At 46.6% G+C, this 288,358-nt stretch overlaps 1 protein-coding gene across 6 annotated transcripts; it reads right to left on the minus strand.

The window, feature by feature from the left end:
- Positions 1–50,066: 50,066 nt before the first annotated feature.
- iyd (iodotyrosine deiodinase) lies at positions 50,067–223,894 on the minus strand. Of its 6 annotated transcripts, none has more exons than XM_072504635.1 (6): positions 223,695–223,894; positions 202,346–202,531; positions 190,503–190,662; positions 185,686–185,839; positions 161,567–161,652; positions 138,968–139,464 (listed from the first exon to the last, which is right to left on the minus strand). In XM_072504635.1, exons 1-5 carry the CDS (start codon positions 223,861–223,863, stop codon positions 161,572–161,574), a joined length of 750 nt encoding a protein of 249 aa, XP_072360736.1. In that variant the 5' UTR covers positions 223,864–223,894; the 3' UTR covers positions 138,968–139,464; positions 161,567–161,571. The 6 variants fall into 6 exon arrangements, with proteins under 6 accessions (XP_072360758.1, XP_072360736.1, XP_072360727.1 ...); XM_072504626.1 differs by lacking the exon at positions 161,567–161,652 and adding an exon at positions 176,137–176,325; XM_072504642.1 differs by lacking the exons at positions 161,567–161,652; positions 223,695–223,894 and adding exons at positions 176,137–176,325; positions 219,152–219,383.
- Between the last annotated feature and the right edge of the window lie 64,464 nt (positions 223,895–288,358).

The following is a 288,358-nucleotide window of genomic DNA, read 5'->3' on the forward strand; positions in this document are numbered from 1 at the left end:
TGCTCCTTTCCTATTTCTGACTTCAACCCATACTACCTCAATAGGGTGATACTCCTCGAACTGCCTTTCTGCAGCTGTTATACTATCTCTAATTAATAATGCCACCCCCCCCCACCTCTTTTACCACCCTCCCTAATCTTATTGAAACATCTATAACCAAGGACCTCCAACAACCATTTCTGCCCCTCTTCTATCCAAGTTTCCGTGATGGCCACCACATCATAGTCCCAAGTACCGATCCATGCCTTAAGTTCACCCACCTTATTCCTCTTGCTTCTTGCGTTGAAGTATACACACTTCAACCCATCTCCGTGCCTGCAAGTACTCTCCTTTGTCAGTGTTCCCTTCCCCACTGCCTCATTACACGCTTTGGCGTCCTGACTATCGGCTACCTTAGTTGCTGGACTACAAATCCGGTTCCCATTCCCCTGCCAAATTAGTTTAAACCCTCCCGAAGAGTACTAGAAAACCTCCCTCCCAGGATATTGGTGCCCCTCTGGTTCAGATGCAACCCGTCCTGCTTGTACAGGTCCCACCTTCCCCAGAATGCGCTCCAATTATCCAAATACCTGAAGCCCTCCCTCCTACACCATTCCTGCAGCCAAGTGTTCAACTGCACTCTCTCCCTATTCCTAGCCTCGCTATCACGTGGCACCGGCAACAAACCAGAGATGACAACTCTGTCTGTCCTGGCTTTTAACTTCCAGCCTAACTCCCTAAACTTGTTTATTACCTCCACACCCCTTTTCCTACCTATGTCGTTGGTACCAATGTGCACCACGACTTCTGGCTGCTCACCCGCCCCCTTAAGGATCCTGAAGACACGATCCGAGACATCCCTGGCCCTGGCAGCCGGGAGGCAACATACCTTCTGGGAGTCTCGCTCGCGACCACAGAATCTCCTATCTATTCCCTAACCATTGAATCTCCTACAACTATTGCTTTTCTATTCTCCCCCCTTCCCTTCTGAGCCCCAGAGCCAGACTCAGTGCCAGAGACCTGGCCGCTAGGGCCTTCCCCCGGTAGGTCATCCCCCCCAACAGCATCCAAAACGGTATACTTGTTTTGAAGGGGAACGGCCACGAGGGATCCCTGCACTGTCTGCCTGTTTATTTTTTTCCCCCTGACTGTAACCCAGACTGTATTCTTGTCCTGTACCTTGGGTGTGGTTACCTCCCTGTAACTCTTCTCAATCACCCCCTCTGCCTCCCGGATGATCCGAAGTTCATCCAGCTTCAGCTCCAGTTCCCTCACACGGTCTTTGAGGAGCTGAAGTTGGGTGCACTTCCCGCAGGTATAGTCAGCGGGGACACCAGTGGTATCCCTCACCACCCACATCCTACAGGAGGAGCATGCAACTGGCCTAGCCTCCATCCCCTCTTACCTTACAGAATATAGCTGCCGTGTGGACTAACTAGATCTCTGCCCTCCGACTCTGCTCCCAGTCAGCTACACTTTCTGTAAACTCCTGGCTCACTTCGCACTCTTTGCGGAAATGTCGGAAACAAAATGAAAGGAGCACCTTACTCCCTCCTCACCTAACTCCCTCGGTCACCAAACTCTTACTATAGCACTCAAAAAGCACCAAATTCAGCACTCAGTGACCCTATGTCGTTCAGTGCTATTGATTTAATTTCATTTCTAATTAACAAGGCAACCCCGCCCCCTCTGCCCACCTCCCTGTCTTTTCGATAGGTTGTGAATCCCTGGATGTTTAAATGCCAGTCCTGAACCCCCTGCAACCACGTCTCTGTGATGCCTACCACATCATACCTGCCAGTCACAATCTGGGCCACAAGCTCATCTACCTTGTTCCGTACACTGCGCGCATTTAAATATAGCACCTTTAATTCTCTATTGACCGTCCCTTTTTGTTTTCTTAGTGTGGTGGACCTTGGTTTACTGAGCCTTTCCATACACTGTGTCATATTTTGTGGGATGGGGACTATCGTAACCTCTCCTGAGTTCTGTCTTTTCGTGCTTTTTTGTATTCCTAAGCAGCTACGCTTCCCACTGCTTACTTCACCTCTTGGTTCCCTGACTTTCCCTTCCCCCCCAATCTCTAGTTTAAAGTCCGGTGTCAGTTGTTACAATCATGATGATTTGGCCAAGATCAGTTGTTTTCACGATGATGATTTGGCCGAAATCAGTTGTTTTCAAGATGATGATTTGGCCGATGAGTATCTCGCTGAGGTCAGTTATTTGAAGCTGAGGATCTGGCTCAGATCAGATGTTACCAAGATGAGGATCTGGCTGACATCAGTTGTTACTAAGATGTGGATTTGGCTGCGATCAGTTATGTTATCACTCAGGTTCAGGACAGTATCACAGGCTGTTGTACTGAGGGTTCAATTGGTGCCGGACAGCAGCAATTTGTAATAAATCCTTTCCACCAGGAGAAGCATCGGCGAGTCCAAAGCGGTCTGTACGCTTCACGAGGAAGGTTGACAAGGCCAGTGCTTGATCACGGAGATGGGCATGGTTGTGAAATGAGGCACACTGCATGGCATATAAATTCACCATGCTGGGAAAATCATGAACAAGTTGGCGTGATGCGCGCCTCAGAAAATCGAGGTAAGTCCAGCACGGCTCCTCCGCATACTTTTCAAGTAGGGAGCAAGCCTTTGCAGATCCAATGAGTGAGAAGCTTGTGCAGAGTGTAAAAGCACAAGAGTTGATGACCTCCTCACTCTTGCCACCCAAGTGCAGCAACATACGCACCAGGTTGGCATGGATCTGCTGCTGTCAGTTACTGGAGCCCACAAACTTGGTCAAGACCCCCAACATTTTGAAAGCTGCCGCCTGGACTTGCTCGCTCTCTGCCCCAAAGAGCGGCTGAATCCTGGTGAGGATTGCATCTAAAAAGGGCTGCATTGTCTCTGCTGGTGCTTCAATAATGTTCTTTTGCAGGCATGACAACACCCCAAATGTTAAGACGGGGTCACCTTGCATCCCCAACAAGCCCACCAACCATTCTGTCACACTCCAAGACCGTCGTCGCGCTCCAAAATTCAGATTTTCCAGTGCTTTGACATAGAGAAACTGGGTAACAGGTGAGGAGTAATACCACAGGAATCTCACCACGGTGTTGACCACAGTGTCTCTGAAACCCAGCACTGAAAGATACAGAGCTTTTAGGAGTTCTCCAAGAAAGGTGATCACTGGAACTGCCTGATAGTCTTGAAGCCCAAAGATTTGGCCAACAATGTGACCAAGATAACAGCTTGTATGTGCTGTCATTGCCCTGGTCAGCAGAACAACGCCCTTATCACAAGTAACCGCTACCATCTCGTGCCATCCTCCATTTTCCACCATCTCTCCACAGATGTCACTTTGACCTGGTTGATCAAACAGAGCCTTTAGTGACCTCACACAATTTTCATTCAAAAGCCTGCTTGTAGATTATCATAGAATTTACAGTGCAGAATGAGGCCACCCGGCCCATCGAGTCTGCACCGGCTCCTGTAAAGAGCACCCTACCCAAGGTCAACACCTCCACCCTATCCCCACAACCCAGCAACAGCACCCAACACGAAGGGCAATTTTGGTCACTAAGGGCAATTTATCATGGCCAACCCACCTAACCTGCACATCTTTGGACTGTGGGAGGAAACCGGAGCACCCGGAGGAAACCCACGCACACACGGGGAGGGTGTGCAGACTCCGCACAGACAGCGACCCAAGCCGGGAATCGAACCTGGGACCCTGGAGCTGTGAAGCAATTGTGCTATCCACAATGCTACCGTGCTGCCCTAATCTATGAATCAAACTCAGCTGTGAAACCTCTCTCATCTGATGGATCAAGAGAGAAATTTATATAACTGGTTAGAGATACAAGAAGGCCTTTGAATATCAGTGGGAACAATGTACTCACCGCTTCCATCTCAGGCTGAGTTATAATATCGTACAGTCCAGCGATGGCAACCAGTGAAGTACTAGTCGAATACACGTTCCCACTGATAGGACAAGGTTTTCTCTGAAGTGAGTTCACCAGATGTTTTCTGGTACTCACTGCGCAGTCTGTGTCCTCAGACGCTGCTCTCCTCACATCCTTGATAAACTCCTCCCCAGGGATGTGACAGGTGAGCTGGTGGCTCACAGCTGCTGTTGAGCTGTGTGAGGTCAAAATTGTTATACCTCGCAAAACTCGCCGTTTGACCTCCTGATATGGAATGAACAGAAAATGAACCCCCGGCACATCAAACATCTGTGATACCTTGTCCTGAAGTTCTTGATGACGATTTGTCAAGATCGTCTCGACCAACTGTGCAGCCATATTGGCACAACTCTGATGTTCATCAGCCAAGTTGTCGAAGACCATGAGCAACAGGGTGTCCAGCTGATCATGGGGCACGGACTTGGAAACTACTTCCACCACCTGCTGACATTGTGCATCGGGGTTCAGTGTTTCATGTGGTAGAGTTTCCAGAACCCCGATCGTCTCCTCTTGCTGTTCCAGACTTAAACCTTGATCAGACAGCTGGATGGTAAGCAGTCTGTAAATGGTGTCCAAGGCAGTCTGTCAAACAGCAAGAGAATGGTCTGCGCAGCGCGGAAGCAGTCATAGAACATAGAACATAGAACATTACAGCGCAGTACAGGCCCTTCGGCCCTCGATGTTGCGACTACCTGTGAAACCACTCTAAAGCCCATCTACATTATTCCCTTATCGTCCATATGTCTATCCAATGACCATTTGAATGCCCTTAGTGTTGGCGAGTCCACTACTGTTGCAGGCAGGGCACTCCACGCCCTTACTACTCTCTGAGTAAAGAACCTACCTCTGACATCTGTCTTATATCTATCTCCCCTCAATTTAAAGCTATGTCCCCTCATGCTAGACATCACCATCTGAGGAAAAAGACCCTCACTATCCACCCTATCTAATCCTCTGATCATCTTGTATGCCTCAATTAAGTCACCTCTTAACCTTCTTCTCTCTAACAAAAACAGCCTCAAGTCCCTCAGCCTTTCCTCATAACATCTTCCCTCCATACCAGGCAACATTCTGGTAAATCTCCTCTGCACCCTTTCCAATGTTTCCACATCCTTCCTATAATGCGGCGACCAACATTGCATGCAATACTCCAAATGCGGCCGCACCAGAGTTTTGTACAGCTGCAACATGACCTCATGGCTCCGAAACTCAATCCCTCTACCAATAAAAGCTAACACACCGTACGCCTTCTTAACAACCCTCTCAACCTGTGGCAACTTTCAGGGATCTATGTACATGGACACCGAGATCTCTCTGCTCATCCACACTGCCAAGAATCTTACCATTAGCCCAGTACTCTGTCTTCCTGTTATTCCTTCCAAAATGAATCACCTCACACTTTTCTGCATTAAACTCCATTTGCCACCTCTCAACCCAGCACTGCAGCTTATCTATGTCCCTCTGTAACTTGTAACATCCTTCCGCACTGTCCACAACTCCACCGACTTTAGTGTCATCTGCAAATTTACTCACCCATCCTTCTACACCGTCCTCTCCAGGTCATTTATAAAAATGACAAACAGCAGTGGCCCCAAAACAGATCCTTGTGGTACACCACTAGAAACTGGACTCCAGTCTGAACACTTCCCATCAACCACCAACCTTTGTTTTCTTCCAGCTAGCCAATTTCTGACCCAAACTGCTAAATCTCCCTGAAACCCGTGCTTCCGTATTTTCTGCAGTAGCCTACTGTGGGGAACCTTATCAAACGCCTCAGTCCTCCTCCAAGCAATGTCCCCATGATCTTCTGAGGCATTCTTCTGCTCATGGAGTGAGATTTTACCAGCTCCAAGATGGTACACAGAGCTGCCTGTCGCTCATGGTCTTCGACTGAAACGATCCCCTCTTCGATCTTGTATATTTGTGATCTCTCCTCAGTGTTCACAACCAACTCCTCAATAGCAGCTGAAAATAAATGCAGGAGTTTCATTTTATGTCTCTGATGCTATTTTCACACAGGATCCTCGTAATGAAGTTTACTGAATGAACACAGATGTGCCTTTCGTTGTGGTTTTATATATCCACAGTAGATTGCATCACTTAACTGGGTCGTCATGGTTCCCATTGTGATGCCAGGTTACCTGACCCCCTCAAATGTGATGTCACTCTGAAGCCTGCACCCATTTAAGTCCTGCCAACTGTTGGTGACCATTTCAGGTGGTGCTGAGGTTTAAAGTGCCACAATTGAAATACAGGCCATTTGGGACACTGCAACATTTCCAGTCTTTAGCAGTAATATTTGTCTGAAGAGCTTTCATTGTTAATAAAGTATCCACTTCATAGTCACTCAAAATGTTTTGACAAAATATGTTGGAATGGGAGTATAGGACAGGCATTTTTAGCATCATGTTGAAGTTTCAGATCATGGGCAAACATGTTGGAATACGAGGGTCTTGGTAACAAAGAACTTAAAGTGTCATAATATGATTTGGCAGCCACAGTAGGGATTTGTGTAAGAGAAATCTTGGTTCGCCAACTTATTCAGAGGTTTTGAGGCTGTCTCGTGCAGCATAGATAAGTAGGAACGAGGATGTTGTGTGTTTGGATTCTCAAAAAGTGTTCAACAAGGTGCTACCAACAGGTTAATATATATAATAAGGGCTCATGCGATTGCAATCAAACCATCAAAGTTTGAAGATTCGTTAATGGAGCCAGGAAGAAATGGAAGAGGAATAATTTGGGGTTTGAAGGCTGTAACTAGTAGGATACTAAGAGGATCCGTTTCCACTGCCCTCCCAAGCCGTACATATTTGATCATAACGACTGCTAGAAGAGAATACGGATGGAGGAGCTTAAACAGGCAGTCAGCAAGATCTAGAGAGTGAGAGGAAGATACTGAGACAAGCAATCAGCACCTAACATCACAAGAGAAACATAAGTTCATTGGTTGTGATAAAATGCTGTTGGGGATGGTCACCAAGTGGCTGAGAATTTTTTGTAAATGGAGAAAGAAACACAAACAATTGGGAAATAAAGTTAATACAAGGCCAGGTAAAATAATGTTGAATAAGTGAATCAAAGTAAAGCAAAGTTAATGGAAGGGAAGCAAATTGAAGCCATGAGAGAACAGCTCAGTCAGGTGGAATCCGTGTCTTGTGTTATGTGGGAGGTTGTGGAAGCTCCTGGTGTCCGAGATGATCCCATGTTAAAGAAATGTCAGCAGCTGCAGAACCTTCAGCTCTGAGATTCGGAATTCAAACAGTGGCTGGAGTCACTGTGGCACATTCATGAAGCTGAGAGCTACATTGATAGCACATTCAGACAGCTGCTTACACTGCAGCTTAGGAGCCTGGAGGCAGAAGGGAAATGGGTGACCGCCAAGCAGTCCAAGTAAACCTGGCGGTATGCTGCGTTTTTGCGGCATTTTTTGTTTTCCTCTTTGATCTCCCCATCCACTAAAAAGACTTTGATCTTTTGTCACAGATGATGTGGATGATACATTTACAATTTGACATTAATGTTTTACGCTGCATCGACACCAAGTCTCTTACTCAATAAATACCATTTATATTAGTCGCGCAGAAATCTCTGTTTTCATCTCTGGTTCCCCGGGGTAAGAATTGTGGTGGTTTCACCAATCCCTGTGGCCTTGCTCATACCTCTGGCTCTCTTCCAGCTTGCACAGGATTCGGCATCATCTGTTCCGACTTTGACTCTGTTGAGTAGCTTGCGAATCTTCCGAGACATGGCCCAGTTTTCAGGTTGTCCTCCTGATTGTAATGTCGTAGGAATGTCACTTTAAGAAATGTTTGTCTTTTCAAGTGGCTGCAGTGATGTCATTGTATGGGTGGAACTGGGCTCTGGCTCTGTTTTTGACTTTCATTTTGAGGTGGAAGCTGTTTTAGGCTCTGAGTTTTAGTTTTGTTTTCAGTTGGAGAGCTTTATTCAAACCAAGGAGGTTTATTTTTGTCTCTCTCTCTCTGCTAAAGAATGTCTCCAGATCAGTTGATGATTTCAAAATAATACCTGTTTCTGTAAGGAATGCAAACCTGCTGTCTTTGTTAAAAAGGGTCTTTGACTGATGGATGTTGTTCGGAAAGTTACTAAGGGTTACCTATAGAGTACTGTATCTTTGGGGGTGGAGGGTATCAGTGTTGGTAGTTGATAAGATGTGATGGAACAGCGCAGTAGCACATGTGGCTAGCACTGTGGCTTCACAGCGCCAGGGTCCCAGGTTTGATTCTCCGCTGTGTCTATGCGGAGTCCGCATGTTCTCACCGTGTCTGCGTGGGTTTCCTCCAGGTGCTCCGGTTTCCTCCCACAGTCCTAGGACGTGCAGGTTAGGTGGATTGGCCATGCTAAATTGCCCTTAGTGTCCAAAAAGGTCAGGAGAGGTTATGGCCTTATGGGGATAGGGTGGAAGTGGGTCGATGCAGACCCGATGGACCGAATGGCCTCCTTGGCTGTATGTTCCCTGTATCTATGTAAACATTGTTTTTGTTTAAGAATACTTTAGATTAATGTGACTTGAGCTTTTACGAATGCACATTTAGCCAAATTTACTCTCAATCCAACTTCCTGTAGTCAATTGAATAATTCCTTTAAATGTTCCAAATGCTCCTTCCACATTTGACTCAACACCACCACGTCGTCACTGTACTTTTTAGTCCAGAAATGCCTTTAGTACCTGTGTTAACTTTAGTAGATTGAGCCTGTATGGATGTTTTTAATTGGAATAGTATTTCCTCCATCTACTTCATGCACAATTACATTTGTATTTCCAATTTATTCGCACAGACAGCTCTATATGACTGTATTAACTCTTTTTGGTCATTTTGATTTTCCTTCGGAAGGTAACTCAATAATTTATTCCAATTTCTTATTACTTCCTCATTATCCAATTGAATTTGAGGAATGTCAAATTCAAAAACTTCTAGATTTATCTATGACATTTCGCTCTGAGTTGTTTTTCTGGAGGCTTGTGGAGGTTCTCACTGATAAATCCCAAACTTTGAATCTTTTTCTGCCATGGAGAATTTGCTGGGAAGATCGGCTCCTCAGAGATTGTGGTGCCCACTCTAAAGGCTGCCCTGATCTCAAAATGAGGTTTAGGGCTCCCACCATACCAGCATAGGAACCCCCTGCAGACATGGACAACAATCAAACTGAAAGATCCTCTTATCTCTGCTCAGGATAAGGTACTCAGAGGTATCCAAGCACTCTTTATTTTCAATAATTCACTAAATACATTTGAGATACGGGTAAGAAAAAGAAAATAGCTTCTAAATAAAAATAATTCCAGAAAAGCTACAAAAAGTAGTAACATGCTAAATAAACGTAATTTCAACAAAGGCTTTGAAAGTAATTCTCACGGATGCCTCAAGCATCTCGGAATGCTGAAATTCTTCTCATAATCAGTCGTTCTTAAGGAAATTCTTATCTCTGGTTTATCCCCTTTACTTTCATTAGTTCTAATTCTCAGCTGAGGATTTCTGATTTATTCAAACAACTGTCTGTCACTTAGAACATGATTTGTTATCCAAGCATTGGTCATTACTTAAAATTCACTCAAGTCCATCAAATTAATTAAATGTGTTACGGGCCAGAGTTTAGAGAACATCAAAGTATATCATGGAGTTCACCTGACCCACAAGTGTTTATAGATTTTGGTTCTGAGGAGCATAAGGGCCTACCTTTCAGGTGTTATTTAACAGAAACCTTTTAATCAAAAACTTTTAATCAAAAGCAAAGTTTATTCTATGAATTCAGTTAACATTTCTATAAACACACAGTAAGCATATCTATTAACTACAAATATAAATACCTCACACAGGTACAGTTCTCTATATATTGTTATGGGCCAGGGTTTAGAGAACCCCAAAGTGTATCATGGAGTTCACCTGACCCACAACTTTTAATAGATTGTGGTATGGGGAGCACACGGCCCACTCCACAGGTGTAGTACAGCAGAAATGGAAAAGTATTTTTTAAAGCAAAACAATGTTTATTCTATGACTCAAGTTAACATTTTTAAAACATACACTGAACATCTTAGCAACCATCAATTCAAATACAACCCTCCAAAGAATACAACACTAAGTAATCGTTAATAAATTCCCAAACAACAACCAGAGACAAAACAAACACCTTTCAACATAAGTACATTAGGTTTACATTCAATACTGAGAACATTTATAATTCTGAATTCACCAAATGATCAAGAGGTAGTCTTTTCATGGCAGAGAGATCAACAGTACACCTGCTTGGTCTGGCTTCAGCTCCAACACTGAAAATGAAACTAAAACACACCCTGCAGCAAACAGCCTGAAACAAAAGTAAAAAAGCTGACAGACAGCCCACACTCTGACATCAGTGATAAATACCCATTTCTTAAAGGTACATTTCTAAAACACCCATTTCTCAAAGGTACTCTCATATGACACCTCCCCCCAAGAAAAAAAAATAAACCATCAACTTCAAGATGGATTCATTTTTCACCTTTTCACCATCCTTTAAGAAATGCACACAGTAAATATACTTTTTTGTTTCAAAAAACAACACACGCAAACAGGTATAATAATATAGTCCATTTTTGTTCTTCTCCCTCCAATTGAAACTCCTTTTCAATTGACAGTCTCTTTGAATAAGAAGGTCTCTGCACGACCCATGTTTTTCTCTATGCCTCGGCATTTCTCTTTAAAATCAGATACTTTAGTTAAATCTGATCGCAGAGTCCCTTGTAATTCTCCAACACAAGAGCATTGGTTGTCACAGCTTTCAGGCCGTCAAATGCCTGTTGAAAGTCCGCTGTCCACTGAAATATTCGACGTTTCTTCAGCAAGTCCATCAGTGGAGCAACCACGCTACAAATATTTTTCATCAATGTTCGATTAAATCCACTCATGCCAAGAAATTACATTTTTCCCGTCGTGTCGAGGGTATCGGAAACTCCTCAAGGAAAGTGACTTGGGCTTTTCCAAATTCACTTTTGGCTAGGTTTATCACCAAACCCGCCTCCTGAAGTCAATCGAATAACTCCATCAGATGTTTTAAATGTTCTTTCCATTTCTGGCTGAAAATTATCAGATCGGCGATGTTTACCGCAAAATTGGGTAATCCTGAAACAACTTTGTTTGTTAACTGTTGAAATGTGGCTGGTGTGTTTTTCATGCCAAATGGCATAACTTTGAATTGGTATATACCATCTGGAGTCACAAAACCTGAAATCTCCTTCGCTCGTTTGGATAAAGGTACCTGCCAGTAACCTTGAAGTAAATCCAGTTTGGAAAAAGAAGCTGATTGTCCCACTTTCTCAATGCAATCCTCCAAATGTGGGATAGGATAAGAGTCTGTTCTTGTAACTGCATTAACCTTTCTATAGTCCACACACAACCGTTGGGTACCGTCTGGTTTAGGTACCATCACTGTGGGTGAGCTCTATTGGTTGCAATCCACTTCATTTATGCCATTTTTAAGCATACTCTCAATCTCTTTGTTAACCTGTGCCAATTTTAAAGGGTTCAGTCTGTATGGATGTTGTTTGATTGGAACATCATTTCCCACACCCACATCATGTATAGCCATTTTAGTACTTCCCAATTTATCTCCACAAACTTGCCCATGTGATATCAATAACTCTTTCAGGTCAGTCCGTTTTTCCTCTGGAAGGTAACTCAACAATTTATCCCAATTTTTAAGAACATTCTCATTTTCCAATTTAATTTGAGGTATATCAAATTCACAGTCATCTGGATTTGGTTCGTCACTTTGAGTTAGAATCATTAAAACCTCCTACTTTTTCTCTCCTTCCCATTCAAAGTACCTTTTAAGCATATTCACATGACACACTCGGTGAGTTTTCCTTCTATCTGGCGTTTTTAACCACATAAATCACCTCACTTAATTTCCTTCAATCTGATAAGGTCCACAAAACCTAGCTTTTAAAGGTTCACCTGCCACTGGTAACAGCACTAAAACTTCAACTCCACTGGCAAAACTATGAACTTTGGATTTCTTGTCCGCTACCCGTTTCATCACATTTTTTGCAACTTTAAATTTTTGTCTAGCCAATTCACCTGCTCTATTTAATCGTTCCCTAAACTTTGACACACAATCCAATAGTGTAATTTCTGATTTCTCACTCACCAATCTTTCCTTAATCAATTTAAGTGGTCCTCTTACCTCATGACCAAAAATTAGTTCAAACGGACTAAATTTGGTTGATTCATTAGGTGCCTCCCTAATTGCAAACAGTACGAATGTAATTCCTTTATCCCAATCCTCTAGATAATCTTGACAATAAGTCCTCAACATTGTCCTTAATGTCTGACGCCACCTTTCTAACGCTCCCTGCGATTCTGGATGGTACGCAGTTGATTTAAATTGTTTTATTCCAAAGCTATCCATAACTTCTTTGAATAGCCTTGAGGTAAAATTCGATCATTGATCCAAATGTATTTCTGTGGATGGTCCATATCTAGTAATGAATTTAAGTAACTCCTCCACAACCTTTTTAGCTTGAGTTTTCCTTATTCTCAAATGACCTCCCACTGGTACCTGGGGCGAAATTCTCCCCCAACGGCGGGATGCCCGCCGACTGGCGCCAAAGCCGGCGCAAATCAGACGGGCATCGCGCCGGCAAAAAGGTGCGGAAGTCTCCGCATCTTTGGCGGCCTAGCCCCAACATTGAGGGGCTAGGCCAACGCCGGAGGGATTTCCGCCCCGCCAGCTGGCGGAAATGGCGTTTGTTGCCCCGCCAGCTGGCGCGGAAATGCGGCGCATGCGCGGGAGCGTCAGCAGCCGCTGTCAGTTTCCTAGCGCATGCGCGGGAGTGTCAGCGGCCGCTGTCAGTTTCCCGTGCATGCGCAGTGGGGAGAGTCACTTCCGCCTCCGCCATGGTGGAGACCGTGGCGGAGGCGGAAGGGAAAGAATGCCCCCACGGCACAGGCCCGCCCGCGGATCGGTGGGCCCCGATCGCGGGCCAGGCCACCGTGGGGGCACCCCCCGTGGTCAGATCGCCCCCCCCCAGGACCCCGGAGCCCGCCCACGCTGCCTGGTCCCGCCGGTAAATACCAGGTTTGATTTACGCCGGCGGGACAGGCAATTCCTGGGCGGGACTTCGGCCCATCCGGGCCGGAGAATCCAGCGGGGGGTCCCGCCAACCGGCGCAGCCGGATTCCCGCCCCCCGCCCAATCTCCGGGAGCGGAGACTTCGGCGGGGGCGGGGGCGGGATTCACGGCGGCCAACGGCCATTCTCCAACCCGGCGGGGGGTCGGAGAATGACGCCCCACATGTGCAACTCGCAACACCTCCTTTCTGTACCCTACCGCAAATACAACTTTGATGAACATCTGCCCATTTTTCATCCGCCTGCATATGTAAAGGTCTCCATTATCGCATCAAGGCATTACTTTTACAGATTCCTCTTCCATGTATGCTTTCTGATACATTTGTTTTATTTCTGTAATTTTTTGTTGTAACTAGGCCAATTTTCTTGAAGTAAAAATATCCGCTTCATCCTCCACCTGTTCTTGTTCTTTTTCAACCATCTGAACAAAAATTGTTTCTGATAATTGCACTTCAACGTCATCTTCACTCTTTGATTTCTCTTCTTGTCTTATCCTGTGACTTTGCGACCTTGTTACTTGTCCTCCAGGATATTCGTCTTTCAACACTTCAATTGTCTGATTTTCCACTTGCTTATCAGCCACCGGAGGCATCACTCCCACCTGCGATCCAGCTATATCATTATCCAAGATAAACTGTATTCCTGGACAAGATAGTTTCTCTATTACTCCTACTACCACTTCACCACTCTTCACTGGACTTTCCAACAGTACCTTATAATAATTGAACACTACTCCTCGCACCCTGAATTCCGCATATTACCACCCTTTCAGGAAATATTCTTCCCAGATTACATAACTCCTCATCTCTTACCATTAAAGATTGACTAGCTCCCGTATCTCTTAAAATTGTGACTTCTTTACCTGCTTCCAGCTGAATCCGGTCGGAGTGAGGACAGAGAGACTGCTGGGTAAGTAGTAAAGATTTAAATTGTTTGCGCGGCCCATAACAGCTGATTGTTGTTATAGTGCGGAGCACAGTGGTTGCTGAGTGAGTGTTGCTGAGAAGGGGAGTACATTTTGAAAAAAACTTACTGTTGGGGGTTTCCAGCTGAATCCGGTCGGAGTGAGGACAGAGTGTCTGCTGGTAAGTAGTAAAGATTTAAATTGTTTGCGCGGGCCCATAACAGCTGATTGCTGTTATAGTGCGGAGCGCAGTGGTTGCTGATTAAGTGTTTGATTTTTACCTGTATTTAACTTAGGCGGTTCCTAAACCCGAGACACTACACTTGTAGTGTTCCCCCATCCATCCACCTCCTCTAACCTAAGGGGTTGAGTGAATATCAGGTAAGCTCTTTCTTTCTTTCTTTTTCTTGTTTTATCAGCAAGCAATCTGGAGGGGATGGCAGGGAAGGCAGTTCAATGTTCCTCCTGGAGAATGTTTGAGGTGAGGGACGCCATCAGTGTCCCAGCTGATTTCACCTGTGGGAAGTGCACCCATCTCCAGCTCCTCAGAAACCACGTTAGGGAACTGGAGCTGGAGCTGGATGAACTTCGGATCATTCGGGAGGCAGAGGTGGTCATAGATAGTAGCTTCAGGGATGTAGTTACTCCAAAGAATCAAGATAGATGGGTGATGGTGAGAAGGGGTGGGAGGAAGCAGTCAGTGCAGGGATCCTCTCTGGTCGTTCCCCTCAGTAACCTGTATACTGCTTTGGATACTGTTGAGGGGGACGACCTACCAGGGGCAAGTACGGTGAATGGATCTCCAGCACTGAGTCCATCCCTGTTGCTGAGAAGGGAAGGAGGGAGAGCAGGAGAGCAATAGTTATTGGGGACTCGATAGTTAGAGGGACAGATAGACGGTTCTGTGGCAACGAAAGAGACTCACGGCTGATATGTTGCCTCCCGGGTGCCAGGGTCCGTGACGTCTCGGACCGTGTTTTCAGAATCCTTAAAGAGGAGGGGGAACAGTCACAAGTCGTGGTACACATCGGCACCAACGACACAGGTAAGAGAAGGGACAGGGATTTAAAACAGGAATTTAGGGAGCTAGGGTGGAAGCTGAGAGCCAGGACAAACTAGATATTGTCATCTCTAGTTTGTTGCCGGTGCCACGTGCTAGCGAGTTGAGGTACACGGAGAGAGTGCAGATAAACATGTGGCTTTAGGGATGGTGTAGGAGGGAGGGTTTCAGTTACGTGGATAATTGGAGCACATTAGGGGGAAGGTGGGACCTGTACAGACAGGACGGTTTGCACCTGAACCAGAGGGGCACCAATATCCTGGGAGGGAAATTTGCTACGGCTCTTCAGGGGGGTTTAAATTAATTTGTCAGGGGGATGGGAAAACGAGCTGTAGTCCAGAAGCCAGTGTTGAGAGTAGTGAGGTACTGAGGAGGGTATCAAGGTTGCAGGCGTGTACCGGTAAACAGGAAGGTGGGTTGAAGTGTGTCTACTTCAATGCAAGGAGCATCCGGAATAAGGTAGGTGAACTTGGAGCGTGGATTGGTACTTGGAACTACGATGTTGTGGGCATTGCGGAGACATGGTTAGAACAGGGACAGGAATAGTTGTTGGAAGTTCCGGGGTCGATGTTTCAGTAAGAGTAGGGAAGGTGGTAAAAGAGGTGGAGGAGTAGCATTGTTAATCAAGGATAGTTTAACGGCTGCAGAAAGGCAGTTTGAAGGGGATCTGCCTACTGAGGTAATATGGGCTGAAGTTAGAAATAGGAAAGGAGCTGTCACGTTGTTAGGAGTTTTCTATAGGCCCCCAAATAGTAATAGAGATGTGGAGGAAGAAATTGCAAAACAGATCATGGATAGGTGTGGAGGTCTCAGGGTAGTTGTCACGGGTGACTTTAACTTTCCAAATATTGATTGGAACCTCTATAGGCTGAACAGTTCGGATGGGGCAGTTTTTGTACAGTGTGTGCAGGAGGGTTTCCTGACACAATATGTGGATAGGCCGACAAGAGGTGGGGCCACATTGGATTTGGTACTGGGTAATGAACCGGGCCAAGTGTTAGATTTGTTTGTGGAAGAGCACTTTGGAGATAGTGACCACAATACGGTGTCTTTCACTATTGCAGTGGAGAGGTATAGGGCCATACGGTAGGGCAAGGTTTATAATTGGGGGAGGGGTAATTATGATGCGATTAGGCAAGAATTAGGGAGCATAAGATGGGAACAGAAACTGTCAGGGAAAGGCACAAATGAAAAGTGGAGCTTGTTCAAGGAAAAAATACTGCGTGTCCTTGATAGGTATGTCCCTGTCAAGCAGGGAGAAATTTGCCATCTGAGGAATCCATGGTTCACAAAAGAAGTTGAATGTCTTGTCAAGAGGAAAAAGGAAGCGTATGTAAGGATGAGAAAACAAGGTTCCGTTGGGTCGCTTGAGGGTTACATGGTAGCAAGGAATGAGCTGAAAAAAGGGCTTAGGAGAGCTAGGAAGGGGCATGAGTAGTCCTTGGCAGGTCGGATCAAGGAAAACCATAAGGCTTTTTATTCCTATGTGAGAAATAAAAGAATGACCAGGGTGAGGTTAGGGCCAGTCAAGGACAGTGGTGGGAACTTGTGCATGGAGTCAGAAGAGATAGGAGAGGCGTTGAATGAATACTTTTCTTCCATGTTGACCAGGGAGAGGGGCCATGTTTTTGAGGATGAGAGTGTGATACAGACGGGTAGGCTGGAGGAGGTAGATGTTCTGAGGGAGGATGTATTAGCAATTTTGAAAAACCTTAGGGTCGACAAGTCCGCTGGGCCAGATGGGATATATCCTAGGATTCTTTGTGAGGCAAGGGATGGGGGCTTTGATCTTTGGATCCTCACTGCCCACAGGATAGTGCCAGAGGACTGGAGAGTGGCGAATGTTGTGCCTCTGTTCAAGAAAGGGAATAGGAATGACCCTGGTAATTATTGGCCGGTTAGTCTCACTTCGGTGGTCGGTAAATTAATGGAAAAGGTTCTGAAGGATAGCATTTCTGACCATTTGGAAAGATGCAGCTTAATCCGGGATAGTCAACACGGATTTGTGTAGTGTAAGTCTTGCCTTACAAATTTGATTGAATTCTTTGAGGAGGTAACTAAGTGTGTAGATGAAGGTAGAGCAGTTGATGTCGTATACATGGATTTCAGTAAGGCGTTTGGTAAGGTTCCCTATGGTCGGCTCATGAAGAAAGTAAGGAGGTGTGGGATAGAGGGAAATTTGGCCAATTGGATAAGTAACTGGCTATTACATAGAAGATAGAGGGTGGTGGTGGATGGAAAATTCTCAGACTGGAGAGCAGTTACCAGCGGTGTACCACAGGGATCAGTGCTGGGTCCTCTGCTATTTGCGATTTTTATCAATGACTTGGAGGAGGGGGCTGAAGGGTGGGTCAGTAAACTTGCTGATGACACCAAGATTGGTGGAGTAGTGGATGAAGTGGAGGGCTGTTGTAGGCTGCAAAGAGACATTGATAGGATGCAGAGCTGGGCCGAAAAATGGCAGATGGAGTTTAATCCTGATAAGTGCGAGGTGATTCATTTTGGTAGGAAAAATTTGAATGCGGATTACAGGGTCAACGGCAAGGTTCTGAGGAATGTGGAGGAACAGAGAGATCTTGGGGTTCATGTCCACAGATCTCTGAAAGTTGCCACTCAAGTGGATAGAGCCGTGAAGAAGGCCTATAGTGTGTCAGCGTTTATTAACAGGGGGCTTGAGTTTAAGAGCCGTGGGGTAATGCTGCAACTGTACGTGACCCTGGTGAGACCATATTTGGAGTATTGTGAGCATTTACCAGGATGCTTCCTGGTTTGGAGGATGGGTCTTATGAGGAAAGGTTGAGAGAGCTAGGGCTTTTCTCTTTGGAGGGGAGGAGGATGAGAGGCGACTTAATAGAGGCCTATAAGATAATGAGGGGGATAGATAGAGTGGACGTTCAGAGACTATTTCCTTGGGTGGATGAAGCTGTTACAAGGGGCATAACTATAAGATTCAGGGTGGGAGATATAGAAGGGATGTCCGAGGTAGGTTCTTTACTCAGAGAGTGGTTAGGGTGTATAATGGGCTGCCTGCTGTGATAGTGGAGTCGGACACTCTAGGAACTTTCAAGCAGTTATTGGATAGGCACGTGTAGCACACCCGAATGACAGGGATTGGGATAGCTTGATCGGGGTTTCGGACAAGGCTCGGCACAACATCGAGGGCCGAAGGGTCTGTTCTGTGCTGTACTGTTCTATGTTCTATGTTCTATGTTCCTCCTGATACACATGAGTAAACGTTACCCACACAAGTAAATTCTTTAAAGAGATCTGGCACCTTCTTATCAATCACCTCATGATCAGGCTGTACAATCTTTCGCACCTCCTTCTCTTCACTTGGGCTTTCCTTTACCACTTTAACAAACCCCACTGTCTTATCCTGTTTTACCACATCAGCCTTCCCAGTGCTTTTCTTCAACCACCAACACTGTGACTTTACATGGCCTACTTTATTACAGTGAAAACATTTGAAACTTTTCATTTCTTTTCCACCCTGTTGGATTTCTTTTTTAATCTGAAGTACGCTCTCCTTATTATCTCCTATCAGATCACCTTTACCTTTACCACTTGAGTATTTCTCATGTTCCCAGTTTCTATCCCTCACAGGCTGAAACTGATGTCAGAAACCAAGCTTTGATTTATGAACTAATTCATAATCATCTACCATTTAACCCTCTGCTCTTCCACATGAGTTCTCACTACATCAGGAATTGAATTTTTAAACTCCTCCAAAAGTATAATTTCTCTGAGAGCTTCATATGTTTGGTTTATTTTCAAAGCCCTTATCCACCTATCAAAATTACTCTGTTTGATCCTTTCAAACTCCATGTATGTTTGACCAAATTCTTTCCTTAAATTTCTGAACCTTTGTCTGTAAGCTTCAGGCACCAGTTCATATGCACCCAGGATGGATTTGTTCACCTCCTCATACGTTCCTGATACCTCCTCCGGTAGTGATTCCAACACTTCACTAGCCCTACCTACCAGTTTTATTTGAATCCGTAATACCCACATGTCCTGTGGCCATTTCATTTGTTTAGCCACCTTCTCAAAAGAAATGAAAAAGGCTTCTACCTCCTTCTCGTCAAACCTTGGAATGCTTGGACATATTTAAATAGATCCCCACCAAGCCTTCGACTATGACGCTCTTTCTCACTAGCCTCATCACTTTCAACCAACTGTACATTTCCCATAATGTCTGCCAAATTTAACTGACTGTCATGTTTCATGGCCATTTTCTGAAGTTCAAACTCTGTCTCTTTATCTTTTTCCCTGATCTGTATCTCCCTTTCTCTTTGTTTTTGTTCTGCTAGGGCTATTCTTTATGTTTTCCTTTCTTCTCTCTCTTTTTCATCTCTCTCACTTTCGTATTCAAGCTGCTTTAATTCTTTCTCATGTTCCATTTGTTTAATTTGTAACTGAATTTTTGCTATTTCCAATGAGTCAAACTGTATCTCAGGTAACTTTAAACGCTTAGCCACCGCCATAGTTACCTCATCTTTTTGCATTTTGTCAGGTGATGTCTGCTTTTAGTCTCTGTCCGTAAGGTACTGCGTGTGACCGTCTCCACCCCAAAAAACTTCAGAGCCTCTGAAAGTGCCATTGTCCACAACACACTCCCTACTTAAACTAGAATACCACACCTGAAAAGCAACCACAATATGCCCACCCCTCACTGTCTTTACGTTCACTAAGCCAATCCAATAGATAGACTTTTATCCCCCTCGAGCCCCCAATTTGTTATGGGTCAGGGTTTAGAGAACCCCAAAGTGTATCATGGAGTTCACCTGACCCACAACTTTTAATCGATTGTGGTATGGGGAGCACATGGCTCACTCTACAGGTGTGGTACAGCAGAAATGGAAAAGTATTTTTTAAAGCATGTTTATTCTATGAACTCAAGTTAACCTTTTTAAAACATACAATGAACATCTTAGCAACCATCAATTCAAATACAACCCTCCAAAGAATACAACACTAAGTAATCCTTAATAACTTCCCAAACAACACCTAGAGACAAAACAAACACCTTCTAACAGAAGCATATTAGGTTTACATTCACTACTGAGAACATTTTTAATTCTGAATTCACCAAATGATCAAGAGATCGTCTTTTAATAGCAGAGATCAACAGTACACCTGCTCTGTCTGGCTTCAGCTCCATCACTGAAAACATAACTAAAACACACCCTGTAGCAAACAGCCTGAAACAAAATTAAAAAGATGACAGACAGCCCAACTCCACCCACACTCTGACATCACTGATAAACACCCATTTCTTAAAGGTACATTTCTTAAACACCCATTTCTTAAAGGTACTCTCACATGACAATATATAACCCTTAGAAACTTCTCGTTCTGCTGTTTCAACTTGATAACAACATCCAATATAAAAGAAAAACCCTTTTACTAAAACAGTAGGTTTGAATTCTTTCCAGAAAGCAGGGATCATCTTAAATTATCAATGATCTGGACACCTTTTAACATGCAGAGAGAGACAGAGAGAAGAGAAGCCTTCTTTGTCTGAATCCAGCTTCCAACGATGGAAACCAAAAGTAAAACTCTGAGCGACAGCCAGCCCATAGCTCGAAACGAAAGTAAAACCAGAGCCACAGCGCAGCTCCACCCACACAATGACATCACTGAAGCCATTTGATAAACACACATTTCTGAAAGGGACACTGCCATGACACCTTCCCCCAAGAAAAAAAATAAACCATCAACTTCAAAGATGGTTTCATTTTTCACCTCTGCACGTTCCTTTAAGAAAAAGTGACACTAAATATACTATTTTTGTTAACGAAACAAAACACACAAACATTTATAATAACATAGTCCATTTTGGTTCTTCTTCCTGCAACTGGAATCCCTCTTGATTGACAGTCTCTTTGGACAAGTAGGTCTCTGCATGATCCATCCATTTCTCTACACCTCGGCATTCTTCTTTAAGGTCAGGTACTTTAGTTCAATCCAATCACAGAGCCTCTTGTAATTCTCCAACACAGGAGCAGTGGTTAACACAGCATTCAGGCCATCAAATGCCTGTTGAAACGCCACCGTCCACTGAGGTTTGTGACGTTTCTGCAGCAAGTCCGTTAGTGGAGCACCCACGCTGCTAAATGTCGGCACAAATTGTCAGGAAAATCCACTCATGCCAAGAAATCGCATTATTTCCCTTTTGTGTCGATGGTATTGGAAACTCCCCACAAACTTTTGTTTTCACATCCTGTGGGACCATTCGACCCTGTATGGCGAAGAAAAGTGACTTGGGCTTTTCCAAATTCACTTTTGGCTAGGATTTCCACCAAACCAGCCTCTTGAAGTTGATCATATAACTCCATCAGGTGCTTCAAATGTTCTTTCCATGTCAGACTAAAAATCAGTAGATCGTTGATGTACACTGCACAATTGGAAATCTGAAACGATGTTAACATCATGTATTCATTAACCATTGAAATGTGGCTGGGACGTTTTTCATGTCAAATGGCATAAGTTCGAATTGCCATGTACCATCTGGAGTCACAAAAGCTGAAATCTCCTTAACCCTTTCAGATAAAGATATCTGCCAGTAACTTTTAAGTAAATCCAGTTTGAAATAAAAGCTGATTGTCCCACCTTCTCTATGCAATCCTCCAAGCGTGGGATCGGATAAGAGTCTTTTCTTGTAACTGCATTAACCTTGCTATAGTCTACGCACAATGGTTGGGTCCCGTCCGGTTTCAGTACCATCACTATAGGTGAGCTCCATTGGCTGCAACCCACTTCAATTATGCCATTTTTAAACATACTCTCAACTTCTTTGTCAATCTGTGCAGGTTTTAAAGGGTCAAGCCTATATAGATGTTATTTAATTGGAACAGCATTTCCCACATCTACATCATGTATAGTCATTTTAGTACTTCCCAACTTATCTCCACAAACTTGCCCATGTGATATTAATAACTCTTTCAGGTCAGTTTGTTTTTCCTCTGGAAGGTAATTCAACAATTTATCCCAATTTTTAAGAACATCCTCACGATCCAATTTAACTTGAGCAAAGTCAAATTCAGAGTGATCTGGCTCTGGTTCTTCACTTTGAGGTTGAATCATTAAAACCTCCTCCTTTTGCTCTCCTTCCCTTTCAAAGTACATTTTAAGCAGATTCACATGACACACCCGGTGAGTTTTCCCTCTATCTGGCGTTCTTATCACATAATTCACCTCACTTAATTTCCTTTCAATTTGATAAGTTCCACAAAGCCTTGCTTTTAAAGGTTCACCTACCACTGGTAAGAATACTAAAACTTTATCTCCACTGGCAAAACTACAAACTTTTGCTTTCTTGTCTGCTACCCGTTTCATCACATGCTGTGCAACTTTTAAATGTTGTCTCGCCAATTCACCTGCTCTATTTAATCATTTCCTAAAATTTGACACATGATCCAACAATGGAATTTCAGACTGCTCACTCACCAATTTCTCCTGAATCAATTTAAGTGGTCCTCTTACCTCAGGAGCAAAAATTAGTTCAAAAGGACTGAATTTGGTTGACTCATTAGGTGCATCCCTAATTGCATACTGTACAAATGGAATTCCTTTATCCCAATCCACTGGATACTCTTGACAATAAGTCCACAATATTGTCTTTAACGTCTGATGCCACCTTTCTAACGCGATTCTGGATGGTACGCAGTTGATTTAAATTGTTTTACTCCTCAGCTATCCATAACTTCCTTGAATAGCCTTGAGGTGAAATTTGATCATTGATCCGATTGTATTTCTGTGGGTAGTCCATATCTCGCAAAGAATTTCAGTAACTCCTCCACAATCTTTTTTGCTGTAATATTGCGTACTGGAATGGCCTCTGGAAACCTAATAGACACATACATTATAGTCAAAAGATATTGATTCCCACTTTAGTTTTAGGAAGAAGTCCTACACAAGCAATTAAGGCCCTTGTAAAAGGTTCCTCAAATGCTGGAATGGGTATTAAAAGCGTTGGTTTTATCACTGCTTGAGGTTCCCCTATCACTTGACATGTGTGACATGACCGACAAAATTTAACGACATCTTTGTGTGATCCAGGCCAATAAAAATGATTTTGTATTTTAGCTCAAGTTTTCCTTATTCCCAAATAACCTCCCACTGGTTCCTCATGTGCTACTCGCAACACCTCCTGTCTATACCCTACCGGCATCTGCCCAATTTTCATCCTCCTGCAAATGTAAAGGTCTCCATTTTCTCATTAAGACATCATTTTTAAAAAATTTAGAGTACCCAATTCATTTTTTTTCCAATTAAGGGCCAATTTAGCGTGTCCAATCCACCGGCTCTGCACATCTTTGTGTTGTGGGGGTGAAACACATGAAAACAAGGGGAGAATGTGCAAACTCCACATGGACAGTGACCCAGAGCTGGGTTCAACCTGGGACCTCAGCGCCGTGAGGCAGCAATGAGCCACCATGCTGCACCTTTAAGACATCATGTTTAAGGTAATAACATTTTGACATACACTCAGATTCCTCTTCCGGATATGCTTTCTGAAAGATCTGGGTTTTTTCTATATCTTTTTGTTGTAACTCCACCAATTTTCTAAAAATATCCGCCTCATCCTCCGCCTGTTCTTGTATTTTTCCAACCATTTGATCAAAAATCGTTTCTGATAATTGTACTTCAACTTTATCTTCACTCTTTGATTTCTCCTCTTGTCTTAACCTGTGACTTTGCAACCTTGTTACGACACAATCCGGAAAAATCCCAAGATATTCGCCCTTCAACACTTCAGTTGTTTGATTTTCCACTGGCTTATCAACCACAGTACGCACCACTCCCAACTACGATCCATCTATATCATTACCCAAGAAAAACTGTATTCTTGGACAAGGTAGTTCCTCTATTACTCCTACTACCACTTCATCACTCTTCACTGGACTTTCCAACCTTACCTTGTACAATGGAACACTACTCTTCTCACCCTGAATTCCACATACTACCACCCTTTCTGGCAATATTCCTTCCAAACTACATAACTCCTCATCTCTTACCATCAACAATTGACTAGCTCCCGTATCTCTAATGTACAGCACAGGAACAGGCCCTTCTTTACTTGCTCGTCCTGGTACACATGAATAAACTTTACCCACACAAGTAAATTCTTTAAAGAGTTCTGGCACCTTCTTATCAATCACCTCTTGATCAGGCTGTACAATTTTTTTGTGCCTTCTTCACTTCACTTTGGGTTTCCATTGCCACTTTAACAAACCCCACTGGCTTATCCTGTTTTACCTCATCAGCATTCCCAGTGCTTTTCTTCAACCACCAACACTGTGACTTTATATGGCCTAGTTTATACAGTAAAAAAACTGAACCTTTTCATTTCTCCCCACCCCCCTAGATTTCTTTTTTAATCTGAGGTACACTCTCTTTATTGTCTCCCATCAGATCCCCTTTACATTTACCACTTGAGTATTTCTCTTTTCCCCAGTTTCTATCCCTCACAGGCTGAAACTGATGTCAAAAACCAAACTTTGATTTATGAACTAATTCAGAATCATATGCCATTTCTGCTGCTAATCTCGCAGTTTTAATCCTCTGCTCTTCCACCTGAATTCTCACTGCATCAGAAATTGAATTTTTAAACTCCTCCAATATTATAATTTCTCTGAAAACTTCATACGTTTGGATTATTTCAAAGCCCTTATCCACCTACCAAAATTGCTCTGTTTGATCCTTTCAAACTCCATGTATGTTGACCAGATTCTTTCCTTAAATCTCTAAAACTTTGTCTGTAGGCTTCAGGCACAAGTTCATATGCACCAAAGATGGATTTTCTTCAACTCCTCATACGTCCCAGGTACATTCTCTGATAGTGATGCAAACACTTCACTAGCCCTACCTATCAACTTTGTTTGAATCAGTAATACCCACATGTTGGATTTGGATTTTTTTTATTGTCACGTGTACCAAGGTACAGTGAAAAGTATTTTTCTGCGAGCAGCTCAACAGATTATTAAGTACATGAAAAGAAAAGGAAATAAAAGAAAATACATAATAGGGCAACACAAGGTACATAATGTAACTACATAATACTGGCATCGGGTGAAGCAGAGAGGGGTGTAGTGTTAGTGAGGTCAGTCCATAAGAGGGTCATTTAGGAGTCTGGTAACAGCAGGGAAGAAGCTGTTTTTGAGTCTGTTCATCTGTGTTCGCAGAGTATTTTTATCTCCTGCCCGGTGGAAGAAGTTGGAAGAGTGAGGCAGCCAGGTGGGAGGGGTCTTTGATTATGCTGCCCGCTTTCCCCAGGCAGCGGGAGGTGTAGATGGAGTCAATGGATGGGAGGCAGGTTCGTGTGATGGACTGGGCTGTGTTCACAACTTTGACAAGTGTGTGTACAGTACTTTGCTTTCCTAAGTCAATGACCAGCTCTTTAGTTTTGCTGGCATTCAGGGATAGATTGTTGTCGCTGCACTACTCCACTAGGTTCTCAATCTCCCTCCTGTATTCTGACTCATCATTGTTCAAGATCCGGCCCTCTATGGTCGTACCAGCGGCAAACTTGCAGATGGAGTTGGAACCAAATTTTGCCACGCAGTTGTGTGTGTACAGGGAATATAGTAAGGGGCTAAGTACGCAGCCTTGCGAGGCCCCTGTATTGAGGACTATTGTGGAGGGGGTGTTGTTGTTTATTCTTACTGATTGTGGTCTGTGGGTTAGAAAGTCGAGGATCCAGTTGCAGAGTGAGCAGCCAAGTTCTGGGTTTTGGAGCTTTGATATAAGCTGGACTGGGATTATGGTGTTAAAGGCGGAGCTGCAGTCAATAAATAGGAGTCTGATGCAGGAGTCCTTGTTGTCGAGATGCCCTAGGGATGAGTGTAGGGCCAGGGAGATGGCATCTGCTGTGGACCGGTTGTGGCGGTATGCGAATTGCAGTGGTTCAAGTTGTTCTGGGAGTATGGAGGTGATGCGCTTCATGACCAACCTCTCGAAGCATTTCATTACGACTGAAGTCAGGGCCACCGGACGGTAATCATTGAGGCACGTTGCCTGGTTCTTCTTTGGCACCAGTATGATGATGGTCTTCTTGAAGCAGGTGGGGAATTCGGAGTGGAGTAGGGGCACGTTAAAGATGTCCACGAACACATCTGCCAGCTGGTCTGTGCAGGCTCTGAGTACACGACCAGGGATCCAGTCCGAATCCGTCGCCTTCCGAGGGTTCACTTTCAGGAAAGCCAACCTGACTTCGGAAGCTGTGATGATGGATATGGATGTGATGTGGGCTGCTGGGGCACTCAAAGAACAAGAACAAAGAAATGTACAGCACAGGAACAGGCCCTTCGGCCCTCCAAGCCCTTGCCGACCATGCTGCCCCACTAAACTACAATCTTCTACACTTCCTGGGTCCGTATCCTTCTATTCCCATCCTATTCATATATTTGTCAAGATGCCCCTTAAATGTCCCTATCGTCCCTGCTTCCACTACCTCCTCCGGTAGCGAGTTCCAGGCACCCACTACCCTCTGCGTAAAAAACTTGCCTCGTACATCTACTCTAAACCTTGCCCCTCTCACCTTAAACCTATGCCCCCTAGTAATTGACCCCTCTACCCTGGGGAAAAGCCTCTGACTATCCACTCTGTCTATGCCCCTCATAATTTTATCTACCTCTATCAGGTCTCCCCTCAATCTCCTTCGTTCCAGTGAGAACAAACCGAGTTTATTCAATCGCTCCTCATAGCTAATGCCCTCCATACCAGGCAACATTCTGGTAAATCTCTTCTGCACCCTCTCTAAAGCCTCCACATCCTTCTGGTAGTGTGGCGACCAGAATTGAACACTATACTCCAAGTGTGGCCTAACTAAGGTTCTATACAGCTGCAACATGACTTGCCAATTCTTATACTCAATGCCCCGGCCAATGAAGGCAAGCATGCCGTATGCCTTCTTGACTACCTTCTCCACCTGTGTTGCCCCTTTCAATGACCTGTGGACCTGTACTCCTAGATCTCTTTTACTTTCAATACTCTTGAGGGTTCTATCATTCACTGTATATTCCCTACCTGCATTAGACCTTCCAAAATGCATTACCTCACATTTGTCCGGATTAAACTCCATCTGCCATCTCTCCGCCCAAGTCTCCAGACAATCTAAATCCTGCTGTATCCTCCGACAGTCCTCATCGCTATCCGCAATTCCACCAACCTTTGTGTCGTCTGCAAACTTACTAATCAGACCAGTTACATTTTCCTCCAAATCATTTATATATACTACAAAGAGCAAAGGTCCCAGCACTGATCCCTGTGGAACACCACTGGTCACAGCCCTCCAATTAGAAAAGCATCCCTCCATTGCTACTCTCTGCCTTCTATGGCCTAGCCAGTTCTGTATCCACCTTGCCAGCTCACCCCTGATCCCGTGTGACTTCACCTTTTGTACTAGTCTACCATGAGGGACCTTGTCAAAGGCCTTACTGAAGTCCATATAGACAACATCTACTGCCCTACCTGCATCAATCATCTTAGTGACCTCCTCAAAAAACTCTATCTAGTTAGTGAGACACGACCTCCCCTTCACAAAACCGTGCTGCCTCTCACTAATACGTCCATTTGCTTCCAAATGGGAGTAGATCCTGTCTCGAAGAATTCTCTCCAGTAATTTCCCTACCACCGAAGTAAGGCTCACCGGCCTGTAGTTCCCGGGATTATCCTTGCTACCCTTCTTAAACAGCGGAACAACATTGGCTATTCTCCAGTCCTCCGGGACATCCCCTGAAGACAGCGAGGATCCAAAGATTTCTGTCAAGGCCTCAGCAATTTCCTCTCCAGCCTCCTTCAGTATTCTGGGGTAGATCCCATCAGGCCCTGGGGACATATCTACCTTAATATTTTTTAAGACACCCAACACCTCGTCTTTTTGGATCACAATGTGACCCAGGCTATCTACACCCCCTTCTCCAGACTCAACATCTACCAATTCCTTCTCTTTGGTGAATACTGATGCAAAGTATTCATTTAGTACCTCACCCATTTCCTCTGGCTCCACACATAGATTCCCTTGCCTATCCTTCAGTGGGCCAACCCTTTCCCTGGCTACCCTCTTGCTTTTTATGTACGTGTAAAAAGCCTTGGGATTTTCCTTAATCCTATTTGCCAATTACTTTTCGTGACCCCTTCTAGCCCTCCTGACTCCTTGCTTAAGTTCCTTCCTACTTTCCTTATATTCCACGCAGGCTTTGTCTGTTCCCAGCCTTTTAGCCCTGACAAATGCCTCCTTTTTCTTTTTGACGAGGCCTACAATATCACTCATCATCCAAGGTTCCCGAAAATTGCCGTATTTATCTTTCTTCCTCACAGGAACATGCCGGTCCTGTATTCCTTTCAACTGCCACTTGAAAGCCTCCCACATGTCAGATGTTGATTTGCCCTCAAACATCCGCCCCCAATCTATGTTCTTCAGTTCCCGCCTAATATTGTTATAATTAGCCTTCCCCCAATTTAGCACATTCATCCTCGGACCACTCTTATCCTTGTCCACCGGTACTTTAAAACTTACTGAATTGTGGTCACTGTTACCGAAATGCTCCCCTACTGAAACATCTACCACCTGACCGGGCTCATTCCCAATACCAGGTCCAGTACCGCCCCTTCCCTAGTTGGACTGTCTACATATTGTTTTAAGAAGCCCTCCTGGATGCTCCTTACAAACTCCGCCCCGTCTAAACCCCTGGCACTAAGTGAGTCCCAGTCAATATTGGGGAAGTTGAAGTCTCCCATCACCACAACCCTGTTGTTTTTACTCTATTCCAAAATCTGTCTACCTATCTGCTCCTCTATCTCCCGCTGGCTGTTGGGAGGCCTGTAGTATACCCCCAACATTGTGACTGCACCCTTCTTATTCCTGATCTCTACCCATATAGCCTCACTGCCCTCTGAGGTGTCCTCTCGCAGTACAGCTGTGATATTCTCCCGAACAAGTAGCGTAACTCCACCTCCCCTTTTACATCCCCCTCTATCCCGCCTGAAACATCTAAATCCTGGAACGTTTAGCTGCCAATCCTGCCCTTCCCTCAACCAGGTCTCTGTAATGGCCACAACATCATAGTTCCAAGTACTAATCCAAGCTCTAAGTTCATCTTCCTTACCCGTAATGCTCCTTGCATTAAAACATATGCACTTCAGGCCACCAGACCCGCTGTGTTCAGCAACTTCTCCCCGTCTGCTCTGCCTCAGAGCCACACTGTCCCTATTCCCTAGTTCTCCCTCAATGCTCTCACCTTCTGACCTATTGCTCCCGTGCCCACCCCCCTGCCATACTAGTTTAAGCCCTCCCGTGTGACACTAGCAAACCTCGCGGCCAGGATATTTATGCCTCTCCGGTTTAGATGCAACCCGTCCTTCTTATACAGGTCACATCTGCCCCGGAAGAGCTCCCAGTGGTCCAGATAATGGAAACCCTCCCTCCTACACCAGCTGTTTAGCCACGTGTTTATCTGCTTTATCTTCCTATTTCTAGCCTCACTGGCATGTGGCACAGGGAGTAATCCCAAGATTACAACCCTCGAGGTCCTGTCTTTTAACTTTCTGCCTAGCTCCCTGAACTCCTGCTGCAGGACCTCATGCCCCTTCCTGCCTATGTCGTTAGTACCAATATGTACAACGACCTCTGCCTGTTTGCCCTCCCCCTTCAGGATGCCCTCTACCCGTTCGGAGACATCCTGGACCCTGGCACCAGGGAGGCAACATACCATCCTGGAGTCTCTTTCACGTCCACAGAAGCGCCTATCTGTGCCCCTGACTATAGAGTGCCCTATTACTATTACTCTTCTGCGCTTTGACCCTACCTTCTGAACACTCGACAGCGGATTCTTGATTTCCTGCTCGAACCGAGCATATGATGCATTGAGTTCATCAGGGTGGGGTGCGCTGCTGCTGGAGATACTGCTCAGCTCGCTTTGCAGCCTAGTATGTTGTTTAGGCCTTGCCACAACCGCCGAGAGTCTGTAACGCTAGCCTGTGACTCTAGCTTGGTCTGATATTCTTTCTTGGCATCTCGGATGGTCGGAGGTCGTACCTGGAATTTCCTGTGGCTATTTCATTTGTTTAGCTACCTCCTCAAATGAAATGAAAAAGGCTTCTACCTCCTTCTCGTCAAAACTCGGCACTGCTTGGACATATTTAAATAGATCCCCACCAAGCCTTCGACTATGATGCTCTTTCTCTTCATCCTCATCACTATTTTCAGACCGTACGTTTCTCTTTACATCCCCCAATTTTAACTGACTGTCATGTTTCATCGCCATTTTCTGAAATTCAATGTCTCTCTCTTTTTCCCTTTCTTCTCTCTCCTTTTCTCTTTCTTCTCCCTCTTTTACTTCTCCCCTGATCTGTACCTCCCTTTCCCTTTCTTTTTGTTCTGCTCGGGCTATCCTCTCTTTTTCCCTCATTTCGTATTCAAGCTGCTTTAATTCTTTTTCATATTAAAGTTGTTTAATCTGTAGCTGAATTTTTGCCATTTCCAATGAGTCATACTATATCTCAGGCAATTTTAAATGCTCAGCTATCGCCGTAAGGACATCTTCTTTTCGTATGCTCTCAGGTAACATTAACTGCAATGTTTTTGCCAAATCTAAAAGCCTGTTTTTAATCTCTGTTCATCCCCAACCTTGCTTCATGAACAACTGCCTTGCATCACCTCATAAGGAAGAATACTTTCTTCTCATGAACTGCAGAGCACACAAAAGAATGGTCTGATCTAAAGTCAGCACTGACAACAACATATGTCCTTTGCTTCTTTGACCCAGGGCGAGAAACAAAAATTTCCACAGATGCGAGTCAAAATGGGATTGGGGCAGTTCTCCTTCAAAAGAAAGATGATGCTTTTTGGAGACCCATTGCTATACATCCAGATCTATGACAACCACAGAAATGTTACGCTCAAACCGAGAAAGAGTGTTTTGGCTTGCTTACGGGAATACAGAAATTCCATGACTATGTGTATGGAATCCCAATGTTCACGGTTGAAACAGATCACCGACCACTTGTTCATATAATCAAGAAAGATTTGAATGATGTGACTCCAAGACTGCAACGAATCATCATGAAACTAAGAAGGTCCGACTTTCAACTGGTCTACATTCCAGGGAAAGACCTTAACATTGCCGACGCATTATCTCATGCTACGGAAACAGATGAACAGCAGCCTGAGATAGTTCAACTTGCAGAAGCTAAAGCGGAACTCTCAGCTGCAACACTTCCTGTCTTTGATGATAAACTCCAGCTCATCAGAGCAGAAACTGAAAAAGGTGAAGCGTTACAACGGGTAATCAGCCATATGAAAAACGGTTAGCCGAAAGGAAGTTGTTCCAATTTCAGAAATGTTAAATCTGATTTCACTGTCGTAGATGGATTTCTACTTCATCACGATCATCTTGTACTTCCGACAAAGCTAAGACCCATGATCCTCCAAAAGGTTCATGAAGGCCACCAGCTACCCACAAACTTTAAAAATTCCAACATGGTTAGACAGAGTTAATTCAGAAAGAATGTTCCCGATGGTGGGTGAGTCCAGAACTAGGGGTCATTGTTTCAGGATTAGGGGCAAACCTTTCTTGGGCCGAGCAGTTGCCATACCAGGCTGTGATGCAGCCAGATTGGATGCTTTCTATTATGCATCTGTAAAAATTGGTAAGAGTCAATATGGACATGACAAATTCACTTAGCTGCCTGAGAAAGTATTGGCCCTGTTGTGCATTCTTGGTCGTAGCGTCAAAGTGGGTGGACCAGGACAGAATGCTGGTGATGTGCACACCTAGGAGTTTGAAGCTGTCAACCATCTCCACCTCGGCACCATTGATGCAGACAGGGGTGTGTACGATGGTTTGGCCGTGCTATTCGGAATGAAGAAATTCTATCCATCTGTGTGCAGCCAAGATTTTAAAATAATCACAGACCATAAATCCCTGTTTTTAAGTAGGACAAGATGATCCCTCCCATCACCCTAAGCTCGGATTCAATGCTGGGCACTCTTATTGGCGGCATACGAACACTCTTTCAAACATTGCCCAGGAAAGCAAATAGCTAATGCTGATGCCCTGATTCGCCGAACGTTACCCACAAGCTCGTCACCCCGCAACCCCCACCCCCACCCCCGCGCGACCACCACCAAAACTGGATGAGGTCATTATACTTTAAATTTTATGGACACCATGCCTGTGTCTGACAGACAGATTCAGATATGGACCCAGAAAGACCCCGTGGAGGACGTCGTGGAGGACACCGATGTAATCCATCCAATTGGAATGGGTGTCAACCAAGAACAAAAATATTGAACCCATAAATGACCAAACGAAGTCCGTGTGTACCTGGACCCAAGACCTCTCTGGCCTTTGCCACGGGTATAGCGAGGCCGATGGCAGGAGCTTCTGATTCTCCTGACATGACGGGCATGTTGGTGACACTACGCCACATAATCCTAAGCAGCAGGACCCAACGACACCCTTCAGAGGAGATGAAACTCTTCTTATCTAAACACCAAAAACTCAGCACGGAAAATGGCATCACCCTGTGTGGATCCCAACTGGTTGTCCCTCACCCTGGCCAGTGTCAAATCTTAAAGGAACTCCACAGTGGTCACCCATGAGTCTCCAAGATGGATTCCAATTGAATGGACTTACATCGTTGTCCTCCACGACGTCCAGCGCCAGTATAGAAAATCCCCGGCCATCATTTAGCACTCATGGGATACTGAAGGTCCTCATGTCCGACAATGGGACCCCCTTCACCAGCGGCGAATTCCAGGCCATTACATAAGAACATAAGAACTAGGAGCAGGAGTAGGCCATCTGGCCCCTCAAGCCTGCTCCACCTGTCAATGAGATCATGGCTGATCTTTTGTGGACTCAGCTCCACTTTCCGGCCCGAACACCATAACCCTTAATCCCTTTATTCTTCAAAAAACTATCTATCTTTATCTTAAAAACATTTAATGAAGGAGCCTCTACTGCTTCACTGGGCAAGGAATTCCACAGATTCACAACCCTTTGGGTGAAGAAGTTCCTCCTAAACTCAGTCCTAAATCTACTTCCCTTTATTTTGAGGCTATGCCCCCTAGTTCTGCTTTCACCCGCCAGTGGAAACAACCTGCCCGCATCTATCCTATCTATTCCCTTCATAATCTTATATGTTTCTATAAGATCCCCCCTCGTCCTTCTAAATTCCAACGAGTACAGTCCCAGTCTACTCAACCTCTCCTCGTAATCCAACCCCTTCAGCTCTGGGATTAACCTAGTGAATCTCCTCTGCACGCCCTCCAGTGCCAGTACGACCTTTCTCAAGTAAGGAGACCAAAACTGAACACAATACTCCAGGTGTGGCCTCACTAAAACCTTATACAATTGCAGCAGAACCTCCCTAGTCTTAAACTCCAACCCTCTAGAAATGAAGGACAAAATTCCATTTGCCTTCTTAATCACCTGTTGCACCTGAAAACCAACTTTTTGCGACTCATGCACTAGCACACCCAGGTCTCTCTGCACAGCAGCATGTTTTAATATTTTATCATTTAAATAATAATCCCTTTTGCTGTTATTCCTACCAAAATGGATAACCTCACATTTGTCAACATTGTATTCCATCTGCCAGACCCTAGCCCATTCACTTAGCCTATCCAAATCCCTCTGCAGGCTTCCAGTATCCTCTGCACTTTTTGCTTTACCACTTATCTTAGTGTCGTCTGCATACTTGAACACATTGCCCTTGGTCCCCAACTCCAAATCATCTATGTAAATTGTGAACCGTTGTGGGCCCAACACTGATCCCTGAGGGACACCACTAGCTACTGATTGCCAACCAGAGAAACACCCATTAATCCCCACTCTTTGCTTTCTATTAATTAACCAATCCTCTATCCATGCTACTACTTTCCCCTTAATGCCATGCATCTTTATCTTATGCAACAACCTTTTGTGTGGCACCTTGTCAAAGGCTTTCTGGAAATCCAGATATACCACATCCATTGGCTCCCCGTTATCTACCGCAATGTTAATGTCCTCAGAAAATTCCACTAAATTAGTTAGGCACGACCTGCCCTTTATGAACCCATGCTGCATCTGTCCAATGGGACAATTTCCATCCAGATGCCTCGCTATTTCTTCCTTGATGATAGTTTCCAGCATCTTCCCTACTACCGAAGTTAAGCTTACTGGCCTATAATTACCCGCTTTCTGCCTACCTCCTTTTTTAAACAGTGGTGTCACGTTTGCTAATTTCCAATCCACCGGGACCACCCCAGAGTCTAGTGAATTTTGGTAAATTATCACTAGTGCATTTGCAATTTCCCTAGCCATCTCTTTTAGCACTCTGGGATGCATTCCATCAGGTCCAGGAGACTTGTCTACCTTTAGCCCCATTAGCTTACCCATCACTACATCCTTGGTGATAACAATCCTCTCAAGGTCCTCACCTGTCATAGCCTCATTTCCATCAGTCACTGGCATGTTATTTGTGTCTTCCACTGTGAAGACCGACCCAAAAAACCTGTTCAGTTCCTCAGCCATTTCCTCATCTCCCATTATTAAATCTCCCTTCTCATCCTCTAAAGGACCAATATTTACCTTAGCCACTCTTTTTTGTTTTATGTATTTGTAGAAACTTTTACTATCTGTTTTTATATTCTGAGCAAGTTTACTCTCATAATCTATCTTACTCTTCTTTATAGCTTTTTTTAGTAGCTTTCTGTTGCCCCCTAAAGATTTCCCAGTCCTCTAGCCTCCCACTAATCTTTGCTACTTTGTATGTTTTTTCCTTCAATTTGATACTCTCCCTTATTTCCTTAGATATCCACGGTCGATTTTCCCTCTTTTTACCGTCCTTCCTTTTTGTTGGTATAAACCTTTGCTGAGCACTGTGAAAAATCACTTGGAAGGTTCTCCACTGTTCCTCAACTGTTTCACCATAAAGTCTTTGCTCCCAGTCTACCTTAGCTAGTTCTTCTCTCATCCCATTGTAATCTCCTTTGTTTAAGCACAAAACACTAGTGCTTGATTTTACCTTCTCACCCTCCATCTGTATTTTAAATTCCACCATATTGTGATCGCTCCTTCCGAGAGGATCCCTAACTATGAGATCCTGAATCAATCCTGTCTCATTACACAGGACCAGATCTAGGACTGCTTGTTCCCTCGTAGGTTCCATTACATACTGTTCTAGGAAACTATCGCAGATACATTCTATAAACTCCTCCTCAAGGCTGCCTTGACCGAACTGGTTAAACCAATTGACATGTAGATTAAAATCCCCCATGATAACTGCTGTACCATTTCTACATGCATCTGTTATTTCTTTGTTTATTGCCTGCCCCACTATAATGTTACTATTTGGTGGCCTATGGATTACTCCTATCTGTGACTTTTTCGCCTTACTATTCCTGATTTCCACCCAAATGGATTCAACCTTATCCTCCATAGCACCGATGTCATCCCTTACTGTTGCCCGGATGTCATCCTTAAATAACAGAGCTACACCACCTCCCTTACCATCCACTCTGTCCTTCCGAAATGTTTGATACCCTCGGATATTTAACTCCCAGTCATGACCATCCTTTAACCATGTTTCAGTAATGGCCACTAAATCATAGTCATTCACTATGATTTGCACCATCAACTCATTTACCTTATTCCGAATACTACGAGCATTCAGGTAAAGTACACTTATGTTGGCTTTTTTACCTCTGTTCTTAATCTTAACACCTCGATCAGTAACCTCTCCTAAGTTATATTTCCTCTTAACCTTTCTCCTAACTTTCCTTGTCGTCGAACCCATATCTTCCTGTAACAACCTGCCGCGTCACTTACCATTAATGTTTTCACTTCCCATTTTATTTCTTTTAGTATTCCTGGTCCTATTCACTGAGCTCCCTTCAGTCACTGTACCTTGTACTGTCGCCCTTTTTGATTTTTGACTATGGCTTCTCTGCCTTACACTTTCCCCCTTACTGCCTTTTGTTTCTGTCCCTGTTTTACTACCTTCCAACTTCCTGCAGCGGTTCCCAGCCCCCTGCCACATTAGTTTAAACTCTCCCCGACAGCTCTAGCAAACACCCCCCCCCAGGACATCGGTTCCAGTCCTGCCCAGGTGCAGACCGTCCGGTTTGTACTGGTCCCACCTCCCCCAGAACCGGTTCCAATGTCCCAGGAATTTGAATCCCTCCCTCTTGCACCATCTCTCAAGCCACGTATTCATCCTCTCTATCCTGACATTCCTACTCTGACTAGCTCGTGGCACTGGTAGCAATCCTGAGATTACTACCTTTGAGGTCCTACTTTTTAGTTTAACTCCTAGCTCCCTAAATTCAGCTTGTAGAACCTCGTCCTACAAGATTACGAAGTCCAATGGATTGAAGAACATTTGGGCGGCACCCTACCACCCATCTTCTCATGGCCTGGTCAAGTGGGCAGTCCAAAGGTTTAGAAACGGTGTGAAGAAACAGACTGCCGGCTCACTCAACAACAAACTGACTCAGTTCCTTTTCAAACACAGGACGACACCGCATGTGATGGAGGGGATTGTGCCAGTGGAACAGCTGATGGGCCGAGGCCTGTGGACCAGACTCAGTCGCTGTTTCCGAACCTAAGTGGGAAAGTGGAGTCAATACAAGTCTCAGAAAAATAATTATGACATCCAACGACCTGATAGAATTTTCAGGTCGGGAGATACTGTCCAAATTCACAATATCAGAGATGGGTCCCCTTGGATTCCAGAATGGTAGTTGGGAAGAATGGCCCCATGTCGTGTGGCATCAAGACCAGTGATAGGACTGTCAGAAAGCATGTGGATCATCTTCAGAGCAGCGAACCCTCGACTACAGGGACCACACCGAGTGGGGTAATGCCCTTAACGTCCTTGGAACTGACCACCAGGCATGGACTCAACCCAAGAGTCATCCCCCAGGACGATGAAGACTCAAGCTCCGACATGGAAATGGAGGTGACGGATCTGCAGTTACGAATCGACTTTGGTGTCGAACCCCCATCAGTGGCCCATCGACCCTCAGTGAGGAAGCGGCATTCTCCCATCTGATTTAGGCTCCCAGATCCGACTCCATTGATGTTGGACTCAAGGATGTTTGGAAGTGGTGAAGGGGGCCTCATGGTAGTTAGTATGAGGGGGAGGACCTGGACATAAGAGAGGAGTATGTGATAACCCTCATGAGGATCACGATGGATCACTCATTGATCTCCCTGAGGGGCTTGTGGAGTATGAGTTCCCATGGTAACAAGCCAAGGCCCATCTCGCTGGGAAACATTGTAGAGCCTTTTAAATACCATCCCAGACTCTGACTGGGAGTTCCTGTTAGTCCCGGGCTGGGACACGAGTGTTGTATTCCGTGGGTGCGGCTTTACTTTTGAGTTAAAATCTATTTGGTTTAACCTTTATCTTCGTGTCTCCTGGATTACTGCAGTGCCTTTTGTAATTATAGACAGGTGATTAACACTTGATCATTAATACAGACTTTGTCACATTTCTGAAGGGCACTTTTCTGGTGACATTCTGGACTTTTCTACACTGAGGTGGATTGGGTAAAAGGCTAATAATGACAGTGGCAGCCTTCTGTCCTTAACTGTGTCTGGAAATGTTGCAATTATCCCAGTTTCGAGGACAGCGGCAGGAAAATTGGGGGGGTCTGGGTGCATTACAGTTTTGAGCTCCTGATTGGAGTGTTTTGATTTGATTACTGTTTGCGGGTGGGAGAAGTGTGCCATGGTTAATCGACTCTCTCTTTTAAGTGAACAAAACTGGGTGTAGTTAATAAGCCAGCAATTTTGTATTTTATTTCTCTAATCCTCGATTTCCTTGTTTTCAGGTTTTTCATTTGTACGTAGCCATGGCCATCACTTAACCTTGGTAATGGGAGAGGATGACTATCTGCCCACTGACGACTCCGCCCAACGCCCACTCCAACCCTCCCCCTCCTGGTGACAACTAGCCCTCGACTCCGCCCACACTCGCAGGTTTCAACCTCGCACTTGACTCTGATGAGAGCCCCCAGGATTTGACAGACATCCCTGACAACTGGTGTGATCGCTGTGATCTCTCCGCCATCAGCTACCCTAGCCCCCGAAACAACACCCTGAATCTCTTCAACCCTTTCACTGACAATCTCCATCCACCGACTGATCCTCTGCCCACCCCCAGCAACACTGCTTCCACTTCCAGTTCACCACGCCCCAACTACCCTCCATCATGCCAATAACCCGGACACTCCTCTTTGGCACCGTGACAATTCCTGCAGGCTGGTAAGACATGACGAATCGGACCATCCGCACGCCTACACTACTAACGCTCAAAATCTGCAGACACGAGTCTGGCAACCAGGAGAACAAAGCACTGAGCACCTCTTGGGCAATGAATTAACGCAATTGCTGTACGCAAATATCTGAGGTGTCCAGATGATGAGAAACGGACGCTGGCTAAGAATTAAGGCATCCTAATTTTTTTTTTTTAAATCAATTTAGAATCCCCAATTCATTTTTTCCAATTTAAGGGCAATTTAGTGTGGCCAATCCACCTACTTTGCACATCTTTGGGTTGTGGGGGTGAAACGCACGCAGACATGGGGAGAATGTGCAAACTCCACACGGACAGTGACCCAGAGCCGGGATCGAACCTGGGACCTCGGCGTCATGAGGCAACAGGGCTAACCCACTGCGCCACCGTGCTGCCTAAGGCGTCCTAATTTCTGATGGAGCCTGCCCGTCTTCTTCTTTCTACCTTATCTTCCTTCTCAATACATGGTTTTAACTGATGTCGGCCTGATACCCGATTTCTTTATACAGTCATAGTTACTCTTCACACAGAAACACAGGCGCGAGCTACTGACCAATGGCCGTTAAATACACACTTGTTGGATCTCATATGACTACAAATTCTTTCTGCTCATTTTGGACACCCAGGTAGGGCATCACGGGACTAATCCCCGCCCTATCTGAGGGCCCCAGAATTATCCGGTCAAGTCAAGCTTGGGTAGTGGAGAAACGTAACTCACCACTGCCCTACCCGGGGATCCCACCCATTCTTGTCCCGCAGCGGCCCACACAGACCTCATATTCCCTTCATGCTCCCTGAAATGGTTTACTGCACACTACAATGCCCTGGGCAGGTCTTGAATCTTCCTTTCGCTCCACTCTAAACCCTTACTTCTTTCACCTTTCTTTAGACCCTTTTGGGTTGTCTCCAAATGCTATTTACACTTAAAAACACAATGGTTGTTAATCACTGCTGCTACCTCTGAGCCCCTGGGATGAAACTTTATGAAACTGGCCGCCCTGAAATTGGGCTGGTTAAGAAAAGCCTCAACCTCCCATGGTTGTTAGTAAAGATGGAGACTGGTCGAATAAATCATCCGCCCACTCCTAGCATCAACCACACAAGCTGTGAGACACTTGAACAATTGCATTGCGGGACTTGAATTAGCACCTCTCAAAAAAAATTTGTTTAAAAATAAAATGAGGGAGTCACACATGGTGACAATCATAAAGGGCAATTGGAACTAAGAGAGAAAGACTAATACATACAGATATTAACCAACGATAATAACATGACACTATGCTTGATTCCCTAGAATTACAAGGAGAACAGAAACAGCGCAAGATGAATCCAAAAGACAAGTTCCTCATATGGATAATCGCTGGACTCACCGGACTCCGTGCGCAAAACACCAAAGACTCTCCACAGCCCGGCAACTTATGGTACAGATCCTTGGATGCAGGGGAATGCGAAGACGGTATGTTATGGGTTAAGCCCCATAGAAGCATCCTATTTGGGTGCAATAACCGAAGGACCATGTACCGGAAACCCAATGGGACCACATCCGAATGTTACATTAGCACAATGGGAACTTACAAATGAAGGGTGCCCCGAAATTGGATGTTTAAAGAGAAACACAGGAAACACGTTCAGAATCAGACAAAATTGTCCCGGGACACCCACTAAAGGTAACTTGGTAATACACATAATCAGAGTAGGACACAAGCCAGTCCCAAACGCCACCACACGAAGACCACCTCTAGTCAGGATACCAACCAGCAACTATTAGAGATCGAGACCGAAACCCCCACCTGGTGGGAACACATTGCACAATGGAACCCACTCTCATACATAGTAGAGGCCCTCTTCCTGATTGCGATAATACACATAGTCGTCCTCACACTCCGACTCCGTAAATGGAAGGCAAAAGCCTCCCGCCCCCCCCCCCCTATATACACAGTTCCAGCCCCCCTTCTTTGGACTTCAATAAAGCTGTCATAAGAATGTATTGCTTAAAATCAACTGTAACAGCTGCTGCTAAGATATGCCATTTGTGCCTCTGCACTAATGAAATAGGATAAGAAGAAATGTGGTGCTGCTGTTTTAAAGTTTTATGTTGTAAATAAGTTTGTTCTGTAGAAGTAGCAGCATGAGTGTAGTTTAGAGAGTTTAGTTAGAAACAAACTGTTTTATGTTAATTTAAGTAATTTATTTAATACAAATCCAATTTTAAAGTGAAAGAAACATTAGTAGGGAATTGATTCAATGAATGTATGTAATAATGAATTAGGTAAGATTGTGCAATAACTTTAGGACAGAGCAGAGTAGGACCTTTACTGATCTGAAGGGTGACCAAACCAACAAGACAGATATAGGACCAATACTGTGATCCACCACGCTTCGCATTCAGGATCAAGAGGATGGGATGTAGTCATCTAAAATGGCCACCTGCAAAGGACCATGGGAAGTGTGGTCAGCTTGGACACAGACAGGTACACAGTCTCTGTGTATTGTGCAAAGAAGCCAAACTTGACTGAAACTTGTATCCATTAGGAGTCAATCATCTTTTCCCCCAGGACAATAGAGTTTGATTCAAGGAGTTACAACAGTAGCTGACTAACCGCCGCCACTTCCCCTTATTTGGAAAGGCCTACATGCATATGACAATGGTAGCTAGGACCCCCCCCAGCCACTGAGGTATCTGCCCCCTAATTGGCCAGAATCAATGAGGGTGATCGAAACCCTATCGATCTATTGGATCTGGAGATAGGACCGCCCAAAAGGGCGCGAAATAGAAGAAGAATGAGAAGCCCTGCACAGTAGGGATTGGCCTCTTTTGGACCGGCCTGTGTGCGACCAACTGCAGCATATCAACTAGCCAACTTCAAGGACCCGCGATCGGCACCTGAAGGACGAGCCCAACCAAGATGAACTTGAAGACTTCCAACTGACCCACGTGGACACAGAGAAAGGCCTTATCTCACACAGAGCCGGTCACCCCGAACTTAAGTAAAGGTCATCTTAGTTATTAGGTCTAGTTTAGTGCATAATCACGTGTAATGTTGCATATAGAAATAAGTCTTGTGTTATTAATAAACTGTCTTTGAACTAATAAACTAGTTATGTGGTCATTCGTTCAAGATATCCCAAGGTGGCGCCGGAGCGAGGCGACTCCCTGCAAGCTCTCCCCAACAGATCCACTTTTTACTTAATTTATACTCATTCTAATCTTTTAAAAATTAATTCTAAAACTAACATTATTACTAACCTCTCTCGTTTATCTTCTCTTGCAGGCTTGAACATCCTCCGAGGCCCTTGGAGACCTTTTGACCCGACCCGACTTGACCTCCGCGGCCTGGAAGAAGATCGGGCCCAAACCAGAAGTGAAGCCCCAACCTCGATTTGGAGCCGACCCAGACCTCGGAGCTCCCAACCCGGCCTAACTACCAACGCCAGCCCCTGGATCGCCTGGCCCAGTCCCCGGAGCTCCCGACCCGACCCCCGACGGAAAGCCCCAGTCCAACGCGACCCCGAGAGACCCGTCCAGTGACCCGACCCGGGGAGGCCCGCCCAGCAACCCAACCTGGAGAGGCCCGCCCAACAACCTGACCTACCTGGTGATGGAAGAAAGAAAAATGCACGTGGAGGCCCGACCGGGCCTACTTCAAGACCCAACCCCAGGAGCGCCCAGGGAGGGAAGAAACCACGGGAGCCAGCCCAATCTGCCTCAGGAAGCCCCTGCCCACAACCCAGGACCCCAGAAACGGCGGAGACCCTGTGTGAGGACACAGAACGCCGGGGCCCATCTGGATCGCAAACTCGCCCCCCTAGCAACCCCTCTACCTCAACCAGCGCCCGGGACCCTGCCAGACATGACCCCAGATACGTAAACAGCGCCCTGGTCCCCGCCAGACATGACCCCAGATACGTAAACAGCGCCCTGGACCCCGCCAACGCCCTGGACCCCGCCAGACGCAACCACCTACCTTCTACAAGGCCAGACTTCTCCCATTGGATCCCAGGATCATCCAGCCGCAGCCGCTGACCGAGGAAGTGAGGGAAATGAGGTGGTCTGCAGGTTAGACTGAAGCAACGCGGTTTCAAGACCCCTCTCCCCAGCATACTCCTGGCAAACGTCCAAGCGATCGAACACAAGCTGGATGGACTTAACGCCAGACTTACCTCTCAGAGGGAAGTAAGAGACTGCTGTGTGCTCTGTCTCAGAGACATAGCTCACCCCAGGCCTCACCGGACTGTGCCATACAACCTGAAGGCTTCTCAATTCACCGGGCGGACCGCACGGCATCATCAGGCAAAGCGAAGGGTGGAGGGTTGTGCCTCCTCATCAACTCCTCCTGGTGCTTGGATGTGGCGACCTATTGCTCCCCGGACCTGGAATACCTGACTGTGAAGTGCCGCCCATATTATCTTCCACGTGAGTTCACTTCAGCCATTATCACAGCGGTCTACATCCCACCTCAGGCAGAAGTGAAGAAGGCGCTGGACGAACTGTACGCAGTTATAAACAACTACGAAACAGAACACCTGGAGACCTTGTTCATCGTGGCCGGAGACTTCAACAAGGCCAATCTCAAGAGTGTACTGCCAAAATTCCACCAGCACATCTCCTGTCCAACCAGGGACAACAACACTCTTGACCACTGCACTCAAAAATCAAGGGCGCCTACCGTTCCATCCCCCGACTGCATTTGCGAAATCAGACCATAAGACGGTGCTCCTTCTCCCGACATACAAGCAGAAACTCAAGCGGGAGAATCCAGCTAAGAAGGTTGTGCAGTGCTGGTCCGAGGAAACAGAAGAGCTCTTACGTGACTGCTTAGATACAGTGGACTGGTCCATATTTAAGAACTCAGCGACCGACTTAAATGAGTATGCCACCACTGTCACAGACTTCATCAGCAGGTATGTGGACGACTGCGTGCCAAAGAAAGCAGTACGTGCGTTCCCCAACCGGAAACCATGGCTCAATCGCGAGATTGACTCCCTACTGAAGGACAGATCTGAGGCGTCAAGGCAGACGACCCTGACCTGTACAAGAAATCCAAGTACGACCTCCGCAAAGCCATCAGAGATGCCAAGAGATAATATCAAACCAAGCTAGAGTCACAGACAGACTCTCGGCGGTTGTGGCAAGGACTAAACAACATAATGGGCTACAAAGCAAAGCCGAACAGTATTACTGGCAGCAGCGCACCCCTCCCCGATGAACTCAATGCTTCTATGCTCGGTTCAAACAGGTAACTAACAATCCGCTGTCGAGTTGCTCCAGCAGCCCATAATTCACCCATACCCAACATCACAGCTTCCGAAGTCAGATCGGCCTTCCTGAAAGTGAACCCTCGGAAGGCGACGGGTCCAGACGGGATCCCTGGTCGTGCTCTCAGAGCCTGCGCGGACCAGCTGGCAGAGGTATTCGCGGACATCTTTAACCTGTCCCTACTCCACTTCAAGGTCCCCACCTGCTTCAAGAAGACCACCATCATACCGGTACCAAAGAAGAACCAGGCAATGTGCCTCAATGACTACCGTCCGGTGGCCCTGACTTCAGTCTTAATGGAGTGCTTCGAGAGGTTGATCATGAAGCGCATCACCTCCATACTCCCAGTACGCCTTAATCCACTGCAATTCGCATACCGCTGCAATCGGTCCACATCAGACACCATTTCCCTGGCCCTACACTCATCCCTGGAGCATCTCGAAAACAAGGACTCCTACATTAGACTCCTATTTATTGACTACAGCTCCGCCTTCAACACCATAATCCCAGCCAAGCTCATATCAAAGCTCCAAAACCTAGGACTTGGCTCCCCACTCTGCAACTGGATCCTCGATTTCCTGACCAACAGACTACAATCAGTAAGAATGAACAACAACACCTCCTCCACAATAGTCCTCAACACCGGCGCCCCACAAGGCTGCGTACTTAGCCCCCTACTCTACTCCCTGTACACACACGACTGCGTGGCAAAACTTGGCACCAACTCCATCTACAAGTTTGCTGACGATACGACCATAGTGGGCCGGATCTCGAATAACGACGAGTCAGAATACAGGAGGGAGATGGAGAACATGGTGGAGTGATGTAGCGACAACAATCTATCCCTCAATGCCAGCAAAACTAAAGAGCTGGTCATTGACTTCAGGAAGCAAAGTACTGTACACACCCCTGTCAGCATCAACGGGGCCGAGGTGGAGATGGTTAGCAGTTTCAAATTCCTAGGGGTGCACATCTCCAAAAATCTGTCCTGGTCCACCCACGTCGACGCTACCACCAAGAAAGCACAACAGCGCCTATACTTCCTCAGGAAACTAAGGAAATTCGGCATGTCCACATTAACCCTTACCAACTTTTACAGATGCACCATAGAAAGCATCCTATCGGGCTGCATCACAGCCTAGTATGGCAACTGCTCGGCCCAGGACCACAAGAAACTTCAGAGAGTCGTGAACACCGCCCTGTCCATCACACGAATCTGCCTCACATCTATTGATTCCATTTACACCTCCCGCTGCCTGTGGAAAGCAGGCAGCATAATCAAAGATCCCTCCCTCCCAGCTAACTCACTCTTCCAACTTCTTCCATTGGGCAGGAGATACAGAAGTCTGAGAACACGCACGAACAGACTCAAAAACAGCTTCTTCCCCACTGTCACCAGACTCCTAAATGACCCTCTTATGGACTGACCTCATTAACACTACACCCTGTATGCTTCATCCGATGCCGGTGTTATGTAGTTACATTGTGTGGTAGTACCAGGTATTGCGGTACCTAAGAGGCTGATGACCATTGGTTAAACCCAGGAGTTTACCATTGGCTGTTGATACGTAGCTCCGCCCTGACAGGCGGAGTATAAGAAACGGTGCCGTCCCAGCAGCCTTCACTTTCTGCACCGAAGCTGCTGGGGAAGAGTTCTAGCAGATTAAAGCCTTCAGTTATGAAATCACTTTGTCTTGAGTGTAATTGATCGCACATCAATTTAATCTACTAGACTTAAGCTGGAAGGATGGATCTCCGAATCAAACCGGAGTGCCTTCAACTCAGCCCCCACGCGGAGAACTCGGCTGCAATATTTAAACACTGGCTGGCGTGCTTTAAAGGCTACCTCGAGACGGCCGGAGGCATCCCCTCAGAGGGACAGAAAATGCACCTCCTGCGCTCAAGGGTCAGCCCTGGGATCTACCCCCTTATCGAGGAGGCGGAGGACTATGATGCCGCGATCGAACTGCTAAAAGGACATTATATCCGCCCTGTAAATCAGGTCTACGCATGTCACCCGCTTGCAACAAGACAGCAAAGCCCCGGGGAATCGTTGGAGGATTTTTACCGGGCGCTACTGGTGCTGGGACAAAACTGTGGCTGCCCGCAAGTTTCGGGGAGCGAGCACACGGAACTTTTAATCAGGGATGCTTTCGTAGCAGGTATGAGCTCCTCCGATATCCGCTGAAGACTCCTAGAAAAGGACACCCTGGGATTCAGAGAGGCGCGAGCCCTGGCAGGGTCCATGGACATAGCCTACCAAAACGCGCAGTCTTATGCGCCCGACCGCGCGGCGGCCCCCTGGGCTGCGTGGCACCCTGCAGCGGCAGCGCCACAGACCTTCCCCCTGACCCCGCAGGCCTGCGCTACGAGGCGGCCCGCTAACGCCGCCAGGCCCCGCTGTTTCTTCTGCGGGCAGGTGAATCATCCCTGCCCGCGCTGCCCGACCCGCACCGCCGCCTGCAAAGGGTGCGGCAAGAAGGGCCACTTTGTGGGGGTCTGCCAGGCCCACGCCGTGGCCGCGGTCTCCAGCGACTCCGGACTGCCGCGGCAACCCCCCCTTCAGGCCCCGACCGGCCAGCGCTCACCGCCACCCCCTATCCTCAGGCTATGTGCAACCCACGGGCACGGCCATCTTGCCCCCCAGACACCACGCTGGATGGGTGGGCGCCGCCATTTTGTCCATCCCCGCCGCCAGCTTGTCCATCCCCGGCCAATATGTGCGACCCATGGGTGACGCCATCTTGGATGGGGCCCCAGGTCCCCAGCATGGCCAACTACACGCTGCCCGATCAGAACTCGCAACTGCTTCATCTGGCCTCGGTGACACTGGACCAAAGTCGACCCCGGACACTCGCAACAGCAACAACGACGGTCTTCATCAACGGCCACGAGAAGTCTTGCCTGCACGGAAAGCTTTGTTCATTCCGACACGGGAAGGCGCTGTTCACTTGTTACCCACCCTGTAAACCAAAGGATCTCCCTGGCCTCCGGGTCACACTCGGTGGCGATAAAGGGGTTCTGCCTAGCGAACCTCACTGTCCAAGGCAGGAAATTCGACAATTTCCGCCTGTATGTCCTGCCGCACCTCTGCGCGGCTACCCTCCTGGGGCTGGACTTCTAATGCAATTTGCAAAGTCTGACCTTTACATTTGGCGGCCCTATACCCCCCTTTATTGTCTGCGGCCTCGCGACCCTTAAGGTCGACCCACCTTCCCTGTTTGCGAACCTCACCCCGGATTGCAAACCCGTCGCCACCAGGAGCAGGCAGTACAGTGCCCAGGACCGGATCTTCATCAGGTCCGAGGTCCAAAGGCTGCTGAAGGAAGGGGTCATTGAAGCGAGCAACAGTCCATGGAGAGCTCAGGTAGTGGTGGTAAAGACCGGGGCGAAACATAGGATGGTCATTGACTACAGCCAGACCATCAACAGGTTTACGCAGCTGGACGCGTACCCTCTCCCCCGTATAGCCGACCTGGTAAACAGGATCGCACAATACAAGGTCTTCTCCACGGTGGATCTCAAGTCCGCCTACTACCAGCTACCCCTCCGTTATAGTGACCGCAAGTGCACTGCCTTCGAAGCAGATGTGCGGCTCTATCAATTTTTAAGGGTTCCCTTTTGATGTCACTAATGGCGTCTCGGTCTTCCAGCGAGAGATGGACCGAATGGTTGACCGGTACGGCTTATGCGCAACGTTCCCGTATCTGGATAACGTCACCATCTGCGGCCATGACCAGCAGGACCACGACACCAACCTCCGCAAATTTCTCCAGACCGTGAAAATCCTTAACCTGACATACAATAAGGATAAATGCGTATTTAGCACCGACCGTCTAGCCATTCTAGGCTACGTAGTGCGAAATGGGGTTATAGGCCCCGACCCTGAGCGCATGCGCCCCCTTATGGTGTTCCCCCTCCCTCACTGCTCCAAGGCCCTGAAGCGCTGCCTCGGGTTTTTCAGCTATTACGCAGAGTGGGTCCCCAACTACGCAGACAAAGCCCGACCCCTAATCCAGTCCACAACCTTCCCCCTGTCGACGGCGGCCCGCCGGGCCTTCAGCCGCATCAAAGCAGACATTGCAATGGCCACGATGCGTGCCATCAACGAGTCCCTCCCCTTCCAGGTCGAGAGCGATGCGTCCGACGTAGCTCTGGCGGCCACCCTCAACCAAGCGGGCAGGCCCATGGCCTTCTTCTCCCGTACCCTCCATGCTTCCGAAATTCGCCATTCCTCGGTCGCAAAAGAGGCACAAGCCATAGTAGAAGCTGTGAGACATTGGAGGCATTACCTGGCCGGCAGGAGATTCACTCTCCTCACGGACCAACGGTCGGTTGCCTTCATGTTCGATAATGCACAGCGGGGCAAGATAAAAAACGACAAGATCTTGCGGTGGAGGATAGAACTCTGCACCTTCAACTATGAGATCTTGTACCGTCCAGGGAAGCTAAACGAGCCTCCTGATGCCCTGTCCCGCGGCACTTGTGCCACTGCACAAGTAGACCGCCTCCGAGCCCTCCACGAGGACCTCTGCCACCCGGGGGTCACTCGTTTCTTCCACTTCATCAAGATCCGCAACCGGCCCTACTCCATCGAGGAGGTCAGGGCAGTCACCAGGGACTGCCAAATCTGCGCGGAGTGCAAACCGCACTTCTACCGACCAGAGAGGGCGCACCTGATAAAGGCTTCCCGTCCCTTTGAAAGCCTCAGCATGGATTTCAAAGGCCCCCTCCCCTCCACCGACCGCAACATGTATTTCCTGAACGTGACTGTCAAGTACTCCCGGTTCCCATTCTCCATTCCCTGCCCAGACATGACCACAACCACCGTCATCAAGGCCCTCCAGGGTATCTTTACACTGTTCAGTTTCCCCGCGTACATACACAGCGATAGGGGGTCCTCCTTTATGAGCGACGAACTGCGTCAATTCCTGCTCAGCAAGGGCATCGCCTCGAGCAGGACAACCAGTTACAACCCCGGGGGAAACGGACAGGTGGAGAGGGAGAACGGAACGGTCTGGAAGACTGTTCTACTGGCCCTACGGTCCAGGAATCTCCCAGTCTCCCGCTGGCAAGAAGTCCTCCCGGTGGCCCTCCACGCCATCCGGTCGCTGCTCTGTACAACCACAAATCAGACACCTCATGAATGTCTCCTTGTTTTCCCCAGGAAGTCCTCCTCCGGGACCTCGCTCCCAACCTGGCTAGCAACACCTGGACCCATCCTGCTTCGGAGGCACATGCGGGCGTACAAGTCGGACCCGTTGGTCGAGAGGGTCCACCTGCTGGACGCTAACCCCCAATACGCCTACGTGGCATTCCCTGATGGCCGGCAAGATACAGTCTCCCTTCGGGACCTGGCGCCCGCCGGAACCCCACGCGCACCCGAACCATTACCCCCACCCCACCCCCACCCCCACAGCACCTCACTGGAGGGTCAGTACTCCCGCCGCTCCTGCCTAGACCCGCCCACCCACCGAAGCCCCCTACAGGTGCCCCCCCCCCGTGTCAACCGTTTGCCCCAACAGCGCCGCCTAGGTGTGACGAAGCTGCCAGGGAGGCTGAAACCACGCTCCCGGAGTTGCAACCACCTCGACCCCCACCAGAATCACCACCGAAGCCCAGACGCTCCAGAAGGACGACCAGGCCACCCGATCAACTGATTGCTTCACTGTGACTTTAACCGTGAACGAACACTTTGTAAATATTCTCGACAGCAGGGTACCTCCATACCTGATCATACCATGTTAGAGGTGACTGTTAATTCTGGCCACCACCCCCGCCGGACTCTTTTTTAACAGGGGGTGAATGTGGTAGTACCAGGTATTGTGGTACCTAAGAGGCTGATGACCATTGGTTAAACCCAGGAGTTTACTATTGGCTGTTGATACGTAGCTCCGCCCTGACAGGCGGAGTATAAGAAACGGTGCCGTCCCAGCAGCCTTCACTTTCTGTACCGAAGCTGCTGGGGAACAAGTTCGAGTCGATTAAAGCCTTCAGTTATGAAATCACTTTGTCTTGAGTGTAATTGATCGCGCATCACATTGTATATCTTGTATAGCCCGATTATGTATTTTCTTTTCTTCCCTTTTCTTCCCATGTACTTAATGATCTGTTGAGCTGCTCGCAGAAAAATACTTTTCACTGTACCTCGGTACACGTGACAATAAACAAATCCAATCCAATCCAATATAAGAAACAGCTTGTGGTTCATATCAAAATATAGAAGTCAACAGTATGTTCCCACCAATGTGGAGTAGGTAGCATTCTACAGCCGGCGGGAGGAAGTGAAGAATGGGATTGGGTCGGCTGTCCGTTCTCCGTCCAATCAGTGGCAGGAACGGAGAATCCCAATCGATATGCATAATTAACTAAAAACAAAGGGGCTAATTCTTATTTTATTATTGACAAGTTATAGAACAATCAGCTATTTTTCCCAACAATTCCTACAATTGCAATACTTTAAAATAGAAAGAAATGGCCCCAAGAAACCATTTGGGGTAAGGATGGACATTGGCAGAGAAGAAGACAGAAGAGAAGAGAATCATGTTTATGGAGAGGTGCTGAGAGCTGTGTTTGATGTTTTTTAAAGTTTTTCCTTTATAACCTAACCTGAGAAGGATGATGAAATGTCTGGTCAAATGTTAAAGTTAAGCTTCCTCCTCTTCCTGTTGATGACAGCTAATGGATGCTAATTGACACTTTGCTTCTTATCTGACTTGTTATCATTTCTTTTTATAAATTTAGAGTACACAATTCATTTTCCAATTAAGGGGCAATTTAGCGTGGCTAATCCAGCTACCCTGCACATCTTGTGTTGTGGGGTAAAACACACGCAAACACGGGGAGAATGTGCAAACTCCACATGGACAGTGACCCAGAGCCGGGATCGAACATGGGACCTCGGCGCTGTGAGGCAACAGTGCTATCCACTGCAACACCGAGCTGCCCCCTTGTTAACTTTTTAATGGTTAATAAACGTTCTGTATTCATCATTTGAAGTGTTCTTCCTTGCCATATGGTTAAGTCACTAAAACCTTATGTGTGTTAAGATAGGAGGAGTTATTGCAAACAATGAACCTCTACCAGGTTGGGTTAAACCCTCGTGTGCTCAGAAATATTGTATTGTCCGAAACTGTTAAAATCAATTACACTTGTTTGTTCAAAGACCAGGAACTAATTCCGCTCCCTCTGAAAGCTGATTGATTCACAGGGGGGGGGTTTAGTTGTTTTATATAAAGGGCTGTCATTAAGGAAGAAACTCTGTGGCTCCAGGTCTGTTGTCACTGTTTAGTGTCGTATCCTCTTTCTGAAATGGAATTAGCAACAATTGAACAGGCAGCTTTCATTTATTACCATTTTCTTGCAATCTTTGGAGTTCCCGGTAAGAAGCTGAAGCCGGTGGTTTTTGTTTTTTCAGTCAGTCTTGAACTCTTTTCTTGATGTATTTCTCAATGTGTAAAAGCCGAGACTTCCTCTCTTCATGTTGAATCCAGTTTGAGGTCTTCATTCAATAGACAGCACTTTCTACAGTATATTCAGTTATTCAGTAAACGAAGAATTTGAGATGTGAGATGTGGGAAAGGTCCATGTTGAGCGGGAACAGGTGTTTTCAGACACCCAGACAGATGTTGAGAGTTCTGTCAGTCAGGGAGAAGCTGTAAAAGATCATGAGGAAGAAAGGATTAGAGAGACATCTTGAAATGATGAGAGGAAGTTGGTTGGGAGGATGCGAATGTGAAACATTCATAGAGACACAGAACACTTCAGCCAAACAACCTGATTCTGTGCTGTTATTATTAATTTGGTGTTTTTCTCTTTCCTTTGTAGTTAATTTCCTGACAATTGTGGTCCTGTCCCGAGGAGGCTGTGGTCTATCCAAAGGGATCACTCTTTACCTGGTGGGTATGACAATAATGGACCTAATGGTCATTATTTTCAATGTGATAATCTATTATATACTTGGTTACTACTTACCATTTTCACCTCTGCGCAACACTCCTCGAATGAGAATTAATGAGGTTATAAACTATATGGTTATTGACTGCTCTGTCTGGTTAACAGTGGCTTTCACTGTCGATCGCTTTGTCCTCATCTGTTGTCAAGAACTGAGAGAGAAGTATTGCAGGGAGAAAACTGCAGCTGTGGTAATAGTGACCGTGTGTGCTGTGTCCTGCTTCAAAAACATCCCCCTGTATTTTGCTTTTGAACCTATCTCTATAATTAACAATGTGGAGTGGGGAGCTCATTTCAAACCAACTTACTTTACTTTGCCAGGATGGGTCACTTACGACTGGCTTGACACAGTTTTCAACCCCTTGTTGCCGTACTTTCTGATTATATTTCTCAACGCTCTGACTGTTAGTCACATTGTGATGGCTAATCGAACCCGCAGAGCACTGCAAGGTCAACGCAACAGCAAGAACAGCGATGATCCAGAGATGCAGAGCCGAAGGAAATCCATCATTTTACTCTTCTCCATTTCTGGTACTTTCATCGTGCTGTGGATGCCTTATGTTGTATTTTTCCTCATTTCCAGAATTACAAACAGACTTTATGATCCAGATCAATATTCAGATCCCTTATTTATCGCAGACTACACCGGAGATATGTTCCAACTGCTGAGCTCCTGTACAAACACGTGTGTTTATGCGCTGGCCCAGACTAAATTCAGGGAGAAGTTGAGAAATGCAATAATGTATCCATTTGCTGTGATTATTAGATCTATCAAATAACCAAAAACAACTGGAATTGAGGCACTTGATCATTCATAGCAATGTACTGAATTCTACCTGAAATCTGTGCTCAGAATTGATACGTACTGACAGTATCAGCCTTGGCTCAGGGATGGTACTATTCTCACCTCTGTGTCAGGGTGTCATGAGTTCAAGCACATAACTGAGGCTGGTGCTGCACTGTCTGTATCACACTTCAGGTAAGCTGAGAAATGGAGTCCTGTCTGATCTTGCAGGTGTATGTACAAGATTCTATGGCACTAGTGCGGAGAAGAACGATGGGTTCTACCTCATCTTCGGGCCAATATTTATACTCTGCCAACATCACCAAAATCAGGATGTCTGATCTTGTTGTTTGTGTGGAGTTGCTGGGTACAAATTGGCTGCCACATTTCCTACATTACAACAATGATTATGTTTCAAGAATTTTATTTCCTGTGACTTATTTTGGGATAAATAACTCTGTAGATGCAAGTTCACACTGCTTTAAACTTACGTGGAGTTTACAAAATGGATTACCGCATTAAAAAGAACTTTTTTAATTGTATGTTGTTTTGAAAATAAATATAATGACAAGTAATAAATACCAACGCAAACCTGTGAAAAATCGGTTTAAGGAATACAGTCAGATTGTTCCATACAACTCTTTGACAAGAGAGCTCTGAATGTGAACACAAGTGAGTTTCTACCCAAATATAACATGAAATAGAAACATAAAATGCTGGAATAAAGGGGAGACAGCAGAATGTGTTCATAGCAGAATTCACAACACTCTGAAAACAAAACTGAAGAACAAATCACAGATGGCCCTGTGGGGGAGTGGGGGGTGGTGTTAGTGGAAGAAAATGATTGAAAAATTAGGGCAAGATGGAGGAGAGAGTTGATGGTCTGAAGTTGTTGAACTCAGTGTTGAGTCCAAAAGGTTACAAAGTGCATGATCGGAGAATGAATGCTGCTCCTCCCGTTTGCATTGTGCTTCACTGGAACATTGCAGCAGGCCAAGGACAGTCATGTGATCACGAGAGCAAGGTGATGAGTTGAAATGGGTCACCATAGGAAAATCAGGGTCCGGCTTGCGGGCTGAGTGAAGGTGTTCCACAAAGCCATCAGCCAGTCTGTGTTTAGTCTCTCCAATGTACAGGAGACCACATTGGGAGCAGCGTATACAGTAGACCAAATTGAAGGAAATGCAAGTGAAACATTTCTGTTTTATGATTGTGTCACCGCTTGAAGTATTCGCTTCCCACTCTCGAGCTCGAATTGAAGTAATTTCAATTCCTCATTTGTTTGGAGGTGAACTGAAAACAAACAATATTCTTGGTGTGATTTGGAATGTGCTCCAGAAATTGTCAGAATCTGATCTTCAAATCAGTAGAACTTGAGTTCAAAATCTTGTTGGTTTTGTTGATTGTAGCTCTTCATTAGTTAATGTCCATTAGTTGCGTCCAATAAAGCTCCAAGCTCTCTTTTATTTTTATCCTTATCATTTTTTACACCATTGACTGAGGATTTACCTAGATTTCCTTCCTACCTGTAACACTTTGCACTGTTTTCATTAAATTTCACTCAACATTGTTTCACTGGGCAGCACGGTGGCGCAGTGGTTAGTGCTGCTGCCTCACGGTGCCGAGGTCCAGGTTCGATCCCGTCTCTGGGTCACTGTCCGTGTGGAGTTTGCACATTCTCAACATGTTTGCTTGGGTTTCGCCCCCACACCTCAAAGATGTGCAGGGTAGGTGGATTGGCCACGCTAAATTGCCCCTGAATTGGAAAAATGAATTGGGTACTCGAAATTTATATAAGAAAATATTGTTTCACTGACTGAAATATCTTGTTCAACTCATTTAGTAGTTTCTGAGCTGCCTCACCGAATTCCACTGTCTCTCCCAGTTCAGTGTTGTGGCCATCTAAAATGACCACCCGCAGAAATCGATGGGAAAATTGGCCAAGGACAGAACACAGCTTGCAAATATCTAAAAGCTGCAGCCCATGGCCGACCAGGGCCCGCCCAGCCATCAAAGTGGCAACCCTCAATTGGTTTGGATCGATCAGGGTGATCAAGCCATGATCAATCGATTAGTCATCCACTTGAGACTGCCCAAAAGCGAATAAAACTTTCAAGGGATAAAAGGTGCTGCGCAACCCACAACTCGCTCTCTCGACTGCAGCATTCGACTGACGATAACAATGGTGACCCCTTCACCAGCCAAGAAGAAGACCATCCACGCCATCCACAGAGGGACCAGAGCCGAGGACACAGATGACCAGCAACAGACATCAAGCACTGCCGGACAACAGGATTCCAGATAAGGCCATATCTGCTCTACACTTGCCAGTTACCTGGAAGTTAAGTTGAGGTCTTTCTAGTGGGTTAGCTTAGAGTTCAACTTGTATGTGTGTGTGATTGATTAACATTAACTTTGTGTGTGTGAGATAAAGTATTATTGTACTAAGCAACTTGTTGACATTTGCCCATCATATACGGGTTAAAGACACACTGTGGTTTCGAAGGTGCGACAAATCTGGCGACTCTGGTGGGATTCGACTCGAAGTAACAACTGTTGCTCCGAATGATCCCACAAGACCGATATTCCTGGAGACTTAGCCTGAGCCCGAATTAAGAAGGCAAATGCCCCACGTGACGGACAGGTTTTTAAGTAAATCAAAGGGAGTGTAAGGTCTCTATTTTTGAGAATTATTTAAAAATCAAAAACTACAGGTTTGAACTCTGTTTTAGACGAATCACAAAATTTCGGAAGGGTGTATTAACTGCATGCGTACCTAACAGGGAGGATAAGGTAAACTCTGCAAATTTGCACTCAAATTCAGAAGGATTTGTGAAAGTGTACAAACTCAGCAATAGCATGATGGGAAAAATAGCCAACTTATGTAACCAAGTTTGAGAAAGCTATGTCAGCTAGTGCCAAGATCAGACCCTGACAAACTAGACAAAGCTAAGAATCCACATAATTGTATCATACAAGGCCAGAAGAGGGAAGATAGTGCCTGACCTTATTAAAACCTGATAACAAAGCCACGATCTAGGAATGTCCTAATAACACAACTTCCTCATGACCTAGGTCCATCTGCGTCAAGGCATCATGAGGGCAGAGGTGAAAAACAAAATAGGACCACGTCTTATTTCCTCTAAAAACAAACTACTGCAAATAAGCCGAGTCAGGGTCTTTTCCATGACAACATGTTTGATCAGAAGTTATGACTGTATTGACATTTTTGAACAAGGTCTGTTTTTGTAAAATGATACAGCTTGTGTATAAATATTGAACGTTTTCTCCATGTCTTTGCGAGCTTGAGAAAGAATGAGCAGGTTTACCTTAACAGCTCTCTCTCTCTCTAACCTGTAGCCATCTGCATGCAGACTTTGGTCAATAAGGACAAAGTTATTTATTTCGAAACAGAGTTGTAAAGTTGTTTTCTTCACAGTCTTGGAGTAGGAAAAATTTTAAAAGACGACAGTGGCGCTGCGAGCCCTCACCAATACCCTGTGTGGCTTCCGTGGGGGACCGAACAAGTGATCGAGCACGAACCCGGAGAGCGGAGACGGACGGCGCAACAAGGTAAGCTTTAACCTTGGTCTCTCTCTCTCTCTCCCGGATCGGTGCGTGACCCCTCGTCCCTGACGGATAACGCTGACAGGTGACGGTGTTCGAATCTAAATTTGACTGTGAGTAATGTTCTTAGGGTCTGGGACCCGGTTGTCGTTCAAAGCCTAAGGTCAGGGACCACCTGCTCTTGTTTTTTTTCCCAGGACAGGGATACACAGGCTTGGCTAGGTCAGGGACCAGATTTGGATTTTTGACTTTTAAATTTACAAGGCAGTTTTTCCCCATTTTCTTTCTCTTCTCTCTCTCTTTTAATTTTTTTTCCACTCCTTAAAAGTCATGGGCCAGAGCCTGGACAAAACGGAGGACAATTCTCCCTTGCTTTTTATGTGCACCATGTTCCCTGATAAGGAACGCAATTTACGCCTCTTGTCTTCAGCTTTAAATAAGAAATTCGGATCTGAAATTTGGCCACTAGGTGGTACCTGGAATTTAGAAAACTTCACCGTGGCAGAGACAGCCATTTGGTCTCGGAATGCCGGAGCCAAATGGAAGAAATTAATTACCAAATGGCAAAAAGAACCAGACAGACGACACAAACTGTCCTTGTTAATGAGTTGGAGGGACAATGCACGTAGGAGAGGGATTGCTGATTATAAAGACGGAGAAACCAAAGACTGGGAAACGTTGAAATTCGAATGTGAACTATGGGACAGGAAAGATCCTAAGAATCAAGGGGGGGATAATGCTGCATTGGGTGTTAAGCAGGTCGGAATATCCCATCAGATTAAAAATCAGGAGGATCCTCCCACTACCTCTGGCATGCCGTTGTTTCCCTATTTGATTGATACAGAGGAGGAGGAGGAGGAATTAAATCCCACGATGCCCCCATGGCCACCTCTTCCCAGCTCCACGGTGCGGCAGCCCCGTTCTCACCCTCCCCCTTGTAACAATCTTGCTGTCGATAATCTCCCTGCTCCTATTACTCCCATTGCGACACGCACTCGCTCAAAAGCACTAACCACCTTCCTCGATCAGCCCGTTACCTCTGTTAATCAGGCTTTCCAAGAATTAACTATCAGTACAGCACCGGTAGAGGAGCCTTTTCCACCACCACCTCCCCCTGCAAATTTTCCAATCCGACGTCTCGTTAACCCTCGAGCGACTGATGACGACGACCAATTTATTGAGACATGGCAGGCTTTTAAACCTCAGGAGCTCTGTTTGATCATGGCTCACTGTCCGTCACATAAAACGGACCCAGAGGGCTTTACTGAATATCTGAGGAGAACTGCGACCGTGTATGGTGCTACCCCTAGGGATCAGTATTCCCTTATTTTTTCATCCCTTCCCCCAGATTTAGGTGAGAAATGGAAATGAAAATAGGGGATCATGGAACCACATGGGATGCATTTAAAACCAACAATCCATCAGATGAGGCTCAACTCGCTTTAATGTTCCCAGCACTTAAGCGTGCTCTCCGTAAACCTGTAGATATCTCCAAAATTCTTGATTGTACGCCAACTCCTAAGGACGAGGGTCCTGAATTTTTTGACCGCTTTTGTGGAATTTACACTCTTTATTCCGGTGATGAGACTTTTAATGCGGGCTTGAAATCTCCCCAGTTCAATGCGCTGCTTATGCAGGTCATGCCTGACCGCATAGCGACCAGTATTAACACTAATAATATGGATTGGTCTGATAGCTCCAAATCCCACATGCGACGTACTATCTCTTATTACTGGAGCAATGGCCGTGACAGAGAAGCTTTCGGAAGGGACCCTCCTACACCCAAAATAAAGTCGGAGTTTGTCCAGCGACCCCCTCACAGGAACCCCCCACCTTATGAACGTCACCAAGGCCCTCCCCGGCCTTGTCCTCCAACCCGAGACAGTGTCACTTGCTTTAATTGCAGACGGACGGGTCACTACGCTAGGGATTGCCTTGCATCACGCAGAGACAGGGCACCCCCTCCACGGCGGTATGCTCCCTTCACTGACTCCCACCCCTATTGACTGGCCCGCTGCAATTTCCCGGTTCTCTCTGGCGACCACTCTGAGGAACCCACAGCTACAATTCACATTGAGGGTATTCCCGTCCCCTTCCTCATTGATACAGGGGCAACTGCTTCTACGTTGAATTTGACGTTAGTTAAACAGTATTGTTTTCCTCTCTCAGACGAATATGTGGAACTTTCTGGTTTTATGGGTGAGAGGGCTACATACCAACTCACGAAACCCCTTCTGGTTCAATTTAATGACCGTCAATGTTGTATTTCCTTCACTGTCACGCGTACCCTCGGTGTTAATCTTGCTGGCCGTGATCTGTTATGTCCCTTACAAATTGAGATTGTTTGCCTTGACGACGGCGTCACGATCTCCACGGCTCCACAAGTCCAGCCTCGAAATTTACCCTTTTTTTTCACTCCCCAATGGTGGTCCGTTGATTTTGATCCCTCCAATTTTTCACCTCCCTTGCATGTTCCTCATCCACACGTGACCCTTTGCTATGACCACACAGGGTGCTCGCCCGATTTGGAGACCATCTACCGGGACTCCCTCGGGTCCACGGTGGCGGTTACTTTCATCGCTCATGCTGAGGGAAAAGAGGGCTCTGCATTTCTTGTTGAAGTGCCCCTCGTATTCTGGAAACAATCTGGACTAGTGGCACCTCACGTTACCCTCACTGTCAATGCAGGCTACAGTGCCAGGTCACTGGGCTATCTGGTTGCTACCCTCCAAGGAAAATGTGATGCTTTTTATACTGGACGACAGACCTTCCCTGAAGGCACGTTACAGTATTTTTCACAGCCCTTTTGTGTTGATGGTACATTGAACCACCATCGGACCAACCGTTCCCCATCCCCAGAGATTCCTGCAGACTTATGGGCTGCATCCAAACACGAAGTTGGTCTTACTAATGTGCCTCCAATTTTCATTAAGGTTAAGTCCGATGTGCCCCTGCCCTCCATTTCTCAGTACGCTATTCGCCCTGACGCTGAGGAAGGGATCTCCAGCATGATACAGTCCTTCCTTCAACAGGGAATTTTGGTTCCGTTCCAATCGCCCTGTAACACCCCTATTCTTCCGGTTCCTAAGGTTGGGCGGCCGTCTGAATGGTGTTTGGTCCAGGACCTCCACCGTATCAATCAAATCGTTGAACCCTTGCATCCCCTGGTCCCTAACCCGGCTACAATCCTCAGTAATATCCCGCCTGAGGCAGCTGTCTTTACCCTTGTGGACTTACAACACGCCTTTTTTGCGATACCCCTTGCCGCTGAATCCCAGTATTTGTTTGCCTTCACATTGAAAGGGCACCAGTACACTTGGACTAGGCTACCGCCAGGTTTCATTCATTCACCGACAATCTTCTCACAGGCACTGCACTCCCAATTAGCTACTTTGACACCCCCGGGGGGATCTACTATTATACAGTATGTCGATGACTTACTCCTTGCTAGCCCTGACTTTGCTTCTAACGAACGCGACTCCATTTATCTGCTCACCCGTCTCCATTCCTGGGGATATGTAATACCACCTAATAAAGTACACAAAGGACAGAGGCAGGTTAAATTTCTGGGCGTTCTGATAAGCGCTACTGAACGTTCCCTTACGCAGGATCGTATTACTCCCATTTTGCAAACCGCACTTCCTACCTCGCCAAAGCAGATGAGAGCCTTTTTAGGTTTAGTGAACTTTTGCAGACAATGGATTCCGAATGTTACTGCTCATACTAAGGAGCTTACTCCTTATTCCTCCCAGAATTCACCCCTTAAGTTTGAACTACCCGATTTAGCACAGCAATCTTTTGTTACTCTCAAGAACGCGCTGGCTTCCGCCCGGCTCTAGGACGACCTCTTTATGACAGGCCCTTCCAGTTGTATGTTAATGTCCTTGACCTATGTGCCACGGGTGTCTTGACACAGGAACATGGTGACCAACGCCATCCGGTTGCCTATTATTCTACTAAATTGGATCCAGTAGCTTGTGGTTTGCCCCCCTGCACTCAAATTCTCACTGCTGTACATGTGTTAGCTCAGGCAGCCTCTAATCTAACCCTTCATCAGCCTGTGCATGTGTATACCTCACACTCTGTTGTGGCTCTCCTTACATCTCAGCAGACCCAGCATCTGACACAGGCCCGCTTGAGCCGATATGAGGTCTCACTATTACAGAACCCATATCTGTCTTTCCATTACTGTTCCACTTTAAATCCCGCAGCATTCCTCGAACATCCCCCGATGTACTTGTTGATCCACCACATGATTGTTTGCTTAGGAATCGCTTCCTTACCGCACCTCGTCCCGATTTAACTGACCACCCTCTTGATAATCCTGATCTCACTTTTTATGTTGATGGCAGTTCTTCTATTTCCCAAATGGGTGTCCCGCAATCGGGGTATGCCATTGTTACAGACACTGACATTCTGGAAGCAGCTGCTTTCCAGATTCCAGTCTCAGCGCAGAAAGCTGAGCTATTCGCCCTTACTAGAGCTTGTGTTCTGGCCAAAGACCAAAGTGTGAATGTGTACACAGACTCTAGGTACGCTTTTGGTGTCACCCACGATTTTGGCCACCTCTGGCAGCAACGTGGATTCCTTACCTCTGCAGGCTCTCCCATTCTAAATGCTCTTTGGGTTAAAAATCTCCTCGTTGCTATTCAACTTCCTCGTCAATTGGCTATCATTAAATGTGCTGCCCACACTTCCGGGGACACTCCTGTGCAATTAGGAAATGCCCGTGCTGATTCAGCCGCTAAGGCAGCGTCTGCATCAGCCCCTATGATTGTTCCCGCAGGGGGTACACAGGCTTTAAATCAGCTACCTATTCTAGCAAAAAAGGGCATGCCAGAGTTAGCTGAAATTCAAAGGTTACAGAGGGACGCCTCTGATTCTGAGCGCACACTATGGAAATCAATGGGGTGTTCGCACTCGTTGTCACAAAACCTCTGGCTTACCCCAGTAGGTCAAGTTTGTGTTCCAGATTCGTTATTGCCGATACTTATTGATTATTTGCATTCTTGTACACATCTTGGCAAGGAGGGAATGGTACAGCTACTTTTGAAAACTTGGTGGCACCCAGATCTGAATACAGCAGCACAAATGCGGCTGGATCGATGTCTTATTTGCATGAAAAATAATAAGGGTAAAGACATTAAATGCCCTCCCGGAACAACCCCCTTGCCAGATGGTCCTTTTGCCTGTATACAGCTTGATTTTATTGAATTACCTAAAGTACAATGCTATAAATATTGTTTAGTGATCATTGATGTATTTAGTAAATGGATTGAAGCCTTCCCCACCACCAACTGTACTGCACATACGGTGGTAAAATTACTATTGACAGAAATTATTCCCCGATTTGGGATTCCCAGAATGCTGAGCTTAGACAATGGAACACATTTTGTGGCTCGAATCAATTCTGAATTATGCGAAGCACTCAAAATTAAACAACAGCTGCACTGCGCGTATCATCCAAAGGCAGCAGGAATTGTAGAGAGAGCAAATGGGACCTTAAAAGAAAAATTATCTAAATTGACCGAAGAAACTGGATTAAATTGGCTAAAGGTTGGCACTGTTTCACATGAGGGTTACTCCACATTCGCGGTCCGGACTGTCAGCTGCAGAGATAGTCTACGGTCGGCCAATGAGGACTCCCTGGGATGCCCATGAAGAACCCCTAGAAGGAGTAGGCCTCCACGTTATGGGAGATAAAATGCTGAGTTATTTGAAGCAATTAACATTTTCTTTAAAGTTTCTCCACTCGCAGGTAAAACAGGCCCATCTCCCAGCAGCAGCCGGAACAAAGATCCCTCGATATCCAGTAGTCAAACCAGGAGACTACGTGCTGATAAAGAATTGGGACAGAGAGAAGTTAGGGCAACGCTGGAGCGGCCCTTTTCAAGTATTGCTGACTACACCGACTGCCGTTAAACTCGAAGGACGTTCGAGTTGGGTACACCTATCGGATTGTAAGAAGATTGGTTCCAGCCCCAACGAGGACGCAGAATGAGGATCTTCATTATCACATTTGGACTATTTGGACTAATTGGTCTTAATGGCCATTCGACAGTAGGCGAACAAACTGACCAAGAGCTGCGTGCTAATAGCTTTCTATATATGTCATATATTTATGCTGACAGATTGAATGTAAGTAACTGTTGGGTTTGTACCCGTATCCCCATCCATTCCAAGGAGGGGCTACCTCTCCAATCACTCCCATTCCACTTAGCAGAAACAGTTGAGTGGATACTGTGTCAAAACCGAACACAGGGGTTCGGTGGAGATATGAAAATTTGGAAATCGGCTGGCTATGGGATGACTAGATTTTCAGCCTGGTATCAACCTGGATATCCCCATGTTTCAAATCCCCCTGCCCTTACCATCCCATCGAGCACTGCGCAAGGATCCCTATGTTTTAGTAAATCAGGAGAAGGACCATCAATGGGGCAGAGTAGGTGTAATCTTACAACTGAATGGCAGGGACCGATACCAAACATCTCCAACAAGGGTATGTTTGTTCTTGATTGGTCCAGGGTGTGGAATAAAACATCAAATAGCTCATGAACGCATAATTCCCAGGTACCCTGGATGACAATGGCTGAGAATTTTACGGCCTATAACGGGACCTATTTCATATGTGGCACTAAAGCATATTCCTGGCTTCCCAGAAATTGGACAGGGTCCTGTTATCTAGGATATGTCGTACCCTGCATGCACCACCTACGCTCCCTTAAACAACACTCCTCACGAATCAGGAGGACCATTAGTAAAACCGAGGAGTTCTTTATGATCGCCTTTCCACAATACGGAACAGGCAAGGCAGCAAACGAACTGATCCTTATGGCCTCGGCATTGGAACAACTGTCGAACATAACAGCAGCAGAATCCAGGGCAACCGGACGGGCACTAGCCGAGGTCTCGGCTGAGCAGGTGGCTGTCCGGACTGTGGCATTACAAAATCGAATGGCTCTGGATTATCTGTTAGCCTCGCAGGGAGGAATGTGTGCCATTATAGGTCAGGAATGCTGTACTCATATCCCAGATGCCTCTGAAAATATTACCAACCTAGCTGACCATATAAGAAGATCAACTTCAAGAAATTGGCCAAGAATTTCACAATTATAACCCACCAGGTTGGTTAGGTTGGCTGGGACACAGATTGTTCGATTGGATCTTTAAGGCCTTCATATTATTGCTGTTATTACCATTAGCAATAGGATTGCTTGGATGCTTGTGTCAATGTATTTACACCCGTCTCCTGAATATCCCTATTTGAACAAATTGAGTGGTTGTCCTGATGGGACAACAGGAGGGAATGTGAAAGTGTACAAACTCAGCAATAGCATGATGGGAAAAATAGCCAACTTATGTAACCAAGTGTGAGAAAGCTATGTCAGCTAGTGCCAAGATCAGACCCTGACAAACTAGACAAAGCTAAGAATCCACATAATCTTATCATACAAGGCCAGAAGAGGGAAGATTGTGCCTGACCTTATTAAAACCTGATAACAAAGCCACGATCTAGGAATGTCCTAATAACACAACTTCCTCATGACCTAGGTCCATCTGCGTCAAGGCATCATGAGGGCAGAGGTGAAAAACAAAATAGGACCACGTCTTATTTCCTCTAAAAACAAACTACTGCAAATAAGCCGAGTCAGGGTCTTTTCCATGACAACATGTTTGATCAGAAGTTATGACTGGATTGACATTTTTGAACAAGGTCTGTTTATGTAAAATGATACAGCTTGTGTATAAATATTGAACATTTTCTCCATGTCTTTGCGAGCTTGAGAAAGAATGAGCAGGTTTACCTTAACAGCTCTCTCTCTCTCTAACCTGTAGCCATCTGCATGCAGACTTTGGTCAATAAAGCCAAAGTTATTTATTTCGAAACAGAGTTGTAAAGTTGTTTTCTTCACAGTCTTGGAGTAGGAAAAATTTTAAAAGACGACAGATTGGAGCCAGAAACCAGCCACAAATCGTACCCGCTTTTCAAATGTCTCTCTACCCCCTTGTTCCAAAGAGATATGGCAGCTCAGCAAACAGGAAAAGATGTGGCAGCTCAAAAGACAGTAACAGAGAAGTGCCCAATATGGGAAGAGGCCCTTCGGAAGTATTTTAAAGAGAAAGGCTAGCCTATGTGGTTAGATTTCTGTTCAAGCACCGAGACAGGGCCCGCAGCGATAGGTCAAACTTGGTGGGAAGATTTAAGCAAAGTGCATGGGATATGAGCGCAGAAGTAGAACAAGCCAATGGCCGTAGTGTGCTGCTTGACACAATTATTAGGAACTGAGGAAGTCCTGACGACCGTCCGTGGAAAGCGAGCGGAGGAAACAGTGGAATGAAAGAAATCACAGGAGGTGATAGAGAAATTAAAAGAGGACAGGCAGGAGGAGGCAAAGACGGTTAAAGAGGCACAAGCCCAAAACTTTAAGGAGAAGTACCAGGTTAAACTTGCCCGGGTAGTAGCCGATAAGGACAAGGAAATCGCTGACCTTAAACACACCAACCTGTCTCGCCCATTTAAGCAGTTTTGAAACCCAATGCGGTAAAGCCTATCAAGACACCCAACGTGTGTCTTGATATGAGAGGAGGCTGAATATAAGGCCACTCAATTAGAAGTGATATGTGTCAATTTACAGGTTGCATTAAAAGCGCTCCATCAATTCACCAAGGAGCAGAGACAGGTTAATGCTGACCACACCAAATGCCAGCGAGAAATGAAAAAACTCATATCATTACTCTCGGTTCAGGAAGGATTTATGTGGTAACTTTGGGACAGCAGAGGGAGAAAAGGAGAGATGGCAGATTGGGCAGAGTTACTGAAGAATACGAAAAGGTATGTGGTACGAACCGAGAGACGAGAGCAACCACTGACACCCCCAGAAATAAATGCACCAGTTACACCGGCTGCACGAGTCACCCCGACTGCACCACCCAGACCCCAGTAATTTTTGAGACCGCCCATGTACCAATGAATCCGATTACTACGGAAAGGATAGGGAACGCCTTGGGTCCTGCTATCACCTACACTACCCCGTTCACAGTGACCCAACTGAACGATGCATGCAACAAAATTATGACATTTGAGCCCACTGCTGACCCACATTGCTTCTTCGAAGACATTCGGCGGCAAAGGATCATGTATGGTTTAGATGAGAGAGAGGAAGTGTTATGGGCCAGGGTTTAGAAAACTCCAAAGTGTATCATGGAGTTCACCTAACCCATGACTTTTAATAGGTTGTGGTTATGGGGAACACACAGGCCCACTCTACAGGTGTGATGCAAACATAAATCTACAGTACTTTTAAATTAAAACAATGTTTATTTATGAAACCAGTTAACACTTTATAAACCCACAATAAACAACTATCAACACAAATAAATCCCCAAAGAATACAGTACTCGACAGATAACCCTTAATAAATTCCCAAACAACATCCGGAATACAAAAAACCCTTTTGAACACAAAGATCTTGGGCGAAATTCTCCAGAAACGGCGCGATGTCCGCCGACTGGCGCCCAAAATGGCGCCAATCAGACGGGCATCGCGCCGCCCCAAAGGTGCGGAATGCCGCATCTTTGGGGGCCGAGCCCCAACATTGAGGGGCTAGGCCGGCGCCGGAGGAATTTCCGCCCCGCCAGCTGGCGGAAATGGCCTTTGTTGCCCCGCCAGCTGGCGCGGAAATGACATCTCCGGGCGGCACATGCGCGGGAGCGTCAGCGGCCGCTGACAGTTTCCCACGCATGTGCAGTGGAGGGAGTCTCTTCCGCCTCCGCCATGGTGGAGACCGTGGCGGAGGCGGAAGGGAAAGAGTGCCCCCATGGCACAGGCCCGCCCGTGGATCTGTGGGCCCCGATCGTGGGCCAGGCCACCGTGGGGGCACCCCCCAGGGCCAGATCGCCCCGCGCCCCCCCCAGGACCCCGGAGCCCACCCACGCCGCCTTGTCCCGCCGTTCAAAAGGTGGTTTAATCCACGCCGGCGGACAGGCAATTTATCGGCGGGACTTCGGCCCATCCGGGCCGGAGAATCCAGCGGGGGGGCCCGCCAACCAGCGCGGCCCGATTCCCGCCCCCACCGAATATCCGGTGCCGGAGACTTCGGCAACCGGCGGGGGCGGGATTCACGCCAGCCCCCGGCGATTCTCCGACCCGGCGGGGGGTCGGAGAATGACGCCCCAGGTTTAAATTCACTATTGAGAGCAGTTACCACTTTGAAAACACCAAATGAACATCCATAAGCTTGCAGAGATTCATACACATCCTGCTGTGATTTCAGCTTCTCCAAAACTAAAACGAAACCAAACCCACCCTGAAGCAAAAAGCCGAAAGCAAAAGGATAAAGCTGACAGACAGCCAGGCCCCATCCACTCTCTGACATCACTGCAGCAATAAACACCTGTTTCTTAAAGGTACTCTCACTACAGATATTTATATACACACCCATTTATAAACACCCATTTCTTAAAGGTACTCTCACATGACAGGGAGTACAAGGGTCCACTCTCCAGGTGTTATGTAACAGAGGCCTTAAGTATTTTAAAAACAAAATAATGTTTATTCTATGAACCCAGTTGACATTTTATAAACACACAGTAAACATCTTAACAACTACCAACCCACGTAACCCCACAGACACAGTACACGATAGGTAACCATTAATACTTTTCCTAGCAGCATCCATAAGTTAAACCGTTTTAAACAAAGGCAGCAGGTTTAAATTCCCTACAGAAACAGGTATTACTTTGAAATCATCAATAAGCTGAAGACATTCTTTAGCTTGTAGAGAGAAAGATCATTTTACACATCTGCTTGCTTTGAATACAGCTCTCCAAATTTGAAAACCAAACTAAAAACAGAGCCACAGCTCAAAACGTAAGTGGAAGACAGAAAGGCAGCCCAGCTCCACCCACACACTGACATCATTGCAGCTATTTGACAAACACCCATTTCTTAAAGGTACATCCACCTGACACCTGCCTCCCAGAAAACAAAATAAATCATCAACTTCAAGATGGTTTCATTTTTCACCTTTTCACTTCCCTTTAAGAAATACTGACAGTAAAATACTTTTTCGTTTCACAAAACAAAACACGCAAACAGGTCTAATAACATAGTCCATTTCAGTTCTTCTTCTTCCACCGAACCTGCTTCTCTTCATCACATTCGTCACAAAGCATTGGCTATCAAGTTTTCTCGTCCTACCACATGTATTATTTTTAAATGAAATGGCAGTAAAAATAAGCTCCATCGAAACAGTCTGGCATTGTCATTCCGGAATCGCTCCAAAAACGTCAATGGATTATGATCAGTATATATAACGGTGTGAGACGAATTGCTGGTCACATAAATGTGAAAATGTTGGAAAGCCAGCACTAAGCTCAAAGTCTCCTTCTCAATCATTGAATACTTCTTCTGTTGTGTATTTAATTTCTTAGAAAAATAACCAATAGGCCGCTCTAGCCCTTCTTTGTTGTCCTGTAGAAGCACTGCACATGCGCACACACCACTCGCACCAACAGCCACTTTAAATGGTTTTGTGTAATTTGAGATGGCTAACACAGGAGCAGTGGTTAACACAGCCTTCAGGCCGTCAAGTGCCTGTTGACACTCCGTTGTCCACTTAAATTTACTACGCAATATTAGCAAGTCCGTCAGTGGACCAACCACACTGCTAAAATCTGGCACAACTTTCCGGTAAAATCCACTCACACCACGAACTCGCATTATTTCTCTTTGTGTCGAGGGTATTGGAAACTCCCCGATAACGTTTGTTTTCACATCCCGCGGAACCATTCAACGCTGTCCGATTGTATGGCCAAGGAAAGTGACTTGAGCTTTTCCAAATTCACTTTTGGCTAGGTTTATCACCAAACCTGCCACCTGAAGTCGATCGAATAACCCCATCAGATGCTTCAAATGTTGTTTCCATGTCTGGCTAAAAATTACCAGATCGTCGATATATACCACACAATTGGGTAATCCTGAAATGGCTTTGTTAGTTAACCATTGAAATATGGCTGGGGCATTTGTCATGCCAAATGACATAACTTTGAATTGGTATATACCATCTGGACTCACAAAAGCTGAAACCTCCTTCGCCTTTTCGGATAAAGATACCTGCCAGTAACCTTTAAGTAAATCCAGTTTGGAAATAAAAGCTGATTGTCCCACTTTCTCAATGCAATCCTCCAAGTGTGGGATAGGACAAGAGTCGGTTCTTGTAACTGCATTAACCTTTCTTTAGTCCACACACAACCATTGTGAACCATCTGGTTTCAGTACCATCACTACGGGAGAGCTCCATTGGGTTGCTACCCACTTCAATTGTGCCATTTTTAAGCATACTCTCAATTTCTTTGTCAATCTGTGCAAATTTTAAAGCGTTAAGTCTACATGGATGTTGTTTAATTGGAACAGCATTTCCCACATCTACATCATGTATAGCCATTTTAGTACTTCCCAACTTATCTCCACAAACTTGCCCATGTGATATCAATAACTCTTTCAGGTCAGTTTGTTTTTCCTCTGGAAGGTAACTCAACAATTGATCCCAATTTTTAAGAACATCCTCGTTTTCCAATTTAATTTGAGGAATGTCAAATTCAAAGTCATCTGGATTTGGTTCTTCACTTTGAGTTGGAATCATTTAAACCTTCTCCTTTTGCTCTCCTTCCCTTTCAAAGTACATGTTAAGCATATTCACATGACACACTCGGTGAGTTTTCTTTCTATCTGGCGTTCTTACCACATAACTCACCTCACTTAATTTCCTTTCAACTTGATAATGTACACAAATCCTTGCATTTAAAGGTTCACCAACCACTGCGAACAATACTGAAACTTTATCTCCACTGGCAAAACTACGAACTTTTGATTTCTTGTGCGCTACCCGTTCCATCACATTTTGTGCAACCTTTAAATGTTGTCTAGCCAATTCCCTTGCTCTATTTAATCATTCACTAAAATTTGACATGTAATCCAATAATGTAAATTCCGACTGCTCACTCACCAATTTTTCCTTAATCAATTTAAATGGGCCTCTTACCTCATGACCAAAAATTAGTTCAAAAGGACTGAATTTGGTTGACTCATTAGGTGCATCCCTAATTGCAAACAGTATGAATGGAAGTCCTTTATCCCAATCCTCTGGATAATCGTGACAATAAACCCTCAACATTGTCTTTAATGTCTGATGCCACCTTTCTAACACTCCCTGCGATTCTGGATGGTACGCAGTTGATTTAAATTGTTTTATTCCTAAGCTATCGATAACTTCTTTGAATAACCTTGAGGTAAAATGTGATCCTTGATCCGATTGTATTTCTGTGGGTAGTCCATATCGAGTAAAGAATTTTAAGTAACTCCTCCACAATCTTTTTAGCTGTAATATTACGTACTGGAATGGCCTCTGGAAACCTAGTAGACAAACATCCATTATAGTCAAAAGATATTGATTCGCATTTTTGTTTTAGGAAGCGGTCCAACGCAATCAATTAAGACTCTTGTAAAAGGTTCCTCAAATGCTGGAATGAGTATTAAGGGCGCTGGTTTTATCACTGCTTGAGGTTTCCCTATCACTTGACATGTGCGACATGGTCGACAAAATTTAACGACATCTTTAGTTTTCCTTACTACCAATGATACCTCATGTGCTACTCACAACACCTCCTTTTTATACCCTACCGGCAATACCACTTGATGAGCTTCTGCCCACTTTTCATCCACTGCATATGTAAAGGTCTCCATTTCCTCATCAAGACATCATTTTTACAGTAATAACACTCTGGTACACACTCAGATTCCTCTTCCATTTATGCTTACTGATACATCAGTTTTATTTCTATATCTTTCTGTTGTAACTCCGCCAATTTTCCTGAACCAACAATATCCGCCTCATCCTCTACCTGTTCTTTTCCAACCATCTGATCAAAAATCGTTTCTAATAATTGCACTTCGACTTTATCTTCACTCTCTGATTTCTCCTTTTGTCTTAACCTGTGACTTTGTGACCTTGTTACTGCACAATCCGGAAACATCCCAGGATATTCGTCCTACAACGTTTTCCACTGGCTTATCAACCACAGTAGGCATCACTCCCACCAGTGATCCAGCTATTTTATTACCTAAGATAGACTGTATTCCTGGACAAGATAGTTCAGCTGTTACTCCTACTACCACTTCACCACTCTTCACTATTCTTTCCAACCTTACCTTATATAATGGAACACTACTCTTCTCACCCTGAATTCCACATATTACCACCTTTTCTGGCAACATTCTTCCCAAACTACATAACTCCTCATCTCTTACCATCAAAAATTGACTAGCTCCCGTATCTCTTCAAATTGTGACTTCTTTACCTGCTCCTCCTGATGCACATGAGTAAACTTTACCCACACAAGCAAATTCTTCAAAGAGATCTGGCACCTTCTTATCAATCACCTCTTGATCAGGCTGTACAATCTTTTGCACCTCCTTCGCTTCACTTGGGCTTTCCTTTATCACTTTAACAAACTCCACTGTCTTATCCCGTTTTACCACATCAGACTTCCCAGTGCTTTTCTTCAACCACCAACCCTGTGACTTTACATGGCCTAGTTTATTACAGTGAAAACATTTGAAACATTTAATTTCTCTTCCACCCTCATAGATTTCTTTTTTAAACTGAGGTACACTCTCCTTGTTATCTTCCATCAGATCACCTTCACCTCTACCACAGGAATATTTCTCTTTTCCCCAGTTTCTATCCCTCAAGGTTGAAACTGATGTCGGAAACCAAGCTTTGATTGATGAACTAATTCATAATCATCTTCCATTTCTGCTGCTAACCTTGCAGTTTTAACCCTCTGCTCTTCCACATGAGATCTCCCCACATTAGGAATTTAATTTACAAACTCCTCCAAAAATATAATTTCCCTGAGAGCTTCATACATTTGGTCTATTTTCAAAGCCCTTATCCACCTATCAAAAGTACTCTGTTTAATCCTTTAAAACTCCATGTATGTTTGACCAAATTCTTTCCTTAATTTCTAAACTTTTGTCGGTAGGCTTCAGGCACTAGTTCATATGCACCTAAGATGGATTTTTTCACCTCCTCATATGTCTCAGATAGCTCCTCTGATGGTAATGCAAACAGTTCACTAGCTCTACCTACCAACTTTGTTTGAATCAGTAATACCCCATGTCCTATGATCATTTTATTTGTTTAGCAACCTTGTCAAATGAAATGAAAAAGGCTTCTACCTCCTTCTCATCAAACCTTGGCAATGCGTTGACATATTTAAATAGATCCCCAACAAGCCATCGACTATGACGCTGTGGCTTATTATCCTCATTACTCTTCTCAGACTGTACGTTTCCCTTTACATCCGCCAATTTTAACTGACTGGCATGTTTCATAGCCATTTTCCGAATTCAAACTCTCTCTCTTTTTCCCTTTCCTCTCTATCGCTTTCTCTTTCCTCTCTCTTTTCCATTTTTCTCTCTGTCTCTTTCTCCCTCTTTTACTTTGTCCCTCATTGCATATTCAAGCTGCTTTAATTCTTTCTCATGTTCCAGTTGTATAACCTGTAACTGAATTTTTGCCAGTTCTAATGCGTCAGACTGCATCTCCGGCAATTTTAAATGCTCAGCTACGCCGTAAGTACCTTGTCTTTTCGTATATTGTCAGGTAACGTTAACTGCAATGTCTTTGCCAAATCTAAAAGCGTTTTTTTAGTCTCTGTTCATAATGTACTGTGTATGACCTTCTCCACCCCCAAAAACCTCCGAGCCTCTGAAAGAGCCATTGTCCACAACACACTCCCTACTTAAACTGGAATACCACACCTGAAAAGCAAACACAAATATGCTCACCCCTCTTTAAGTTCACTAAGCCAACCCAATCATGAAAGATAGACAAGCCCCCAATTTATTATGGGCCAGGCTTCATAAAACTCCAAAGTATATCATGGAGTTCACCTGACCCACGACTTTTAATAGATTTTGGTTATGGGAAGCACAAGCGTCCACTCTCCAGGTTTTATGTAACAGAGACCTTAAGTATTTTTAAAACAAAACAATGTTTATACTATGAACTCAGTTAACATGTTATAAACACACAGTAAACATCTTATCAACTACCAACCCACGTAACCCCACAGATACGGTACTCTATAGGTAACCATTAATACCTTTCCTAGCAGCATCCATAAGTTGAACCCCTTTTAAACAAAGACAGCAGGTTTAAATTCTCTACAGAAACAGGTATTACTTTAAAATCATCAATGAGCTGAAGACATTCATTAGTTTGTAGAGAGAAAGATCATCTTAAAGATATGCTTACTTTGAATACAGCTCTCCAAATCCAAAACAAAACCAAAAACAGAGCCACATAGCAGCTTTTCAGCTCAAAACGAAAGAGGAAGACAGAAAGACAGCCCAGCTGCACCCACACACTGACATCACTGCAGCTATTTGATGAACACCCATTTCTTAAAGGTACATCCAACTGACAGAAGTTAACTTAATAGTTATGTGCCTTAGCCAGTCGGTACAATCAGCCCTACCAGCCCCTCAAAATGTGGGAGGGGGAACTCTAGATGAAATGAAAGAGGCAATATTAACCACTGTTGGGTGTAATAAAGGGGATCCTGTGGTCTGCCTGAACAAGTGTAGGCAGAGGAAAGGGGAACACCCGACTTCCTTTGCCAGTCGCCACTGGTACACTTTAAGAAGTCTTACAACACCAGGTTCAAGTCCAACAGGTTTGTTTCGAATCACTAGCTTTCGGAGCACTGCTCCATCCTCAGGTGAATGAAGAGGTAGGTTCCAGAAACATATATACAGACAAAGTCAAAAATGCAAGATGATACTTTGAATGTGATTCTTTGCAGGTAATTAAGTCTTTACAAGTCCAGATGGAGCAGGTTAAAGAGGTGTGAATTGTCTCAAGCCAGGACAGTTGATAGGATTTTGCAAGCCCAGGCCAGATGGTGGGGGGGTGAATGTAATGCAACATGAATCCAAGGTCCCTGTTGAGGCTGTACTCATGTGTGCGGAACTTGGCTATAAGTTTCTGCTCACCGATTCTGCGTTGTCACGCTTCCTGAAGGCCGCCTTGGAGAACGCTTACCCGAAGATCAGAGGCTGGATGACCTTGACTGCTGATGTGTTCCCCGACTGGAAGGGAACATTCCTGCCTGCCGATTGTTGCGTGATGTCCGTTCATTCAATGTCGCAACGTCTGCATGGTCTCGCCAATACACCACGCTTCGGGACATCCTTTCCTGCAGTGTATGAGGTAGACAACGTTGACCGAGTCGCACGAGTATGTACCGCGTACCTGGTGGGTGGTGTTCTCACGTGTAATAGTGGTATCCATGTCGATGATCTGGCACGTCTTGCAGAGATTGCCATGGCAGGGTTCTGTGGTGTTGTGGTCGCTGTTCTGGAGGCTGGGTAGTTGCTGCAAACAATGGTTTGTTTGAGGTTACACGGTTGTTTGAAGGCAAGTAGTGGGGGTGTGACAATGACCTTGGCAAGATGTTCAACTTCATCGATGACGTGTTGAAGGCTGCGAAGAAGATGTCGTAGTTTCTCCGCTCCGGGGAAATCCTGGGCAACAAAGGGTACTCTGTCAGTTGTGCCCCGTGTTTGTCTTCTGAGGAGGTCGGTGCGTTTTCTTTCTGTGGCGCGTTGGAACTGTCGATCGATGAGCCGAGCGCCATATCCCATTTGTACGAGGGCATCTTTCAGCATCTGTAGATGTCTGTTAAGCTCCTCCTCGTCTGAACAAATTCTGTGTATACGGAGGGGTTGTCCAGAGGGGTCGCTTCTTTATTGTGTTTAGGGTGGAAGCTGGAGAAGTGGAGAATTGTGAGGTTATCTGTGGGCTTGCGGTAAAGCAAAGTGCTGGGTGACTGTCCTTGATGGAGATGAGTGTGTCCAAGAATACAACCGATTCTGGAGAGTAGTCCATGGTGAGTCTGATGGTTGGATGGAACTTATTGATGTCATCGTGTAGTCGTTTCAGTGATTCTTTGCCATGGGTCCAAAGGAAAAAAATGTCATCGATGTATCTGGTGCATAACGTTGGTTGAAGGTCCTGTGCGGTGAGGATGTCTTGTTCAAACTTGTGCATGAAGATGTTGGCATATTGAGGTGCGAATTTGGTCCCCGTGGCTGTTCCGTATGTCTGGATGAAGAACTTGTTGTCGAAGGTGAAGACGTTGTGATCCAGAATGAAGCGGATGAGTTGCAGAATTGCGTCTGGAGATTGGCAGTTGTCGGTGTTGAGTACTGAGGCTGTTGCAGCAATGCCGTCGTCATGGGGGATGCTGGTGTAGAGTGCCGAGACGTCCATTGTGACGAGGAATGTTCCTGGTTCAACTGCTCCATGGGTGCTGAGTTTCTGTAAGAAGTCCATCGTATTGCGACAGAAGCTGGGCGTTCCTTGTACTATGGGTTTCAAGATGCCCTCGATGTAGCCAGAGAGGTTCTCACACAGGGTCCCATTGCTTGATACGATAGGACAGCCTGGTATGTTGGCCTTGTGTATTTTTGGGAGGCAGTAGAGATCTCCAACGTGGGGAGTACGTGGAATGAGAGCACGTAGGGTGCTCTGAATGTCTGGATCCAAAGTCTTCATCGGTCTGTTGAGATGGCGGATGTGTTTCTTGGTCGGATCTGTGGGTAACTATCTGTACTGTTCCTGGTTGTTGAGTTGTCGGTACACTTCTTTGCAGTAATCCGTTCTGTTCAGTATGACAGTGGCCCCTCCTTTGTCTGCTGGTTTGATGACGATGTTGCGGTTGGTCTTGAGAGTGCGGATGGCATTGCCTTGTGCTTGGGTGACGTTCGGGGCTGTCTTGTGAATGCGACTGATGAATCTGGCATTGATGCGACTACTGACTATTTGAGCATACATGTCGAATCAACGGCAGCAGCCTTCCGGAGGGGTCCAATTCGACTCTTTCCTCTTCAGTTGCCACACCGCAGAGCTCTCGGTCTGCTGTTCCGGTTTATTGGTGGTCTCATTAGGTTTGCTGTCATTCTCTTGTCGTCTGTGGACGAACTCCCGGAGCCTCATTCGCTGACGAATTCCTCCGTGTCTGCCATGAGACTGGTGGTGGTGCAGAAATTGAGCCCTCTGCTGAGGACTTCAATTTTGTCTGGTTGAAGGGTGTAGTCCGACAAGTTGACAATAGATTTCCCTGTATTGTTTTCTACTGTGGTACCTGGGGGGCTTGGTTTCTGCTGGTGGTGATGCTGAGTTTCTCAAGCTTCCTGTTCTTGGTATGCATATAGGTGGCATAGCATTGTTGTCTCATCTGTTTGGCGGTGTTCCGCAGCTGGTCTGCTGTGTCCTGAGCACAAGTTGAGAAGGACTCTATCTTGGTTTCCAGGTTGCAGCATCTGTTGTAGAGCTGGTGTACAAGGTGGTTGAGGAGTGTGAGAGAGTAGCGACGACAGAATCTCTCAGCGTAGTCTGTGCTGTAGGTCGACTTGAGTGGGTTTGTGATCTATAGCTCTTTCAGGATCTTGTCTGCTTTCTTGCATCTTTGTAGAAACTTAATGTCAGTGTCCATATGCGCGATCTTCTTGGAAATCCTCTCCACTTTGAGCCGGCAGTATGCAATGTCGATGGAAGCCATGATGTGGAGATGCCGGCGTTGGGCTGGGGTCCAACATATATATGTTTCTGGAATCTATTCTTCATTCACCTGAGGAAGGAGCAGTGCTCCGAAAGCTAGTGATTCAAAACAAACCTGTTGAACTGTAACCGAGTGCAGACTCGATGGGCCGAATGATCTCCTTCTGCAATGTAAATTCTATGAGTCTATGATCACCCCGTTGTTCTAGTCAACCATCCTCTATCAGTCGAACAAATTTTGGGGGTGGATTTAATGAATGCGCATAATCTTTCATTTGACTTCTTACTGTGCTCACCCCAGTCCAACACTGGCATCTCCACATCATGGGTACACTTTAAGGCAATTTACGGGAATTAGAGTGCACCAATTTGGCTCAAAACGACACAGCTAAATGAACCCGCACTCTGGTCTCACATGCCACTGAATTAGGGAAGAGAGCCTGCGTAAACTTCAATCCTGCAGAGCGCACACTCAATGAGGCATGGGTTCTCAGACGCTTATCCCGGGTATGGGAGCAGTCACTGCAGGAGCAAATACTCGAGAATGGCCAGGGGGGTACTATGAATCCAGTAAAGGGCAGCACGGTAACAAAGTAGTTAGCATAGTTGCTTCACAGCTCCAGGGTCCCAGGTTCGATTTCTGGCTTGGGTCATTATCTGTGCGGAGTCTGCACGTTCTCCCCGTGTGTGCGTTGGTTTCTTCCGGGTGCAGGTTAGGTGGACTGGCTATGCTAAATTGCCCTTAGTGTCCAAAACGTTTAGGAGGCGTTACTGGTTTACGGGGATCGATTCAAAGGCTTAAGTGGGGTGCTCTTTCCAAAGGCCGGTGCAGACTCGATGGGCCGAATGATCTCCTTCTGCACTGTAAATTCTATGAGTCTATGATCACCCCGTTGTTCTAGTCAACCATCCTCTATCAGTCGAACAAATTTTGGGGGTGGATTTCATGAATGCGCATAATCTTTCATTTGACCCTGTTAATCGTTGCATAAGGCAGATGGCCACAATCATTAGAGCCCCATCAACTCTTTCAATCTGCGCTTATGCTAATCGGGTCTGCACAATAGGGGAGTACTGGTTTGATCCCTTAGCGATTAGCACAGATCCGACAATCAGGGAAGTACTCCAGAGGAACAAAGGGGTGTTTGCGATGCATAAACATGACTGTGGACAGGTAGCAGGGGAGTTATTAATCGAGGGGCCGTACTCGAAACTCCAGAAACAATACGGCTTTCCCAGACAGGCGAAGACAGAGATTTCTAAAGTAATAAACAGTTTATTGCAGGAGGGGGTAATCCCGCCGATAGCATCCACTAACAATGCCCCAATTTGGCCAGTCAAGAAGCCAGGCGGATCATGGCGTCTGACAATTATCGTGATCTCAACAAAGTAACCCCACTCACAGCCCCTACTGTAGCTACAACCCCCATGACCATGATGAAGCAGGGGGTGAAAGCAAAATATTTCCCCCTGCTGGACATTAGCAATGGTTTCTGGTCTATACCCCTGTACCGAGCTTGCCAGTATAATTTTGCCTTCATGTTCCAAGGCCAACAATATATTTGGGCGTGCCTCCTACAGGGCTTCCACAATGCCCCGTCCATCTTCCTCAGGCAGCTAGCTGCTGGTTTATCTGAATTCCTCCGTCCCGATTGCCGTATGCAGTATGTAGATGACCTACTACTGCAGACCAATACCAGGGAAGAGCGTGTGGCTTTGCTGGATGAACTGCTAGCCCTGCTCCACTCTATTGGATTTAAGGTCAACCCAAAGAAGGTAATGAAGACAAAAGTATTATATTTGGGCACCATCATCGCCCACGGGAAGAGGGAGATAGAGAGAAAATGTATTGACACCACCTTACAACTACCACTACCCAATAACGTGAGTGCACTCCGGTCATTTTTAGGATCAGTGGGATACTGCAGAAACCATATTGATGGATTTGCCACTAAACCCGCACCACTCTCACAGTCTTGAAACAAAATGCCCCCTGGAAATGCTCACCGCAGCATACAGATGCAGTAAACGATGTACCCTCACCACAGCCCCAGCCTTACAGGTTCCTGACCCTGATTTGCCACACGCAATAGAGGTAGCAGCCACAGAACAAACTATTTCAGCTGTGCTCCTGCAGGAACGGCAGGACCGATTAGGCCCCGAGTATACGCCTCCCGAGTATCAGACCCGAGCATACGCCTCCCGAGTATCAGACCTGAGCATACGCCTCCCGAGTATCAGACCCGAGCATACGCCTCCCGAGTATCAGACCCGAGCATACGCCTCCCGAGTATCAGACCCGAGCATACGCCTCCCGAGTATCAGACCCGAGCATACGCCTCCCGAGTATCAGACCGGAGCATACGCCTCCCGAGTATCAGACCCGAGTATACGCCTCCCGAGTATCAGACCGGAGCATACGCCTCCCGAGTATCAGACCCGAGCATACGCCTCCCGAGTATCAGACCCGAGCATACGCCTCCCGAGTATCAGACCCGAGCATACGCCTCCCGAGTATCAGACCGGAGCATATGCCTCCCGAGTATCAGACCCGAGCATACGCCTCCCGAGTATCAGACCCGAGCATACGCCTCCCGAATATCAGACCCGAGCATACCCCTCCCGAGTATCAGACCTGAGCATACGCCTCCCGAGTATCAGACCCGAGCATATGCCTCCCGAGTATCAGACCTGAGCATACGCCTCCCGAGTATCAGACCCGAGCATACGCCTCCCGAGTATCAGACCCGAGCATACGCCTCCCGAGTATCAGACCTGAGCATACGCCTCCCGAGTATCAGACCTGAGCATACACCTCCCGAGTATCAGACCTGAGCATACGCCTCCCGAGTATCAGACCCGAGTATACGCCTCCCGAGTATCAGACCTGAGCATACGCCTCCCGAGTATCAGACCGGAGCATACGCCTCCCGAGTATCAGACCTGAGCATACGCCTCCCGAGTATCAGACCCGAGCATACGCCTCCCGAGTATCAGACCCATGCAACAAGGTTTCTCTGGGTGCGAACGACACCTACTCGCAGTCTTTTGGGATGTTCAGTATTTCGCTTACATTACGGGACTCAATCCAGTCACGATCCTCACAGAGCACACCCCGACCCAACTCCTATTAGATGGGCTACTTAAGGAATGGTCAGTTAGCCAGGTTCGCGCTGCGCGATGGACATTATTGCTACAGGGCAGGGACATCTCAGTCAAACGCACAAAGATCCCCACATTATTAGCTGACAATTTACATTATGGAGGAACCCCACATGAGTGCCAGGCGATAGCCGCTAAACATCCCACAAGACCCTTTATTCCCACATCACTGCAGCCACGAGCAGGCAACAAAAAGGCAGGTCCCCAGCAATCAACCGATACTTTTAAAATTTATGTAGATGACGTCAGGAAGGGACAGTTAAGACACACCCGTCCTGTAGAAGGTCCCGTGACAAATCTCCAGGTGGATTACATCGGCCCGCTCCCACCGTGCAGAAATTAATTTAAATATGTTCTGGTCATGATTGACACTTTCACCAAATGGGTTGAGGCATTTCCCACCCACACCAACGCAGCAAAGGTTACAGCTAAAATCCTTGCCCACCAGATATTCACACACTGTGGTCTTCCCCGCAGTATAGAGTCGGATCAAAGGACTCACTTTACAGGCAGAGTTATGCAGAATGTCATGTCTCTGTTCGGGATCAAACAGAATTTCCACGTAGCATACCACCCCAAGTCCGGGGGCATTGTAGAATGCATGAACCACACATTAAAACCTATAATTCGGAAAACTGTGCAGCAAAACAACACCACCTGGGATACAGTGTTTCCCGTCACCCTAATGATAACTAGAAACACAGTTTCCAGCTCTACCAGCTTTACCCCCCACACACTCATGACAAGCAGACCATTGAAGGGTGTAGAACATTTACTGGGACTCGATTTGGCCGACCCTTGCACACGAGAAAGCAGTACAGCAGATCACCGAGAATATTAAAGTGGCCCAACTGGCTGGGTTGCTGTCCAACTAGGCGCTAGAAAGAAGCAGAGTAAAGCCTACTTTGACAAAAAAGGTCCACCCGTTAGAATGTACAGTCGGGAAACAAGTTATGATCCCGCTGTACAACCCGAGCTCCTTCTAATTCCCTACATTTCCTGCCCCTACACCATTGCACACAAGGTGAGCCCCTCAGTTTACAACATAGCGTACCCTAATGACAAGACTGGTTGGTTCCACATAAATCAGCTAAAAGCTTATGGAGCCCAATGTAGCCAAGCCCACCATGTTACCTTGGCAATGGGAGAAGACGACACCCCGCCCCCAGTCCACCACACCGCCAGCCCAGCGACACAAAGCTCACTGCACCTCCACACATACTCACACCAAACTTGAACTTGAACAAGGCGACCTGCTCGACCTATGCACATTAAATGAGCAAGGCGACCTGCTTGACCTCTGTACACTGAATGATTGCCGCAACTTACAGCATCTTGCCCATTCTCCCAGTAGCATTGCTTCAGCCAGCCTAAACACAGAACGCGACAGCCCCACGATTACTCTCACCCCCGAATCTCCTTTTTGGACACGAGATCGCACCGGTAATTAGTTAGAATAGAAAAAGGACTTGAGGATCTGGGTGTGGTTACTCTAGACCTAATGAATACCTCTAACTGGGAAACACGAGTCTGGCAACTGAGAGAGGCAGAGGATTCTATGGATGAGCCTCTCTTGGGGTTACTACAAGAACAACTGTGGAACGCAGTGTTCTGAGGTGTGTGGAGCACCACAATCTGAGATGTCCATATAATGACAATCGGACGCTTGCCTACAAGCAAGGTACACGATTATCTGATAGAACCTGCCCCATCATCTGTGCTCATGCATGCTCCTGTACTTTTTTTTAACCCTCGTTTCTCCGCCCCTTCTCCACTCATCACCCAACTTATTTGTGATTCGAACTACCCCACGCTTCTCAGTGCTCAGCACCGAAGAGTCCTGCGTTTTGCGCAATAACCCAGGCTGTGCTGTCTTCCGATTCTATATCTGCTCCTGTCCCTGACGCACATAACAGACCACCATACTGTATTGCATTGTGTGCCTAATGCACATCACAGAACACTAGACTGTATTGCATTGTGTGCCTGACACACATCACAGACCACCATACTGTATTGCATTGTGTGTCTGACACACATCACAGACCACCATACTGTATTGCATTGTGTGTATGACACACATCACAGACCACCATACTGTATTGCATTGTGTGCCTGACATATATGACAGACCACAATACTGTATTGCATTGTGTGTCTGACACACATCACAGACCACCATACTGTATTGCATTGTGTGTCTGACACACATCACAGACCACCATACTGTATTGCATTTTGCGCCTGACACACAACACAGACCACAATACTGTATTGCATTGTGCGCCTGACACACAACACAGACCACCATACTGTATTGCATTGTGTGCCTGAAACACATCACAGACCACCATTCTGTATTGCATTGTGCGCCTGACATACATAACAGACCACCATACTGTATTGCATTGTGCGCCTGACACACAACACAGACCACCATACTGTATTGCATTGTGTACCTGACACACAACACAGACCACCATACTGTATTGCATTGTGTGCCTAACGCACATCACAGACCACCATTCTGTATTGCATTATGTGCCTGACATACATAACAGACCACCATACTGTATTGCATTGTGTGTCTGACACACAACACACACCACAATACTGTATTGCATTGTGTGCCTGAAACACATCACAGACCACCATTCTGTACTGCATTGTGCATCTGACAGACATCTCAGACCACCATATGGTATTGCATTGTGTGCCTGACACACATCACGGACCACCATACTGTATTGCATTGTGTGCCTGACACACATCACAGACCACAATACTGTATTGCAATGTGTGTCTGACACACATCACAGACCACCATACTGTATTGCATTGTGTGTCTGACACACATCACAGACCACAATACTGTATTGCATTGTGTGCCTGAAACACACACAGACCACAATACTGTACTGCATTGTGCGTCTGACAGACATCTCAGACCACCATTCTGTATTGCATTGTGTGTCTGACACACATCACAGACTACCATACTGTATTGCATTGTGTGCCTGAAACACATCACAGACCACCATACTCTATTGCATTGTGTGTCTGACACACATCACAGACCACCATACTGTATTGCATTGTGTGCCTAACGCACATCACAGACCACCATACTGTATTGCATTGTGTACCTGACACACATCACAGACCACCATACTGTATTGTATTGTATAGCTGACTCATAATACAGACATCATACTGTATTGCATTGTGTACGTGACACACATCACAGACCACCATACTGTATTGTATTGTATAGCTGACTCATAACACAGACACCATACTGTATTGCATTGTGTGCCTGAAACACATCACAGACCACCATACTGTATTGCATTGTGTGCCTGACACACATCACAGACCACCATACTGTATTGCATTGTGTGCCTGACACACATCACAGACCACCATACTGTATTGCATTGTGTGCCTGACACACATCACAGACCACCATACTGTATTGCATTGTGTGCCTGACACACATTACAGACCACCATACTGTATTGCATTGTGTGCCTGACACACATCACAGACCACCATACAGTATTGCATTTTGTGCCTGACACATATCACAGACCACCACAATGTATTGCATAGTGTGCCTGGCACACATAACAGACCACCATAGTGTATTGCAATGTGTGCCTGACCACATCTCAGACCACCATACTGTATTGCATTGTGTGTCTGACACACATCACAGACCACAATACTGTATTGCAATGTGTGCCTGACACACATCACAGACCACCATACTGTATTGCATTGTGTGCCTGACACACATTACAGACCACCATACTGTATTGCATTGTGTGCCTGACACACATTACAGACCACCATACTGTATTGCATTGTGTGCCTGACACACATCACAGACCACCATACTGTATTGCATTGTGTGCCTGACACACATTACAGACCACCATACTGTATTGCATTGTGTGCCTGACACACATCACAGACCACCATAATGTATTGCAATGTGTGCCTGACACACATCTCAGACCACCATACTGTATTGCATTGTGTGTCTGACACACATAACAGACCAGCATACTGTTTTGCATTGTGTGCCTGACAGACTTTACAGACCACCATACTGTATTGCATTGTGTGGCTGACACATATCACAGACCACCATACTGTATTGCATAGTGTGTCTGACACACATCACAGACCACCATACTGTATTGCATTGTGTGTCTGACACACATCACAGACCACCATACTGTATTGCATTGTGTGTCTGACACACATCACAGACCACAATACTGTATTGCAATGTGTGCCTGACACACATCACAGGCCACCATACTGTATTGCATTGTGTGTCTGACACAAATAACAGACCACCATACTGTATTGCATTGTGTGCCTGACACACATAACAGACCACCATTCTGTATTGCATTGTGTGCCTGACACACATCACAGACCACCACACTGTATTACATTGTGTGTCTGACACACATAACAGACCACCATTCTGTATTGCATTGTGTGCCTGACACACATCACAGACCACCATACTGTATTGCATTGTGTGTCTGACACACATAACAGACCACCGTTCTGTATTGAATTGTGTGCCTGACACACATCACAGACCACCATACTGTATTGCATTGTGTGTCTGACACACATAACAGACCACCATTCTGTATTGCATTGTGTGCCTGACACACATCACAGACCACCATACTGTATTGCATTGTGTGTCTGACACACATAACAGGCCACCATACTGCATAGCATTGTGTGCCTGACAGACATCACAGACCACCATACTGTATTGCATTGTGTGTCTGAAACACATCACAGACCACCATACTGTATTGCATTGTGTGTCTGACACACATAACAGACCACCATTCTGTATTGCATTGTGTGCCTGACACACATCACAGACCACCATGCTGTATTGCATTGTGTGTCTGACACACATAACAGGCCACCATACTGCATAACATTGTGTGCCTGACACACATCACAGACCACCATACTGTATAACATTGTGTGTCTGACACACATCACAGACCACCATACTGTATTGCATTGTGTGTCTGACACACATAACAGACCACCATACTGTATTGCATTGTGTGTCTGACACACATAACAGACCAGCATACTGTTTTGCATTGTGTGCCTGACACACATCACAGACCACCATACTGTATTGCATTGTGTGTCTGACACACATAACAGACCACCATACTGTATTGCATTGTGTGTCTGACTCACATAACAGGCCACCATACTGCATAGCATTGTGTGCCTGACACACAACAAAGTCCACCATCCTGTATTGCATTGTGTCACAGACCACCATACTGTATTGCATTGTGTGCCTGACACACATCCCAGACCACCATACTGTATTGCCATCTGTCCTGGAACACATTACAGGCCACCATACTGTATTGCATTGTGTGCCCAACTCATAACACAGACACCAAACTGTATTGCATTGTGTTCCTGGCAAAAATCACAGACCACCATACTGCATAGCATTGTGTGCCTGACACACATCACAGGCCACCATACTGTATTGCATTGTGTGCCCGACGCACATCACAGACCACAATACTGTTTTGCATTGGGTGCCTGAAACACATCACAGACCACCATACTGTATTGCATTGTGTGTCTGACACACATCACAGACCACCATACTGTATTGCATTGTGTGCCTGACACACATCACAGACCACCATACTGTATTGCATTGTGTGCCTGACACACATCACAGACCGCCATACTGTATTGCAATGTGTGCCTGACACACATCACAGGCCACCATACTGTATTGCATTGTGTGCCCGACGCACATTACAGACCACAATACTGTTTTGCATTGGGCGCCTGAAACACATCATAGACCGCCATACTGTATTGCAACGTGTGCCTGACACACATCACAGGCCACCATACTGTATTGCATTGTGTGGCTGACCCACAACACAGACCACCATACTGTATTGCATTGTGTGTCTGACACACATCACAGACCATTATACTGTATTGCATTGTGTGCCTGACACACATCACAGACCACGATACTGTATTGCATTGTGTGGCTGACGCACATGACAGACCACCATACTGTATTGTATTGTGTGCCTGACACACATCACAGGCCACTATACTGTATTGCATTGTGTGGCTGACAGACATCACAGACCACAATACTGTATTGCATTGTGTGCCTAACGCACATCACAGACCACCATACTGTATTGCATTGTGTGCCTGACACACATCACAGACCACCATACAGTATTGCATTTTGTGCCTGACACATATTACAGACCACCACACTGTATTGCATAGTGTGCCTGGCACACATCACAGACCACCATAGTGTATTGCAATGTGTGCCAGACCACATCTCAGACCACCATACTGTATTGCATTGTGTGTCTGAAACACATCACAGACCACAATACTGTATTGCAATGTGTGCCTGACACACATCACAGACCACCATACTGTATTGCATTGTGTGCCTGACACACATCACAGACCACTATACTGTATTGCATTGTGTGCCTGACATACATCACAGACCACCATACTGTACTGCATTGTGTGCTTGACACACATCACAGACCACCATACTGTATTGCATTGTGTGCCTGACACACATCACAGACCACCATACTGTATTGCATTGTGTGCCTGACACACATCACAGACCACCATACTGTATTGCATTGTGTGTCTGACACACATAACAGACCACCGTTCTGTATTGAATTGTGTGCCTGACACACATCACAGACCACCATACTGTATTGCATTGTGTGTCTGACACACATAACAGACCACCATTCTGTATTGCATTGTGTGCCTGACACACATCACAGACCACCATACTGTATTGCATTGTGTGTCTGACACACATAACAGGCCACCATACTGCATAGCATTGTGTGCCTGACACACATCACAGACCACCATACTGTATTGCATTGTGTGTCTGAAACACATCACAGACCACCATACTGTATTGCATTGTGTGTCTGACACACATAACAGACCACCATTCTGTATTGCATTGTGTGCCTGACACACATCACAGACCACCATGCTGTATTGCATTGTGTGTCTGACACACATAACAGGCCACCATACTGCATAACATTGTGTGCCTGACACACATCACAGATCACCATACTGTATAACATTGTGTGCCTGACACACATCACAGACCGCCATACTGTATTGCAATGTGTGCCTGACACACATCACAGGCCACCATACTGTATTGCATTGTGTGCCCGACGCACATTACAGACCACAATACTGTTTTGCATTGGGTGCCTGAAACACATCACAGACCAACATACTGTATTGCATTGTGTGTCTGACACACATCACAGACCACCATACTGTATTGCATTGTGTGCCTGACACACATCACAGACCACCATACTGTATTGCATTGTGTGCCTGACACACATCACAGACCGCCATACTGTATTGCAATGTGTGCCTGACACACATCACAGGCCACCATACTGTATTGCATTGTGTGCCCGACGCACATTACAGACCACAATACTGTTTTGCATTGGGCGCCTGAAACACATCATAGACCGCCATACTGTATTGCAACGTGTGCCTGACACACATCACAGGCCACCATACTGTATTGCATTGTGTGGCTGACCCACAACACAGACCACCATACTGTATTGCATTGTGTGTCTGACACACATCACAGACCATTATACTGTATTGCATTGTGTGCCTGACACACATCACAGACCACGATACTGTATTGCATTGTGTGGCTGACGCACATGACAGACCACCATACTGTATTGTATTGTGTGCCTGACACACATCACAGGCCACTATACTGTATTGCATTGTGTGGCTGACAGACATCACAGACCACAATACTGTATTGCATTGTGTGCCTAACGCACATCACAGACCACCATACTGTATTGCATTGTGTGCCTGACACACATCACAGACCACCATACAGTATTGCATTTTGTGCCTGACACATATTACAGACAACCACACTGTATTGCATAGTGTGCCTGGCACACATCACAGACCACCATAGTGTATTGCAATGTGTGCCAGACCACATCTCAGACCACCATACTGTATTGCATTGTGTGTCTGAAACACATCACAGACCACAATACTGTATTGCAATGTGTGCCTGACACACATCACAGACCACCATACTGTATTGCATTGTGTGCCTGACACACATCACAGACCACTATACTGTATTGCATTGTGTGCCTGACATACATCACAGACCACCATACTGTACTGCATTGTGTGCTTGACACACATCACAGACCACCATACTGTATTGCATTGTGTGCCTGACACACATCACAGACCACCATACTGTATTGCATTGTGTGCCTGACACACATCACAGACCACCATACTGTATTGCATTGTGTGTCTGACACACATAACAGACCACCGTTCTGTATTGAATTGTGTGCCTGACACACATCACAGACCACCATACTGTATTGCATTGTGTGTCTGACACACATAACAGACCACCATTCTGTATTGCATTGTGTGCCTGACACACATCACAGACCACCATACTGTATTGCATTGTGTGTCTGACACACATAACAGGCCACCATACTGCATAGCATTGTGTGCCTGACACACAGCACAGACCAGCATACTGTATTGCATTGTGTGTCTGAAACACATCACAGACCACCATACTGTATTGCATTGTGTGTCTGACACACATAACAGACCACCATTCTGTATTGCATTGTGTGCCTGACACACATCACAGACCACCATGCTGTATTGCATTGTGTGTCTGACACACATAACAGGCCACCATACTGCATAACATTGTGTGCCTGACACACATCACAGGTCACCATACTGTATAACATTGTGTGTCTGACACACATCACAGACCACCATACTGTATTGCATTGTGTGTCTGACACACATAACAGACCACCATACTGTATTGCATTGTGTGTCTGACACACATAACAGACCAGCATACTGTTTTGCATTGTGTGCCTGACACACATCACAGACCACCATACTGTATTGCATTGTGTGTCTGACACACATAACAGACCACCATACTGTTTTGCATTGTGTGTCTGACTCACATAACAGGCCACCATACTGCATAGCATTGTGTGCCTGACACACAACAAAGTCCACCATACTGTATTGCATTGTGTCACAGACCACCATACTGTATTGCATTGAGTGCCTGACACACATCCCAGACCACCATACTGTATTGCCATCTGTCCTGGAACACATTACAGGCCACCATACTGTATTGCATTGTGTGCCCAACTCATAACACAGACACCATACTGTATTGCATTGTGTTCCTGGCAAAAATCACAGACCACCATACTGCATAGCATTGTGTGCCTGACACGCATCACAGGCCACCATACTGTATTGCATTGTGTGCCCGACGCACATCACAGACCACAATACTGTTTTGCATTGGGTGCCTGAAACACATCACAGACCACCATACTGTATTGCATTGTGTGCCTGACACACATCACAGACCACCATACTGTATTGCATTGTGTGCCTGACACACATCACAGACCGCCATACTGTATTGCAATGTGTGCCTGACACACATCACAGGCCACCATACTGTATTGCATTGTGTGCCCGACGCACATTACAGACCACAATACTGTTTTGCATTGGGTGCCTGAAACACATCATAGACCGCCATACTGTATTGCAACGTGTGCCTGACACACATCACAGGCCACCATACTGTATTGCATTGTGTGGCTGACCCACAACACAGACCACCATACTGTATTGCATTGTGTGCCTGACACACATCACAGACCACTATACTGTACTGCATTGTGTGCCTGACACACATCACAGACCACGATACTGTATTGCATTGTGTGGCTGACACACATGACAGACCACCATACTGTATTGCATTGTGTGCCTGACAAACATCACAGACCACTATACTGTATTGCATTGTGTGGCTGACAGACATCACAGACCACAATACTGTATTGCATTGTGTGCCTAACACACAGAACAGACCAGCATACTGTTTTGCATTGTGTGCCTGACAGACTTTAAAGACCACCATACTGTATTGCATTGTGTGGCTGACACATATCACAGACCACCATACTGTATTGCATAGTGTGTCTCACACACATCACAGACCACCATACTGTATTGTATTGTGTGTCTGACACACATCACAGACCACCATACTGTATTGCATTGTGTGGCTGACACATATCACAGACCACAATATTGTATTGCATTGTGTCTCTGACACACATCACAGATCACAATACTGTATTGCAATGTGTGCCTGACACACACCACAGGCCACCATACTGTATTGCATTGTGTGTCTGACACACATAACAGACCACCATACTGTATTGCATTGTGTGCCTGACACACATAACAGACCGCGATTCTGTATTGCATTGTGTGCCTGACACACATCACAGACCACCATATTGTATTACATTGTGTGTCTGACACACATAACAGACCACCATTCTGTATTGCATTGTGTGCCTGACACACATCACAGACCACCATACTGTATTGCATTGTGTGTCTGACACACATAACAGACCACCGTTCTGTATTGAATTGTGTGCCTGACACACATCACAGACCACCATACTGTATTGCATTGTGTGTCTGACACACATAACAGACCACCATTCTGTATTGCATTGTGTGCCTGACACACATCACAGACCACCATACTGTATTGCATTGTGTGTCTGACACACATAACAGGCCACCATACTGCATAGCATTGTGTGCCTGGCACACATCACAGACCACCATACTGTATTGCATTGTGTGTCTGACACACATCACAGACCACCATACTGTATTGCATTGTGTGTCTGACACACATAACAGACCACCATTCTGTATTGCATTGTGTGCCTGACACACATCACAGACCACCATGCTGTATTGCATTGTGTGCCTGACACACATCACAGACCACCATATTGTATTACATTGTGTGTCTGACACACATAACAGACCACCATTCTGTATTGCATTGTGTGCCTGACACACATCACAGACCACCATACTGTTTTGCATTGTGTGTCTGACACACATAACAGGCCACCATACTGCATAGCATTGTGTGCCTGACACACAACAAAGTCCACCATACTGTATTGCATTGTGTCACAGACCACTATACTGTATTGCAACGTGTGCCTGACACACATCACAGGCCACCATACTGTATTGCATTGTGTGTCTGACACACATCACAGACCACAATACTGTATTGCAATGTGTGCCTGACACACATCACAGACCACCATACTGTATTGCATTGTGTGCCTGACACACATCACAGACCACTATACTGTATTGCATTGTGTGCCTGACATACATCACAGACCACCATACTGTACTGCATTGTGTGCTTGACACACATCACAGACCACCATACTGTATTGCATTGTGTGCCTGACACACATCACAGACCACCATACTGTATTGCATTGTGTGCCTGACACACATTACAGACCACCATACTGTATTGCATTGTGTGCCTGACACACATCACAGACCACCATACTGTATTGCAATGTGTGCCTGACACACATCTCAGACCACCATACTGTATTGCATTGTGTGTCTGACACACATAACAGACCAGCATACTGTTTTGCATTGTGTGCCTGACAGACTTTACAGACCACCATACTGTATTGCATTGTGTGTCTGACACACATCACAGACCACCATACTGTATTGCATTGTGTGGCTGACACATATCACAGACCACCATATTGTATTGCATTGTGTGTCTGACACACATCACAGACCACAATACTGTATTGCAATGTGTGCCTGACACACACCACAGGCCACCATACTGTATTGCATTGTGTGTCTGACACACATAACAGACCACCATTCTGTATTGCATTGTGTGCCTGACACACATCACAGACCACCATACTGTATTGCATTTTGTGTCTGACACACATAACAGACCACCGTTCTGTATTGAATTGTGTGCCTGACACACATCACAGACCACCATACTGTATTGCATTGTGTGTCTGACACACATAACAGACCACCATTCTGTATTGCATTGTGTGCCTGACACACATCACAGACCACCATACTGTATTGCATTGTGTGTCTGACACACATAACAGGCCACCATACTGCATAGCATTGTGTGCCTGACACACATCACAGACCACCATACTGTATTGCATTGTGTGTCTGACACACATCACAGACCACCATACTGTATTGCATTGTGTGTCTGACACACATAACAGACCACCATTCTGTATTGCATTGTGTGCCTGACACACATCACAGACCACCATGCTGTATTGCATTGTGTGTCTGACAGACATAACAGGCCACCATACTGCATAGCATTGTGTGCCTGACACACATCACAGACCACCATACTGTATTGCATTGTGTGTCTGACACACATAACAGACCACCATACTGTTTTGCATTGTGTGTCTGACACACATAACAGGCCACCATACTGCATAGCATTGTGTGCCTGACACACATAACAGACCACCATACTGTATTGCATTGTGTGCCTGACACACATAACAGACCGCCATTCTGTATTGCATTGTGTGCCTGACACACATCACAGACCACCATATTGTATTACATTGTGTGTCTGACACACATAACAGACCACCATTCTGTATTGCATTGTGTGCCTGACACACATCACAGACCACCATACTGTATTGCATTGTGTGTCTGACACACATAACAGACCACCGTTCTGTATTGAATTGTGTGCCTGACACACATCACAGACCACCATACTGTATTGCATTGTGTGTCTGACACACATCACAGACCACCATACTGTATTGCATTGTGTGTCTGACACACATAACAGACCACCATTCTGTATTGCATTGTGTGCCTGACACACATCACAGACCACCATGCTGTATTGCATTGTGTGTCTGACAGACATAACAGGCCACCATACTGCATAGCATTGTGTGCCTGACACACATCACAGACCACCATACTGTATTGCATTGTGTGTCTCACACACATAACAGACCACCATACTGTTTTGCATTGTGTGTCTGACACACATCACAGACCACAATACTGTATTGCAATGTGTGCCTGACACACATCACAGACCACCATACTGTATTGCATTGTGTGCCTGACACACATCACAGACCACTATACTGTATTGCATTGTGTGCCTGACATACATCACAGACCACCATACTGTACTGCATTGTGTGCTTGACACACATCACAGACCACCATACTGTATTGCATTGTGTGCCTGAAACACATCACAGACCACCATACTGTATTGCATTGTGTGCCTGACACACATTACAGACCACCATACTGTATTGCATTGTGTGCCTGACACACATCACAGACCACCATACTGTATTGCAATGTGTGCCTGACACACATCTCCAACCACCATACTGTATTGCATTGTGTGTCTGACACACATAACAGACCAGCATACTGTTTTGCATTGTGTGCCTGACAGACTTTACAGACCACCATACTGTATTGCATTGTGTGCCTGACACACATCACAGACCACCATACTGTATTGCATTGTGTGGCTGACACATATCACAGACCACCATATTGTATTGCATTGTGTGTCTGACACACATCACAGACCACAATACTGTATTGCAATGTGTGCCTGACACACACCACAGGCCACCATACTGTATTGCATTGTGTGTCTGACACACATAACAGACCACCATTCTGTATTGCATTGTGTGCCTGACACACATCACAGACCACCATACTGTATTGCATTTTGTGTCTGACACACATAACAGACCACCGTTCTGTATTGAATTGTGTGCCTGACACACATCACAGACCACCATACTGTATTGCATTGTGTGTCTGACACACATAACAGACCACCATTCTGTATTGCATTGTGTGCCTGACACACATCACAGACCACCATACTGTATTGCATTGTGTGTCTGACACACATAACAGGCCACCATACTGCATAGCATTGTGTGCCTGACACACATCACAGACCACCATACTGTATTGCATTGTGTGTCTGACACACATCACAGACCACCATACTGTATTGCATTATGTGTCTGACACACATAACAGACCACCATTCTGTATTGCATTGTGTGCCTGACACACATCACAGACCACCATGCTGTATTGCATTGTGTGTCTGACAGACATAACAGGCCACCATACTGCATAGCATTGTGTGCCTGACACACATCACAGACCACCATACTGTATTGCATTGTGTGTCTGACACACATAACAGACCACCATACTGTTTTGCATTGTGTGTCTGACACACATAACAGGCCACCATACTGCATAGCATTGTGTGCCTGACACACATCACAGACCACCATACTGTATTGCATTGTGTGTCTGACACACATAACAGATCACCGTTCTGTATTGAATTGTGTGCCTGACACACATCACAGACCACCATACTGTATTGCATTGTGTGTCTGACACACATAACAGACCACCATTCTGTATTGCATTGTGTGCCTGACACACATCACAGACCACCATACTGTATTGCATTGTGTGTCTGACACACATAACAGGCCACCATACTGCATAGCATTGTGTGCCTGGCACACATCACAGACCACCATACTGTATTGCATTGTGTGTCTGACACACATCACAGACCACCATACTGTATTGCATTGTGTGTCTGACACACATAACAGACCACCATTCTGTATTGCATTGTGTGCCTGACACACATCACAGACCACCATGCTGTATTGCATTGTGTGTCTGACAGACATAACAGGCCACCATACTGCATAGCATTGTGTGCCTGACACACATCACAGACCACCATACTGTATTGCATTGTGTGTCTGACACACATAACAGACCACCATACTGTTTTGCATTGTGTGTCTGACACACAAAACAGGCCACCATACTGCATAGCATTGTGTGCCTGACACACATCACAGACCACCATACAGTATTGCATTTTGTGCCTGACACATATTACAGACCACCACACTGTATTGCATTGTGTGTCTGAAACACATCACAGACCACAATACTGTATTGCAATGTGTGCCTGACACACATCACAGACCACCATACTGTATTGCATTGTGTGCCTGACACACATCACAGACCACCATACTGTATTGCATTGTGTGTCTGACACACATCACAGACCACCATACTGTATTGCATTGTGTGGCTGACGCACATGACAGACCACCATACTGTATTGTATTGTGTGCCTGACACACATCACAGGCCACTATACTGTATTGCATTGTGTGGCTGACAGACATCACAGACCACAATACTGTATTGCATTGTGTGCCTAACGCACATCACAGACCACCATACTGTATTGCATTGTGTGCCTGACACACATCACAGACCACCATACAGTATTGCATTTTGTGCCTGACACATATTACAGACCACCACACTGTATTGCATAGTGTGCCTGGCACACATCACAGACCACCATAGTGTATTGCAATGTGTGCCAGACCACATCTCAGACCACCATACTGTATTGCATTGTGTGTCTGAAACACATCACAGACCACAATACTGTATTGCAATGTGTGCCTGACACACATCACAGACCACCATACTGTATTGCATTGTGTGCCTGACACACATCACAGACCACTATACTGTATTGCATTGTGTGCCTGACATACATCACAGACCGCCATACTGTACTGCATTGTGTGCTTGACACACATCACAGACCACCATACTGTATTGCATTGTGTGCCTGACACACATCACAGACCACCATACTGTATTGCATTGTGTGCCTGACACACATCACAGACCACCATACTGTATTGCATTGTGTGTCTGACACACATAACAGACCACCGTTCTGTATTGAATTGTGTGCCTGACACACATCACAGACCACCATACTGTATTGCATTGTGTGTCTGACACACATAACAGACCACCATTCTGTATTGCATTGTGTGCCTGACACACATCACAGACCACCATACTGTATTGCATTGTGTGTCTGACACACATAACAGGCCACCATACTGCATAGCATTGTGTGCCTGACACACATCACAGACCACCATACTGTATTGCATTGTGTGTCTGAAACACATCACAGACCACCATACTGTATTGCATTGTGTGTCTGACACACATAACAGACCACCATTCTGTATTGCAATGTGTGCCTGACACACATCACAGACCACCATGCTGTATTGCATTGTGTGTCTGACACACATAACAGGCCACCATACTGCATAACATTGTGTGCCTGACACACATCACAGATCACCATACTGTATAACATTGTGTGCCTGACACACATCACAGACCGCCATACTGTATTGCAATGTGTGTCTGACACACATCACAGACCACCATACTGTATTGCATTGTGTGCCTGACACACATCACAGACCACCATACTGTATTGCATTGTGTGCCTGACACACATCACAGACCGCCATACTGTATTGCAATGTGTGCCTGACACACATCACAGGCCACCATACTGTATTGCATTGTGTGCCCGACGCACATTACAGACCACAATACTGTTTTGCATTGGGCGCCTGAAACACATCATAGACCGCCATACTGTATTGCAACGTGTGCCTGACACACATCACAGGCCACCATACTGTATTGCATTGTGTGGCTGACCCACAACACAGACCACCATACTGTATTGCATTGTGTGTCTGACACACATCACAGACCATTATACTGTATTGCATTGTGTGCCTGACACACATCACAGACCACGATACTGTATTGCATTGTGTGGCTGACGCACATGACAGACCACCATACTGTATTGTATTGTGTGCCTGACACACATCACAGGCCACTATACTGTATTGCATTGTGTGGCTGACAGACATCACAGACCACAATACTGTATTGCATTGTGTGCCTAACGCACATCACAGACCACCATACTGTATTGCATTGTGTGCCTGACACACATCACAGACCACCATACAATATTGCATTTTGTGCCTGACACATATTACAGACCACCACACTGTATTGCATAGTGTGCCTGGCACACATCACAGACCACCATAGTGTATTGCAATGTGTGCCAGACCACATCTCAGACCACCATACTGTATTGCATTGTGTGTCTGAAACACATCACAGACCACAATACTGTATTGCAATGTGTGCCTGACACACATCACAGACCACCATACTGTATTGCATTGTGTGCCTGACACACATCACAGACCACTATACTGTATTGCATTGTGTGCCTGACATACATCACAGACCACCATACTGTACTGCATTGAGTGCTTGACACACATCACAGACCACCATACTGTATTGCATTGTGTGCCTGACACACATCACAGACCACCATACTGTATTGCATTGTGTGCCTGACACACATCACAGACCACCATACTGTATTGCATTGTGTGTCTGACACACATAACAGACCACCGTTCTGTATTGAATTGTGTGCCTGACACACATCACAGACCACCATACTGTATTGCATTGTGTGTCTGACACACATAACAGACCACCATTCTGTATTGCATTGTGTGCCTGACACACATCACAGACCACCATACTGTATTGCATTGTGTGTCTGACACACATAACAGGCCACCATACTGCATAGCATTGTGTGCCTGACACACAGCACAGACCAGCATACTGTATTGCATTGTGTGTCTGAAACACATCACAGACCACCATACTGTATTGCATTGTGTGTCTGACACACATAACAGACCACCATTCTGTATTGCATTGTGTGCCTGACACACATCACAGACCACCATGCTGTATTGCATTGTGTGTCTGACACACATAACAGGCCACCATACTGCATAACATTGTGTGCCTGACACACATCACAGATCACCATACTGTATAACATTGTGTGTCTGACACACATCACAGACCACCATACTGTATTGCATTGTGTGTCTGACACACATAACAGACCACCATACTGTATTGCATTGTGTGTCTGACACACATAACAGACCAGCATACTGTTTTGCATTGTGTGCCTGACACACATCACAGACCACCATACTGTATTGCATTGTGTGTCTGACACACATAACAGACCACCATACTGTTTTGCATTGTGTGTCTGACTCACATAACAGGCCACCATACTGCATAGCATTGTGTGCCTGACACACAACAAAGTCCACCATACTGTATTGCATTGTGTCACAGACCACCATACTGTATTGCATTGAGTGCCTGACACACATCCCAGACCACCATACTGTATTGCCATCTGTCCTGGAACACATTACAGGCCACCATACTGTATTGCATTGTGTGCCCAACTCATAACACAGACACCATACTGTATTGCATTGTGTTCCTGGCAAAAATCACAGACCACCATACTGCATAGCATTGTGTGCCTGACACGCATCACAGGCCACCATACTGTATTGCATTGTGTGCCCGACGCACATCACAGACCACAATACTGTTTTGCATTGGGTGCCTGAAACACATCACAGACCACCATACTGTATTGCATTGTGTGCCTGACACACATCACAGACCACCATACTGTATTGCATTGTGTGCCTGACACACATCACAGACCGCCATACTGTATTGCAATGTGTGCCTGACACACATCACAGGCCACCATACTGTATTGCATTGTGTGCCCGACGCACATTACAGACCACAATACTGTTTTGCATTGGGTGCCTGAAACACATCATAGACCGCCATACTGTATTGCAACGTGTGCCTGACACACATCACAGGCCACCATACTGTATTGCATTGTGTGGCTGACCCACAACACAGACCACCATACTGTATTGCATTGTGTGCCTGACACACATCACAGACCACTATACTGTACTGCATTGTGTGCCTGACACACATCACAGACCACGATACTGTATTGCATTGTGTGGCTGACACACATGACAGACCACCATACTGTATTGCATTGTGTGCCTGACAAACATCACAGACCACTATACTGTATTGCATTGTGTGGCTGACAGACATCACAGACCACAATACTGTATTGCATTGTGTGCCTAACACACAGAACAGACCAGCATACTGTTTTGCATTGTGTGCCTGACAGACTTTAAAGACCACCATACTGTATTGCATTGTGTGGCTGACACATATCACAGACCACCATACTGTATTGCATAGTGTGTCTCACACACATCACAGACCACCATACTGTATTGTATTGTGTGTCTGACACACATCACAGACCACCATACTGTATTGCATTGTGTGGCTGACACATATCACAGACCACAATATTGTATTGCATTGTGTCTCTGACACACATCACAGATCACAATACTGTATTGCAATGTGTGCCTGACACACACCACAGGCCACCATACAGTATTGCATTGTGTGTCTGACACACATAACAGACCACCATACTGTATTGCATTGTGTGCCTGACACACATAACAGACCGCGATTCTGTATTGCATTGTGTGCCTGACACACATCACAGACCACCATATTGTATTACATTGTGTGTCTGACACACATAACAGACCACCATTCTGTATTGCATTGTGTGCCTGACACACATCACAGACCACCATACTGTATTGCATTGTGTGTCTGACACACATAACAGACCACCGTTCTGTATTGAATTGTGTGCCTGACACACATCACAGACCACCATACTGTATTGCATTGTGTGTCTGACACACATAACAGACCACCATTCTGTATTGCATTGTGTGCCTGACACACATCACAGACCACCATACTGTATTGCATTGTGTGTCTGACACACATAACAGGCCACCATACTGCATAGCATTGTGTGCCTGGCACACATCACAGACCACCATACTGTATTGCATTGTGTGTCTGACACACATCACAGACCACCATACTGTATTGCATTGTGTGTCTGACACACATAACAGACCACCATTCTGTATTGCATTGTGTGCCTGACACACATCACAGACCACCATGCTGTATTGCATTGTGTGCCTGACACACATCACAGACCACCATATTGTATTACATTGTGTGTCTGACACACATAACAGACCACCATTCTGTATTGCATTGTGTGCCTGACACACATCACAGACCACCATACTGTTTTGCATTGTGTGTCTGACACACATAACAGGCCACCATACTGCATAGCATTGTGTGCCTGACACACAACAAAGTCCACCATACTGTATTGCATTGTGTCACAGACCACTATACTGTATTGCAACGTGTGCCTGACACACATCACAGGCCACCATACTGTATTGCATTGTGTGTCTGACACACATCACAGACCACAATACTGTATTGCAATGTGTGCCTGACACACATCACAGACCACCATACTGTATTGCATTGTGTGCCTGACACACATCACAGACCACTATACTGTATTGCATTGTGTGCCTGACATACATCACAGACCACCATACTGTACTGCATTGTGTGCTTGACACACATCACAGACCACCATACTGTATTGCATTGTGTGCCTGACACACATCACAGACCACCATACTGTATTGCATTGTGTGCCTGACACACATTACAGACCACCATACTGTATTGCATTGTGTGCCTGACACACATCACAGACCACCATACTGTATTGCAATGTGTGCCTGACACACATCTCAGACCACCATACTGTATTGCATTGTGTGTCTGACACACATAACAGACCAGCATACTGTTTTGCATTGTGTGCCTGACAGACTTTACAGACCACCATACTGTATTGCATTGTGTGTCTGACACACATCACAGACCACCATACTGTATTGCATTGTGTGGCTGACACATATCACAGACCACCATATTGTATTGCATTGTGTGTCTGACACACATCACAGACCACAATACTGTATTGCAATGTGTGCCTGACACACACCACAGGCCACCATACTGTATTGCATTGTGTGTCTGACACACATAACAGACCACCATTCTGTATTGCATTGTGTGCCTGACACACATCACAGACCACCATACTGTATTGCATTTTGTGTCTGACACACATAACAGACCACCGTTCTGTATTGAATTGTGTGCCTGACACACATCACAGACCACCATACTGTATTGCATTGTGTGCCTGACACACATAACAGACCACCATTCTGTATTGCATTGTGTGCCTGACACACATCACAGACCACCATACTGTATTGCATTGTGTGTCTGACACACATAACAGGCCACCATACTGCATAGCATTGTGTGCCTGACACACATCACAGACCACCATACTGTATTGCATTGTGTGTCTGACACACATCACAGACCACCATACTGTATTGCATTGTGTGTCTGACACACATAACAGACCACCATTCTGTATTGCATTGTGTGCCTGACACACATCACAGACCACCATGCTGTATTGCATTGTGTGTCTGACAGACATAACAGGCCACCATACTGCATAGCATTGTGTGCCTGACACACATCACAGACCACCATACTGTATTGCATTGTGTGTCTGACACACATAACAGACCACCATACTGTTTTGCATTGTGTGTCTGACACACATAACAGGCCACCATACTGCATAGCATTGTGTGCCTGACACACATAACAGACCACCATACTGTATTGCATTGTGTGCCTGACACACATAACAGACCGCCATTCTGTATTGCATTGTGTGCCTGACACACATCACAGACCACCATATTGTATTACATTGTGTGTCTGACACACATAACAGACCACCATTCTGTATTGAATTGTTTGCCTGACACACATCACAGACCACCATACTGTATTGCATTGTGTGTCTGACACACATCACAGACCACCATACTGTATTGCATTGTGTGTCTGACACACATAACAGACCACCATTCTGTATTGCATTGTGTGCCTGACACACATCACAGACCACCATGCTGTATTGCATTGTGTGTCTGACAGACATAACAGGCCACCATACTGCATAGCATTGTGTGCCTGACACACATCACAGACCACCATACTGTATTGCATTGTGTGTCTCACACACATAACAGACCACCATACTGTTTTGCATTGTGTGTCTGACACACATCACAGACCACAATACTGTATTGCAATGTGTGCCTGACACACATCACAGACCACCATACTGTATTGCATTGTGTGCCTGACACACATCACAGACCACTATACTGTATTGCATTGTGTGCCTGACATACATCACAGACCACCATACTGTACTGCATTGTGTGCTTGACACACATCACAGACCACCATACTGTATTGCATTGTGTGCCTGAAACACATCACAGACCACCATACTGTATTGCATTGTGTGCCTGACACACATTACAGACCACCATACTGTATTGCATTGTGTGCCTGACACACATCACAGACCACCATACTGTATTGCAATGTGTGCCTGACACACATCTCCAACCACCATACTGTATTGCATTGTGTGTCTGACACACATAACAGACCAGCATACTGTTTTGCATTGTGTGCCTGACAGACTTTACAGACCACCATACTGTATTGCATTGTGTGCCTGACACACATCACAGACCACCATACTGTATTGCATTGTGTGTCTGACACACATAACAGACCACCATATTGTATTGCATTGTGTGTCTGACACACATCACAGACCACAATACTGTATTGCAATGTGTGCCTGACACACACCACAGGCCACCATACTGTATTGCATTGTGTGTCTGACACACATAACAGACCACCATTCTGTATTGCATTGTGTGCCTGACACACATCACAGACCACCATACTGTATTGCATTTTGTGTCTGACACACATAACAGACCACCGTTCTGTATTGAATTGTGTGCCTGACACACATCACAGACCACCATACTGTATTGCATTGTGTGTCTGACACACATAACAGACCACCATTCTGTATTGCATTGTGTGCCTGACACACATCACAGACCACCATACTGTATTGCATTGTGTGTCTGACACACATAACAGGCCACCATACTGCATAGCATTGTGTGCCTGACACACATCACAGACCACCATACTGTATTGCATTGTGTGTCTGACACACATCACAGACCACCATACTGTATTGCATTGTGTGTCTGACACACATAACAGACCACCATTCTGTATTGCATTGTGTGCCTGACACACATCACAGACCACCATGCTGTATTGCATTGTGTGTCTGACAGACATAACAGGCCACCATACTGCATAGCATTGTGTGCCTGACACACATCACAGACCACCATACTGTATTGCATTGTGTGTCTGACACACATAACAGACCACCATACTGTTTTGCATTGTGTGTCTGACACACATAACAGGCCACCATACTGCATAGCATTGTGTGCCTGACACACATCACAGACCACCATACTGTATTGCATTGTGTGTCTGACACACATAACAGATCACCGTTCTGTATTGAATTGTGTGCCTGACACACATCACAGACCACCATACTGTATTGCATTGTGTGTCTGACACACATAACAGACCACCATTCTGTATTGCATTGTGTGCCTGACACACATCACAGACCACCATACTGTATTGCATTGTGTGTCTGACACACATAACAGGCCACCATACTGCATAGCATTGTGTGCCTGGCACACATCACAGACCACCATACTGTATTGCATTGTGTGTCTGACACACATCACAGACCACCATACTGTATTGCATTGTGTGTCTGACACACATAACAGACCACCATTCTGTATTGCATTGTGTGCCTGACACACATCACAGACCACCATGCTGTATTGCATTGTGTGTCTGACAGACATAACAGGCCACCATACTGCATAGCATTGTGTGCCTGACACACATCACAGACCACCATACTGTATTGCATTGTGTGTCTGACACACATAACAGACCACCATACTGTTTTGCATTGTGTGTCTGACACACAAAACAGGCCACCATACTGCATAGCATTGTGTGCCTGACACACAACAAAGTCCACCATACTGTATTGCATTGTGTCACAGACCACCATACTGTATTGCAACGTGTGCCTGACACACATCACAGGCCCCCATACTGTATTGCATTGTGTGGCTGACGCACATCACAGACCAGCATACTGTATTGCATTGTGTGCCTGACACACATCACAGGCCACTATACTGTATTGCATTGTGTGCCTGACACACATCACAGACCACGATACTGTATTGCATTGTGTGGCTGACGCACATGACAGACCACCATACTGTATTGCATTGTGTGCCTGACAAATATCACAGACCACTATACTGTATTGCATTGTGTGGCTGACAGACATCACAGACCACAATACTGTATTGCATTGTGTGCCTGACGCACATCACAGACCACCATACTGTATTGCATTGTGTGCCTGACACACATCACAGACCACCATACAGTCTTGCATTTTGTGCCTGACACATATCACAGACCACCACACTGTATTGCATAGTGTGCCTGGCACACATCACAGACCACCATAGTGTATTGCAATGTGTGCCTGACCACATCTCGGACCACCATACTGTATTGCATTGTGTGTCTGACACACATCACAGACCACAATACTGTATTGCAATGTGTGCCTGACACACATCACAGACCACCATACTGTATTGCATTGTGTGCCTGACACACATCACAGACCACTATACTGTATTGCATTGTGTGCCTGACATACATCACAGACCACCATACTGTACTGCATTGTGTGCTTGACACACATCACAGACCACCATACTGTATTGCATTGTGTGCCTGACACACATCACAGACCACCATACTGTATTGCATTGTGTGCCTGACACACATTACAGACCACCATACTGTATTGCATTGTGTGCCTGACACACATCACAGACCACCATACTGTATTGCAATGTGTGCCTGACACATATCTCAGACCACCATACTGTATTGCATTGTGTGTCTGACACACATAAATGACCAGCATACTGTTTTGCATTGTGTGCCTGACAGACATTACAGACCACCATACTGTATTGCATTGTGTGTCTGACACACATCACAGAACACTATACTGTATTGCATTGTGTGGCTGACACATATCACAGACCACCATATTGTATTGCATTGTGTGTCTGACACACATCACAGACCACAATACTGTATTGCAATGTGTGCCTGACACACACCACAGGCCACCATACTGTATTGCATTGTGTGTCTGACACACATAACAGACCACGATACTGTATTGCATTGTGTGCCTGACACACATAACAGACCACCATTCTGTATTGCATTGTGTGCCTGACACACATCACAGACCACCATATTGTATTACATTGTGTGTCTGACACACATAACAGACCACCATTCTGTATTGCATTGTGTGCCTGACACACATCACAGACCACCATACTGTATTGCATTGTGTGTCTGACACACATAACAGACCACCGTTCTGTATTGAATTGTGTGCCTGACACACATCACAGACCACCATACTGTATTGCATTGTGTGTCTGACACACATAACAGACCACCATTCTGTATTGCATTGTGTGCCTGACACACATCACAGACCACCATACTGTATTGCATTGTGTGTCTGACACACATAACAGGCCACCATACTGCATAGCATTGTGTGCCTGACACACATCACAGACCACCATACTGTATTGCATTGTGTGTCTGACACACATCACAGACCACCATACTGTATTGCATTGTGTGTCTGACACTCATAACAGACCACCATTCTGTATTGCATTGTGTGCCTGACACACATCACAGACCACCATGCTGTTTTGCATTGTGTGTCTGACAGACATAACAGGCCACCATACTGCATAGCATTGTGTGCCTGACACACATCACAGACCACCATACTGTATTGCATTGTGTGTCTGACACACATAACAGACCACCATACTGTTTTGCATTGTGTGTCTGACACACATAACAGGCCACCATACTGCATAGCATTGTGTGCCTGACACACAACAAAGTCCACCATACTGTATTGCATTGTGTCACAGACCACCATACTGTATTGCATTGTGTGCCTGACACACATCCCAGACCACCATACTGTATTGCCATCTGTCCTGGAACACATTACAGGCCACCATACTGTATTGCATTGTGTGCCCAACTCATAACACAGACACCATACTGTATTGCATTGTGTGTCTGGCACACATCACAGACCACCATACTGCATAGCATTGTGTGCCTGACACACATCACAGACCACCATACTGTATTGCATTGTGTGCCTGACACACATAACAGACCACCATACTGTATTGCATTGTGTGCCTGACACACATCACACACCACCATACTGTATTGAATTGTGTGCCTGACACACAACAAAGTCCACCATACTGTATTGCATTGTGTCACAGACCACCATACTGTATTGCCTTGTGTGCCTGACACACATCCCAGACCACCATACTGTATTGCATTGTGTGCCTGACACACATAACAGACCACCATACTGTATTGCATTGTGTGCCTGACACACATCACACACCACCATACTGTATTGAATTGTGTGCCTGACACACAATAAAGTCCACCATACTGTATTGCATTGTGTCACAGACCACCATACTGTATTGCATTGTGTGCCTGACCCACATCCCAGACCACCATACTGTATTGCCATCTGTCCTGACACACATTACAGGCCACCATACTGTATTGCATTATGTGCCTGGCACACATCACAGACCACCACCCTGTATTGCATTGTGTGTCTGACACACATCACAGACCACCATACTGTATTGCAATGTGTGCCTGACACACATCTCAGACCACCATACTGTATTGCATTGTGTGTCTGACACACAGAACAGACCAGCATACTGTTTTGCATTGTGTGCCTGACAGACTTTAAAGACCACCATACTGTATTGCATTGTGTGGCTGACACATATCACAGACCACCATACTGTATTGCATAGTGTGTCTGACACACATCACAGACCACCATACTGTATTGCATTGTGTGTCTGACACACATCACAGACCACCATACTGTATTGCATTGTGTGGCTGACACATATCACAGACCACCATATTGTATTGCATTGTGTGTCTGACACACATCACACACCACAATACTGTATTGCAATGTGTGCCTGACACACACCACAGGCCACCATACTGTATTGCATTGTGTGTCTGACACACATAACAGACCACCATACTGTATTGCATTGTGTGCCTGACACACATAACAGACCGCCATTCTGTATTGCATTGTGTGCCTGACACACATCACAGACCACCATATTGTATTACATTGTGTGTCTGACACACATAACAGACCACCATTCTGTATTGCATTGTGTGCCTGACACACATCACAGACCACCATACTGTATTGCATTGTGTGTCTGACACACATAACAGACCACCGTTCTATATTGCATTGTGTGCCTGACACACATCACAGACCACCATACTGTATTGCATTGTGTGTCTGACACACATAACAGACCACCATTCTGTATTGCATTGTGTGCCTGACACACATCACAGACCACCATACTGTATTGCATTGTGTGTCTGACACACATAACAGGCCACCATACTGCATAGCATTGTGTGCCTGGCACACATCACAGACCACCATACTGTATTGCATTGTGTGTCTGACACACATCACAGACCACCATACTGTATTGCATTGTGTGTCTGACACACATAACAGACCACCATTCTGTATTGCATTGTGTGCCTGACACACATCACAGACCACCATGCTGTATTGCATTGTGTGTCTGACAGACATAACAGGCCACCATACTGCATAGCATTCTTTGCCTGACACACATCACAGACCACCATACTGTATGGCATTGTGTGTCTGACACACATAACAGACCACCATACTGTTTTGCATTGTGTGTCTGACACACATAACAGGCCACCATACTGCATAGCATTGTGTGCCTGACACACAACAAAGTCCACCATACTGTATTGCATTGTGTCACAGACCACTATACTGTATTGCAACGTGTGCCTGACACACATCACAGGCCACCATACTGTATTGCATTGTGTGGCTGACGCACATCACAGACCACCATACTGTATTGCATTGTGTGCCTGACACACATCACAGACCACTATACTGTATTGCATTGTGTGCTTGACACACATCACAGACCACGATACTGTATTGGATTGTGTGGCTGACGCACATGACAGACCACCATACTGTATTGCATTGTGTGCCTGACACACATCACAGACCACTATACTGTATTGCATTGTGTGGCTGACAGACATCACAGACCACAATACTGTATTGCATTGTGTGCCTAACGCACATCACAGACCACCATACTGTATTGCATTGTGTGCCTGACACACATCACAGACCACCATACAGTCTTGCATTTTGTGCCTGACACATATCACAGACCACCACACTGTATTGCATAGTGTGCCTGGCACACATCACAGACCACCATAGTGTATTGCAATGTGTGCCTGACCACATCTCGGACCACCATACTGTATTGCATTGTGTGTCTGACACACATCACAGACCACTATACTGTATTGCAATGTGTGCCTGACACACATCACAGACCACCATACTGTATTGCATTGTGTGCCTGACACACATCCCAGACCACTATACTGTATTGCATTGTGTGCCTGACATACATCACAGACCACCATACTGTACTGCATTGTGTGCTTGACACACATCACAGACCACCATACTGTATTGCATTGTGTGCCTGACACACATCACAGACCACCATACTGTATTGCATTGTGTGCCTGACACACATCACAGACCACCATACTGTATTGCAATGTGTGCCTGACACACATCTCAGACCACCATACTGTATTGCATTGTGTGTCTGACACACATAACAGACCAGCATACTGTTTTGCATTGTGTGCCTGACAGACTTTACAGACCACCATACTGTATTGCATTGTGTGTCTGACACACATCACAGACCACCATACTGTATTGCATTGTGTGGCTGACACATATCACAGACCACCATATTGTATTGCATTGTGTGTCTGACACACATCACAGACCACAATACTGTATTGCAATTTGTGCCTGACACACACCACAGGCCACCATACTGTATTGCATTGTGTGTCTGACACACATAACAGACCACCATACTGTATTGCATTGTGTGCCGGACACACATAACAGACCACCATTCTGTATTGCATTGTGTGCCTGACACACATCACAGACCACCATATTGTATTACATTGTGTGTCTGACACACATAACAGACCACCATTCTGTATTGCATTGTGTGCCTGACACACATCACAGACCACCATACTGTATTGCATTGTGTGTCTGACACACATAACAGACCACCGTTCTGTATTGAATTGTGTGCCTGACACACATCACAGACCACCATACTGTATTGCATTGTGTGTCTGACACACATAACAGACCACCATTCTGTATTGCATTGTGTGCCTGACACACATCACAGACCACCATGCTGTATTGCATTGTGTGTCTGACAGACATAACAGGCCACCATACTGCATAGCATTGTGTCCCTGACACACATCACAGACCACCATACTGTATTGCATTGTGTGTCTGACACACATAACAGACCACCATACTGTTTTGCATTGTGTGTCTGACACACATAACAGGCCACCATACTGCATAGCATTGTGTGCCTGACACACATCACAGACCACCATACTGTATTGCATTGTGTGTCTGACACACATAACAGACCACCGTTCTGTATTGAATTGTGTGCCTGACACACATCACAGACCACCATACTGTATTGCATTGTGTGCCTGACACACATCACAGACCACTATACTGTATTGCATTGTGTGCCTGACACACATCACAGACCACGATACTGTATTGCATTGTGTGGCTGACGCACATGACAGACCACCATACTGTATTGCATTGTGTGCCTGACACACATCACAGACCACTATACTGTATTGCATTGTGTGGCTGACAGACATCACAGACCACAATACTGTATTGCATTGTGTGCCTAACGCACATCACAGACCACCATACTGTATTGCATTGTGTGCCTGACACACATCACAGACCACCATACAGTCTTGCATTTTGTGCCTGACACATATCACAGACCACCACACTGTATTGCATAGTGTGCCTGGCACACATCACAGACCACCATAGTGTATTGCAATGTGTGCCTGACCACATCTCGGACCACCATACTGCATTGCATTGTGTGTCTGACACACATCACAGACCACAATACTGTATTGCAATGTGTGCCTGACACACATCACAGACCACCATACTGTATTGCATTGTGTGCCTGACACACATCCCAGACCACTATACTGTATTGCATTGTGTGCCTGACATACATCACAGACCACCATACTGTACTGCATTGTGTGCTTGACACACATCACAGACCACCATGCTGTATTGCATTGTGTGCCTGACACACATCACAGACCACCATACTGTATTGCATTGTGTGCCTGACACACATTACAGACCACCATACTGTATTGCATTGTGTGCCTGACACACATCACAGACCACCATACTGTATTGCAATGTGTGCCTGACACACATCTCAGACCACCATACTGTATTGCATTGTGTGTCTGACACACATAACAGACCAGCATACTGTTTTGCATTGTGTGCCTGACAGACTTTACAGACCACCATACTGTATTGCGTTGTGTGTCTGACACACATCACAGACCACCATACTGTATTGCATTGTGTGGCTGACACATATCACAGACCACCATATTGTATTGCATTGTGTGTCTGACACACATCACAGACCACAATACTGTATTGCAATTTGTGCCTGGCACACACCACAGGCCACCATACTGTATTGCATTGTGTGTCTGACACACATAACAGACCACCATACTGTATTGCATTGTGTGCCTGACACACATAACAGACCACCATTCTGTATTGCATTGTGTGCCTGACACACATCACAGACCACCATATTGTATTACATTGTGTGTCTGACACACATAACAGACCACCATTCTGTATTGCATTGTGTGCCTGACACACATCACAGACCACCATACTGTATTGCATTGTGTGTCTGACACACATAACAGACCACCGTTCTGTATTGAATTGTGTGCCTGACACACATCACAGACCACCATACTGTATTGCATTGTGTGTCTGACACACATAACAGACCACCATTCTGTATTGCATTGTGTGCCTGACACACATCACAGACCACCATGCTGTATTGCATTGTGTGTCTGACAGACATAACAGGCCACCATACTGCATAGCATTGTGTGCCTGACACACATCACAGACCACCATACTGTATTGCATTGTGTGTCTGACACACATAACAGACCACCATACTGTTTTGCATTGTGTGTCTGACACACATAACAGGCCACCATACTGCATAGCATTGTGTGCCTGACACACATCACAGACCACCATACTGTATTGCATTGTGTGTCTGACACACATAACAGACCACCGTTCTGTATTGAATTGTGTGCCTGACACACATCACAGACCACCATACAGTATTGCATTGTGTGTCTGACACACATAACAGACCACCATTCTGTATTGCATTATGTGCCTGACACACATCACAGACCACCATACTGTATTGCATTGTGTGTCTGACACACATAACAGGCCACCATACTGCATAGCATTGTGTGCCTGGCACACATCACAGACCACCATACTGTATTTCATTGTGTGTCTGACACACATCACAGACCATCATACTGTATTGCATTGTGTGTCTGACACACATAACAGACCACCATTCTGTATTGCATTGTGTGCCTGACACACATCACAGACCACCATGCTGTATTGCATTGTGTGTCTGACAGACATAACAGGCCACCATACTGCATAGCATTGTGTGCCTGACACACATCACAGACCACCATATTGTATTGCATTGTGTGTCTGACACACATAACAGACCACCATACTGTTTTGCATTGTGTGTCTGACACACATAACAGGCCACCATACTGCATAGCATTGTGTGCCTGACACACAACAAAGTCCACCATACTGTATTGCATTATGTCACAGACCACCATACTGTATTGCAACGTGTGCCTGACACATCACAGGCCACCATACTGTATTGCATTGTGTGGCTGACGCACATCACAGACCACCATACTGTATTGCATTGTGTGCCTGACACACATCACAGACCACTATACTGTATTGCATTGTGTGCCTGACACACATCACAGACCACGATACTCTATTGCATTGTGTGGCTGACGCACATGACAGACCACCATACTGTATTGCATTGTGTGCCTGACACACATCACAGACCACTATACTGTATTGCATTGTGTGCCTGACACACATCACAGACCACCATACAGTCTTGCATTTTGTGCCTGACACATATCACAGACCACCACACTGTATTGCATAGTGTGCCTGGCACACATCACAGACCACCATAGTGTATTGCAATGTGTGCCTGACCACATCTCGGACCACCATACTGTATTGCATTGTGTGTCTGACACACATCACAGACCACAATACTGTATTGCATTGTGTGCCTGACATACATCACAGACCACCATACTGTACTGCATTGTGTGCTTGACACACATCACAGACCACCATACTGTATTGCATTGTGTGCCTGACACACATCACAGACCACCATACTGTATTGCATTGTGTGCCTGACACACATTACAGATCACCATACTGTATTGCATTGTGTGCCTGACACACATCACAGACCACCATACTGTATTGCAATGTGTGCCTGACACACATCTCAGACCACCATACTGTATTGCATTGTGTATCTGACACACATAACAGACCAGCATACTGTTTTGCATTGTGTGCCTGACAGACTTTACAGACCACCATACTGTATTGCATTGTGTGTCTGACACACATCACAGACCACCATCCTGTATTGCATTGTGTGGCTGACACATATCACAGACCACCATATTGTATTGCATTGTGTGTCTGACACACATCACAGACCACAATACTGTATTGCAATGTGTGCCTGACACACACCACAGGCCACCATACTGTATTGCATTGTGTGTCTGACACACATAACAGACCACCATACTGTATTGCATTGTGTGCCTGACACACATAACAGACCACCATTCTGTATTGCATTGTGTGCCTGACACACATCACAGACCACCATATTGTATTACATTGTGTGTCTGACACACATAACAGACCACCATTCTGTATTGCATTGTGTGCCTGACACACATCACAGACCACCATACTGTATTGCATTGTGTGTCTGACACACATAACAGACCACCGTTCTGTATTGAATTGTGTGCCTGACACACATCACAGACCACCATACTGTATTGCATTGTGTGTCTGATACACATAACAGACCACCATTCTGTATTGCATTGTGTGCCTGACACACATCACAGACCACCATACTGTATTGCATTGTGTGTCTGACACACATAACAGGCCACCATACTGCATAGCATTGTGTGCCTGACACACATCACAGACCACCATACTGTATTGCATTGTGTGTCTGACACACATCACAGACCACCATACTGTATTGCATTGTTTGTCTGACACACATAACAGACCACCATTCTGTATTGCATTGTGTGCCTGACACACATCACAGACCACCATGCTGTATTGCATTGTGTGTCTGACAGACATAACAGGCCACCATACTGCATAGCATTGTGTGCCTGACACACATCACAGACCACCATACTGTATTGCATTGTGTGTCTGACACACATAACAGACCACCATACTGTTTTGCATTGTGTGTCTGACGCACATAACAGGCCACCATACTGCATAGCATTGTGTGCCTGACACACAACAAAGTCCACCATACTGTATTGCATTGTGTCACAGACCACCATACAGTATTGCATTGTGTGCCTGACACACATCCCAGACCACCATACTGTATTGCCATCTGTCCTGGAACACATTACAGGCCACCATACTGTATTGCATTGTGTGCCCAACTCATAGCACAGACACCATACTGTATTGCATTGTGTGCCTGGCACACATCACAGACCACCATACTGCATAGCATTGTGTGTCTGACACACATCACAGACCACCATACTGTATTGCATTGTGTGCCTGACACACATAACAGACCACCATACTGTATTGCATTGTGTGCCTGACACACATCACAGACCACCATACTGTATTGAATTGTGTGCCTGACACACAACAAAGTCCACCATACTGTATTGCATTGTGTCACAGACCACCATACTGTATTGCATTGTGTGCCTGACACACATCCCAGACCACCATACTGTATTGCATTGTGTGCCTGACACACATAACAGACCACCATACTGTACTGCATTGTGTGCCTGACACACATCACACACCACCATACTGTATTGAATTGTGTGCCTGACACACAACAAAGTCCACCATACTGTATTGCATTGTGTCACAGACCACCATACTGTATTGCATTGTGTGCCTGACACACATCCCAGACCACCATACTGTATTGCATTGTGTGCCTGACACACATCACAGACCACCATACTGTATTGCATTGTGTGCCTGACCCACATCCCAGACCACCATACTGTATTGTCATCTTTCCTGACACACATTACAGGCCACCATACTGTATTGCATTGTGTGCCTGACACACATCACAGACCACCATACTGTATTGCATTGTGTGCCTGACACACATCCCAGACCACCATACTGTATTGCATTGTGTGGCTGACACATATCACAGACCACCATATTGTATTGCATTGTGTGTCTGACACACATCACAGACCACAATACTGTATTGCAATGTGTGCCTGACACACACCACAGGCCACCATACTGTATTGCATTGTGTGTCTGACACACATAACAGACCACCATACTGTATTGCATTGTGTGCCTGACACACATAACAGACCACCATTCTGTATTGCATTGTGTGCCTGACACACATCACAGACCACCATATTGTATTACATTGTGTGTCTGACACACATAACAGACCACCATTCTGTATTGCATTGTGTGCCTGACACACATCACAGACCACCATACTGTATTGCATTGTGTGTCTGACACACATAACAGACCACCGTTCTGTATTGAATTGTGTGCCTGACACACATCACAGACCACCATACTGTATTGCATTGTGTGTCTGATACACATAACAGACCACCATTCTGTATTGCATTGTGTGCCTGACACACATCACAGACCACCATACTGTATTGCATTGTGTGTCTGACACACATAACAGGCCACCATACTGCATAGCATTGTGTGCCTGACACACATCACAGACCACCATACTGTATTGCATTGTGTGTCTGACACACATCACAGACCACCATACTGTATTGCATTGTGTGTCTGACACACATAACAGACCACCATTCTGTATTGCATTGTGTGCCTGACACACATCACAGACCACCATGCTGTATTGCATTGTGTGTCTGACAGACATAACAGGCCACCATACTGCATAGCATTGTGTGCCTGACACACATCACAGACCACCATACTGTATTGCATTGTGTGTCTGACACACATAACAGACCACCATACTGTTTTGCATTGTGTGTCTGACGCACATAACAGGCCACCATACTGCATAGCATTGTGTGCCTGACACACAACAAAGTCCACCATACTGTATTGCATTGTGTCACAGACCACCATACAGTATTGCATTGTGTGCCTGACACACATCCCAGACCACCATACTGTATTGCCATCTGTCCTGGAACACATTACAGGCCACCATACTGTATTGCATTGTGTGCCCAACTCATAACACAGACACCATACTGTATTGCATTGTGTGCCTGGCACACATCACAGACCACCATACTGCATAGCATTGTGTGTCTGACACACATCACAGACCACCATACTGTATTGCATTGTGTGCCTGACACACATAACAGACCACCATACTGTATTGCATTGTGTGCCTGACACACATCACAGACCACCATACTGTATTGAATTGTGTGCCTGACACACAACAAAGTCCACCATACTGTATTGCATTGTGTCACAGACCACCATACTGTATTGCATTGTGTGCCTGACACACATCCCAGACCACCATACTGTATTGCATTGTGTGCCTGACACACATAACAGACCACCATACTGTACTGCATTGTGTGCCTGACACACATCACACACCACCATACTGTATTGAATTGTGTGCCTGACACACAACAAAGTCCACCATACTGTATTGCATTGTGTCACAGACCACCATACTGTATTGCATTGTGTGCCTGACACACATCCCAGACCACCATACTGTATTGCATTGTGTGCCTGACACACATCACAGACCACCATACTGTATTGCATTGTGTGCCTGACCCACATCCCAGACCACCATACTGTATTGTCATCTTTCCTGACACACATTACAGGCCACCATACTGTATTGCATTGTGTGCCTGACACACATCACAGACCACCATACTGTATTGCATTGTGTGCCTGACACACATCCCAGACCACCATACTGTATTGCATTGTGTGCCTGACACACATCACAGACCACCATACTGTATTGCATTGTGTGCCTGACACATATCACAGACCACCATACTGCATTCCATTGTGTGTCTGACACATATCACAGACCACCATACTGTATTGCATTGTGTGTCTGACACACATCACGGACCACCATACTGTATTGCATTGTGTGCCTGACACACATCACAGACGACCATACTGTATTGCATTGTGTGCCCGACACACATCACAGACCACCATACTGTATTGCATTGTGTGTCTGACACACATCACAGACCACCATACTGTATTGCATTGTGTGCCTGACACATATCACAGACCACCATACTGTATTGCATTGTGTGTCTGACACATATCACAGACCACCATACTGTATTGCATTGTGTGCCTGACACACACCACAGGCCACCATACTGTATTGCATTGTGTGTCTGACACACATCACAGACCACCATACTGTGTTGCATTGTGCGTCTGACACACATCACAGACCACCATACTGTATTGCATTGTGTGTCTGACACACATCACAGACCACCATACTGTATTGCATTGTGTCACAGACCACCATACTGTGTTGCATTGTGTGTCTGACACACATCACAGACCACCAGAATGTATTGCATTGTGTGTCTGACACACATCACAGACCACCATACTGTATTTTGGTGAACGTATTATAGTAACCGTCCATTATAATCAAAGGATATTGATTCCCACATTTGGTTTCAGGAAGCCTTCGTACACAATCAAGTAGGACCCTCATAAAAGGTTCCTCAAATGCTGGAATGGGTATTAAGGGCACTGGTATTATCACTGCTTGAGGTTTCCCTATCACTTGACATGTGTGACATGATTGATAAAATTTAACAACATCTTTATGTAGTTCAGGCCAATAAAAATGTTTCTGGATTTAAGCTTGAGTTTTCCTTATTCCTAAATGACCTCCCACTGGTACCTCATGTGCAACTCGCAACACCTCCTTTCTATACCCTACGGGCAATACTCCTTGATGAACGTCTGCCCACTTTTCATCCACCTGCATATGTACAGATCTCCATTTTCTCATCAAGACATCACTTTTATGGTAATAACACTCTGGTATACTCTCAGATTCCTCTTCTGTATATGCTTTCTGATATGTCTGTTTTATTTCTACATATTTCTGTTGTAGCTCCGCCAATTTTCCTGAACTAAAAATATCCGCCTCATTCTCCACCTGTTCTTGTTCTTTTTCAACCATCTGATCAAAAATCATTTCTGATATTTGCACTTCATCTTCACTCTTTGATTTCTCCTCTTGTCTTAGCCTGTACCTTTGCGACCTTGTTACTACACAATCCGGAAAAATCCCAGGATATTCGTCCTTCAACACTTCAGGTGACTGATTTTCCACTGGCTTATCAACCACAGTTGGCATCACTCCCACCTGTGATCCAACTATATCATTATACAAGATAAACTGTATTCCTGGACAAGATAGTTTCTCTATTACTCCTACTACCACTTCACCACTCTTCACTGGACTTTCCAACCTTACCTTATATAATGGAACGCTACTCCTCTCACCCTGAATTCCACATATCACCACCTTTTCTGGCAACATTCTTCCCAAACTACATAATTCCTCATCTCTTATCATTAAAGATTGACTAGCCCCTGTATCTCTTAAAATTGTGACTTCTTTACCTGCTCCTCCTGATACACATGAGTAAACTTTACCCACACAAGTAAATTCTTCAAAGACATCTGGCACTTTCTTAACAATTATTTCTTGAACAGGTTGTACAATCATTTGCACCTCCTTCATTTCCCTTGGGCTTTCCTTTACCACTCTCACAAATCCCACTGTCTGATCCTGTTTTACCACATCAGCCTTTCCAGTGCTTTTTTCAACCACCAACACTGTGACTTTACATGGCCTAGTTTATTACAGTGAAAACATTTGAAACTTTTCATTTCTTTTCCACCCTCCTGGATTTCTTTTTTAATCTGAGGTACCCTCTCTTTATTGTCTCCCATCAGATCACCTTTACCTTTACCACTTGAGTATTTCTCATGTCCCCAGTTTCTATCCCTCACCGGCTGAAACTGATGTCGGAAACCAATCTTTGATTTATGAACTAATTCATAATCATCTGCCATTTCTGCTGCTAATCTCGCAGTTTAAACCCTCTGCTCTTCCACATAAGTTCTCACTACATCAGGAATTGAATTTTTAAACTCCTCCAAAAGTCTAATTTCTCTGAGAGCTTCATACGTTTGGTCTATTTTCAAAGCCCTTATTCACCTATCAAAATTACTCTGTTTGATCCTTTCAAACTCCATGTATGTTTGACCAAATTCTTTCCTTAAATTTCTAAACCTTCATATGTAGGCTTCATGCACTTCACTAGCTTCAGAACCCCAAAATGTATCATGGAGTCCAACCACCCCCCTCCCCTTAATGGATTGTTACTTTTGGAGTACACGGCTTGTTCCCTAGGGGTGGGATTATTATTATGGAAACGTGGTTTTTAAAACAAAACAATGTTTATTCCATGAACTCAACTTAACCTTTTAAATAAACGTTGTATCTCTTAATAGCCCTTACTTCAAAGATAACCCCAAAAATAATACAACATTAAATAATCCTTCAGTTATTCCTTTCAACATCCAAGAGACTTAACACCTTTAAACAGAAACACATCAGGTTAAAGGCTTTACTATTATGAGTTTAACTCACCCAAATGATCCAGAGATAGTCTTTCGTGGCAGAGATCACAGCAGATCCAGCTCACTGCAAACACAGACATACCCAAGCTCTTTTCCTCAAAACTCAAACTGAAATCTGCAAAATGGCTGATCTAAAGCGCAGCTCCACCCACACTCTGAAATCACGCATTTCTTAAAGGTACATTGCTTAAACATCCATTTCTTAAAGGCACTCTCACGTGACAGGCAGGTTACCAAATCTTTGGTAAGATTTTAGAGTCCGTGATTAAAGATGAGATTGCAAAGTACTTGGAAGTGCATGGTAAAATAGGACTGAGTCAGCACGGCTTTGTCAAATAGAGGTCATGTCTCACAAATCTGTTAGAGTTCTTTGAGGAAGTAACAAGCAGCTTAGAGAAAGGAGAGCCAGTGTACGTGATTTATTTAAATTTCCAGAAGGACTTTGACAAGTGTCGCACAGGAGACTGTTAAATAAGTTAAGAGCCCATGGTGTTCAGGGTAGGATCCTGGCATGGATAGAGGATTGGCTGACTGGCAGAAGGCAGACAGTGGGGATAAAGGGGTCAGAATGTCAGTCGGTGACTAGTAATATGCCTCAGGGGTCAGTGCTGGGACCACAACTTTTCACAATATACATTAATGATCTGGAGGAAGGAACTGAAGGCATGGCTGCTAAGTTTGCAGATGATACAAAGATCTGTAGAGGGGCAGGTAGTATTGAGGAAGCAGGGGGGCTTCAGAAGGACTTGGACAGGCTGGGAGAGTGGGCAAAGAAGTGGCAGATGGAATACAATGTGGAAAAGTGTGAGGTTATGCACTTTGGAAGGAGAAATGGAGGCATAGACTATTTTCTAAATGGGAAGATGCTTAGGAAATCAGAAGCACAAAGGGACTTGTTCACGATTCTCTTAAGGTTAACGTGCAGGTTCAGTCGGCAGTTAGGAAGGCAAATGCAATGTTAGCATTCATGTCGAGAGGGCTAGAATACAAGACCAGGGATGTACTTCTGAGGCTGATTAAGGCTCTGGTCAGACCCCATTTGGAGTATTGTGAGCAGCTTTGGGCCCCGTATCTAAGGAAGGGTGTGCTGGCCATGGAAAGGGTCCAGAGGAGGTTCACAAGAATGATCCCTGGAATGAAGAGATTTTCTTCACAATCTGACCATTTTTCAATGGACCAAATCATTTATATTCACTATCTGACAATATTTCATTGATCAGTATTCATGACCTACACAGGTTCAATCCTCACCGTGGCACCTCCTCCACGATCATCCTCAACACAATTGGTGCCCCCCAAGGCTGTGCCCTCAGCCCCCTACTATACTCCTCGAGACTCCTTATATCCCTATGACTGTGTGACCAAAATCCACTCCAACTCGATTTTCAAATTTGCTGATGACACCACCGTAGTGGGTCGGATCTCAAACAATGACGAGACAGAGTACTGGAATGAGATAGGGAATCTGGTGAACTGGTGCAACGACAATAATCTCTCCCTCAATGTCAACAAAAGAAAGGAGATTGTCATCGACTTCAGGAAGCGGAGTGGAGAAGATGCCCCTATCTACATCAATGGGAACTAAGTAGAAAGGGTCGAGAGCTTCAAGTTTTTGGGTGTACAGATCACCATCAACCTGACCTGGTCCCCCCATGCCGACACTATAGTTAAGAAAACCCACCAACGATTCTACTTTCTCAGAAGACTAAGGAAATTTGGCATGCCAGCTACGACTCTCACCAACGTCTACAGATACAACATGGAAATCATTCTTTCTGGTTGTATCGCAGCTTGGTATGGAGCCTGCTCTGCCCAAGACCGCAGGAAACTACAAAAGGTTGTGAATGTAGCCCAGTCCATCACGCAAACCAGCCTCCCATCCATTGACTCTGTCTACCATTCCCGCTGCCTCGGAAAGGCAGCCAGCATAATTAAGGACCCCATGTACCCCGGACATACTCTCTTCCACCTTCTCCCATCAGAAAAAAGATACAAAAGTTTGAGGTCACGTACCAACCGACTCAAGAACAGCTTTTTCCCTGCTGCCATCAGACTTTTGAATTGGCCTACCTCGTATTAAGTTGACCTTTTCTCTACACCATCGCTATGACTATAACATTACATTTTGCAGTCTCTCCTTCCTTCCCTATGTATGGTATATGTTGTCTGTACAGCATGCAAGAAACAATACTTTTCACTATATACCAATACATGTGACAATAATAAATCAAATCAAAGAGCACTCTACCTAGGCCTGCTCTGTGCCCTATTCATGCACCCTGGACATTTCACATGGCCAATCCACCTAACATCCACACACTTGGATGTAGCTGTACCGACCAAGCTACTTGGTAAAGGTAAAGCCCAAATTTATTTTGACCATGTCATCTGTTCAACTACCTTTGCAAAAGAAATGAAGAATGCTTCCAAGTCCTGTTCCTCAAAGTCTGGAAGTGCTTGTAAAAATGTAAACATTTCCCCACTAGATTCTTGTCCAGAACTATGTCCTTCCCGACCTGCTCTGGTGTCTCTTTTTTAACGACTAGCATTTTAAACTGAGATTCTCTCTCTGTCTCTCTCGCTCTCTCTCTCTCTCTTTTTCGTTTTCTTTCCTTGCTATTTTTTCCATTTCCACTTCAAGTTTTCTTAGTTTTGTTGGTGCTACCACTGGACGGGAAGATACCAGAATGGAACACTATGTAAAAAGATCTTCGGAGGAAATCTCTGTGCCCGAAACTATGTGCTGAGTTGGTGGCGTTCTATGACAGCAAATGTGGCGCCGTTCCCAGATCAATCCAGCGACCGTTAAGGGACTAGCGCCAACGGCACATGGAACATGACTGACTCCAAATGAAAAACAGTATCGGATTTGCCAGATTCGGGATTGACACTCGAGAGGCTGATAAGCTGCAGCCACATATAAGGGGCGCGATTCTCTGCTCCCACGCTGGTTGGGAGAATAGCCTGGCGCGCCATTTTTCCCCGCGACGCCGGTCCGACGTCCTCCCGCGATTCACCCAAGCGGCGAGATCGGCCCAGTCGAGTTCTGCGCGTCGCAGGCCGGAGAATCGCCCGAGACGCCAAAATGGCGGTTCTCCGCTACCCCCTCTATTCTCCGGGCTGGATGGGCCGAAGTCCCGACGGCGTGACCCCAGTTCACGCCGTTGCCATTCACACCTGGTAAATAAAGTCATCAGCCAGTCGTTCCGGAGCTCCTGCAGCCCGGGTCGGCTTCCCCGAGAACGCTGCGGCCAACGGGGGGTGGGGGGGGGGGGGGGGAGGGGGTGGGAGGGGGGTGAGGGAGGGAGTGGAGGTGGGAGGGGTGTGAGGGAGGGAGTGGAGGTGGGAGGGCGGTGAGGGAGGGCGTGGAGGTGGGAGGGCGGTGAGGGAGGGAGTGGAGGTGGGAGGGGGTGAGGGAGAGTGTGGAGGTGGGAGGGGGGGATGAGGGAGGGTGTTGAGGTGGGGGGGAGGGAGAGTGTGGAGGTGGGAGGGGGTGACGGAGAATGTGGAGGTGGGAGGGAGAGTGTGGAGATGGGAGGGGGGTGAGGGAGAGTGCGGAGGTGGGGGGGAGGGAGAGTGTGGAGGTGGGGGGGAGGGAGAGTGTGGAGGTGGGAGGGGGTGACGGAGAATGTGGAGGTGGGAGGGAGAGTGTGGAGATGGGAGGGGGGTGAGGGAGAGTGCGGAGGTGGGGGGGAGGGAGAGTGTGGAGGTGGGAGGGGGTGACGGAGAATGTGGAGATGGGAGGGGGAGGGAGAGTGTAGAGATGGGAGGGAGGGAGAGTGTGGAGGTGGGAGGGGGAGGGAGAGTGTGGAGGTGGGGGGGTGAGGGAGGGAGTGGACGTGGGAGGGGGAGGGAGAGTGTGGAGGTGGGAGGGGGAGGGAGAGTGTGGAGGTGGGAGGGGGAGGGAGAGTGTGGAGGTGGGAGGGGGTGACGGAGAATGTGGAGATGGGAGGGGGAGGGAGAGTGTAGAGATGGGGGGGAGGGAGAGTGTGGAGGTGGGAGGGGGAGGGAGAGTGTGGAGGTGGGAGGGGGAGGGAGAGTGTGGAGGTGGGGGGGTGAGGGAGGGAGTGGATGTGGGAGGGAGAGGGAGAGTGTGGAGGTGGGAGGGGGAGGGAGAGTGTGGAGGTGGGAGGGGGAGGGAGAGTGTGGAGGTGGGGGGTTGAGGGAGGGAGTGGAGGTGGGGGGGTGAGGGAGAGTGTCGAGGTGGGGGGTTGAGGGAGGGAGTGGAGGTGAGAGGGGGGGTGAGGGAGAGTGTGGAGGTGGGAGGGGGAGGGAGAGTGTGGAGGTGGGGGGGGTGAGGGAGGGAGTGGATGTGGGAGGGGGAGGGAGAGTGCGGAGGTGGGAGGGGGAGGGAGAGTGTGGAGGTGGGAGGGGGAGGGAGAGTGTGGAGGTGGGGGGGTGAGGGAGGGAGTGGAGGTGAGAGGGGGGTGAGGGAGAGTGTGGAGGGTGTCGTCCATCCGCGGATGCCACATGTCAGCCACCCTAATATGGCAGGGCGGTGCTAGGACACGGTCGCAGGTTGTCGTGTGGCTGATGGGCACAGGCGACTAGCACACTGGTGAGGAGTACGGTGTGAAGTGACCGTTGGGCGCAGACAGTGACCAGGTGTTAGGCTGGTTGCGTATCTGCAGCGCGACCAGGCCACCGGGGCACACAGGTATCCCATGCAGCCCGGCTGACAAGGTGTGGAAGAACCTCCGTGTAACATGTTGTTTCTCTGCCCCTCACCACCCTCCTGCAGGTCACCATGTATGCCAACCAGACAGCGATGTTCACTGCCGTGGTTGGAGCCGCAGCTCTGCAGGTGGCCATCCGGCAGCGTAGACTCAGACGGCCCACAGTGGCTGCAGATGCAGCGGTTGCTGCTGCAGCAGAGGGGATGGCCGCGGAGTGGCCCGTCGTCGACACGCAGGCGCAGGGGCTAAGGAATGTCCAGGGGGATGCCGAGGGGAACATTGACCCCCCGACAGTGAGGAATGCACAGGAAGCGGGCACTGATATCGAAGTGCTTGGGGGGGAGGAGGAGGAGGAGGAGGAGCCACTGATGGTGGTGCCAGGGTGCCACAGGCGTCCAGCAAGGCCGCGGGTGTACCGTGACAGAATGTCGTTCGAGGCCCTACCGGACATCACATGCAGGGGGAGACTACGGTTCAGCAGGGAGACGGTCGCACCACGTGGAATGGGAGGAGGACACGCGATACCAGTCTCCGTCAAGGTGACGGTGGCTCTAAACTTTTACGCTACCGGTTCCTTCCAGGCGCCGAGCGGGGACCTATCCGGGATATCACAGGCATCGGTCCACAGGTGTATCAGGGCCGTGACTGATGCCTTGTACGCCATCGCGGACAGGTACATTAAATTCCCCGAGGACCGAGCACAGCAGGAAGCACGGGCACGTGGATTCGCCAAGGTGGCCGGGATACCGATGGTCCAGGGTGTCATCGATGGTGTGCACGTCTCCGTGCGCCCGCCTGCAGACAGCAGGGACGTGTTCATGAACAGGAAGGGCGCATACTCTCTGAACATTCAGGTGGTGTGCGACCCCCACGTGAAGATCATGCACGTGTGTGCTAGGTACCCTGGGAGTGTGCATGATGCCTACATTCTGGCACAGTCGTTCATCCCCGCAATGTTCGATGGATGCCCTCTCCCGGCTGAGGGGCTGGTGGCTGGGCGACAAGGGCTATCCATTGAGGTCATGGCTGCTGACGCCAATATGGAGGCCTCAGACCAATGTGGGGAGCCTATACAATGAGGCCCATGCAGCAACCAGTGGTGTGGTGGAGCGGTGCTTCGGCCTGCTGAAGATGCGCTTCAGATGCCTGGACCGCTCCGGAGGGGCCCTGCAGTACCGGCCCGACAGGGTCGGTCGCATAGTTGTGGTCTGCTGCGTGCTGCACAACATAGCCATGCAGAGGGGAGATGCCCTGGTGGAGGAGTCGGAGGGGGCACCCGATGGCACCGGAGCTAATGCCCTACCCCCTACAACTAAACTGTGCCCTGCACCCGTGCCAAATTATTATGTGCCTAAAATCTTTGCCTTACGGGGAGGAGGAAGAGGAGAAGGAGGAGGATGAGGAGGATGGCGTGCATCAGGGTGGGGGAGGGGTGCAGGACACAGACAATGCCCGGGTGCTGGTTACGCCCAGGAGGCTGCACGACAGCACCGTCGAGGACAGCGGGCACGCGACGCGTTGGTGGCCGCATGGTTCGCGCACCGTGGGGGAGGGATTCGCTGAACACTGCCACTTGCACCGCCAGTCCTGCACACTGACACCACATTGCACCCACCACCCCCCTCCCCCGCCCCCCGCACCCCCGCACCGCGTTCACGGCACCAATTCCACATCACGTTACCACTGCGGCACTACGGGATTGCACAGCATTGATGATTGGGTAAGCGGTTGTGATCAGTGCCACGTTGAATGTCACCTTTGCCTCTACCACTTGAGTATTTCTCATGTCCCCAGTTTCTATCCCTAACAGGCTGAAACTGATGTCGTAAAACCAAGCTTTGATTTATGAACTAATTCATAATCATCTGCAATTTCTGCTGCTAATCTCGCAGTTTTAACCCTCTGCGCTTCCACATGAGTTCTCACTACCTCAGGAATTGAATTTTTAAACTCCTCCAAAAGTATAATTTCTCTGAGAGCTTCATACGTTTGGTCTATTTTCAAAGCCCTTATCCACCTATCAAAATTACTCTGTTTGATCCTTTCAAACTCCATGTATGTTTGACTAAATTATTTCCTTAAATTTCTAAACCTTTGTCTGTAGGCTTCAGACACTAGTTCATATGTACCTGAGATGGATTTTTTTTACCTCCTCATACATCCCAGATACCTCCTCTGATGGTGATGCAAAGATCTACCCACCAGCTTTGTTTGAATCAGTAATATCCACATGACCTGCGACCATTTCATTTGTTTAGCTACCTTCTCAAATGAAATTAAAAAGACTTCTACCTCCTTCTCATCAAACCTTGGCACTGCGTGGACATATTTAAGTAGATCCCCACCAAGCCTTCGACTATGATGCTCTTTCTCACTATCCTCATCACTATCCTCCAACTGAACGTTTCCCTTTACGTCCACCAATTTTAACTGACTGTCATGTTTCATGGCCATTTTCTGAAGTTCAAACTCTCTCTCTTTATCTTTTTCCCTGATCTGTATCTCCCTTTCTCTTTCTTTTTGTTCCGTTAGGGCTATTCTTTCTGTTTTCCTTTCACCTCTTTCTTTTTCTTTTTCTTCTTTACCTCTTTCTTATTCCTCCCTCTCTCTCTTTCGTATTCAAGCTGCTTTAATTCTTTCTCATGTCAATTTGTTTAATTTGTAACTGAATTTTTGCCATTTCAATGAGTCAAACTGTATCTCAGGCAATTTTAAATGCTTAACCACTGCCATAATTACCTCAGCTTTTCGCATTTTGGCAGGTAATGTTAACTGCAATGTTTTGGCCAACTCTAAAAGCCTGTTCTTAGTCTCTGTCCGTAAGGTACTGCGTGTGACAATCTCCACCCCCCAAAAGCTTCAGAGCCTCTGAAAGTGCCATTGTCCACAACACACTCCCTACTTAAACTGAAATACTACACCTGAAAAGCAACCACAATATGCTCACCCCTCACTGTCTTTAAGTTCACTAAGCCAATCCAATAGATAGACATTTATCCCGAACGAGCCTCCAATTTGTTATGGGTCAGGGTTTAGAGAACCCCAAAGTGTATCATGGAGTTCACCTGACCCACGACATTTACTAGATTGTGGTATGGGGGAACACGGCCCACTCTCCAGGTATGGTGCAGCAGAACTCTAAAAGTAATTTTTAAAGCAAAACAATGTTTGTTTATTCTATGAACTCAGTTAACCTTTTTAAACCATACAGTGAACATCTTAGCAACCATCAAATCAAATACACCCCCCAAAGAATCCAACATTCTAAGTAATCCTTAAACTTTCCTTTTAACATCCATAAGACAAAAATCCTTTTTACAGAAGCACATCAGGTTTAAATTCTCTACTGAGAACGGTTATCACTCTGAATTCACCAAAGGATCTGGAGATAGTCTTTAGATGGCAGAGAGATCAAAATTACATCTTCTTTGGCTGGCTTCAGCTCTAACACTAAAACGAAACCAAAAAACACAGACACATCCAAGCTTTTCCCCAAAGCGAAACTAAAAAGCAGAGCCAGAGCTCAGCTCCACCTACACTCTGACATCACTGCAGCCACTTGAGCAGACAAACATTTCTTAAAGTGACATTCCCATGACAGTTCTGATGAAAAGTCATCATCTAAGACATTAATTCTTTCTTTCTTCACAGGTGCTTCCTGACCTGCTGAATACTTCCAGTATGTTCTGCTTTTAACAGCCTACTCAATTTGCTTTCCCACCAAAAATATATTTGTGCACCTATAACCATAAGCCCATAAGACGTAGGAGCAGAAGGAGGCCATTCGGTCCATCGGGTCTGCTCCACCATTCACTGACATCATGATGATCTGATAATGTAATGCTCAACTCCACTTTCCCATTTTATCTCTATAACCTTTGATCCCTTACTGATTAAAAATCTGTCTATCTCAGCCTTGAACACACTTAATAACCCAACCGCCTGAAAGATCTGTATTTTGGTTAGTGTATCTTATGTGTCATCGCACTTCATACACGACTCGACAGATTATGAAACTGAGCTTTATGCGTGAAGTAAATTGTCTTTATTTATTTGGTTTGCAGATGCCTCTTATCAAAGGTCAGTTTTCTTGCAGATACAGAGTTTTTTTAAAGTTCGCTTTGTCCAAGCAAATGCAGAGTACTGAGTTGAATTCAATACAAATTACAGCTCTTGATATTTCTTCTGATTGAATACACCATACAGAAAAGTGGAAAATAAAACAAAATGGCTGCTTAAAGCGACAGTGCAGAAAAGTAGCTTCAGATGTTTAAGGCAGGTGATTCCGGAATGAATTGTTCAAACCGGCACGTATTTTTTAAAGATTATTGCTGTGACGCATGGTACCCCCTTTCTGGCTTGGTTTAGGTTAAAGTTATTACATAGTTAATTCAATTCAATTAAAATCTGTCCATCAAATTTTAAAATGAGGTGATGAAATGCATCTTTCTTATGAATCTTATCCGTTGTCATGAAAGCAGTTTCTGGGAACACTGTCCAGACACTTTAAATTAACCAAATGTGTCCTTGGTAAGTCTAACTTCCTTATCTTCATGGTTCTCATGGGAAACAGCATTTTTTACGGTCTTGTTTGAAATGTGGGTATTTTAAAATCCATTTCAAGAAGCCATTTTAAATCTTGGGCCATTTATTCCTTTACACTTGTTATACATTAAACTAAAAAGGTAGATTCTATCACTGCCACAGCCCTCGGTGGTAAAGAATTCCATAGATTCACTACCCTCTGAGAGAAGAAATTCCTCATCATCTCTGTCTTAAATGGGTGACTGCTTACTCTGAGATTATGCCCTCTGGTTTTAGACTCTCCCACAAGGAGAAACAACCTCTCATCACCCTGTCAAACCCCCTGAGAATCATATCTGTCTCAATAATTGTGGTAATACCAGGTATTGCAGTACCTGAGAGGTGGATGCCCATTGGCTGGACCTAGGAGTCTACCATTGGCTAACGCACATATCTCCGCCCTGAGAGGCGGGGTATAAGAACCCATGCCGTCCCAGCAGCCTTCACTTTCTGTATCAAAGCTGCTGGGTACAGTTCTAGCTAATTAAAGCCAATTAGTATGACTCTCCTTGTCTCACGAGTAATTGATTGTGCATCAATTTAATCAGCTATTACTTCTGAAAGGATGGACCTCCGCATCAAGCTGGAGTGCCTTCAGCTTAGCCCCCACGCAGACAACTCCGCTGCTATTTTTAAGCATTGGCTGGTGTGTTTTGAGAGCTTCATCGACACAGCCGCCGACACCCCCACGGAAAGGCATAAGATGCACCTTCTCCACTCCCGAGTCAGCCCTGCAATCTACCCTCTGATCGAGGAGGCAGAGAATTATGCTGCAGCTATCACGCTGCTAGAAGGATATTACATCCGTCCTCTGAACCAGGTCTACGCCCATCACCTGTTGGCAACTAGAAGGCAGAGCCCTGATGAAACACTGGAGGACTTCTATCGGGCTCTACTAGTGCTGGGCCGGAACTGTGGCTGCCCACCAGTCATGGGGAATGAGCACACGGAACTTTTAATTCGGGACGCTTTCGTGGCAGGTATGTCTTCTCCCGACATCCGCAGAAGGCTCCTTGAAATGGACATGCTGGGCCTCACTGAGGCACGGGCCCTGGCAGGGTCAATGGACGTTGCGTACAAAAAGGCACTAGCTTTTGCTCCCGGGTGCACGGCACCCCCCTGGGCTGTGTGGCACCCCGTCGCGGCAGCCCCCCGGACTTTCCCGCTAAGCCCGCAGGCCTGCGCCGCTAGACGGCCCGTTTTCACCGCCGGCCAACGCTGCTTCTTCTGTGGCCAAGCGAATCATCCGCGGCGCTGCCCGGCCCTCACCATCACCTGCAAAGGGTGCGGCAAGAAAGGCCACTATGTCGCAGTCTGCCAGGCCCGCGCCGTGGCAGCGGTCGCCAGCGACTATCATCAGCCTTTGTTCCAGGTCCCGGCCGTCCAAGGCCCACCGCCGCCCTCCTACCCACAGGCAACGTGCGACCCACGGGCGCGGCCACCACGCTGGGAGGGTGGGCGCCGCCATTTTGTCCCTCGCCGACGCCATCTTCTGTATCCCCGGACTCCATGTGTGACCCGTGGCTGACGCCATCTTGGATGGGGCCTCAAGCCCCCAGCGCTGCAGACTCCACGCTGCCTGACCAAAACACCCCCTTGCTACAGCTGGCCTCCGTTACCCTGAACCGACCTCAAGCCCCCAGCACCGCCGACTCCACGCTGCCTGACCAGAACTCCTCCTTGCTGCAGCTGGCCTCCGTGACCCTGGACCAGAGTCTGCCCCGGACGCTAGCGAAAGCCAGCACAACGATCGCTATCAACGGCCACGTGACGTCGTGCCTGATCGACTCCGGGAGCACGGAAAACCTTGTCCACCCCGACACGGTAAGGCGCTGTTCCCTTGTCACCCATCCCGTAAACCAACGGATCTCCCTGGCCTCCGGGTCACACACACGCAGTGGAGATAAAGGGGTTCCGCCTTGCGAACCTCACTGTCCAAGGCAGGGAATTCCGCAATTTCCTGTACGTTCTGCCGCACCTCTGCGTTGCCATTCTCCTTGTGCTGGATTTCCAGTACCATCTGAAAAGCCTGACTTTTAAATTCGGCGGCCCTATTCCCCCCTTACTGTCTGCGGCCTCGCGACCCTTAAGGTCGAACCGCCTTCCCTGTTTGCGAACCTCAACCCGGATTGCAAACCCGTCGCCACCAGGAGCAGACGGTACAGTGCCCAGGACCGGACCTTCATCGGGTCCGAGGTCCAAAGGCTGCTGACTTAAGGGGTCATCGAAGCAAGCAACAGCCCCTGGAGGGCTCAAGTAGTGGTGATAAAGACCGGGGATAAACATAGGATGGTCATCGACTAAGCCAGACCATCAACCGGTTTACGCAGCTGGACACGTACCCTCTCCCCCGTATAGCCAACTTGATAAATGGGATTGCGCAATCCAAGGTCTTCTCCACGGTGGATCTCAAGTCTGCCTACCACCAGCTGCCCCTCCGTCATGGGGACCGCCAGTACACTGCCTTCGAAGCAGATGGGCGGCTCTATCAATTTTCAAGGGTTCCCTTCGGTGTCACGAACGGGGTCTCGGTCTTCCAGCATGAGATGGGCCAAATGGTTGACCGGTACGGCTTACGGCAACGTTCCCGTATCTTGATAACGTCACCATCTGCGGCCATGACCAGCAGGACCACGACACCAACCTCCGAAAATTTCTCCAGACCGCGAACCTCCTTAATCTGACCTACAATGAGGATAAATGCGTGTTTAGCACCGACCGTCTAGCCATCCTAGGCTACGTAGTGCGAAGTGGAGTCATAGGCCCTGACCCCGAATGCATGCGCCCCCTCATGGAGTTCCCCCTCCCTCACTGCCCCAAGGCCCTAAAGCGCTGCCTCGGCTTTTCAGCTATTATGCACAATGGGTCCCTAATTACGCCGACAAGGCTCGACCCCTGATCCAGTCCACAACCTTCCCCCTGTCGACGGAGGCCCGCCATGCCTTCTGCCGCATCAAAGCGGACACCGCAAAAGCCACGATGCGCGCCATCGACGTGTCCCTCCCCTTCCAGGTCGAGAGCGACGCGTCCGATGTAGCTCTGGCGGCCACCCTCAACCAAGCGGGCAGGCCCATGGCTTTCTTCTCCCGTACCCTCCATGCCTCCGAAATTCGCCATTCCACGGTCGAAAAGGAGGCCCAGGCCATAGTAGAAGCTGTGCGACACTGGAGGCATTACCTGGCCGGCAGGAGATTCACTCTCCTCACGGACCAACGGTCGGTGGCGATCACGTTCGACAATGCACAGCGGGGCAAAATTAAGAACGACAAGATCTTGCGGTGGAGGATAGAACTCTCCACCTTCAATTACGAGATCTTGTACCGTCCGGGGAAATTAAATGAGCCTCCTGATGCCCTATCCCGCGGCACTTGTGCCACAGCACAAGTGAAATGAAATGAAAATGAAAATCGCTTATTGTCACAAGTAGGCTTCAAATGAAGTTACTGTGAAAAGCCCCTAGTCGCCACATTCCGGCGCCTGTTCGGGGAGGCTGGTACGGGAATTGAACCGTGCTGCTGGCCTGCTTGGTCTGCTTTAAAAGCCAGCAATTTAGCCCAGTGTGCTAAACAACCCCTAAACGCTAAACAGGCGGAGGTGGACCGCCTCCGATCCCTCCACGAGGACCTCTTCCACCCGGGGTCACTCGTTTCTTTCATTTCGTTAAGACCCGCAACCTGCCCTACTCCATCGAGGAGGTCAGGACCGTCACCAGGGACTGCCAAATCTGCGCGGAGTGCAAACCGCACTTCTACCAGTCAGAGAGGGCGCACCTGATAAAGGCCTCCCGTCCCTTTGAACGCCTCAGCATGGATTTCAAAGGCCCCCTCCCCTCCACCGACCGCAACACGTACTTCCTGAACGTGATTGACGAATACTCCTGGTTCCCATTCGCCATCCCCTGCCCAGGCATGACCACAACCACCATCATCAAGGCCCTCCAGGGTGTCCCTACACTGTTCGGTTTCCCCACGTACATACACAGTGATATGGGGTCCTCCTTCATGAGCGACGAACTGCGTCAATTCCAGCTCAGCAAAGGCATCGCCTCCAGCAGGACGACCAGTTACAACCCCCGGGGAAACGGGCAGGTAGAGAGGGAGAACGGAACGGTCTGGAATCTCCCAGTCTCCCGCTGGCAAGAAGTCCTCCCAGTGGTCCTTCACTCCATTCGGTTGCTGCTCTGTACTACCACAAACCAGACACCTCACAAACGTCTCCATGTCTTCCCCAGGAAGTCCTCCTCGGGGACCTCGCTCCCAACCTGGCTAGCGACACCCGGACCCGTCCTGATGCGGAAACATGTGAGGGCGCACAAGTCGGACCCGTTGGTCGAGAGGGTCCACCTGCTGCATGCCAACCCCCAGTACGCCTACGTAGCGTTCCCCGACGGCCGCCAAGACATGGTCTCCTTTCGTGACCTGGCACCCGCCGGAGCCCCACGCGCACCCGCACCATTGCCCCCACCCCAACTCTCCCCGCAGCACCTGACCGGAGGGTCAGTACAGCCGCCACCCCTACTCAGCGTCGAACAGGCACCGACGCCCCCTACAGGCGCCCCTCCCCCTGCCCACTTTTTGCCCCAACAGCGCCGCCTAGGGGTGACGAAGCTGCGAGGGAGGATGACACCATGTTCCCGGAGCCACAACCGCCGGGGCCTACAGCAGGATCACCGCCGAAGCCCAGACGCTCCAGAAGGACAACCAGGCCACCCGATCGTCTGATTGCTGCACCATAAAACAATAAAAACTTTCTCTGTTACCCTCGACATCACGGTACCTGCAATACCTGGTCCTACCATGCAAAAGGCGACAGTAACACTGGCCATCACCCCGCTGGGTCCTTTTTTTAACAGGGGTGAATGTGGTAATACCAGGTATTGCAGTACCTGAGAGGTGGATGCCCATTGGCTGGACCTAGGAGTCTACCATTGGCTAACACTCATAGCTCCACCCTGAAAGGCGGGGTATAAGAACCCATGCCATCCCAGCAGCCTTCACTTTCTGTATCAAAGCTGCTGGGTACAGTTCTAGCTGATTAAAGCCGATTAGTATGACTCTCCTTGTCTCACAAGTAATTGATTGTGCATCAATAAGGTCACCTCTCATTCTTCTAAACCCCAAAGAGTAGAGTTTCAACCTACTCAACCTCTCCTCATAAGAAAATCCCTCCATACCCGGGACTAACCTAGTGAACCTCCTCTCTACCTGCTCCAAAGCAAGTATATCTTTCCTTAGATAAAGGTACCCGATACCCCTGGCAGCCCTCCCCAGTCCCTTTACACCCCAACCCTTGATACCCAACTCCCACTGACCACCCAATCCTTAGATAATGGGGCCCGGACTGTTCACAGTAATCCATGTGTGGCCAACTAGTGCCTTGCATAGTTTGAACCAAATTTCCCTATTTTTATGTTCCATTCCCTTTGAAATAAAGGCCAACATTCCACCCAGGTCTCTTTGTTCTTGCACCTCTTTTAAAAATGTGCCACTTAGTTTCTGTCCAGTTTCCTTGCTCTTTCTGTCACATTCATTTCAAAAATCTTCCCATAAAAATTATAAGAAGTGTAAATGTTTTTTTTAAAAAATGTTATGCAATATGGGCGTCACTGGTGAGGCCATAGCTGTTGCCCATTCATAATTACCTTTGAAAAGAGTGGCTTGCTCAGCCCTTTCAGAGGGCAGTTAAGGGTTAACCACCTTGCCAAAGGTCTGGATCACATGTAGACCAGGCCATGTCAGGATGGCAGATTTCTTTCCCAAAAGCACATTTGTGAACCAGGAAGGTTTTTACAACAATCGATGATAGCTTCATGGCTACTATTACAGTAACTAACCTTATATTCCAGGTGTACTAATTCAATTTGAATTCCACCAGCTGCCATGGTGGGGTTTGAACCAATGACCCCTGATCATTAGCCTGGGCCTCTGGATTACGAGTCCAATTACATTACCACCACGCCACCATCACCCCCCAATGAAACCTTATGTCACACACACTAGTGGTGCCTGCATTATGCATTCAGCACACTATGCAGCTGTATTGGCACCCCAAGTAGTTGCTTCAAAAACTTATCACCTCAGAGTTCTCGGAACTACATTTTCACTGTAACTCCTGCAGTCGAACCGAAAGGTATTGGGAAAGATTTTGCACACACACTCGGCCCATACTATGGCTGTCAATGCACGTGAAACTGTTCCTGGCATCAAATGTTGTGAGCGCTGCCTCCTTAGGCAGTTGATTTTTCATCAAAACGTGTCATTGAACTAAATATTACAGTCACTTTTCCACATTGAAAGTTGGGAATCTCATTTATTAAAAAATCCTGATTATACATCTTCATCATTTACTGAATTGTCAGAAACATGTCTTACAGAGGGAACATTTGCTATATGATAGCTGGATTAAATACGAGAACGTACAATAAATTGAACTTTATTGTTAGTCTGTATCTAGCTAACCTGTTTGTTTTTATGCAACTGACAGCAACTGAGCACAGTGCAGCAAGTGCTCCCTTTAGTTTTTCAGCACCAAATCAATACAGCCTTAAGTATGTGTCTGCTCATTTCACTTCTTTTCTTATTCTCCTTACTGTTTATAGTAGTTCAAATTTTATGTCATCTGCAAACTTTGAAGCTATGCCTCATAAATCCTAGCTATGCTCATTATGTATTTTTAAAATGAGCAGTGTTTCTAGCGCTGACTCCTGGAAATCACCACTATCTAACCTCCTCCAGTTTGAAAAGCAACCATTTACCACTGCTCTCTGCTTTTTGTCCTTCAACCAATTTCTTATCCATGATCCCACATTTCCTTTTATCCCATGGGCTCCACCTTTCCCAACACAGGTATTATGTGGGACGTTGAACAACCTTGAAAGATCACAATCCTCTGATTCTCTCTCCACAGATGCTGTCAGACTTGTGTATTTGCAATGATTTCTGCTTTCCTACGGTTTATCCCTTTCTATTTTTTTCCAAACAGCGGTGTAACATTTGCAATCCTGTAGTCCTCTGGCATCACCTCCTCATCCAAGGAGGATGGCCAGAACCTCTGCAATGCCCACCCTTATATTCCTCACCAACCCAGGAGGCACCCTACCTGGGCCAGGTGACTGCTGCTTTAAGGACTGACAATAGTGAGTACAGTGCATACAAAATACCATAAAGTCCCACCATCCGCGGGGATTATGTTCCCGCCAAACCTCGCAAAAGACATTGCGAACAGTGATGTTTTTTTTATGGGGCTCAATCTGATCGGTTCCAGTCTGGTTTGGGCCGATCCTCTGCTTGGAATTGTGGTTCAGTACCTGTATCCGACAGACGGGGGAGCCTCTGAGCAACACATCGGTGAAGGTTTCAAAATGACCAGAGCCTTAATTGCAGCGAGAATCAGACATTCGCAGGTTAATTCCTTCATCCGGTGAGGTGTACAAAGCGCAGGGAAGTGAAAACATAAAGGAAGTTGCAAACGGTGGTACTTTACAGTGCCATCACTTATCTTTTCTGGTCCTATCCGATATTTCTGTTGCCTCCTCCTTCACTGTAGCAAAGGCCATGTTTTTAAGCATTTGTTTTATTATGTGTCATGATCAAGTAATCAAAGTGTATCAATTAACCTAATATGATATTCTGATTAATTGTAGTCAATGTCAGATAGGGATTTTCAAGTACGGGTGGCAGGTGGTGCCAAGAGGGTCGCGGAGCAATCAGTAGCGGTGTTTCAACGATGGTCCTTATCATGAGAGAAGTGCCAACGACCGCGACCGACATTGTTATTGATAATGGCGGCTCCTTCTCGGGCTATGAATTGAACATGGGGAAGAGTAAGGAGAGAATGTTAGGGGGAGTTGCCATTCCGGGCGGTGGAGGCGAGTTTTCGGTATCTAGGAATCCAGGTGGCGCGGAGTCGGGCGCAGTTGCATAAATGGAACTTGATATGGCCAGTGGAGGGGATGAAGATGGATTTCAAGAGGTGGGATGTGGTGCTGTTGTCACTGGCTGGCCATGTTCCAGAACCTCCCCATCTTTCTTCCCAAACCCTTTTTCAGGAAGGTGAACGGGATAATTTGGGGTTTTGTGTGGTCGGGGAAGATCCCGCCGGTGAGGAGGTTGTTTTTGGAGAATTTGCCGAGTTTGATGGACTATTATTGGGTGGTGAATATCGCAATGGTAAGGATATGGGTAGTGGAGGAGGGATCGGTGTGGGGGCAGATGGAGGCAGCATTGTGTAGGGGGATGAGTTTGAGGGCACTGTTATTGGTGCCTCTTCCTTCCTCGCCAGTCCGGTACACTGTGAGCCCAGTGGTAGTTACAGCATTGTGGGTTTGGTGCCGGTGCTGGCAACACTTGGAGACCATGTTGGTATGTGACAATGACAGGGTTGCGCCAGCGGGGCTGGGTGCGAGGTTCCGGGGTGGCAGCAAGTGGTGATAGAGTACTTTAGGGACTTGTTTATAACAGACTGCTTTTCAGGCGTGGAAGAACTGGAGTATGAGCTGGTGTTGCAGGAAAAGCTATTGTCAGATGATGATATTGGGGAAGGGGGAATGTCAGACATTTATGGGGAGTTAATGGAGAGGGAGGGCACTGGGGGTGGGGGGGAGGTCAAGCGCAAATGGAAGGAGGAATTGGGTGGGGTGTTGAGAGCAGGGACGTGGAAAGAAGCTCTGTGGAGGGTGAATGCATCCTCATCATGCGCGAGGTTAAGCTTCATCAGTTTAAGGTGGTGCATAGGGCCCACGTGACAGTGTGAGAATGAGTCGGTACTTTACGGGGGAGTGAAGGATAGTTGTGGGCGGTGCGCCGGGGAGCCTGCAAGTTACATCCACGTGTTCTAGGTGCGTCCTAAGCTGAGGGGTTTCTGGCAAGAGTTCTCGGATGTCATGTCCGGGAATCTGGTTGTGGGAGTGGCCCCGAGTCCAGAGGGGATGATATTTGGCGTGTCCGAAGATCCGGGAGTCAAGGTGGGGGAGAGGCCAATGTTTTGGCCTTTGCCTCCCTGATAACCCGGAGATGGATCTTGTTGTGCTGGCGGGACTTGGAGCTGCCGAAGACCGGCGTCTGGGTGAGTGGCCTGGCAGAATCCCTGCATTAGGAGAAGGTCAGGTCCGCGTTATGGGGACTGAGGAGGAAGCCATTTATCGATTTTGTCAAGGTGAATTGAGGTGTCAGTGGGAGGGGGGTCTTGGTGTTGGGAGGGGGGGAGATAAGGGGGGAGAATTGAGAGGGCGGGTGTATTGGGTGTTGGTATCAGGAATGTTGGGGGCCTGTGTTCTCTGTTCCTTTTGATGTTTGGCCTTCTGATATTTTCATGTACAGATGCAAAATGCCGTTACTAAAACCTTTTTTTTAAAGGATAATGGTGCCTGCTGCTGACTTTTAAATGAAAGTAAAGGAGGCTGTGTGTAGTCTTCCAGCCAGAAGGGGCAGCAGTGAGCAGGTCACATGCCCTGCATGTACACTTGACATTAGCGTCCTGTAAGTAAGTGCTTTCGGTACCAAATTATGGAGCTTCTTCCATTTTCTAGCTGCTGGCAAGCAAGGAAAGAGCACTATTAAGTTGAACTGTTATCTTCCAAGAAAGAGACAGCCAGAGGCACATATAGGTAGTGTATCTACTGGACAGAACGTCACATCTGAATCTTCTGGAGAGAGCTGCTCAGGAGAGGACAGAGCAGTTCCGGTGTTAGCTCTGTACAGAGATCCAGGGAATCTGGTTAACTGCCTACAAAGGAGAAACTTTACTCGGGAACAAAGCAGTATAAAGATGATTTCTTGAGGTATGGTTTTGTCAATTGTGTCAATGCAAATGAGGATGCAAAGCCCATGTATGTTATACGCAGAGAAGTGCTGGCAAATGAGAGGAAGGGTTTCAGATTTTGAAAGAGAAGTGGATGGTGAAAAATTCCTTTTGAGGTTGAGACCCGAATCAGTTATTAACATATAGTTGACTCCAAATGAAAAGACAATGCTGCTGCACCTTGCCTGTGACAGTACATTAAATCACATCAAAAGCCCATGAGACTGTCAGCATTCCAGAGTAGCATTTCCCAGGAATATTCAGTGCTGAGTAAAACAAGCATTTTGTTGTTATTGCCCTTCACGGCAACCTACATGGAAGAGGTTGGATTTTCCATTCTCCCAAAGATGAAGATGGAACAAAAGAACTGGCTGAAGTCTACACCTGATATGGCTATTGTCCTCTCCTCCTGTGAACCTGAATGGAGTGAGATTGTGAGGACCAAACAGGCTCCCTTTTCGCATTAAAGATACGTGAATGCGGCGTGTCAGGAAGATTGCCGGCGTGGTCCCAAAGGTTGGCCATTCGGCAAATGTGGATCCCATGAAAACTATGTTGTCTCCTCCTTGATAAGTGAAATGTGCCATATTGCATTAGGTCGAAGTAAGGTTAACATTTATGGCTTGACTAAAGGTAAAGTCACCATAATCGCAGATGACCATAAGCTGCTTTCCCCTTTGGTGGTGGGGGGAGGGGGGGCAGGTGAGAGCTGACTGGTGGTGATTTAACCTGAGGGTCACCACACCTCAGGCGAGGGGCAAGGTTGAGAAGGTGGGGCCTTCATGAATTACCTCAGCCAGTATGGGAATTAAACCTGCACTGCTGGCCTCGTTCTGCATCACAAACCAGCTGTCGAGCCAACAAAACAAACTGGCCCCTAAGCTATGGCTTAATTACAGGACAAATGTGAGATCACTTGCAGTTTAATTGGCAAAGCAAATGCTGCAACGGTCATCAAGATTGAAAAAGCTGGAGTATAGAACTGTTATATTCCCAGCTATTAACATTCATCAGTTATAGTTCAGTGAGAAGACCCTGTTGTCTGAAGGAGACAATTGTGAGTTCCATAGAACCCATAGAATTCCTAGAATGCAGAAGGAGGCCATTCAACCCATTGTGTCGACACTGACCCTCCATACACTGCTTTTTATACACACACTGTACAGACTTTAGGTTGGAGTTACTTTGTAATTGAGGTTGCAAGTCTTTTGTAGTCTTTTGTCATTTTTAAGTACCTTGTTCCATGCACCTGCAGGTGTGAGGAAGCCAAATATGGGCAATTGAATTCCCCAGAACACCAAAAATGTGTAAATTAGGCATTCTGGGATATGAAGGCCAAAGTATTAATTATTACAAAGTGACAGCACTCTCATCTCAAATAAGCAGGTAAACAAATTACTTTATGGTGCCTTGTTACGTTAACAGAAAGCATAACAACATTCCCACAAGTGACTGACATCCTAGAGAGCCAGTCAAAAGTTAACGAGAAGTGGCATCACATCATTAAGGTGGCTATCACCTTTAAGAGACCAATCAGACACTAATCACGCACCACCTAACCGTGGGGTGCTCTTTCCAGGAGCCGGTGCAGACTCAATGGGCCGAATGGCCTCCTTCTGCACTGTAAATTCTATGATAATCTATGATTAATCTAGGACAAAGGTTCGGCACAACATTGTGGGCCGAAGGGCCTGTTCTGTGCTGTATTTTTCTATGTTCTATGTTCTATGTTCTATGATCCTGTGTTGTCTGAACCAAATTGAGGTCGGGGTTTGTAAGGACTCTTGTTTGACCTACTTCTAATGAGAGACGATTGTCCGGTTGATTGGAGGCGTCAAAAATACAACTTTATTGCTAATTGTTCACTTTAATACACTTGCATAAGAACTGAATCAAAACTTAGAAATGAAATACCTACAATACATAAGCGGGTCAAATACATGGCAAAGAAAAGCATTAAACATAAAACCATAAAGAAATCATTTCAAAATAAATAAATAGGATGATTGAAGAAATTCAGGAACGAGACCTTGACCACGAGGTCTTACTTTAAGGGAATCCTTATCTATGGTCTAATCCCTCTTTTACTCTCATCGGTTTCCAATTCTCAGGTGAGACCTCCTGATTTGTTCAAATGGATGTCTGTCAGTTAGAGGATGATTTATTAATCAAGCATTGGCTATTACTTAAGATTGACTGGTGTCCATCAAAGTTAGTTCAGCGTCTACGTGCACAGTCTCGTGGAAATAGGCTTCTCACACCACAGCTGGCCATAGATCTTGCTGTAACTATTTAGTTGATACATTCGTATTGCTGAATGCACTGAAATACAATAGTCAATTCATTATATGAAACATTCACTGAAACAATGTATAAATTTCCATAGTCAAGACACTAGAGTTCAATAGTTGATTTGTTATCTAAAACAATGACTGCATTCTCACAGTCAAGGCATTTTTAATAATTTCACTCTCTAGCTATGCATTCAATGAGCACCTAAAGCCATAAATAAATCAACAAATCACCAGATCACTAATCTATCAGGGGTGCTTGTGTCACGTGAGAGTACCTTTAAGAAATTGGCATTTATAAATGGATGTGTATATAAATATATGTAGTGAGAGTACCTTTAAGAAATGGGTGTTTACTACTGCAGTGATGTCAGAGAGTGGGTGGAGCAGGGTTGTCTGTCAGCTTTTCACTTTCGTTTTTGAGCAGGCTGCAGGGTGTGTTTTAGTTTTGTTTTCAGTTGGAGCTAAAGCCAGACCAAGCAGGTGTACTGCTGTTCACTCTGCCATCAAAAGACTATCTCTTGATCATTTGGTGAATTCAGAATTATAAATGTTTTCAGTAGTGACTTTAACCTGATGTGCTTCTGATAAATGTTTTGTTTTTAAGTCGTATGGATGTTAAAAAGGAAAGAATAAAGGTTTACTTAGTGTTGTAGGTTTTGGGGGTTGCATTTGAATTAATGGTTGCTAAGATGTTCACTGTATGTTTTAAAAAGGTAAACTTGAGTTCATAGAATAAACATTGTTTCGCTTTAAAAAATACTTTTCCATTTCTGCTGTACCACACCTGTAGAATGGGTTGTGTGCTCCCCATACCACAATCTAGTAAATGTTGTGGGTCAGGTGAACTCCATGAAACACCTTGGGGTTCTCTAAACCCTGGCCCATAACAAATTGGGGGCTCGAGGGGATAAATGTCCATCTATTGGATTGGCTTAGTGAACTTAAAGACAGTGAGGGGTGAGCATATTGTGGGTGCTTTTCAGGAATTGTATTTAAGTTAAGTAGGGAGTGTGTTGTGGACAATGGCTCTTTCAGAGGCTCTGCAGTTTTTGGGGGTGGAGACGGTCACAAGCAGTAGCTTACGGACAGAGACTAAAAGCAGACTGTTAGATTTGGCAAACGCATTGCAGTTAACATTGCCTGACAAAATGCGAAAAGATGAGGGAATTATGGCGGTGGCTAAGCATTTAAAGTTACCTGAGATACAGTTTGACTCATTGGAAATAGCAAAAAAGCAGTTACAGATTAAACAAATGGAACATGAGAAAGAATTAAAGCAGCTTGAATAGGAAAGAGAGAAGAGTGGAAAGAGAAAGAGAAAGAGAGAGTGAGGAAAAAGAAAGAAAAAGAGAGAGAGTAGAAAAAAGAGAGAGAAGAAAGGAAAACAGAAATAATAGCCCTAGCTGAACAAAAAGTATGAGAAAGGGAGATACAGATCAGGAAAAAAGATAGAGAGAGTTTGAACGTCAGTAAATGGCCATGAAACATGACAGTCAGTTAGAATTGGCAGGTGTAAACAGAAACATACAGTTGGATGATAGTGATAAGGATAGTGATAAAGAGTGTCATAGTCAAAGGCTTGGTGGGGATCTATTTAAATATGTCCAAGAATTGCCAAGGTTTGATTAGAAGGAGGTAGAAGTGTTTTTCACTTCATTTGAGAAGATAGCTAAACAAATGAAATGGCCACAGGAGATGTGGGTATTACTGATTCAAACAAAGCTGGTATGTAGGGCAAGTGAAATGTATGCATCACTATCAGAGGAGATATTTGAGTTGTAGGAGGAGGTGAAAAAATCCATCTTAGCTGCTTATGAACTAGTGCCTGAAGCCTACAGAGAAAGGTTCAGAAATTTAGGGAAATAATTTGGTCAAACATACATGCAGTTTGAAAAGATCAAACAGAGTGATTTTGATAGGTGGATAAGGGCTTTGAAAATAGACCAAACGTATGAAGCCCTCAGAGAAATTATACTTTTGGAGGAGTTTACAAATTCAATTCCTGATTAGTGAGAATTCATGTGGAAGAGCAGAGGGTTAAAACTGCAAGATTAGCAGCAGAAATGGCAGATGATTATGAATTAGTTCATAAATCAAAGCTTGGTTTCCGACATCAGTTTCAGCCTGTGAGGGATAGAAACTGGGGAAATGAGAAATACTCAAGTGGTAAAGGTAAAGGTGATCTGATAGGAGATAATAAGGAGAGTGTACCTCAGATTAAAAAAGAAATCCAGGAGGGTGGAAAAGAATTGAAAAATGTCAAATGTTTTCACTGTAATAAACTAGGCCATGTAAAGTCACAGTGTTGGTGGTTGAAGAAAAGCACTGGGAAGGCTGATGTGGCAAAACAGGATAAGACAGTGGGGTTTGTTAAAGTGGTAAAGGAAAGCCAAAGTGAAGCGAAGGAGGTGCAAAAGATTGTACAGCCTGATCAAGAGGTGATTGATAAGAAGGTGCCAGATCTCTTTAAAGAATTAACTTGCGTGGGTAAAGTTTACTCATGTGTATCACGAGGAGCAGGTAATGAAGTCACAATTTTAAGAGGTACGGGAGCTAGTCAATCTTTAATGGTAAGAGATGAGGAGTTATGTAGTTTGGGAAGCATGTTGCCAGAAAAGGTGATAATATGTGGAACTCAGGGTGAGAGGAGTAGTGTTCCATTATATAAGGTAAGGTTGGAAAGTGAAGAGTGGTGAAGTGGTAGCAGGAGTAATGGAGAAACTGTCTTGTCCAGGAATACAGTTTATCTTGGATAATGATATAGCTGGATCGCAAGTGGGAGTGATGCCTACTGTGGTTGATAAGCCAGTGCTAAATCAGACAACTGAAGTGTTGAAGGATGAATATTCTGGGATTTTTCCGGATTGTGTAGTAACAAAGTCGCAAAGTCACAGGTTAAAACAAGAGGAGAAATCAAAGAGTGAAAATGACGTTGAAGTGCAATTATCAGAAATGATTTTTGATCAGATGGTTCAAAAAGAACAAGAACAGGTGGAGGATGAGGCGGGTATTTTTAGTTCAGGAAAATTGGCGGAGTTACAACAAAAAGACGTAGAAATAAAACGGATGTATCAGAAAGCATATACAGAAGAGAAATCTGCGTGTATACCAGAGTGTTATTACCGTAAAAATGATGTCTTGATGAGAAAATGGAGACCTTTACATATGCAGGCGGATGTAAAGTGGGATGTAAAGTAGTATTGCCAGTAGGGTATAGAAAGGAGGTGTTGCGAGTTGCACATGAGGTACCAGTGGGAGGTCATTTAGGAATCAGGAAAACTCAAGATAAATACAAAAACATTTTTATTGGTCTGGACTACATAAAGATATCGTTAAATTTTGTCAATCATGTCACACATGTCAAGTGACAGGGAAACCTCAAGCAGTGATAAAACCAGCGCCCTTAATACCCATTCCAGCATTTGAGGAACCTTTCACAAGGGTCCTAATTGATTGTGTTGGACCTCTTCTTAAATCAAAACATGGGAATCAATATCTTTTGACGATAATCGATGTGTCTACTAGGTTTCCAGAGGCCATTCCAGTATGTAATATTACAGCTAAAAAGATTGTGGAGGAGTTACTTAAATTCTTTACTAGATATGGACTACCCACAGAAATACAATCGGATCAAGGATCAAATTTTATCCCAAGGTTATTCAAAGAAGTTATGGATAGCTTAGGAATAAAACAATTTAAATCAACTGCGTACCATCCAGACTCGCAGGGAGCGTTAGAAAGGTGGCATCAGACATTAAAGACAATGTTGAGGGCTTATTGTCAAGATTATCCAGACGATTGGGATAACGGAATTCCATTTGTACTGTTTGCAATTAGGGATGCACCTAATGAGTTAACCAAATTCAGTCCTTTTGAACTAATTTTTGGTCATGAGGTAAGAGGACTGCACTGGTTTGCACTGAGTGCTGAATTTGGTGCATTTGAGTGCTATAGTGAGAGTTTGGTGACTGAGGGAGTTAGGTGAGGAGGGAGTAAGGTGCTCCTTTCATTTTGTTTCCTCCATTTCCGCAAAGAGCGAGAAGGGAGCCAGAAGTTTACAGAGAGTGCAGCTGACTGGGAGCAGAGTCGGAGGGCGGAGGTCCAGTTGGTCCACAGGGCAGTTATATTCTGTAAGGTAAGAGGGGATGGAGGCTAGGCCAGTTGCATGCTCCTCCTATAGGATATGGGTGGTGAGGGATACCACCGGTGTCCCCGCTGACTATACCTGCGGGAAGTGCACCCAACTCCAGCTCCTCACCGTGTTGGGGAACTGGAGCTGGAGCTGGATGAACTTCGGATCATCCGGGAGGCAGAGGGGGTGATAGAGAGGGGTTACAGGGAGGTAACCACACCCAAGGTACAGGACAAGAGTAGCTGGGTTACAGTCAGGGGAAAGAAAACAAACAGGCAGACAGTGCAGGGATCCCTCGTGGCCGTTCCCCTTCAAAACAAGTATACCATTTTGGATGCTGTTGGGGGGGGGGAATGACCTACCGGGGGAAGACCCTAGCGGCCAGGTCTCTGGCACTGAGTCTGGCTCTGGGGCTCAGAAGGGAAGGGGGAAGAATAGAAAAGCAATAGTAGTAGGAGATTCAATGGTTAGGGGAATAGATAGGAGATTCTGTGGTCGCGAACGAGACTCCCGGAAGGTATGTTGCCTCCCGGGTGCCAGGGCCAGGGATGTCTCGGATCGTGTCTTCAGGATCCTTAAGGGGGAGGGGGAGCAGCCAGAAGTCATGGTGCACATTGGTACCAACGATGTAGGTAGGAAAAGGGGTGCGGAGGTAATAAACAAGTTTAGGGAGTTAGGCTGGAAGTTAAAAGCCAGGACAGACAAAGTTGTCATCTCTGGTTTGTTGCCGGTGCCACGTGATAGCGAGGCTAGGAATAGGGAGAGAGTGCAGTTGAACATGTGGCTGCAGGAATGGTGTAGGAGAGAGGGCTTCAGGTATTTGGATAATTGGAGCGCATTCTGGGGAAGGTGGGACCTGTACAAGCAGGACTGGTTGCATCTGAACCAGAGGGGCACCAATATCCTGGGAGCGAGGTTTTCTAGTACTCTTCGGGAGGGTTTAAACTAATTTGGCAGGGGAATGGGAACCAGATTTGTAGTCCAGCAATTAAGGTAGCCGATATTCAGGACGCCAAAGCGTGTAGTGAGGAAGTGGGGAAGAGAACACTGACAAAGGAGAGTACTTGCAGGCACAGAGATGGGTTGAAGTGTGTATACTTCAACGCAAGAAGCATCAGGAATAAGGTGGGTGAACCTAAGGCATGGATCGGTATTTGGGACTACGATGTGGTGGCCATCACGGAAACTTGGATAGAAGAGGGGCAGAAATGGTTGTTGGAGGTCCCTGGTTATAGATGTTTCAATAAGATTAGGGAGGGTGGTAAAAGAGGTGGGGGGGGGTTGGCATTGTTAATTAGAGATAGTATAACAGCTGCAGAAAGGCAGTTTGCGGAGTATCTGCCTACTGAGGTAGTATGGGTTGAAGTCAGAAATAGGAAAGGAGCAGTCACTTTGTTAGGAGTTTTCTATAGGCCCCCAATAGTAGCAGAGATGTGGAGGAACAGATTTGGAAACAGATTTTGGAAAGGTGCAGAAGTCATAGGGTAGTAGTCATGTGTGACTTCAACTTGCCAAACATTGAGTGGGAACTCTTGAGATCAAATAGTTGGGATGGGGTGGTGTTTGTGCAGTATGTCCAGGAAGCTTTTCCAACACAGTATGTAGATTATCCGACCAGAGGGGAGGCCATATTGGATTTGGTACTTGGTAATGAACCAGGGCAAGTGATAGATTTGTTAGTGGGGGAGCATTTTGGAGATAGTGACCACAATTCTTTGACTTTCACTTTCGTAATGGAAAGGGATAGGTGCGTGCAACAGGGCATGGTTTACAATTGGGGGAAGGGTAAATACGATGTTGTCAGACAAGAATTGAAGTGCATAAGTTGGGAACATAGGCTGGCAGGGAAGGACACAAGTGAAATGTGGAACTTGTTCAAGGAACAGGTATTACGTGTCCTTGATATGTATGTCCCTGTCAGGCAGGGAAGAGATGGTCGAGTGAGGGAACCATGGTTGACAAGAGAGGTTGAATGTCTTGTTAAGAGGAAAAAGGAGACTTATGTAAGGCTGAGGACACAAGGTTCAGACAGGGCGTTGGAGGGATACAAGATAGCCAGGAGAGAACTGAAGAAAGGGATTAGGAGAGCTAAGAGAGGGCATGAACAATCTTTGGCGGGTAGGATCAAGGAAAACCCCAAGGCCTTTTACACATATGTGAGAAATATGAGAATGACTAGAGCGAGGGTAGGTCCGATCAAGGACAGTAGCGAGAGATTGTGTATTGAGTCTGAAGAGATAGGAGAGGTCTTGAACGAGTACTTTTCTTCTGTATTTACAAATGAGAGGGGCCATATTGTTGAAGAGGACAGTGTGAAACAGACTGGTAAGCCGAGGAAATACTTGTTAGGAAGGAAGATGTGTTGGGCATTTTGAAAAACGTGAGGATAGACAAGTCCCCCGGGCCTGATGGGATATATCCAAGGATTCTATGGGAAGCAAGAGATGAAATTGCAGAGCCGTTGGCAATGATCTTTTAGTCCTCACTGTCAACAGGGGTGTTACCAGGGGATTGGAGCGTGGTGAATGTCGTGCCCCTGTTCAAAAAAGGGACTAGGGATAACCCTGGGAATTACAGGCCAGTTAGTCTTACTTCGGTGGTAGGCAAAGTAATGGAAAGGGTACTGAAGGATAGGATTTCTGAGCATCTGGAAAGACACTGCTTGATTAGGGATAGTCAGCACGGATTTGTGAGGGGTAGGTCTTGCCTTACGAGTATTATTGAATTCTTTGAGGAGGTGACCAAGCATGTGGATGAAGGTAAAGCAGTGGATGTAGTGTACATGGATTTTAGTAAGGCATTTGATAAGGTTCCCCATGGTAGGCTTATGCAGAACGTAAGGAGGCATGGGATAGTGGGAAATTTGGCCAGTTGGATAATGAACTGGCTAACCGATAGAAGTCAGAGAGTGGTGGTGGATGGCAAATATTCAGCCTGGAGCCCAGTTACCAGTAGTGTACCGCAGGGATCAGTTCTGGGTCCTCTGCTGTTTGTGATTTTCATTAATGACTTGGATGTGGGAGTTGAAGGGTGGGTCAGTAAATTTGCAGACGATACGAAGATTGGTGGAGTTGTGGATAGTGAGGAGGGCTGTTGTCGGCTGCAAAGAGACATAGATAGGATGCAGAGCTGGGCTGAGAAGTGGCAGATGGAGTTTAACCCTGAAAAGTGTGAGGTTGTCCATTTTGGAAGGACAAATATGAATGCGGAATACAGGGTTAACGGTAGAGTTCTTGGCAATGTGGAGGAGCAGAGAGATCTCGGGGTCTATGTTCATACATCTTTGAAAGTTGCCACTCAAGTGGATAGAGCTGTGAAGAAGGCCTATGGTGTGCTAGCGTTCATTAACAGAGAGATTGAATTTAAGAGCTGTGAGATGATGATGCAGCTGTACAAAACTTTGGTAAGGCCACATTTGGAGTACTGTGTACAGTTCTGGTCGCCTCATTTTAGGAAGGATGTGGAAGTTTTAGAAAAGGTGCAAAGGAGATTTACCAGGATGTTGCCTGGAATGGAGAGTAGGTCTTACGAGGAAAGGTTGAGGGTGCTAGGTCTTTTCTCATTGGAACGGAGAATGATGAGGGGCGACTTGATAGAGGTTTATAAGATGATCAGGGGAATAAATAGAGTAGACAGTCAGAGACTTTTTCCCCGGGTGGAACAAACCATTACAAGAGGACATAAATTTAAGGTGAATTGTGGAAGATGTAGGGGGAATGTCAGAGGTAGGTTCTTTACCCAAAGAGTAGTGGGGGCATGGAATGTACTGCCTGTGGAAGTAGTTGAGTCGGAAACATTAGGGACCTACAAGCAGCTATTGGATAGGTACATGGATTACGGTAGAATGATATAGTGTAGATTTATTTGTTCTTAAGGGCAGCACGGTAGCATTGTGGATAGCACAATTGCTTCACAGCTCCAGGTTCGATTCCGCCTTGGGTCACTGTCTGTGCGGAGTCTGCACGTCCTCCCCGTGTGTGCGTGGGTTTCCTCCGGGTGCTCCGGTTTACTCCCACTGTCCAAAGATGTGCAGGTTAGTGGATTTGCCGTGATAAATTGCCCTTAGTGTTGGGTGGGGTTGCTGGGGTGTGGGGATAGGGTGGAGGTGTTGACCTTGGGTTGGGTGCTCTTTCCAAGAGCCGGTGCAGACCCGATGGGCCGAATGGCCTCCTTCTGCACTGTAAATTCTATGATAATCTATGATCAATCTAGGACAAAGGTTCGGCACAACATCGTGGGCCGAAGGGCCTGTTCTGTGCTGTATTTTTCTATGTTCTAGGACCACTTAAATTGATGAAGGAAAAATTGGTGAGTGAAAAATCAGAACTTACAGTATTGGATTACGTGTCAAATTTTAGGGAATGATTAAATAGAGCAGGTGAATTGGCTAGACAACATTTAAAACTTGTACAAAATGTGATGAAACGAGTCGCGGACAAGAAATCCAAAGTTCGGAGTTTTGCCAGTGGACATAAAGTTTTTGTGTTGTTACCAGTGGTAGGTGAACCGTTAAAAGCAAGATTTTGTGGACCTTATCAAATAGAAAGGAAATTAAGTGAGGTGAATTATGTGGTTAAAAACACCAGATAGAAGGAAAACTCACTGAGTGTGTCATGTGAATATGCTTAAAAGGTACTTTGAAAAGGAAGGAGAGAAAAAGGAGGAGGTTTTAATGATTCTAACTCAAAGTGACGAACCAAATCCTGATGACTTGGCATTTGACAAATTAAATTGGAAAACGAGGATGTTCTTAAAAATTGGGATAAATTGTTGAGTTACCTTCCAGAGGAAAAACGGACTGACCTGAATGAGTTATTGATATCACATGGGCATATTTGTGGAGATATATTGGGAAGTACTAAAATGGCTACACATGATGTAGATGTGGGAAATGCTGTTCCAATAAAATAACATCCATACAGACGCAACCCTTTAAAATTGGCACAGGTTAACAAAGAGATTGGGTGCGTGCTTAAAAATGGTATAATTGAAGTGGGTTGCAGCCAATGGAGCTCACCCATAGTGATGGTACCAAAACCAGACGGTACCCAATGATTGTGTGTGGACTACAGAAATGTTAATGCAGTTACAGGAATGGACTCTTATCCTATCCCACGTTTGGAGGATTGCATTGAGAAAATGGGAGAATCAGCTTTTATTTCCAAACTGGATTTACTTAAAGGTTACTGGCAGGTATCTTTATCCGAAAGGGCGAAGGATATTTCAGCTTTTGTGACTCCAGATGGTATATATCAATTCAATAGGGGCTGTTTAGCACAGGGCTAAATTGCTGGCTTTGAAAGCAGACAAGGCAGGCCAGCAGCAAGGTTCAATTCCCGTAACAGCCTCCCCGAACAGGCGCCGGAATGTGGCGACTAGGGGCTTTTCACAGTAACTTCATTTGAAGCCTACTTGTGACAATAAGCGATTTTCATTTTCATTTCAAGTTATGCCATTTGGCATGAAAAATGCCCCAGCCATATTTCAACGGTTAACTAAAAAAGTTGTTTCAGGATTACCCAATTGTGCGGTATACATCGATGATATGGTAATTTTCAGCCAGACATGGAAAGAACATTTAAAACATCTGATGGTGTTATTCGATCGACTTCAGGAGGCGGGTTTGGTGATAAACCTAGCCACTAGTGAATTTGGAAAAGCCCAAGACACTTTCCTTGGCCATACAAATGGACAGGGTCGAATGGTCACACGGGATGTGAAGACAACAGTTATTGAGGAGTTTCTGATACCCTCAAGACGAAGGGAAATAATGCGATTTCTTGGCATGAGTGGATTTGATCGAACATTTGTGCAAAAGATTTGTAGTGTGGTTGCCCCACTGACGGACTTGCTCAGGAAGCGTAACAAATTCCAGTGGACAGCGGAGTTTCAACAGGAATTTGGCAGCCTGAAAGCTGTGATAACCAATGCTCATGTGTTGGAGAATTGCAAGGGACTCTGTGATCAGATTGAACTAAAGTATATTACTTTAAAGAGAAATGCCACGGCGTAGAGAAATGGATGGATAGTGCAGAGACCTTCTTGGTCAAAGAGACTCAATTGAGAAGGATTTCAGTTGGAGGAAGAAGAACGAGAAAAAAAATGGACTATATTATTATACCTGTTTGCCTGTGTTGTTTTTTGAAACGAAAAAGTATATTTACTGTGTGCATTTCTTAAAGGATTGTGAAAAGGTGAAAAATGAAACCACCATGAGGTAGATGGTTTATTTTATTTTCTTGGGGGGAGGTGTCATGTGAGAGTACCTTCAAGAAATGCGTGTGCATAGAGATATCTGCAGTTAGAGTACCTTCAAGAAATGGGCGTTTATTACTGCAGTGATGTCAGAGAGTGGGTGGAGCTGGGCTGTCTGTCAGCTTCTCACTTTCGTTTTTGAGCAGGCTGCAGGATGTGTTTTAGTTTCGTTTTCAGTGTTGGAGCTGAAGCCAGACCAAGCAGGTGTACTGCTGTTCTCTCTGCCATCAAAAGACTATCTCTTGATCATTTGGTGAATTCAGAATTATAAATGTTTTCAGTAGTGACTTTAACCTGATGTGCTTCTGTTAAAAGTTTTGTTTTTAATTCGTATGGATGTTAAAAAGGAAAGCTAAACGGTTTACTTTGTGTTGCAGATTTTGGGGGTTGTATTTGAATTAATGGTTGCTAAGATGTTCACTGTATGTTTTAAAAAGGTTAACTTCAGTTCATAGAATAAACATTGTTTCGCTTTAAAAAATACTTTTCCATTTCTGCTGTACCACGCCTGTAGAGTGGGCCGTATGCTCCCCATACCACAATCTAGTAAACGTTGTAGGTCAGGTGAACTCCATGATACACCGTGGGGTCCTCTTAACCCTGGCCCATAATAAATTGGGGGCTCGAAGGGGATAAATGTCTATCTATTGGATTGGCATAGTGAACTTAAAGACAGTGAGGGGTGAGCATATTGTAGGTGCTTTTCAGGAATGGTATTTTAGTTTAAGTAGGGAGTGTGTTGTGGACAATGGATCTTTCAGAGGCTCTGCAGTTTTTGGGGGTGGAGACGGTCACACGCAGTAGCTTACGGTCAGAGACTAAAAGCAGACTGTTAGATTTGGCAAAAACATTGCAGTTATCATTACCTGACAAAATGGGAAAAGATGTGGTAATTATGGCGGTGGCTAAGCATTTAAAGTTACCTGAGATACAGTTTGACTCATTGGAAACAGCACAAATTCAGTTGCAAATTAACAAATGGATCATGAGAAAGAATTAAAGCAGCTTGAATATGAAAGAGAGAGAGGAAAGAGAAAGAGAAAGAGAGAGAGAGAGAGGAAAAAGAAAGAAAAAGAGAGAGAGAGGAAAAAAGAGAGAGAAGAAAGGAAAACAGAAAGAATAGCCCTAGCTGAACAAAAAGAAAGAGAAAGGGAGATACAGATCAGGAAAACAGATAGAGAGAATTTGAACGTCAGTAAATGGCCATGGAACATGACAGTCAGTTAAAATTGGCAGGGGTAAACGGAAACATACAGTTGGATGATAGTGATGAGGATAGTGATAAAGAGCGTCATCGTCAAAGGCTTGGTGGGGATTTATTTAAATATGTCCAAGCATTTCCAAGGTTTGATGAGAAGGAGGTAGAAGTGTTTTCATTTCATTTGAGAAGGTGGCTAAACAAATGAAATGGCCACAGGAGATGTGGGTATTACTGATTCAAACAAAGCTGGTAGGTAGGGCAAGTGAAGTGCATGCATCACGATCAGAGGAGGTTTTTGAGTCGTGTGAGGAGGTGAAAAAATCCATCTTAGCTGCTTATGAACTTGTGCCTGAAGCCTACAGACAAAGGTTCAGAAATTTAGGGAAAAAATGTGGTCAAACAGACATGGAGTTTGAACGGCTCAAACAGAGTAATTTTGATAGGTGGATAAGGGCTTTGAAAATAGACCAAACGTATGAAGCTCTCAGAGAAATTATACTTTTGGAGGAGTTTACAAATGCAATTCCTGATGTAGTGAGAATTCATGTGGAAGAGCAGAGGGTTAAAACTGCGAGATTAGCAGCAGAAATGGCAGATGATTATGAATTAGTTCATAAATCAAAGCTTGGTTTCCGACATCAGTTTCAGCCTGTTAAGGATAGAAACTGGGGAAATGAGAAATACTCAAGTGGTAAAGGTAAAGGTGATCTGATAGGAGATAATAAGGAGAGTGTACCTCAGATTAAAAAAGAAATCCAGGAGGGTGGATAAGAAATGAAAAATTTCAAATATTTTCACTGTAATAAACTAGGCCATGTAAAGTCACAGTGTTGGTGGTTGAAGAAAAGCACTGGGAAGGCTGATGTGGTAAAACAGGATAAGACATTGGGGTTTGTTAAAGTGGTAAAGGAAAGCCAAAGTGAAGCGAAGGAGGGGCAAAGGATTGTACAGCCCGATCAAGAGGTGATTCATAAGAAGGCGCCAGATCTCTTTAAAGAATTTACTTGCGTGGTTAAAGTTTACTCATGTGTATCAGGAGGGCAGGTAATGAAGTCACAATTTTAAGCGATACAGGAGCTAGTCAATCTTTAATGGTAAGAGATGAGGAGTTATGTAGTTTGGGAAGAGTGTTTTAGAAAGGTGGTAATATGTGGAATTCAGGGTGAGAGGAGTAGTGTTCAATGATATAAGGCAAGGTTGAAAGTCCAGTGAAGAGTGGTGAAGAGGTAGTAGGAGTAATGGAGAAACTGTCTTGTCCAGGAATACAGTTTATCTTGATAATGATATAGCTGGATCGCAGGTGGGAGTGATGCCTACTGTGGTTGATAAGCCAGTGGAAAATCAGACAACTGAAGTGTTGAAGGATGAATATCCTGGGATTTTTCCGGATTGTGTAGCAACAAGGTCGCAAAGTCACAGGTTAAGACAAGAGGAGAAATCAAAGAGTGAAGCTGATGTTGAAGTGCAATTATCAGAAACGATTTTTGATCAGATGGTACAAAAAGAACAAGAACAGGTGGAGGATGAAGTGGATATTTTTAGTTCAGGAAAATTGGCGGAGTTACAACAAAAAGATGTAGAAATAAAACGGATGTATCAGAAAGCATATACAGAAGAGGAATTTGAGTGTATACCAGAGTGTTATTACCGTAAAAGTGATGTCTTGATGAGAAAATGGAGACCTTTACATATGCAGGCGGATGTAAAGTGCACAGAAGTTCATTAAGTAGTACTGCTGGTAGGGTATAGAAAGGAGGTGTTGCGAGTCTCACATGAGGTACCAGTGGGAGGTCATTTGGGAATCAGGAAAACTCAAGCTGAAATACAAAAACATTTTTATTGGTCTGGACTACATAAAGATATAGTTAAATTTTGTCAATCATGTCACACATGTCAAGTGATAGGGAAACCTCAAGCAGTGATAAAACCAGTGCCCTTAATACCCATTCCAGCATTTGAGGAACCTTTCACAAGGGTCCTAATTGATTGTGTCGGACCGCTTCTTAAAACAAAACATGAGAATCAATATCTTTTGACGATAATGGATGTGTCTACTAGGTTTCCAGAGGCCATTCCAGTACGTAGTATTACAGCTAAAAAGATTGTGGAGGAGTTACTTAAATTCTTTACTAGATATGTACTATCCACAGAAATACAATCGGATCAATGATCAAATTTTACCCCCAGGTTATTCAAAGAAGTTATGGATAGCTTAGGAATAAAACAATTTAAATCAACTGCGTACCATCCAGAATCGCAGGGAGCGTTAGAAAGGGTGCATCAGACATTAAAGACAATGTTGAGAGCTTATTGTCAAAATTATCCAGACGATTGGGAGAAAGGAATTCCTTCGTACTGTTTGCAATTAGGAATGTACCTAATGAGTAAACCAAATTCAGTCCTTTTTAAATAATTTTTGGTCATGTGGTAAGAGGACCACTTAAATTGATTAAGGAAAAATTGGTGAGTAAGAAATCAGAACTTATATTATTGGATTACGTGTCAAATTTAGGGGACGATTAAATAGAGCAGGTGAATTGGCTAGACAACATTTCAAAATTGTACAAAATGTGATGAAACGGGTAGCGGACAAGAAATCCAAAGTTCAGAGTTTTGCCAGTAGAGATAATGTTTTAGTGTTGTTACCAGTGGTAGGTGAACCTTTAAAAGCACCATTTTGTGGACCTTATCAGATTGAAAGGAAATTAAGTGAGGTGAATTATGTACTACTGGTAAAAAGACCAGATAGAAGGAAAACTCACTGAGTGTGTCATGTGAATATGCTTAAAAGGTACTTTGAAAAGGAAGGAGAGAGAAAGGAAGATGTTTTAATGATTCTAACTCAAAGTGACGAACCAAATCCAGATGACTTGGAATTTGACAAATTAAATTGGAAAACGAGGATGTTCTTAAAAATTGGGATAAATTGTTGAGTTACCTTCCAGAGGAAAAACGGACTGACCTGAAAGATTTATTGATATCACATGGGCATGTTTGTGGAGATTAATTGGGAAGTACTAAAATGGCTACACATGATGTAGATGTGGGAAATGCTGTTCCAATCAAACAACATCCAAGGCTTAACCCTTTAAAATTGGCAAAGGTTGACAATGAGATTGAGAGTATGCTTAAAAATGGCATAATTGAAGTGGGTTGCAGCCAATTGAGCTCACCCATAGTGATGGTACCTAAACCAGACGGTACCCAACGGTTGTGTGTGGACTATAGAAAGGTTAATGCAGTTACAGGAATGGACTCTTATCCTATCCCACTTTTGGAGGATTGCATTGAGAAAGTGGGAGAATCAGCGTTTATTTCCAAACTGGATTTACTTAAAGGTTACTGGCAGGTACCTTTATCCGAAAGCGCGAAGGAGATTTCAGCTTTTGTGACTCCAGATGGTATATACCAATTCAAAGTTATGCCATTTGGCATGAAAAATGCCCCAGCCACATTTCAACGGTTAACTAACAAAGCTGTTTCAGAATTACCCAATTGTGCGGTATACATCGCCGATCTGGTAATTTTCAGCCAGTCATGGAAAGAACATTTAAAACATCTGGTGGCATTATTTGATCAACTTCAGGAGACGGGTTTGGCGATAAACCTAGCCAAAAGTGAATTTGGAAAAGCCCAAGTCACTTTCCTTGGCCATACAAATGGACAGGGTCGAATGGTCACACGGGATGTGACGACAACAGTTATTGAGGAGTTTCTGATACCCTCAAGACGAAGGGAAATAATGCGATTTCTTGGCATGAGTGGATTTGATTGAACATTTGTGCAAAAGATTTGTAGTGTGGTTGCTCCACTCACGGACTTGCTCAAGAAGCGTAACAAATTCCAGTGGACAGTGGAGTTTCAACAGGCATTTGACGGCCTGAAAGCTGTGATAACCAATGCCCATGTGTTGGAGAATTACAAGGGGCTCTGTGATTAGATTGAACTAAAGTATATTACTTTAAAGAGAAATGCCACGGCGTAGAGAAATGGATGGATCGTGCAGAGGCCTCCTTTATCAAAGAGACTGTCAATTGAGAAGGATTTCAGTTGGAGGAAGAAGAACAAAAAAAAAGGACGATATTATTATACCTGTTTGCGTGTGTTGTTTTTTGATACGAAAAAGTATATTTACTGTGTGCATTTCTTAAAGGATAGTGGAAAGGTGAAAAATGAAACCATCTTGAAGTTGATGGTTTATTTTTTTTTCTTGGGGGGAGGTGTCATGTGGGAGTACCTTTAAGAAATGGGTGTGTATATAGATATCTGTAGTTAGAGTACCTTCAAGAAATGGGTGTTTATTACGGCAGTGATGTCAGAGAGTGGGTGGAGCTGGGCTGTCTGCCAGGCTGCAGGTTGTGTTTTAGTTTCGTTTTCAGTGTTGGAGCTGAAGCCAGACGCTTGATCATTTGGTGAATTCAAAATTATAAATGTTTTCAGTAGAGACTTTAACCTAATGTGCTTCTGATAAAGGTTTTGTTTTTAAGTCGTTTGGATGTTAAAAAGGAAAGCTTCGACTTCCGGGTGCGGCGATAACCAGCTAAGTCGCACGTTTCGGCAGCTCCCGGTGGAACGGACTCTTGGGCTCTTAATAGGAGCCCCATCGGCAATTGTAACGGCAAATAACACTGTGCGGTAATCCAGAAGGGAATCACCCCTGGACACGGATGGAAAAAAGAGAGGAAAGTAGCCGGATTGCGGTGGATCCTCCAGAGCAGCGGCCAGGAAGGCAGGCACAAAGCAAGGTGGCATCGGAAGGAGGCAGTTTAATATGGGGCCCTGACCAACAAGAGTTCCTGCGGCGTTGCGTAGATGAACTCAAAAAGGAGATGAAGAAGGAGCTGTTGGCCCCGATATTGCAAGCGATTGAGGGGCTAAAGGAGGAGCAAATGACCCAGGAACAGGAGCTTCGGGTCGTGAAGGCAAAGGCTGCTGAGAATGAAGACGACATACAGGGCCTGGTGGTGAAAACGGAGATCCACGAGGCACAACACAAAAGATGTGTGGAAAGGCTGGAGGTGCTGGAGAACAATGCGAGGAGGAAGAACTTAAGGATTCTTGGTCTTCCCGAAGGTGCAGAAGGGGCGGACGTCGGGGCATATGTGAGCACGATGCTGCATTCGTTAATGGGATCGGAGGCCCCGACGGGTCCGCTGGAGGTGGAGGGAGCCTATCGGGTTATGGCGCGAAGACCGAGGGCTGGAGAAATTCCTCGAGCAATAGTTGTGAGATTTCTCCGATACAAGGACAGAGAGATGGTCCTCAGATGGGCCAAGAAAACACGGAACAGTAGGTGGGAGAATGCGGTGATCCGCGTGTATCACGATTGGAGTGCGGAGGTGGCGAGAAGGAGGGCAAGCTTTAATCGGGCCAAGGCGATGTTGCATAAAAGGAAGGTCAAATTCGGAATGTTGCAACCGGCAAGACTGTGGGTCACACATCTAGGGAAACGCCACTATTTCGAAACGGCAGACGAGGCGTGGACATTTATTGTCGAGGTGAAGCTGGAGTGAGCGGGCCAGAAAAAGAACGTTTGGGACAAAAGTGGGGGGGGTGAATTTGTGGGATGAAGGGGGGAAAAGGGGGAAGAGAGGACTTCCCAGATTGTTAAACCCGCGACCCTGTAACTTCTCTCTCTTCCCCATGTCGTGGGGGAGGGGGTGAGGGAGGATGAGGAGCTGTGGGTGCCGGCCATTGGGGGCGGGGCCAAAAGGGGAAGCGCGGGCTTTGTTCCCGCGCTATGGTAATCATGGCGGGAACAGGGAAGCAGGAAGGAGGGGGCCTCGCACAGTGTGAGCCGAGGTCACGGGGGGAAGCCGAGGTCGGCCAGAGTTTGCTGACTTCTGGGAGCAACATGGGGGCTGCAATTACGCTAGCTTGGGATCTAGCGGGGGGGGGGGGGGGTTGGTTAACTGGGTTGCTGCTGCTGGGGAGAAGGGGGAGCTGGTATGGGAGGGGGGGGGCGGGGTGGGGGGGCGCCGCCTGGGGGGGATACAGCTACGTGGGAACCGGGTGAGGAGCTGGATTGAAAAAGGAAATGGCTAGTCACCAAGGGGGGAGGGGGGTAAAGAGCCCCCCAACCCGGTTGATCACGTGGAATGTGAGAGGGCTGAACGGGCCGATTAAGAGGGCACGGGTATTCGCACACCTAAAGAAACTTAAGGCAGATGTGGTTATGCTTCAGGAGACGCATCTGAAGCTGACAGACCAGGTTAGACTTCGCAAAGGATGGGTGGGGCAGGTGTTTCATTCGGGGCTGGATGCAGGAAACAGGGGGGTGGCCATACTAGTGGGGAAGCGGGTAATGTTTGAGGCAAAGACTATAGTGGCGGATAGTGGGGGCAGATACGTGATGGTGAGTGGCAAACTGCAAGGGGAGGCGGTGGTATTAGTGAACGTGTATGCCCCGAACTGGGATGATGCCAATTTTATGAGGTGTATGTTAGGACGAATCCCGGATCTAGAAGTGGGGAAGTTGGTAATGGGTGGAGACTTTAATACGGTGCTGGACCCAGGGCTGGACAGATCGAGGTCCAGGACCGGAAGGAGGCCGGCTGCAGCTAGGGTGCTTAAGGATTTTATGGTGCAGATGGGAGGAGTAGATCCCTGGAGATTTAGTAGGCCTAGGAGTAAGGAGTTTTCATTTTTCTCCTATGTACATAAAGTATTTTCACAAATAGATTTTTTTGTTTTGGGAAGGGCACTGATCCCAAAGGTGACGGGGACGGAGTACACGGCTATAGCCATCTCGGAGCATGCTCCACACTGGATGGACCTGGAGATAGGGGAAGAAAAACAACAGCTTCCACCCGGGAGAATGGACATGGGATTATTGGCAGATGAGGGGGGGTGTTTAAGGGTGAGGGGGTGTATTGAAAGGTACTTGGAAATTAATGATAATGGGGAGGTACAGGTGGGAGTGGTCTGGGAGGGACTGAAGGCAGTGGTTAGAGGGGAGCTGATATCTATTAGGGCACATAAAGGAAAGCAGGAGGGCAGGGAAAGGGAGCGGTTGTTGAAAGAACTGCTGAGGGTGGACAGACAATATGCGGAGGCACCGGAGGAGGGACTATACAGGGAAAGGCAAAGGCTACATATAGAATTTGATTTGTTGACTACGGGTAATGCAGAGGCACAATGGAGGAAGGCACAGGGTGTACAGTACGAATATGGAGAGAAGGCGAGTAGGTTGTTGGCCCACCAACTGAGGAAAAGGGGAGCAGCGAGGGAGATAGGGGGGGTGAGAGATGAGGAGGGAGGGATGGAGCGGGGAGCGGAGAGAGTGAATGGAGTGTTCAAGGCATTCTATGAAAGATTATATGAAGCTCAGCCCCCGGATGGGAAGGAGAGAATGATGTGTTTTCTGGACCAGCTGGAATTTCCTAAGGTGGAGGAACAGGAGAGAGTGGGGCTGGGAGCACAGATTGAGACGGAGGAAGTAGTGAAAGGGATTGGAAGCATGCAGGCGGGGAAGGCCCCGGGACCAGACGGATTCCCAGTTGAATTCTATAAGAAATATTTGGACTTGCTGGCCCCGCTACTGATGAGAACCTTAATGAGGCGAGGGAAAGGGGGCAGCTGCCCCCGACTATGTCAGAGGCAACGATATCGCTCCTCCTAAAGAAGGAAAAAGACCCGCTGCAATGCGGGTCATACAGGCCCATTTCCCTCCTGAATGTGGACGCTAAGATTCTGGCCAAGGTAATGGCAATGAGGATAGAGGATTGTGTCCCGGGGGTGGTCCATGAGGACCAAACTGGGTTTGTGAAGGGGAGACAGCTAAATACAAATATACGGAGGCTGCTAGGGGTAATGATGATGCCCCCACCAGAGGGGGCAGCGGAGATAGTGGTGGCGATGGATGCCGAGAAAGCATTTGATAGAGTGGAGTGGGATTATTTGTGGGAGGTGTTGAGGAGATTTGGCTTTGGGGACGGGTATATCAGGTGGGTACAGTTGCAGTATAGGGCCCCGATGGCGAGCGTGGTCACGAATGGACGGGGGTCTGACTATTTTCGGCTCCATGGAGGGACGAGGCAGGGATGTCCTCTGTCCCCGTTATTGTTTGCATTGGCGATTGAACCCCTGGCCATGGCACTGAGGGGTTCCAGGAAGTGGAGGGGAGTACTTAGGGGGGGAGAAGAACACCGGGTATCTCTGTATGCGGATGATTTGTTGCTATATGTGGCGGACCCGGCGGAGGGGATGCCAGAGATAATGCGGATACTTGGGGAGTTTGGGGATTTTTCAGGGTATAAACTGAACATGGGGAAAAGTGAGCTATGTGTGGTGCATCCGGGGGAGCAGAGCAGAGAGATAGAGGATTTACCGTTGAGGAAGGTAACAAGGGACTTCTGGTACCTGGAGATTCAGATAGCCAAGAATTGGGGTACATTACATAGGCTTAATTTAACACGGTTGGTGGAACAGATGGAGGAGGATTTCAAGAGATGGGACATGGTGTCCCTGTCATTGGCAGGTAGGGTGCAGGCGGTTAAAATGGTGGTCCTCCCGAGATTCCTTTTTGTGTTCCAGTGCCTCCCGGTGGTGATCACGAAGGCTTTTTTCAAAAGAATTGAGAAGAGCATTATGAGTTTTGTGTGGGCTGGGAAAACCCCGAGAGTGAGGCAGGGATTCTTGCAGCGTAGTAGGGACAGGGGGGGGGCTGGCACTACCGAGCCTAAGTGAGTACTACTGGGCCGCCAATGTTTCAATGGTGTGTCAGTGGATGGGAGAAGGGGAGGGAGCGGCGTGGAAGAGATTGGAGAGGGCGTCCTGCAGGGGGACTAGCCTGCAAGCAATGGTGACGGCGCCGTTGCCGTTCTCACCAAAGAAATACACCACAAGCCCGGCGGTGGTGGCTACATTGAAAATTTGGGGGCAGTGGAGACGGCATAGGGGAGGGACGGGAGTTTCGGTGCGGTCCCCGATAAGAAACAATCATAGGTTCGTTCCGGGGAGAATGGATGGGGGATTTGGAGCATGGCAAAGAGCTGGGGTAGTACAATTAAGAGATCTATTTGTAGATGGGACGTTTGCGAGTCTGGGAGCGCTGACGGAGAAATATGGGTTGCCCCAAGGGAATGCATTTCGGTATATGCAATTGAGGGCTTTTGCGAGGCAACAGGTGAGGGAATTCCCGCAACTCCCGACGCAGGAAGTGCAGGATAAAGTGATCTCAGAGACATGGGTGGGGGACGGTAAGGTGGCGGACATATACAGGGAGATGAGGGACGAGGGGGAGATCATGGTAGATGAGCTGAAAGGGAAATGGGAAGAAGAACTGGGGGAGGAGATTGAGGAGGGGCTGTGGGCTGATGCCCTACGTAGGGTAAACGCATCGTCCTCGTGTGCCAGGCTAAGCCTGATACAATTTAAGGTGCTACACAGGGCGCATATGACTGGAGCACGGCTTAGTAAATTTGTTTGGGTAGAGGATAGGTGTGCGAGATGCTCGAGAGGCCCAGCGAATCACACCCACATGTTCTGGTCATGCCCGGCACTACAGGGGTTCTGGGTGGGGGTGGCAAAGGTGCTTTCGTAGGTGGTGGGGGTCCGGGTCGAACCAAGCTGGGGGTTGGCTATATTTGGGGTTGCAGAAGAGCCGGGAGTGCAGGAGGCGAGAGAAGCTGATGTTTTGGCCTTTGCATCCCTAGTAGCCCGGCGCAGGATATTGTTAATGTGGAAGGAAGCCAAACCCCCGGGGGTGGAGACCTGGATAAACGATATGGCAGGGTTCATAAAGTTAGAACGGATTAAGTTCGTGTTAAGGGGTTCGGCTCAGGGGTTCACCAGGCGGTGGCAACCGTTCGTCAACTACCTCACAGAAAGAGAGAGGGAATGGAAAAGAAGTAGATAACAGCAGCAACCCAGGGGGGAGGGGGGGAAGGATGGGGGTGGTGGAATCGGACGGACTCTCAGGGATGTTATTGTATATGGATAGGTATTTGGTATATGTAATTGTATATTGGATTGTTGGATTGTATTTTTGGAGAGTATTTATTTTGGACAAGGCAGTTGTCATTTAGTTTTGTTTTTTGTTTTTGTTTATATATTACCTATTTATTTGTTTAAAACTGGCCACGGTTATTTATATTGCTTTATTGTTGTGTAAAAGAAACATTACGTATTGTTAATAAAAACTTGAATAAAATATTTTTTTTTTTAAAAAGGAAAGCTTAAAGGTTTATTTAGTGTTGTATTCTTTGGGGGTTGTATTTGAATTAATGGTTGCTGAGATGTTCACTGTATATTTTAAAAAGGTTAAGTTGAGTTCATAGAATAAACATTGTTTTGCTTTAAAAAATACTTTTCCATTTCTGCTGCACCACACCTGTAGAGTGGGCCGTGTGCTCCCCATACCACAATCTATTAAAAGTTGTGGGTCAGGGGAACTCCATGATACACACTGGGGTTCTCTAAACCCTGGCCCATAACACTTGTGATGTTTCATAGTGGTAGTAGCTAGCAAGGGTTATCAATCAGCAACGTAAGAAGAGAAGTTAGAAGATAGACTTTGGTCAACAGAACAAGAGACAGTACCACAGTCAACCAGAAGTTGAGAGCCAGTATCCCAGGTTGAAATAAGAACAGAGGATGCTGGGAAAATTCAACAGAGCTGGCAGCATCTGTAAGGAGAGAAAGCAGAGTTAACATTTTGAGTACTTTGGCTCTTCATCAGAACTGAAGGGAGGGAGGGAGATTGTGTTAGATATTAAAGTGTATCTGTGGGAGATTGCAACAAGAAGTAGAAACTTTAAGAACAAAAGACATAGCTTGGTGTGGAAGGGGTGGATGGTTTGAATTGAGGCAACACATGTAAGGGATATTTTTTTAAAGGGGTTTAAGATAAGGGAGAAAGGTCAAATTTTAAAGTTGGAGAACTCAACATTGAGTCCCTTGGACTGCAACACTGCCAACCAGAAGATGGCATCCACAGGATCACAAGGAGTGGGAGGAGACTATTTGGCCCATCAAGCTTGTTCCTCCATTCATTGTGATCAAGGCTGATCTTGGGCATCAACTCCTGCTCGCTCCCCATATCCATTGATTCCTTGAGAGACCAAAAATCAGTCTTAAATATATTGAAAGATGGAGTATTCACAACACTGGGGCAGAAAATTCCAAAGATTCACAACCCTTTCCATGAAGTATTCCCTCCTCATCTGAATCATAAACGATCAGCCCCTTATCCTGAGAATGTGCCCTTGTGTTTTAGATTTCCTGACCAGTGGAAACAATCTCTCAAGACAACCCTATCAAGCCCCTTAATAATCTTGTATGTTTGAATGAGATTGTCTTTCAACCTTCAGAACTCCAGAGAACATGAGACTGATTTACTCGGTCTCACAACATTGGACAACCCCCTCATCCCACGGATCAATTCAATGATCCTTTGTCGTACCGCCTCCAGTGCAAATAGACTTTCTGAAATGTGGAGACCAAAACTACACACAGTACTCATCAAAAGCCTGTACAATTGTAGCAAGACTTCTGTATTTTTGTTCTCCAATCCACTGTAATAACGGCCAACATGATAATAGCCTTCACAATTGCTTGCTGTACCTGCATGCTAACTTCTGCATTCCTTGTATGAGCACACCAAATGTCTTTGAACCAGCACTTACAGGTTTCACACAAGGAAGGATTGTAGACTAACTCAGGTATTTACTTACATCTAATTTAGTAACACGATGTACAATTTATATGTTGGTGGGTTAAGTCTCCTCTAAGTGTTGCCTGTCTTCGATAGAGTCATTAATGACTTCCGGTTGCGGCGATGCACTGCTAAGCCGCACGTTTCGGCAGCTCCCATTCTAACGGACTTTTGGGCTCTTTTCGGGAGCCCCAACGCAAATTTTTTCAGACCAAACCCAGTGTGGGGTGACGAAGGAAAGTGTCCCCCCGGGTGTGTATGGAAAGGATCAGTGGCAGTGGCCAGATTGCGAAGGATCCTCTGGAGCAGCGGCAGAGAAGAGAAGGAAGAAGCAAGATGGCGGCGGATGGAGCCCAGGCGACATGGGGCCCGGACCAGCAGGAATTCCTCCGACGGTGTGTGGAGGAAGAAAAGAAGGAGGTTCTGGCGCCGATGTTATTGGCAATCGATGGGCTAAAAGAAACACAAAAGGCCCAGGCGATAGAGTTCCGTGGGGTGAAGGCAAAGGCAGCCGAAAAGGAGGATGAGATACAGGGCCTTGTGGTAAAAATGGAGACACATGAGGCACGACATAAGAGGTGTATCGAAAGGCTCGAAGTCTTGGAGAACAGCTCGAGGAGGAAGAACCTCCGGATTCTAGGTCTCCCCGAAAGAATGGAGGGAGCTGACGTTGGGGCTTATGTGAGCACGATGCTCCACACGCTAATGGGAGCTGAGGCCCCCTCGGGCCCCCTGGAGGTGGAAGGGGCTCACCGGGTCCTTGTAGGAAGACCAAAGGCTGGAGAACTACCAAGGGCGATAGTGGTGAGCTTTCACCGCTTCACGGGCAGAGGGGCTGTCTTGAGCTGGGCCAAGAAGGTACGGAGTAGCAGGTGGGAGAATGCGGTGATACGAGTATATCAGGACTGGAGCGTGGAGGTGGCGAGAAGGAGGGCGAGCTTTAATCGGGCCAAGGCGGTGCTTCACAGGAAGAAAATAAAATTTGGGATGCTGCAGCCGGCGCGATTGTGGGTCACGCACCAGGGCAAGCACTACTACTTCGAAACGGCAGATGAGGCATGGACGTTCATCCAAGAAGAGAAACTGGACGAGAACTGAGGGACTGATGTTGGGGGGGAGACAACGAGGTTGATGTACAGAAGTGTAAATTGGGGAATGGGAGGTTTATAGTATCGAGACGATAGACGGGGAATTTTTCTCCTCTTGCTGGGGGGACACGGAGAAATGTGGGCGCCGGTGGAAAAAGGGACTGAGAGGGGGAATGGGGGAGCTGCGTCATAGGGGGCGGGGCCGATCCAGGAAAGCGCGGGGTTTTTCCCGCGCTATGGAGATGATGGCGGAAAGATAGGCGCAGGAAGGAAGAGAGTTCCACGCACAGAGGAAGCACTGAAGGCGGTGGTTAGGGGAGAGTTGATCTCCATTAGGGCTTACAAGGAGAAACAAGAGGGCAAAGAAAGGGAGAGATTAGTGGGGGAGATTTTGAGGGTGGATAAAAGATATGCGGAGGCCCCGGACGAAGGACTATATAGAGAGAGGCGAAGACTTCAGACGGAGTTTGACCTGCTGACCACAGGAAAGGCAGAGGCACAGTGGAGGAAGGCACAGGGGATGAGATATGAATATGGGGAAAAGGTGAGCCGGCTGCTGGCCCACCAACTTCGCAAGAGGATACCGGCGAGGGAAATTGGGGGAGTTAAGGATGAAACGGGAACTACGGAGCGGAGAGCAGGGAAGGTAAATGAGGTGTTTAAGACCTTTTATGAGAGGCTATATAAGTCCCAACCCCCGGAGGGAAAAGAGGGAACGCAACAGTTTCTGGACCAACTAATGTTCCCGAGGGTGGAGGAGCAGGAGGTGGCAGGTCTGGGGGCGCCAATTGAGGTGGATGAGGTGACTAAAGGGCTGGGGAATATGCAGGCAGGGAAGGCCACGGAACCAGACGGGTTCCCGGTGGAATTTTACAGGAAATATGTGGACTTGTTGGCCCCGCTGCTGGCGAGAACCTTTAACGAGGCCAGAGAAAGGGGGAGTCCGACAATGTCGGAAGCGGGATAAAGATCCGCTGCAATGCGGGTCATATAGACCTATCTCACTCCTAAATGTAGACGACAAGCTGCTGGCAAAAGTGCTGGCGACGAGGATCAAGGATTGTGTCCTGGGGGTGGTGCATGAAGACCAGACAGGGTTTGTAAAGGGGAGACAACTGAATGTCAACGTGCGACGGCTGTTGGGGGTGATAATGATGCCCCCAGCGGAGGGGGAGGCAGAGATAGTGGTGGCGATGGATGCAGAGAAGGCATTCGATAGGGTAGAGTGGGAGTATCTATGGGAGGTGTTGAGGGGGTTTGGGTTCGGGGAGGGGTTTGTCAGTTGTGTCAGACTCCTATATGGGGCCCCCGTGGCAAGTGTAGTCACAAACCGGCAAAGATCGGAGTATTTTCAGTTACATAGGGGAACAAGGCAGGGGTGCCCCCTGTCCCCATTACTGTTCGCGCTGGCAATTGAACCACTGGCCATAGCGTTGAGAGACTCTAAGAAATGGAGGGAGGTGGTTAGAGGGGGAGAGGAACATCGAGTGACACTCTACGCAGATGACCTACTGCTGTATGTGGCGGATCCTGTGGAGGGGATGACAGAGGTTATGCAGATATTGAGGGAGTTTGGAGATTTTTCGGGATACAGGCTAAATATGGGGAAGAGTGAGCTTTTCGTAATACACCCTGGGGACCAGGGAAGAGGAATAGACGCCCTGCTGTTAAGGAGAGTGGAAAGGAGCTTCCGATATTTGGGGATTCAGGTAACTAGAAGCTGGGGAACTCGACACAAACTCAATCTGACGTGGCTGGTGGAGCAGCTGGAGGAGGATTTCAAGAGGTGGGATATGCTGCCGCTCTCACTGGCGGGCAGAGTGCAGGCGGTAAAAATGATGGTTCTCCAAAGGTTTCTTTTCGTGTTTCAATGTCTCCCCATTCTGATCACGAAGGCCTTTTTCAAGAAAATAGACCGGAGCGTTATGAGTTTTGTGTGGGCAGGGAAGACCCCGAGGGTAAGGAGGGGGTTCCTGCAGCATAGCAGGGTCAGAGGGGGACTGGCGTTGCCGAACCTGGACGACTACTACTGGGCCGCCAATGTGGCAATGGTTTGTAAGTGGATGAGAGAGGGAGAGGGGGCGGCGTGGAAGAGGCTGGAGATGGCGTCCTGTAAGGGAACGAGCCTAAAGGCGCTGGTGACGGTGCCGCTACCCAGTGGTGGTGGCAACCTTAAGGATCTGGGGGCAGTGGAGGCGACACAGGGGGGTGATGGGTGCCTCGGTGTGGTCCCCGATCAGGAACAACCAGAGGTTTGTCCCAGGAAGGATGGACGGAGGGTTCCAGAGCTGGCATCGGGCAGGAATTAGGAGATTGAGAGACTTGTTTATTGACGGGGAGTTTGCGAGCCTGGGAGCGCTGGAGGAAAAGTATGAGCTGCCCCCGGGGAATAATTTTAGATACATGCAAGTGAGGGCGTTTACGAGGCAACAGGTGAGGGAATTTCCGCTGCTCCCGACACAGGGGCTCCAAGATAGAGTGATTTCCGGGGTATGGGTCGGGGAGGGCAAAGTGTCTGAAATATATCAGGAGATGAGAGACCAGGGGGAGGCGCTGGTAGAGGAGCTGAAGGGAAAATGGGAAGAAGAGCTGGGGGAGGAGATTGAGGAGGGGCTGTGGGCTGATGCCCTAAGTAGGGTAAATTACTCGTCCTCGTGTGCCAGGCTTAGCCTGATACAATTTAAGGTTCTACACAGAGCACATATGACGGGAGCAAGGCTGAGCAGGTTCTTCGGAGTGGAGGACAGGTGTGGGAGGTGCTTGGGAAGCCCGGCGAACCACACACACATGTTCTGGTCATGTCCGGCACTGGATGAGTACTGGAGGGGAGTGGCAAAGGTGATCTCAAAGGTGGTGAAGGTCCTGGTCAAGCCAGGCTGGGGGTTGGCTATATTTGGGGTAGCGGAAGAGGCGGGAGTGCAGGAGGCGAAAGAGGCCGATATTCTGGCCTTTGCGTCCCTGGTAGCCCGGCGAAGGATCTTCCTCATGTGGAAGGAAACGAAACCCCCCGGCGTGGAGGCCTGGATAAACGATATGGCAGGGTTCATAAAACTGGAACGGATGAAGTTTGCGTTGAGAGGATCGGTTCAGGGGTTCTCCAGGCGGTGGCAACCGTTCCTTGACTATCTCGCGGAACGTTAAGGGAAAATAGATCAGCAGCAGCAGCAGCCCGGGGGGGGGGGGGGGCGGGGGAAGCACTATTTTTTTTTGTTACTTTGTTAGTTCACTATTTTATTTAAATAATGTTGTTTATCAGTTACTGTGCTATTTTTATGTTGATTTATAAAGTGGAAAAATTCTGTTTGAAAACTTTAATATAATATATATTTTTTAAAAAGAGAGTCATTAACACATGACTGCTGATGACACAAGACAGATCATCGTCCAGATCACTCATTAATGTATCTATTATATTAATCCATTACACTACACTTTCCCCAAAAGTTTAAAATCTACTTTTTTAATAAATGTCAACATATTTCGATACATGGGGCGAAATTCTCCCCCAACGGCGGGATGCCCGCCGACTGGCGCCAAAGCCGGCGCCAATCAGACGGGCATCGCGCCGGCAAAAAGGTGCGGAAGTCTCCACATCTTTGGCGGCCTAGCCCCAACATTGAGGGGCTAGGCCGACGCCGGAGGAATTTCCGCCCCGCCAGCTGGCGGAAATGGCGTTTGTTGCCCCCGCCAGCTGGCGCGGAAATGCAGCGCATGCGCGGGAGCGTCCGCGGCCGCTGTCAGTTTCCCAGCGCATGCGCGGGAGCGTCAGCGGCCGCTGTCAGTTTCCCGCGCATGCGCAGTGGGAGAGTCTCTTCCGCCTCCGCCATGGTGGAGGCCGTAGCGGAGGCGGAAGGGAAAGAGTGCCCCCACGGCACAGGCCCGCCCGCGGATCGGTGGGCCCCGATCGCGGGCCAGGCCACCGTGGGGGCACCCCCCGGGGTCAGATCGCCCCGCGCCCCCCCCCCCAGGACCCCGGAGCCCGCCCACGCCGCCTGGTCCCGCCGGTAAATACCAGGTTTGATTTACGCCGGCGGGACAGGCAATTCCTGGGCGGGACTTCGGCCCATCCGGGCCGGAGAATCCAGCGGGGGGGTCCCGCCAACCGGCGCGGCCAGATTCCCGCCCCCGCCCAATCTCCGGGAGCGGAGACTTCGGCGGGGGCGGGATTCACGGCGGCCAACGGCCATTCTCCGACCCGGCGGGGGGTCGGAAAATGACGCCCATGAACTCCAAACCCATCTTGAACTGCTTCACACCTGTTCCATTTGATTCCTTCTGGTAAGGACAATACTCCTGTACTGACTGCACACTGTTTCTCCTATATTAGCTTTCAGCCTGGCACCTACCAAGTGAGGTTATACACCCACCCAATGCGAGGTACCCTTCAACTCGTCCCATGAGGGCATTGGCTTTTGCTTTGTTGAGGTGTAATCCATTCACCTTTAACTGATCCTCAAACCTGAGGAATCCTGCACAATTTTTCCCACAATCCACTAACCAGTTTAATCCTGGTATTCCGACTCTCCCCAGCATGCGGTACTCGGACTAATCTGGAGACTGTTAGCTTTGTGATCCTCATCTTCAATTCCCTCCTGATTTCCTGAAAAGATGACTGCAGGACCTCAGCCCCTTTTTCTTCGCCTTCATTGGTACTCTGATTAACCCTGACCTTCTGGCTGTCTCCCTTCTCCCCTCAAAATGCTCTGCATCCTCTCAGATACATCTTTTACACTGGCACCAGGGAGGTCAGACCGGATGAGGGACTCTCTTCGGCAGAAACATCTACTTATCCCCATGAGTGTCAAATTTCCTGATGGTCGCTACATTTCTATACACTGCCCTCTGCAGCCCTTTGCTTCATGGTGCCTTGGAAGGGTTCTTGATTGCATGTCCAACTCCCCCCCCCCCCCCACCCCCCCCCCCCCCCCACCCCCCCCCCATCTCCCTCAACTCTGAAAACCAGCTCGAGAGCCACACATCCAGAGGATTCCCACTACTCCTATCTCTGACTAACCTGCTGGTAGGTAGGCCACCCACTTCCTATGTTTCTCAGGTCTCTTTAATTATGGGAGGACCACCTCCTGGAGAGTGCACTCCAGGAAGCTATCAGCCTCCTGTATGCCCTGCAGTGACTCTAGCCACTCCTCAGGCTTCGAGACCCTGAACTTGAGTTTTGAGTGTGGAGGTACGTCCTTCAGACATGGTTATCTAGCTTCTGTGAAATACCCTACACTTCTTAAATGACATTAACTCTGAGGTTCCCCCCCATTAAGCCTAAAATTCAATCTAATCATGATATCCTCCAAATTAATTTTCATTCATAACCCTTTAGCGCTAACTAACAATAGATTTACTGTTGTCCCTTGATTTTAAAACACATAATTCCTCTTCTCCCTTTGTACTGAATTCCCAAGGTCATTACATTTTTTACAGACATTAACAATGCAGAAGGGGGCCATTTGGCCCATCGAGTCTGCACCGGCTCCTGGAAAGAGCATCCGACCTAAACTCACACCTCCACCCTATCCCCGTGACCCAGTAACCCCACCCCATCTTTTTGGACGCTAAGTGCAATTTAACATGGCCAATCCACTAACCCTGTACATCTTTGGACTGTGGGAGGAAACCGGAGCACCCGGAGGAATCCCACACAGACACGGGGAGAAGGTGCAGGCTCCGCACAGACAGTGACCCAAGTCAGGAAGAGGACCTGGGACCCTGAAGCTGTGAAGCAACTGTGCTAACAATTGTGCTACCGTGCCGCCCATTCCTATTGCCATTCTGTTTTTAAGGCCATTCCATGTAACAAATATTCCCATTGTGGTTCATGCGCTGATCGAGCTGCGCTACATTCTCAATATTGGCAGTTTTAAGAAAGTAGTGCACCAATGCCATTATCGGAACTTTGGATCTGGTGACATTGGCATTTGGGCGAGGTGGACTATTTTAAAAGTTTGTGATTTTGTTTCAGGGGTACTAGATTCCCAACAATGGAAGTTTACACAAGGTGTTTATATTCCCAAGAAAAGGAGTTGCAACAAGCTGTTTAATATTCCAACTAATGGGAATTTGGATACAGTACATTAAATTGCCTATAATGGCTGTTAGAACAAGGTGTACCAGCTCCTAATACTGGGAAATTGGTCAAGGTGTATTGAACTTATGTTATGGGCCAGGGTTTAGAGAACCCCAAAGTTTATCATGGAGTTCCCGTGACCCACAACTTTCAATAGATTGTGGTATGGGGAGCACACGGCCCACTCTACAGGTTGTGGTACGGAAGAAATGGAGAAGTATTTTTTAAAGCAAAACAATGTTTATCTATGAACTCAGGTTAACCTTTTTAAAACATACAGTGAACATCTTAGCAACCATTAATTCAAATACAACTCCCAAAGAATACAACACTAAGTAATGATTAAGCTGTCCTTTTAATATCCATAAGACTTAAAAACCTTCAAAACGGAAACACATCAGGTTAAAGTCACTACTGTTATGAGTTTAAATCACCAGGATCGATTTACTGTCCTTAGATTACAGAAAGAGATTCATACACCTTCTGGCTGTGACTGCAGCTATCCAGCTCTGAAAACGAAACTAAAACACACCCTGCAGCCTGCTCAAAAACGGAAGTGAAAAGCTGACAGACAGCCCAGCTCCACCCACTCTCTGACATCACTGCAGTGGTAAACACCCATTTCTTAAAGGTACTCTCACTACAGATATTTATACACCCCCATTTATAAACACCCATTTCATAAAGGTACTCTCACATGACACCTCCCCCTAAGAAAAAAAAACCCCATCAACTTCAAGATGGTTTCATTTTTCACCTTTTCACCATTCTTTAAGAAATGCACACAGTAAATATACTTCTTCGTTTAAAAAAAACAACACACGCAAACAGGTACAATAATATAGTCCTTTTTTTTTCTCGTTCTTCTTCCTCCAACTGAAACTCCTTCTAGATTGACAGTCTCTTTCAACAAGAAGGTCTCTGCACGATCCGTCCATTGCTCTACGCCTCGGCATTTCTCTTTAAAGTCAGATAGTTTAGTTCAATCTGATCACAGAGTCCCTTGCAATTCTCCAACACAGGAGCATTGGTTATCACAGCCTTCAGGCAGTCACATGCATGTTGAAACTCCGCTGTCCACTGAAATTTTCGATGGTTCTTCAGCAAGTCCGTCAGTGGAGCAATCACGCGACAAAACTTTTGCACAAATGTTCGGTCAAATCCACTCATGCCAAGAACTTCCCTTCGTCTTGAGGGTATCGGAAACTCCTCAATAACTGTTGGTTTCACATCCCGTGTGACCATTCGATGCTGTCCGATTGTATGGCCAAGGAAAGTGATTGGGCTTTCCCAAATTCACTTTTGGCTAGGTTTGGCTCCAAACCCGCCTCCTGAAGTTGATCGAATAACTCCTTAAGATGTTTCAAATGTTCTATCCATGTCTGGCTGAAAATTACCAGATCGTCGATGTATACCGCACAATTGGGTATTCCTGAAACAACTTTGTTAGTTAACTGTTGAAATGTGGCTGGGGCGTTTTTCATGCCAAATGGCATAACTTTGAATTGGTATATACCATCTGGAGTCACAAAAGCTGAAATCTCCTTCGCCCTTTCGGATAAAGGTACCTGCCAGTCACCTTTAAATAAATCCAGTTTCGAAATAAAAGCTGATTATCCTACTTTCTCAATGCTATCCTCCAAACGTGGGACAGGATAAGAGTCTGTTCTTGTAACTGCATTAACCTTTCTATAGTCCACACACAACAGTTGGGTACCGTCCGGTTTAGGTACCATCACGATGGGTGAGCTCCATTGGCTGCAACCCACTTGAATTATACCATTTTTAAGCATACTCTCAATCTCTTTGTTAACTTGTGCCAATTTAAAAGGGTTAAGTCGATATGGATGTTGTTTGATTGGAACAGCATTTCCCACATCTACATCATGTATAGCCATTTTAGTACTTCCCAATTTATCTCTACAAACTTGCCCACGTGATATCAATAACTCTTTCAGGTCAGTCCGTTTTTCCTCTGGAAGGTAACTCACCAATTTATCCCAATTTTTAAGAACCTCCTCATTTTCCAATTTAATTTGAGGTCTGGTGAAATCACAGTCATCTGGATTTGGTTTGTCACTTTGAGTTAGAATCATTAAAACCTCCTTTTTCTCTCCTTCCCTTTCAAAGTACATTTTTAGCATATTCACATGACACACTTGATGATTCTTCCTTCTATCTGGTGTTTTTACCACATAATTCACCGCACTTAATTTCCTTTCAATCTGATAAGGTCCACAAAACCTAGCTTTTAAAGGTTTACCTACGACTGGTAACAACACTGAAACTTTATCTCCACTGACAAAACTACGAACTTTGGTGTTCTTGTCCGCAACACGTTTCATCACATGTTGTGCAACTTTTAAATGTTGTCTAGCCGATTCACCTGCTCTATTTAATCGTTCCCTAAAATTTGACACGTAATCCAGTAATGTAATTTCCGATATCTCACTCTCCAATTTTTCCTTAATCAATTTAAGTGGTCCTCTTACCTCATGACCAAAAATTAGTTCAAAAGGACTAAATTTGGTTGACTCATTCGGTGCATCCCTAATTGAAAACAGTACGAAGGAATTCCTTTATTCCAATCCTCTGGATAATCTTGACAATAAGCCCTCAACATTGTCTTTAATGTCTGATGCCACCTTTCTAATGCTCCCTGCGATTCTGGATGGTACGCAGTTGATTTAAATTGTTTAATTCCTAAGCTATCCATTATGTCTTTGAATACCCTTGAGGTAATATTTGACCTTTGATCCGATTGTATTTCTATGGGTAGTCCATATCTAGTAAAGAATTTAAGTAACTCCGCCACAATATATATTTGATCCTTGATCCGATTGAATTTCTGTGGTTAGTCCATATCTAGTAAAGAATTTAAGTAACTCCTCCACAATATTTTTAGCTGTAATATTACGTACTGGAATGGACTCTGGAAACCTAGTAGACACATCCATTATAATCAAAAAATATTGATTCCCACTTTTTGTTTTAGGAAACGGTCCTACGCAATCAATTAGGACCCTTTTAAAGGTTCCTCAAATGTTAGAATGGTTATTAGGGGCGCTGGTTTTATCACTGATTGCAATTTCACTATCATTTGACATGTGTGACATGATTGACAAAATTTAACTACATATTTATGTAGTCCAGGCCAATAAAAATGTTTCTGGATTTTAGCTTGAATTTTCCTTATTCTCAAATGACCTCCCACTGGTACCTCATGTGCAACTCGCAACACCTCCTTTCTATACCCTACCGGCAATACTACTTGATGAACTTCTACCCACTTTTCATCCACCTGCATACGTAAAGATCTCCATTTTCTCATCAAGACATCACTTTTACGGTAATAACATTCTGGTATACTCGCAGATTCCTCTTCCGTGTATGCTTTCTGATACATCCGTTTTATTTCTACATCTTTTTGTTGTAACTCCGCCAATTTTCCTGAACTAAAAATATCTGCCTCATCCTCCACCTGTTCTTATTCTTTTTCAACCATCTGATCAAAAATCGTTTCTGACAATTGCACTTCAATGTCATTTCCACTCTTTGATTTCTCCTCTTGCCTTAACCTGTGACTTTGTGACCTTGTTACCACACAATCTGGAAAAATCCCAGGATAGTCATCCTTCAACACTTCAGTTGTCTGATTTTACACTGGCTTATCAACACCAGTAGGTATCACTCCCACCTGCGATCCAGCTATATCATTACCCAAAATAAACTGTATTCTTGGGCAAGATAATTTCTCCATTACTCCTACTACCTCTTCACCACTGTTCACTGGACGTTCCAACCTTACTTTATATCATGGAACACGACTCCTCTCACCCTGAATTCCACATATTACCACCTTTTCTGGCAACATTCTTCCCAGACTACATAACTCCTCATTTCTTACCATTAAACATTGACTAGCTCCCGTATCTCTTAAAATTGTGACTTCATTACCTGCTCCTCCTGATACACATGAGTAAACTTTACCCACACAAGTAAATTCTTGAAAGAGATCTGGCACCTTCTTATCAATCACCTCTTGATCAGGCTGCACAATCTTTTGCACCTCCTATTCTTCACTTGGGCTTTCCTTTTCCACTTTAACTAACCCCACTGTCTTATCCTGTGTTACCACATCAGTCTTCCCAGTGCTTTTCTTCAACCACCAACACTGTGACTTAACATGGCCTAGTTCATTACAGTGAAAACATTTGAAACTTTTCATTTCTTTTCCACCTTGCTGGATTTCTTTTTTAATCTGAGGTACACTCTCCTGATTATCTCCCATCAGATCACCTTCACCGTTACCACTTGAGTATTTCTCATGTCCCCAGTTTCTATCCCTCACAGGCTGAAACTGATGGCGGAAACCAACCTTTGATTCATGAACTAATTCATAATCATCTGCCATTTCTGCTGCTAATCGCGCAGTTTTAACCCTCTGCTCTTCCACATGAGTTCTCACTACATCAGGAATTGAATTTTTAAACTCCTCCAAAAGTATAATTTCTCTGAGAGCTTCATACGTTTGGTCTATTTTCAAAGCCCTTATCCTCCTTTCAAAATTACTCTGTTTGATCCTTTCAAACTCTATGTATGTTTGACCAAATTCTTTCCTTACATTTCTAAATCCTTGTCTGTAGGCTTCAGGCACTAGTCCATATGCACCTAAGATGGATTTTTTCACCTCCTCATACGTCCCAGATACCTCCTCCGGTAGTGACTAGTCACTAGCTCTACCTACCAACTTTGTTTGAATCAGTAATACCATATGTCCTCCGGCCATTTCATTTGTTTAGCTACCTTCTCAAATGAAATAAAAAAGGCTTCCACCTCCTTCTCATCAAACTTTGGCAATGCGTGGACATATTTAAATAGATTCCCACCAAGCCTTCGACTTTGACGCCAATGTCAGCCAATTTTAACTGACTGTCATGTTTCGTGGCCATTTTCTGAAGTTCAAACTCTCTCTCTTTATCTTTTTCCCTGTTCTGTATCTCCCTTTCTCTTTATTTTTGTTCTGCTAGAGCTATTCTTTCTTTCCTCCTTTCTTCTCTCTCCTTTTCTTTTTCCTCTCACTCTTTCTCTTTCTTTTTCCACTCTCTCTCTGTCGTATTCAAGCTGCTTTAATTATTTCTCATGTTCCATTTGTTTAATTTGCAACTGCATTTTTGCCATTTCAATGAGTCAAACTGTACCTCAGGCAACTTTAAATGCTTAGCCACCACCATAATTACCTCATCTTTTCGTATTTTGTCACGTAATGTTAACTGCAATGTTTTTGCCAAATCTAACAGTCTGTTTTTAGTCTCTGTCCATAAGGTACTGTGTGTGACAGTCTCCACCCCCAAAAACTTCAGAGCCTCTGAAAGAGCCATTGTCCAGAACACACTCCCTACTTAAACTAAAATACCACACCTGAAAAGCACCCACAATATGCTGATCCCTCACTGTCTTTAAGTTCACTAAGTCAATCCAATAGATAGACTTTTATCCCCCTCGAGCCCCCAATTTGTTATGGGCCAGGGTTTAGAGAACCCCAGTGTGTATCATGGAGTTCCCCTGACCCACAACTTTTAATAGATTGTGGTATGGGGAGCACACGGCCCACTCTACAGGTGTGGTACAGCAGAAATGGAAAAGTATTTTTTAAAGCAAAACAATGTTTATTCTATGAACTGAAGTTAACCTTTTTAAAACATAGTGAACATCTTAGCAACCATTAATTCAAATACAACCCCCTAACAATACAACACTAAGTAATGATTAAGCTGTCCTTTTAACATTCATAAGACTTAAAAAACCTTCAAAACAGAAACACATCAGGTTAAAGTCACTACTGTTATGAGTTTAAATCACCAAGATTTATTTATAGTCCTTAGATTACAGAGAGAGATTCACACACCTTCTGGCTGTGACTGCAGCTATCCAGCTCTGAAAACGAAACTAAAACACACCCTGCAGCCTGCTCAAAAAGAAAGTGAAAAGCTGACAGACAGCCCAGCTCCACCCACTCTCTGACATCACTACAGTGGTAAACACCCATTTCTTAAAGGTACTCTCACTACAGATATTTATACACCCCCATTTATAAACACCCATTTCCTAAAGATGCTCTCACATGACACTTGCAATAGTGAAAGTTCAGACAATGTGTTCTAGATTTTCAATATTCGGAATTTGGTCAAGATGCAGGCTTTCCTGTCTTCGGAAGCTTTGTGGAGACACTCCAAGTGCGATAAACTGTGCTGATGTGGAAACATATCCATCTGCAGCCATTCTGACTCACTTCAAGTTACACAAACACCATGATCTCATCCAGTGGCTTTCGCTTAATGTCTGGCACAGTGGCATCTGTGGCTGGGTAACCAACTGGCAGCAGCAGCAGCAGCTTTTCATTCGCAGGGCGCCCAAGGGTAACACGCACCCGAGGGCCGCAGTTCAGAGGGGTTGTAGTGACTGTCACAAGGCCAGCATTCTGTGGAGGGGAGGAGGGAGTGGGGTTGGAGGGAGAGAGAGAGAGTGGCAGGGAGTTGGGATGGAGAAACATGATTAATATTTTATTGTACAAATTCACCCTTGGCTTGGGCTGTGATTTACTAAAATAAAAAAAGTAAAGGTTTGTTTCGGTGAATCCACTCCAACTTGAATTGGCAGTGAGCATGTTGCTCCATGATACTTTGCTGTCATGGAAACCAACTGCAGCCAATCCCCTTCTACTGGCCATTTGTTGACCGTGGCCAAAAGTCTACATCGAGGAGGCCACTGTGCAACAATGAAGCTCTTAAAACTTGATATGACCGTCCTCTCAAGCTGTGGCTTAGTGGTAATACTTTTCACTCATTCATAGAATGTGGACATCTTTGGCAAGGCCACCATTTATTGCCCTTCCTGAACTGCTGATGAGAAAGTTGTGGTGAGCTTCTTCTTTGAACCGCTGCTGTCCATGTGCTGCTACATAGATCCTGTTGGAACCCCAACTGAACAGGTAAGCAGGCTATTGGTGAAGACGTTCCATGTCAATGATACCTTCCCTCACTTTGCCAATGACTGCGAATAGATGGGACGGCAATTGGCTGGACTGGATTTGTCCTGCTTCCTGTGCATACCAGAGGAATTTTCCATCTGTTGGAAAATTATGTGATGTCAGTGTTGTAGCTGAAATGGAATAGCCTGGTTGAGGGAGTGGCTAGTTCTGACATTGTGATGAACGGTTATTGTATTACTATACCTTTATCATCATGTAAGGTGATGTCCCTTTAAGACCGGGCTTGGAACCCTGGGGGACTCCGCCTCTGGCTCCGCCCACCTGGGAGCCGTAGATAAGGGGCCGCCTTACAGACGGCACCCAGTAAGCACCGTCTTGGCTCACAGGCCCGCAGGCCTCGCAACGCGGCTGCGCATCGACTCGACACGCCCCCTTCTGACGCGTCATCTGCCTCGTGCGAATCATGGGGGTGGCCATCTTGACGGCGACCATCTTCTCGACCCAACACGTGCAACCCGACGGCAGTGGCCATTTTATGAATCCAACTCGGCTGTGGACTCGGACTACCTGCAACTGGGAGCGATCACCCTCGACCAGACGCGGACAAAACACCTGCAGAACTCTATGATGCAGGTCCAGGTCAACGGGCGTGACATTCCATGCCTTTTCGACTCCAGGAGCACGGAGAGCTTTATTCATCCAGAAACGGTAAGGCGCTGCTCCCTACGCACCCATCCCGTGTCCCAAACCATAGCCCTCGCATCCGGGTCCCACTCGGTACAAATCAAGGAGTATTGTATTGCGGAACTCTCGATCCAGGGCGCCAATTACACCTGTTTCAAACTGTATATCCTCCCTCACCTCTGCGCCCCCCTGCTGCTCAGACTGGATTTCCAGTGCAGCCTGACACTGAAGTTCGGCGGACCCGTGCCCCCCCTCACGGTATGCAGCCTTGCGACACTGAAAGTCGCACCCCCCTCTCTATTCACGAACCTGACTCCCGACTGTAAGCCCGTCACCACCAGGAGTCAGCAGTACAGTGCCCAAGACATGACTTTTATCAAGTCAGAGGTCCAGCGTTTACTGGGAGAGGGGGTCATCGAGGCTAGCAACAGCTCCTGGAGAGCACAAGTGGTGGTAGTCCAGTCCGGGGAAAATAAACGGATGGTCGTGGATTATAGCCAGACCATAAACTGCTTCACGCAGCTCGATGTGTACCCACTTCCTCGCATAGCAGAAATGGTAAATCGGATCGCCCAATACCGGCTATTTTCCACGGTCGATCTCAAATCCGCCTACCACCAGCTCCCCACCCGACCAAAAGACCGCCCCTATACTGCCTTCGAAGCAGCCGGCCGGCTCTTCCACTTCCTCAGGGTCCCCTTCGGTGTCACAAATGGGGTCTCCGTCTTCCAGAGGGTGATGGACCAAATGGTGAACCAGTACGGTTTGCGGGCTACATACCCGTACTTGGACAACGTCACCATCTGCAGCCATGATCAGCAGGACCATGACACGAACCTCGGAAAGTTCTTCCAGACCGCCCGAGCCCTCAATCTGACCTATAACAAGGAAAAATGCATTTTCCACACAACCGGGCTAGCCATCCTCGGCCATGTCGTGGAAAAAGGAGTCCTAGGTCCCGACCCCGACCGCATGCCTCAAGGCCCTCAAACGGTGCTTGGGGCTTTTCTCCTATTACGCTCAGTGGGTCCCCAAATATGCGGACAAAGCCCACCCACTCATAAAGACCACGATATTTCCCCTGTCGGCTGAGGCCCGATCGGCCTTCAACCGCATCAAGGCCGACATCATCAAGGCCGCTATGCACGCGGTGGTCGAAACCACATAGAGCGCGATGCGTCAGACATCGCCCTGGCTGCTACCCTCAACCAGGCAGGCAGACCAGTAGCGTTCTTCTCCCGGACCCTCCCCGCCTCCGAGATTCGACACACTGCAGTCGAGAAGGAAGCACAAGCCATTGTGGAGGCTGTGCGGCGCTGGAGACACTACCTAGCCAGTAGGAGGTTCACCCTCATCACCGACCAACGGTCAGTAGCCTTCCTGTTTGATAACACACAACGGGGCAAAATAAAAACCGATAAAATTTTGAGGTGGAGGATCGAAACTCTCCACCTACACGTCCGATACAAAGTATCGTCCAGGGGAGCTCAATGAGCCCCCAGATACCCTGCCCCGCAGCACGTGCGCCAACGCGCAGGAGGACCACCTGCAAGCCATCCACAATGACCTCTGTCACCCGGGGGTTACCCGGCTCTTCCACTTTATCAAGTCCCGCAACCTACCTTACTCAACCGAGGAGGTCAAGGCCATGACCAGGGCTTGCCAAATCTGCGCGGAGTGCAAACCGCACTTCTACCGGCCAGACAAGGCTCTTCTCGTGAAGGCCTCGAGGCCCTTTGAGTGACTAAGTGTGGACTTCAAGGGCCCCCTCCCATCCACCAATCGCAATGCCTACTTCCTCACCGTCATCGACGAGTTCTCCCGCTTCCCATTCGCCGTCCCCTGTCCCGACATGACCTCGGCCACTGTGATAAAGGCACTGCACAGCATCTTCACCCTGTTTGGTTTCCCCCGCTTATATCCACAGCGACCGGGGTACATCGTTCATGAGCAATGAACTGGGTCAGTATCTGCTCAGCAAAGGCATCGCCTCGAGCAGAGCGACCAGTTATAACCCGTGGGGAAACGGGCAGGTGGAGAGGGAGAACACAACAGTTTGGAATGCTGTCCTTCTGGCCCTGCGGTCAGGAAATCTCCCAACCACCCGCTGGCAGGAGGTCCTACCCGATGCCCTACACTCCATTAGGTCGCTCCTCTGCACGGCCACGAATGAGACCCCTCACAACCGCTTGTTTGTCTTCCCCAGGAAGTCCACCTCCGGGGTCTCGCTTCCACCTTGGCTGATGGTTCCGGGGCCTGTTCTTATCCGGAGGCACGCGAGGAGCCATAAAACGGACCCCCTGGTCGAGAGGGTCTGATTACGACATGCGAACCCCCGATACGCCTACATCGAGTACCCCGATGGCAGGCAAGATATGGTTTCCCTCCGGGATCTGGCACCCGCTGGTTCCCCCACTACAGATGCCCCCTCCCTCAGGCTCCCCTGCGGGATCCGGCACCCCCCCCCCCCCCCCCCCCCCCCCCCGGTCCCACTCCCCGTCGGTGGACACCAACCGCGCGTGCCCCCTAGCGGCTCCGACCACCATGCTCCCGGACGTACCCTCAACTAGGACGTTTGTGTTCGCCGCACCACCGCCCGAGCTGAGGAGGTCGATGAGGATGATCAGGCCGCCGAAACGAATGGACTTGTGATTCCACTTCACCCCCGCCAGACTTCGTTTTTTTAAACAGGGAGTGAATGTGATGAACGGTTATTGTATTACTGTACCCTTATCATCATATAAGGTGATGTCCCCTTTAAGACCGGGCTTGGAACCCTGGGGGACTCCGCCTCCAGCTCTGCCCACCTGGGAGCCGTATATAAGGGACCGCCTTGCATGCGGCACCCAGTTAGCACTCGTCTCGGCACCAGGCTAGTTCTTAGCTTATTGAAGCCTTCTTTACCGTTTTACTCTCTAGCGCCGTTAGTGAGGGTACAACAGACATACAGGTCTTCAGCACGACAGTCCCATCTAAGATGGGCTCTTGAAGCTGGACAGCTCTTCAGAGGCCTTCCAGCTTTAGAAGAACAGCCTAAAGGCCATAGTAGAGGGTAATACCTCAGAGAGCAATTCAGCAAGGAGCTGTACAATCAATATGGGAGTGGGGAAGAAGGGGAATCCCTTCTTCAGGCTGGCCATTGCCTGAACCCCATCCCAGGCAGGCAAGCATTGTGGCCTGGTGTGGCACCCAGCTTTGGGATTTTATTTAGAGAGTGAATGAAAAGACAGTTTGAAAATCACAAAAACAGAGAATGATAAATATCCAGGTCATAAAAAGGGCCTGTACCGAGATAAGGGGACTGTTGATAGGAAATCATATTTAAAGAGATGGTATTTGCTGTTTTCTGAGCAGGAGGCCATGATTTTCTGCAGAGCAAGAGACCATTCATCAGATCGCAAATATGACAGCATGCCGTCGATTTGGACTAAAAGCCTTAGCTTTCAAAGGCCTGGCCTTAATCCATTCAAGTTCATTCTGAGACTTAGGAGTGCCCACGTTGAGACAGGACATTGAGATGGGGGGGGGCGGGGGGGGGGGGGTGGAATTAGTTATCCTCCATACAAAATCGTAAGCATTGCTGTCAATCGTAAAGCCAGCAAGCCATCATTTGCTTCTCAATTTGGAATGATTCAGATAAATTAATACGAGTTGCTGCCTCAGCCGCCTGTGTAGCAGGACTGCCAAATATCCAGAATTGTCCTAAATACTCCAGGAATCAAAGATCAATCTCCAGGACACTGCTGTGTGCAGTCATGGACAAAAATCAGAGGGACATTAAAAAAATTAAAAAATTGTTGTTTTTGTTAAAATCTTCTGTTTTGGGGGCTGTTTTGTTGACAGTCGAGGGTCACTCCAATTGGGTAATGAGGTTTTTGTTTCCAATTGTTAATAGGCATTATGATGGATATCTTGGCTGACAAATAGCTGAAACATGGGGTTATGTCACTTGATGGTACCTCCAGAAATACATTTAGTCACAGTTGGCAACCCAAACCCTTTTTAAAATAAATTTAGAGTACCCAATTGTTTTTTCCATTTAAGGGCAATTTAGCATGGCCAATTCACCTGCCCTGAACATCTTTGGGTTGTGGGGGTGAGACCCACGCAGACACGGGGAGAATGTGCAAACTCCACACGGACAGTGACCCAGGGCCGGGATCGAACCCGGGTTCTCAGTGCCGTGAGGCAGCAGTGCTAACCACTGCGCCACCATGCTGCCCGTGGAAACCCTAACCTGAGGGGAAAGCTCACCTGAAGTGCAAGGGGCTACACAGAAACAGATAGAGCATGGTCATAACAATCCAGGGTAAGTGGAAAGCCACAGAGTTGGAAACCAGGAGACAAACAATTGTTCAAATCCAAGTAAATGAAGAAACCCCAGGTGAGATTTTCCATTGACTGACGCCAAAATCACAACGGGCGCCGATTTGACGCCAAAACGCAAGGATAAGGGATTCCGACGCCAAATCGCAATTTTCCATCACCTTGACAGTAGTTTGCATATTGTGGTGGTATGTATTAGGGGTAATACGGTACACCACCTGTCGACAGGCTATTGGTGGAGGGATGCCAGGTCCTGATAGGATCTGCCACCTACTGGACTCCACCCAGAAATGCCGGTATAAGAACCCAGTTTTTCCCTCCATTTCCCTCAGCAGCTGCATTCTGTAACCACGCTGCTGGGGATAATGTTATGCTTAATAAAGCCTTCAATTGACATTACCTCAACCTGCCTCGCGTCATATTGATGGTGCTACACATATCATTAGCAGGCCTGACCCGATATTCTCCTGGCCCTCTGTGATTCTCCACCTCTGTTGGACCGAGTTCCCAACGCCGTTGTTCACTTGTGCTTTTTAAAATCGTGAAACTGGCGTCATGGCTGATGAGGGAGGGAGAGAGAGGGGGTAGGGCACAGAGAGGCGTGACTGTGGGCAGCCAGGCCGATCACTGGCTGAGCTGTCTGAGATGGGGGGGGGAGGGGGGGGGAGGGGGGGAGGGGGAGAGCCTGCCAGGGTCAGGGGAGGGGGCGTGATGGGGGAACAGGCCGAGTGGCCGGGGGGACCCTTCACGGAACTGGGGCGGTGTCCAGTCGCGGACCGCCATTGCCGCGGCCTGCGAGGCAGCCATCATGCTGCACAACCCAGTGAGCACCCATTTAGGCTCCTGGTTCTGCAGAGTGACACCGGCTGTATGGGTGCCCCCATTCCCCCACCCCTGCACCCAACTGTCTGGTATACCCCACCCCACCCGGCCACCAACCGCCAGCGGCCTAACCAGGGCAGCGCCCACTGTAGCCCCTATGTGGGCGCAGGCTGCTGCTGTGGAGCAGCAAGGACAGTGTCAGCTGATGGTACCGCTAGCATCAGGGACAGACGGCAGGGCCAGAGGCTCCCACAGTGTCAGGCACCGATGGGGCCAGGGGTACGGAGCTGGGGTGGGGAGGGAGAAACATGTCGGGGCAGGGCTGTACGAGTTGGAGCTGCTCGATGTATGCTTCAAAGCAAGCTAGCCAATGTTCGAAGTCCTTTTTGGCATTGTCTGCTTGAGGATGCAGCTGCAGGTGAGGTCCATCTCTGAAAAATCTCTGTGTAATAAATTGGTGCACTATCAATTACGACGAGACGAGAGTAGAATGTAATCGAGGCTTTATTACACAGAGATGTGTGGACTCCTACAGCTTCTAACGAAATGGCTGCTGTTCGGAGAGCACACACATTTATACTCCACCTACTGGGCGGAGCCAGCAGGCAGGGATTTACCCCCGTACCTGTAGTACAGGGGTCTTACTGTAATACTCATATATACAATATAATACAACAGTGGTGACTACCACATACACAGACAGTGACCCAGAGTCGGTATTGAATCTGGGACCTCGGCACCGTGAGGCAGCAGTGCTAACCTCTGCACCACCGTGCTGCCCCTCATGTCGAGGATTTTGGTTGAGCAGGGAGACAGTGCGACATATCTGCCAGATCATGGTGCACTTGTCACTGCGGGGGTATGGGGGAGGATACCCGCTCCCGGTGGCCATCAAGGTGACGGTCGCCCTGAACCTTTATGTCACGGGGTCATAGAATCATAGAATTTACAGTGCAGAAGGAGGCCATGCGGCTCATCAAGTCTTGATCAGCCCTTGGAAAGAGCCCTTGGAAAGGGTCCTTCCAGGTGCCGACTGGAGACCTGTCCGGGATCTCACCAACCTCGGCGCACAGGTACATCCGTGTCAACACGGAGGCCCTCTATGCCCAGACAGCTTAATACACCCACTTCAATGTGGACCGAGCCCACTAGTGTGCCCGAGGAGCAGCGTTCGCCGTCATCGACGGGATGCCCCAGATCCAGGTGGTGATCGACGGGATGCATATTCCCCTACGAGCACCCACAGATGACTGGCTGTCTACACCAACCGAAAGGAGCTCCCCTCAATCAACGTGCAGCTGATATGTGACCATCAGATGCGCATCATACATGTCTGTACCCAATACCCGTGCAGTGTGCACAACGCCTTCATCCTGGCACATTTCGACCATTCCTGACATGTTCGAGATGACCCCCCCGGCTGGGACGTTGGCTCCTGGGTGACAGGGCTTGTCTACTGCTGTCTTGACTAATGACACATATCCGGAGGCCACAGACCGATGCAGAGACCCACTACAACGAATCCCATACAGCAACCAGGAGCGTGATTGATCAGTGCTTTGGTATCCTGAAGACGTGGTTCAGGGGCCATGCAGTTTGATGCTGAGAGGGCCGCCCGCATCGTGGCGGCCTGCTACATTCTCCAGAACATCACGCAGCAGAGGGGCGATGTGCTGGAGGAGGAGGATGAATGCCAGGCCTCTTCCGACGAGGGGGATGCAGGGGAGGGGGAGGACATGGAGCCCAGGCAGGCACAGGAGGCCGCACGGCTTGAGCGGCAGACACTCTGATTGCCTCCAGGCCCACCAGCCTTTGGGTCGGGGGGGGGGGGGGGGGTTAATTGGCCAGGGGCACGGACACTATATCCCACTGCCATACACCTCCCCCACCCCCCGCCAACCCCGCCACCCCCTTGCCTACAACCCCTCTGTGATACATACCTGCCGCACCATGGGGTGTGAGCCCTAGGCTGGCAGTAACGCTGGGTCTGGTCCGTGGGATGGAGGATGATGACAACCCGCTCTGCGATGAGCTCTAGTGCTCCACATCGTTTGACAACGACAGTGAATTGAAAGAGAGACATGGGCAGTTAGAATCCATTATGATTCACCAGCAATGGGGACCCATTCGAACTGGAGATACAGCCAATTAGAACCCATTATAAATCGTGGAACAAACAGCTGACAATATTCTAGATGGATTGACCATGTCGCACATCATTACAAATTACAAACAGAAATAGCAACAGGTCGAATCCATTGTAAATTGAGACAGGTAATTGGAATACAAAAAGATGGAGAGATGAACAGTCATAACCTTATCAATGGAAATATCAGCAATTGGAGCCCATTTATAATGGTTTCTACCTGTTGATCCCTTTATTTATAATCACTGGGCTACATATCTGACCAGTTCTAAAAGCTCCACTTCAAGCTGCAAAGTGGCACTTTATCCCATAGATATATTTTAATGAAGCCATGCTCATCGTCCAGATAATGACTGGAGGTGTAAGTCTGATGGACAGGGTTTATTTTGGGAATTGGCGTCAGTTATCTCCAACCTTACCCTTCAATTTCTCTCCTATTTGCCCTCCTGCCCAAACCCATCTTGAGGTCATAGAATTTACAGTGCGGAAGGAGGCCATTCGGCCCATCAAGTCTTTACTGGCCCTTGGAAAGTGCACCCTACACCATCCCAGTAACTCCACCTATCCTTTTTGGGACACTAAGGGGCAATTTAGCATGGCTAATCCACCTAACCAGAACATCTTTGGACGGTGGGAGGAAAGCGGAGTACCCGGAGGAAACCCACGCAGACACGGGGAGAAAGTGCAAACTCCAGAAAGACAGTCACCCGAGGCCAGAATCGAACTTGGGACCCTGAGGCAACTGTGCCACCGTACCTCCCGTCTGGCAGTAGAGATTACACGGGAGGAACCATGAAGATAAACCTTGGTGAGGGACGCAGGGAATCCTGCAGAACCTACTTACTGCGATCAGGGGTATGTCACAGAATTACCTGAAGAGCTGCCAGGAGAATGCCACAGGAAATTGAAACGCTGATCTCATTGTAGTAATGGGTCTTCTTTCCAGCGGGTAAGATTCCATAGATTTGCTTAAATACAAGGATAAGATAGGGCGCAGTATCCATGTAGTCTTTAATCCAGTTTGTCCTACAGCGGGAGAGGAGTGATACATATTTTATACAGTCTCTATCGCAAGTCATTTGCATTATTGACGACACCATGAAGCACAGGCTTGAGGCTTTGGGCCTAAATTTATTCAGAGGCTAGATTCCTCCAATCAGTAACAGCAAACAACTAAAGAAAAATGGAGGCTGCTTTCTTACAAAACGGAACTATAAAACTGTTCCTATAATTAATGTTAACTTTTAAAATTATTTTGTGACAAGGTCCGATTTTATTCTGTTGTTTGGCCATGCTGCCAATTTTAGATGTCCTGAATGGACGGGGCAAAGAGGGTAAGTGGGCTGCTCTGGTCACCTGCCTCTTGCTGCCGCGTGATGCTATTGGAAAGAAGAGGAGGGGATTTCAGAACAAGAATTGAAATGTTAACAGTTTCTTTCTCCTCAGATGTTGCCCGACCTGCTGAGCTTTTCCAGCATTTTCTATTTTTATTATAGGGGACTTCTCTTGCCGTCCAGGCTAACATTACCCCTCATCCAATGTCGAAAGCAGATGATATTATTGTTTATTTCTTTGATGATTGTGGGCGCTTGCTGTGCAGAAATTGGGTGCCCCCTTTCTGCATTACAGCAGTGACTACACTTCAAAGTACTTAATTGGTAGTAAAGCACTTCTGAGGTTATGAAAGGCACTCTATAAGAATTGAAGTGCATAAGTTGGGAACATAGGCTGGCAGGGAAGGACACAAGTGAAATGTGGAACTTGTTCAAGGAACAGGTGCTACGTGTCCTTGATATGTATGTCCCTGTCAGGCAGGGAAGAGATGGTCGAGTGAGGGAACCATGGTTGACAAGAGAGGTTGAATGTCTTGTTAAGAGGAAAAAGGTGACTTATGTAAGGCTGAGGAAACAAGGTTCAGATAGGGCATTGGAGGGATACAAGATAGCCAGGAGGGAACTGAAGAAAGGGATTAGGAGAGCTAAGAGAGGGCATGAACAATCTTTGGCGGGTAGGATCAAGGAAAACCCCAAGGCCTTTTACACATATGTGAGAAATATGAGAATGACTAGAGCGAGGGTAGGTCCGATCAAGGACAGTAGCGGGAGATTGCGTATTGAGTCTGAAGAGATAGGAGAGGTCTTGAATGAGTACTTTTCTTCTGTATTTACAAATGAGAGGGGCGATATTGTTGGAGAGGACAGTGTGAAACAGATTGGTAAGCTCGAGGAAATACTTGTTAGGAAGGGAGATGTGTTGGGCATTTTGAAAAACTTGAGGATAGACAAGTCCCCCGGGCCTGACGGGATATATCCAAGGATTCTATGGGAAGCAAGAGATGAAATTGCAGAGCCGTTGGCAATTATCTTTTCGTCCTCACCGTCAACAGGGGTGGTACCAGGGGATTGGAGAGTGGCGAATGTCGTGCCCCTGTTCAAAAAAGGAACTAGGGATAACCCTGGGAATTACAGGCCAGTTAGTCTTACTTCGGTGGTAGGCAAAGTAATGGAAAGGGTACCGAAGGATAGGATTTCTGAGCATCTGGAAAGACACTGCTTGATTAGGGATAGTCAGCACGGATTTGTGAGGGGTAGGTCTTGCCTTACAAATCTTATTGAATTATTTGAGGAGGTGACCAAGCATGTGGATGAAGGTAAAGCAGTGGATGTAGTGTACATGGATTTTAGTAAGGCATTTGATAAAGTTCCCCATGGTAGGCTTATGCAGAAAGTAAGGAGGCATGGGATAGTGGGAAATTTGGCCAGTTGGATAACGAACTGGCTAACCGATAGAAGTCAGAGAGTGGTGGTGGATGGCAAATATTCAGCCTGGATCCCAGTTACCAGTGGTGTACCGCAGGGATCAGTTCTGGGTCCTCTGCTGTTTGTGATTTTCATTAATGACTTGGATGAGGGAGTTGAAGGGTGGGTCAGTAAATTTGCAGACGATACGAAGATTGGTGGAGTTGTGGATAGTAAGGAGGGCTGTTGTCGGCTGCAAAGAGACATAGATAGGATGCAGAGCTGGGCTGAGAAGTGGCAGATGGAGTTTAACCCTGAAAAGTGTGAGGTTGTCCATTTTGGAAGGACAAATATGAATGCGGAATACAGGGTTAACGGTAGCGTTCTTGGCATTGTGGAGGAGCAGAGAGACCTTGGGGTCTATGTTCATACATCTTTGAAAGTTGCCACTCAAGTGGATAGAGCTGTGAAGAAGGCCTATGGTGTGCTCGCCTTCATTAACAGAGGGATTGAATTTAAGAGCCATGAGGTAATGATGCAGCTGTACAAAACTTTGGTAAGGCCACATTTGGAGTACTGTGTACAGTTCTGGTCGCCTCATTTTAGGAAGGATGTGGAAGCTCTGGAAAAGGTGCAAAGAAGATTTACCAGGATGTTGCCTGGAATGGAGAGTAGGTCTTACGAGGAAAGGTTGAGGGTGCTAGGTCTTTTCTCATTAGAGCGGAGAAGGATGAGGGGCGACTTGATAGAGGTTTATAAGATGATCAGGGGAATAGATAGAGTAGACAGTCAGAGACTTTTTCCCCAGGTGGAACACACCATTACAAGGGGACATAAATTTAAGGTGAAAGGTGGCAGATATAGGAGGGATATCAGAGGTAGGTTCTTTACCCAGAGAGTAGTGGGGGCATGGAATGCACTGCCTGTGGAAGTAGTTGAGTCCGAAACATTAGGGACCTTCAAGCAGCTGTTGGATAGGTACATGGATTACGGGAAAATGATATAGTGTAGATTTATTTGTTCTTAAGGGCAGCACGGTAGCATTGTGGATAGCACAATTGCTTCACAGATCCATGGTCCCAGGTTCGATTCCAGCTTGGGTCATTGTCTGTGCGGAGTCTGCACGTCCTCCCCGTGTCTGCGTGGGTTTCCTCCGGGTGCTCCGGTTTCCTCCCACAGTCCAAAGATGTGCGGGTTAGGTGAATTGGCCAATGATAAATTGCCCTTAATGTCCAAATTGCCCTTGGTGTTGGGTGGAGGTGTTGAGTTTGGGTAGGGTGCTCTTTCCAAGAGCTGGTGCAGACTCAAAGGGCCGAATGGCCTCCTTCTGCACTGTAAATTCAATGATAATCTATGATTAATCTAGGACAAAGGTTCGGCACAACATCGTGGGCCGAAGGGCCTGTTCTGTGCTGTATTTTCTATGTTCTATGTTCTATGTCAGAGAGTGGTGGTGGATGGCAAATATTCAGCCTGGATCCCAGTTACCAGTGGCGTACCGCAGGGATCAGTTCTGGATCCTCTGCTGTTTGTGATTTTCATCAATGACTTGGATGAGGGAGTTGAAGGGTGGGTCAGTAAATTTGCAGATGATACGAAGATTGGTGGAGTTGTGGTTAGTAAGGAGGGCTGTTGTCGGCTGCAAAGAGACATAGATAGGATGCAGAGCTTGGCTGAGAAGTGGCAGATGGAGTTTAACCCTGAAAAGTGTGAGGTTGTCCATTTTGGAAGGACAAATATGAATGCGGAATACAGGGTTAACGGTAGAGTTCTTGGCAATGTGGAGGAGCAGAGAGATCTTGGGGTCTATGTTCATACATCTTTGAAAGTTGCCACTCAAGTGGATAGAGCTGTGAAGAAGGCCTATGGTGTGCTCGCGTTCATTAACAGAGGGATTGAATTTAAGAGCCGTGAGGTGATGATGCAGCTGTACAAAACTTTGGTAAGGCCACATTTGGAGTACTGTGTACAGTTCTGGTCGCCTCATTTTAGGAAGGATGTGGAAGCTTTGGAAAAGGTGCAAAGAAGATTTACCAGGATGTTGCCTGGAATGGAGAGTAGGTCTTACGAGGAAAGGTTGAGGGTGCTAGGCCTTTTCTCATTAGAGCGGAGAAGGATGTGGGGCGACTTGATAGAGGTTTATAAGATGATCAGGGGAATAGATAGAGTAGAGAGTCAGAGACTTTTTCCCCGGGTGGAACAAACCATTACAAGGGGACATAAATTTAAGGTGAAAGGTGGAAGATATAGGAGGGATATCAGAGGTAGGTTCTTTACCCAGAGAGTAGTGGGGGCATGGAATGCACTGCCTGTGGAAGTAGTTGAGTCGGAAACATTAGGGACCTTCAAGCAGCTATTGGATAGGTACATGGATTACGGTTAAATGATATAGTGTAGATTTATTTGTACTCAAGGGCAGCACGGTAGCATTGTGGATAGCACAATTGCTTCACAGCTCCAGGGTCCCAGGTTCGATTCCGGCTTGGGTCACTGTCTGTGCGGAGTCTGCACATCCTCCCCGTGTCTGCGTGGGTTTCCTCCGGGTGCTCCGGTTTCCTCCCACAATCCAAAGATGTGCAGGTTAGGTGGATTGGCCATGATAAATTGCCCTTAATGTCCAAATTGCCCTTGGTGTTGGGTGGAGGTGTTGAGTTTGGGTAGGGTGCTCTTTCCAAGAGCCGGTGCAGACTCAATGGGCAGAATGGCCTCCTTCTGCACTGTAAATTCAATGATAATCTATGATTAATCTAGGACAAAGGTTCGGCAAAACATCGTGGGCCGAAGGGCCTGTTCTGTGCTGTATTTTCTATGTTCTATGTTCTATGTTCTATAAGTGCAAATCCTTTCCTTGATTGGTCGTTTAAAATCAGCCCACAGTGAAAGGTAGACATCCCAATGGGAATATTCCCATCAATGCACTGTAGAGCAACTCGACATGTGATTGGACGTACCTCAGTTTCTTTATGTCAGAGACCCACTTATTTCCCATTCTCTTTTTATAATTAATTTCTTCTTCCTCCTCAATAATGGCACGTATTTGATGCTTTGTCTCCGGGTCTTGTAGAACTACGAAGGTCCAGGGCTCTGTATGTGCGCCACTTGGAGCAGTGCCTTTAAGAAAGCAGGAAGTTGGCTTTGTTAATCAGGATAAAATAGAATCATAGACCATTACATGTTAGGGGGAGATCATTTGGTCCATTGTCCCTAAGACGGCTCTTTAGGGCATTGTATGTGTAAACCACAAGGCTATTGGATAGGTTAAGTGAGTGTTGAAAACTCTAGCAAATGGAATTCTCACGAACCACACTGATGGTATCTGCGAGGGTATGTCAACTGGAAACACCGGTTTGTGGGGGTGTACAGTTTTGTTTTTGGAATGGTGTGAGGAGGCACACAAAACCCCAGTGAGAATAACCACCCCAGTCGTCAGGTAAAAATTATTAAAAACTGTTTATTAAATTAAAGGCAGCTACAAATTGAGAACTCGCGCAGGCCCTTTGGCGCTGGCTGGAGCTGCGGGAACCACTCCGGCATCAACCTAGCCCCCTAGAAAGGGGAGAATTCCTCACTTTCAGGGGCCATTGCTATCAAAGTGGTTGGCGCAGGGTTTCACGCCGGCGTGGCGACATAGCCCCATTATTGGAGAATCCCGTCCCATTTGTCCCCTTTGATTCTGCATTCTCTGTATTTGGCTGTCCGCCATCTCTAAAATTTCTTGACTCTAGAAATTAGCATGTGTATACCTCCACTGATCTCTCAGTCATCGAGGTAAGCTGCCAGTACCAGTAGGGCTATTTACAGCTGATTCTGTCTAGATGCCTGCTAATCGAGTTACTGGGAAAGTCACATCTCATCATGTCTTTTGAATGCTGGCTACTGCTGTCACTGGGCAGATTTCTACCTTTTGCAGGGCAGATTGCATCCTATATTAAATTAGCTTTCCTGCTGTTACTAGGCAGATCCATGACAGGTATACAATGTGGGCAAATGTGTCCAGACCACATCTGGAGTTATTTAAAAAATATATATTTTTATTCTTTTTCACATTTTCTTCCAAATTTAAACCCACCAACAATTAACAATAAGCAGTAACGAATATAATGTCAATCCCCATATCAACAACAACAATCTCATCCTCCCACCAACCCCCAAACAACTGCCCACAAATTAACATGAACAAATAACAAAAAGGAATCAGGAATCGCCCATCGTCACCATTACCACATACAGTCCCCTTCCCCCCAACCCCTCACGAATGGTCGATGTTATCCAACTCTCGAAAGTGCATAATGAACCCCTCCATCCTTCCCCTCAGTTCAAACTTAACCTTCTCAAGAGTCAAGAATTCCAACAGGTCCCCCCACCAGGGCACAGGGTGGAGAGGTCGATCTCCATCCCAACATCGCCTTCGGGCGATCAATGAGGCGAAGGCTACAACATCTGCCTCCGCACCCGTTTCCAGCCCCGGCTGGTCCGACACCCTAAATATGGCCTCCCGAGGGCCCGGGTCCAGTTTCACATGCACCGCTTTAGAGATTACGCTAAAAACATCCTTCCAGTAATCCTCCAGCTTTGGACAGGACCAAAACATATAAACGTGGTTTGCGGGCCCCCCCAGTAACGTTCACACACACCTTCTACCCCCCTCAAAGAGCCGGCTCATCCTCGTCCTTGTGAGGTGTGCTCTGTATTCCACCTTCAGCTGTATCAGCCCCAACCTTGTGCACGAGGTGGAGGCGTTCAGTCTCCGGAGCACCTCACACCAGAACCCCTCCTCCATACTCTCTCACAACTCTTCCTCACACTTTGTTTTGATCCCATTCAGTGGTGCCTTCTCCTCTTCCAAAATAACCCCGTAAGTCGCCGACACTACCCCCTTCTCCAGTCCCCCTGTCGTCAGCACCTCCTCCAGCAATGTGGAGGCCGGTTCCACCGGGAAGCTCTTTCTGGCAAAATCTCGAATCTGCATGTATCTAAACATTTCCCCCTGCTTCATACTTCACTCCCAACTCTTTCAATCCTGCAAACCGATCCCCAAGAAACAAATTTTTTAGTGTCTTATTCCCTTTTCCTCCCATTTCCGAAAATTTCCGTCCCACTTCCCTGGCTCAAATCTGTGGTTCCCCCGAATCGGCATTTCCCTTGACCCTGCCCCCAACCCGAAGTGTTGCCGAAACTGCCTCCAAACTCTCAATGAAGCTATTATTAACGGACTCCCTGAGTATCTCCCCGGGGCCGTCGGGAGCGGTGCTGTTGCTAGTGCTTTCAATCCCAACCCCCGGCACAAACTCTTCTCCATTCTGACCCACTGGGAATCAAGCCCTCTGACCCAGCTCCGCAGCTTCTCCACATTCGCCGCCCAGTAGTAATACATCAGGTTCGGAAGACCCAAACTCCCTGCCTGCCTTCCCCTCTGTAGCAGCACCTTTCTAACTCTGGCCACCTTCCCTCTCCATATGAACAAGGTAATCATCCCTTAGGGGCTGGTTTAGCACTGGGCTAAATCGCTGGCTTTGAAAGCAGACCCAGGCAGGCCAGCAGCACGGTTCAATTCCCGTAACAGCCTCCCTGAACAGGCGCCGGAATGTGGCAACTAGGGGGTTTTCACAGGAACTTCATTTGAAGCCTACTTGTGACAAAAAGCAATTTTCATTTTCATTCATTTCAATCTCTCTAAAAAATGCCTTTGGCAGGAAAATCGGCAGGCATTGGAAAATAACAGCAATCGGGCAACACGTTCATTTTAACCGCCTGTACCCGACCCGCCAGTGACAGAGGGAGACCGTCCCACCTTGCCAGATCAGCTTTCACCCTCCCCACCAAACTAGAAATGTTGTACCTACAGAGCTCCCCCACAATCCCGAGCAATCTGCACCCCCAGGTATCTAAAGTGAGTCCCTGTGCTACGGAATGGCAGCCCCCCCATTCCCTGCCCCCACACCCAGCCGAGACACCACAAAATACTCACTCTTGTCTAGATTTAATTTGTACCCCGAGAAAGACCCAGACACCCGAAGCAGCTCCAGTATTCCCCCGATTGACTCACTCGGTTCCGACACGTATAATAACAAGTCATCGCCATATAAGGAGCTGATGGAGGGTAGGGGGCCGATGTTGTGGCCTTCGCTTCTCTAATTGTCCGGCGAAGGATCTTGTTGAATTGGAGGTCGGATACGCAACCGGGGGTGGCGGCCTGGCTGGGGGACCTGTACGACTTTCTACAGTTGGAAAAGATCAAATTTGAGTTGAGGGGGTCGGAAGAGAGCTTTGCGACACGGTGGGGGTTGGTCATGACAATGTTTGAGGAACTGTTCATTGTGGGGGAGGGGAGGGTGGAGGGGAGGGGTAAAAATTGTACAAACTGGATCGTGAGGTTATTGACCGTGTTGTGTATGTTACTGTTATCCTTACACATGTTTGTAATAAAATACATTTAAAAAAATAAAAAATAAAGCTTTTAGGACTGAGGTGAGGCGAAATTTCTGCACCCAGAGAGTGGTGAATCTGTGGAATTCATGACCACAAAAAGTAGTTGAGGCCAAAACATTGTGTCATTTCAAGAAGAGTTAGATATAGCTCTCGGGGCTAAAGGGGTCAAGGGATATAGGGGACGGCGGGATCAGGATATTGAACTTGGTGATTAGCCATGATCATAATGAATTTAAAAACTGGCTCAAAGGGCCAAATGGCCTCCTCCTGCTTCTTCTATGTATGTTCAATTGAGAAGCAAATGAACAGTTGCATAAGGATGGGCCCTCGGCCTTCGCACAAGGGAAAAAAATAAACTGGTATTTTACCTTCCTCCAATGAGCTCGATGTTCTCTGTTCCACCCTCAAATGACCCAAGCATAGACTTTATCTAACCTGCAGAGGATTGTCCATCCTACTCCTTGCTCAAACTCCAGCCCCAAGAGTGAGGAGACCCACACCTTCCCTTTCAAGTAAATCAGGGTAGTCGGGGAGATTCCCGGAATCTGCTCACCATTTGCTGATGTTACTTCAATGGAAGCTCAATGGAAACAACATTTATACCGGACTCTAGCAGAAGTGTTAGAGGAGTTGGAATTCTTGAAATTGGATAAGTCACCAGGCCCAGATGGATTGTTTCCTAAGATGTTGGAGGTAGTCAGGGAGTAAATAGAAGATGCTCTGAGGAGTTTTCTAATCCTCACTAGACACAAGGGAGGTGTCGGAAGACTGGAGGATTGCAAATTTGGTTCCATTGTTTAAAAAGGGTATGAAGGAAAAGCTAAACAATTATATGCGGGTTGCTCTTACTTCAGTGGTAGGCAAATTGTTAGAACCAATCCTGAGAGATCAGATAAACTGTTACTTAGAAAGGCATGGACTAGTCAGGGATAGTCAGCATGGCTTTGTTAAGGGAAGGTCATGCCTTACAAATTGGATTGAATTATTTGAGGAAGTGACCAGGAGGATCGATGAGGGTAATGCAGTGGATGTTGTCTACATGGATTTTGGTAAGACATTTGACAAGGTCCCACATGGCAGATTGGTCAATAAAGTAAAAGCCCATGGCATACAGGTAATGAGGCAAATTCTATCCAACTTTGGCTTAGTAACAGAAATCAAATGGTAATGGTTAATGGCTGTCCTTATGAATGGAAAGCTTTTTCAAGTGGTGTTCTGCGGAGCTCGGTGTTGGGGCCCCTGTTTATTTTTTGGACTTAAATGTGGGGGGCAAGATTGGGAAATTTGCAGACAACACAGAAATTTACTGTGTCCTGGATAGTGTAGAGGATAGCTATATGCTGCAAAATAATATAGATGGGTTGGTTGAGTGGGCAGGAAAGTAGCAGATGGAATTTAACTCTGATAAATGTTAGGTAATGCATTTAAGGAGGTCAAACAGTCAAAGCAAATACAGAATAAGCGGGAATATACTGAGAGGGGTAGATAAAGTGAGAGATCTCGGTGTGTAGGTGCACAAGTCCATAAAAGTTGCACTACAGGTAGATAAGGTGTAAAGAATGCATATGGAATGCTCTCCTTCATTGGCAAAGGTATAGAATTCAAAAGTAGGGACGTAATGATGGAACTGTCTAAGACATTGCTGAGGCTACAACTGGAGTGTAGTGTGCAGTTCTGGTCACCACATTACGGGAAGGATGTAATTGCTCTGGAGAGCGTGCAGAAAAGATTAACTAGAATGCTCCCAGGGCTGGAGAATTGTAGCCATGAGGAGATATGGTAGAGGTTAGGGTTGTTTTCCTTGGAACAGAGAAGGCTGAGGGGTGGCATGATTGAGGCATGCAAAATTGTGAGTAGAGACAGAGTAGACAGGAGGAACTCATTTCCCTTGGCAGAGAGTTAAAAAACCAGGGGTCATAGATTCAAGCTAAGGAGCAGAAGGTTTAGAGACATGAGGAAGGTTTTCTTTACGCAGAGTGAGGTGGGAGTCTGGAATTTGCTGCCTGAGGTGGGGGTAGAGGCAGAGACCCTAAACTCTTTTTTTTTAAAGTACCTGAATCTGCAGCTTAAGTACTGCAAGCTGCAGGGCTGTGGGCTGTGTGCAGGAAGACAGGATTAGAAAGGCACCTGGATGTCCTTGGGTTGGCATGGACAAGATGGGCTGAATGGCCCTCTTCTGTGCTGTATCTTTTCTATTGTTCTAACAATGTCAGCAAAATGGGTAAAGATCAAAGGAACTTTGCAGCCTGGGGATTCTAACAATATGATTGCCGTTCATCTTAATGTAAAAGTTTAAGTCGGCACATGTCAAGGCCCAATCACTTGAGGCACAGGGAGAGGAGGAGGGCAGGGGGAAAAATGGAGTGTGGAGAGAGGGATGGAGGAAGGAGAGAGAGGAAAGAGATATGGGTAGGAGAGAAAGAAAAGGAAGAACATGTCATAATATACACCAGTATATCATGGTGCAGACACACACACACACACACACACTGATGGACATGCAGTGGGACCAATCAGCATACACAACACCGCAGCCAATCACCAGTGAGATCACACGCACTATAAAGACAAGGGACAGGAGAGTTCCCGCTCATTCTAGTAGCAGCCAGCTCGGAGCACAGAGCTCACAGCCTGCAACACAGACATTCACCATGTGCTGAGTGCATCACCTGGTTAGGACTAGGCAAGGGTCAACAGTTAAAGCTGGTATTGCATTTACCCACAGTTCAAGTATGTTAATATAGTTAACCTTATAATATAATAGAGTTGCACCACTTCCAGTGTTGGTGACCTGTTTGTGATCCAGAACACCCAACACATCATGATATCAGGAGTGAACTGGTTCAATCCAGATAGCCATACCTCTGCGTACAGTGACAACCAGCAATGATACCCAGGCAAGATGTTCGAGATCCGGGTTCCGCAACAGCTCCAGTGCCACGGCGATCTCCGTGAAAACTGGCGGGCATTCCGGCAAAAGTTTGAAATCTCCCTGCTGGCAGCCGAACTAGAAGACCTGGCCGATCCTGAAAAAAAAGTGCTTCTCCTCACCATCGCCGGTGCCAGAGCAGAAGAAATCTTTTTAAAATTCAAGTTCTCCAAGGGGCAAAACAGGAGCGACTTCCAGGCAGTCCTGGACAAATTCGGCAAATACTGTGAGGAAGACACACTCCAACCAGCAAGAAAAGGTAAGAGAAGCGCCAGTACTCACTACGAGGCCGAGACCCCGGAGCAGAGAACGATTTTGGTCGGCGGCCATCTTTCTAAAGGGACTGCACTTGCGCAGTTGCGCGACGCCGCGCATGCGCAATCACGAAAACGGCCATCAGTAAAGGGACCGCGATCTGCGCATGTGCAAACGCCTCCTACGTGCTACGTCACGCACGTCATGACGTCAGAGGCCCCGGACCACGCCCATTTAAAGGGGAAATGTCCCAAATCAAAGAAAAAATCTTTTAAAGCTGTAAAACAACCTTCCTTCACCTGGAATGACAGCACACTGCCTCAAATTGAACCAGGAAATGAAATAAACCTCCGAAGAACCCTGCAACAAGCAGTTACCTACCCCCAAACCGAGTCCGATTCCGACTTCCCGCAGACCAGTGACACCGAGGACCCGAGGGAGCCTTTTCGAGTCGCTGTTATAACAAAGAACAGGCTGTCCCCGAATCAAAACCACCAGCAGCTGTCGGTGCACAGCATTGATCCAGACGACGAGTGGTGTGCCACCCTGACGGTCAACCGATCCCAGATACGATTCCGCCTGGACACTGGTGCTTCCGCTAATCTCCTAGCGTGGTCAGACTTTCAGACTCTTGGGGTTAAATCAACCATTCTTCCATCGACCTGCCAACTAGTGGACTACAATGGCAACGTTATTCCTGCTACCGGTTCATGCCAACTCGAAGTGACGCACAACTCGCGAAAAGCCATCCTTCCCTTCGAGATGGTGGGCTCCTCGAAGGACTCTCTGCTAGGTGCACAGGCAAGCAAAGTCCGAAACCTCGTTCAACGAGTACACTCTCTCTCTCCAGGGGACACGTCTGCCTTCCAGGATGCAGACTTCAGGGCGCAACTCAATGCCATCATCGACCAGCACCGCGACGTTTTCAAAGGCATGGGCACACTTCAATACACTTACAAAATCCTGCTCAAACAAGACACCATGCCTGTGGTTCATACACCTCGCAGAGTCCCAGCACCCCTCAAGGACCGCCTCAAGCAGCAGCTGCAGGACCTCCAGGACCAAGGAGTGCTCTCCAGAGTGACGGAACCAACCGACTGGGTCAGTTCCATGGTGTGCGTAAAGAAGCTTTCCGGCGAGCTCCGGATCTGCATTGACCCAAAAGATTTGAATCGCAACATAATGAGGGAGCATTACCCTATCCCCAAGTGCGAGGAGATCAACGTGCGAGATGGCTCGGGCCAACATCTTCACCAAACTTGACGCCTCAAAAGGATTCTGGCAAATTCAACTAGACAGGTCCAGCAGAAAGCTGTGTCCCTTTAATACCCCGTTTGGCAGATACTGCTACAACAGGATGCCGTTTGGGATTATATCGGCATCAGAAGTATTCCACCGGATCATGGAGCAAATGATGGAGGGCATTGAGAGTGTGCGCGTCTATGTTAACGACATCATCATTTGGTCCACCACCCCGCAGGAGCATATCAGTCGCCTCCAGTGCGTTTTCAAATGAATACGGGACCACGGCCTTCGCCTCAACAGAACCAAATGTTCCTTCGGCCAGACGGAACTTAAATTCCTAGGGGACCACATCTCCCGGTTGGGTGTGCGGCCGGATGCAGACAAGGTGGCAGCCATCACGGCCATGCAGAAGCCAGCGGATAAGAAGGCGGTCCTCCGATTTTTGGGCATGGTCAACTTCCTGGGGAAGTTCATCCCCAACCTCGCCTCCCATACCACAGCTCTCCGGAACCTGGTCAGGAAGACGACAGACTTCCAATGGCTTCCCGCCCACGAGCGCGAATGGGAGGAGCTTAAGACCAAGCTTACCACGGCCCCGGTATTGGCATTTTTTGATCCCACGAAGGAAACAAAAATTTCAACGGATGCCAGCCAATCTGGCATTGGGGCGGTGCTCCTGCAACGCGATGAGGCCTCATCATGGGCCCCCATTGCATATGCGTCACGTGCCATGACCCCCATGGGACAGCGCTACGTGCAGATCGAAAGGAGTGCCTGGGACTGTTGACTGGGGTCGACAAATTTCATGATTACGTGTACGTCCTCTCCCAATTCACTGTCGAGACCGACCCTCGCCCGCTGGTCAACATTATACAAAAAGACCTGAATGATAGGACCCCTCGCCTCCAGCGCATTCTGCTTAAACTCCGGCGGTATGATTTCCAGCTCCTATACACCCCGGGCAAGGACCTGATCATAGCCGACGCTCTGTCCAGGGCAGTCAACACCCTGTGTGACCCAGAGGGGTTCGACTGCCAGGTTGACGCCCATGTGACCTTCACGGCCTCCAATCTGCAGGCCACAGATCCACGCCTTATCTACATTCGCCGCGAGACTGCGGCTGACCCCCTACTACAGCGTGTCATGCGCCACATGATGGACGGGTGGCTCAAGGGCCAATGCCCGCAGTTCTACAATATCAGAGACGATCTGGCGGGAGTCGATGGTGTCCTCCTGAAGCTGGACCGCATCGTGATCCCGCACAGCATGCACCAGCTCGTTTTGGAACAGCTACACGAGGGCCATCTTGGCGTGGAGAACTGCCGATGGAGGGCCCGAGAGGCTATGTACTGGCCCGGCATCAATGAGGACATCCCCAACACAGTGCTCAACTGCCCCACCTGTCAGCGGTTCCAGCCGGCCCAACCACGTGAGACCCGACAGCCCCATGAGTTGGTCACGTCCCCTTGGTCTAAGGTAGGCGTTGACCTGTTCCATACACTCGGCAGGGACTATGTTCTGATTGTAGACTATTTTTCGAACTACCCGGAGGTCGTACGCCTGCACGACATCACATCATCGGCGGTCATCCGTGCCTGCAAGGAGACCTTTGCTCGTCACGGCATCCCACTCACTGTGATGTCGGACAATGGCCCCTGCTTCGCGAGCCAGGAATGGTCCAACTTTGCCAGCAGGTACAACTTTGTGTATGTGACATCCAGTCCCCTGTACCCCCAATCCAATGGCAAAGCAGAAAAGGGCGTCCACATAGTCAAACGGCTCCTCTGCAAGGCTGCCGATGCAGGATCCGACTTCTACTTCGCCTTGCTGGCCTATCGTTCGGCCCCATTCTCCACGGGCCTGTCGCCAGCACAGCTGCTCATGGGTCGCACCCTCAGGACCACGGTGCCGTCCATTCACGTCCCAGACCTCGACCACGTTCCGGTCCTTCAGCGGATGCAACAGTCTTGTGCACAACACAAGGCGGTGCATGACGCTCGGGCGACTGATCTCCCTGCTCTGGCGCCGGATGACAACGTCCACATCCATCTTCCGGAGGGTGGCTGGTCTGCAACTGCTGTGGTTCTTCGGCAGGTGGCCCCCCACTCATTCCTGGTCCGTCTGCCAGATGGTTCAGTTCGCCGCCGCAATCGGCGTGCCCTTCATCTCGTTCCACGCTCACTACGTGATCCTCCACCGGTGCCACGCCCTCCTGTTGTCCCCAACCTGGACTATGTGGAGATTCCGAATACTCTGCATCCTCGTCACTCAGCCGTGGCCCAGCCCGTTCCTCAGCTGGTGGCTCCTGACCCACCCTTGAGGCGGTCAACCAGAATTAGTCACCCACCTCAGAGACGTGACTTATGAGTTTTACAATGTTGGACTCTTTGATCTGTTCTGTTATCCCGTTTCATCGTTCCAGTAGTTTGTATATAATGTTCATTTCGTTGTTGGTGTGATACCCTATTTCTCTGCACCAGGCACCTTCCCGTGTAAATAGATTAGCCTCATGTACATAGTCATGTAAATAACACAAACACATATAGTCCGGTACATTCACTACACAATATTTATTGTCACTCAGGCACATGTTCTTTATATAAAAGGGGGGATGTCATAATATACACCAGTATATTATGGTGCAGACACACACACACACTGATGGACATGCAGTGGGACCAATCAGCATACACAACACCGCAGCCAATCACCAGTGAGAGCACACGCACTATAAAGACAGGGACAGGAGAGTTCCCGCTCATTCTAGTAGCAGCCAGCTCAGAGCACAGAGCTCACAGCCTGCAACACAGACATTCACCATGTGCTGAATGCATCACCTGGTTAGGACTAGGCAAGGGTCAACAGTTAACGCTGGTATTGCATTTACCCACAGTTCAAGTATGTTAATATAGTTAACCTTATAATAAAATAGAGTTGCACCACTTCCAGTGTTGGTGACCTGTTTGTGATCCAGAAAACCCAACACATCAGAACAGAGAGGAGGAAGGAGAGAGAGGAAGAAAGGAGAGCAGTAGGGAGGAGAGAGCCAGAGAAGGAGAGGAGAGAGAGGTAAGAAGGAGTTGGAATGAAAGAAAGGAGTGAGGTCAGAAGAAGGGTGTAAAGAATCAGAAGGATGAAGGAGGGAGTGAGGTCATGAACAATGAACAAAGAAAAGTACAGCACAAGAACTGGTCCTTCGGCCCTCCAAGCCCGTGCCAACCATGCTCCCCGTCTAAACTAAAATCTTCTACACTTCCTGGGTCCTTATCCTTCTATTCCCATCCTATTCATGTATTTGTCAAAATGTCCCTTAAATGTCACTATCGTCCCTGCTTCCACCACCTCCTCCAGCAGCGAGTTCCAGGCACCCAGTACCCTCTCTGTAAAAAACTTGCCTCGTACATCTACTCTAAACCTTGCCCCTCGCACCTTAAACCTATGCCCCCTAGTAATTGACCCCTCTACCCTGGGAAAAAGCCTCTGACTATCCACTCTGTCTATGCTCTTCATAATTTTGTAGACCTCTATCAGGTCGCCCCTCAACCTCCGTCGTTGCAGTGAGAACAAACAGAGTTTATTCAACCGCTCAACCAATGATAGCAAGGAAGGTAAAAGAGTTGACAAAGAAGGAGAAAGGAAGAGAGACAGTGGGGAAGGAGAGAGCGGAATGGAGAAAGGGTGAGAAGGGAGGGAGGAGAGATAGGAGGGAACAATTGGTACAATGGATGGGGGAAAGAAGAAAGGGGAGAGGAAAGAAAAAGAGAGGTTGGATAAACAAGTGGAGTAGGAAGGAAGGAATGAACCTCACATCCTCAGGCTGTAGAACAATGCCAGGTAGCTAATAAATACTTATTAAATTGAAGCTTTCTTCACAGGAATTCTCTTGATTTTCCCATTTTCTTTGTTGGAGTTGAGACTGAAGTGACCTAATCATACCTGCTGTCCTAATGACGCTGTCAATCACTTCCCTGGGGACCATTTCCTCGCTGAAAAAGCGGACACTCCTCCGCGCATTCATCAGTTGGTAAAACTCATTCACTCTGCGGATCATTTCATCCTCTGAGTAACGTGGCGGTAAATATGGAATATGCTGCTCTTCCAGCTCTTCAAGAAAATCCCCAGCTGGAAATGAAAGGACCAGAGTGAAATTTAATAACAATAATAATACAATAATTTGGTGAACTACGCAGAACTATGTCGAATTAAACATTCGGTTTGGGGTGCAAAACAGCAAAATCTCTGAATTGAAGCTGTCGGAACACAAAATAGTTACAAACCTTTGGCCCAGAATGTTCTTAGGCCTGAGTCACAGGCCATTCCAATAAGCGGCCCTCATGCCCTCTATAATCTGGAGCATGACAGATTAATGCAACTAAAATCAGGGCAGATGTAAAGCAGGCTGCCGGCTTGCACCATCACACAATGTGAAATGTCATTTCGAGGACCTCGGCAATTTACTTATTTAATCACACAGCGGGGGGTACAAAAGGCAGTTTCAGTGGAGCAATCATTCTGAATTAACCCATTCCAGCTTGAGACCCCAACCAAAATCATCATCAGACCCCATGTGAATGGAAGCAAAAATAAAAGCAAATTACTGTGGATGCTGGAATCTGAAACAAAAACAGAATATACTGGACAATCGCAGCAAGTCTGGCAGCATCTGTGGATAGAGAAGGAAGCTGCCGTTTCGAGTCTGGCTGACGTCAGCTCCTTTCTCTCTCCACAGATGTTGTCAGGCCTGCTGTGAATGGAAGCAGTTAGTTACAAGCAACCAACAGGCTGGGTGCAGTTCGTTGATCAAGGCTTAATGTGTCTTGGCCAGCTCCGACACTGAGCTCCCCACCTCGTAGTTCCTTACGAGTGGGGGAGGCACATTAAGCCACAGGGTGGGAAGTGAGGTGAACCAGCAACGATCTTCTGTCTTCTTATGGAGCCAGGAAATGCTTGTTTTGCCCATTTATTCACAGATTCTGCACGGGCTCCTACAGTCAGCAGCCAACACCAGTTTGCATAGTAAAGCAGTATTATGCCACTTCAGACTACGCTTGCCCCTTTATCTAAATGTGGTATCAGGTGGGCCTTGCATGTGAGTGAAATCAAAGAGTCCCCTCCCGATATTCAACACATAACAACAGTTTTTCCCAAGAGCAAAACGGCCAAAAGGAAATTTCTCCCCAGTGACTAGTGATGCAGCTATTTCAGTCACACAGTGACTACCACAACCAGCTCAGTCACATGAGTGCCTCCTGATATAACTACCTCAGTTACAGCTTTGCAGGGACTGTTTTGATCCAGCAGGTGTTAATTGCCACACAAACCAAATCCAAAGGGAAGCTTGGCAAGCTTATCACAACTCTATTTATTTGCATTTTGACCACAATACGATAAATGTACTGAAGTCAGAAGCTTCAAATTCCAAGGACACTTTTGGAGATTTTAATTATTAAACAAAATCATTTATTAACAAAAGTAAAGAAAACTAAAACACAAATAAGTAGACAACAAGCCTCCCCCCCCCCCCACCCACTCCCCAAGGGAGCATCCACCACCCCCATCCCCCCAGGTGACCCCCAGCCCTCCTTTCCCCCTCCCCCGGCAACTCCCCCAACTCCTCCTTCATACCACTGTGAACGATGGCTAATGATGCCCGTCTCTGTCTCCTCAGGAAAAGCTCTCCCGGGTCCAGACTGGCGGAGGGGTGCCGGACATCAGAATCCACACCTCGTTCGAGAAGCAGGCCCTGGAGGTGACCGGTGTGACCGAGGACAGGCCGGTCACCAAAACGGAGGCTGGCGGATGCCGCAGAGGCGAGGAAATACCGGGATCCACCCAGAGGACCTGTCAAACGTGAGTACTAATTGCCTTACTGACTGACCCATCCATCCCACTGACCACATGGCCATTATCCTGCAGGTCCTCCAGCCGACGGTGCCCGCCCATCCCGGGTGGCCCCCTCTCCTGACTCCGAGAAAAACATCTCGGAGCAACTGTTATTGTCACGGCATAGCTGTCATCCCCACCCTCCACCAGCGAAGATACGCACACCTCGGTGGGAAATGTTAGTGGTCAGGTGTCTAGGGCACAATCTGGTGAGCACCACACTGGTAATGATGCACACCTGGTGGAGGCAGGAACCCCCAGGTGAGACAGAAATCGGAGATCTGCTGGATCCCAGAACACAGCTGGATCCCAGCCTGATGCTGAGCCTCTGGAAGTGGGTTATGTGGAGCTGATGGAGACGATAGGGTGTCGTCGGGACTTTCAGAGAGAGATGTCAGCGTCGATCCAGCAACTCCACAGCTGTGTGGAGGGGTCCCAGAGGCCCCGAGATGGTGCTGGCAATGCGTGGTACCAAGGCCAATACTGCACATCTGTGCATACGCCGCTGAGAAGTGAGCCGGGGCCCTCCAGCCCCAGAGCCCCCAGAGGACGCCCGCCAGAGGCATCTAAGGCCACAGAACGGGGTAGGCAGATGTGCATCCTGGGGACACACCTTGACGCAATGGTAGAGCTAGGAGGGCCAGGCATGTTGAGGATCACTGAGGGCATCAGGGGAGGGGAGAGGGTGTGGGGGGCCTGGTAGGGAGTGGGGACAGGGGTGGGGGGGGGTGGTCCCATCGGGAGTGGGGTATTATACAGCACATTTAAACTCCTTTTTACACAACCATCATGATGCCCCTGTCACTTTCTTCCGCCATGCAGGCTGACCTCCGAACCCTTTGGCCATATCTCCAGGCATCCCCTCCCCTCCCCGTGGACATGTCCCCGGAACTGTGTCCCATCGCCTGGGTGTTCAGATGTTATGTGTGTGGTCTTGCCCCCCGCAGTGTTCAAGCACAGTGTCCAGGCATCAAGATTTAAGTGGGATGCTGGGCATTGGCTCCCACATGCTACATACCCTCCCACCCACAGGAATTCACAGGAGCCTGTGAAGTGCTCACTTAACCACAACTGCCAATTCCCCATCAGCAAAAGCCTTCAGCCGCGCAGCCAGAGGCCTCAGCAGTCAGTGGGGGTTACGGGTGGTCGTTGGGGCAGACGAGCAGGGACAAGGGTTGCCCCCGAAACAGGAATACACGATCCAGAGTTGGCATGGTGCCCCCCGGTTGCCTCCCCCACCACCAGCACCTCCCCCCACTCCAGCATTACGACCCACCCCTTCTACCCCCAGCTGAGGGTCCCTCCCCTTCTACCCCCAGCTGAGGGTCCCTCCCCCCCTTCCCCCCTCCCCCCCTCCCCCCGCTCCCCCCCGGCTCGTGCGAGCTCAGCACCCCCATGCTCTTTGCCTGTGAGCAACGATGGCTACTCCCTTCCTTGGTTCCCCACAGCAGCCCTTCCGCAAGGTTCACGTTTTTCAAAAGGAGTACGAATCGGCCCCATCGTGACCGCTTGCTGGGGAGGCCGCTGAATGACAGGAGGCCGTTGGATATGGGGTGGCTCTCATTATTTGTGTGGAAATGGGGTTTATATGGTGATAATTGGTTTCTCACCACACTACACCGAGATCCCGATTTCGCCCACGGGAGCGGGCCGGTTGCATCGCAAACTGTTTGACGCCTGGCGCAGATTTCATTTTTGGCCTCTATCGCTGTTCACCGGCCTTGTTACGCTTGAGTGCAACCATTCCAGAAAATCACACCCATGATTAACCATCTTTCGGGCAGCACAGTAGCACAAGTGATTAGCACTGTGGCTTCACAGCGCCAGGATCCCAGGTTCGATTCCCTGCTGGGTCACTGTCTGTGCGGAGTCTGCGTGGGTTTCCTCCGGGTGCGCCGGTTTCCTCTCTCAGCCCAAAGACGTGCAGGTTAGAGACGATTGGCCATGATAAATTGCCCTTAGTGACCAAAAAGGTTAGGAGGGGTTATTGGATTATGGGGATAGGGTGGAATGAGGGCTTGAGTCGGTCGGTGCAGACCCGATGGGCCGAATGGCCTCCTTATGCACTGTATGTTCTATGTTCTAAAGGTAAATGGGGTTGAAGGATAACAGGGCTTGGTGTTTGGTGGGTGGCGGCGGGGTGTGCCGGGTGCGGGTAGTAGATGCTAGCAGTCTGATGCTAGTAGAAGGAACTTGGGCTTGGAGACAGCCATTTTCACAAGTTAGGGGACTCTCCCCGTGTGCCCATAAAGGAAAGCCCCAATCTCCCAACCCCTCCCCCATCCCCAACTGGAAAGCCGCCAGGTTTCACCCCAAGCTCTCCTGGTGTCAACAAGATGCCTGTGGAAGCAGGAAGTGACCCACCTAGTGGCAGATCTGCAAATTTCCCCACCACTGGCAAAGTGTGATCAGAAATACATTCCCACATCCATCCCCCCACGTCCGTGTCCCGTCCCGTCCCCCCCCGTCCCCACACACACACACACCACCCTCCTTCATATGCCATTTGGTCAGTGTTTCCACCTCTCAACCCATCCTAAAAGGGCTTGGAAAGTTCCAGCTATCATTTTACACAGGAGTTGTTGCGATTGGGAATACGCTGTCTGAAAGTGGTGGCAGAAGCAGATTCCATAGCAGCATTAAAAAGGAAATTGGATACTTGGAGGTATACATTTACAGAGCTGTGAGGAAAAAGCAGGGGGTGAGATACACAGAGCAGCTGTGCTGCAGATCCAGCACAAGTACAACAGGCCAAATGGCCTCTCTTTATGCTGCATCATTCTATGTAAATGATTATAGATAGAACCAGTTCAGTCACAAGTGAATAACTAATGTAACCAATTCAACTTTTGTTTCCTTCTCTTCTTTTCTAACTGTGGGGCTGCTGCCTCACGATGCCGATCACACAGGTTCGATCCCGGCTCCGCGTCACTGTCTGTGTGGAGTTTGCACACTCTCCCCGTGTCTATATGGGTCTCACCCCGCAAAACCCAAAAAGATGTGCAGGTTAGGTGGATTGGTCACGCTAAATTGTCCCTTAATTGGAAAAATTAAAATAAATATATCTGCCAATTGCAAATGCCTAGCTTTCCAGAAGTAAGTGGAATAAGTATTAGCCATGACATGCACCAGTGAATAGAGTGCCCTCCACACTGAAAAATCTACGGAAGAATGGAGAGAAGTTGGAAGAGAGCTGCTTTTGTCAGGACTGAACAATGCATCTAAAACAACTTCAAGAAGTCATGCAGTAAATTCCACAAATTCAATCTTGGCAGAAAGCACTTACTGAAAATAGCAAAAGGCACACCCCTAAAAATTGATTTTTTTATTTACTTAAAGAGTGGTTAGAATGTGAAAATCACTAATGTATGGAATAGCTGAGGCAAATATCATTTAAAGAAAAGTTAGAAAAGTGCATGACAGCCAAAGGATTAGGAGGACGTGCTCACAGGAGTAGGATAGGGTGCAAGGAGTCTCATGTGGAGCACAACCAAAGGCATAAACCAGTCTACAGCCACCCAATTAAACCCTTTCATAACAAAGACCTCCATCAGCTTACTCCTCAGCCTTCACTTCTAAAAATAAGAGCCCCAGTCTTTTCACCCTTTTTGGACGAGTACAATTCTGCTATCATTCTTGTCACTCTTTTTGGCACAAAATGTTTTAATATCCTTTTTGATAGCTTTTAAGGTTAAATACTCATCTTTTTAAAACTGATGTTAAATAATAGAGTTACCACTCTTGCCTTCCAAAAGGATAGTGAGTGTGGTGGTTGGCATGTTCCTTTTACATAGAGAGAGAGAGACCAATGTTAGAGGTCATAAATGGAAGGTTGCAGTTTCTCTGCCAACACCCTAATAGTGCACAAGGGAGACAGAGCCAGTTATTCCTGGAAGTGGTCAGGTTGCCTGCTGCCAGAAGCTTATAGCTTGAGGGGCGCCATCCCACATCAAGCATGGAGTCTCTCTCACTCTTACCGCCTCCCATGGGCATGTTGGAAGGAGTTTGCAGGCTGACATTCAACCCGTTTGGCAGCATTGTGAACGCACCTTTCTTGGCCAGCAAGTCCTGGGTTGGGACTCGAACCCGGAACTTTTGGCTCAGAGGCAGTGATGTGCTGAGGGAGTTTCACAGCTATCCTGTACCTCAATCTGACCAGACGGCACTCGGAGTTCCAGTTCAAAATCTTTATTTGAGATACAGCAGGAGAACTTGTTTACGAACATGTGGCCCACAAACTGCCTGAACAAAGGAATACAACATCAATTGTACCTTTAGCTTATCTTAGAAGTAATTTGCATAGACCAATCAAAAGTGTACATTTGTTTAGAAATTATCTATATCCTTTTACAGTTAATAATTAAGCTTACATAATAGATAGAGCTATGATATCCAACTGTTAGCACAGCAGGTATACACAGTTTATACCATCAGCAAACACACACATCTGTGGTTCTTGGCTATCTGTTATTGTATGTAGTGACATACTATGGCCCATCAAAACATGTCTGTAGTCCTTGACTATTATCTGGAGCATACTCAACAGTGGAGTGCCTGTGGTATATCCAACTCCATCCTGTCCTTTGTTCCTTTTGCTTTCACGACTGTGTAGCTTTGGCAGGCTCACAGTAGAACTCTGCTGTACTCAATGATTTCAACCCCTTCAGGCGCTATCATAGAATTCCAAGAGGGCGGAAGGAGGCCATTCGCCTCACTGAGTCTGCACCAATCCTTGGAAAGAGCACCCTACTAGCCCATGCCTCCACACTATCCCCATAACCCAGTAACCCAAAACAGAAAGTTATGTTAATAACACTGGATAGAGGGATGGAAGGAGGCTCATGTCACGTATAAACAGCGGCAGGTACAAATGGCATGTTTCAGCGCTGTGCCATCTCTGTGTTTGCACATAAAAATCACAAGCCTATTCCTAATCTTGACATCAGTAGCCAAAGCTGCATGTGGATTGCACAATTGTTGAATTTACTGGGTTACTGAGTTAACAGACACACCTTTATGTGCCAGGTCCATAAACAGAGGAAACATGGGCCAAATCTTTATTTCAGAGACTAAGTGCTAACTTGGGTTCTACAACCACAGAAGTGGTGCCGACTTCCCGGAGCAATGGGTTAACGCCGACGCCACATGGAACTAAAGCAATTCCAATGAAAAATGGTGTTTGATTCATTGGGTTTGGCACTCGAGGGGCTGACATGCTGCAGCCACACTTAAGCATTCCACTGCCCACACACTCTTATTCCAGCCAACAAGGTGGTAACCCGAAAAGTGGCACCCCGGTTTGCAGATGCGGAGCTCCAGAACCTGCTGGACGCCATGGAGGAGAGGCGGGGCACCCTGTTCCCGGGGTGGGAAGGAGGCTGCCACCCACCACCATACACTGGGCCTGGTTGCAGGTGGTAGAGGCCGTGAGAGCCATGGGCCCCACTGCCAGGCTGGCCAGCAGTGCCGGAAAAAGTTGCACAACCTCCTCAGAGCAGCCAGGGTGAGTAGCCAGCACCATGCCCCTGGCACCAACCCCCATCCCACACACCTGTTAACCTCCCTACATCACATGCCAGCACCCATACTACCCGCCATGGCCAGGTGCTCTGTTTGCAAAGGCCACCAGCTGCCCACCCCCATTCTGCCCGTGTTTGAATGCCTAACACTGCATTTTCTGTTTCCTCTGCCCGCCCCCCCCCCCCCCCCCCCCCAGGAGAAGTCGACGCACAACCGCAGGGAAACAGAGAAGTCAGGAGGGGGCCCAGCAGACTTGTGCCCCTCAACATAGCGGAGCAACGGGCACTGGACCTGGTTGGTGGGCCCAGGGAGGGGCAGTCGCCCAGGTGGAGGTTGATGTTGTTGCGCTGTCTGTTTGGTACACATGGCACAATCCCCACACCACTCCCAAATCGCTCCACCCCACCTCCTCCAAACTACTCCAATCCCAACACCCCACCACTATATCGCCCCCACACCACCCCAACACCACTCACCACCCCGCCACCCCACCTGCCCCATAGCACCCCAACCCCACTACCTCATCACCTCCACGCCACCACCCAACATGGGATCCAACCACGCAGCATGTGTTGTGTCTTGCAGGATCACCTGGCGAATGAGGCAGGCCCTTCTGCTGTCTGCGCCTGACCACAACCCCAGGTTACGTCGAGCGAAGAGGCAACACTGGACAGCCACGTGAGCCCCCAACGCCAGACCACAACACCCCGGAGCGTCAATCAGGGGACGACACCAACTTCCTATCACAGCTGTCTCCAACACCCTCCACCATCCCAGAGACACTCGCCTCGATTGGGCATGTTAGTGAAGAGGCTTCTGAGGCACTATCTGGTGTGCATCATATACGTGCAGTGGTGCAGCAGGTGGAGGTAGGAACCCCCGAGAGGGCGGACATCGGAAGGCAGCCTCACCCCAGGGACTAGCTGCCATCCAGATGGGTGCTGGGCTTCTGGAAACAGCGGTCCCATCGATGCTGGAGATGCAGACACAGAGCCGGGGACTGCATGAAATGTTTCAGCAACCATCCAGAACCTGCAGGTGCTGTTTGAGAAGTCCAACCACCTGCAAGGCCCTGAGGCGGTGCCGACAATGCGTGCCACCCAGGCCAATATCGCATGGGTGGCGTCCGCGGAGGAGGCCTTGGGAGCGAAGGTATCGGCCATAGATATGGGCGTCCAACACCTGGGACACTCTGTGCAGGCAGTGGCTGAGGCACAGAACAGCACTGTCACAGGCAGCTATGTACCAGGCCACCTGGACATTACAGCAGCGCTCCAGAGCTTGGCCCTGTCACAACGGGTCATGGCTGCGGGCATCGATGGCATTGCCCGGACGCAGGCTGACCTGAACCAGTCATATAGGGACATGGTACAGTCCCAGAGGGAGGTGACCCAGTTCCTCTGCTCCATGGTCTCAAGCTTTGAGACCCTGGTCGAGACAAGAACGGGCACCAGGACTGGCAGTGTCAGGTGGTGAGGGAGCCCTCGGAGCTCTTCCAGCCGTATCCCTGCCCCAGGGAATAATCCAGGGGCCATCGGGCACCCCGAGGGAGAGGAGGTGATGGATCCAAGTTGGTGACCCCTGCAGAAAGGTGCCGGAATACCACAGTGCCTCAGACTATCCCTCCTCCTGCCCCTGGTGCATCCGATGGGCAGCGGGCAGAACAGGGTGGCACGCCACCTGGCACACCCGAGTAACGGCCGAGCCCATTCAGGCTCGGTGCTCCAGGGGATGGCCAAAGGGGACCCAGGTCACAGGGCGGGAATGGCAGCAGACTGCCTCCACCCCTGATGTACCACCTGGGGTTCTACTCAGAGGTAACATCAGCGCCCGTAAGGCCAGCAGGTTAGACACCAGTTAAGTTGGCATGGGTGCAGCACACAGGATAGCTTTAGGGGCTATGGCAGAAACCTGTAGAAACATGTTTACAATAAACACTTGTTCACAAACAATTCAACCTGCTTTGGTGCTCTGTCAGAAGGGTGTGAGAGATGGGGCGGGCTGGGCTAGCTGCAGGGGGGCACTGGGGTATGGGGTGGTGGATGTGCGGCCATTGGAGGTGGGCATGGGCCAGGGCCACCAAGTCAGCTACTGCCCAGTACCCAACCCCACCCCATCCTTCTCCACCCTAACCCCTGTACCCCCCTGCACTCCGTCTGCCACCCCAGGGATCCGATGGGACCGTGTGATGGAATGGCCAGTTCGCATGCAGGGATTCCCCAGGTAGATGGTGGGAAGTGCTAGAGTGGAATGGAGTCAGACGTTGTCAAACGATGCAGAGCACAAGAGCATGTCGCCCCTCTGCTGCGCGATGTTGTGCAGGGCGCAACAGGCCGCCACGATGTGGGAGACCCCCTCCAGAGTGGTCCAGAACTGTATCCTCAGGATGCCGATGCACCACCCTATCTCGGCCCTGGTCGCGGCATGGGCATCGTTGTAATAGGTCTCGGTATCGGTCTGTGGCCTCAGGATAGGCATCACCAACCATAACCACAAAGAATAATACCCATCGCCAGGAGCCAACCCCTCATCCGGGGGTCCATCTTGAAGGTGTCAGGAACCGTTGAGTGTGTCAGGATGAAGGCATTGTGTACACTGCCTGGGTATTGGGTGCAGGTGTGCATCTTGTGGTCACACACCAGCTGCACGCTCATGGAGTGGTAACACCTTTCGGTTTGTGAAGACCACCCTCTTGTGCCCCGTGCTCATAGGGGGACATGCACCCCGTTGATCACCCCCTGAACCTGGGGGCATCCCGGCACTGATGGTGAATCCTGCTGCCCGGGCATCCTGGTAGGCTTGGGCCACATTGAAGTTGATATATTTTCCCGACCTGGTGTATAGTAATAATAATAATCTTTATCAGTGTCACAAGTAGGCTTACATTAACATTAAGACCATAAGACATAGGAGCGGAAGTAAGGCCATTCGGCCCATCGAGTCCGCTCCACCATTCAATCATGGCTGATTTCAACTCCATTTACCCGCTCTCTCTCCATAGCCCTTAATTCCTCGAGAAATCAAGAATTTATCAACTTCTGTCTTAAAGACACTCAACGTCCCGGCCTCCACTGCCCTCTGTGGCAATGAATTCCACAGACCCACCACTCTCTGGCTGAAGAAATTTCTCCTCATCTCTGTTCTAAAGTGACTCCCTTTTATTCTAAGGCTGTGCCCCCGGGTCCTAGTCTCCCCTGCTAATGGAAACAACTTCCCTTCGTCCACCCTAGCTAAGCCATTCATTATCTTGTAAGTTTCGATTGCAATGAAGTTACTGTGAAAATCCCCGAGTCACCACATTCTGGCGCCTGTTTGGGTCACAGAGGGAGAATTCAGAATGTCCAAATTACCTAACAGCAAGTCTTTCGGGACTTGTGGGAGGAAACCGGAGCACCAGGAGGAAACCAACGCAGACACGGGGAGAACGTGCAGACTCCACACAGACAATGACCTAAACCGGGGTTCGAAACCAAGTCCCTGGCGCTGTGAAGCAACAGTGCTAACCACTGTGCTACCGTGCCGCCCATGATGGCATGGATGCGCCTGTGCACTGAGGTATGCGTGATCCCAGACAAATCCCCACTCGGCCACTGGAAGGACCCCATGGCGAAAGGGTTCAGGCCAACCGCCACCTTGATGTCCACCACTAGCGGGTGTCCTCCCCCATACCCCCAGGGTTCCAGGTGATTTATGATCTGGCAGATATGCCAGACAGTCCCATTGCTCAGTCGGAGTGGGTGAAAGGCAGGGGGTGAAAGGCAGACATGTTAATATGGTCCGTACACCTTGCCCAACCCGTGCATTGCAGTCCCTGCCCTGCATGTCACCCCAATGCCACGGCCCATCCCCTGGTCACCCCCCACTACGCTCCCCACCAGCCAGCCATGCCAGTGGTGTAGCGCGCAAAGACTCCGTGAGACGAATAGAGTGAAGTCGCTGAGGCTTTATTAAGCGTGTCTGTTCCCCCGCAGCTCGATAGTAAACTGGCCTGCGGGGGAAGACTCCGGCTTCTTATACTCCACCTTCAGGGCGGAGCTAGAGGTCAACGGCCAACCAGGACCCGGGATCTGTCAGCCAATGACATTAGGGCTTCCAGTCCCACATGACCCCCAATACATACTACCACATTCACCCCTTGTCAAAAATGAACCCGGCGGGGTGATGCTTCGTATGGTGGTAAGGGTTTACAGGGCTGGTCCTGGGAGGAAAAAAACATTCACAAGGCAATACAGTATTGTACAATTTTGTCCTGTTGCAACTATTTACAGAGGGTATGGGAAGAAAAGCAAAATGTTCTTGTGAAAAGTCCATATTTAGTTTTAGATCGACGCCACGAGTCAGTCGGGTGGTCTGGTCGTCCGTGTCGATCGCCTCGGCCCCGGTGGTGGTGGTGCTTGTACCGGTGTTGTCGCCTCCAGGAGCCTTACGGTTTCAGCTTGGGCTTTATTCTTGGTCGGTGCTGAGGGGAGGGGAACCGATCCTCCTGGGAAGGGGGCGGTCGCGGGGTGCGGTGGTGGCAGGAAGGGGGGGGGTTGGGTTGATGGTGTCGGGGGGGTGTGCGTGTTGCCGGCGGGCGCCAGATCCCGCAGGGAGACCGTGTACTGTCGACCGTCGGGGTACTCCACGTAGGCGTACTGGGGGTTCGCGTGGAGGAGGTGAACCCTTTCGACCAACAGGTCCGCCTTATGTGCCCGCACATGCTTTCGGAGCAGGATGGGTCCTGGGGCCGCCAGCCAGGTCGGCAGCGACGTTCCAGAGGAGGACCTCCTAGGGAAAACAAGGAGACGCTCATGGGGCGTTTGATTAGTGCTCGTACATAATAACGACCGGATGGAGTGGAGAGCGTCCGGGAGGACCTCCTGCCACCGTGAAACTGGGAGGTCCCTGGACCGTAGGGCCAGTAGGACGGCCTTCCAGACCGTGCCGTTCTCCCTCTCTACTTGCCCGTTCCCCCGGGGGTTGTAGCTGGTCGTCCTGCTTGAGGCTACGCCCTTGCTGAGCAGGAACTGGCGCAGCTCGTCACTCATGAAAGAGGACCCCCTGTCGCTGTGGACGTATGCGGGGTAGCCGAACAGTGTGAAGATGCTGTTCAGGGCTTTAATGACTGTGGCCGCGGTCATGTCAGAACAGGGAATGGCAAAAGGGAAGCGGGAGTATTCGTCCACCACATTAAGAAAATATGCGTTGCGGTCGGTGGAGGGGAGGGGCCCTTTGAAATCGAGACTGAGGCGTTCAAAGGGGCGGGAAGCCATAATCAGGTGCGCTCCATCTGGCCTGAAAAAATGCGGCTTGCATTCCGCGCAGATGTGGCAGTCCCTTGTGACTGTACGGACCTCCTCTAAAGAGTATGGGAGATTGCGGGACTTGATGAAGTGGTAAAACCGAGTGACCCCCGGGTGGCAGAGGTCCTCGTGGAGGGTTTGGAGGCGGTTAATTTGTGCGTTGGCACATGTGCCGCGGGATAGGGCATCGGACGGCTCGTTCAGCTTTCCGGGACGATACAAAATCTCATAGTTGAAGGTGGAGAGCTCGATCCTCCACCTTAAGATCTTGTCGTTTTTGATTTTGCCCCGCTGTGCATTATCGAACATGAAGGCTACCGAAGGTCCGTGAGGAGAGTGAATCTCCTGCCGGCCAGGTAATGCCTCCAATGTCGCACAGCTTCCACTATGGCTTGGGCTTCCTTTTCTACTGAAGAGTGGCGGATTTCTGAGGCGTGGAGGGTCCGGGAGAAAAAGGCCACGGGTCTGCCCGCTTGGTTAAGGGTGGCCGCTAGAGCTACGTCGGAGGCGTCGCTCTCGACCTGGAAGGGGAGGGACTCGTCGATGGCGCGCATCGTGGCCTTTGCGATATCCGCTTTGATGCGGCTGAAGGCCTGGCAAGCCTCTGTCGACAGAGGGAAGGTCGTGGTCTGTATTAGGGGGCGGGCCTTGTCTGCGTACTGGGGGACCCACTGGGCGTAGTATGAAAAGAACCCAGGCAGCGTTTCAGGGCTTTTGGGCAGTGCGGGAGGGGAAATTCCATGAGTGCGCGCATACGTTCGGGGTCGGGGCCTATTATCCCATTGCGCACTACGTAGCCCAGAATGGCTAGCCGATCGGTGTTAAAAACGCACTTGTCCTCGTTGTACGTGAGGTTCAAGGCTTTGGCGGTCTGGAGGAATTTTTGGAGGTTGGCGTCGTGGTCCTGCTGATCGTGGCCGCAGATGGTTACATTGTCGAGATACGGGAACGTGGCCCGCAACCCATGTTGATCAACCATTCGGTCCATCTCCCGTTGGAAGACCGAGACCCCGTTTGTGACGCCAAAAGGGACCCGTAGGAAATGGTATAATCGCCCGTCTGCCGCGAAGGCTGTGTACTTGCGGTCACTTGGGCGGATGGGGAGCTGATGGTAGGCGGACTTGAGGTCCACGGTGGAGAAGACTTTATATTGGGCAATCCGGTTGACCATGTCGGATATGCGGGGGAGAGGGTACGCGTCTAGTTGTGTGTACCTGTTGATGGTCTGGCTATAGTCAATGACCATCCTTTGTTTCTCCCCTGTCTTCACTACTACCACCTGCGCTCTCCAGGGACTATTGCTGGCCTGCATTATGCCCTCCTTTAGTAGCCGCTGGACTTCGGACCGAATGAAGGTCCGGTCCTGGGCGCTGTACCGTCTGCTCCTAGTGGCGACGGGTTTGCAATCCGGGGTGAGGTTCGCAAACAAGGATGGGGGTTGCACCTTGAGGGTTGCGAGGCCGCAGATAGTGAGTGGGGGTATTGGGCCGCCGAATTTGAACGTAAGGCTCTGGAGATTGCATTGAAAATCTAATCCCAGCAAGGTGGGGGCACAGAGTTGGGGAAGGACGTTTAGTTTGTAGCTTTTGTACTCCCTCCCCTGCACCGTTAGGGTAACTATGCAGAATCCCTGGATATGTACGGGATAGGTGGTCAAGGAACAGCGTCTTACCGTGTCGGGGTGTATAAAGCTCTCCATGCTCCCAGAGTCGACTAGGCATGGCGTCTCGTAGCCGTTTATTAGCACCGTTGTCGTCGTCGTCTGGAGTGTACGGGGCCGAGCTTGATCGAGTGTAATTGAAGCGAGACGTGATTGTAGTAGTGGAGTGGGGTCCGTTGTTGCCGTCCAAGATGGCGTCGGGGATGGACAAAATGGCCGCCCCCATACATCGCACGTGGCTGGGGGGTCACAAGATGGCGGCGGGGGTGGACAAAATGGCCGCCCCCACGCGTAGTACAGGTCTGGGGCGGTCCAAGATGGCGGCGCCCCTCCTCCCCTCGTGGTGGCCGGGACCCAAAATGGCGGCGTCTGCGGGTCGCACATGGTGCGCTGGGGGGGCTGGGTGTGCTAGGACCGCGAGCGCTAGGACCGCGAGTGCTAGGACCGCGAGCGCTAGGACCGCGCGGAGCTCCCTCACCGGGGACAGCGGTGGTCGGGGCCCAAGTAGGTGGCGCTGGCGGGTCAGGCGTGGGGCGCGGGGTGGGGGTTAGGGGGGCGTTAGGGACGCGCAAAACTCCCTCCTCTCCGTGGGGAATGTTGGCCGGGACCCAAAGCGGTAGCGCCGGCGGCGGGTCATACATGGGCTGCGGGGAGGGGGGTTGGGGAGCGTAAGCGGCGTGCAGGGCTCCCTGTTCTCCCGGGACCGTGGTGGTCGGGACCCAGAGCGGCTGCGCCTGCGGGTCGTACATGGCGTGCTGGGGGGGTTGGGGCGCGTAAACGGCTTGCAGGGCTCCCTGTTCTCCCGGGACAGCGGCGACCTCGTGGGACCGGCGCACAACCGCATAATGGCCCTTTTTCCCGCAGCTTTTGCAGATAGCTGCGCGGGCCGGGCAGCGCTGTCAGGGGTGTTTCGCCTGGCCGCAGAAATAACAGCGGGCGCCCCCGGTGCGACTCGGCGTTTGGACCGCGCAAGCCTGTGGGGTGTCCGGGGGGGGGGGGTAGGGGGTTTGCCGCGCCGGGTACGTACGGGGTCCAATGGGCTGCCGTGCGGTCGGGGCCGTAGGCGCGGGTATTACGCGCGGCCACGTCTAGGGAGGCTGCTAGGGCCCGTGCCTCTGAGAGTCCTAGCGACTCTTTTTCTAGAAGTCTTTGGCGGATTTGGGAGGATTGCATACCTGCCACAAAAGCATCGCGCATTAACATGTCCGTGTGTTCGTTTGTGTTCACCGACGGGCAGCTGCAGGCTCGTCCCAAAATCAGCAGCGCGGCGTAGAATTCGTCCATCGATTCTCCGGGAGCTTGCTGTCTCGTCGCGAGCTGGTAGCGAGCGTAGATTTGGTTAACTGGGCGGACATAGAGACTTTTCAGTGCTGCGAACGCCGTCTGGAAATCCTCCGCGTCTTCGATGAGGGAGAAAATCTCCGTGCTCACCCTCGAGTGCAGGGCCTGCAGTTTTTGGTCTTCTGTGACCCGGCCGGTGGTCGTTCTGAGGTAGGCCTCGAAGCAAGTCTGCCAGTGCTTGAAGGCTGCTGCCGCGTTCACTGCGTGGGGGCTGATCCTCAGGCATTCCGGAATGATCCTGAGCTCCATAGTCCTTTTTAGGCACGCTTAATAAATTGTAGCGCACAAAGACTCCGTGAGACGAATAGAGTGAAGTCGATGAGGCTTTATTAAGCGTGTCTGTTCCCCCGCAGCTCGATAGTAAACTGGCCTGCGGGGGAAGACTCCGGCGTCTTATACTCCACCTTCAGGGCGAAGCTAGAGGTCAACGGCCAACCAGGACCCGGGATCTGTCAGCCAATGACATTAGGGCTTCCAGTCCCACATGACCCCCAATACATACTACCACAAGTGGCAGGACCGGCAGCCAATGGCCATGCCTCTGGGAACATGACCTACCTCCTCTTTCTCCCTGAGCAGCAACGGTGCCTGTTTCCCAATTTTTCAAGCCGCAAGCTAACTGCGCTGTCGGTAATTCCTCCTGGCGGAGGTGGGCATCGCGGGAGATCCGGCGATACCATGACGGGCTCGTTAATGATAAGCAAACGACATTTACTGTGCGTGTGGCGTAAAATATATTCCATCAGGCGCCCGGCGCCAGCCCCGATTTTCGGCTGATGTGCGATTCTCCGCCCAATCGTGTTTCCAGATTCCGGAGTCAGCCGACAAGATAATCCTGCCCATGTGTTTTCCCAGACACCAATTTTACTTGTGGGGTCAACAGCCATTTCTTTATCACTTGGGTTGCTCTCTGTCTCTTTTCAAACTGGCAGCAGTTCAAAATACCAAACACCTCTCTCCGTCAGAACTCTGACTAACCTAGGGATGGCATTCACATTGCACTACTAAGGCACTACTGTCAGTGATGCCAAGTCTCATGGCAGTCAGTATTTGCACCTTGGTAACATTGCCTGTCTCTGACCGGACCTCGGCTCATCTGCTGCTGAAACCCTCATCCATCCCTTTAGACTTGGTTTTCCAATGATTCACACTCCAGTCTTCCATTTGGCCTTTCGTTCTTCATCCCTCAAAATTTGAACTTATCCAAGTCTCTGGGTGGGGTGTTAATCAAGCAGGCTGCTTTGTCATGGATTCTGCCAAATCGCATGTTATTGGAAGCTGCACCCATTCAGACAAGTAGAGAGTATTCCATCACACTCCTGTCTTGTGTCTTGTAGATTGTGGACAGGATCCGGAGAGGCAGAGGAAGAGATACTTACCGCAGGATTCCTAGACTCTGACCTGCTCTTGTAGTTACAGTATTTAAATGGCTAATCCAGTTGAGTTTCTAGTCAACAGTAGCCTAGCATTGATTGATTGATTTATTGGCACATGTACTGAAGTACAGTGAAAAGTATTTTTCTGCGGCCAAGGGAACGTACACAGTACATACATAGATAAAAATAATAATTGACAGAGAACATCAACAAATTGCACATCGACAAACAGTGATTGGTTACAGTGCGAAACAAGGGCCAAACAAAGCAAATACATGGGCAAGAGCAGAATAGGTGTCGTTATAGGAATCTTTAATTTATGGGATCTTAACCTGTCGAACTACGCCAAGTTTGGGGGAAGCTTAGTTGATGAATCAAGTCCTGGCGCAATACGACAAGTTGTAAGATTTGTACTATTTGTAGACTGTGTCAAGTTGTTTGATTCCTTGTATTATTCGACTGTGTATAGTTGAAGGAATTTATATCATCTCTGCTATTCGGTTATCAGTAGCACTTTGCGAATACTGGAACTCAGCAGAAATTTGCAGTATAAACTTCTCAGGTGCCAAAAGGAATTGTTTTATTTGTAGTCGCTTGATTATAATTTGAAAGTCATTTAAAAGGTAATTCGTAGACAATTCGAAGCTTTCAGAGAATTACAGACATTATCTTTCTTTGCTTTGGCAGACAGCTCAAAAGTAACTTTTAAAAGGTCAAAGTCTGGCAATGAAACATGAAGAGAGAGAGAAAGCTAATCTTCAGCTAAACTCAAACTCAAAGTCAAAAGTGGACTAACATCACTGACACAGACTGTTAAACTGACAGAACCCCCAAAAGACATAAACTAAAATGGAGACTATAAAGGACAAAACTGACTAAACTAACAGAAAGACAACACAAAGACATCTCCTCAACACACACCCCCAAAGACAATACACAAAGACAATACACCACAGACAATACTAAAATGGCGGGCGGAAACTTTTCAGTTATACACTTTCATATCTGTCTTAAGTCATCTAATTACACCCCAATATAATCCTAATTGGTTTGGGTTAGACTCAAACACATTTGATTTGATGGCAAGCCGTCCATCTTCAATGTGCAACATCAGCTTTTTAATTGTTTCATGTCTACAAGTTATGGAATGTGATATTTTGCTAATCTTTTAGCTGGCTTGGCTAATGTAACAATTGAGACTTCATATCGAGAATATATATGATTCAATGCTCTTACAAACTGCATTGGACTCTTGCCACCTAGTTGCCATGGAACTCGGTCCTTGGCCTTGACAATTAGCACAAGCAGTGTCAAATTGTCTTGCAACTGTGCTGCTATAATCTTATAATGGAATTTTATGCTGTTTCATGTATCATATTGAAGTCCTGAATTTATGTGTGCTGAAATTCTCATTTTTAAAAATGAGTACTAAAACAGCTATCTTTTACCTATACTAGTTGTATTTGAAATACCTGGCTTCTACAGTCGTGAATAGCGTTCTTACAGGGAACAGATCAGTCCGAGGGGGAGTCGTTGAGGAGTCTTGTAGCGGTGGGGAAGAAGCTTCTCCTATGCCTGGATGTGCGGGTTTCCAGACTTCTGTACCTTCTGCCTGATGGAAGGGTCTGGAAGAGGGCAAATCCTGGATGGGAGGGGTCTCTGACAATGCTGTCTGCCTCCCTGAGGCAGCAGGAGGTGTAGACAGAATCAATGGGAGGTTGGCAAGCTTATGTGATGCGTTGGGCTGAGTTCACCACACTCTGCAGTTTCTTGCGGTCTTGGACTGAGCAGTTGCCATATCAGGCTGTGATGCAGCCAGATAGGATGCTCTCTATGGCACATCTTAGAGGTTTGAAAGAGTCGATGCAGACATGCTGAATTGCTTTAGCTTCCATAGGAAGTAGAGACGTTGTTGGGCTTTCTTGACTGTTGCACCAATCTGAGTGGACCAAGACAGACTGTTGGTGATGGTGACCCCCAGGAACTTAAAGCTATCGACCATCTCCACTTCGGAGCCATTGATGTAGACGGGTCTGGGGGTGGGGGTGGGGCGGGGGGGGGGGGGGGGGGGCGTGCTATGCTTCCTGAAGTCGATGATCAGTTCCTTGATTTTGATGACATTCAGAGAGAGGTTGTTTTCGGTACACCATGCAACCAAGTGATCTATCTCCCTTCTGTAGTCTGAACTCGTCGTCGTACAACCCACTACAGTCATATAATCCGCAAACTTATAGATAGAATTGGAGTTAAATCTTGCTACACAGTCGTGTGTGTATAGGGAGTACAGTGGAGGACTGAGCACACATCCTTGCGGGGCCCTGGTGTTAAGGACTATTGTGGAGGAGGTGTTGTTACCTATCCTGACATTGCGGTCTGTTGGTGAGGAAGTCAAGGATCTAGCTGCACAGGGAGGGGTCAAGTCCAAGATCCCAGAGTTTGGTTATTAGAATTGTCGGGATGATGGTGTTGAAGGCGGAGCTGTAGTCTATGAACAGCAGTCTGACGTAGGCGTCCTTCTTTTTCAGGTGTTCGAGTGTTGATTGTAGGGGCAGGGGATAGCATCAACTATGGACCAGTTGCGGTGATAGGCGAACTGCAGTGGATCAAGACTGTCTGGGAGGCTGGCATTGATCCGTCTCATGACTAGCCACTCATGAGATGGACCAATGCCAGTGGGAGAATTCAGCGATAGTAATGCCATTGAATATAAAGGGAAATGGTTGGATTCTCACTTGTTGGAGGTGCTCATTACATGGCAATGTGGTTTGAATATTACTTGCCATTTATCAGTCCAAACCCAGAATTTGTCCAGGTGTTGCTGCATTTGGACATGGACTGCGTCAGTATGGATGGAAGGAAGATCATTGATGAAGCAGTTGATGATTGCTGGGCCTAGGAAACTACCCTGAGGAACTCCTGCCGTGATGTTTTGGGACTGAGATTGACCTCCAACCACCATAACCATCTTCCTTTGTGCTGGTTATGATTCCAACCAACGGAGAGATTTCCCCTTCATTTCCATTGACTCCAGTTTAGCTAGGGCTCTTTGAAGGCACACTCGAGCAAACGCTACCATGAATTCAGGGGCAGTCATTCACATTTCACCATTTGCATTCAGCCCTTTTGTCTAGTAATGAAATCAGGAGCTTAGTGGACCCGTAGAACTAAATTAGGTATCAGTGAGCAGGTTATTGCTTTATAAATGCCGCTTGTTAGCAAAGTGATGGGATGGGTTATTGATAATTGAGAGTAGGCTGATGGGACGAATTGGCCAGATTGGATTTGTCCTGTTTTTTGTGGGCAGGACCTAGCTGGGAACTTTTTCCACATTCTCAAGGAGATGCCTGTGTTGTAGTTGTACTGGAACAGCTTGGCTTGGGGATTGGCTAGGTCTGGGGCACTAGCTTATTGCCGGAATGTTGCCAGGGCCCATAGCCTTTGCTGTATCCAGCAGTTTCAGCCCTTTCTTGAGCTCACGTGGGGTGAATTGAATTGGCTAAAGACTGGCATCTGTGATGCTGGGGTCCTCAGGAAGAGGCCGAGATGAATTAACCCCTTCTGGCTGAAGATTGTTGCAAACGCTGTTCTATCTTTACCACACCAAAGAAATTTTAACCCAGTGACGTTTCTAGAAAGAAAACAAGGTAATTTTATCTTAAGGGAGTTGAAATACAGAGGGCTGCTGTTATTTTGCACTTATATCAACCTCTGGTCATACACCATTTAGAGCATTTTGTTTAATTCTTTACACAGCACCTCAGAAAGGATATATTGATCCTGGGGGGATTGCAATGCACATATAGCAGGGCTAAAGAGATTAAATTATGAGGACATAGACATATGACTATAAAAAATTAAGGGGTGAGTTAAATTACATGTGTGAGGTGAATAATGAAGTTGGTCGAATTGATAGAGAGAAACTATTTGCTCTGGTGGAGGAGTCCAGGTATTGAGGTATATCCTTAAAATCAGAGCAACCAGAGGTATTCAGAAATATTTCCTCACAGTAAGGCGAGTGGAAAGCTGGAACTCTCTTCCTCAAAAAACTGTTGAGGTTGGTCAAATAAAAATTTCAAAACTGATACTGCTGGGTGCGTTTAGGCAAGTTTAAGGATTAAATGGTCTATTCCTATATCCGGTGTTTTCTGCCCCACCCAAGCCCAATTCTTTCACCATCTTCATGATCAAGTTGGTGTCCAATACTATTTTATATTTAACCTTACCGTTCTCATTCCCGAGCAGTTCTGTCTTGTCTTGTAAGTCTTCATCCACCCAGGGTCTGGAACTAACTCTTTTCTCTCCCCTTGCTTTGCTCCGATGGTTCCATAGGACTGCCAAACAAATGCAAATCACTGCAATAATAACAGGTGTCAGGGAAGAGAAGAGGGCCATGGTGAGCAGCTTATTATCTAGAGTTCTGCGCCCCTTGGCATTCAGCTGACTTTCTGAAAGAATGCCCAGCGCTTTTGATAAAAAAGCCTGAGTCAATAGCACTGAAGCATGTTTGTTAATCACATGGAAACTGATTTCATGACAAATCTTAAAGGGACAATGTCCATGAAAGCGATTCACCAAGCCTAGTATTGCAAGTTCATGCATTGTTTCTTTTCGATCTTAGGATCACAAGATACGTTGTGTTGAAGGGTCTTGAAGCCTTGCTCTGTTTTTTTTCCCCAGAATTCGTCCTCTACTTAAGGAATCTTGCAGCTCAGAAGGCTCATTGTGCTTATGCCATCTCTTTGAATGAGCTCCCTTTTGGGGAGGCAGTGGCGTAGTGGTATTATTATTGGACTAGTAATCCAATATTATTGTACGAGTATTCCAGAGATCCACAGTAATGTTCTGGGGTCCTGGGTTCGAATCCCCCCACAGCAGATGGTGACATTTGAATTCAGTAAACATCTGGAATTAAAAGTCCAAAGGTGACCATGAAACCACTGTCGATTGTCGTGAAAACCCATCTGGGAATGAAATCTACTGTCCTTACCTGGTCTGACCGACATGTGACTCCAGACCCACAGCAATGTGGTTGACTCTTAAATGCTCTCAGGGATGGACAATAAATGCAGGCCCAGTCAGCAAAGCCCACATCCCATGCACAAATATTTTTTTAAAAAATCTCACTCCTCTGCCCTTTTCATGGTAAAAAAATAAAAATCCTTTTCAGGTATGGATCCATTTTCCTCTTCCATAACTGAATCACTGTATTTTCAGGCAGCACATTCCAGAATGTAACAATTCACTGTGGGAACAAGAGTCTCCTCATCTCGTTTTTGAGTCAAAAACTGGGTGCCATCAGAACAAAAATAATCACGAATAAACCCAATAAGGAATTCAGGAGAAATTTCCGAATGTGAAACTTGTTCCCACATGGAGTAGTTGGGGCAAATTGCACAGATCAAAAGTGGTGAACGAAGGGTCCACGGAGCTGCCCTGCCAGGGGGTTTATCAAGTCAGACTTGGGACTTTGGCAAAAAGGGCATCATTCTCGATTGTCCCAATAGTGCCAACTGGTGAAGTGTAAATTAATCCATTATGATCCTGGATCAGACCCCAACAGTGACTAGGATACGGGACAGAAACCCTAATATTTTATTTTATTTTAATTTTGTAAGACAGTGAGGAAAGGATACCTTGCTCCAGGAGTGATTTCACACAAAATAGGGATATGTTATATTGAAACAAACTTTACTACTAACACAGTATTAAAATACCTTTAACATATTAGGGCAGCACGGTAGCATTGTGGATAGCACAATTGCTTCACAGCTCCAGGGTCCCAGGTTCGATTCCGGCTTGGGTCACTGTCTGTGCGGAGTCTGCACATCCTCCCCGTGTGTGCGTGGGTTTCCTCCGGGTGCTCCGGTTTCCTCCCACAGTCCAAAGATGTGCAGGTTAGGTGCATTGGCCATGATAAATTGCCCTTAGTGTCCAAAATTGCCCTTAGTGTTGGGTGGGGTTACTGGGTTGTGGGGATAGGGTGGAGGTGCTGACCTTGGGTAGGGTGCTCTTTCCAAGAGCTGGTGCAGACTCGATGGGCCGAATGGCCTACTTCTGCACTGTAAATTCTATGATAATCTATGATAATCTATGATTACACAAAAAAAGCTTACAATTACCCCTTATACAACGCTAATCAACACAGTGATACAATAACCCTTCTTTAAAAATATTTTTATTCAAAGAATCTTCACGTTTCCACAAAATATTAGAAGAACAGTGTAGCGCACAAAGACTCCATGAGACGAATAGAGTGAAGTCGATGAGGCTTTATTAAGCGTGTCTGTTCCCCCGCAGCTCGATAGTAAACTGGCCTGCGGGGGAAGACTCCGGCTTCTTATACTCCGCCTTCAGGGCGGAGCTTGAGGTCAACGGCCAACCAGGACCCGGGATCTGTCAGCCAATGACATTAGGGCTTCCAGTCCCACATGACCCCCAATACATACTACCACATTCACCCCTTGTCAAAAATGAACCCGGCGGGGTGATGCTTCGTATGGTGGTAAGGGTTTACAGGGCTGGTCCTGGGAGGACAAAACATTCACATGGCAATACAGTATTGGACAATTTCGTCCTGTTGCAACTATTTACAGAGGGTATAGGAAGAAAAGCAAAATGTTCTTGTGAACAGTCCATATTTGTTTTACATCGACGCCACGAGTCGGTCGGGCGGTCTGGTCGTCCGTGTCGATCGCCTCGGCCCCGGCGGTGGTGGTGGTGCTTGTGCTAGTGTTGTCGCCTCCAGGAGCCGTACGGTTTCAGCTCGGGTCGGTGCTGAGGGGAGGGGAACCGATCCTCCTGGGAAGGGGGCGGTCGCGGGGTGCGGCGGTGGCAGGAAGGGGGCGGGTTGGGCTGATGGTGTCGGGGGGGTGTGCGTGTTGCCGGCGGGCGCCAGATCCCGCAGGGAGACCGTGTCCTGTCGCCCAGTACGTAGGCGTACTGGGGGTTCGCGTGGAGGAGGTGAACCCTTTCGACCAACGGGTCCGCCTTATGTGCCCGCACATGCTTTTGGAGCAGGATGGGTCCTGGGGCCGCCAGCCAGGTCGGCAACGACGTTCCAGAGGAGGACCTCCTAGGGAAGACAAGGAGACGCTCATGAGGCGTTTGATTAGTGCTCGTACATAATAACGACCGGATGGAATGGAGAGCGTCCGGGAGGACCTCCTGCCACCTTGAAACTGGGAGGTCCCTGGACCGTAGGGCCAGTAGGACGGCCTTCCAGACCGTGCCGTTCTCCCTTTCTACTTGCCCGTTCCCCCGGGGGTTGTAGCTGGTCGTCCTGCTTGAGGCTATGCCCTTGCTGAGCAGGAACTGGCGCAGTTCGTCACTCATGAAAGAGGACCCCCTGTCGCTGTGGACGTATGCGGGGTAACCGAACAGTGTGAAGATGCTGTTCAGGGCTTTAATGACTGTGGCCGCGGTCATGTCAGAGCAGGGAATGGCAAAAGGGAAGCGGGAGTATTCGTCCACTACATTAAGAAAATATGCGTTGCGGTCGGTGGAGGGGAGGGGCCCTTTGAAATCGAGACTGAGGCGTTCAAAGGGGCGGGAAGCCTTAATCAGGTGCGCTCCATCTGGCCTGAAAAAATGCGGCTTGCATTCCGCGCAGATGTGGCAGTCCCTTGTGACTGTACGGACCTCCTCTAAAGAGTATGGGAGATTGCGGGACTTGATGAAGTGGTAAAACCGAGTGACCCCCGGGTGGCAGAGGTCCTCGTGGAGGGTATGGAGGCGGTTAATTTGTGCGTTGGCACATGTGCCGCGGGATAGGGCATCGGACGGCTCGTTCAGCTTTCCGGGACGATACAAAATCTCATAGTTGAAGGTGGAGAGCTCGATCCTCCACCTTAAGATTTTGTCGTTTTTGATTTTGCCCCGCTGTGCACTATCGAACATGAAGGCTACCGACCGTTGGTCGGTGAGGAGAGTGAATCTCCTGCCGGCCAGGTAATGCCTCCAATGTCGCACAGCTTCCACTATGGCTTGGGCTTCCTTTTCTACTGAAGAGTGGCGGATTTCTGAGGCGTGGAGGGTCCGGGAGAAAAAGGCCACGGGTCTGCCCGCTTGGTTAAGGGTGGCCGCTAGAGCTACGTCGGAGGCGTCGCTCTCGACCTGGAAGGGGAGGGACTCGTCGATAGCGCGCATCGTGGCCTTTGCGATATCCGCTTTGATGCGGCTGAAGGCCTGGCAAGCCTCTGTCGACAGAGGGAAGGTCGTGGTCTGTATTAGGGGGCGGGCCTTGTCTGCGTACTGGGGGACCCACTGGGCGTAGTACGAAAAGAACCCCAAGCAGCGTTTCAGGGCTTTTGGGCAGTGCGGGAGGGGAAATTCCATGAGTGCGCGCATACGTTCGGGGTCGGGGCCTATTATCCCATTGCGCACTACGTAGCCCAGAATGGCTAGCCGGTCAGTGCTAAAAACGCACTTGTCCTCGTTGTACGTGAGGTTCAAGGCTTTGGCGGTCTGGAGGAATTTTTGGAGGTTGGCGTCGTGGTCCTGCTGATCGTGGCCGCAGATGGTTACATTGTCGAGATACGGGAACGTGGCCCGCAACCCATGTTGATCAACCATTCGGTCCATCTCCCGTTGGAAGACCGAGACCCCGTTTGTGATGCCAAAAGGGACCCGTAGGAAATGGTATAATCGCCCGTCTGCCTCGAAGGCTGTGTACTTGCGGTCACTTGGGCGGATGGGGAGCTGATGGTAGGCGGACTTGAGGTCCACGGTGGAGAAGACTTTATATTGGGCAATCCGACTGACCATGTCGGATATGCGGGGGAGAGGGTACGCGTCTAGTTGTGTGTACCTGTTGATGGTCTGGCTATAGTCAATGACCATCCTTTGTTTCTCCCCTGTCTTCACTACTACCACCTGCGCTCTCCAGGGACTATTGCTGGCCTGGATTATGCCTTCCTTTAGTAGCCGCTGGACTTCGGACCGAATGAAGGTCCGGTCCTGGGCGCTGTACCGTCTGCTCCTAGTGGCGACGGGTTTGCAATCCGGGGTGAGGTTCGCAAACAAGGACGGGGGTTGCACCTTGAGGGTTGCGAGGCCGCAGATAGTGAGTGGGGGTATGGGGCCGCCGAATTTGAACGTAAGGCTCTGTAGATTGCATTGGAAATCTAATCCCAGCAAGGTGGGGGCACAGAGTTGGGGAAGGACGTTTAGTTTGTAGTTTTTGAACTCCCTCCCCTGCACCGTTAGGGTAACTATGCAGAATCCCTGGATCTGTACGGAGTGGGATCCTGCAGCTAGGCAAATCTTTTGTGCGCTGGGATAGGTGGTCAAGGAACAGCGTCTTACCGTGTCGGGGTGTATAAAGCTTTCCGTGCTCCCGGAGTCGACTAGGCATGGCGTCTCGTGGCCGTTTATTAGTACCGCTGTCGTCGTCGTCTGGAGTGTCCGGGGCCGGGTTTGATCGAGCGTAATCGAAGCGAGCCGTGGTTGTAGTAGTGGAGTGGGGTCCGTTGTTGCCGTCCAAGATGGCGGCGGGGATGAACAAAATGGCCGCCCCCATACATCGCACGTGGCTGGGGGGTCACAAGATGGCGGCGGGGTGGACAAAATGGCCGCCCCATGCGTCGTACAGGTCTGGGGCGATCCAAGATGGCGGCGTCTGCGGGTCGCACATCGGCGCCCCTCCTCCCCTCGTGGTGGCCGTGACCCAAAATGGCGGCGTCTGCGGGTCGCATATGGTGTGCTGGGGGGGGGCTGGGGAGCGCTAGGACCGCGAGCGCTAGGACCGCGCGGAGCTCCCTCACCGCGAGCGCTAGGACCGCGACGCTAGGACCGCGCGGAGCTCCCTCACCGCGTGCGCTCGGACCGCGCGGAGCTCCCTCACCGGGGACAGCGGTGGTCGGGGCCCAAGTCGGCGGCGCCGGCGGGTCAGGCGTGGGGCCGCGAGCGCTGGGACCGTGCGGAGCTCCCTCGCCGGGGACAGCGGTGGTCGGGGCCCAAGTAGGTGGCGCTGGCGGGTCAGGCGTGGGGCGCGGGGTGGGGGTTAGGGTGGCGTTAGGGACGCGGAAAACCCCCTCCTCTCCGTGGAGAGTGTTGGCCGGGACCCAAAGCGGTAGCGCCGGCGGCGGGTCATGCATGGGCTGCGGGGAGGGGGATTGGGGAGCGTAGGCGGCGTGCAGGGCTCCCAGTTCTCCCGGGACCGCGGTGGTCGGGACCCAGAGTGGCTGTGCCTGTGCGTCGTACAAGGCGTGCTGGGGGGGTTGGGGCGCGTAAACTGCTTGCAGGGCTCCCTGTGCTCCCGGGACGGCGGCGACCTCGCGGGACCGGCACACAACCGCATAATGGCCCTTTTTCCCGCAGCTTTTGCAGATAGATGCGCGGGCCGGGCAGCGCTGTCGGGGGTGTTTCGCCTGGCCGCAGAAATAACAGCGGGTGCCCCCGGTGCGACTCGGCGTTTGGACCGCGCAAGCCTGCGGGGTGTCCGGGGGGGGTAGGGGGTTTGCCGCGACGGTACGTACGGGGCCCAATGGGTTGCCGCGCGGTCGGGGCCGTAGGTGCGGGTATTACGCGCGGCCACGTCTAGGGAGGCTGCTAAGGCCCGTGCCTCTGAGAGTCCTAGCGACTCTTTTTCTAGAAGTCTTTGGCGGATTTGGGAGGATTGCATACCTGCCACAAAAGCACCACGCATTAACATGTCCGTGTGTTCGTTTGCGTTCACCGACGGGCAGCTGCAGGCTCGTCCCAAAATCAGCAGCGCGGCGTAGAACTCGTCCATCGATTCTCCGGGAGCTTGCCGTCTCGTCGCGAGCTGGTAGCGAGCGTAGATTTGGTTAACTGGGCGAACGTAGAGACTTCTCAGTGCTGCGAACGCCGTCTGGAAATCGTCCGAGTCTTCGATGAGGGAGGAAATCTCCGTGCTCACCCTCGAGTGCTGGACCTGCAGTTTTTGGTCTTCTGAGACTCGGCCGGTGGTCGTTCTGAGGTAGGCCTCGAAGCAAGTCTGCCAGTGCTTGAAGGCTGCTGCCGCGTTCACTGCGTGGGGGCTGATCCTCAGGCATTCCGGAATGATCCTGAGCTCCATAGTCCTTTTTAGGCACGCTTAATAAATTGTAGCGCACAAAGACTCCATGAGACGAATAGAATGAAGTCGATGAGGCTTTATTAAGCGTGTCTGTTCCCCCGCAGCTCGATAGTAAACTGGCCTGCGGGGGACGACTCCGGCTTCTTATACTCCGCCTTCAGGGCGGAGCTTGAGGTCAACGGCCAACCAGGACCCGGGATCTGTCAGCCAATGACATTAGGGCTTCCAGTCCCACATGACCCCCAATACATACTACCAGAAACAGATCATCTTAATAAACAACGCAACCCTCCTGCCCCCTGACACCTACCCCCACCACATCCCACCTTTCCAATTTTAACCCCCTTATCGCCCCTTGCTGACCCTTCAATCCTCCTTAAAGAAATTGATGAATGCTTGTACCTCTGGGTGAACCCCTCTGCTGACCCCCACAGAGCGAACTTGACTTTTTCCAGCTTCAGGAATTCTGCCAGGTCGCTCACCATACCCTTCCGCCACCCTAGCAAAATCAGTCTCCGGGTTATCAGGGAGGCAAAGGTCAAAACATCGGCCCCTCTCACCCCCAGGACTCCCGGGTCTTCCGACACCCCAAATTTCGCCACCTCCGGACTCGGAACCACCCCCACCTCCAACACCTTGGACATCACGTCCGAAAACCCTTGCCAGAACCCCCACAATCTCGGACACGCCCAGAACATGTGGACGTGATTTGCGGGCCCTCCCCCCGCATACCATCCACACCTATCCTCTACCCTCACAAAGAACCTCATCCTCGCCACCGTCATATGAACCCTATGTACCACCATAAATTGAATGAGGCTTAACCTCGTACATGATGAGGATGCGTTCACCCTCCGCAAGGCCTCCGCCCATGACCCAGCCACCCCCACCTCCCCTCCCAGCTCCTCCTCCCATTTACACTTAATGTCCCCCACCAGAGCTCCCTCCCACTCCATCAACTCCTTATAGACATCTGACATCTTCCCCTCCCCTGTCTCGTCCTTCGACAGCATCTTGTCCTGCAACCCCAGGGGCAGCAGCCCAGGAAAGGAAGGTACCTCGCTTCTTACAAAGTCCCAAACTTGCAGGTACCTAAACCCCCTAGGCAACTCATACATTTCCTCCAAGTCCTCCAGCCCCCCGAATCGGCCCCCTATGAACATGTCCCCAAAGTGCTCCAGCCCTGCCTGCCGCCACCCCCTGAACCTCGCATCCACCGGCTCAAACCTATGGTTGTCGCAGATCGGCATCCACACCGACACACCCTCTCGCCCCAAGTACTGCTACACTGCCCCCACACCACCATTGGGCCTGTGGAGTAAGTGGCCAGCGAGAATGGTAAAGGCACCAACACAAGCCCTCAAACTCATTTCCCTACACAACGTCGCCGCCACCCGCCCCCAAACCGACACCTCCCCCACGGCTCATTTCCTCACCATTGCAATATTCACTGCCCAATTATAATTTAGCCTATTCGGCAATGCCAGCCTCCACCCTCGCCCCCATTCCAAAAACGCCCGCCACACCGGTGGGTCTTCCTCCACCCACACAAACCCGGAGATTAGCCCATTAAGTTTTCTAAAGAATGACTTGGGGACAAAGATAGGGAATTTCTGAAACACGGACAGAAACTCTGGCAGCACCGTCATTCTCACTGTCTGCACCCGCCCTGCCAGCGACAGCGGCAGCATATCCCACCTCTTAAAATCCGCCTTCATTCCCTCCATTAATTGAGCCAAGTTCAATCTATGCAACTGGGCCCAGCTCCGCGCCACCTGGATACCCAGACACCTGAAGCTCACCCCCACCACCCTAAATGGCAACTCCCCCAGTCTCCTTTCCTGCCCGCAGGCATTAATCCAGAACACCTCACTCTTTCACATGTTCAATTTATATCCCCAAAACTGGCCAAATTCCCCCCAAAACTGGCCAAATTCCCCCCAAATCTCCCAATCTTCCCATCACCCCAATGCTGCACACCGGGTGGTCCGAGATATATAGCAACAGATCATCTGCAAATAGTGAGACCCTATGCTCAGAAACCAGCCCCCCACCCCCGCTCAATTCCTCTCCAATCCCTCGACGCCCTAAGCGCCATTGCCAACAGTTCTATTGCCAAGGCGAAAAACAACGGGGAGAGCGGGCACCCCTGCCTCGTCCCATGGTGTAGCCCGAAGTACCCTGAACTCACTCGGTTCATCCGCATGCTCGCCACCACCACCTTATACAGCAACCGGACCCAATCCACAAAGCCCTGCCCGACCCCAAACCGCCCCGGTACCTCCAGCAAATACGCCTACTCCATCTGGATCTCCGCGTCCATCGCCACCACAACCTCCACCTCCTGCCCCTCCAAAAGCATTGTATTATTATTGAGTAGCCTCCACACATTCGCCGACAACTGCCTTCCCTTCACATACATACATAGATACATAGAAGATAGGAGCAGGAGTAGGCCTTATGGCCCTTCGAGTCTGCTCCGCCCTTTATCACGATCATGGCTGATCATCCAACTCGATAGCCTAATCCTGCTTTCTCCCCATAGCCTTTGATCCCATTCACCCCAAGTGCTATATCTAGCCGCCTCTTGAATATATTCAATGTTTTAGCATCAACCAGTTCCTGTGGTAATGAATTCCACAGGCTCACCACTCTTTGTGGGAAGAAATGTCTCCTCATCTCTGTCCGAAATGGTTTACCCTGAATCCTAATGGCTGTGACCCCTGGTTCTGGACACACCTATCATTGGTAACATCTTCCCTGCATCTACCCTGTCTAGTCCTGTTAGAATTTCATAAGTCTCTATGAGATCCCCCCTCATTCTTCTGAACTCCAGCGAGAACAATCTCTCCTCATGTGAGTCCCGCCATCCCTGGAATCAGTCTGGTAAACCTTCGCTGCACTCCCCTCGAGAGCAAGAACATCCTTCCTCAGAAAAGGAAACCAAAACTGCACGCAATATTCACAAACCCCGTCTGATCCTCCCCTATCACCCCGGCATACAGTCCTCAATCCGCAATGCAAGTACCTTCGCCAATAACTTGGCATCCACGTTCAATAATGATATCAGGCAATATGACCCACACTGCTCTGGATCCTTATCCTTCTTAAAAATCAGGGAAGCCTGCGACAATGTAGGAGGGAGTTCCCCCCTCTCCCTCACTTCATTATACATCCTCACCAGCAGGGCCCCAGGTCCGACCCAAATTTATTATAAAACTCAATCGGGAACCCGTCTGGACCCCGGGCCTTCCCGGCCTGCATCGCCCCCATACCTTCCATCACCTCCCTCAACCCAATTGGGGCCCGCAGTCTCTGAACCAGCCCCTCCTTGGGAAACTCCAACCCATGCATTCCCTCCTCCCCGGTCGGGGGCTCTGACTTGTACAGCCTCCTACAAAAGGCCTCAAATACCCCGTTCAATCCTTCCAGGTCCATCACTACCTTACCCTTACTCTACCAATCTCCCTCACCACTGCCTGTTTCCTCAACTGGTGTGCCAACATCCTGCTCACCTTCTCCCCATGCTCATACACTGGCCCTCCACAACTGTCCTACCGCCTTCCCCATAAATACTAGCCCGAACTCCATCTGGAGCCTCTGCCTCTCCTTCAACAACGCTCTGAATACCTCCTGTCGATTCTCACAATCTCATCCACCGGCCTTGCCCTCTCCTCCTGCTCCACCCTCTCCCTGTGCGCCCGAATCAAAATAAACTCCCCTCTAACTTGAGTGCCTCCCACATGGCGGCTGTGACCAACCCAGTGTCGTTCAACTCCACATAGCCCCGAATGGCAGCCCGCACCCGCTCACGCATAGCCTCATCCGCCAGGAGCCCCCACATCTAACCTCCACTGTAGCCATTGGGCCTCCCATGAACCACCCGCAAATCCACCCAATGTAGTCGGATACCGCGACTGCCAAATACCCCGAGTCAGCCATCCCCACCATCAGCGCCTTGTCCATCATAAAAACTCCAGGGCACGGAGTACACCCGTTGCATATTAGAAAAAGCGATGCAGCCGCACCACAATCGCCCTCGGCAGCTCTCTCACCTGCAGTCTCCTCCTCAGTGCCCTGTACCTCGAGAGGCCGCTTAAGTGCCCTCTCCCCCAACAACGTCTCCAGCATTCTTGCCACATACACAGCAGCTCCGTACCTTCAACGCGTTCAGGCATCCCGACAATCCTCACGTTTTGCCTCCTGGAGCAATTCTCCAGGTCAAAGAACAAAGAACAAAGAAAGGTACAGCACAGGAACAGGGCATTTGGTCCTCCAAGCCCGTGCCGACCATGCTGCCCGTCTAAACTAAAATCTTCTACACTTCCGGGGTCCTTATCCCTCTATTCCCATCCTATTCATGTATTTCTCAAGATGCCCCTTAAACGTCACTGTCGTCCCTGCTTCCACCACCTCCTCCAGCAGTGAGTTCCAGGTACCCACTACCCTGTGTAAAAACCTTGCCTCGTACATCTACTCTAAACCTTCCCCCTCTCACCTTAAACCTATGCCCCCTAGTAATTGACCCTTCTACCCCAGGGAAAAGCCTCTGACTATCCACTCTGTCTATGCCCCTCAGAATTTTGTAGACCTCTATCAGGTCGCCCCTCAACCTCCTTCGTTCCAGTGAGAACAAACCAAGTTTCTACAACCGCTCCTCATAGCTCATGCCCTCCATACCAGGCAACATCCTGGTAAATCTCTTCTGCACCCTCTGTAAAGCCTCCACATCCTTCTGGTAGTGTGGTGACCAGAATCGAACGTTGTACTCCAAGTGTGGCCGAACTAATGTTCTATACAGCTGCAGCATGACTTGCCAATTTTGATACTCAATGCCCCGGTCAATGAAGGCAAGCATGCCGTATACCTTCTTGACTACCTTCTCCACCTGTGTTGCCCCTTTCAGTGACCTGTGGACCTGTACACCTAGATCTCTCTGACTGTCAATACACTTGAGGGTTCTATCATTTACTGTATATTCCCTACCTGCATTAGACCTTCCAAAATGCATTACCTCACATTTGTCCGGATTAAACTCCATCTGCCATCTCTCCGCCCAAGTCTCCAAACGATCTAATTCCTGCTGTATCCTCTGACAGTCCTCATTGCTATCCACAATTCCACCAACCTTTGTGTCGTCCGTAAACTTACTAATCAAACGAGTTACATTTTCCTCAAAATCATTTATATATACTACGAACAGCAAAGGTCCCAGCACTGAACCCTGCGGAAAACCACTAGTCACAGCCCTCCAATCAGAAAGTACCCTTCCATTGCGTCTCTCTGCCTTCTATGACCTAGCCAGTGCTGTATCCATCTTGCCAGCTCACCTCTGACCCCGTGTGACTTCACCGTTTGTACCAGTCTGCCATGAGGGACCTTGTCAAAGGCCTTACTGAAGTCCATATAGACAACATCGGTCATGATATTCAAACACACACATCATGATAGACACACCAACAGACAAATCAGAACACACAACACCACAACCAATCACAGACAAGGACAGGGACCGTATAAAAGGACAAACACGACACCTGGTGGCCAGTAGAGCTGGAGACCAGGACAAGGACAGGACCTGCTACACTACACACTCAGGGAGACACCACGTGCAGAGTATCCAGACCGAATTGTATATAGCAGTTGAAATAAAATAGAGTTGTACCAAATTCAACTGTGTTGGCTCATCTGTGCATCAGAGCACCCAACACCACATGGTACAGGAGTGGATCGATACCTGCCGGCATACCTCAGTGTACAGAGACAACCAGCAGTACCCAGGCAAGATGTACGAGCTCCCGGTTCCGCAGCCACTCCAGTGCCACGGCGATCTCCGCGAAAACTGGCGGCGATTCCGGCAAGCGTTTGAATTATTCCTGGTGACAGCTGAACTCAAAGACCTGGCTGATGATGAAAAAATTGAATTTCTCCTCACCATCGCCGGTGCAAGGGCAAACGAAATCTTCACAAAATTCAAGTTCTTCAGGAGGCAACAAAGGTACGATTACCAGGCAGTCCTGAACAAATTCGCCAAATACTGTGAGGAAAACGCACTCCAATCGGCAAGTAAAGGTAAGAAAAGCGGGAGTACTCACCTCGTGGCCGGGATCCCGGAGGCCGAATTCCCAGAGGCCGAAATCCAGGGCCTGAGAGAGATTTGGGTCGAGGTCGGTGGCCATCTTGCTAAAGGTATCACGCTAGCACAGTTGCGCGAGCAGTGCGCAGAACCGGAGGTTTTCGGCTGCGCATGCGCAGTCAAGAAAACGGCCATTGGTAAAGGAACGGCGATCTGCGCATGCACAGTCGCTTCCTACGTGCTACATACCGAGCGTCAGGATGTCAGAGGCCCCAGACCGCACCAATTTAAAGGGGAAACGTCCCAAATCCAATTTAAAAGGGAAACGTCCCAAATCAAAAAAACAAAAATCTGTTAAAGCTGTAAAACAACCGTCCCTCACCTGGAATGACAGCACATTGCCGCAAATTGACCCAGGAGATGAATTTGACCTCCGAAGAACCCTGCAACAAGCAGTTACCTCCGCACAAGCCGATGATTCCGACCTCGAATACCTCGATACCGATCTTTACATTTTTTCTGGACCTCGCGAGCCCAATTACAACTCCGTGGTCCTATACGACTACGACTCGGACGAACCTTTCGTGTTGCACATTGGCGGCCCCCACATTGAATCCGACGCAGATGCGGATTCATTTTTCGGATTTGAAGATCTTCAATCCAGCAGATATGACGTCCCAACTCATCAGTGCAGGATGATGCTGCAGCCTGAAATTAGGAGTCAGGGAGCGGTGCAAGCCCACAGAGAGCGGCCTGCTGCCACACAGAGCATGGTCCATGTCCCGCTCAGCGTTCCCGACTCTATGAAAGAAGAAACGCAAGACTCCAGAGCGCAGTCCTTGCACGAACAAGAAGTGACTCCAGTGTCGCAAGCCTCCACAGAGAGCTCGTGGACAGCCTCCACGATAGAAGAAGCGCTTGACTCCGATGCGCAGTCCTTGCAGGAACAAGACCATGAGGGTCTAGCAACCTCCCCTGACCAACCAGCGGCAGACGATGCAAGTCTGCCATGCTCACGTGAACAGCAAGAAGGCTATAACAGCCTACCATGCTCCACTGCACAGCAGCATGACCATGACGGTCTCTCATGCTACAATGAAGGGCACAGCGCTGATGACTGTTCAAGCCCAACTGAAGACAAGCCAAAGCAATCGCCTCTTCCAAGCCCGAAGAAAAAAGGTTTATGCGCTGACCTTCAGGATCATTATAGCCGAACAGAGATTAATAATGCTGCACGGTCACAGAAGGATGCTGAGGATTTGCTAAAGAAATTACTTGTATGTTTAACTTGCAAGGAGCAGACTGAGAATTGCCAGTGTTTTAGTACAGATCGAAAAAATGGACAAGACATTAATCCTCAGGTAATGGAAATAACACAACCTGAATCATATCTACAGCAGGGACAAATGTCTCCCTTCAACACAACACCGCAAAGTCCCAACTTCGGAGACCAGCAGTTAGTCAGTAATGACTCTTCAAACCTTAAAGGGAACATTAACTGCATTGAATCTATACACACTCCACTGATAAATGAGCAGAACATTGGAGCAAGAATCTTGAGGACACCGACATCGAGTAGCCAGATAAAGAACTTAAAACCCGCAGCAGTTTCAAGTGAACCAATTGTGCTTTCCACTGATGGTGAAGATGCAGATAAGGTCGACCCGTCTATCCATTGTACCACACTAACCCCAGAGATTAAGCAGTTATGTCTGGGGAGTATAATGTGGGCAATTGAGAACAGTAAAAGAGAGACTGTGACCATGCCAGTCCCAGCAAAATCAGACCCAGAGACCATGAAGGCATGTACATTAAACAAAGATACATATGAAGTCACTGAAAAGAAAACTGAAACGGAATGTTCTTTGGAACATAGTACAATGTCGAAAGAAACATTGGATCCTATATTCGAGACCATACATATGGGAGAACTTGAGGGTAATAAACAAGGTTCTGCAATGTCTGGGGGAAGGTTTAAAATTCCAAAGAAGAAAAGCCCAAATGAAGGACAATGGCAAGACAATGACAGTCCACCGCCATGGTTTGCACCACCAGATGAAAACTCTGACAATTTACCCAACCCTAGTGAACAGCAAGCTGCCAGTGAGGATCCATCCACGGGGTGTGAGACGAGTGACGGCGGCATCCCACTTCCCATGCAGGGGGTGCAAAGTGACGGACCTCGCCTAGTGCGTCCAGAGGCACTCGACGACCACTGACAACTGCGGTGACACCGCACCACTTCCACCCTCAATGGATTGAACCTCTCCACTAATCAATGCACTCCTGCATGTCCCGACTCCACAAGTGCAGCTTCACAAAATCTCAGCTGCCTCCAGTGAGCCTGCTGGGACTCCGGACGGGGAGCATCGGCGGAAGGCGGACCGGACTCCAGATGGGGAGCGGCCAGGCGCCGACTCTGATTCACGTACGCCAGACTTTGCTCCAGACGGGCAGTGTCGCGTCCTCGGTGGTGGCACGCTCAGGGTGACAGCGGATGCCACAGCGACAGGGAATGGATCACGTGACAATCACACTGGGTCAGCAATAACAACCAGCACCGACAGTCCAAGACGGATACACCAATTTGCACCACAGCCTAGCCACATAGCGTTTTCCTATCTGATGCAAGGTTCTAGTTTCACACCATCACCAGACATTGATGCGAGCAGCAGTTCTCTCTCCAAGGCGACATGCTTCGACGCTTCTCAGCAGAATCACCCTTCCAGCACAGCATGTGGCCAGAACCAGCATGCACAGTCTCAGCCGACTTCAACATCTGGCACATTCATCGCCTTGCATGATATTAGTGATGGTACCTCTTCAATGGCAACAACCCATCAGCTACAAGATGCCATCCAACAGCACCACCACAAACATAAAAAGAAAAAAGACTCCACCTCGTTCCTGGTATGCATGGCGGATGGATTGGTGCGTAGGCGCAATCGGCGAGCCTTGCGCCGCCTTCCACGCCCGCAACTGAACCGTGCACACATGCCGGATCCTCCACTGGTTCCCAAGGATGACTTTGTGGAGCTGCCACGGATCATGCCCCTTCCATCGCCACCCGTGGCCAGGCTTGCACATCAGCCGGTGGTTCTTGACCCACCCTTGAGGCGGTCAACACGAATTCGTCGCACACCTATTAGACTGGACTTATAACTGTTCACACATTTAAACGTTAAACACTACTGTATTATAACCTGTTGTTGTTTTATCATTCCAGATATCGTTTGACCGGACCACTATTCAAAGTTTTTTTGCATTCATGTTTTATTATGGTACAACCTCGTTAGCATGACGCACCCGACATCGCCCCATGTATATAGTTATGTCGTATGCACATGCTGTAAATAACACACACTCTTAGATGCACACACGACACAATTATATTTATAACCAAGTAGGCACATATCTTTGTAAAAAGGGGGGATGTCATGATATTTAAACACACACATCATGATAGACACACCAACAGACAAATCAGAACACACAACACCACAACCAATCACAGACAGGGACAGTATAAAAGGACAAACACGACACCTGGTGGCCAGTAGAGCTGGAGACCAGGACAAGGACAGGACCTGCTACACTACACACTCAGGGAGACACCACGTGCAGAGTATCCAGACCGAATTGTATATAGCAGTTGAAATAAAATAGAGTTGTACCAAATACAACTGTGTTGGCTCATCTGTGCATCAGAACACCCAACACCACAACATCCACTGCCCTACCTGCATCAATCATCTTTGTGACCTCCTCGAAAAACTCTATCAAGTTAGCGAGACACGACTGCCCCTTCACAAAACCGTACTGCCTCTCGCTAATACGTCCACTTGCTTCCAAATGGGAGTAGCTCCTGTCTCGAAGAATTCTCTCCAGTAATTGCCCTACCACTGACATAAGGCTCACCGGCCTGTAGTTCCCTAGATTATCCTTGCTACCCTTCTTAAACAAAGGAACAACATTGGCTATTCTCCAGTTCTCCGGAACATCACCTGAAGAAAGTGAGGATCCAAAGATTTCTGTCAAGGCCTCAGCAATTTCCTCTCTTGCCTCCTTCAGTATTCTGCGGTAGACCCCATCAGGCCCTGGGGACCTATCCACCTTAATATTTTTCAAGAAGCCCAACACCTCGTCTTTTTGGATCTCAATGTGACCCAGGCTACCTACACACCCTTCTCCAGACTCAACATCCACCAATTCCTTCTCTTTGGTGAATACCGATGCAAAGTATTCATTTAGTACCTCGCCCATTTTCTCTGGCTCCACACATAGATTCCCTCCCCTGTCCTTCAGTGGGTCAACCCTTTCCCTGGCTACCCTTTTGTTTTTTATATATGTGTAAAAAGCCTTGCGATTTTCCTTAACCCTATTTGCCAATGACTTTTCGTGACCCCTTTTAGCCCTCCTGACTCCTTGCTTAAGTTCCTTCCTACTTTCCTTATATTCCACACAGGCTTCGGCTGTTCCCAGTCTTCTCGCCCTGACAAATGCCTCCTTTTTCTTTTTGACGGGGCCTACAATATCTCTCGTCATCCAAGGTTCCCCAAATTTGCCATATTTATCCTTCTTCCTCACAGGAACATGCCGGTCCTGAATTCCTTTCAACTGACATTTGAAAGCCTCCCACATGTCAGATGTTGATTTAGCCTCAAACATCCATCCCCAATCTAGGTTCTTCAGTTCCCGCCTAATATTGTTATCAGGAGCCGTCCCCTAATTTAGCACATTCACCCTAGGACTACTCTTATCCTTGTCCACCAGCACTTTAAAACTTACTGAATTGTGGTCACTGTTCCCGAAATGCTCCCCTACTGAAACTTGTACCACCTGGCCAGGCTCATTCCCCAATACCAGGTCCAGTACAGCCCCTTCCCTAGTCGGACTATCAACATATTGTTTTAAGAATAACCCTGGCCAATCCTGTCCTTCCCTCAACCAGGTCTCTGTAATGGCAACAACATTGTAGTTCCAAGTAGTAATCCAAGCTCTAAGTTCATCTGCCTTACCTGTTATACTTCTTTCATTAAAACATATGCACTTCAGGCCACCAGTCCCGCTGTTTTCAGCAACATCTCCCTGTCTCATCTCCCTTACAATATACATTAATCATCTGGAAGAAGGTATTGAAGGCACTGTTGCTAAGTTTGCAGATGATACAAAGATCTGTAGCGGGACAGGTAGTATTGAGGAAGCAAGGGGGCTGCAGAAGGACTTGGAGAAGCTAGGAGAGTGGGCAATGAAATGGCAAATGAAATACAATGTGGAAAAGTGTGAGGTTATGCACTTTGGAAGGAGGAATCTAGGCATTGACAATTTTCTAAATGGGGAAATGCTTCGGAAAGCGGAAGCACAAAGAGGCTTGGGAGTCCTTGTTCACGATTCTCTTAAGGTGAATGTGCAGGTTCAGTCGGCAGTTAAGAAGGCAAATGCAATGTTAGTATTTGATGCACAATCAATTACACTCAAGACGAAGTGATTCCATAACTGAAGGCTTTAATCTGCTAGAACTCTTACCCAGCAGCTTCGATACAGAAAGTGAAGGCTGCTGGGATGGCACCGGTTCTTATACTCCGCCTCTCAGGGCGGAGCTATGTACAACAGCCAATGGTAGACTCCTGGGTCTAACCAATGGTCATCCACCTCTTAGGTACCACAATACCTGGTATTACCACATTCACCCCCTGTTAAAAAGAGCCCGGCGGGGGTGGTGGCCAGCGTTAATAGTCGCCTTTCACATGGTATGACCAGGTATGGAGGTACCATGATGTCGAGGGTATTTACAAAGTGTTTATAGTGCAGCAATCAGTCGATTGGGTGGCCTGGTCATCCTTCTGGAGCGTCTGGGCCTTGGCGGTGATTCTGATGGGGGTCCCAGCGGTTGCGACTCCGGGAGCGTGATGTCATCCTCCCTGGCAGCTTCGTCACCCCTAGGCGGCGCTGTTGGGGCAAAAGGTTGACGGGGGGGAAAGCGCCTGTAGATGGCGTCGGTGTGTACGGGCCTAGGCAGGAGCGGCGGGAGTACTGACCCTCCAGTTAGGTGCTGTGGGGAGGGTGGGGGTGGGGGTAATGGTTTGGGTGCGCGTGGGGTTCTGGCGGGTGCCAGGTCCCGAAGGGAGACTGTATCTTGCCAGCTGTCAGGGAACGCCACGTAGGCATACTGGGGGTTAACGTGCAGCAGGTGGACCCTCTCGACCAACGGGTCCGACTTGTGCGCCCTCACGTTTCCGAAGCAGGATGGGTCTGGGTGTCGCTAGCCAGGTTGGAAGCGAGGTCCCGGAGGAGGACTTCCTGGGGAAAACAAGGAGACGTTCGTGAGGTGTCTGATTTGTGGTTGTACAGAGCAGCGACCGGATGGCGTGGAGGGCCACCGGGAGGACTTCCTGCCAGCGGGAGACTGGGAGATTCCTGGACCGTAGGGCCAGCAGGATGGTCTTCCAGACCGTTCCGTTCTCCCTTTCTACCTGTCTGTTTCCCCGGGTGTTGTAACTGGTTGTCCTGCTTGAGGCGATGCCCTTGCTGAGCAGGAACTGACGCAGTTCGTCGCTCATAAAGGAGGACCCCCTATCACTGTGTATGTACGCGGGGAAACCGAACAGTGTAAAGATACCCTGGAGGGCCTTGATGACGGTAGTTGTGGTCATGTCTGGGCAGGGGATAGCGAATGGGAACCGGGAGTATTCGTCAATCACATTAAGGAAGTACGTGTTGCGGTCGGTGGAGGGGAGGGGGCCTTTGAAGTCCATGCAGAGGCGTTCAAAGGGACGGGAAGCCTTTATCAGGTGCACCCTCTCTGACCGGTAGAAGTGCGGTTTGCACTCCGCGCAAATTTGGCAGGCCCTGGTGACTGTCCTGACCTCCTCGATGGAGTAGGGCAGGTTGCGGGCCTTGATAAAAAGGAAAAAGCAAGTGACCCCCGGGTGGCAGAGGTCCTCGTGGAGGGATCGGAGGCGGTCCACTTGTGCGGTGGCACATGTGCCGCGGGACAGGGCATCAGGAGGCTCGTTTAGCTTCCCCGGACGGTATAAGATCTCGTAGTTGAAGGTGCAGAGTTCTATCCTCCACCGCAAGATCTTGTCGTTCTTAATCTTGCCCCGCTGTGCATTATCGAACATGAAGGCAACCGACCGTTGGTCCGTGAGAGTGAATCTCCTGCCGGCCGGGTAATGCCTCCAGTGTCGCACAGCTTCTACTATGGCCTGGGCCTCCTTTTCGACCGAGGAGTGGCGAATTTCGGAAGCATGGAGGGTACGGGAGAAGAAAGCCACAGGCCTGCCCGCCTGATTTAGGGTGGCCGCCAGAGCTATGTCGGACGCATCGCTCTCGACCTGGAAGGGGAGAGACACATCAATGGCGCGCATCGTGGCCTTAGCAATGTCTGCTTTGATGCGGCTGAAGGCCTGGCAGGCCTCCGTCGACAGGGGGAAGGTTGTGGACTGGATCAGGCTTTGGCTGCGTAACTGGGGACCCACTGTGCATAATAGCTGAAGAACCCTAGGCAGCGCTTCAGGGCCTTGGGGCAGTGAGGGAGGGGGGAACTCCATGAGGGGGCGCATGCACTCAGGGTCGGGGCCTATGACTCCACTTCGCACTACGTAGCCTAGAATGGCTAGACGGTCGGTGCTAAACACGCATTTATCCTTATTGTATGTCAGGTTAAGGATTTTCACGGTCTGGAGAACTTTGCGGAGGTTGGTGTCGTGGTCCTGCTGGTCATGGCCGCAGATGGTGACATTATCCAGATACGGGAACGTTGCACGTAAGCCGTACCGGTCAACCATGCGGTCCATCTCTCGCTGGAAGACCGAGACCCCATTAGTGACACCAAAGGGAACTCTTAAAAATTTATAGAGCCGCCCATCTGCTTTGAAGGCAGTGTACTTGCGGTCACTAGTGCGGAGGGGTGGCTGGTGGTAGGCGGACTTGAGATCCACCGTGGCGAAGACCTTGTATTGTGCGATCCTGTTTACCAGGTCGGGGAGAGGTTACGCATCCTGCTGCGTAAACCTGTTGATGGTCTGGCTGTAGTCGATGACCATCCTATGCTTCTCCCCGGTCTTTACAAGCACTACCTGAGCTGTTGCTTGCTTCGATGACCCCTTCCCTCAGCAGCCTTTGGACCTCGGACCTGATGAAGGTCCGGTCCTGTGCACTGTACCGTCTGCTCCTGGTGGCGACGGGTTTGCAATCCGGGGTGAGGTTCGCAAACAGGGAAGGCGGGTCGACCTTATGGGTCGCGAGGCCGCAGACAGTAAGGGGAGGTATAGGGCCGCCAAATTTAAAAGTCAGCCTTTGCAAATGGCATTGGAAATCCAGCCCCAGGAGGGTGACCGCACAGAGGTGCGGCAGGACGTACAGGCGGAAATTGTTAAACTTCCTTTTTTTTTGCATTGAGTGCTGAATTTGGTGCTTTTTGAGTGCTATAGTAAGAGTTTGGTGACCGAGGGAGTATAAGGCTTCATTTATATCTAAAGTTTAGTCTTTCTTTTATTTAGTTAATTAACTTAAAAGTTGCTGTTTGGTTTAGAAGAAGGTGAATTTTTAATCAGCTTTAAACAGGCTTCTACTTGTAGGCACTTGCAGCTGGAACTTGTTAATTAGTTAATTGGATTAGGCCAGTTTTCAGAGGCTAGATTCACAGTATAAAAGTGATCCCCTACAGTGCAGACTTTGTTTGCACTGAGTGCTGAATTTGGTGCTTTTTGAGTGCTATAGTAAGAGTTTGGTGACCGAGGGAGTATAAGGCTTCATTTTTATCTAAAGTTTAGTCTTTCTTTTATTTAGTTAGTTAACTTAAAAGTTGCTGTTTGGTTTAGAAGAAGGTGAATTTTCTATCAGCTTTAAACAGGCTTCAACTTGTAGGCACTTGCAGCTGGAGCTTGTTAATTAGTTAATTGGATTAGGCCAGTTTTCAGAGGCTAGATTCACAGTATAAAAGTGATCCCCGACAGTGCAGACTTTGTTTGCACTGAGTGCTGAATTTGGTGTTTTTTGAGTGCTATAGTAAGAGATTGGTGACCGAGGGAGTATAAGGCTTCATTTTTATCTAAAGTTTAGTCTTTCTTTTATTTAGTTAGTTAACTTAAAAGTTGCTGTTTGGTATAGAAGAAGGTGAATTTTCAATCAGCTTTAAACAGGCTTCTACTTGTAGGCACTTGCAGCTGGAGCTTGTTAATTAGTTAATTGGATTAGGCCAGTTTTCAGAGGCTAGATTCACAGTATAAAAGTGATCCCCTACAGTGCAGACTTTGTTTGCACTGAGTGCTGAATTTGGTGCTTTTTGAGTGCTATAGTAAGAGTTTGGTGACCGAGGGAGTATAAGGCTTCATTTTTATCTAAAGTTTAGTCTTTCTTTTATTTAGTTAGTTAACTTAAAAGTTGCTGTTTGGTTTAGAAGAAGGTGAATTTTCAATCAGCTTTAAACAGGCTTCTACTTGTAGGCACTTGCAGCTGGAGCTTGTTAATTAGTTAATTGGATTAGGCCAGTTTTCAGAGGCTAGATTCACAGTATAAAAGTGATCCCCTACAGTGTAGACTTTGTTTGCACTGAGTGCTGAATTTGGTGCTTTTTGAGTGCTATAGTAAGAGTTTGGTGACCGAGGGAGTATAAGGCTTCATTTTTATCTAAAGTTTAGTCTTTCTTTTATTTAGTTAATTAACTTAAAAGTTGCTGTTTGGTTTAGAAGAAAGTGAATTTTCAATCAGCTTTAAACAGGCTTCTACTTGTAGGCACTTGCAGCTGGAGCTTGTTAATTAGTTACTTGGATTAGGCCAGTTTTCAGAGGGTAGATTCACAGTGTAAAAGTGATCACCTACAGTGCAGACTTTGTTTGAACTGAGTGCTGAATTTGGTGCTTTTTGAGTGCTATAGTAAGAGTTTGGTGACAGAGGGAGTATAAGGCTTCATTTTTATCTAAAGTTTAGTCTTTCTTTTATTTAGTTAATTAACTTAAAAGTTGCTGTTTGGTTTAGAAGAAGGTGAATTTTCAATCAGCTTTAAACAGGCTTCTACTTGTAGGCACTTGCAGCTGGAACTTGTTAATTAGTTAATTGGATTAGGCCAGTCTTCAGAGGCTATTTTCACAGTATAAAAGTGATCCCCTACAGAGCAGACTTTGTTTGCACTGAGTGCTGAATTTGGTGCTTTTTGAGTGCTATAGTAAGAGTTTGGTGACCGAGGGAGTATAAGGCTTCATTTTTATCTAAAGTTTAGTTTTTCTTTTATTTAGTTAATTAACTTAAAAGTTGCTGTTTGGTTTAGAAGAAAGTGAATTTTCAATCAGCTTTAAACAGACTTCTACTTGTAGGCACTTGCAGCTGGAGCTTGTTAATTAGTTACTTGGATTAGGCCAGTTTTCAGAGGCTAGATTCACAGTATAAAAGTGATCCCCTACAGTGCAGACTTTGTTTGCACTGAGTGCTGAATTTAGTGCTTTTTGAGTGCTATAGTAAGAGTTTGGTGACAGAGGGAGTATACGGCTTCATTTTTATCTAAAGTTTAGTCTTTCTTTTATTTAGTTAATTAACTTAAAAGTTGCTGTTTGGTTTAGAAGAAGGTGAATTTTCAATCAGCTTTAAACAGGCTTCTACTTGTAGGCACTTGCAGCTGGAGCTTGTTAATTAGTTAATTGGATTAGGCCAGTTTTCAGAGGCTAGGATCACAGGAGAAAGGGATCCCCTACAGTGCAGACTTTGTTTGCACTGAGTGCTGAATTAGGTGCTTTTTGAGTGCTATAGTAAGAGTTTGGTGACCGAGGGAGTATAAGGCTTCATTTTTATCTAAAGTTTAGTTTTTCTTTTATTTAGTTAATTAACTTAAAAGTTGCTGTTTGGTTTAGAAGAAAGTGAATTTTCAATCAGCTTTAAACAGACTTCTACTTGTAGGCACTTGCAGCTGGAGCTTGTTAATTAGTTACTTGGATGAGGCCAGTTTTCAGAGGCTAGATTCACAGTATAAAAGTGATCCCCTACAGTGCAGACTTTGTTTGCACTGAGTGCTGAATTTAGTGCTTTTTGAGTGCTATAGTAAGAGTTTGGTGACAGAGGGAGTATACGGCTTCATTTTTATCTAAAGTTTAGTCTTTCTTTTATTTAGTTAATTAACTTAAAAGTTGCTGTTTGGTTTAGAAGAAGGTGAATTTTCAATCAGCTTTAAACAGGCTTCTACTTGTAGGCACTTGCAGCTGGAGCTTGTTAATTAGTTAATTGGATTAGGCCAGTTTTCAGAGGCTAGGATCACAGGAGAAAGGGATCCCCTACAGTGCAGACTTTGTTTGCACTGAGTGCTGAATTAGGTGCTTTTTGAGTGCTATAGTAAGAGTTTGGTGACCGAGGGAGTGTAAGGCTTTATTTTTATCTAAAGTTTAGTCTTTCTTTTATTTAGTTCATTAACTTAAAAGTTGCTGTTTGGTTTAGAAGAAGGTGAATTTTCAATCAGCTTTAAACAGGCTTCTACTTGTAGGCACTTGCAGCTGGAGCTTGTTAATTAGTTAATTGGATTAGGCCGGTTTTCAGAGGCTAGATTCAAAGTATAAAAGTGATCCCCTACCGTGCAGACTTGGTTTGCACTGAGTGCTGAATTTGGTGCATTTGAGTGCTATAGTAAGAGTTTGGTGACCGAGGGAGTATAAGGCTTCATTTTTATCTAAAGTTTAGTCTTTCTTTTATTTAGTTAATTAACTTAAAAGTTGCTGTTTGGTTTAGAAGAAGGTGATTTTCATTCAGCTTTAAACAGGCTTCTACTTGTAGGCACTTGCAGCTGGAGCTTGTTAATAAGTTAATTGGATTAGGTCAGTTTTCAGAGGCTAGATTCACAGTATAAAAGTGATCCCCTACAGTGCAGACTTTGTTTGCACTGAGTGCTGAATTTGGTGCATTTTGAGTGCTATAGTAAGAGTTTGGTGACCGAGGGAGTATACGGCTTCATTTTTATCTCAAGTTTAATCTTTCTTTTATTTAGTTAATTAACTTAAAAGTTGCTGTTTGGTTTAGAAGAAGGTGAATTTTCAATCAGCTTTAAACAGGCTTCTACTTGTAGGCACTTGCAGCTGGAGCTTGTTAATTAGTCAATTGGATTAGGCCAGTTTTCAGAGGCTAGATTCACAGTATAAAAGTGATCCCCTACACTGCAGACGTTGTTTGCACTGAGTGCTGAATTTGAATTTGGTGCTTTTTGAGTGCTCTTGTAAGAGTTTGGTGACCGAGGGAGTATAAGGCTTCATTTTTATCTAAAGTTTAGTCTTTCTTTTATTTAGTTAACTAACTTAAAAGTTGCTGTTTGGTTTAGAAGAAAGTGAATTTTCAATCAGCTTTAAACAGGCTTCTACTTGTAGGCACTTGCAGCTGGAGCTTGTTAATTAGTTAATTGGATTAGGCCAGTTTTCAGAGGCTAGATTCACAGGATAAAAGTGATCCCCTACAGTGCAGACTTTGTTTGCACTGAGTGCTGAATTTGGTGCATTTTGAGTGCTATAGTAAGAGTTTGGTGACCGAGGGAGTATACGGCTTCATTTTTATCTAAAGTTTAATCTTTCTTTTATTTAGTTAATTAACTTAAAAGTTGCTCTTTGGTTTAGAAGAAGGTGAATTTTCAATCAGCTTTAAACAGGCTTCTACTTGTAGGCACTTGCAGCTGGAGCTTGTTAATTAGTTAATTGGATTAGGCCAGTTTTCAGAGGCTAGGATCACAGTATAAAAGTGATTCCGTACAGTGCAGACTTTGTTTGCACTGAGTGCCTAATTTGGTGCTTTTTGAGTGCTATAGTAAGAGTTTGGTGACCGAGAGAGTATAAGGCTTCATTTTTATCTCAAGTTTAGTCTTTCTTTTATTTAGTTAATTAACTTAAAAGTTGCTGTTTGGTTTAGAAGAAGGTGAATTTTCAATCAGCTTTAAACAGGCTTCTACTTGTAGGCACTTGCAGCTGGAACTTGTTAATTAGTTAATTGGATTAGGCCAGTTTTCAGAGGCTAGATTCACAGTATAAAAGTGATCCCCTACAGTGCAGACTTTGTTTGCACTGAGTGCTGAATTTGGTGCTTTTTGAGTGCTATAGTAAGAGTTTGGTGACCGAGGAAGTATAAGGCTTCATTTTTATCTAAAGTTTAGTCTTTCTTTTATTTAGTTAGTTAACTTAAAAGTTGCTGTTTGGTATAGAAGAAGGTGAATTTTCAATCAGCTTTAAACAGGCTTCTACTTGTAGGCACTTGCAGCTGGAGCTTGTTAATTAGTTAATTGGATTAGGCCAGTTTTCAGAGGCTAGATTCACAGTATAAAAGTGATCCCCTACAGTGCAGACTTTGTTTGCACTGAGTGCTGAATTTGGTGCTTTTTGAGTGCTATAGTAAGAGTTTGGTGACCGAGGGAGTATAAGGCTTCATTTTTATCTAAAGTTTAGTCTTTCTTTTATTTAGTTAATTAACTTAAAAGTTGCTGTTTGGTTTAGAAGAAAGTGAATTTTCAATCAGCTTTAAACAGGCTTCTACTTGTAGGCACTTGCAGCTGGAGCTTGTTAATTAGTTACTTGGATTAGGCCAGTTTTCAGAGGGTAGATTCACAGTGTAAAAGTGATCACCTACAGTGCAGACTTTGTTTGAACTGAGTGCTGAATTTGGTGCTTTTTGAGTGCTATAGTAAGAGTTTGGTGACAGAGGGAGTATAAGGCTTCATTTTTATCTAAAGTTTAGTCTTTCTTTTATTTAGTTAATTAACTTAAAAGTTGCTGTTTGGTTTAGAAGAAGGTGAATTTTCAATCAGCTTTAAACAGGCTTCTACTTGTAGGCACTTGCAGCTGGAACTTGTTAATTAGTTAATTGGATTAGGCCAGTCTTCAGAGGCTATTTTCACAGTATAAAAGTGATCCCCTACAGAGCAGACTTTGTTTGCACTGAGTGCTGAATTTGGTGCTTTTTGAGTGCTATAGTAAGAGTTTGGTGACCAAGGGAGTATAAGGCTTCATTTTTATCTAAAGTTTAGTCTTTCTTTTATTTAGTTAGTTAACTTAAAAGTTGCTGTTTGGTTTAGAAGAAGGTGAATTTTCAATCAGCTTTAAACAGGCTTCTACTTGTAGGCACTTGCAGCTGGAGCTTGTTAATTAGTTAATTGGATTCGGCCAGTTTTCAGAGGCTAGATTCACAGTATAAAAGTGATCCCCTACAGTGCAGACTTTGTTTGCACTGAGTGCTGAATTTGGTGCTTTTTGAGTGCTATAGTAAGAGTTTGGTGACCGAGGGAGTATAAGGCTTCATTTTTATCTAAAGTTTAGTTTTTCTTTTATTTAGTTAATTAACTTAAAAGTTGCTGTTTGGTTTAGAAGAAAGTGAATTTTCAATCAGCTTTAAACAGACTTCTACTTGTAGGCACTTGCAGCTGGAGCTTGTTAATTAGTTACTTGGATTAGGCCAGTTTTCAGAGGCTAGATTCACAGTATAAAAGTGATCCCCTACAGTGCAGACTTTGTTTGCACTGAGTGCTGAATTTAGTGCTTTTTGAGTGCTATAGTAAGAGTTTGGTGACAGAGGGAGTATACGGCTTCATTTTTATCTAAAGTTTAGTCTTTCTTTTATTTAGTTAATTAACTTAAAAGTTGCTGTTTGGTTTAGAAGAAGGTGAATTTTCAATCAGCTTTAAACAGGCTTCTACTTGTAGGCACTTGCAGCTGGAGCTTGTTAATTAGTTAATTGGATTAGGCCAGTTTTCAGAGGCTAGGATCACAGGAGAAAGGGATCCCCTACAGTGCAGACTTTGTTTGCACTGAGTGCTGAATTAGGTGCTTTTTGAGTGCTATAGTAAGAGTTTGGTGACCGAGGGAGTGTAAGGCTTTATTTTTATCTAAAGTTTAGTCTTTCTTTTATTTAGTTCATTAACTTAAAAGTTGCTGTTTGGTTTAGAAGAAGGTGAATTTTCAATCAGCTTTAAACAGGCTTCTACTTGTAGGCACTTGCAGCTGGAGCTTGTTAATTAGTTAATTGGATTAGGCCGGTTTTCAGAGGCTAGATTCAAAGTATAAAAGTGATCCCCTACCGTGCAGACTTGGTTTGCACTGAGTGCTGAATTTGGTGCATTTGAGTGCTATAGTAAGAGTTTGGTGACCGAGGGAGTATAAGGCTTCATTTTTATCTAAAGTTTAGTCTTTCTTTTATTTAGTTAATTAACTTAAAAGTTGCTGTTTGGTTTAGAAGAAGGTGATTTTCATTCAGCTTTAAACAGGCTTCTACTTGTAGGCACTTGCAGCTGGAGCTTGTTAATAAGTTAATTGGATTAGGCCAGTTTTCAGAGGCTAGATTCACAGTATAAAAGTGATCCCCTACAGTGCAGACTTTGTTTGCACTGAGTGCTGAATTTGGTGCATTTTGAGTGCTATAGTAAGAGTTTGGTGACCGAGGGAGTATACGGCTTCATTTTTATCTCAAGTTTAATCTTTCTTTTATTTAGTTAATTAACTTAAAAGTTGCTGTTTGGTTTAGAAGAAGGTGAATTTTCAATCAGCTTTAAACAGGCTTCTACTTGTAGGCACTTGCAGCTGGAGCTTGTTAATTAGTCAATTGGATTAGGCCAGTTTTCAGAGGCTAGATTCACAGTATAAAAGTGATCCCCTACACTGCAGACGTTGTTTGCACTGAGTGCTGAATTTGAATTTGGTGCTTTTTGAGTGCTCTTGTAAGAGTTTGGTGACCGAGGGAGTATAAGGCTTCATTTTTATCTAAAGTTTAGTCTTTCTTTTATTTAGTTAACTAACTTAAAAGTTGCTGTTTGGTTTAGAAGAAAGTGAATTTTCAATCAGCTTTAAACAGGCTTCTACTTGTAGGCACTTGCAGCTGGAGCTTGTTAATTAGTTAATTGGATTAGGCCAGTTTTCAGAGGCTAGATTCACAGGATAAAAGTGATCCCCTACAGTGCAGACTTTGTTTGCACTGAGTGCTGAATTTGGTGCATTTTGAGTGCTATAGTAAGAGTTTGGTGACCGAGGGAGTATACGGCTTCATTTTTATCTCAAGTTTAATCTTTCTTTTATTTAGTTAATTAACTTAAAAGTTGCTGTTTGGTTTAGAAGAAGGTGAATTTTCAATCAGCTTTAAACAGGCTTCTACTTGTAGGCACTTGCAGCTGGAGCTTGTTAATTAGTCAATTGGATTAGGCCAGTTTTCAGAGGCTAGATTCACAGTATAAAAGTGATCCCCTACACTGCAGACGTTGTTTGCACTGAGTGCTGAATTTGAATTTGGTGCTTTTTGAGTGCTCTTGTAAGAGTTTGGTGACCGAGGGAGTATAAGGCTTCATTTTTATCTAAAGTTTAGTCTTTCTTTTATTTAGTTAACTAACTTAAAAGTTGCTGTTTGGTTTAGAAGAAAGTGAATTTTCAATCAGCTTTAAACAGGCTTCTACTTGTAGGCACTTGCAGCTGGAGCTTGTTAATTAGTTAATTGGATTAGGCCGGTTTTCAGAGGCTAGATTCAAAGTATAAAAGTGATCCCCTACCGTGCAGACTTTGTTTGCACTGAGTGCAGAATTTGGTGCATTTGAGTGCTAAAGTGAGAGTTTGGTGACCGAGGGAGCATAAGGCTTCATTTTTATCTAATGTTTAATCTTTCTTTTATTTAGTTAATTAACTTAAAGTTGCTGTTTGGTTTAGAAGAAGGTGAATTTTCAATCAGCTTTAAACAGGCTTCTACTTGTAGGCACTTGCAGCTGGAGCTTGTTAATTAGTTAATTGGATTAGGCCAGTTTTCAGAGGCTAGATTCACAGTATAAAAGTGATCCCCTACAGTGCAGACTTTGCTTGCACTGAGTGCCTAATTTGGTGCTTTTTGAGTGCTATAGTAAGAGTTTGGTGACCGAGAGAGTTTAAGGCTTCATTTTTATCTCAAGTTTAGTCTTTCTTTTATTTAGTTAATTAACTTAAAAGTTGCTGTTTGGTTTAGAAGAAGGTGAATTTTCAATCAGCTTTAAACAGGCTTCTCCTTGTAGACACTTGCAGCTGGAGCTTGTTAATTAGTTAATTGGATTAGGCCAGTTTTCAGAGGCTAGATTCACAGTTTAAAAGTGATCCCCTACAGTGCAGACTTTGTTCACACTGAGTGGTGAATTTGGTGCATTTGAGTGCTATAGTCAGGGTTTGGTGACCGAGGGAGTATAAGGCTTCATTTTTATCTAAAGTTTAGTCTTTCTTTTATTTAGTTAATTAACTTAAAAGTTGCTGTTTGGTTTAGAAGAAGGTGAATTTTCAATCAGCTTTAAACAGGCTTCTACTTGTAGGCACTTGCAGCTGGAGCTTGCTAATTACTTAACTGGATTAGGCCAGTTTTCAGAGGCTAGATTCACAGGATAAAAGTGATCCCCTACAGTGCAGACTTTGTTTGCACTGAGTGCTGAATTTGGTGCATTTGAGTGTTATAGTAAGAGTTTGGTGACCGAGGGAGTATAAGGCTTCATTTTTATCTAAAGTTTAGTCTTTCTTTTATTTAGTTAATTAACTTAAAAGTTGCTGTTTGGTTTAGAAGAAGGTGAATTTTCAATCAGCTTTAAACAGGCAACTACTTGTAGGCACTTGCAGCTGGAGCTTGTTAATTAGTCAATTGGATTAGGCCAGTTTTCAGAGGCTAGATTCACAGTATAAAAGTGATCCCCTACACTGCAGACGTTGTTTGCACTGAGTGCTGAATTTGAATTTGGTGCTTTTTGAGTGCTCTTGTAAGAGTTTGGTGACCGAGGGAGTATAAGGCTTCATTTTTATCTAAAGTTTAGTCTTTCTTTTATTTAGTTAACTAACTTAAAAGTTGCTGTTTGGTTTAGAAGAAAGTGAATTTTCAATCAGCTTTAAACAGGCATCTACTTGTAGGCACATGAAGCTGGAGCTTGTTAATTAGTTAATTGGATTAGGCCAGTTTTCAGAGGCTAGATTCACAGGATAAAAGTGATCCCCTACAGTGCAGACTTTGTTTGCACTGAGTGCTGAATTTGGTGCATTTTGAGTGCTATAGTAAGAGTTTGGTGACCGAGGGAGTATAAGGCTTCATTTTTATCTAAAGTTTAGTCTTTCTTTTATTTAGTTAATTAACTTAAAAGTTGCTGTTTGGTTTCGAAGAAGGTGAATTTTCATTCAGCTTTAAACAGGCTTCTACTTGTAGGCACTTGCAGCTGGAGCTTGTTAATTAGTTAATTGGATTAGGCCAGTTTTCAGAGGCTAGATTCACAGTATAAAAGTGATCCCCTACAGTGCAGACTTTGTTTGCACTGAGTGCTGAATTTGGTGCATTTGAGTGCTATAGTAAGAGTTTGGTGACCGAGGGAGTATAAGGCTTCATTTTTATCTAAAGTTTAGTCTTTCTTTTATTTAGTTAATTAACTTAAAGTTGCTGCTTGGTTTAGAAGAAGGTGAATTTTCAATCAGCTTTAAACAGGCTTCTACTTGTAGGCACTTGCAGCTGGAGCTTGTTAATTAGTTAATTGGATTAGGCCAGTTTTCAGAGGCTAGATTCACAGTATAAAAGTGATCCCCTACAGTGCAGACTTTGTTTGCACTGAGTGCCTAATTTGGTGCTTTTTGAGTGCTATAGTAAGAGTTTGGTGCCCGAGGGAATATAAGGCTTCATTTTTATCTGAAGTTTAGTGTTTCTTTTATTTAGTTAATTAACTTAAAAGTTGCTGTTTGGTTTAGAAGAAGGTGAATTTTCAATCAGCTTTAAACAGGCTTCTACTTGTAGGCACTTGCAGCTGGAGCTTGTTAATTAGTTAATTGGATTAGGCCAGTTTTCAGAGGCTAGATTCACAGTATAAAAGTGATCCCCTACAGTGCAGACTTTGCTTGCACTGAGTGCCTAATTTGGTGCTTTTTGAGTGCTATAGTAAGAGTTTGGTGACCGAGAGAGTATAAGGCTTCATTTTTATCTCAAGTTTAGTCTTTCTTTTATTTAGTTAATTAACTTAAAAGTTGCTGTTTGGTTTAGAAGAAGGTGAATTTTCAATCAGCTTTAAACAGGCTTCTACTTGTAGACACTTGCAGCTGGAGCTTGTTAATTAGTTAATTGGATTAGGCCAGTTTTCAGAGGCTAGATTCACAGTTTAAAAGTGATCCCCTACAGTGAAGACTTTGTTCACACTGAGTGGTGAATTTGGTGCATTTGAGTGCTATAGTCAGGGTTTGGTGACCGAGGGAGTATAAGGCTTCATTTTTATCTAAAGTTTAGTCTTTCTTTTATTTAGTTAATTAACTTAAAAGTTGCTGTTTGGTTTAGAAGAAGGTGAATTTTCAATCAGCTTTAAACAGGCTTCTACTTGTAGGCACTTGCAGCTGGAGCTTGCTAATTAGTTAACTGGATTAGGCCAGTTTTCAGAGGCTAGATTCACAGTATAAAAGTGATCCCCTACAGTGCAGACTTTGTTTGCACTGAGTGCTGAATTTGGTGCATTTGAGTGCTATAGTTCGGGTTTGGTGACCGAGGGAGTATAAGGCTTCATTTTTATCTAAAGTTTAGTCTTTCTTTTATTTTGTTAATTAACTTAAAGTTGCTGCTTGGTTTAGAAGAAGGTGAATTTTCAATCAGCTGTAAACAGGCTTCTACTTGTAGGCACTTGCAGCTGGAGCTTGTTAATTAGTTAATTGGATTAGGCCAGTTTTCAGAGGCTAGATTCACAGTACAAAAGTGATCCCCTACAGTGCAGACTTTGTTTGCACTGAGTGCTGAATTTGGTGCATTTGAGTGCTATAGTAAGAGTTTGGTGACCGAGGGAGTATAAGGCTTCATTTTTATCTAAAGTTTAGTCTTTCTTTTAGTTAGTTAATTAACTTAAAAGTTGCTGTTTGGTTTAGAAGAAGGTGAATTTTAAATCAGCTTTAAACAGGCTTCTACTTGTAGGCACTTGCAGCTGGAGCTTGTTAATTAGTTAATTGGATTAGGCCAGTTTTCAGAGGCTAGATCCACAGTATAAAAGTGATCCCCTACAGTGCAGACTTTGCTTGCACTGAGTGCCTAATTTGGTGCTTTTTGAGTGCTATAGTAAGAGTTTGGTGACCGAGAGAGTATAAGGCTTCATTTTTATCTCAAGTTTAGTCTTTCTTTTATTTAGTTAATTAACTTAAAAGTTGCTGTTTGGTTTAGAAGAAGGTGAATTTTCAATCAGCTTTAAACAGGCTTCTACTTGTAGACACTTGCAGCTGGAGCTTGTTAATTAGTTAATTGGATTAGGCCAGTTTTCAGAGGCTAGATTCACAGTTTAAAAGTGATCCCCTACAGTGCAGACTTTGTTCACACTGAGTGGTGAATTTGGTGCATTTGAGTGCTATAGTCAGGGTTTGGTGACCGAGGGAGTATAAGGCTTCATTTTTATCTGAAGTTTAGTCTTTCTTTTATTTAGTTAATTAACTTAAAAGTTGCTGTTTGGTTTTGAAGAAGGTGAATTTTCAATCAGCTTTAAACAGGCTTCAACTTGTAGGCACTTGCAGCTGCAGCTTGTTAATTAGTTAACTGGATTAGGCCAGTTTTCAGAGGCTAGATTCACAGTATAAAAGTGATCCCCTACAGTGCAGACTTTGTTTGCACTGAGTGCTGAATTTGGTGCATTTGAGTGCTATACTTAGAGTTTGGTGACCGAGCGAGTATAAGGCTTCATTTTTATCTAAAGTTTAGTCTTTCTTTTATTTATTTAATTAACTTAAAAGTTGCTGTTTGGTTTAGAAGAAGGTGAATTTTCAATCAGCTTTAAACAGGCTTCTACTTGTAGGCACTTGCAGCTGGAGCTTGTTAATTAGTTAATTGGATTAGGCCAGTTTTCAGAGGCTAGATTCACAGTATAAAAGTGACCCCTACAGTGCAGACTTTGTTTGCACTGAGTGCCTAATTTGGTGCTTTTTGAGTGCTATAGTAAGAGTTTGGTGACCGAGGGAGTATAAGGCTTCATTGTTATCTAAAGTTTAGTCTTTCTTTTATTTAGTTAATTAACTTAAAAGTTGCTGTTTGGTTTAGAAGAAGGTGAATTTTCAATCAGCTTTAAACAGGCTTCTACTTGTAGGCACTTGCAGCTGGAGCTTGTTAATTAGTTAATTGGATTAGGCCAGTTTTCAGAGGCTAGATTCACAGTATAAAAGTGATCCCCTACAATGCAGACTTTGTTTGCACTGAGTGCTGAATTTGGTGCATTTGAGTGCTATAGTAAGAGTTTGGTGACCGAGGGAGTATAAGGCTTCATTTTTATCTAAAGTTTAGTCTTTCTTTTATTTATTTAATTAACTTAAAAGTTGCTGTTTGGTTTAGAAGAAGGTGAATTTTCAATCAGCTTTAAACAGGCTTCTACTTGTAGGCACTTGCAGCTGGAGCTTGTTAATTAGTTAATTAGATTAGGCCAGTTTTCAGAGGCTAGATTCACAGTATAAAAGTGACCCCTACAGTGCAGACTTTGTTTGCACTGAGTGCCTAATTTGGTGCTTTTTGAGTGCTATAGTAAGAGTTTGGTGACCGAGGGAGTATAAGGCTTCATTTTTATCTAAAGTTTAGTCTTTCTTTTATTTAGTTAATTAACTTAAAGTTGCTGTTTGGTTTAGAAGAAGGTGAATTTTCAATCAGCTTTAAACAGGCTTCTACTTGTAGGCACTTGCAGCTGGAGCTTGTTAATTAGTTAATTGGATTAGGCCAGTTTTCAGAGGCTAGATTCACAGGTGTAAAAGGAATCCCCTACTGTGCAGACTTTGTTTGCACTGAGTGCTGAATTTGGTGCATTTGAGTGCTATAGTAAGATTTTGGTGACCGAGGGAGTATAAGGCTTCATTTTTATCTAAAGTTTAGTCTTTCTTTTATTTAGTTAATTAACTTAAAAGTTGCTGTTTCGTTTAGAAGAAGGTGAATTTTCAATCAGCTTTAAACAGGCTTCTACTTGTAGGCACTTGCAGCTGGAGCTTGTTAATTAGTTAATTGGATTAGGCCAGTTTTCAGAGGCTAGATTCACAGTATAAAAGTGATCCCCTACAGTGCAGACTTTGTTTGCACTGAGTGCCTAATTTGGTGCTTTTTGAGTGCTATAGTAAAAGTTTGGTGACCGAGGGAGTATAAGGCTTCATTTTTACCTAAAGTTTAGTCTTTCTTTTATTTAGTTAATTAACTTAAAAGTTGCTGTTTGGTTTAGAAGAAGGTGAATTTTCAATCAGCTTTCAACAGGCTTCTACTTGTAGGCACTTGCAGCTGGAGCTTGTTAATTAGTTAATTGGATTAGGCCAGTTTTCAGAGGCTAGATTCACAGTATAAAAGTGATCCCCTGCAGTGCAGACTTTGTTTGCACTGAGTGCCTAATTTTGTGCTTTTTGAGTGCTATAGTAAGAGTTTGGTGACCGAGGGAGTATAAGGCTTCATTTTTACCTAAAGTTTAGTCTTTCTTTTATTTAGTTAATTAACTTAAAGTAGCAGTTTGGTTTAGATGAAGCTGAATTTTCAATCAGCTTTAAACAGGCTTCTACTGGTAGGCACTTGCAGCTGGAGCTTGTTAATTAGTTAATTGGATTAGAACAGTTTTCAGAGGCGAGATTCACAGTATAAAAGTGATCCACTACAGTGCAGACTTTGTTTGCACTGAGTGCTGAATTTCGTGCATTTTGAGTGCTATAGTAAGAGTTTGGTGACCGAGGGAGTATAAGGCTTCATTTTTATCTAAAGTTTAGTCTTTCTTTTATTTAGTTAATTAACTTAAAAGTTGCTGTTTGGTTTAGAAGAAGGTGAATTTTCAATCAGCTTTAAACAGGCTTCTACTTGTAGGCACTTGCAGCTGGAGCTTGTGAATTCGTTAATTGGATTAGGCCAGTTTTCAAAGGCTAGATTCACAGTATAAAAGTGATCCCCTACAGTGCAGACTTTGTTTGCGCTGAGTGCTGAATTTGATGCTTTTTGAGTGCTATAGTAAGAGTTTGGTGACCGAGGGAGTATAAGGCTGCATTTTTATCTCAAGTTTAGTCTTTCTTTTATTTAGTTAATTATCTTAAAATTTGCTGTTTGGTTTAGAAGAAGGTGAATTTTCAATCAGCTTTAAACAGGCTTCTACTTGTAGGCACTTGCAGCTGGAGCTTGTTAATTAGTTAATTGGATTAGGCCAGTTTTCAGAGGCTCGATTCACAGTATAAAAGTGATCCCCTACAGTGCAGACTTTGTTTGCACTGAGTGCTGAATTTGGTGCTTTTTGAGTGCTCTAGTAAGAGTTTGGTGACCGAGAGAGTATAAGGTTTCATTTTTATCTAACGTTTAGTGTTTCTTTTATTTAGTTAATTAACTTAAAAGTTGCTGTTTGGTTTAGAAGAAGGTGAATTTTCAATCAGCTTTATACAGGCTTCTACTTGTAGGCACTTGCAGCTGGAGCTTGTTAATTAGTTAATTGGATTAGGCCAGTTTTCAGTGGCTAGATTCACAGTATAAAAGTGATCCCCTACAGTGCAGACTTTGTTTGCACTGAGTGCTGAATTTGGTGCATTTGAGTGCTATAGTAAGAGTTTGGTGACCGAGGGAGTATAAGGCTTCATTTTTACCTAAAGTTTAGTCTTTCTTTTATTTAGTTAACTAACTTAAAAGTTGCTGTTTGGTTTAGAAGAAAGTGAATTTTCAATCAGCTTTAAACAGGCATCTACTTGTAGGCACATGAAGCTGGAGCTTGTTAATTAGTTAATTGGATTAGGCCAGTTTTCAGAGGCTAGATTCACAGGATAAAAGTGATCCCCTACAGTGCAGACTTTGTTTGCACTGAGTGCTGAATTTGGTGCATTTTGAGTGCTATAGTAAGAGTTTGGTGACCGAGGGAGTATAAGGCTTCATTTTTATCTCAAGTTTAGTCTTTCTTTTATTTAGTTAATTAACTTAAAAGTTGCTGTTTGGTTTCGAAGAAGGTGAATTTTCATTCAGCTTTAAACAGGCTTCTACTTGTAGGCACTTGCAGCTGGAGCTTGTTAATTAGTTAATTGGATTAGGCCAGTTTTCAGAGGCTAGATTCACAGTATAAAAGTGATCCCCTACAGTGCAGACTTTGTTTGCACTGAGTGCTGAATTTGGTGCATTTGAGTGCTATAGTAAGAGTTTGGTGACCGAGGGAGTATAAGGCTTCATTTTTATCTAAAGTTTAGTCTTTCTTTTATTTAGTTAATTAACTTAAAGTTGCTGCTTGGTTTAGAAGAAGGTGAATTTTCAATCAGCTTTAAACAGGCTTCTACTTGTAGGCACTTGCAGCTGGAGCTTGTTAATTAGTTAATTGGATTAGGCCAGTTTTCAGAGGCTAGATTCACAGTATAAAAGTGATCCCCTACAGTGCAGACTGTGTTTGCACTGAGTGCCTAATTTGGTGCTTTTTGAGTGCTATAGTAAGAGTTTGGTGCCCGAGGGAATATAAGGCTTCATTTTTATCTGAAGTTTAGTGTTTCTTTTATTTAGTTAATTAACTTAAAAGTTGCTGTTTGGTTTAGAAGAAGGTGAATTTTCAATCAGCTTTAAACAGGCATCTACTTGTAGGCACATGAAGCTGGAGCTTGTTAATTAGTTAATTGGATTAGGCCAGTTTTCAGAGGCTAGATTCACAGGATAAAAGTGATCCCCTACAGTGCAGACTTTGTTTGCACTGAGTGCTGAATTTGGTGCATTTTGAGTGCTATAGTAAGAGTTTGGTGACCGAGGGAGTATAAGGCTTCATTTTTATCTGAAGTTTAGTCTTTCTTTTATTTAGTTAATTAACTTAAAAGTTGCTGTTTGGTTTCGAAGAAGGTGAATTTTCATTCAGCTTTAAACAGGCTTCTACTTGTAGGCACTTGCAGCTGGAGCTTGTTAATTAGTTAATTGGATTAGGCCAGTTTTCAGAGGCTAGATTCACAGTATAAAAGTGATCCCCTACAGTGCAGACTTTGTTTGCACTGAGTGCTGAATTTGGTGCATTTGAGTGCTATAGTAAGAGTTTGGTGACCGAGGGAGTATAAGGCTTCATTTTTATCTAAAGTTTAGTCTTTCTTTTATTTAGTTAATTAACTTAAAGTTGCTGCTTGGTTTAGAAGAAGGTGAATTTTCAATCAGCTTTAAACAGGCTTCTACTTGTAGGCACTTGCAGCTGGAGCTTGTTAATTAGTTAATTGGATTAGGCCAGTTTTCAGAGGCTAGATTCACAGTATAAAAGTGATCCCCTACAGTGCAGACTTTGTTTGCACTGAGTGCCTAATTTGGTGCTTTTTGAGTGCTATAGTAAGAGTTTGGTGCCCGAGGGAATATAAGGCTTCATTTTTATCTGAAGTTTAGTGTTTCTTTTATTTAGTTAATTAACTTAAAAGTTGCTGTTTGGTTTAGAAGAAGGTGAATTTTCAATCAGCTTTAAACAGGCTTCTACTTGTAGGCACTTGCAGCTGGAGCTTGTTAATTAGTTAATTGGATTAGGCCAGTTTTCAGAGGCTAGATTCACAGTATGAAAGTGATCCCCTACAGTGCAGACTTTGCTTGCACTGAGTGCCTAATTTGGTGCTTTTTGAGTGCTATAGTAAGAGTTTGGTGACCGAGAGAGTATAAGGCTTCATTTTTATCTCAAGTTTAGTCTTTCTTTTATTTAGTTAATTAACTTAAAAGTTGCTGTTTGGTTTAGAAGAAGGTGAATTTTCAATCAGCTTTAAACAGGCTTCTACTTGTAGACACTTGCAGCTGGAGCTTGTTAATTAGTTAATTGGATTAGGCCAGTTTTCAGAGGCTAGATTCACAGTTTAAAAGTGATCCCCTACAGTGAAGACTTTGTTCACACTGAGTGGTGAATTTGGTGCATTTGAGTGCTATAGTCAGGGTTTGGTGACCGAGGGAGTATAAGGCTTCATTTTTATCTAAAGTTTAGTCTTTCTTTTATTTAGTTAATTAACTTAAAAGTTGCTGTTTGGTTTAGAAGAAGGTGAATTTTCAATCAGCTTTAAACAGGCTTCTACTTGTAGGCACTTGCAGCTGGAGCTTGCTAATTAGTTAACTGGATTAGGCCAGTTTTCAGAGGCTAGATTCACAGTATAAAAGTGACCCCTACAGTGCAGACTTTGTTTGCACTGAGTGCTGAATTTGGTGCATTTGAGTGCTATAGTTCGAGTTTGGTGACCGAGGGAGTATAAGGCTTCATTTTTATCTAAAGTTTAGTCTTTCTTTTATTTTGTTAATTAACTTAAAGTTGCTGCTTGGTTTAGAAGAAGGTGAATTTTCAATCAGCTTTAAACAGGCTTCTATTTGTAGGCACTTGCAGCTGGAGCTTGTTAATTAGTTAATTGGATTAGGCCAGTTTTCAGAGGCTAGATTCACAGTATAAAAGTGACCCCTACAGTGCAGACTTTGTTTGCACTGAGTGCCTAATTTGGTGCTTTTTGAGTGCTATAGTAAGAGTTTGGTGACCGAGGGAGTATAAGGCTTCATTGTTATCTAAAGTTTAGTCTTTCTTTTAGTTAGTTAATTAACTTAAAAGTTGCTGTTTGGTTTAGAAGAAGGTGAATTTTCAATCAGCTTTAAACAGGCTTCTACTTGTAGGCACTTGCAGCTGGAGCTTGTTAATTAGTTAATTGGATTAGGCCAGTTTTCAGAGGCTAGATTCACAGTATAAAAGTGATCCCCTACAATGCAGACTTTGTTTGCACTGAGTGCTGAATTTGGTGCATTTGAGTGCTATAGTAAGAGTTTGGTGACCGAGGGAGTATAAGGCTTCATTTTTATCTAAAGTTTAGTCTTTCTTTTATTTATTTAATTAACTTAAAAGTTGCTGTTTGGTTTAGAAGAAGGTGAATTTTCAATCAGCTTTAAACAGGCTTCTACTTGTAGGCACTTGCAGCTGGAGCTTGTTAATTAGTTAATTAGATTAGGCCAGTTTTCAGAGGCTAGATTCACAGTATAAAAGTGACCCCTACAGTGCAGACTTTGTTTGCACTGAGTGCCTAATTTGGTGCTTTTTGAGTGCTATAGTAAGAGTTTGGTGACCGAGGGAGTATAAGGCTTCATTTTTATCTAAAGTTTAGTCTTTCTTTTATTTAGTTAATTAACTTAAAGTTGCTGTTTGGTTTAGAAGAAGGTGAATTTTCAATCAGCTTTAAACAGGCTTCTACTTGTAGGCACTTGCAGCTGGAGCTTGTTAATTAGTTAATTGGATTAGGCCAGTTTTCAGAGGCTAGATTCACAGGTGTAAAAGGAATCCCCTACTGTGCAGACTTTGTTTGCACTGAGTGCTGAATTTGGTGCATTTGAGTGCTATAGTAAGATTTTGGTGACCGAGGGAGTATAAGGCTTCATTTTTATCTAAAGTTTAGTCTTTCTTTTATTTAGTTAATTAACTTAAAAGTTGCTGTTTCGTTTAGAAGAAGGTGAATTTTCAATCAGCTTTAAACAGGCTTCTACTTGTAGGCACTTGCAGCTGGAGCTTGTTAATTAGTTAATTGGATTAGGCCAGTTTTCAGAGGCTAGATTCACAGTATAAAAGTGATCCCCTACAGTGCAGACTTTGTTTGCACTGAGTGCCTAATTTGGTGCTTTTTGAGTGCTATAGTAAAAGTTTGGTGACCGAGGGAGTATAAGGCTTCATTTTTACCTAAAGTTTAGTCTTTCTTTTATTTAGTTAATTAACTTAAAAGTTGCTGTTTGGTTTAGAAGAAGGTGAATTTTCAATCAGCTTTCAACAGGCTTCTACTTGTAGGCACTTGCAGCTGGAGCTTGTTAATTAGTTAATTGGATTAGGCCAGTTTTCAGAGGCTAGATTCACAGTATAAAAGTGATCCCCTGCAGTGCAGACTTTGTTTGCACTGAGTGCCTAATTTTGTGCTTTTTGAGTGCTATAGTAAGAGTTTGGTGACCGAGGGAGTATAAGGCTTCATTTTTACCTAAAGTTTAGTCTTTCTTTTATTTAGTTAATTAACTTAAAGTAGCAGTTTGGTTTAGATGAAGCTGAATTTTCAATCAGCTTTAAACAGGCTTCTACTTGTAGGCACTTGCAGCTGGAGCTTGTTAATTAGTTAATTGGATTAGACCAGTTTTCAGAGGCGAGATTCACAGTATAAAAGTGATCCACTACAGTGCAGACTTTGTTTGCACTGAGTGCTGAATTTCGTGCATTTTGAGTGCTATAGTAAGAGTTTGGTGACCGAGGGAGTATAAGGCTTCATTTTTATCTAAAGTTTAGTCTTTCTTTTATTTAGTTAATTAACTTAAAAGTTGCTGTTTGGTTTAGAAGAAGGTGAATTTTCAATCAGCTTTAAACAGGCTTCTACTTGTAGGCACTTGCAGCTGGAGCTTGTGAATTCGTTAATTGGATTAGGCCAGTTTTCAAAGGCTAGATTCACAGTATAAAAGTGATCCCCTACAGTGCAGACTTTGTTTGCGCTGAGTGCTGAATTTGATGCTTTTTGAGTGCTATAGTAAGAGTTTGGTGACCGAGGGAGTATAAGGCTGCATTTTTATCTCAAGTTTAGTCTTTCTTTTATTTAGTTAATTATCTTAAAATTTGCTGTTTGGTTTAGAAGAAGGTGAATTTTCAATCAGCTTTAAACAGGCTTCTACTTGTAGGCACTTGCAGCTGGAGCTTGTTAATTAGTTAATTGGATTAGGCCAGTTTTCAGAGGCTCGATTCACAGTATAAAAGTGATCCCCTACAGTGCAGACTTTGTTTGCACTGAGTGCTGAATTTGGTGCTTTTTGAGTGCTCTAGTAAGAGTTTGGTGACCGAGAGAGTATAAGGTTTCATTTTTATCTAACGTTTAGTGTTTCTTTTATTTAGTTAATTAACTTAAAAGTTGCTGTTTGGTTTAGAAGAAGGTGAATTTTCAATCAGCTTTATACAGGCTTCTACTTGTAGGCACTTGCAGCTGGAGCTTGTTAATTAGTTAATTGGATTAGGCCAGTTTTCAGTGGCTAGATTCACAGTATAAAAGTGATCCCCTACAGTGCAGACTTTGTTTGCACTGAGTGCTGAATTTGGTGCATTTGAGTGCTATAGTAAGAGTTTGGTGACCGAGGGAGTATAAGGCTTCATTTTTACCTAAAGTTTAGTCTTTCTTTTATTTAGTTAACTAACTTAAAAGTTGCTGTTTGGTTTAGAAGAAAGTGAATTTTCAATCAGCTTTAAACAGGCATCTACTTGTAGGCACATGAAGCTGGAGCTTGTTAATTAGTTAATTGGATTAGGCCAGTTTTCAGAGGCTAGATTCACAGGATAAAAGTGATCCCCTACAGTGCAGACTTTGTTTGCACTGAGTGCTGAATTTGGTGCATTTTGAGTGCTATAGTAAGAGTTTGGTGACCGAGGGAGTATAAGGCTTCATTTTTATCTCAAGTTTAGTCTTTCTTTTATTTAGTTAATTAACTTAAAAGTTGCTGTTTGGTTTCGAAGAAGGTGAATTTTCATTCAGCTTTAAACAGGCTTCTACTTGTAGGCACTTGCAGCTGGAGCTTGTTAATTAGTTAATTGGATTAGGCCAGTTTTCAGAGGCTAGATTCACAGTATAAAAGTGATCCCCTACAGTGCAGACTTTGTTTGCACTGAGTGCTGAATTTGGTGCATTTGAGTGCTATAGTAAGAGTTTGGTGACCGAGGGAGTATAAGGCTTCATTTTTATCTAAAGTTTAGTCTTTCTTTTATTTAGTTAATTAACTTAAAGTTGCTGCTTGGTTTAGAAGAAGGTGAATTTTCAATCAGCTTTAAACAGGCTTCTACTTGTAGGCACTTGCAGCTGGAGCTTGTTAATTAGTTAATTGGATTAGGCCAGTTTTCAGAGGCTAGATTCACAGTATAAAAGTGATCCCCTACAGTGCAGACTGTGTTTGCACTGAGTGCCTAATTTGGTGCTTTTTGAGTGCTATAGTAAGAGTTTGGTGCCCGAGGGAATATAAGGCTTCATTTTTATCTGAAGTTTAGTGTTTCTTTTATTTAGTTAATTAACTTAAAAGTTGCTGTTTGGTTTAGAAGAAGGTGAATTTTCAATCAGCTTTAAACAGGCATCTACTTGTAGGCACATGAAGCTGGAGCTTGTTAATTAGTTAATTGGATTAGGCCAGTTTTCAGAGGCTAGATTCACAGGATAAAAGTGATCCCCTACAGTGCAGACTTTGTTTGCACTGAGTGCTGAATTTGGTGCATTTTGAGTGCTATAGTAAGAGTTTGGTGACCGAGGGAGTATAAGGCTTCATTTTTATCTGAAGTTTAGTCTTTCTTTTATTTAGTTAATTAACTTAAAAGTTGCTGTTTGGTTTCGAAGAAGGTGAATTTTCATTCAGCTTTAAACAGGCTTCTACTTGTAGGCACTTGCAGCTGGAGCTTGTTAATTAGTTAATTGGATTAGGCCAGTTTTCAGAGGCTAGATTCACAGTATAAAAGTGATCCCCTACAGTGCAGACTTTGTTTGCACTGAGTGCTGAATTTGGTGCATTTGAGTGCTATAGTAAGAGTTTGGTGACCGAGGGAGTATAAGGCTTCATTTTTATCTAAAGTTTAGTCTTTCTTTTATTTAGTTAATTAACTTAAAGTTGCTGCTTGGTTTAGAAGAAGGTGAATTTTCAATCAGCTTTAAACAGGCTTCTACTTGTAGGCACTTGCAGCTGGAGCTTGTTAATTAGTTAATTGGATTAGGCCAGTTTTCAGAGGCTAGATTCACAGTATAAAAGTGATCCCCTACAGTGCAGACTTTGTTTGCACTGAGTGCCTAATTTGGTGCTTTTTGAGTGCTATAGTAAGAGTTTGGTGCCCGAGGGAATATAAGGCTTCATTTTTATCTGAAGTTTAGTGTTTCTTTTATTTAGTTAATTAACTTAAAAGTTGCTGTTTGGTTTAGAAGAAGGTGAATTTTCAATCAGCTTTAAACAGGCTTCTACTTGTAGGCACTTGCAGCTGGAGCTTGTTAATTAGTTAATTGGATTAGGCCAGTTTTCAGAGGCTAGATTCACAGTATGAAAGTGATCCCCTACAGTGCAGACTTTGCTTGCACTGAGTGCCTAATTTGGTGCTTTTTGAGTGCTATAGTAAGAGTTTGGTGACCGAGAGAGTATAAGGCTTCATTTTTATCTCAAGTTTAGTCTTTCTTTTATTTAGTTAATTAACTTAAAAGTTGCTGTTTGGTTTAGAAGAAGGTGAATTTTCAATCAGCTTTAAACAGGCTTCTACTTGTAGACACTTGCAGCTGGAGCTTGTTAATTAGTTAATTGGATTAGGCCAGTTTTCAGAGGCTAGATTCACAGTTTAAAAGTGATCCCCTACAGTGAAGACTTTGTTCACACTGAGTGGTGAATTTGGTGCATTTGAGTGCTATAGTCAGGGTTTGGTGACCGAGGGAGTATAAGGCTTCATTTTTATCTAAAGTTTAGTCTTTCTTTTATTTAGTTAATTAACTTAAAAGTTGCTGTTTGGTTTAGAAGAAGGTGAATTTTCAATCAGCTTTAAACAGGCTTCTACTTGTAGGCACTTGCAGCTGGAGCTTGCTAATTAGTTAACTGGATTAGGCCAGTTTTCAGAGGCTAGATTCACAGTATAAAAGTGACCCCTACAGTGCAGACTTTGTTTGCACTGAGTGCTGAATTTGGTGCATTTGAGTGCTATAGTTCGAGTTTGGTGACCGAGGGAGTATAAGGCTTCATTTTTATCTAAAGTTTAGTCTTTCTTTTATTTTGTTAATTAACTTAAAGTTGCTGCTTGGTTTAGAAGAAGGTGAATTTTCAATCAGCTTTAAACAGGCTTCTATTTGTAGGCACTTGCAGCTGGAGCTTGTTAATTAGTTAATTGGATTAGGCCAGTTTTCAGAGGCTAGATTCACAGTACAAAAGTGATCCCCTACAGTGCAGACTTTGTTTGCACTGAGTGCTGAATTTGGTGCATTTGAGTGCTATAGTAAGAGTTTGGTGACCGAGGGAGTATAAGGCTTCATTTTTATCTAAAGTTTAGTCTTTCTTTTAGTTAGTTAATTAACTTAAAAGTTGCTGTTTGGTTTAGAAGAAGGTGAATTTTAAATCAGCTTTAAACAGGCTTCTACTTGTAGGCACTTGCAGCTGGAGCTTGTTAATTAGTTAATTGGATTAGGCCAGTTTTCAGAGGCTAGATTCACAGTATAAAAGTGATCCCCTACAGTGCAGACTTTGCTTGCACTGAGTGCCTAATTTGGTGCTTTTTGAGTGCTATAGTAAGAGTTTGGTGACCGAGAGAGTATAAGGCTTCATTTTTATCTCAAGTTTAGTCTTTCTTTTATTTAGTTAATTAACTTAAAAGTTGCTGTTTGGTTTAGAAGAAGGTGAATTTTCAATCAGCTTTAAACAGGCTTCTACTTGTAGACACTTGCAGCTGGAGCTTGTTAATTAGTTAATTGGATTAGGCCAGTTTTCAGAGGCTAGATTCACAGTTTAAAAGTGATCCCCTACAGTGCAGACTTTGTTCACACTGAGTGGTGAATTTGGTGCATTTGAGTGCTATAGTCAGGGTTTGGTGACCGAGGGAGTATAAGTCTTCATTTTTATCTCAAGTTTAGTCTTTCTTTTATTTAGTTAATTAACTTAAAAGTTGCTGTTTGGTTTAGAAGAAGTTGAATTTTCAATCAGCTTTAAACAGGCTTCAACTTGTAGGCACTTGCAGCTGCAGCTTGTTAATTAGTTAACTGGATTAGGCCAGTTTTCAGAGGCTAGATTCACAGTATAAAAGTGATCCCCTACAGTGCAGACTTTGTTTGCACTGAGTGCTGAATTTGGTGCATTTGAGTGCTATACTTAGAGTTTGGTGACCGAGGGAGTATAAGGCTTCATTTTTATCTAAAGTTTAGTCTTTCTTTTATTTTGTTAATTAACTTAAAGTTGCTGCTTGGTTTAGAAGAAGGTGAATTTTCAATCAGCTTTAAACAGGCTTCTATTTGTAGGCACTTGCAGCTGGAGCTTGTTAATTAGTTAATTGGATTAGGCCAGTTTTCAGAGGCTAGATTCACAGTACAAAAGTGATCCCCTACAGTGCAGACTTTGTTTGCACTGAGTGCTGAATTTGGTGCATTTGAGTGCTATAGTAAGAGTTTGGTGACCGAGGGAGTATAAGGCTTCATTGTTATCTAAAGTTTAGTCTTTCTTTTATTTAGTTAATTAACTTAAAAGTTGCTGTTTGGTTTAGAAGAAGGTGAATTTTCAATCAGCTTTAAACAGGCTTCTACTTGTAGGCACTTGCAGCTGGAGCTTGTTAATTAGTTAATTGGATTAGGCCAGTTTTCAGAGGCTAGATTCACAATATAAAAGTGATCCCCTACAATGCAGACTTTGTTTGCACTGAGTGCTGAATTTGGTGCATTTGAGTGCTATAGTAAGAGTTTGGTGACCGAGGGAGTATAAGGCTTCATTTTTATCTAAAGTTTAGTCTTTCTTTTATTTATTTAATTAACTTAAAAGTTGCTGTTTGGTTTAGAAGAAGGTGAATTTTCAATCAGCTTTAAACAGGCTTCTACTTGTAGGCACTTGCAGCTGGAGCTTGTTAATTAGTTAATTGGATTAGGCCAGTTTTCAGAGGCTAGATTCACAGTATAAAAGTGACCCCTACAGTGCAGACTTTGTTTGCACTGAGTGCCTAATTTGGTGCTTTTTGAGTGCTATAGTAAGAGTTTGGTGACCGAGGGAGTATAAGGCTTCATTTTTATCTAAAGTTTAGTCTTTCTTTTATTTAGTTAATTAACTTAAAGTTGCTGTTTGGTTTAGAAGAAGGTGAATTTTCAATCAGCTTTAAACAGGCTTCAACTTGTGGGCACTTGCAGCTGCAGCTTGTTAATTAGTTAACTGGATTAGGCCAGTTTTCAGAGGCTAGATTCACAGTATAAAAGTGATCCCCTACAGTGCAGGCTTTGTTTGCACTGAGTGCTGAATTTGGTGCATTTGAGTGCTATAGTTAGAGTTTGGTGACCGAGGGAGTATAAGGCTTCATTTTTATCTAAAGTTTAGTCTTTCTTTTATTTTGTTAATTAACTTAAAGTTGCTGCTTGGTTTAGAAGAAGGTGAATTTTCAATCAGCTTTAAACAGGCTTCTATTTGTAGGCACTTGCAGCTGGAGCTTGTTAATTAGTTAATTGGATTAGGCCAGTTTTCAGAGGCTAGATTCACAGTACAAAAGTGATCCCCTACAGTGCAGACTTTGTTTGCACTGAGTGCTGAATTTGGTGCATTTGAGTGCTATAGTAAGAGTTTGGTGACCGAGGGAGTATAAGGCTTCATTGTTATCTAAAGTTTAGTCTTTCTTTTATTTAGTTAATTAACTTAAAAGTTGCTGTTTGGTTTAGAAGAAGGTGAATTTTCAATCAGCTTTAAACAGGCTTCTACTTGTAGGCACTTGCAGCTGGAGCTTGTTAATTAGTTAATTGGATTAGGCCAGTTTTCAGAGGCTAGATTCACAGTATAAAAGTGATCCCCTACAATGCAGACTTTGTTTGCACTGAGTGCTGAATTTGGTGCATTTGAGTGCTATAGTAAGAGTTTGGTGACCGAGGGAGTATAAGGCTTCATTTTTATCTAAAGTTTAGTCTTTCTTTTATTTATTTAATTAACTTAAAAGTTGCTGTTTGGTTTAGAAGAAGGTGAATTTTCAATCAGCTTTAAACAGGCTTCTACTTGTAGGCACTTGCAGCTGGAGCTTGTTAATTAGTTAATTGGATTAGGCCAGTTTTCAGAGGCTAGATTCACAGTATAAAAGTGATCCCCTACAATGCAGACTTTGTTTGCACTGAGTGCTGAATTTGGTGCATTTGAGTGCTATAGTAAGAGTTTGGTGACCGAGGGAGTATAAGGCTTCATTTTTATCTAAAGTTTAGTCTTTCTTTTATTTATTTAATTAACTTAAAAGTTGCTGTTTGGTTTAGAAGAAGGTGAATTTTCAATCAGCTTTAAACAGGCTTCTACTTGTAGGCACTTGCAGCTGGAGCTTGTTAATTAGTTAATTGGATTAGGCCAGTTTTCAGAGGCTAGATTCACAGTATAAAAGTGACCCCTACAGTGCAGACTTTGTTTGCACTGAGTGCCTAATTTGGTGCTTTTTGAGTGCTATAGTAAGAGTTTGGTGACCGAGGGAGTATAAGGCTTCATTTTTATCTAAAGTTTAGTCTTTCTTTTATTTAGTTAATTAACTTAAAGTTGCTGTTTGGTTTAGAAGAAGGTGAATTTTCAATCAGCTTTAAACAGGCTTCTACTTGTAGGCACTTGCAGCTGGAGCTTGTTAATTAGTTAATTGGATTAGGCCAGTTTTCAGAGGCTAGATTCACAGGTGTAAAAGCAATCCCCTACTGTGCAGACTTTGTTTGCACTGAGTGCTGAATTTGGTGCATTTGAGTGCTATAGTAAGATTTTGGTGACCGAGGGAGTATAAGGCTTCATTTTTATCTAAAGTTTAGTCTTTCTTTTATTTAGTTAATTAACTTAAAAGTTGCTGTTTGGTTTAGAAGAAGGTGAATTTTCAATCAGCTTTAAACAGGCTTCTACTTGTAGGCACTTGCAGCTGGAGCTTGTTAATTAGTTAATTGGATTAGGCCAGTTTTCAGAGGCTAGATTCACAGTATAAAAGTGATCCCCTGCAGTGCAGACTTTGTTTGCACTGAGTGCCTAATTTTGTGCTTTTTGAGTGCTATAGTAAGAGTTTGGTGACCGAGGGAGTATAAGGCTTCATTTTTACCTAAAGTTTAGTCTTTCTTTTATTTAGTTAATTAACTTAAAGTAGCAGTTTGGTTTAGATGAAGCTGAATTTTCAATCAGCTTTAAACAGGCTTCTACTTGTAGGCACTTGCAGCTGGAGCTTGTTAATTAGTTAATTGGATTAGACCAGTTTTCAGAGGCGAGATTCACAGTATAAAAGTGATCCCCTACAGTGCAGACTTTGTTTGCACTGAGTGCTGAATTTCGTGCATTTTGAGTGCTATAGTAAGAGTTTGGTGACCGAGGGAGTATAAGGCTTCATTTTTATCTAAAGTTTAGTCTTTCTTTTATTTAGTTAATTAACTTAAAATTTGCTGTTTGGTTTAGAAGAAGGTGAATTTTCAATCAGCTTTAAACAGGCTTCTACTTGTAGGCACTTGCAGCTGGAGCTTGTGAATTCGTTAATTGGATTAGGCCAGTTTTCAGAGGCTAGATTCACAGTATAAAAGTGATCCCCTACAGTGCAGACTTTGTTTGCGCTGAGTGCTGAATTTGATGCTTTTTGAGTGTTATAGTAAGAGTTTGGTGACCGAGGGAGTATAAGGCTTCATTTTTATCTCAAGTTTAGTCTTTCTTTTATTTAGTTAATTAACTTAAAAGTTGCTGTTTGGTTTAGAAAAAGGTGAATTTTCAATCAGCTTTAACCAGGCTTCTACTTGTAGGCACTTGCAGCTGGAGCTTGTTAATTAGTTAATTGGATTAGGCCAGTTTTCAGAGGCTAGATTCACAGTATAAAAGTGATCCCCTGCAGTGCAGACTTTGTTTGCACTGAGTGCCTAATTTGGTGCTTTTTGAGTGCTATAGTAAGAGTTTGGTGACCGAGGGAGTATAAGGCTTCATTTTTACCTAAAGTTTAGTCTTTCTTTTATTTAGTTAATTAACTTAAAGTAGCAGTTTGGTTCAGAAGAATGTGAATTTTCAATCAGCTTTAAACAGGCTTCTACTTGTAGGCACTTGCAGCTGGAGCATGTTAATTAGTTAATTGGATTAGGCCAGTTTTCAGAGGCTAGATTCACAGTATAAAAGTGATCCCCTACAGTGCAGACTTTGTTTGCATTGAGTGCTGAATTTGGTGCTTTTTGAGTGCTATAGTAAGAGTTTAATGACCGAGGGAGTATAAGGCTTCATTTTTATATAAAGTTTAGTCTTTCTTTTATTTAGTTAATTAATTAAAAAGTTGCTGTTTGGTTTAGAAGAAGGTGAATTTTCAATCAGCTTTAAACAGGCATCTACTTGTAGGCACTTGCAGCTGGAGCTTGTTAATTAGTTAATTGGATTAGGCCAGTTTTCAGAGGCTAGATTCACAGTATAAAAGTGATCCCCTGCAGTGCAGACTTTGTTTGCACTGAGTGCCTAATTTGGTGCTTTTTGAGTGCTATAGTAAGAGTTTGGTGACCGAGGGAGTATAAGGCTTCATTTTTACCTAAAGTTTAGTCTTTCTTTTATTTAGTTAATTAACTTAAAGTAGCAGTTTGGTTTAGAAGAATGTGAATTTTCAATCAGCTTTAAACAGGCTTCTACTTGTAGGCACTTGCAGCTGGAGCATGTTAATTAGTTAATTGGATTAGGCCAGTTTTCAGAGGCTAGATTCACAGTATAAAAGTGATCCCCTACAGTGCAGACTTTGTTTGCATTGAGTGCTGAATTTGGTGCTTTTTGAGTGCTATAGTAAGAGTTTAATGACCGAGGGAGTATAAGGCTTCATTTTTATCTAAAGTTTAGTCTTTCTTTTATTTAGTTAATTAATTTAAAAGTTGCTGTTTGGTTTAGAAGAAGGTGAATTTTCAATCAGCTTTAAACAGGCATCTACTTGTAGGCACTTGCAGCTGGAGCTTGTTAATTAGTTAATTGGATTAGGCCAGTTTTCAGAGGCTAGATTCACAGTATAAAAGTGATCCCCTACAGTGCAGACTTTGTTTGCACTGTGTGCTGAATTTGGTGCATTTGAGTGCTATAGTAAGAGTTTGGTGACCGAGGGAGTATAAGGCTGCATTTTTATCTAAAGTTTAGTCTTTCTTTTATTTAGTTAATTATCTTAAAATTTGCTGTTTGGTTTAGAAGAAGGTGAATTTTCAATCAGCTTTAAACAGGCTTCTACTTGTAGGCACTTGCAGCTGGAGCTTGTTAATTAGTTAATTGGATTAGGCCAGTTTTCAGAGGCTCGATTCACAGTATAAAAGTGATCCCCTACAGTGCAGACTTTGTTTGCACTGAGTGCTGAATTTGGTGCTTTTTGAGTGCTCTAGTAAGAGTTTGGTGACCGAGGGAGTATAAGGCTTCATTTTTATCTAACGTTTAGTGTTTCTTTTATTTAGTTAATTAACTTAAAAGTTGCTGTTTGGTTTAGAAGAAGGTGAATTTTCAATCAGCTTTATACAGGCTTCTACTTGTAGGCACTTGCAGCTGGAGCTTGTTAATTAGTTAATTGGATTAGACCAGTTTTCAGTGGCTAGATTCACAGTATAAAAGTGATCCCCTACAGTGCAGACTTTGTTTGCACTGAGTGCTGAATTTGGTGCATTTGAGTGCTATAGTAAGAGTTTGGTGACCGAGGGAGTATAAGGCTTCATTTTTACCTAAAGTTTAGTCTTTCTTTTATTTAGTTAATTAACTTAAAAGTTGCTGTTTGGTTTAGAAGAAGGTGAATTTTCAATCAGCTTTAACCAGGCTTCTACTTGTAGGCACTTGCAGCTGGAGCTTGTTAATTAGTTAATTGGATTAGGCCAGTTTTCAGAGGCTAGATTCACAGTTTAAAAGTGATCCGCTGCAGTGCAGACTTTGTTTGCACTGAGTGCCTAATTTGGTGCTTTTTGAGTGCTATAGTAAGAGTTTGGTGACCGAGGGAGTATAAGGCTTCATTTTTACCTAAAGTTTAGTCTTTCTTTTATTTAGTTAATTAACTTAAAGTAGCAGTTTGGTTTAGAAGAATGTGAATTTTCCATCAGCTTTAAACAGGATTCTAATTGTTGGCACTTGCAGCTGGAGCTTGTTAATTAGTTAATTGGATTAGGCCAGTTTTCAGAGGCTAGATTCACAGTACAAAAGTGATCCCCTACAGTGCAGACTTTGTTTGCACTGAGTGCTGAATTTGGTGCTTTTTGAGTGCTATAGTAAGAGTTTGGTGACCGAGGGAGTATACGGCTTCATTTTTATCTAAAGTTTAATCTTTCTTTTATTTAGTTAATTAACTTAAAAGTTGCTGTTTGGTTTAGAAGAAGGTGAATTTTCAATCAGCTTTAAACAGGCTTCTACTTGTAGGCACTTGCAGCTGGAGCTTGTTAATTAGTTAATTGGATTAGGCCAGTTTTCAGAGGCTAGATTCACAGTACAAAAGTGATCCCCTACAGTGCAGACTTTGTTTGCACTGAGTGCTGAATTTGGTGCTTTTTGAGTGCTATAGTAAGAGTTTGGTGACCGAGGGAGTTAGGTGAGGAGGGAGTAAGGTGCTCCTTTCATTTTGTTTCCGATATTTCCGCAAAGAGTGTGAAGAGAGCCAGGAGTTTACAGAAAGTGTAGCTGACTGGGAGCAGAGTCGGAGGGCGGAGATCTAGTTAGTCCACACGGCAGCTATATTCTGTAAGGTAAGAGGGGATGGAGGCTAGGCCAGTTGCATGCTCCTCCTGTAGGATGTTGGTGGTGAGGGATACCACTGGTGTCCCCGCTGTCTGTACCTGCGGGAAGTGCACCCAACTTCAGCTCCTCAAAGACCGTGTTAGGGAACTGGAGCTGAAGCTGGATGAACTTCGGATCATCCGGGAGGCAGAGGGGGTGATTGAGAAAAGTTACAGGGAGGTAACCACACCCAAGGTACAGTACAAGAATAGCTGGGTTACAGTCAGGGGGAAAAAGACAAACAGGCAGACAGTGCAGGGATCCCTCGTGGCCGTTCCCCTTCAAAACAAGTATACCGTTTTGGATGCTGTTGAGGGGGATGACTTACCGGGGGAAGGCCCTTAGCGGCCAGGTCTCTGGCACTGAGTCTGGCTCTGGGGCTCAGAAGGGAAGGGGGGAGAACAGAAAAGCAATAGTTGTAGGAGATTCAATGGTTAGGGGAATAGATAGGAGATTCTGTGGTCGCGAGCGAGACTCCCGGAAGGTATGTTGCCTCCCGGGTGCCAGGGCCAGGGATGTCTCGGATCGTGTCTTCAGGATCCTTAAGGGGGAGGGGGAGCAGCCAGAAGTCGTGGTGCACATTGGTACCAACGACATAGGTCGGAAAAGGGGTGTTGAGGTAATAAACAAGTTTAGGGAGTTAGGCTGGAAGTTAAAAGCCAGGACAGACAGAGTTGTCATCTCTGGTTTGTTGCCGGTGCCACGTGATAGCGAGGCTAGGAATAGGGAGAGAGTGCAGTTGAACACGTGGCTGCAGGAATGGTGTAGGAGGGAGGGCTTCAGGTATTTGGATAATTGGAGCGCATTCTGGGGAAGGTGGGACCTGTACAAGCAGGACGGGTTGCATCTGAACCAGAGGGGCACCAATATCCTGGGAGGGAGGTTTTCTAGTAGTCTTCGGGAGGGTTTAAACTAATTTGGCTGGGGAATGGGAACCGGATTTGTAGTCCAGCAACTAAGGTAGCCGATATTCAGGACGCCAAAGCGTGTAATGAGGCAGTGGGGAAGGGAACACTGACAAAGGAGAGTACTTGCAGGCACGGAGATGGGTTGAAGTGTGTATACTTCAACGCAAGAAGCATCAGGAATAAGGTGGGTGAACTTTCGGCATGGATCGGTACTTGGGACTACGATGTGGTGGCCATCACGGAAACTTGGATAGAAGAGGGGCAGAAATGGTTGTTGGAGGTCCCTGGTTATAGATGTTTCAATAAGATTAGGGAGGGTGGTAAAAGAGGTGGGGGGGTGGCATTATTAATTAGAGATAGTATAACAGCTGCAGAAAGGCAGTTTGAGGAGTATCACCCTATTGAGGTAGTATGGGTTGAAGTCAGAAATAGGAAAGGAGCAGTCACCTTGTTAGGAGTTTTCTATAGGCCCCCCAATAGTAGCAGAGATGTGGAGGAACAGATTGGGAAACAGATTTTGGAAAGGTGCAGAAGTCATAGGGTAGTAGTCATGGGCGACTTTAACTTCCCAAATATTGAGTGGAAACTCTTTAGATCAAATAGTTTGGATGGGGTGGGGTTTGTGCAGTGTGTCCAAGAAGCTTTTCTCACACAGGATGTAGATTGTCCGACCAGAGGAGGGGCAATATTGGATTTAGTACTTGGTAATGAACCTGGGAAAGTGATAGATTTGTTAGTGGGGGAGCATTTTGGAGATAGTGACCACAATTCTGTGATTTTCACTTTAATAATGGAGAGGGATAGGTACGTGCATCAGGGCAAGGTTTACAATTGGGGGAAGAGTAAATACGATGTTGTCAGACAAGAATTGAAGTGCATAAGTTGGGAACATAGGCTGGCAGGGAAGGACACAAGTGAAATGTGGAACTTGTTCAAGGAACATGTGCTACGTGTCCTTGATATGTATGTCCCTGTCAGGCAGGGAAGAGATGGTCGAGTGAGGGAACCATGGTTGACAAGAGAGGTTGAATGTCTTGTTAAGAGGAAAAAGGAGACTTATGTAAGGCTGAGGAAACAAGGTTCAGACAGGGCATTGGAGGGATACAAGATAGCCAGGAGGGAACTGAAGAAAGGGATTAGGAGAGCTAAGAGAGGGCATGAACAATCTTTGGCGGGTAGGATCAAGGAAAACCCCAAGGCCTTTTACACATATGTGAGAAATATGAGAATGACTAGAGCGAGGGTAGGTCCGATCAAGGACAGTAGCGGGAGATTGTGTATTGAGTCTGAAGAGATAGGAGAGGTCTTGAACGAGTACTTTTCTTCTGTATTTACAAATGAGAGGGGCAATATTGTTGGAGAGGACAGTGTGAAACAGATTGGTAAGCTCGAGGAAATACTTGTTAGGAAGGAAGATGTGTTGGGCATTTTGAAAAACTTGAGGATAGACAAGTCCCCCGGGCCTGACGGGATATATCCAAGGATTCTATGGGAAGCAAGAGATGAAATTGCAGAGCCGTTGGCAATGATCTTTTCGTCCTCACTGTCAACAGGGGTGGTACCAGGAGATTGGAGAATGGCGAATGTCGTGCCCCTGTTCAAAAAAGGGACTAGGGATAACCCTGGGAATTACAGGCCAGTTAGTCTTACTTCGGTGGTAGGCAAAGTAATGGAAAGGGTACTGAAGGATAGGATTTCTGAGCATCTGGAAAGACACTGCTTGATTAGGGATAGTCAGCACGGATTTGTGAGGGGTAGGTCTTGCCTTACAAGTCTTATTGAATTCTTTGAGGAGGTGACCAAGCATGTGGATGAAGGTAAAGCAGTGGATGTAATGTACATGGATTTTAGTAAGGCATTTAATAAGGTTCCCCATGGTAGGCTTATGCAGAACGTAAGGAGGCATGGGATAGTGGGAAATTTGGCCAGTTGGATAATGAACTGGCTAACCGATAGAAGTCAGAGAGTGGTGGTGGATGGCAAATATTCAGCCTGGAGCCCAGTTACCAGTAGTGTACCGCAGGGATCAGTTCTGGGTCCTCTGCTGTTTGTGATTTTCATTAATGACTTGGATGAGGGAGTTGAAGGGTGGGTCAGTAAATTTGCAGATGATAAGAAGATTGGTGGAGTTGTGGATAGTAAGGAGGGCTGTTGTCGGCTGCAAAGAGACATAGATAGGATGCAGAGCCGGGCTGAGACGTGGCAGATGGAGTTTAACCCTGAAAAGTGTGAGGTTGTCCATTTTGGAAGGACAAATATGAATGCGGAATACAGGGTTAACGGTAGAGTTCTTGGCAATGTGGAGGAGCAGAGAGATCTTGGGGTCTATGTTCATACATCTTTGAAAGTTGCCACTCAAGTGGATAGAATTGTGAAGAAGGCCTATGGTGTGCTCGCGTTCATTAACAGAGGGATTGAATTTAAGAGCCGTGAGGTGATGATGCAGCTGTACAAAACTTTGGTAAGGCCACATTTGGAGTACTGTGTACAGTTCTGGTCGCCTCATTTTAGGAAGGATGTGGAAGCTTTGGAAAAGGTGCAAAGAAGATTTCCCAGGATGTTGCCTGGAATGGAGAGTAGGTCTTACGAGGAAAGGTTGAGGGTGCTAGGCCTTTTCTCATTAGAACGGAGAAGGATGAGGGGCGACTTGATAGAGGTTTATAAGATGATCAGGGGATTAGATAGAGTAGACAGTCAGAGACTTTTTCCCTGGGTGGAACAAACCATTACAAGGGGACATAAATTTAAGGTGAAAGGTGGAAGATATAGGAAGGATATCAGAGGTAGGTTCTTTACCCAGAGAGTAGTGGGGGCATGGAATGCACTGCCTGTGGAAGTAGTTGAGTCGGAAACATTAGGGACCTTCAAGCAGCTATTGGATAGGTACATGGATTACGGTAAAATGATATAGTGTAGATTTATTTGTTCTTAAGGGCAGCACGGTAGCATTGTGGATAGCACAATTGCTTCACAGCCCCAGGGTCCCAGTTTGATTCCGGCTTGGGTCACTGTCTGTGCGGAGTCTGCACGTCCTCCCCGTGTCTGCGTGGGTTTCCTCCGGGTGCTCCGGTTTCCTCCCACAGTCCAAAGATGTGCAGGTTGCGTGAATTGGCCAATGATAAATTGCCCTTAATGTCCAAAATTGCCCTTGGTGTTGGGTGGAGGTGTTGAGTTTGGGTGGGGTGCTCTTTCCAAGAACTGGTGCAGACTCAAAGGGCCGAATGGCCTCCTTCTGCACTGTAAAGTCAATGATAATCTATGATTAATCTAGGACAAAGGTTCGGCACAACATCGTGGGCCGAAGGGCCTGTTCTGTGCTGTATTTTCTATGTTCTATGTTCTATGTTCCTACCTTGGACAGTGAGGTTCGCTAGGCAGAACCCCTGTATCTCCACCGAGTGTGACCCGGAGGCCAGGGAGATCCTTTGATTTACAGGGTGGGTTACAAGCGAACAGCGCCTTACCGTGTCGGGGTGAACAAAGCTTTCCGTGCTCCCAGAGTCAATCAGGCAAGACTTCTCGTGGCCGTTAATGAGGACCGTCGTTGTCGCCGTTGGGAGTGCCCGGGGTCGACTTTGGTCCAGTGTTACCGAGTCCAGATGAAGCAGTTGCGAGTTCTGATCGTGCAGCGTGTAGTCGACTGAGCTGGGGGCCTGGGGCCCCACCCAAGATGGCATCACCCATGGGTCGCACATGGTGTCCGAGGATGAAGAAGATGGCGTCGGCGATGGACAAAATGGCGGCGCCCACCCGTCCAGCGTGGAGTCCGGGGGGGGCAAGATGGCCGCGCCCGTGGGTCGCACGTGGCGTTAGGATGGGGGGGGCGGTGCGCGCTGGCCGGTCGGGGCCTGAAGGGAGGGTTGCCGCGGCGGTCCATAGTCGCTGGAGACCGCGGCTATGGCGCGGGCCTGGCAGACGCCCACATAGTGGCCCTTCTTACCGCACCCTTTGCAGGTGGCGGTGCGGGCCGGGCAGCGCGGGCAGGGATGATTCGCCTGCCCGCAGAAGAAACAGCGGGGTCCGGCGGCGTTAGCGGGCCGTCGCGCCGCGCAGGCTTGCGGGGTCAGGGGGAAGGTCTGAGGGGCTGCCGCTGCGGGGTGCCACACAGCCCAGGGGGCCGCCGCGTGATCGGGTGCAAAGGACAGCGCGTTTTTATAGGCAACGTCCATGGACCCTGCCAGGGCCCGTGCCTCTGTAAGTCCCAGAGTGTCCCTTTCTAGGAGCCTTCGGCGGATATCGGGGGATGTCATACCTGCCACGAAAGCATCCCTGATTAAAAGTTCCGTGTGCTCGCTCCCCGTAACTTGCGGGCAGCCGCAGATTCGGCCCAGCACCAGTAGCGCCCGGTAGAAATCTTCCAACGTTTCCTCGGGGCTTGCCGCCTAGTCACAAGCAGGTGACGAGCATAGATCTGGTTTACCGGGCGGATGTAATGTCCTTCCAGCAGTTCGATAGCGGCGGCATAGTTCTCCGCCTCCTCGATAAGGGGGTAGATCCCAGGGCTGACCCGGGAACGCAGGAGATGCATCTTCTGTCCTTCCGTGGGGGTGCCTACGGCCGTGTTGAGGTAGCCCTTAAAGCACGCCAGCCAGTGTTTAAAAATAGCAGCAGAGTTATCCGCGTGGGGGCTGAGCTGGAGGCACTCCGATTTGATGCGGAGATCCATCCTTCCAACTGAATTTGTAGCAGATTAAATTGATGCGCAATCAATTACACTCAAGACGAAGTGATTCCATAACTGAAGGCTTTAATCTGCTAGAACTCTTCCCCAGCAGCTTCGATACAGAAAGTGGAGGCTGCTGGGACGGCACCAGTTGTTATACTCCGCCTCTCAGGGCGGAGCTATGTACAACAGCCAATGGTAGACTCCTGGGTCTAACCAATGGTCATCCACCTCTTAGGTACCGCAATACCTGGTACTACCACAGTATTCATGTCAAGAGGGCTAGAATACAAGACCAGGGATGTATTTCTGAGGCTGTATAAGGCTCTTGTCAGACCCCATTTGGAGTATTGTGAGCAGATTTGGGCCCCCTATCTAAGGAAGGATGTGCTGGCCTTGGAAAGGGTCCAGAGGCGGTTCACAAGAATGATCCCTGGAATGAAGAACTTGTCATATGAGGGACGTTTGAGGACTCTGGGACTGTACTCATTGGAGTTTAGAAGCATGAGAGGGGATCTTATTGAAACGTACAAGATACTGCGAGGCCTGGATAGAGTGGACGTGGAGAGGATGTTTCCACTTATAGGAAAAACTAGAACCAGAGGACACCATCTCAGACTAAAGGGACGATCCTTTAAAACAGAGATGAGGAGGAATTTCCTCAGCCAGAGGGTGGTGAATCTGTGGAACTCTTTGCCGCAGAAGGCTGTGGAGGCCAATTAACTGAGTGTCTTTAAGACAGAGATAGATAGGTTTATGATTAATAAGGGGACCAGGGGTTATGGGGAGAAGGCAGGAGAATGGAGATGAGAAAATATCAGCCATGATTGAATGGCAGAGCAGACTCGATGGGCCGAGTGGCCCAATTCTGCTCCTATGTCTTATGGTCTATGGTCTGCTCTTCCTCAGGGCCATATTGGCCCTATTTCCTAGTTGTCCCTCAATGTTTTCACCTTTTGAGCTATTGTTCCGGTACCCACCCCCTTCTCCCTCAGCCTCTTCTGGCTTTCCCGCATCACCTCCAATTCCGCTGCCAACGAGGCCTCCTACTCCCCATGCTCCCCCACTGCTTCCTCCACTTTTTGAATTGCCCTGCCCTGGGACTCCAGCCTCTGCTCCACTCGCTCAATCCCAGTTCTCAACGGCTCCACCACCTTGGCCAGGTCTTCCAGGGCCCCTTTCCTCTGCTGCTGAAATTTCTTGTTCAAGAACTCCACAAGCTGCTCTGTCGACCATTGGATGGGCAGCTCGCCCCCGTTGTCCTCCGCCATCTTTACCTGTGGCACACCTCGAAATCTCTCCTGCTCCAACTGATCTTTCTTTCTCATGGTGGTCCCCATCTGCTGATCCATGCGTCAGCCACACCAGAGAAGTATTACCTTTACTGAGCACTCCTGCAACTGTTGCCCTCAATTACTACACCCGTTGCGCAGGGAAAGACTGAAAAATTCTACCTTGAGCGGGAGCACCAAAATATGTGACCACTCGCACTCCATGGCCACCACCAGAAGTCTGTGATACAATAACCCTTAACGGCTATCTTCACTTCCACTCAGTCAACAAAAGCATCTCATATCCCAATTCACTTTTAAATACAGTTAGCACTCAGGGATACTTAGAATCATAGAATTTACAGTGCAGAAGGAGACTTGCTGTGAAGAAATGTCTTTTGAGACTGTTTGAAAATATAGATCTGAACCCTGTCAGAACAATGCAGAATCTCTGGCTTTATTTCTGCAGAAGATTTCTCAGCTTGCTGTCCATAGAATCACAGAATTCCTGCAGAAGGAAACCATTCAGCCCATTGACTCTGCACCGACTCTCTGAAAGAGTACTCCACCCAAGTCCACTCCCTTGCCCGATCCCAATAATCCCTTAACCTACCCTACACATCTTTGGATGCTAAGGAGCAATTTAGCCAGGCCAATCACCTAACTTGCACATCTTTGGACTGTGGGAGGAAACAGGAGCTCCTGGAGGAAACCCACACAGAGAAAGTGCAAACTCCACACAAGGCTGGAATTGAACCTGGGACACTGGTGCTGTGAAGCAGCAGTGCTAACCACTGTGCCACTGTGTAATCCCCGTGCCATCCAGCACAAACTAAACCTGAACCCCAACATGTGACTGCTTCAACCTCTAGCTCCTCCTATTAATTACATCATCCCCCCCAAACTGACAACAATGGATGGAATTTACTGACCACCCCGCCGTGTCTTTTGCAGTGGCGGAGGCGGTCGCCAGCGGGACCTACTGGCTCTGCCTTTGCCAACGCAATTTCCCAGTGACAGCACCCCTCGGCGCCGGGAAACTCGTACGCCGGCATTTCCCGCCAGCATGAACAGCTAGTACATCCCGCCCAATGTCTCTAATTAACTATTCCACAGGGAATCCTCTTAATATAAACAAAAATCCATTAGTTCAAACTTTTACGACGTTTTAATTGCACCTCTGGCTCACAAAGCCTAGCTGCCTTTCAAACCAGGATTTTTAAAAACGTGACTGCAGCAGTCACACACTAACTCAGGCTTTTAACCCTTACTGCACCAAATACATAAGAATACAATATATCTGAAATTCTTACATTCATCACAAATCCCCGATGCATGAATACCTGCAGATGGCAGCCTTGATTACTGTGGTCAGAACTGATCTGCCCTGACGAGCTTAGTTCTAGTACCGTTTGGTGCCTCTTCACCTTGGTTAACGGAAATGATGGTTCCAAGATCGGTCACAGATGATCAGAGCTGCAGGTTTTCAGTCAGAAAGCAATTTTCTGCTTTTACTGCTGTTGCTTAACCCAGCAAAGGTGCAGCCACACAGGGCTTGGTCCTGCCACCCTCCACAGCTCAGCAGTACCCTTTCATCTCTGTAGACCTGAAGGAAATCCAATGTTCCAACCTGAAGTTATCTGAAAAACAGATCAACACATATAGCACATTAAAGTCACCATTTGAAAATGAAATGAAAATCGTTTATTGTCACAAGTAGGCTTCAAATGAAGTTACTGTGAAAAGCCCCTAGTCGCCACATTCCGGCACCTGTTCGGGGAGGCTGTTACGGGAATCGAACCGTGCTGCTAGCCTGCCTTGGTCTGCTTTCAAAGCCAGCAATTTAGCCCTGTGCTAAACAGCCCCTTTTGCCCATTTCCCCTTGCTCAACTTGAGCCAATGCAGGCACAGGACAGTACCAACACTGTCTAACAAACCACTCCTGGAGAAAACGGAGCCCAGAACTCTGAAGAAAACAGCATCCAATCATGGCCATACACAATCAGGAGAAATAACAATTGGAGACCATTAACCAAGGTAATTCTGATCACCACCCACAGAGGGCAGCACATTAGCTCAATCAGGCACTTTGGTCAGCCATTTCCAATTTCAGATTTAGTCTCGGAAAATTACTTCCAGCTTTCTATTTTCTGCATGTTTTGGTTGAGCATTTCCCAGCTTTTTAGGTAAACATTTCCTATTTTGGACTTGGTCTCCGCACACTACTTTTCGGTTATTCGTCTCACTTTTTACTCATTTTTGTCTCGACAGAATTGTTCATCACCAACAACATTGAAAAAGATCAATAAATATAAATAATGTTTAATTATATAAACAATTTTAATACAGTAAATTAGCTATGTTTCATTGCGGGGGTGAGTTCAGTGGAATTTATATATCGGGGGCACCTCAGAAGCAAAAAAGGTTGAAAATCCAAGAGCATCTAAGAGGAAGAAAGATTAGAAAATAAGAGAGAAAGAAATAGGAGGACATGCTGATAAGAGTTAGCTAAGCAGGAGTGGAAGAAGGTTCATCAAGGCAATAAACATTTGCATGGGCCAGTTAACCCCAATTGCCAGCTTCCATGCTGCCCCCTAACTGAACGGTGTGATCACTTCTCTCTGAAACGTGAGCTCAAAGAGAAAGTGAAACTTCCCATCTGATCATATTATCCACGTTCAGATGTTCTGATCCAGGCGTGGCACTGTTCCTCGGCTTACCTTACCACCCTCCAAAAGCTACGTTGATATGAACACTTCACTCGGGTGAGGGGTGGCAGTGGGCACACCTCTCCTCAGTCTTCCTATACGTCATCGACCATGAAGTGCTCCCACTCAAGAGTTGTGCAGTCCCTTTAAGACCCTCATGGCTGCCAGATTGGCTTTGTACTTTGTCATGATATTCAAACACACACATCATGATGGACACACTAACAGGCAAATCAGAGTACACAACACCACAACCAATCACAGACAAGAACACCAACCACATAAAAAGCACGAGCACGACACCTGGAGGTCAGTAGGTCTGGGGAGAAGGAAGCATGAAAGAGCTGTTGAAACACCACAAGCAGGGAGCCCCCCACGTGCAGAGTGCAAAGACCAAGTTGTAAATAGTGAGTTTAAATAAACAAGTGTTGTACCATATGCAACTGTGTTGGCTCTTCTGTGTGTTAGAACACCCAACACCACATGGTACAGGAGTGGATCGATACCTGCCTACCAACCTGCCATTCTGGACATGGACCACACCGGCAAACCGCAGCCGATGCAAGTCACGGGGAACCTAGGCACCAACTGGAAGCTCTACAGGCAGCGATTTGACCTGTACATCCGTGCCACCGAAAAACAGAATGTCTCGGATGATTCGAAGATTGCAATGCTCCTCTTCTACGCAGGCCCCCACCCAAATGATGTCTTTAATTCACTGGTGTTCGAGGAAGGCGAAAACCAGGCCAAATATGACACGGTCATCCTCAAAATGGACCAGCACTTTCAAACTGAAGTAAACGAAACTTTCGAAAGATACATCTTTCAGCAACGCCTGCAAGGTAAGGAGGAGCTTTTTCAACCCTTTTTGACGCACCTCCGGATTCTAGCGCAGTCCTGCGGTTACGGCACCACCACAGAGTCCATGATCAGGGACCAGATTGTTTTTGGCGTTGCCTCCAGTGGCCTACGCCAGCAGCTTCTTAAAATAAAGAGCCTCACCTTAGCGTCTGCTGTGGAAGCCTGTGTCCTCCATGAAAATGCGACCTGCCGTTTTGCCCGATTCCAGGCGTCCGAGTTGGCACGGAGGGGGTCCCCAGCCGTCGAATCGGCAAGCCAGGCCGCCCACGACGTTGAACGCATCCAGGCCGTCGATTTCTTCCCGCCCCACGGCCCGGACGACAGCGGCCGCTTCCCGCGCTTTTCGCGGTCTCCCGCGCAGGTGCGCGCCAAGAATAACGGCCACAACGAGGGACGCACTGCGCAGGCGCGCCCACCGCAAGATCGCACTGCGCATGCGCAGTGGCGCAACGAACGCCGTGACGTCATGACGTGCAGCAAGTGTGGAGGTCTACACTTAAAAGGGCAATGTCCTGCAAAATACCAACAGTGCAACAGATGTGCCATGATAGGCCACTACGCAGCCCGCTGTCGTGCGGCTCAACCCATGGATCCGGCGCATCCTCGACAACCTCGCACACGAGTCAGGACCGTCCAGCCCACGCATCAAGACTTCCAGTTAAGTGATGCAGATGACCAGGATGACTTCAGAGTTGCCGTCATTGATGTCAACAAGGTCAATGCCATCAATCCAGACGATGAGTGGTGTGCCACCCTGACGGTCAACCGATCGCGCGTCGCCTTCCGTCTGGACACCGGCGCATCCGCCAACCTGATTGCTTACTCTGCAGTCCAGGCCATGAAGGTCAAACCACTCATCACACCATCCCGGCTTAAGATGGTTGACTATAACGGGAACGTTATCCCGTCCGTAGGATCTTGCCAGCTACAGGTGACTCACAAGGGGTACACGGCCACACTCCCCTTCGAAGTTGTGGGCTCATCAAAGGACTCGTTACTGGGCGCACAAGCGTGTAAGGTCCTTCACCTGGTACAGCGCATCATGTCTCTCTCTCCAGATGAGATATCCGACTTCCCGGATGCTGAGTTCCACGCGAATCTCCATTCCCTCCTCGCTCACAACCAGGAGGTTTTTGAAGGCATGGGGACATTGCCACACACGTACAAGATTCGACTCAGACCGGACGCCATCCCTGTCGTTCACGCACCTCGCAGGGTTCCTGCGCCTCTCAAAGACCGCCTCAAGGCACAACTGCAGATTCTTCAGGACCAAGGGGTCCTATCCAAGGTCACGGAGCCCACGCCATGGGTCAGCTCCATGGTCTGTGTAAAGAAGCCCTCTGGCGAGCTCCGTATATGTATAGATCCAAAAGATCTGAACAACAACATCATGCGGGAACACTATCCCATCCCAAAACGAGAAGACCTCACCAGCGAGATGGCGCGAGCCAACATATTCACTAAATTGGATGCGTCCAAAGGATTCTGGCAGATCCAACTGGACCCGGCCAGCCGAAGACTATGCACATTCAACACCCCTTTTGGCAGATTCTGCTACAACCGGATGCCATTCGGCATCATTTCGGCATCTGAAGTATTCCACCGCATTATGGAGCAGATGATGGAAGGCATCGAAGGGGTACGTGTATATGTGGACGATATCATCATTTGGTCCACCACTCCGCAGGAACACATGCATCGTCTTCGACGTGTCTTCACCCGCATACGGCAAAATGGCCTGCGTCTCAACCGTGCGAAGTGTGCTTTCGGCCAGACGGAGCTGAAATTCCTCGGGGACCACATCTCAAGGTCCGGGGTCCGTCCCGATGCAGACAAGGTTAGCGCCATCACAGCCATGCCACGACCGGCTGACAAGAAGGCTGTCTTAAGATTCCTGGGCATGGTCAACTTCCTTGGGAAGTTCATTCCCAACCTGGCTTCTCATACAACAAACATGCGCCATCTCGTAAAAAAATCGACGGAATTCAACTGGCACCAGTCGCATCAGCAGGAATGGGAGGAGCTCAAGCACAAACTGGTCACGGCACCAGTGCTGGCCTTCTTTGACGCGACTCGCCCTACAAAGATCTCAACAGACGCCAGCCAATCTGGTATTGGAGCGGTA

Source organism: Scyliorhinus torazame, chromosome 1, assembly GCF_047496885.1.
Source record: "Scyliorhinus torazame isolate Kashiwa2021f chromosome 1, sScyTor2.1, whole genome shotgun sequence".
NCBI lineage: Eukaryota > Metazoa > Chordata > Chondrichthyes > Carcharhiniformes > Scyliorhinidae > Scyliorhinus > Scyliorhinus torazame.

Excerpts from the sequence above, each read along its gene's own strand:
- iyd (XM_072504626.1), bottom strand. The coding sequence starts at position 223,863 with ATGGCCCTCTTCTCTTCCCTGACACCTGTTATTATTGCAGTGATTTGC. Across the intron at positions 190,663-202,345 it reads CAGCGTCATTAGGACAGCAG|GCACTGCTCCAAGTGGCGCA; the intron begins GTATGATTAGGT and ends GCTTTCTTAAAG. Across the intron at positions 176,326-185,685 it reads TTCTCCTGGCAGCTCTTCAG|AATGCTGGCCTTGTGACAGT; the intron begins GTAATTCTGTGA and ends TCCCCTCCACAG.